Source organism: Motacilla alba, chromosome 13 (genome assembly GCF_015832195.1).
Source record: "Motacilla alba alba isolate MOTALB_02 chromosome 13, Motacilla_alba_V1.0_pri, whole genome shotgun sequence".
NCBI classification, from domain to species: Eukaryota; Metazoa; Chordata; class Aves; order Passeriformes; family Motacillidae; genus Motacilla; species Motacilla alba.
In genome coordinates this window covers 2,801,060-3,085,901 of record NC_052028.1, presented here as the reverse complement: position 1 = coordinate 3,085,901, position 284,842 = coordinate 2,801,060, and the positions used below count along the sequence as shown (strand labels likewise).

Sequence of the window (284,842 nt, the reverse complement as noted above, 5' to 3'; positions counted from 1 at the left end):
GGTGAATTTGTTGTGAAATGCCATCCACTGTCCTGTTTATTCCAGATGAAAATCTCTTCTCCAGGGACTCTTTCCCCAGGAAAACTTATTCATTTGTGCAAGTATTTAAGAAGGAAAGACTCTGAAGCAGGTCTGAAACTAAACCCTACTCTCTCATCAAGGCTGAGGAGTCCAGCTAAAGCAGCTACAGCACCCCTGCTTTACTTTCCAGGAGAAAAAGAGATCCTTCCCATGGCAGGGAGACAGCTCTGCCAATGTTTCCTTCTCATACCTAGCACTGGCAGTAATTTCAGCTGTGGCAAGATTCATCAAAGTTAATCATCTGACCCTCATCTACATGAGATAATTTTTCAGCGAGCAGGATTTGCCAGTAGCCTCAGCTGGCATCACGCAGACCAACATGAACAAATCACATCCTGTTCCAGGTCTGGCTTTCCAAATCCCAAGCAGGGAAAGAGAGCAGCGGGCGTCAGATCCTGAGGAAGACCTAGATTCAATTCAGCTCTTGGTGTTGGGCCATACGGCTGCCTCAGGTAGCTCTTCAGCGAAAATCTGACAGTCCCCAAAACTTCACGAACACTTCTGGCCCTGAGCGGCTGGCATCTTGCACAACCTTCTGATCTGACAAGTTTGCCAACATCCTGAATGGTGAACATCTCATGGGGTAGGCGGTTCTTGGGAGGCTTCCATGCATCTTCTGTCGTCTCTGAAAACCTGTCTGAAAAAAACCGGCCTCCTTCTGGCTTTGCGTTCAGCCCGGCACCAAACCTATGGAGGCAGGTTCAATTGGAAAGGTCCCATCTCTGCAGGGGTTGGAGCCAACCTTCTGATTTGATGTGAACAGTATGTACGAATGCCACTGAATGACATGTTTCCATGATAAAGAGTGTGGTGATGAAATCCTCCTGCGTGCCAAGGATGGAAACAAAAAAGTCAGTGGGCAGCTGCAACACATCACAAGAGCTGGAAAACAAAATCCTTTCTGATTCCCAGAGCAGCTCTTGAGGTGCTTGGAAACCTCAGATTCCTGCCCCCTGCAAGGGACCTGTGCTTCCCCTGAACGCATAAAGCACTGTCACTGTATTAAAGCTAAACAAATACTCCACAGAGAATGGGGAGATATTGTTTGAGTGACAAAGGCTGATAAATCATTCTCTGGACGTTTTCCTCTTTGCTTGGCTTCTTCCCGTTGATCCATAGGAAATCGGTGGCACTTTGCATGTGAAAATCCATAACCCAAAAGTCCATGCATTGATGACTTTGAGCAAGCTGTGTTCTCGGGTAAAACACACCACTTGCTTTTGGTTTTCATCAGCGTTATTCAGTGGGAAGGAGGGTAAAGAAGGCCCAGGGTGATTTTTGATGTGGGGACAACAGAGCTGATCTGTGTCCTCATGTCAGAGCCGCCCCCAGGCCCATCCTGGAGAAATGCACACCACGCACGTGACACCCACCCCCGAAGCCACAGCTCAATAGTGCTCAGGCTGCTGGGAACTGAGGGCAGAGAGATAAACACTTGCCATTGATGCAAATGATCCCTTCGTGGACAGCTGGAATGTGGTGGGCACCTGAGGTTCAAGGGTGCAGCAGAGACCTGAGGAGCTCAGCTTGTCTGCCCCACCTCAGACACCACCCCTGAGCTCCCCTTCCCTAAAAGAGGGACGACAGCACTTGCTGTGGTCTTGGCACATCAGTCTGATTTTTCATATTTTAGGCCTGTTGTGGTGGGTTGACCCTGGCCAGCAGCTAAGCACCCAAAGAGCTGCTCATTTGCTTCCTCCCCACAGCAGGATGGGGAAGAGAATCAGAAGAGCAAAAGTGAGAAAACTCGTGGGTCGAGGTAAAGATACAAAGCTGTGTGCCTGCTAAGGGAAATAAGGAATTCATTCACTCCTTCCCATCAGCAGGCACATGTCCAGCTGCTTCCTGCAGTTCAGGGCTTCAATACACATGATGGATACTTGGAGAGACAAGCATCATAACCACGAACAGCCCTTCATCCTCCTTTCCCTGAGCTTTTATTGCTGCCCTCATATGGTCTGGAATATCCCTCTGGTCAGTTGGGATCAGCTGTCCTGGCTCTGTACCTTCCCAATCTGATGCCTGGGGGTGGGATGGGAAACAGAAATCCTCAGCACAATGCAAACACTGCTCAGCACCAACCAGAACACCAGTGTGTTATCAACACTGTTTTAGTCACCAATCCAAAACACGACACCATACGGGCTGCTGGGAGGAAAATGAGCTTCATCCCAGCCAGACCCACTACACCCACGAAACTTCAGCCCACAAAGCCTCCCTGTGCCTGGGGCAGCACTTTCTGTCTGCCATTGGTGAAAACTTCTCAGGGCTCTAAAATGCCACGTACAGAAATAGGTCCATCAGGATCATCTTCTCCTGAAAACCTTCTTTTGATCCAAAGGCAGAGACAGCCTGAGGCTGGAGGGAAGAGCAAGGGGCCTGCAGAGTGCTCCCCTTCAGTGTAGGATAGGTACCAGGAGACCTTTGCTTCACTTAGATGTCCTGAAGAAGGGCTGAGTCATTTTCCTTCCTTGTGCCTCATTTTCCCAGTGCCCAGGGCAGAACTGGCAGCACTTGTGTCCCAGGGACTGGTGGTGATGCAGGGGCATCAGGGAGGCTGATGGGCCGTGTAAAATCACCTGGTGCTAGCTCTGCTGTGTGGATATTTTGTCACCCTTTCCCTGACCTTGTTTATCTTCGAGCTGCCTCTTCCGCAAGATGTAACCTCCACCTGGCTACGACCGATTTGGTTCAAGACTCAGGGAAGTTTCCCTGCAGATCTGTGCCACAAGATGTGATCTGAACCTGCACAACATATGGCTCAGATCTCCGTATTTCATATAAAATGGGACTTAGCTTCGTAATCCTGAACTAAACAGAAAGAGATGCAAGCAGAGCCAGAAGGGAGCATCACTGCCACTCTCCTGCCAGTTTTCTGGGTCGGCACTGCCTCACACACATCTCTGCACAAGCGTTCAGCAGGCAGCCGCTCTCACCCACCAAAACTCATTTCCAAGCATCCAGATGGGGACTGAGTCAGGTTTGAGCTGAACCCCTTCCAGGCGGTGCACCAGGTAGCCCTGGGCAGACACTGCCTTGCACTGTGCTGGATGACACTGTCATTCAGGTCTGCACCAAGCAGGGTCCCTTCTCAGCCTCAGAGTCCTGAAGGAGCTCTGGACTGAGTCACCAGTGGCACTTTTGATCTTGTGCTGGCAGAGATGGGCAAAGTCCCACTGTGTCCATCCAGCAGTCTGGAATACAGAACTGGATCATGAACTCACCCATAAGGGCTTCTCAGTGCGGGGAACAGGCATGTGCCCAGACAGGCAGAAGGGACTTTGCTGTCCTGTCCTCTGGCTGGCTGTGCCTCTTCTTGAGCCTCAGCCTGTCTGAGTTTGACCCATGTTTTCATTTTCTTCTTTATCCATTCCTTGGCTGTAGTTATGCAGTTTGCTTTTTTCCTTCCCGAGTTTCAGCGCAGTGAGTAGTTCAGGAATCAGCTGTTTGGGTTGTTTGCTGGGTTTCCACGCCTTCCTTTGTACCTGTATGCTTAAGGTCATTTCTGTAAGGAAGTGTCAGCAGCCCTCCTCTCTGTCCCCCTTAACCCCTGGGATGTCCCCTCCTGCTCCTCCAAGGCCATAGGAGATGTCTCCAAGCCCACTGCCTTTCTCCTGCCACTCTCCTGCCACTCAGAGCTGTGAACTCTCACAGCTGCTCTCACCCAAGGTGCCTCCCACTTCCAGTTTGCTAGGATCCTACATCAAATCCATGCAGCCTGGAGCTAACAGATGTTTTGCCATCCCATCAGCTCACTAAGAAATCAAGATTCTGACTTTTTCTATAGCTTGTACCGCCCATACCAAAGGTTCTCTGGGATAAAAACTGACTTTCCTGAACACCTGCTCAGCCCTTTGCTGCCCTGTGAGCCCTTCTGTAAAGGTCTAGTCATGCCCTTTTCCTGCAGATGTTCTCTTAGGATGCAGGGTTGAAAATCAGTAACCTCAACAATCTTAGATATCATGAGTTTGTCTGATTACAGGACTCCTGAGACTTTCTCCAGTCTCTTGGAGATGTTTCCCACTGAAAATGGGCTACCTGGCCACGCTTCCCCACAGTATACTGGAGAGCTAGAGTTCCTCTTTATACCTCACCTCAGACAGCCGGAAAGAACAGTCACGCTCGCAAAGAACCACTGTTATTTTCCCAGAGGGGAGCCTGAGTGCTGTGGTGAGACCAATCCATGCTGATTATCCTTACTGGCCATACAAGAGAAAGTAAAGCACAGAGAGAGTCTTTCATGGCTGCACGGCTGCACAAAAGAAGGGCCAGGCTGTGTGCAGCTCCAGGGCTGAAAAACCTTCCTCTTTCTCTACAGCAGCGTGGGACCTGCTGGGGAGCAGACCCTGCCTTTGTGACCCACGTGCATCAGTTATCCAGGCAGGACCAGTCCTTTCTAGTGTGTCCCAGCCCATGGGATGGGAAGGGAGGATTTCTAGTCCTCGCTTCCCACTCCTGCCACTATTCCTTCATTTCCAAGACAGAAAAGATGGGTGTAAGAGGGAAAAGAGCCAGTCTCTTTTCTGTGCCCACTGGAGCACGGCTGCTCCACGGCCTGTGCCGGGCTGTGCACGTGTGCTAAGGGTAGGATGCACTTTTTGACGATTCCGCAGAAAATGCATCCTGCTAGCTCCCTCCTCTGTAGCCAGCCCAGCTCTGCAGAGCTGTGAGTCATGGCAGGCAGCACGATTTTATTCCTGTCATTACCACACCAGCTCAGGCTGATGCACAGGGGAGCTGGTGGGTTGAGTAAGGAGGTGCCATTTTTGCACGGTCGCTCTCCAGGCAGGAGCTGGACTTTTCTCACAGTATTTTTTTACAGCATCTCAGCAAATCAAACTCTGAGCACAGAGGGTCAGGACGTGCTGCATATCAATGAGGGGGATGTTCAGCAGTCACTGCATTCTCTTATCTCCTGCTATCCCCTATGGAAAGCCGGACCTCAGCGCTGACATGTCTTGCTGAAGAGGTCTCCAGAAAGACACACAAGTCAGCAGGGAGCAGGAGGAGTCCTTGAACTGTCAGCAGAGGAGGCGGGACAGCACAGAGGGACTGGTGGATGGAAGGTGGATTTGGAAAGCTGTGCATGACCTCTGGCCTTTGATAAAACACAACCAGAGCTCCCAGGGAAGCTGGGAGGAGTAAGTATCCAACCACCCTCCAGCAGAAAACAGCATGGCAAAACAGGGATCCCACCCTGGTCCCCCCCAACAGCTGGGGAGTCTTGTTCTGCTGCCCTGACCTTGTGGATCTCCCTTCTGAGTTTATAAAATTAAAAGCTCGTTGTCCAAGTGATAGCACTAAGCTGCCGTCTAAGTGACAACAGTTTTTTATGTAAGTGATCTGATCTCCTTGGTAAGGAAGGGGGATCTCTCCTCAGAGACCAGTTTGTCCCAGCAGAAGAAATTGGACAGCTCTGTCTCTGGCTGTAAACAGAGCTCAGACTGCAAGCTGTGATTCAGGTAAGGAGCTCTGAGGTGAGAGAAGCCAGCTGGGATAACTCATGGTTTTGTGGAGCATGGGGCAGACCAGTCCCCCTCTGCCCCGTGCCATGTCTGTCCCTGACCCAGCTGTTTGGCCATTCTTCTCTCAAGAGGGAAGGGGAAAAGAGCATCTGCTGAGCAAATCCAGGATCTTAGGGCTTCTTAAGGGGTTTCACCCATGCCCTTTGTTTCCATGTCAAGTCTGGTGTGAGTTGAGGACCAGCCCATTTTTTGGGCCCAGTGTGAGAGATTCTCACATGTAAGAATCCGTGCCCGATTCTTACAGTCACCTTGAAAAGCTTTAAAACCAATGGGATGCATCCAAGGGATGGGGCAAGGAGAGAGGAAAACCAGGAAGAGGGGTAAACCAACACTAACAGGGGAGAAAGGGGAAGACCATGTGGTGATAGGATACAAATCATGTGAACAGTGCAAATCACCAAACACCCAGTGCAAATAACTAAAGAACTATTTAGTGCAATACAACACCCCCACACTTTCAAGCTGAGAACATGCCTAAATCAGGGTAAATCAGTTACCCTGTGATCTACGTATGTAATTTCTACATTTTGCACAAACAAGGTCTCTAAAGGGGCTGAAGTCCAATACAGGACCAAGGCAAGGAGATGATAAAGGAAAAGAATGCTCCCAAGCTTTGTTACTGACCAAAAGGCAAACCAATGGCTTCTCCTTTCATATCCATCACAGACACAAGGAAATGTTGATGGGGAGTGACTGCTGAAGATTTCTATTCCAATCTGCTCAGAGCTGGCCAGTGCTATGCCAGCTCAGCTGTGGTTTGTCCTAACTGCTTCTTGAGAGCCCCACTTCTCTGGTGACCTGTCCAGAGACTAAACACCCATACAGATAAAACATGTTTTAACCAGAATTTCTCAAGCCCAACTTGTGGCCATGGCTCTTTTTTTAACTTGTCACTGATCAGCTTCTCACCTCCACAGGACCACATCACACAAGGAAGGGAGGGAAGGTGTTGCTAAAGGTGTCATTCTGAGTGTGTCCCCATCAGCGTGTCCACAGAGAAGGGATTTAATGAGGTCTTTAGGAAGCTCTCAGAAAATAGCCTGCACTGACAGCCCCACCACTCAGGCAGCTGGGAGCTTTGTCCTGACTGCAGACATTGCTCAAATACTGCGTGGGAGAGGCTCCAACAGGCAGAGTAAGCAGATTGTTCCTGCAGGCCCTGACTGTATGGCAGTGCCACTTGAGCCCTGTCCAGGTTGCCTCTATTTGGGAAGAAATTGTCCAAACCAAGTGCAGCTGCTAAGCAAGATCTCCAAGTTACCTGCAGCTGGAAGAGTTTTGATGCTGCTGGGATAGAAGTCAGGAGGTTTTGCATTGGTGAATAAAGCTAATTGTTTTTTTAAATTAGGAGATGAAGAGACCCACTTCCTAGAGCTGGAGATGGCAGAAGTCCTGTCTTCAGAACATGGAGGAGGCCCCCCACTCTGGGGCCAGGTGTGCATGTACAGACCAAAGAAGTGACTCCAGACATGTGCCCTCTGCTTATAGCACAACACATCAACATTCCCCATCCTGCTGGGCCTCCCTGCCCATGGCAAGAGCTGGCCAGAAGCTGTTTTGTGCAGGAAACTTGAAGCCATGTTCAGGAACAAGATCATCTCTATCCAGAGGCACTGCGTTGAAAGTATCTGAGTAATCAGAGAATGATGGAATCACAGAATGGTTTGTGTTTAAAGGGACCTTAAAGATCATCCCATTTCACCCCTGCCAGGGCAGGGACTCCTTCCACTATCCCAGATTGCTCCAAGCTCTGTCCAGCCTGGCCTTGGATGCTTCCACAGATGGGGAAGCCACAACTTCTCTGAGCAACCTGTGCCAGCCAGGACCTCACCACCCTCACAGGGAAAAAATTTTTCCTAATATTTAATTTAAACCTACTCTCAGTTTGAAGCCGTTCCTCTTTGTCTGAACAATAATGGTCACAAAGAGCTCAGTAGTTTCTTCAAATCAGCTTTCCTGAATTGAAAAATGGTTGGGATGGTTGCCTGTGAACCCACCCAAGGTCTCCCTGGAAATTACAAACCCCCTGATTTTTGTTTGCTAACACATTGTCTATTTTTACTGAAACCTTCTCCAAAACTGTTCAAAATTTGTCATCGACCAAAAGCATTCTGTTTAAATACAGCTTCTGAAAAAAGTGAATGCTCATAATTCTGCAGAATATGGCAAATGTCAAATTGAATTAATGCCAACTCCACTTATTTATTAAAAAGGGACAATCTTTCCCTTTAAGTAAGTTCCAATAAAATATTTTGGCCAGCTCCCCTAACTGTGGCCTTAATTGTGATCCACTTATCCCACTGGAGCCCATCAAATGAACAGAGGTGAGGACACGGAACAGAAATTTCTTGGGAGTGAAATCAAGGGCAGACGAGGAATTCCCTACCCCCATGACAGAAACCCACCCATTGCCAAGGAGAGCTCATTGCTCAGACTTCAAACACTACAGCTTGTGCTTAATTTGGATACCATGGTTCTCCTGCTAGGATGAAAAAGTGCCAGTCTTACTCCCGGCAGAAGAAATTGGGGGCTTAGCAGAGCTGCCAGGCCCATCTTTGCCCAGGAGCAATGCCATGGTCTAGAGCAGCAACGGCAGCCACAGCTGGCTCGGATGGACGAGGGCGAGTTGGATATGGGGGCAGGAGGCCTTTTTTACACACTGGGGGTCAGCCTGGCTTGCTTTCACCTTAAACAGAAGTTATCACTCTAGAGCACAGCCCAGTGCCACTAACCTGTGAGGTGTCAGCAGTGATGGACGGGATAACGAGAGGCGAGGGCTGCAGGTGGAATCTTCAGGTTGGGTGTTAGAAAAAACACCTTCTCCCCGTGGGTGGTGCAGCCCTGGGTTGGGTCACAGAAGTGTGGGATTCTCAAGAGTTGGCCAAACAAAGCCACATCTGACTGCCAACAGTGCTGCTCCAAGCAGCAGGATGGACCAGAGACCTCCCAGGGGATGGACGCTCTGTCCATGTTCTGTTTTGTGTCCCAGGCTGGCAGACTGTGCCATTATCTGTTCCATTGAGCTCAGGTGTAGCATCCTCTGCTCAGAGCTCCCGTGGGCAGGCAGACCTTGCTAAAAACATTGAGCCATTTCTGTGCAATGATTTTTTGGGGGGAGGTGAGCACATACAGGTACAGGCAGCTTAAATGTTGGAATAATTTCCAGCCTACAGGCTCTGTCCTCATAAAGCTTTGGAGAAATACCTTTCTTCCCAGGTCAGCTGATGTTGACACAGCTGGATGGGCTGTTGATGAACCTTCTTGACCTCAGGGCAGCTCAGGGCCAAGGAGTGAAGGTGGACCCCTCTTGGACCTCATCCCAGACACTTCTAAGGCCTCAGCCCCTCTCAAAACTCAGTCCTGACCCCTCTGGGACCTCAGCCCCCACCCAGGCTCCCAGACTGGCTGGTTTGATTGTGCTCTACCTTCAAACAAGGACAAATGAGGCAGAATTCAGAGAAGAGCAACAGGAATGATTACGGGGGTGGAGGTAATGGCTGAGGAGGAAAGATTTTGAAATTTAAAGATGAATAGCCAGGCTACAAGCCTACATACAGAGACATTATCATCAGTCATTAAGCAACACAACACTTCAGAGCCAGGGCAGGCTCATGATTCAAGACAGCCCAGTCTCCAAAGTACTGTAGCCCAGAGGAGCAGCGCAAGGCCAAGCAGAAGGAGCCTGCTCAGGCTTGGGAGCATGAGCATTTATTTTTATTTTTTCTCTCAATGCAACCTCTCACAGTATGAAGTGAAATTCTGTTTGGCACTAGGCAGTACCACAGGGGCACCAGGGAAAGAGAACCTCCTAGCATCAGGACTTGATGATCTTGGAGGTCTTTTCCAACCTTGGTGGCTCTATGGTTCTGTAATTCTATGATTCTATGACTGTGATTCTGTGATTCTGTGATTCTGTGATTCTATGATTCCACGTTTGGGGAGACTATGAAGAAGTTGGAATTTTCTTGGCGTGGCACTGATCAGCCAGAGAAAGTGCCAGAGCCCCACTGCTCAGGATACTGAAGTTAGACTGGACAAAGCACTGGGCAGTGCCAATGGTGAGGAATGGCCAGTGGCCAGCAGATGGACAGAGCAATCAGAGGAAGGCTTTCCCCGCACAGATTTGCAGGAGAGGGGCCAGCTTTGCCTCTGGTGTAACCCCAGCCTCCCTGCGAGAGCTGGCCAGCCCTCCTCACACCTTCACCCAGCACAGAGCCGCGTTTGATCACAAAGTGCTCCCACAAAGTTTGGAAACCACAAATGCCATAGGGTGAACAGGGAGGGAGCAAGGGAGGGGAGAGAGGGGAGCAATTAATATGCAGCTGGTGCCTGGCCTGGGAGAAAGGAGCCAATGGCCACCCGGAGCCGACGCTGAGAAAGCCACAATAAAAGCTGAACGGATGGCTGAATGCAAGGCCCCGCAAATCAAAACAGATGCAATAAGCTGCGGCCAGTGGAACCAGCAGCCAACAATGACAGCAGAGCCCACGGGCTGGGGGTACGTGGTTGGCACAGAGAAAGGAGGAGGCCAGAGAGAAGCGCAGATGAGCTCTACCAAGGGAATCAAAGGCCTGCTGTTCCGAGAGCCAGAGCAAACGGCGAGTGCGCCCCTGCCACACATGGCATTGACAGCAGGGGCTGCGTGCTTCTCTGTGTCTCTCCAGGAGCCAGCCGGAGGCAGGCTGCTTCCAGGCTCAGCACAGGATCCTCCATCCTCCCTCCTGCCTTCCCCCCCAGGGAGAGCTGCCCTCAGTCACACACTGCTGGAGAGAACTCAGGGGTCTGCTCTTCCAAAGCGATCCTGCAGCCAAAACTCCTCTGTCTTCTGGCATCCAAGCCCTTCCCATCACAAGGGAGGGAGCTCATCCTTTCCTCACCCCTCATGGTTTGTGGGCTTGGTCACCTGGGGCAAGAGCTGCGCCAGCTTGTAGCTCGCAGGCTGGCTTTGCATGGTAGGACTTGTGTGAAGACCTGAGAAGGAAAGGAAAGGTCCACCGTGCTGAGGTCACCTGCCCCTTGCCCTGTTGGGACATTGAGCTGTGGGTTAGCACAGCCACTGCCACCATGAACCTGGTGATAATATCCTGTTGAGAGGAGAGATGATTTTGCATCCAAGGACACAGACTGGAAGCTCTTGCATCAGTGACATCCACAATGTGTCCGTGTAGGACATGTGAGCACACTAGAAATGGAGAGTAAGTGTTTGAGGTTCATATCAAACATCTGGGACAGCAGATTTGTGTGCCTGCTCAGGAACATTTGTAGTTTGGACAGCTCACCCCTACCTTCATGTACAGGGCTGCAAAGGCCCTGAGTCATTGGTTTCCTTGCACCAAGCAAGCACAGCAAAGCAGAAGTTGAACATCTCCGCACTAACAAAATCTCCAGGAGCAGTAAACCTGCCTTGAACAACTCAGGCCTTTTAAAGAAAGAAAAAAACTGCCATAAATCCACCTGAAAACACCCTTTTGACTCCTGGCATCTCCTCCATTTCTTTGTGGCCTCCCTTGTGAAAGACAATATAAGAAACTTTTGCAAAGGGTAGGGTGGCGCATCTTTTGAGATCCTTCTTGCTGCTCCCAATGCACAGCCCAATTTAGAGGAGTGTTGCTTCATCTCCCCAGCTCCTCACAGTTCACCTGTAGAGCAAGACAGGCTCTGCAGTGCTGTAACAACCCATTAGACATCCAGTCAATCACACCAGTGATCACTGTAATGGTGTGCACACCAGCGGATGCCTCCCCACCAGAGCTGGGCACAGCAGTGCACACACCAGTCCCCCCAGTGCCTACCAGGGGATCAAAGGATATTAAAGGGGGAAAATTAAAATTCTCTCTGGTCTCCTCTCCAGGTGCCTCTTCCTGCTGGTACAGATGCAGTGTCCTGAGGATGGCATGGCCATGTCTGACAGGGCCCCTCCACCTGGGGCTCGGCTCTCAGGGCTGTCTAAAAGCTCTCCTCTCATCAGGTCACCAGCACCCACTCCCCAGGAAGCTAAAACCAGACTGCAGAGGGTGCTGGAAGCAGGAATCTCTGTCCCTGCCCCTGCACTTGGCCTTCTTAAGCCCTGTGATGACTGATGCTGAGCTCTGGTCCAGGAGCCTGGCTATACAGGGCAAACTGCTCTTCAGGGCTGTCCTGCTGCTCTCTCCTCTCCCATTTTGGTGTGCCCTGTCCTTAGTGTGTGATGGAAACGGGGACCAATTCCAGAGTTACCTCTTGGTTCCAGAGAAGATGCACTCTGTGGCCAATCCCTCACAATCTAGATGAGGACAGCTTTAGAAACTGCATCAGGAGATGTTTTTATTTCCTCTCAAGCCTGAAGCTCTCAGATAGTGTCGCCCACAGGCTTAAGCTCTTCTCAGCAAGACACAAACTAACTAAAATATATCAAAGCAAGATTCTCATATACGCCCCCAAACCTTCCAAATATCCAATGCCTTGCATTAAAACCAGCCTAGCCAGCAATCTCCTGATGCCCCAAAACAGAAGGCTTTTCTGGAAGGGAAACTTTGGGTCTCTTCAAATGACTGGACATTGTGCAGGGGTGAGTGGATAAGAGCCCGTGGACTGTGCCATTCAAAATGATCTAATTGTTTCTTCTGGCCTTAAAAGTCATTTATCAAAACCACTCTGTACTGGGCCAGCAAAGCCTCTGCTATAGATTAGGCAGCAAGATGTCCAGATCTACAGTAGCCATTGACACCATCATGATGGATCTGCTGAAGAAAGCTTGGGTAAAGGAGGGGTGTGTATATAACAAGGAATATGGTACACATATAAATATGTGCAGACTTCAGTAAGTGATAAATCAGTTGAGAACCCCTTCGTGTTTAGAGAAAACCAAGCTACGTCCTAGTCAATCAATCTGTTGCTGAAAATATTATTAATGCCTGGCACATAGATTTATGATGAAGGCTAGATGGATGCGAAAGAAACGTTTGTTAGTGGGAATTTTTGATGACTGTGCTGAAATATCATTCATTAGTGAAAAGACATCTAAATACAATCATCATGGTTATTTATCAAGGAACAGAGTAATCTTCATCTCTTAGTTTCCACCTTAAAATTCAGGATACCTGCATGATTCTCCTGTCTCTTTTTTTGTCTGAAATGCATACAAGTTAAAAATGGGTACCTGTAAACAGCATCATGGCAGGAGCTGCACCATCTTCACATCATTCCCAACACAACGGGAGATGCTGGGCCTTGGTTGGTGCTCAGAACCTGATGGCACAAAGTCACCATGTATGAGGATGAGGATGTCACCTCAGTGATGTCTCCTGAGTGTCTCTGTGCAGGGATGGACACATGAGGAGGGAAGAAAGTGCCTTCTGTAGACCTGGTTAAGCACAGGGGTTATGAAGCTCAAAGGAATTAGAACATCTGGAGAAGGTCAACAGGGAGAACGCTTGTACCACTCCGAGCATCTCGGGCACTGCTCATAGGCTTCTGAACCAACAGCGTCCAGAAGTGGTGTAAGTCCCAACTCCTCCTCATCCCAGCCCTGCTGGCCATGTCTCCTCTTTGCCATCACCAGTTCCTGCCTTCCCCAAGAAGATGCCTGAGCGGCTGTTAGACCCTGGTGTGGTCTGTGCACCTCCTCAGCCAGCTGGGAGGTGCATGGTGGGGAAGAGTCAAGCTTTGACACTGTGGGATCTTTGCCAGAAGTGCACAGGAGACTGTCAAATCCCATGGGACACTGGCTCCAGCCTTCCTAGCACCTCCATGGACACGTCTAAATACAGGCTTGGATGGGACCAACAGGAGATGAGTTACTGTCTCCACAGCAGGAGGAGCTCATGGGGTGAGTACAACCCTTCACCACCGAGCAGAGCAGCTCTGGGACCAGTGTTCCAGCACCAGCCTCAAGCTGAGCTCTGCCCCTCCAGTCCCAGCCCCAGGCTGCCTGGGCCAGCTCTCTCAGCTCCCTCGCTTCCCTTTACTGCTGTTTTTGTTTTCTTTCCACAGCTCGTTTTCTCGGTCATCCATGTCTCTGTGCATCATATATCACCCCTGTGTGTCCAGAGGAAAGAAAGATCCCCTCCAACCCAGCAGCCCTGTAACGGATGGACCTTCCTGATTCGCAGCAAGCTGACAGCTTGTGAGAACAACAGCTTGAATTACTGAAAGAACTTTTCCCACTGAGTTAATCTGCAATGGATGTAGGTGACCTTCTAAAGGCATCTATTAATCAAAAAACCAGTGCCCATTCACTGTGCTAGGCTGAGCCCTTTGGGGGAGGGGGAGATACTAATTTCCCTCTGAGATAAATCATAATTTGACAATAATCATCTGCCCTAATCACTCCGATTCTTCCCTTTAATTATTTGTACACACGGCTCTTCCTGCCTGAGAAACACAAAGGACAACATTAAACGTGGAAATGCTGAAGGCTCCAGCCACAGCCTTAAATCCCCGTGTGGAGCAGGGCACCCAAAAGAGCTGAGCTGACAGGGTGCACCCTCCTTCCGAGGTGCCGGAGCAGCCCTTCCCACTGCTCCCATCCCAGGATCAGAGCATCAAGGAAAGGACTGCTGGAGGGGACAGCAGGGAGCAGAGGGGCTCTAGAGGTGTCCCAGCAGCCCAGGGTGACACCTCAATGCTGCACCCACTGGAAGAGGCTGACCCCACACAACAGCCATGTACTGTTCCCCCTGGGAGGGCTGTAATAACAGGGAGGCTGTGGAGAGCACAGGGTTAATGTCACATCAGTGCCCCTCGGATGTTGGGAGGAAGGGCTGTGAGCTGGGGAGCCAGCGGACCGGACCGTGGGAGGGAGGAAGGAGAGAGGAAGGAAGGGAGGGAGGCCTTGTGCGGGGCGATGCATTGCCTCGGCCTGGGGCTGCCGTGGGGTCTGTGCCCGGGGTGTGACCCTCCCCCAGCCTGGCAGGGTGGCTCTGGCAGGCACCAGCAGCCCCTGAGAGCCGGGGAAGCTCTCAGGTGCTGCCAGAGCGAGTGCAGTGCCTGGGGGCCCAGTGTGGGCCAGGGCTCCACATCTTGGCATCTCCTGCCACCTGGCCATGGAGCTGGGAACCGGGTCCCGGGACTGCCTCCAGCAGCTGGTACTTTTACTCAGCCACCTTGGAGCCATTGAGTCCCCAGGGTATGCTCCGGGCAGCACAATGCTGTGTCCTTGGGCACCCGTGAAAGCAGAGGGGACATTGATGGGGGTCAGGTGACCATTTTGTAAAAACCTGCACCTGTGAGATAAGAATATAAATGGCAGGGGTGTGAGAATTTGCCTGTGCCTGAAGTGGGGGCAGCAGTGGGGTGTCCCCAAGGCAGCGAGGGTACAGTGGTCCCCTGCACGTGACTGACTGAAAACTGCTCAGCAAAACTCTTTTTCAGTAGACTCGTGGGATGAGGCAAACAGTGCATGCTGTCCCTGGAAAAATGGGACTCCTCCTTGTTCTCCTTGGGAAGAAATCCTCTAAAACTGGAAACAGCCAGGAAATGCTGCACAGCAGCCCTTGGGAAGTGAGATTTCTCACTGCACCCATCTCCCCTCCCACTGGCCTGTGCCCATAGCATCTCCCACCGCTCAGGCACGGGCTGTGTGTGCCAGTGCCTCACTGCCAGCCCCGTGGGACCGACAGCCGAGTGCCAGGAGGGGGTCCCGAGAGCAGCAGCATCACTTCAGAAACACACCAGCCACATTTCATCCTCTGCTCTGTAGAGTTTGGGGCCAGGACCTTTTAGGATTTAAACGTCTGCCCTCCCAAAAAAACAAGCAAAATAGGAGACAGCCTCCACAAGCTTCCCCAGTGCTTCTGGGCTGACTTCTAGCAATTCCCGGAGCCCAGGTCACTGTGCTGTCTCACAAGCTGTACCATGGACCTACAGCACCGTATGCTGGCCTAGCTTAGCATCTACACAGCGATCCTGCCGCGCTCGCTGCGCTTCCCCGAGCAGAGCGGAGCAGAGCCGGGCATCGCCTGCTCTGGGCCCGGGGGAGCTGCAGGCGGCGGCGATGTCCCCCACTCCCTGCGGGGGACAGCCGGTGATGGGTGAGGACACCCTGGAAGCAGCGGAAGCAGCAGCCCCCGTGTGCCCAGTGCCAGGGGAGCGGCGTCCCGGGATGCCCATCCCGGTGTGAGCAGAGGGGACGGAGCTCAGCTGCGGTCTGGGCAGCTCCCTGTGTCCTCCCTGAGCTGCTCCAGCCCCGTCCTCTCCTCTTTGTCCCTTGGGCAGTGCGGCACCGAAGCCCACCTGTGGGATTTATCTGCTCCAGTTTCAGCAGCACTGGGGGAACTGGTGCCCTCCCTTGGGACCCCACGGCTGCCCCAGGGCCCCTGTGCAGACTGGCAGCTGCCCCACTGCAGCCCAGCTGAGGCCAGCTCTGGATCCTGCCCCTCCAGCAGCTCAGACCTGCCAGACTTGGCACAGCTCAGCTCACCATCCTCCCTCAGATGGGAGGGACAGAGTGACCTTGAGCAACTCTGGAAGTAACCACATTAACATTGAGCTGGGGAGGAGTAGGCTGTTTCCCGAAAGTCTAATCCGTGGGACTCCCTGCCATGAGAGACTGGAGCCAAGAATACAGAAATAAAGATTTAATACAACTGCCGAGAACTAACTGCATCCCTGAGGAAAACAGCACAGTGCTCTACGTGCCTGGTGCCTTTATCTCCTGGTTCTTGCCACAGGGTGCTCTTTGGGCTGTCCAGCCCTGACCAGCGGGCACTAAACCTTGGACTGCAGTGCTTAGGGACAGAGTTTAGGGGTGCACCTGGTAGTGCTGGGTTAAGGTTGGTCCCGATGATATTAGAAGGCTGCTCCAGCCTTAATGATTCCATGGTTCTGTGCTTCTCTCCAGGCCAGTGAGGCATCCCTGAGCACGAGCTGTCTGTGCCCACTGTGCAGTGCTGTGGTGCTTCCTGAGCCATGGGGGACAGCTCAAAACCACACGTTGCTCTGGAGCAACTCTGGTGGCAGACGCTGAGAGTTTGGGGCACTGTGAGTGACGCTTGGCCTGTTTGTGACTGAGTCCTGCCATGGCCATGAGAGATGGATGGTTCCTCATGGAGGAGAGAGCTCTAAAGTGCAGCATGGACCACCCCAAAAACTACTGGGAGAAATCTGCCCTCATATAATCAATCATAGGATGGTTTGGGTTCCAAGGGACCTTAGAGCTCATCTCACTCCAACCCTCTGCCATGGGCAGAGGGGTACCACCCCCCCGGGCCAGGTTGCTCAGAACCCCATCCCACCTGGCCCTGGACACTAAGCCACACACCACCTTAAGTCCCTCCTTATGGGAATGAATCACACGGGCTCCATTTTCTTCATGGTGGAAAAAGCCCCTTCTTTACTCACATAACTCCTTTTTACGCAATTTTACAGACCTGGGTGTGACTCCAATCAGTCAGCAGCTTTCTTGCCAATTACTTATTGGTTAGTAACAAATTGTTTTCTGTATTCATTGGTCACACAAACCCCCGGTGTGTCCGTGCAGGAAAAGTTGTTTGTGAGAGATAATTTTCATTTTTCTATCTAAACCCATGTAAAAACAGTTTATAGAGGTGCTGGTTGTTTTTCACCCAGGAATAGATTGTTATGCTAATGAACTGCTTACACCAGGATTGCTTTCACATGGGACCTGCAAAGGGCTAGCCTGACAAGGCCAGCCACTGATTTTAGGAGAGCAGGTTTGATTTTATGAGGCCTTTCTTTATGATTTTTCTGCCTTACTTCAACATCTCCTGACCCCAAAACCTGTAGAGGCAGAGCTGGAGTTAGCAATGACCCATCCAGGCATTGCAGGAGCAGCAGGAGCTCAGCACATGTTCCAGCTGCCCTTGCTTTGCAAAAAACCCATCCCACCACCCTGGCTGAGCCTCTCCTCCCTGCCGGATGTGCCCACGAGTGGGATCACATGGAATGCCCAGCAAGCAGAGAGGTGACCCTGCAGTCTCACAGCGCCCACCATGCCCCTGTCACCTTCAGATTGGTTTGCCCACTGCACTGGGGCCCCAGTGGAGAGCCTGGGGGGAAAAGGAGAGAGCCTTTGCCCCCATGGCCCAAGGATGCAGGAAAGCAAACAAAATGCAAGAGGTCAGCAAACACAACGCAGCAATTAGCACAGGCAGTGGGGAGGAGAGGGAGAGACAATGCAATTTATGGAGCTCAGGAGAGGGAATTCTCTATGGGCACTGATCATGCACTATAAATACCTTCAAGGTAATGACAGCAATGGAGTGAATTATTCACCATCTCTGATGATGGGAGGGCAAGAGGCAGTGACCTGGATCTGAGGAAGGGAAGTCTGGGTGGGAGGAAGCCTGGGCAGCAGGAACAGCCTGGCGTGGGATGCGCTCCCAGGGGCAGCCCTGCTTTCTGGGCAGAGTCCATCTCTAATAGGTCCTTGGCTGAGTCCGTGTCAGTCCCAGTGTTGGAGGGGCCAAGGCCAGGTCTTGTGGGAGTTCCCAGCCTTCCTGCCCCTCCTGGCACAGAGGCAGTCAGTGAAGTTTCCTGCATGTGGTGGCTCTGGCCCATGGTGGAGCCTGCTGTTTTCCCGGGGCTGTGGCTGAGAAGGCAAACACCTTCCTTTGCCTGGGAGAGCCATCCACACCACCTGGCCCCACGCAGGTCAGTTTGGCATCTTTGACAGCCATCAACTGGGGAAAATTAGCAGGAAGGAAAGAGAAGAATCTAAGGCTTTGACTTGGAAAGAAGAACAAGGCAAAATTACCTTCAGCAAGATCTCAGCATCACAGACTGGCTGAGGTTGGCAGGGAACTCTGAAGGTCACCCGGCCCAGCCCCCTGCTCAGGCAGGACCACCCAGAGCCAGTTGCCCAGTTCCACGTCCAAACAGCTTTGAAACACCTCTGAGGATGGAGATTCCACAACTCCCTGTGCAACCTGTGCCAGTGCTTGGTTACCCTCAAAGAGAAAAATGTTTCCTGATGTTCAGAGGGACCGTCCTGTGTTTCCATTTGTTCCCATCTCCTCTTGTTCTGTCACTGGGCACCAGTGAGAAGAGCCTGGCCCCATCTTCTCTGCACCCTCCCTTTAGGTTTTTTTACACATGGATGAGGTCTCCCTTGAGCCTAAAAGATGGAGATTTCCTGTGCACAGCCAAGAAGCCCCCAGCCTCCTGCTGGGGTTGTTTCTCTGTAGATGTGTGTGTCTGTGCTAAAAAGAAATGACCACGTTGAGGGTATGGGGAGGCCCAAAAGGTGCTGTGCTTCCACTGATTCTCTTCGAAAGGTTCAGTCCTGATCCCTGGTGCTTCACAGCAACCCCAGTGGAGAGCTGTAACAGCTTTCCCAATGCCTGCTCTTTGTTCTCTCTGCTGCTGGATCACAGCTGATGACATAAGGAAAACAACAGAGGGGTGGGAGTAGCTCTGCTGTCCCCTCTGTCCTGGTGACCTGTGGAGGCAGCAGTGCCTCCTGCATGCTCTGGCAGCCTGGAAACATGAAATTATCAGTTATGGAGGACACTTGTTACATCTGCTGGGAGACCCAGACTGATTTCTGGAGCTTTTTCCATCTCTCTGGAGATGGGTCTGTCCTTATCTGTGTCTCCCCTGGGGAACTCTTCAAGTGCTTTATCACAGCAGCAGGCATGGAAAATAGCTAAGGGTCCCTCAGAACTGTTTTGGAGCTCAGGCTGGCACTGGGGTACCCACCATCAGCCACCCACCAACCTTTCTCCTGGGAGGGGCAGATGCTGGAAAGCAGGAAACCAGGGAGAAGGGTGGGTCAGCTTGGGTGGTTCCTGCAGCCTCTCCAGGAGAAAGAAAGCAGCACTCTGATCCCGTGCTCAACACACAGAGTCATGTCACGAGCCAGGACCCTGGATGTGCAGTCTGAGCTGTGTCAGTCTCGTGCCTTTCTCATCCATCACAGCCATGTGGAGAAGGTAGCATGGGCTGAAATGGCTCCTGGAGCAGAGAGTCTAAAGGACATTTGCTGGCTCTAAAACCCACAGAAACCACAGGAGATCCTGCTCCCTCTTAGCTGGACAGGTGGCCATAGGCAGGGTGGTCAGCCCCAGTGTTGGAGGAGAGTAGAGAAAAGAAAATTCACATTGGAAGAACATCACAGCTTTGGCAGCCCTGTGCCAGCTGCCAGGTTTGTGTCTCCCAGAAAGCAGGATTGTTAAATTCAGTTCCTGGACGCTGCAGTGGCACAGAGCTGTATCACAAGAGCAGGAAAACAATGATCCCTTAGACCCTGTTTGGTTCTGTCTGTCACTGGCAAAGACACAGGATCTGTCCCAGGCACTGATTCCGTATGCAGAGGACAAGGACATGGGTCTGCTCCAGCGTGGGACATGCAGCTTTACAAGCCAGAGAAAAAGAAAGAGGAAGAGCAAAGGAAAATGCCTTCTAAATGTGAAATAAGTGGAGGCTGGCTCCAGACCCTCAAGACAAAGCCATAAATCTGCCCAGCCCTGCTGTGAAAGCATGAGACACCCTGCAACAGCCACATGGCGTCACAGTGTCCTTGATCTCTGTTTTCCCTTCCATCCCTCCCTTTCATCCCGCCACCCCCGGGGCACGTTCCGGCTCCGGGTGACTCCGGTCCCCGCCTGCTGCCAGGCTCTCTCCGTCCCGCTGCTGTTTTATGGCAGTCCCGGCTGGAGGACAAGGCTTGCGGCGGGACAGGGCTGGCCCTGCAGGACCGGCAGGACCGGCCAAGCAGGGGGTGCAGCCCCGAGGATGCTCCCCGGGCTGGTGCCGGCTCATGCGGTGCCCGCGCCCTGGGCGGTGTCATGGGGCGGGCAGCGGGTCCGGGCCATGGGTGACACATGACTATGGTGGCCGTGCCCCCAGGGCGGCTGTGGGTCACAGGACCCATCGGGACAGCTCCTGACCCTCCTCGGTTTGCCGGCTGGAATGTTCCTGGTAAGCTGAGATGAAAGGAGGAATTCTGCGGCAGCCCCAGGAAGGGGGAGCCGCGTCGACGCCTCTTCCCAAGGCACAGCTGACACTGAGACATCTCGAGAGCCACGGGCTGGCCCAGCTCCCCGGCTGCTTTAAAGGCAACTCTGTTTTGAAGCCACAGACCCCCTCTCCCACATGAACGAGCCAGGAGACGTTCTCAAAGGCCACCCAAACCACATCCAGGCGAGCCCATTTCCCACCCGTCCCTGTTTGGCCATGTCCTGGCCATCGCCTGGAAGTAAGGGGACAAAGCACAGAGGGCACAAAGCCATTGTCTTGCTCTCCCCCAGCCCGGCTCTGTGGAGCACAGGCAGAATCAGCACAGAAGCCACAAGTCTGCGCCACATTTGTCTCCTTTCTGTCCCTGGGCTTGCTGCACAAGGAGCAGGGGGAAGAGAAATGTGTTCAGGCTGCAGCTAATGCCAGAGCCTAAGCAAAGGATCAATTCACCCCCAGACAATTTGCAATGCAAAGGGAGCAGCTCCCCTCTTGGTTTGCTCCTCCCCACGACCGAGCACACGCACAGCCCCTCTTTCCCACGTCCCTGCCTTGGGAGGAAAGCAGCTCACCATCCCAGTGCAGACACAATCCTGAGCCTGCCCACTGCTCCCACGCAGCTGATTGAAATCCCTGGCACTGGCACCCGGTGCCCGTTCACCCCCTGGCACCAGAGAACCCGGAGCGATGAGGATGTGGTGCCAGGGAGGGGGCACCCAGCACATCGGCAGTGCTGCCTGTACACAGCTCAGCGCTCCGTGTCTCCCAAGGCTTCTCTCCCAAGCGTGCCTGACTAATTAGTAAACGGAGCCTAAACCTTTTGGTCTCCATCGATCTTATCTTTAAACCCTGCAGACAACAATTCCTCAATCGATACTTCATTTAATTGCTGCCACCAGGCTGACAGCTGGGCTCCTGGCTGAGCAAGCCTGGCTGTCACATGGCAGGTTGCCAGTGCCACCTTCTAATCCCAAACTGATTTATCCTCTTCCAGCTCCCCTGCTCTCCCTACCCCCCAACTTCTGACCCTATTTCTGCCCCTCCTTCCCTGTGCAGGGCTAGAAAAAGCCTGGCTGCCTGCATCTCCCCCAGGAGTACATCCCACCCCCGTGATGATTCCCCCCAGGCATGGCTGTGACCAAACTCGTGTTGATGAACATTTGAGCAGGAGCAGGCAGCCCCCACACCTTGCTGAGACCCAATTCAGCCCATTCCCATGGGGGCACTGCCACAGGGGGACACCTGGCTGTCACTTGTGGTGTGTCCCAGCCAGCCCACACAGGGGGACAGGCAGAGAGGCAGCTCTGCCCTGCACATCCCAGTCCCAGACCTGGCCTCTGTGCACCCTCAGCCAGGACTCAGCCTGTGCTGGGCATGATCTGGTGTCTGGCTGCTGTTCCTGGCCGGCCCCAGGAGCTGGATGTTTATGGATGTTCTTGGTCTCCTGAAGAGCAGCAGATAACAGAGGCGGGCTGCACTGTTTTGGGAAGAGCTGCCTTTGGAGTAAGGCACTGACTTCCCAGCTCTGCCCTCTCTGCTCGGGGCTGGGGAAGTCATGGCAAGGTGTCCTGGATTGCCAAGCAAATTGTGTTTTATTTGCCATCTGGATGGCAGCTGTCTTCTGTTAAGTGGGCAGTTTTCCTTATCTCTTCCACACCCACTCCTCTCTCCTGGGGACATCTGCTGATAACAGGCCACTGAATGTCACTGCATGACTGATAAGAACTACAGCATCCCCCTGGGAGATGTTCTGCCCAGAGGGAGGAGCCAAGCATTCCTTCCTGGATATAATCTGGAGCTTCTGGAACACCAACATGGCTTCTCCACTGGATTTCCCAGAGGAACAGCAGCTGCCTCTTCCACTGGGTATTCAGAGGAAGACTCCACCCTTTCTACAGGATCCCTGCTCCAGCAGAACCACCCCTGACACGCCAGGAGGGCTGCAGCCCCAATTCCAACTGGACTGCTGCTAACACCCTGACCAACAGGGTGTCAGGTTGTGTTCTGACTCTCAGTCAGTGTTGTTTTGGTTTACTGTATTGTTTATTTCATCTTTTTTATTTTCTTCCCAAGTAAAGAACTGTTATTCCTGCTCCCATATTTTTGCCTGAGAGCCCCCCTTAATTTCAAATTTATAACAATTAGGAGGGAGGGGTTTACATTTTTTCATTTCAGGGGAGGCTCCTGCCTTCCTTAGACACCTGTCTTTCCAAACCAAGACACAAGGGGATCAGGCTCCTGTGATGCAGCAATGGTTATGAGTGGCAATGGTTATGGGTGCTCTGTGCTTGCTCTGGCTCAGTTTTTAATCTTGCTTCCATCGTGGTTTTTTGGGGTTTTTTGGGGTTTTTTGGGGTTTTTGTTTTTGTTGTTGTTTTTGGGGTTTTTTTGTTGTTGTTGTTGTTGTTTTTGGGTTTTTTTTTGTTGTTTTTTTTTTTTTTTTTTTGCTGCAGTTTAATGATAATCATAGGTGCGACACACGTTTCTGTCAGTGGCAGAATTGGGAAATGATTGCTGTAACCTGATCTTAGATCAGTTCTGTGTTTGTCATCTGCAGCTCTTGATGGCCTTTCTTGGTGGGAATGCTGATTGCTCCATCCTTGTAGCCTCAGGAAACATCAGTGTGTTACTTTGGGAGGAAATAGCACTGAACATAATAAATGAACACATCACCAGCAATACCACCAAAATGGAGCCTCAGGATTGGGATTGTGCCCCACAGCACAAACCCTGAGCCTGTGGACTGTCCAGCAAGGGGATGGGTGCCTTCTTCCACCAGTGACACTTTGATTGTCACCTGTCCTTGCAGTTTTGAGTTGCTCCACTCCATGGTAATCCAGAGATCTCCAAGCAAGAGGAGGTTCAGATATGTAAAATAAATCACCACCTCTACTATTTGCCTTGGCTGGAATCCTGATTTGGAGCCAAGGAGAGCGACAAGGCCTTCACTGTGCAGGTGCTGGGCTTGGGAGGAACCCATGTGTCACCAGTGTCCAGCAGGAATGTGGAAATCTTCTCCAAGGAACCATTCAAGGTCTTCACAGAGCAGCAGTGAGGAGCTACTGCATGAGGAAAGGCAGGGGAACACGCCAACAGTTTCCTGGGGGCAAACACAGCTCTGGGGAGCATGGACTAGCTCAGAAGACCCCTGGCTGCTGCAAGGCACTGGTGTCTCCTCCAGCCATGACAGACAGGATGTACCACGTCTCACACACCTCCTCTTTCAGTTTGCTCTTCTCCTGCAAAACAGCCACACCAAGGCAGGATGTGATCCCGGGCAGAAACCAAAATCTGCTCTTGGTGCAGGCTGCTGAGGCTGGAGGACAGAGCAGAGGTCAGGCAAGGTAAAGGCACCTGAATCCCAGGTTTCTGGCCAGAAACCAATTGCAGAGCCTTTCAGCCAGGACAGATCCTAGCCATATATCCATGGTCTAACCACAGGGCTCAGACAGCATCTGTGCAAGCAAGGCTGGGTCATACCAGGGTGCCACCTCAGCAGACAGGCTGTCCTCCTCTCATCTCCCGGGCCACAGCTTCCCAGTGAGCCAGGGAGCGAGGGGAATGCTCAGCAGCTCCAGGAATGAAGGCCAGGGAAGCTTCTCATGGAATTCATGTACTATCAGCAATGAGAAGTTGTTTCCACCAACAGCTTGGGGCTCTCCTGTGCAGGACCAAGAGCTGGACTCAACAATGCTTGTGCAGGACCAGCAGTTGAGCTTGGTGATCCTTGTGGGTCCCTTCCAGCTCAGCATATTCCATGGTTCTGTGCCTCTCTCATCTCTGCTGCTCCTCCATAGCCTGTTTCATTCAGGGCTGCTCTCTGCTGCCCTGTGAGCCAGGCTGGAGCAAACGGGCCCAGCTAGGCAGCACTGGTGGGACAGGAGAGCCCCGTGGGCAGGGCAGGGGTGGCTCCCTGTGCCAGCCGTGGCACTGGAATGCAGGAATGCCGATCCTGCAGTCGTCCTTGGCCGTGGTGCTAGGGGGTGCGTGACACATGGCACTGGGAGCTCTGCAGTTGGCCCCGGGCGTGCCACAGATGGTTTGATGCCGGGGTGTTTGCACACAGCTCTGCCATTTAATGGGGAGAGAAGGCAGAGCTGATCCCAGCTGAAGCCACACACCAAAATGCTGACAGACTGTTTGTCGAGACACAAACATTGGCAAATGGCCCCGCTTGCCATGTACTGAGAGGGAGGCAGCCCGAGAGCAGGGATGTCTCTGGCAGGGACTGGGAACCCTCAAAGTGCAGTTCAGAGTGTGGTGCTGGGAAGAAGGAAGCCACTTTCTGGGGAGATTTGAAGTGCCATTCTCCAAATGGGCAGAACTGGGTGTCCAGCTTCTCTAGGTGAGGCTGGGGGTGATGGGACAGCAGGGTATGATTATTGTGCAGCACAATTTGGGGGATGCAGCATCCTACCTGCCCAGCCAGGGCAGCATCTCTTTGGCCCTCTGGCTGGTGTTCAGGGGTGTTTATCCAGAGAAAGCCAGACCTTCAGCACTTTGGATGTGTTGGTGTCCAGTCCCAGCAGGGATGGAGCACACAGGGTGGTGCTGGGGCTGCTGTGATCCCTGGATTTTGGTAGGGCTGTGCCTTCCCCACCAACACCTGCCGTTAGCTCTTACCCTCTGGATCCCATCCTCCAAGGAGTGAGGGGTGGGAGCTGTGGGGAAGGTGGCACTGAGAACATGAGCCGGGGCTGGGCAGCCTGGAGCAGCCCAGGGGCCAGGGCTGTGCCCAGGGGGTGGCTCAGGTCTGCTCTCCTCAGGGACAGGGTGGCACCTGCCCACACCAGTGCCAGGAATCTGCAGCAGTGCTGCGAAGGGAAGAGCTGCCTTCAAACAGCACCTTCCAGGCTCTAGCACAGCCCCTGGGGAAGCTGGGTTTGGATCCTGGGAAAGCCAGGCCTCCTCACCTGAGTGCCAGCCCAGAAAGTGCCACTGGGTGGCAAGGGGTGGCTGAAGGCACTGAGCTGGAAGGCTTCTCAGCTTCCCATCGAACCAGGGAAAACAGGAGCTGCTGCTGTGCTGATCTAGCAGCTTCGCTTTGCCAGCAGGAGGCTTGTGTCTCTCAGATGATCCCCCTGATTGGAAGCAACTTTGGAACCTGAGTGTTAACCCAGCTGGGCCTCAGTTCAAGGTGATCAACTTCTCTGGACAAAGCCCCTGTGTTTCCAGAAGCTCTGCCCTGCCAAACGCTGAGCACTGCCCAGGGCAGCAGGGAGAGGGGCTCTGAGAGAAGGGAGAACATGGCCCATGTCCAGGGGTGGGGCACAGGAGGGTAATGAGGGGGGAAGGAGCTGCCAGCTGGGAAAAATTACAAACAAAACAAGGTTTTGTCATCCAGCAGGACACCAGATCGATATTAAAGGAGTCCATAGTTTTAAATTACCAATAATATCACATTAAAAATACCAGAATTTGGGGTGAAGGTTCAACAAACCATGGAAGGACTCCTGTGTTTTGGTGACAGACGGGTCCATCCCTCCACCAGCCACCACCACAGTCCTGCCCAGCTCCAGGCTGAGACCTCCCCAGACTGCGGCACCCCCTGTCCCCCAACCAGTAACATCACCAAGGACTACTTGGGGAACCCAGTGGGATGTAAAGGCCTGGGAGAGCTTGCTGAGCTGCCTGCTTGGAGCAGCCATCTCCTAATTTGCTTTGTCAGTGCAGCCCAGGACTTTAAACTTGATGTTGGCACCTGCACGGGGTGCTCAGCCAGGGAATGCCAAAAAATGCCAAAGGATGCAGAGCAGCACAGTCAGTCTGTCTTGTTTTGTGCTTCCTTCTGCTCTCTCCTGGGGCCTCCTTCATGCTGCCAGCATCCCAATATGTGATTAAAATCTTTAATTGCATGATAGGAAGGGTGGTCACCTAAAAAACAAAAAAAAGGTTTTAGCTTTTGTGAGTTACTGTGAAAAACATTGAAAGGAATAGCACAGAGGTGGAGAAATGCCTACTGTGGTACCGAGGGGCAGCTACTCTGCAAAATCACAGCATGTGTCAGCCAGGGACACCCCATTGCCCCTGGCTCTGGCACAGTTTTCCACCTAACTTGAGTTGGGGAAAAATCCTGAAATTTGTCTCCTGTATCAACTCTGACTGTTTTTCTCCCTGGCTTTCAGGCCGCTCATGAATTCCTTGCCATATCAAAAGAGAGGAGACATAAGGGGCCCAGTGAGTATTTCTCAACCCAACACAAATGCCCCAGGCAGGGCAGCCCCACACTGCCCAGCTCCCAGTGCACCCATCCTTGCCCTCAGTGCCCCCCTGCCCTCCCCTCTGCAGGTGCCCCCTCAGCCTCCTCTCCTGTCCCTGTCAGCTGCTGCCAAAGAGCCTCCACGGCCCCAGGAAGGGGAACGGGCTGCTGACAGAAATACCTCACTTCAGAGTGATCTCCCTGACCTGGAACCCTCTGGAGACCTCTCTCCAAATTCCCATCATCCTGCTGATGCTCAGCTCTCCCTCCTCCTGGCCCTGACCCTTTTGTCCCCACTGCAGAGGTTTCCCTGAGAGGTGTGGGGCTTTCTCTCTCATGGTGCCTTGCTGCAGCCTTTTATGTGACCTCCCCCATCATCCTCCCCTCATGCAGAGGTTCTCCTGCCCATGTGCTGAGCGGGGCTCAGCGCTGGCACCGCAGCATCCCATGGGATCCCGTCTCTTAGCAACGCCAGGGAGGATGCTGAGCGCACGTCTGGTCCATCGGCCCGTGGAGGCTCCGTGCACAGGGCAGAGGGCAGCTGCTGCCTGGAGGGAATGCGGCTCCCTGCACACACCACCTCCTTCTCCTCCCACTCTGGGAAGTGCCTGAGGTTCAGGAGGTGGAGCACTGTCCTGGGTCACCTCAACCTTCTACCCCAGCCCATCACAGAGCTCCCCAGAGCCCCATCCCACACCAAGGAGCTGCAAAACTCCCACCACCCCTCCGGTCTTCTTCCACCGCTCCTCCGCCACCGACAGGGCCCTCAAGGAGCTCAGACTGCCTCAAAAGCACCGTGGAGGTTTAGCTTGTGGGAGTTACTGTGAAAAACATTGAAAGGACTTGCACAGAGGTGGAGAAATGCCTACTGTGGTACCGAGGGGCAGCTACTCTGCAAAATCACAGCATGTGTCAGCCGGGGCACCCCAAAAATCACAGCATGTGTCAGCCGGGGCACCCCATTGCCCCATCCAGGCTCTGGGACAGTTTTCCACCTAACTTGCGTTGGGGAAAAATCCTGAAATTTGTCTCCTGTATCAACTCTGACTGTTTTTCTCCCCGGCTTTCGGGCCGCTCGTGGTATCCTGGCCCGGTGTGCGAGCAGGAGCAGGCCCCGGTGTGTCTGCGGGCGCGGGGCTCCGCTCTGAGGGGAGCGCCTGTCCGTGCGCGGCCGGGCCGCCAGGGGGCAGCACGGGCGCGGCCGCGCTCTCTGCCGCCCCCCCGCGGGCGCGGCGGGCGCTGCAGCGCGGCGGGCCCGGGCCGGCGCCGCTCGGGGCTCCCGGAGCCGCTCCCCTCATGGCCGCGGCCCGGGGCCCGCCGCGGAGACGGGCACGGCCTGCAGCTACGGGGTGAGTGAGAGAGTGGGTGAGTGAGTGAGTGAGTGGGTGAGTGAGTGAGTGAGTGAGTGAGTGAGTGAGTGAGTGAGTGAGTGAGTGAGTGAGTGAGTGAGTGAGTGAGTGAGTGAGCGAGCGTATGCCTCCAGTCCGGAGCAGCATCTCCGCCTCGGGGGGAGCGGTGGGGTCGGGAGCGCGGTTCAGCTCCCGGCTTCGTGCCGGGGGGATGGATGGAGGTGCTGCCGGGGCTATGGCACACCAGTGGCGGAGAGATAGCCGGGCTGTGTTGTCCCTCATGCCGGAGGGATGGGGATGCCCGTGGGGTTGCGTTATCCCCCGTGCTGGAGGGATTGAGGTGCCTCTAAGCCGTGTTATCCTCATGCCGGCGGCACAGAGGCGCCCCTGGATTGCGTTATCCTTCCTGCTGGAGGGATGGGGCTGCCCCCGGAATTGTGTTATCCCGCTGCCGGAGGGATGGGGGTGTCCCCGAGCTGTGTTATCCCCGCGTTCGAGGCATAGGGGTGTCCCCGGGCTGTGTTATCCCCGTGCTGAAGGGATGGGGGTGTCCCTGGGCTGTGTTATCCCCGTGCTGAAGGGATGGGGTTGTCCCTGGGCTGTGTTATCCCCGTGCTGAAGGGATGGGGGTGTCCCTGGGCTGTGTTATCCCCGTGTTCGAGGCATGGGGGTGTCCCTGGGCTGTGTTATCCCCGTGCTGAAGGCATGGGGTTGTCCCTGGGCTGTGTTATCCCCGTGCTGAAGGGATGGGGGTGTCCCCGGGCTGTGTCCCCCACGTGCCAAAGGGTTATGGGTGCCCCCCCACGCCATCCGCTGTGTTATTCTCTGTGCCAGGGGCAATGGAGGTGCCAATGGAGGTCCCTGAGCTGTGCTATCCCCCCGAGAGAGGGGGGAAAGGGTTGCTCCGGGGGCTGTGCTATCCTCGGAGCGATGGGGGTGTCCCCGGGCTGTGCTGTCCCCACGTTCGAGGGATGGGGGTGTCCCCGGGCTGTGGTGTCCCCGTGCCAGAGAGAAGAGGGTGCTCCTGGGGCTGTGCTGTCCCACGTGCTGAAACAGTGGGGTGCCCCCGGGCTGTGTTATCCTTACACCCTGTACCAAAGGGATGGAGGCACCCCGGAGCTCTGTTATCCCCGGGCAGGAAGGATGGGACTGCTCCTGGGAATGTCTTACCCCCATGCTGGAGGAATAGGGGTGCCCCCTGAGCTGTGTTACCCCCGTGCAGGAGGGATGAGGTGCTCCTGGGAATGTCTTACCCCCGGGCACGAGGGATGGGGGTGCCCCTGAGCTGTGTTACCCCCGTGCAGGAGGGATGAGGTGCTCCTGGGAATGTCTTACCCCCGGGCACGAGGGATGGGGATGCCCCCCAAGCTGTGTTAGTCCCAGGCAGGAAGGATGCGGGTGTTCCTGGGGCTCTGTTACCCCCAGGCAGGAGGGATAGGGGTGCTCCTGCATCCCAAGTCCTCCCTGCAGAGCCAGGTGGAAAGTGTCATCCAGGGACCCACCCCTAAATTGACATTTTTCGTGCAAGTCACTTACAAAGAGTGTTTCTTTCTGGAAAAGTAGAAATGTAAATGGAAGTTTTCAGTTGATGTGAACTACATCAGTTCCAGTTAATCATAAAAATAAATTAAAAAAAAAATAAATTAATTTAATAAATTAAAAAAAAAAAAGAAAAGGGAAATGGTGAGTTTTTAGAGTGCACTGTGCAGGAGGGATGGGATGCTCCTGGGGCTGTGTTACCCCCTTGCAGGAGGGATGGGGTGCTCAGCCTGGGCAGGAGGAATGGGGGTGCTCCCCGAGCTGTGTTACCCCCATGCTGGAGTGATGGGGTGCTCCTGGGGCTCTGTTATCCCCATGCTGGAGTGATGGGGTGCCCCCCGGGCTCTGTTGCCCCCATGCTGGAGGGATGGGGTGCTCCTCGGGCTGTGCCATGCCCTGGATCAGCAGCAGGGTGCAGAACAGGCTGCTCAAGGCACTGCATGCCCACCTCTCTGCAAGCCCAGCAGTGCCTGAGGCTGAAATGACCACCTCTGGGAACACCACCCTCTTACAGGTGGTGCTGGGAGAAGTGACAGGAGCCGAGCTGGAAGGCAGCTGCTCTTCCCTGAGAGCCTCCAGGATGGAGTACTGCAGGATTAAGTTTGTGCTCAAGTGCTCTCACGCTATCTCAAAGCTGCAATGCTTCTCAGGCTGTTCAGGGAAGGGGTTTTGGAGGATTTGAGGCCTGACAGAGAGTTTGCTGCAAGGATTTTTCTGCATTCAGGTTCCTGGCCAGCTGCTTCCTTGTCCAGTGTGTCTCCAGCTTTCTTCTGTGTGAGGGAGCAGGCTGAGCTGGGTGTCAGAAACACTCCTTCAACCAAGGGGGTGTAAAACATGAGCCAGAGGAGCAGCACCCCTGGCATGCCCATTCCTTTGTTCAGATGTGTGTTTGCTGTAGTTCCCTGGTGTAGAGGGAAGGCTGAGAAGCAGAAACAGAAAGTTGTGGTGTGGACAACCCCACTGAAGCTGCCTTGCAGGTCATCTTGGTCTGAGGGACAGCAATGGCCCTGGGAAGGTGTCAGGCCTTTCTAGGCAGTAAAATGAGCAGTGTCTTGGCAGATTTGCAGGCATGGGCTGCTGTGTCTGTGGGATGGGCAGCTCTCGCTGTGAGGAGCAGCCTCCTGGTGCTATGAGGTGTCCTCAGCCTCAAGCCCACTGTCAGTCCCTGTGGGTATTGATCAGAGTGGAGCTCAAATGCTGCCACCTTTGCAGATGTACCTCGGGGGAGATAGAGGGCAGGCTGGAAATTAGAATGTTGGATCAATGAGGTTGCTTTTCTGAAATATCTTTTTTAATGAAAGGAAAATGTTGGTCACATCAAAATTAAGTTCTTCTCTGTGGGTTTGAGGTGATTCCTCAGTGGAAATGCCTTTGCACGGGATGAAAGACAATCTGAGTTAAAAAATCATTGTCCCACGGTGAGCACTTTTGCTTCTCTCTTCCTGGCAGCAATTGGCAGCAGTGTGGCAGGAAAATGGTTACTGGATTAAGTGTGAGGGAGGTGGTGTTCTGGGATGCTTCCTGGGCTGGCTGAGGTGGTGAGTGGCTGTGAACAGCCCGGCTGTGCCCCTAGTGGGAGCCCAAAGGCATCATCCCATCCCCATCCCTGACCCCACAAAGGGGACCCAGGCAGCCCTGGGCTGGAGGTTGTGTCTCTCCTGTGTTTGTCCCTGTGTTTTCTGTCACCCCTGGGCTTCATCCAGCACCAGCCCTCCCTGTCCCACACTGCTCCTCCTGGGGAAGGACTGTGACATCTCCTCCAGCACAGGGCAGGGCAGACCATCCTCTGCTTCACTGCTGCCCGAACCTGCTCTGCCTGGTCCCTCCTCCTACCCCAAAAGCCTTTTCCTCTCTGAAAGCCGCTGTGCCAGCCCTAGCAAAGACTAAAGGAACCTTTCTTCACCTCTCAGCTCTGTTCCAGGCTGGTGTGCAGACTCCCCCAGCTCAGAGTGAGGGGCTGAGCTCCTCAACTCCGTGCAGGGCAGGCAAAAGGTCATTGTGGGGGACAGATTTAAAGGGATCTGACGTGGGCATACTGGCAGAATGACCTCTCTGGCTTTCTCAGGGTGGGTTCAGCCATCAGGTTAGTCCAGAAACACTCACCTCAGCTGAGGGGGATGCTGTGGGTCACTCCTCACCTCAAGGCTGCCTCACACTGCTTTTGGCAAGTCTGAGTTTACCACACCTGGCAGGGAGACCTTCCTCTGGAGGGGAGAGGCTTAAAGCTTTCTGGAAAGGGACCTGGATGGTTTCCTACTGCCTCCTTTGAGAGCAGGAACAAGGAGCAGGGCTTTGAATGGTGTCCTGAGACCTGATGCTCTGAGTTTCCGTTCCAGCATAGGGTCCTAAGCCAAGAAAACTTCCTGTCCTGCCAAGGCTGGGTAGGAAACTGGCCCAGGAGCAGCGACCTGGTGTTAACTCCTCTGTGCAAGGAGCACTAAGGCGCCTTTGATGAGCCCCCTATCTGCAGCATTTACTTTCTTGTTTCCTTCCAAAACACCCATTCTGCCTGGCCTAGCTGCAGCCTGAGGCTGTGGAGTTTGTGAAGGTCCTAATACAAGCTCAGTGATTAATTTAATCACTCCTTAACCATGTCCTTTCTGATCTGTGCTCTGCTGGGGAGCTGCCAGCCTGGCTGGGGGAAGGTGCTGGGCCCAAGGAGTCCAGCAGAGGTGGGTGGGCTGGAGCCAGGGGAGGGATGGCCTTGGAGCAGGGAGCATTAAACATGTTTTGGCATGTCAGTGGTCTGGCACATGGGGAATCTCCTTCTGTTTTGTTTTTTTGGTGATCATTTCTTGCAAAACCCTGTGTTTAGCAAATCAGGTAGAAGGGATCAGCTGTTGGTTTGGGCACTCATCCCACAGGCTCCTGGGGGCGGGACGCTGCTCTGGGCAGGACAGACAGCCTGACTGCAGCAGCAAGTCTAGAAGTCATCTCAGAGACACTGAGAGCTGCTCTGCTTTGGCTGGGGACTGCACATTCCAGCTGTTTGCCTGGGCACACCACACATCTGCACGGAGCTCTCTTCATCAGGTGAGACGTGCGTGGCCAAGCTGCCTGCTCTGCATTTGCTGCTCCTGCTGCAGTGACCAGATGTCCTACTCTTTAGGGATGTTGTCCTACTTTCAAGTAGGTTATTCTATTTTTGCCTGGCCCTGTCCTTTTTGTGACTTTGCCTTGCTACGTGTCCCATGCCCGGCTTTCCCCTGGCAGAGGCAGAAGTTGTGCAGGTTGTGGTCCCAAGCAGCACAAGCCATTTCTCTTTGCTGTGTTTCCTTGCACGGCCCCAGCCTTGCACACAGGGCATGAGCTCAGGTACCCAGGCTCCTCGAAGACCATCAGATGCTGAAGGTGCTCAGGGGGAAGGGTCTGGGTGCCTGGCAGTCATGGGAAGGTGTTTGTTCTTGTTTGTATGCCTTATCTTCAAGCACCAGCACTCCCAGGATCTGGAAGGGAGGTTTGGGCAGAGAAGGAAAGGACTGAGCTCACTCTCAGGCTGAGAGTGAGCTGGGAAATGGGAATGGAGCCTTGTCCTGTAGCTGCAAACAGGCAGGTTTAATTCTGGGTACTGCCAGCTCACAAACCTGTATTTGAAAACACCTTGGGCTGCCAGTCCCTGCTAGCCCTGATTCTGACTCTGCCTCTTCCCAACCTCTTCTTCACTCACCTCTTGACTTCAGTTTGAAAACTGCAGCTTCTTGTTCAAGCCAGCCATGACACGCTGAGGACAGCACGTTGGAGGCCTCTCAGCTAGCCCAGGTGGACTCCAGGTGTCCTGGCATGGCTGGGAGGCCACGGACAAGGGCAGGGGAGCTGGAGTGCCCCACTGGACAGGCTGTGGTGTAGCAGGGCCGGCAGGGAGCACGCAGGGTGGAAGCTGAGGGCTGATGAGCTTTGGACCAGTGGTGCAGTTTATTTATGGCCTGCTTAGCAATCTCAGGCAGGCAGTGTGGGTTAAGGCATCTCCTGTCCTGGATTGACAGTACAGATCCAATTAGCCATGAAAGCCTCTAATTATTTGTCCTGAATTGCTCTGGTGGTAACCAAGGCTCTGCTATCTCCTCCTTTTGTCTGTGTCCCAGCTGGAAATGCCCCAGTGTCCCTGCATCTAGAGCAGCAAGTGTGATGTGCAAGCAGAGTCAGCACAATCTAATCAAGGGAGACAGGCCCTGTGAGTTAATGAGGGGATGGACTCGCTTCATTTGCTTTGGAGAGTTCTCTGAGCCCCGTCCTGAGAGACAAAGGGCTGAGGTTGCGTGTGGCAAAGATAAGGCTCACAGGATGAGCTGCTGTGAGAGAGGGGCTGCAGGCCACAGGGAGGGAAGGGGTGGCTTGACAGCAGAGTCCCTTGTGCCTCATAGGAGGGAAACACTTCCCATATGAGGAAAGGCTGAGAGAACTGGGATTGTTCAGCCTGGAAAAGGGAAGGCTTCAGTGTGACCTTGTTGTGGCCTTTCAGTACCTGCAGTGGATACAGGAGAGGGACTTTGGCCAAGGTCTGGAGTGACAGGACAAGGGGAAATGGCTTCAAACTGACAGAGTAGGTTTAAATTAGATATTAGGAAGAAATTGTTCCCTGTGAGGGTGGGGTGGCCCTGGCACAGGGTGCCCAGGAAAGCTGTGGCTGCCCCCATCCCTGGAAGTGCTCAAGGCCAGGTTGGACAGGGCTTGGAGCAACCTGGGATAGTGGAAGGTGTCCCTGCCCATGGAATGGAGTAGAAGAAGATGACCTTTAAGGTCCCTTCCAATGGAAACCCTTCTGTGATTCCTCAGTTCTGGTTCTGCAGCTTGGCCAGCTGAGGTTGGCAGCTGGAAACAGTGGCTGCAGGGAGCCACAGATATGATGGGAGGTTACCCAGGCAAGGCCCGAGGACTTCTCTTTTCCAGACACTTGTGCTAAGTTACAGCTGTGCATTCTCAGCTGCAAAACTATTTTAAGGGGAACAAAGCTTTTCAGGCCACTTATTGCATCCTTCTTCTGGGTTCTTGTTGTGCAGAAGAGGGGCCTTGGCTGTCTGCGAGAGAAAATGTGTCATGAATGTTCTTAGTAACCTTAACTCTGACCAGACATGACAGCAAATAGCTCTCAGACGAGATAGGGCAGCCAGCCTTGGCTTGAAAGCAACATTTTGCACAAATAATATTCAGTTCCTGAATGAGGGGGCAGCTGAGTGCTTCCACCGTTGTTTCCAGGTCACAGGGTCCCCCAAAAATGGGTTTTACATCATTGTCTTGAGATGCTGCCTGAAGGCAAGCCATGGCTGTGCTCACCAAGTGCACATTTTCTTCGTGTGTGGATGGATGAGCAGCAGACCTGCTGGCAACATGGCTCTGCCCCTGTGCAGAGAGGAGGGGAGCATCAGCAAGGATGCCCACCTGGGGGCAGCTGGGACCTGTTCCCAGGCTGATCCTGGTGCAAAAAAGGCTGCTGAGCACCAAGTGTGTCTCTCTGACCTCCCTCCAAGGGACCTTCAGACAGGACCTGTCCCTACCAGGGCCAGTGCTGGCCCTAGGAGAGTCAGCTGACACATCCTTCAAGCCTCTTGGTGTCCTTCCCATGCAGTCCAGAGCCTGCCAGGTTCAAGCCAGAGAGCTTCCTCCATACAAATGGGGACGAGGGGGGCGGGCTGTGAACGTACAAAAACTGTTTCTTTCCTGCCCACTTGGAAAGGGGAGCTATGGAATTTTAAGCAGCAAAGACAAAACTCTGCTGAAGAGGCCTCTTCTGTGCTTGCCTGTTGAAATCTCTGATCACAGTGGAGAAGGGGTCCAGGGCCATGCCAGGCTTGCCCTTATTAATGGCTCTGTTGTTGTCTGCTCCTGTTTGTTGGTCTTTGCTCTGGGACACGGTTTGCCAAAGCAGCAACTATTTTCCCTGGAGCAGCTTCCACGGGAGCTGTCCCTGTGGTGGGTGGGCTGTCCCCATGGTGGGGGCTGTCCCTGTGGTGGGGGTTGTCCCTCTGTGTGGCCAGGCTGCTCTGATGCCTTGTGAAGGCTGACCTAGAACAGAGACTAGACACAGCTAAAGAATAAAGTTGGGATTTATGAAGAAGCCTCAATGGATCCACCCAGGGCAGCACAACCCAAAATGGCCACAAAATGGATGACAGGTCCCGGGGTCTCACACTGTTGTCAGTTCTGGTCCATTTGCATATTGGAGTTAATTGTCCAATTCCAGCTCCAGCCCATGCAGTCCCATCCTTCTTGTTTCCTCTCTTCAGTCCATGTTGTTTATGCTCTTGGGCCTGAGATCTGGATCAGCTGTCCTTGGGTCCCCAGCTAGAGAAAGAATTGTTTTGTCTCCCTACTCTGTGAAGAGGGCTCACCATCCCTAATGTGAAGCCTAGACTTACATACTAAAGCAGCACAGAATCTGAAAAATGTAAGAGCTAAACCTGAGGCATCAGCTCAATGCCAGTTCTCAGACCTGGCCTGCAGAGACAGAGTGTTCTGGGAATCTCCTTTATGGCCACAAAACCTGAACTTGCAGGTGGAGAAGGGACAGGTGAGAGGAGACAGAGGATCTTTCTTCTATCTGGGACTTTTCCCTTCTGGATTTTAAGGGTGTTCAGCTTCTCAACTCAAGACTTGAAGTAAGGGCACCAATTTCTCCCACCTTGGTCTCTGCTCTCTCCAGCAGCCCCAGTTTGGCTGGGCTGGGGACACAGTGACAGCCTGACTGGTGCTTATCATGCTTCACTTTTACCATCCAGTAAAGGATCTGTGCAGCTGCTCTGCCCTGCACACCTCCTGTTTCCCACCCCGAGCTCACAGCATCAGGCCCTCTTACCTGTGTTTTTCTCCTTGAACCACTTAGTTTTAAAATAGAGCAATTATCTTCCTTCAGAAAGGAGCTTACCTGCTCCAATCTAGGGCAGTCTGACAGCAGAGCAGCCTGCACAGCTCTCCCTGGGAGCATGGCTGTGTTCCCAGCATGGGGGCTCCAGGGGCTGGAGCCCCTCTGCCATGGAGCCAGGCTGGGAGAGCTGGGGGTGCTCACCTGGAAAGGAAGAGGCTCCAGGGAGAGCTCAGAGCCCCTTCCAGAGCCTAAAGGGGCTCCAGGAGAGCTGGAGAGGGACTGGAGACAAGGGATGGAGGGACAGGACACAGGGAATGGCTCCCACTGCCAGAGGGCAGGGATAGATGGGATATTGGGAAGGGATTGTTCCCTGTGAGGGTGGGCAGGCCCTGGCACAGGGTGCCCAGAGAAGCTGTGGCTGCCCCTGGATCCCTGGAAATGTCCCAGGCCAGGTTGGACAGGGCTTGGAGCACCCTGGCTCCAGGGACGGTGTCCCTGCCCAGGGCAGGGGTTGAACTGGCTTATCTTTAAGGTCCCTCCAACATAAACCCTTTTGTAATTCTGTGATTCCTGTCTGAGACTTGGGATGGTGGTTGGATCATTGGTTTGGGGTCTGAGGCATTACTGGGCTGAGCAGTTTGAGCCCTTGGTCCCAGTCTTTTCCCTGCAACCTCTCTTGTGCCACAGGGATGCAGGCTTGGCTCCTTGGGAGCAAGGCCAAGGTTCTGCCAGGGTTCTCAGCCCTCCCTCCATGGCCAAGGCCTTAGGGAATCTCTGGATGGGGAAATTTCTTTCTGAGTCTGTGTGATAAGAAAATACAGACCTTCAGACTTTTACCTACACATCTATCAACAAGTGACTGCAGGGGGCTGGCAGGAACTTTCACAGAATCACAGAATTTCTAGGTTGGAAGAGACCTTTAAGATCATCGAGTCGAACCCATGTTCTAACACCACAACGAGATCATGGCACCAAGTGCCATATCCAGTCTATTTTAAACACATCCAGGGATGGGGACTCCACCACCTCCCCGGGCAGAAGATTCCAGTATTTGACCACTCTTTCTGTGAAAAACTTCCTCCTTAATTCCAGCCTGGATCTCCCTTGGCGCAGCTTGAGACTGTGTCCTCTTGTTCTGTCTGTTGTTCCCAGAGAAAGAGACCGACCCCAGCTCAGCACAGCCACCCTTCAGGAAGCTGAAGAGAGTGATAAGGTCACCCCTGAGTCTCCTTTTCTCCAGGCTAAACAAGCCCAGCTCCCTCAGTCGTTCTTCACACAGCTTGTGTTCCCAGCCCCTCTCCAGCCTCGTTGCTCTCCTCTGGACACGCTCAAGCCTCTCAACGTCCCTCCTGAACTGAGGGGCCAGAGCTGGACACAGCACTCAAGGTGTGGCCTCACCAGTGCCGAGTACAGGGGAAGAATGACCTCCCTGCTCCTGCTGGCCACACTGTTCCTGATACTGGCCAGGATGCCCTTGGCCTTCTTGGCCCCCTGGGCACACTGCTGGCTCATGTTCAGCCGGCTGCCACCAACACCCCCAGGTCCCTTTCCACCTGAGCACTGTCCAGCCACACTGTCCCCAGCCTGTAACGCTGCAGGGGGTTATTGTGGCCAAAGTGCAGGACTCGGACTTATTGAACTTCATCCCATTGGATTCTGCCCATCCATCCAACCGTTCCAAGTCCCTCTGCAAAGCCCTCCATCCCTCTAACAGATCGACACACACTCCCAGCTTAGTGTCATCTGCAAATTTACTAATGAAAGACTCTAAACCCTCATCCATGTCATCAATAAAAATATTAAACAGATCTGGCCCCAGCACAGACCCCTGAGGGACACCACTGGTGACTGTCCCCAGCTGGATGCAGCACCGCTCACCAGCACTCTCTGGGCTCGGCCACGCAGCCAGTTCCTAACCCAGCACAGAGTGCTCCTGTCCCAGCCACGGGCTGCCAGCTTATCTAGGAGTGTGCTGTGGGAGACAGTGTCAAAGGCCTTGCTGAGATCCAAATAAACAACATCCACAGCCTTCCCTGCATCCACTAGGCGGGTTACCTGGCCATAAAAGGTGACCAGGTTGGTTAAACATGACCTACCCCTCCTAAACCCATGCTGACTGGGTCTGATACCTTGGCCATCCTGTAAGTTCTGTGTGATGGCACTTAATTTAAACTGTTCCATTATTTTGCCAGGTACTGAGGACAGGCTGTCTGGTCTATAATTACCAGGATCCTCCTTTGCACCCTTTTTGTGAATGGGTGTCACATTGGGCAGGTTCCAGTCATCCGGAACCTCACCAGTGAGCCAGGACTGCTGGTAAATGATGGAGAGTGGCTTTGCAAGCTCATCTGCCAGCTCTCTCATTACCCTGGGGTGGATCCCGTCTGGGCCCATAAATTTATGAACATCCAAGCATTTCAGTAGTTCTTTGACTGCCTCCTCTTGGATAATGGGGGGACCATTCTGCTTCCTGACACCATCAACCAGCCCAGGTGGGCGAGTTCTTGAAGGCAAGTCATCTTCCCACTGAAAACTGAGGCAAAGTAGGCATTAAGCACTTCTGCCTTCTCCTCATCTGTAGATACCAAGTTCCCTCCCTTGTCTAATAAAGAACAAAGGCTGGTCTTACCCTTCCTTCTAGCATTAATGGATTTGTAAAAACATTTTTTATTATCCTTTACAGAAGTCGCCATTCTAACTTCAAACTGAGCTTTGGCCTCCCTAATTTTTTTCCTGCATGCTCTAGCAGCCCTCTTGAATACTTCCTTAGAGACCTGACCCTCCTTCCAAAGCTGATACATCCTCTTTTTATTCCTGAGTTCCTCCAAAACCTCCTTGCCCAGCCAGGCTGGACGTTTACCCCGTTGACTTATCTTTCGGCACACAGGGACAGTCTGTTCCTGTGCCCTCAAGATCTCTGTTTTGAGGCACGCCCACCTTTCCTGAACTCAAAGAGGTGGCCTAGTCCATGTTCATGCCTGAAGTTGAGACCAGTTCTTTTGTAGGCCACTGCCAGCAGAGGTTTCTCCAACCTGCTCGTAAAATGCCTGCCCATGACCCCTGTCTGTTTGGCAGGTTGGAGTATTGGCCATGATTCAGAGTATGTAATTGCTTCTGGGTTTAAATGCTCAAAAAATGAGGGAGCCTTTGCAGAAGCTTGTTGCAGTGAAGAGTTCAGTGATGGAGCAGATTCTGCCAGGCTCAGCTGCCACATTCTCATCCTCACACATGTAGATCACCTAATCTCCTCTGTCTTGGGATCCCTCTGCTGTCTCACAAGTCTACACCCAGCTGTTGTTTAATTAAAAAATAAGCAGACAGGTATTCACCAGGAAAATTAAGCTGTTTTGTTCTTTATGTGTCCTTGATGCTCTCCTGGCTCCTTATCTGGGGACAACAGCTCTAAGCTTTGAATTTGCATTTATTTTTGTCCTGCCAAGCTGACTGTTTTAATAGAGAACAAACCGATGGAGCAGTGAATGTGCCATGCCACGCAGATTGGCCATGGTTTCATTGAGGAATGGTGCCTTGTCTCCCCTTTGCCCTGCCCCACGGGCTGTGGGGTTCAGGGGATGTGGCTGCAGCTCATGTTCACTTCCATGACTGCTGAGGGCATTTGGCTTCTTCAGCCTGGAGCAGAAGAGGCTGAGGGGAGACCTCAGGCAGTCTACCATTTCCTCATGAGGGGAAGCAGAGGGGCAGCACCAAGGACAGTGACAGAATCTAAGGGAATGGCTGGAGCTGCATTGGGAGGGTCAGGTTGGGTATCAGGAAAAGGTTCTTCCCCCAGAGGAGATCAGGCACTGAACTGGCTCCCCAGGGAATGGTCATGGCCCTGAGGCTGCCAGAGGTCCAGGAGTGTTTGGACAATGCTCCCAGGCACAGGGTGGGATTGTTGGGGTGTCTGTGCAGAGCCAGGAGCTGGACCGGATAATCCTTGTGGGCCCCTTCCAATTCAGCATGTTCTGTGATTCCATGACACAGCTTTGTGTAGCTGTGCTAGGCCAGCCTCGACATCAAACATAGCCCATGTTGGGCTGTGAGATATGGTCAGGAGGGTCTGGAGAACCAGAGAAAGACCTGTACAGGGCACCCAAGGTCACATGGAAAGGCAACATGAGCTACTGGTGATTTCCAGGGTAGTAGAGGAGAGCCAGCTGACCAGAAGCTAAAGAGTGGGAGTAAACCCTTTGTAGCAGAGAGTGTTTGTCCACGGCCATAAAGCACGTGACTTGTCCTTTGGCTGAGCTTTGTGTCCTTTCAGAGAAGCTGGAGCAACAACTCACACCCTGGAAGCTGGGGACCTACAGATGTGAGCTCTCAGTATATTTGTCAGGGCTTGACAAACCCTGAGACGCCCAAGAGGGGAGCTGACTGGCACTGTCTCCATATTCCCTGAGTCAGCAGAGCTTCTCCATCTGCTGGCTTTAGGGAAGAAGAATAGAAAAGTAAGGAAGAATAAAGCTAAAATGCTGGTTTTCAAAGGTTGGAGGAGTTGAATCTCCTCGATTAAGGCACTGTAAAACACTGTGGTCATCAAGCCCACCCTAAGTGTTTGTCTTGAGCCCAGCCCAGGATCTCTTCTGAGTGGGAACCTGAGGCTGCTGGGTACATGAAGCCCAAGCTCCTATGGAACTCTCTCAGTGGATCAGCAGGGGCAGAGTTTAGAGATGGTCCAGCTGAAGAAGGGTTTCCTCCAGGGACACACAGACCAGGACAGGACTTGTTTCCTTTGAACTTTTCCTGCAGGAGTGCCAAGCTTTTACCCCAGATCACAGGGGTGATCCCCAAACACCCTCAGAGTCCAAGCCCCAGCTTTGTACCCTGAATTACTCCATCCCTCCAGAGCAAATGCAGTGGAGCAGATCCAGCCATGGCTCTGCTAATGCCTGGAGGCACATCAGTGTCACTTTTCCTTGGCTTCTCCCACCTATAGCACCTCTGACCAGGGCAGTGCTCGTGGCTTCAGCTCCACTGCACTCTTACAACAGCACTGAGCAGTTTTCGTACTGGAAATTGGGATTTGCAGAGATGAAGTGAGTTGAAGAAGGAAGTTAGAGCTGTGGGGAGGGAGAGAAAAAGAACCCAGGAAAGCTGTTAATCTGCCATTTTAATTTGCTGCGTTGTACCCTGAGAACTTCATCGTTGCTGAGCTACCACCCAGGTGCTCATCCAATGGGAGCTGCTGGAGATTTGCAAGTAGAAGAGCTTTAAACAAGAGACAACGTGGATTAAGCCTGACACCCCATCAGATCCTCCTTCTCTGGGTCCCTGATCTTCCAAGAGGCACCTTTCCCACTTTGCATATAATGTGAACTATTGTATAAATATTTAGTCATTCTGTTGGGAACATTAATTATAAATGGAGACACAGCTTTTGAAAGCTGCCTGTAGGTCTGGGCACCCAATTTCCATTAATTTTAATGAGAAGCAGACATTCCAAATCCCATTCGATGGCTTTGAGCATCTCAGGCAGGAAGCTTCATGTGACACCCCCGCCTCCATTCTCCCCACTCTGCAATGTAAGAGTGAGATTTGCAAATACCTTACAAATCCTGCAGATGCCTGAGTTGCCCTTGTGCCATGCCATTGTTGTCTGCTGAGGACGGTTGGGTGGTAGCTTCAGAAGTATTTCTAATAAGTTCATTTAATCCATCCTGTTAGTTCTTTTCCTTTGCACCCCCCTCAGCACTTTGAAACAGCGATGCCTGAATGAGCCCCCAGCCTGCGTGGTTTTTTAACAGAGAAGCTTTGATGCTTGCAAATGACAGCTGTGCAGAGCAGGTCTGAAATGAATGATTGAATTATCTGACTGATTAAAAATGTGCTGTGGCTTGGAAGATCTGACAGCAAGTATCCACTTAGGCAGCTCACATGAAAGAGAGCACACATGCACGTAGGGTTTGTGTTTGTGTGTGCATTGGCAAAAACAGCCGGTGAGATGGGACAGACACACAGAGCAGCAGCTTCTTAAGCTCAGCATCCTTTCCAAAGCTCCAAATCTGCTGTGAGATGCTCAGCAAAGCTAAAACTCAGCGTGGTTGTGGAGATAATGATTATTTAGACAGACGTCAGCAGTGGTTTAGGAAATGGAAATTGAGCTAAAAAGTAGTGCAGGCTGGGGAAATACTTAACTGCATCTCAGTCCCTCCTGGCCTGTGGCCGAGGAGGGAGAAACTCTGGAAACATGGTTCCATCCTCTGTGCTGCAGACACGTGCCACGGTGAGGAGCAGCCCCAGGGGCACCAGCTCCATGGGAACCTATCCTGTGATCCAGAGGCTGGAAAAACTCGAGCTCTGGTGAGATTAGCTATAAATGGCTGGAAGGATGGAGAAAGGAAGCTTGGTTATGGCTGTGCCCTTGATGCCATCAGTGATGGCAACAGCAGATGTGCCCATGCAGCCTTTTCAGACCTACCTCGGCTTCTTTCCCAGTCCCCATGTAGTAAACTCTCCCTTGGTGGTGCCTCAGAGAAATTCAGCTCAGCTAGAACAGAAAAAAATATCTGGAAGTGAAATGAATGAAAAAAAAATTTAAGAAGTGTATTTTTTTTTTGCAAATGAAATATATTTTGTTAGCTCAACAAGTTCACAGGTTCCTGCTTGAGTTCCGTACAGGGAAAAAAAAATCATGTCATAAAAGTTGCAGTTGTAGTTCTTCATTGTGAATGGTCTTCTGATAGTTCGCTGAAATTGATTTTTTTCCTAAATTGTCAAACTGCTTTTCATCTCCCTGCTTACAGAAGATCACTATCTCACCCTGACCCCCAGCTCAAAAGAGGTGATACACTGGGCTATAACTAATTGCTTTATCTGAATTAGTTTTGGTTTGTTCTCTCAGCCCAGCCACTGAATAATTTGCTCTTTGCCCCTTCCAGTGCCATTAGTGCTGTTGGGTGTCTGTAACAGCTTCAGCTTCACCCTTCGTGCTCCTGTCCCAGTTCCAGTGGTCATTTCCACAAGACTAAATGCTGCAATAGTCCTGAGGGCACAGAGAGCTAATGGTAGCTCATTGGCATCTGTGTCATCTCTCCATCAACATCCCAAAATGTCCCTCTTATTGAACCCATTCTGGCAACTCAGGAACACTCAGAGCAAAGAAGGTGCTGGGATTCTGCTTATGTAAAACCTCATCACTGCTAATTGTCCCCCTGCAGCCCAGGTGTGGGAGCCCCAGGGTCCCTGTGTTTCTGTCCCACATTTCTCCCAGCCAGGACCTGACTGCTGAGCTTAAATGGAACATCAGACCATTTGAATTTCCTTTTTCATCATATGAAAATGTCTGTTTATCAACATTTTTTTAAATTTTATAGACAATAGAGAAGGTGTTGACACTCCATGCCTGGAAATGTTCAAGGCCAGGTTGGACAGGGCTCTGAGCAGTGTGGTCTAGTGGAAGATGTCCCTGGCCATGGCAGGGAGCGGAACGAGAAAAGCTTTAAGGTCCCTACCAACCCAAACCATCCTGTGTTTCTATGAATATAATGGAAATCAGGTTTAAAACTTCAAAAATTGTTTCTAATCCCCCTTTCCCTATCCCAAACCTTTCAAAAATCAGAGTCAGAGGGCCTGGCCTCTAGGTTGGACTCAGACTGACAATGAGCCTTAAAGGTGAGGGTAGATGGGCCAGCACCTCCAGTCAGAGTCAGTGCTCTGCAGTACCTTGGCCTGAGTTTTCTGCTGCCCTTGCTCACTGTACCTGATTCTACAGGCTGAGCAGTCCTCGGCCTGGGAGATCCAGGGCCAGGGCCTCTCATCCCACAGCTGACGCGTCCTCACTTTCTCTGTCTTGGATTGTCTCAGGTAAAAGCAAATTTTCCTTCCTTTGCTCTCTGCCCCTTCACATCAGTGCTCCAGAACCTGCTCACAGCCAGCAAAATTAGTCCTCACACCCTCTAAAATCCCTCTCCGGCTCTCTTGGAGATGCTTCAGGGGCTGGAAGGCCACAATGATGTCACCCCAAAACCTTCTCTTCTCCAGGGTGAACAAACCCAACCCTCTCAGCCTTTCCTCATAGCAGAGCTGCTCCATCCCTTTGATCGTCTTGGTGCCTTCTCTGGGCTTGCTCCAACATCTCCACGTCCTTCCTGTGCTGGGACCCCAGAGCTGGAGGCAGAACCCATCCCAATATTCCACCAAGGGCTGCTCTTCCACTCAGGCTGGGGCGGATCAGCAGATGGATCCCTGCAGACCGCCGGATCGAACCGGGGGGATGGACAAATAGCTTCCCTAAACAGCTTCATAACAAAGTGAAAGAAAATCCATGTTCCCAGAACAGCTTTTCAGCCTCAGGGATAGATGCTGAAGGACTCATGCTGCTGCCAATGCGCAGCCCCACAGTTTCCAAAAATGACAAATGATAATTTTCTGCTACCAAAAGTATTGCAGTGAATTTGGTGTGATTCTGGATCAGGCATCAGCTGGACAGATAAAGGTGAATTGATTACTGAACTCAGAATTAATGGTTGCTTAAATGCCCTAATTGCATTTGTTCTGAGCAGAATGTGATCCTAAATTGATAATATGTATGCAAGGCACTTGAAAGTGGTCAATTTTCCTAAGTTGGGAACAATTACAAACAAGAAACGATTGCAGGAAAAAACGAGCAAAAATAATGTGTGTTCTAAATGAGGGTTGCTTAAGAAAACTTTGATAGATGCTGTCTCGTCCACAGCATGCACACAGTTCTGCAGCCATTGAAGATATTCTTAGCTAAGAATCTATCATTGTTAAGGAATATAAAATCAGAAATAATAACAGTAATAAAGACCCAAACAGGAAAAGAAGGGATTTGGTAACAAAAGCAATGAATTAACTGTTACATAATGCAGAGACCTGGAAGGCTAATCTGGAAGAGCAGTCAATGAAAATTATGTTTGGTGGCATTAAGGACTATTAGGGAGTGTGCATGTGTGTGTGTTTATATGCATGTATGTCAGGAAGAAAATAAATGCTGCATGGTTTTAGATTAAGCTGGCAAAGATTCTGCTCTGATTCTGGAAAAAAGTGTCCAGTCAAAGATTCATAGCCCTGGAGAAGAGCAGCCTGATGAGTCCATATCCTGCTGAGGGGATGGAAGCATGCTTGCTCCAGCAGTAACCAGGCAGCACATTAAATGGCAACTGGTAAATTGAAATGTTTGTACATGTCTAGGACTAGAAAAACTACCTTGAATGGTTTCATGTATGTCAGTACCTGGGTGTTGGGGAAGGGTGTGCCCAGAGAAGCTGTGGCTGCACCATCCCTGGAAGTGTCCAAGGCCAGGTTGGACTCAGAGCAACGTGAGCTATTGGGAGCTGTCCCATGGCAGGGAGTGGAACTGGATGGGCTTTGAGGTCCTTCCCAACCCAGTCCATCCTGTGATTCTCTGAAGTTAGGCCAACAAAATAGGATAGCATTTGTTTAGATGAGATGGTGGATGGCAGAGAGAGGGAGACTCCTAGCACTGGGGTACAATAAAAGATGGAAGAGAGGCTGCAGACCCCTTGTAGTCAGAAGAACATCAGATTCCCTGTGGGACCTCCAAGAACCTGCTCACTCTCATCAGTTGCTGAGGATACAGTTTTCATACACTAAGTGTTACTGAAATTAGGACAAGTCAGATGCTCTGAGTGGTCAGGTCTGCTTGGGGAGCTGATTTTGTGTCAGCAGCGGGCTCTCAGGAAGACAAGTGCAAATTCATACACTCAGAAACCCTTGTGGGCAGAGGAACGATGGTGTTTTGGAGGACAGTGACTCATTTGAAAGTTCCCATGAAGGAAGATAGAGAGTGAGCAAAGTGCTCATCCAGCACCATCAATCTTACCTTCTGCCAAAACCTGAAATGCCAGGAATGATGACTCTCATATTCCAGGCTGGGATTTCCCAGGCAGAAGTGCCTACACTGGGCAGGGAATCAAAATCCTCCATGGTACATGGAGATCTCTTTAGTGTGGGCAAGAGGTGACTCATCCCTGCACAGGAGATTAGTGCACACTGTCCTTGGGACTTCCAGAGGGCTCTGGTGTCTCTGCTGACCAGGCTGGTACTCAACTCTGACTGCTGGCCCAGCCAGAGCCAGAACGCTATTGAGGAACTCAGAGGATGAACTGTGGTGTAGAAAACCAGACCCCTGTGGAGCCCTAAACAAGTTTCACTTGAATGTATATCCAGGAGGAGGTTACAGGGGAAGCTGGTCACAGCCTGGGGGGAAAAGAAAAACTCCCAGGGCAACATTCTTGAAGTCACTGGGCTTTTCTGTGTGGGAAGAGCCAATGGTGACCCCAGACGCAGTATTCAGGTGCAGGTCCTGGGACTAGAGTTGTTTCACCTGGGGGTTAGTTTGCTTTTGGACAGTTTGTCTCGGAGTGAGGTGTTTGGTGCAGCTCTCTGCCTTCTGCCTACACCTGTGATACCCAGCTGGATGCAAAAATTCCAGGGGTGGGCTTTCTGACCACGCCTTACCTCCAAGGACAGACATCACCCAGGACAAGGAACTGATCTAAAGAGAAATGCACACAAAGGCTCTCAAGGACTGTCCCTTATTCTGCAGAGGGGCTGTTATCCCCCTCCCCATCCCTCTGTCTGCACCACCTGCATGCAGCAAGGCCCTCACACAGATTTCTCCTAATTATGGCTTCAAGCAAAGTGGCTTGTACTGAAACTTAGCGAATCCCAGCTGGGAAATCCAAGGGATTTCCTGAGAAAAACAGCTGCGTGAGGACATGGAAGCATGCTCCTTCCTGGGTACAAAAGAACACTAGCAATGGTTTCATAATAAAAACCAAGAAGGCTGAGCAGCACCCAGAAGTGTCCTTGTGTGCCACACCAAGCATCAAGAGCAGGGCATGGCTGGAAAACTCTTTGTAATGGGGATTCAGCACTTCAAAAGCAAAGGCATTAAGCTGCAGTTAAGGCACTTTTTAAATGGTGAGGGAAGTCAATAAAGCCTGTGGGGCTGCAGGGTAGGTGGTCCTGTCTTCTCCACTCAGAGCAAAGGGGGAGCAGAGTGTGTGGAGCTGCCAGCCTTGGAGCTCAGGTTTGGTGGATCCCATGGGGCTACAGGACCATGAACCCTCTCAGGACCATATCTTTTTTCCAGGTGTCCCCCTCTGCTTTCAGCCTAGCTGGAGCATTCCCATGGTCTGGATGGTGCAGGTGTTGGCAGTGTTTGCTTGTGGTGCCTGCAGTTCCCTGCTGCCTGGCAGGCTCACAGGGGGATGCTTTGGCTTGTTTGGGGGCTTGAGGGGTGGCTCCCCTTATGCTGGTGTGGAGGGAAGGTGTCCTTGCCTCAGGATGCTCCTTCTTCCTCAGAGAACTCCTGTCACAGGTGGCAAAAAATCCAGACAGTTCAGCAGCACACGCAGAATCGCTGTAGTTTAGGAGTTTTCTTAATTGGAAGAAAATATTATGACATATTGGAGGCACCTGACAGAGATGTACCAGGAGAAATCTCTGCACCCTGTTGCTGTTAGGAATGCCCAATCAATGACAGGCACAGGCTCACTAGCCTGCCAAAGGGAGGAGAGGAGGCTTCTCCCTGAATCCAGCTGTTGATACACTCATTCCCAGGAGCAGAATGATTGATAACACAGTTATTTGGAACCCACTAGTGGATATATTCTTAGAAACTAGAACCTCATTTTCTCATGCTGCAAAATGTCATTTCCTAGGACTGGCTGAGCAGAAATTGGATTTTGTTCCTTGCCTTCAGAACTGAACAGCACAACAGACTCATAAATATTGATTGTGCTTTTATATTTTAATTTTTTTTGTTAAAGCACCTTAGTCTGATAATTGTTTGATTATAAATACATTAGAGTTGATCAGAAAGAGCAGCAGGACAGACTTTTATGATGGTGTTAATCGAATCTCATTGATGAAGGGACCCTGTGAGAGGTTGAAACCTCCACACCTGGATTTGCCCAGCTTCTTGACTGTGGCCACAAGGTCCATTTTTGTGTCTCTCCAGCACAGTAACCTTCAGTCACACTTGCATTTGTTGGAAAAGTCCTGAGTATAGCTGCAGGGTGGCTCATTACATGGTTCATTACCAATCCTGTCCCTGGCAAACAACCCCGTGTGCTGTGCTGGGGGCATCCCTGCTGGAAGGATCTCTGGCCGTGTTCTGCTGAGCTGCTCCAGGACATTATTTCACCTGATGGCTGTGTTGCAGTGTTAGGATATATGGCTGTAGGTTGTAATGGTATTTTTAATTTGGGATGTTGGGGATCTGTCTGCTCATTCAGCGATGTGTGTCTCCTGGAAGAAGTTTTCCAAGGGACAGAGGTTTAGGGAGCGGTTTTCTCCTTGGAATCAGGAGGGGGATCTGGGGCAGACACCAAACCCTTCTTCCTAACCCAGAGGTTTGATGGGGCTGGGAGCACCCTGGTCTAGTGGAAGGTGGCCCTGCCCATGGAGCGGGCTGGAACAAGGTGGTCTTTCAGGTGCCCTCCAACCCTTCTGTGATTCTGTGACATCCCTGCGCAGCAGTCAGGGCGCACATCCTGGTTCCTGTGTGTCACCCAGACATGGGTGATGCCAGTACAGAGTGTGCCAGCTCTGGGGGAAGGATCCTTGCAGCTGGCCCAGGCTAAGGAGCACTGGCTTGTGCTCCAGGGGGGCAGCTTGACCCAGAGAGCACCCACCACCCCTCACCTGTGTACCCACAGAAACCCCCATTGTATTACAGCCACCAGAAGGCCAAGGGACAGTGTTTGCCCTAAACCACTGCTCTGTTAGTCTGGTAAAAGGGCCCTAAAGCAGGAAAAGCCTTGTGTCCCTGTGCCTCTCCACCCTGCACTGCATCCCCAGCCCTCTTGGTGAGCCAGGTTCCTGGGTAAGCCTGTGGACAAGCCATTGCCTTTGCATGCAAGAGCTGTCAGGATGGAGACTTGTCAGTGGTGGTGAGCAGCACCAGCTCCAGCCCACAGTGGTGAGGCAGGCTCTGGAGGCAGCTTGGCAGGCACATGGGCAGCACCGCTGCTGTAGCCTGGGATGGGATGGGATGGGATGGGATGGGATGGGATGGGATGGGATGGGATGGGATGGGATGGGATGGGATGGGATGGAGCTGCAGCAGGTGGGAGTGTCCAGAGGCATGGAGCAGCCCAACCTGCAGTGCTGGGGTCTGCACCAAGGTGGGTCCTCGAGGCATTTCCAGTGCTGCACGTCTGCGTTTGGAAGCACATCGGTTGTTAAAGACTCTGAGAGCATTTGGCAGGATTTCAGCCCAAAACTTCAAGCCAGTGTCAATTCGCAGGGTGACGATTTGCTGGCAGGAAGCAGAGCAATCCCTCAGCGCTCTGCAGGTGCCCGTGAGGGGACGAGCCCCAGCACTCCGGGGACATCCCTGGCAGCTCCTGCGCTGCGAGCGGAGCCTCCCAGCCCGCGGCGGGTCTGCTCCTGCCAGGGGCTCTGCCGGGGGCTTCGCCAGCCAGAGCTTTATTCCATCCTTTCCCTGGTCCATTCACCGTGCCTCCTCCCCCTCTCCCCGTCCCTCCCACCCTGCCTGCTGGATCCCCAGCAGTCTCTTGACACCTTGGGGGAAGGCTGGGAGGTGTAACCATCGCCAGCGAGCGAGGGAGAGCAGGAGAGAAGGGAGAAGGAAGCCAATAACACGGAGGTCTAGGAAGGTGGTGGAGGGGGAGGGACGGGGCCACTCCTCCATCGGTGGGACTGCAGATTATTTTGCATGGATTGTTGAAGAGAAAAGGGAGCTGCATTTGTGAAGGGACCAAAAAATAAACAGCTCATTGCTCGGGTAAGTGCCAAAGCGAGCTCCCCGGCTCTCATTGTCATGCTGTACATCGATCCCCCCTCCTATTTTGCTTAGTTATACTGGGTTTGATTCTTATTAGGATTATTTGATGCATCAGCTGTATGCTTCAGAGGCTGGAGACTGACTGGTAAATGTGTGTGTGCGTGTGTGCGTGTGTGTGTGTGCGTGCGTGTGGGAAGATGCCCATTCTCTGGATATACATTGACACATTTTTCCAGCTCTCAGTGTGGTGTCTCATTCGCAGTGTTACCCCAAAGCGTGCTGTACACACACACACAAATGGTGTTTGCTGCTACTGCCTTTAAAATCCACTCACACACGCAATTATTGAAGCTGAAAATTTAAGGGGGGGCTCTTAAATCACAGTCCTCAGTGGTAGGGGGCTACCTCTCTTTATCGTGAGCCTGACACGTTCAGTATTATGTTTTATAGCAAAGCTACATTTAAAGATCAATTCGGCAGTGGTTATTGCATCCAAATTACATGGTTGTCATGGAGATGGTACAGAGAAGCTGAAGTGATATGACTGCATCTGGACTGGAGTGGGGCTTTGCTGCCGAGTGAGATCCTGCCTTGCCTCCTGTGTCTTTTTGTCTCTGCTGGGTTACAATTTCTTTTAATCTTGAATGAAGCAGTGCTGTATTAGAGGATTTAGAGGTCGAGCTGCTGGGAAGGGTGTGTGTTACCCCCACTCAGCACTGGGTTATTATCATAATTGTTCTATTAACGTCTGCATCTCCCTGAATTTCTTCCACAAGTCTGGGAAGGAGGAAGGCGTGAGAAGGACAGATAGTTTTCTGAACACAGCTAGGGCTGGGAGTACTTTCTAAAAGAATACCTGCCATGCCCACACCTCCCTGCTGACTCCCACACCTTGGGGGACAAAAGGGAAAGGATGCTCTGGTTTTAGCCATGTTTATCTTCCATTTTGCTGCCTCAACTTTGAGGATTCAAGGAGCCAGTCACCTGCTCATCACTGTGTCAGGGGAATGGCTTTTTTATTATTATTTTAATTATTATATTTGTTTGCTTTGCAACTGGTAATATGGATGTGTTGAGTTGGGAAAGAAAATCCATAATTTATGAGAATGAAATTTTTCTGCCTAAGGCTAGCTAGAATACAAAGAGTATATCTGTGGGAAGGGCATGTTATATGTTACAGATGTGTATTTCTCTGGCGGCTGGGAGTAAATCACACTATTGTGCTCATCTTCATTATTTTGGGTGTTAGGCTGGCTTTAGTCAATATTTAATCTAAGCTCATTGTGTGCTCACACAATAAACGTGCAATTTGGAGCCTAACTTTACATCTTTAAAATGCTTTGGGAATGCATGTGGCATTGTCTCCATAAATGCAATTTCACCCTTTTCTGTGAGACCAAGCCTATTGTGGGCATGTAAATATAGTAAAAGGCACTGGTGGAAGCCAGCCCATCAGAATGGCAGTGTTTCTCTAATTGTATCACTAAACATAAGACAGAATTAATTACTAGGATAAACAGAGCTTTGTAGCTCTTGGATCAGGATAATATTTGCATGGAGTTCCAGGCCTGCATTATAGTAGCTGGCATTATGGCTTTAATTCCCCCCATGCCAGTAGATAATGTTTTTAGCCAGGAGTGAAGCATATTATCATTAGATATTTTTGCTTTAAAAATATGTTAAATCCCCATGTCCTTGTCAAATTGTCCATTGCAACTGTTCCAAAGTCTGTGATTCAACTAGGATTTTCCTTAATGTGATTTTTCCCGTACAAGTCCAAGCAAACAATGGATAAAGTCTGAAAGTGGGTGGCCGAGTCCAGAGGGGAAGTCAGAGAGATGGCTAATTCACAAAATGGATGGTTCTCATTCTGGGCCTCTTTCCCCCGAAAAGTTAGGCACAAGTGGAGTTGAAGTGGGTAGTTTTCCCTGGAGATCTCTTTGGGTCTGTGAGGTTGGAAGCCAAGTAGTTCTGCATTAATACTGTTCCCTCCTGTCTCAGCACTTTATCACTCTTCAGTCCACCCTAGGATGTGGCTGGATTATTCTCTGGGGCAGGGGACACAGGAGCTCTGCCAGGAAGAACCTCTGTGTGCCCACCAGGCCTGTTCAGTGTCCTGCTTGCACGGGGGAGGTGGTGATGGGGAGCAGTAACTCCAGTTCATGGAGACCAGCTGGGTGGGGTGAGGGTGGGTTTGCTGAGGCCACTCATGAGAGCTCCACAGAGGGTGGCAAGAGGGACTCAAGCACTTTCAGACCAGTTTCTGAGGTACCCAAGACAAGGACTTTCTGACCTCAGGCTGTCCTCCTTGCGTGGCCCGTCACGTGGCTCTTCACATGAAGCCCTCACAGGTGTCTTGGCTTTCTGCTCTCCCCACTGGTGCTGCTCACCTCTCATCTCCTGCTGAAATACCCTGAATCGCTCTTCTGCACTTCAACCCACAGGACCATCACTTCTCTGCTCTCCATCCCACCACCCAACACCTTTTTGTCCTCTTCCTCCATGGGTTTTCCCAGCAGTGAAGTTCCCTCCATGCAGCAGCGCCACAAGCTTCCATGCCATGGGTTTGTGTGTTGTGTGCCTGTCCTGAGGCACACAGTGCTGGCTAGGTCAGGCCACCATGTCAAAGCAACTCAAGTGAAAAGTCTCCTTTGAAATCCGAAGTTGCCCCATGTGGTGTCCGTGGTTCTGCACAAAGCTGGAGCTGGTTCTTGTTGCCAGAAGGAAATGGAATTCCCTGTTCAATTCACACACAGGCACCTGTGTGTGGCCCTGCTGACTCGCACAGGTTGGTGCAGTTGCCAGAAGGATGTTCCCTGGGCTGGGAGGGACCTGTGGCTACTGCCAGCAAAGTGCTGGCTATGGCCACAGTGATTCCTGCTGAGGGAGAAGCTTCCTTGGAGATTGAGTGTGAGCAGTCCCTGGAGTGGGTGATCTCCTGGTGGAGGTGGCCACATCCCTTGTGGTGCTGCTTGCTCTCCTACCTGACAGTCTGTGCTGTGGACACACCTCTGCCAGATTTGCTGGAGGTGAAATCATCCTCCTCACCCTTTTGGCTGGAAAATGCCTTTCCCAGGGATGTGCTGGGACACAATCCCTGGGAGGCCCAGTGCATCCAGGCTCTCAGTGGCTGGATGGAGCCATAGGAGTGGTTCAGGGGTAGATTCTGCACAGGAGGCTCGTGGTACTCCCCTGTGGGGGTTATGATGTGAGAGGGACAGGGTCAGTTCTGGCTTCTCCCTGTTTCCTGTGACCCTGGGAGGTGACTGGCAGGCTGGGCTCACAGGAGAGAGGCACCTGTCCAAGCTGGGCAGTAATCACCTCTCCCTTCGTCCTCACTGCTGCCCTTTGAGTTCCTGCAGGAGCTCCAGGAGTGGTTGAGATGCTCAGGAAAGTCCTTCCCTGCAGTCCATAGCCCTGACCCTGGGCAGCACCTAGCTCTGCTCAGCTCCCAGGTGGGGACACTGGGGATTCCTCTAGAGCAAACACTTCCCATCACTGGATCAGGCCCAGTGCTCTCTCACTTGGGCCAGGGCCAGAGGGAGTAAAGAGCTGCAGGCAGCCTCAGCAGACATTCTGCAGCTGAGCCCAAGCTCCTTCTTGTGCTCTCCATGCTTTTTCTGGGCTCTGGGCCTCAGCCTGGCACTGGGCACATGGTTTATCACCTACCTCTTCACCACTGCTGCTTACATATCCTCCACTCCTTCCTCTGCCTCCTTCTCATCACCTCACGTACTGCCCTCATGGTTTCTCAGCTCTGTGGTTTCGAAGGGCCTGTGGAAGAGGCAGGGCTGGCAGGTGCCTGAGGCTGTCTGCTGTCAGGTTGTTTGAAAGAACCATCCCCATGTCCCTGTGTCCCTGTGTCCCCATGTCCTGGCCAGGAGCTGTGCTCACACTGGGTCCCAAAAGAGGAGACCACACCTGAAGGGATCTTCCCAGCACCACTCTGAGGGGTGCCATGGAAGCTGCTCAGCGTGTCACCTCTGTGGTGCCACCAGCCTTGCCTCATCTTCTGCTGTATTCTCTTCTTCTCTGAGACATGCTGGATCCAGGCTCCCAGCAAAGGTGGTGCTGGTGGGATGCTCTGACATTGGTGACTGCTGTGACAGACCTCAGCAGGGGCAGGGAAGGGGCAATGCTTCCTTCCAAGCAGGATGAGCCCAGGATTCATCCCAGGATTTTCTGCCTTCCTCTACAACATGGGGCATGGTCTGGTTCCAAGGATAATCTCCCACAGTCCCAGTCTGGCAAAATCTTTGTGCCTTTGCTCCTGCTCTCCAGCTCTGACACCTCCACACTGCAGAGGCCCTCAGTGTCTCTGGGAGCTTCCCATGTGCTGTGATTGTGGCAGGGACATGCTGGGGACAGGGCTGCTCTGTGACCTTTGGGATGAAGTGTTTGCTGGGCTGGGGGCTTGCAGCTGGATTTGGTGTCTTGTGCGGTCACTGCCCATCCTTGTCTCCCTCCAGGCGACACAGCTGAGCTCCTCCTGTCTCTGTGGCCTTGCTGTGGCCCCGGGATGGAGAGCTGAATTCCCCCTCAAAAGACAGAACCTAGGAGAGAAATCCCAGGGATGTAACCCCCTTTCTGGAGGGTTATAGCATGTGCCTCTGAGCTCTCCTGATCAACATCAAGCAGGAAAACTGACATCAGACCCCAGTGTCTGATAGGCTCACGGTTAACCAGCTGTACTGAAAAGCCCAAGGAAAATAATGTGAGCTCAGCCTCCTCTCTGGCTTCTCCTCCCCCATGTGCAGTTGTCTCTCTATTATTTTCTTGATATGGAAAAACAAATTTGACCCAAATATCTTTTTCTTTTAAATCTTTAAAAAATTGTAGGATAGTAGGGAAATGCTATGATACCAAACTGAATTGAAGGGTTGCATTTTTTTTGTTTTCTGGATTTGCTTACATGCTCTGAAGTCAAGACATAAAGCTCAGTTCTTGCAATTTTTTTTTAATCCACCTCTTCAGTGGTTTCAGCACAAGTGCATCACAACCCTAGGTAAGGTCTAGCTGACCTATAATTGCAATTTTCAGCAAGTGAACAGTTTTTCCAAAAAATTTCACACAGTTCTAAGCAAAAGCCTCATAGAGGTGGAGAGACTGTTCCCTGTGGTACTTCCTCCAGCACCTGATCCAGAACTGAGTGGTCTGAGGCCAGCTCAGGGAAACATCAGGTGCTGCCATATAGAGAGCAGGACCTGCTGACTGCATCCTCCTCCACAGCAGGGCCTGGGAACACTCACAGAGATCTCTGCCCACTCTGTGCATGGCCACTTGCTGTTGGCTGGTGCTGGACACAGGAAGAGAGGATGGCCCTGGTCTACTGGAGGGTGACCCTGCCCATGGCAGGGCTTTGGAATGAGGTGATCTTTAAGGTCCTTTCCAACCAAATAATTTGGGGATCCTCTGGCACCTTCTCCAGGTCACCCACAGCCTCTCCCTGTTGCATGTCCTAAAGCAGCATCTCCTCACCACATGTCCTGGCAGTTCAAGGTGGATTTGGACAACACTCTCAGGCACAGGGTGGGATTGCTGGGCTGTCCTGTGCAGGGCCAGGAGCTGGACTAGATGATCCTTGTGAGTCCCTTCCGACTCTGGGTATTCCACGGCAGACAGACCTGGCAGCCTCGGATGAGTCCTGCCCTCAGTGTGACACGAGGCACCGCTCCCAGCGCTGAGCTCACCTTGTGTGGGGCTCTGCTCCTTCCTAGATTCTGCACGTTGCTTCTCAAACAGGCACTGGTACCCAGCCTGTGGAGTGGATGGAGGAGAACTGGGAGCCTGGACCTTTGGCACTTCCTAGGAACAAAAGCAAGCGGGCTGTGGATGCAGCCTGCCCAAGCAGGACACAGGCACGGGGGAACAGAAGGGCTTTCTGGCCAGAAGGGGATACATGATGCAGGGGAATTCTGCTAAATTAAAAATATATATTTGTCTTTACTGGTACAACAGAAGCTAGGGGAGCAGGCAAGAGGAAAGTGAGAAAGCTTTATTTAATTAGATTATAAGGCCCCAAAGGCTTCAGACTCATAAAAAAAATGAATTGATTTTTGTAATTGAGGATGGGGTTTCTGCCAAGTGCTGCCTTAATGAGTATTTAGGTTTTGCCTCCTAAGTTAGCAACACCAGGCAAGGGCAGCCATTCAAGCCACTCCTCACCAGAGTCCTGAGCTTGGAAACAGGAGCTGCCTGCCTGCAGCTGGGAGTGTTAACCTGCCTTTCCAGGAAAGGACATCGTGTGTCCTTTCAAGGCAGTTTATCCAGGTCTCTTGGTATTCTCTCAACATGAAAGCCCTCCCTCTTCCCCAGAACCCAGGAGGCAGCTTTCTCCATGGATGGGTGTGGAAACTGAGGCAGCAGATAATCATGGGGCTGTTTATCCTTACAGAAGTAGAGAGAATTAATTTGCTGCAGCAGCTGAGTCAGTTTGCTTTGGTGGCTCCTTCCTAGGGGCTGCTGGGAAAGGTGTATGCCACTGGAGCCCATCCTGTCCCCCCCCTGCCTCTCCTGAGGTGATCCTTACAGCACAGCATCTGAGCGTGGTGAAAGGGTGTTTTGTGCATGCACAGCTGGGACCTGCCTCTGCAGGAGCCATGGGACAGCAGGGAGGGCATTATCCCTCACCCCAAACCATAAGACTGTGTGGAAAGAGAATGAAATTTTTATCCCAAACTTTTGGACCTACCTCCTTTCACCCTTACAGTCTTTCTCCAGAGTCTTTTCATTTTTCCATGCAAGAATGGGGAGAGTTCAGTGTGCAGAGGTTCAGGATTTCCTGTGTGCCCCCACTGTGAGAGCTGGGGTAAGTCCAAGAGGACGTGATTCCAAAATGCCTGGTGGGAATATTCATCCAGAGCTGCCTGGGGACCAGGAGCAGAGTAACAAGCCCAGGTGAAAGGCAGGAGGTTTGGATGTGCAGGATCACAGCAAGATCACAGCTTGATAGCAACACCTAAAATGCAGATGTGTTACTATTACTGCTATCAGAGCAGGGGAGCAGAAAAGTGGCCACAACAGTCCAGCAGCACCTGGTAGATGTAGGGAATGGTTCTGTAGCAGAAGCCTGTGCTTTATGAGCTGGATATTTCCTGAAAGCAGAAGAGCAGGAAATGCACTGCTCTCCAGATAACAGCAAACTGTAAGGAGTGCACCTTGTGGGGACACTGTCCCTTTGATTCCGCACACTGTTGCAATCAGAGATTCCCAGTGTCAGGCACACCACTGCAGTTTGCACACTTGTGCCCTGCAGCAAACCCAGCTGCCACTCCTCGTGTGCCACTGTGTCATTGGGTCACAGGCTGCACCAGGCTGAGCAGCACTCATCTCCTGAACCTCTTTCATCTTTACAGCACTCTTATTTCTGGCAGGCCCCTCTGGCCTCTCTGTGCTTCAGTAAAGCCTCAGACCAGCACGTAATTCATCAGTTCCCAAAGTCACTGTCTGATGCCCAAATGAAATGATGTCTAGGGAGCAGGAGAAAAGCCCTGAGAACACCTAAAAAAGTCTGCTAAGAGGCACAATGACCCTGCTGCAGGCTGATGTAGCAGCTCTGCTCTACCCTTGCCACAAAACCTAATGCAGGGCATCTCAGAGGTCGGGAGAGCCTTTTGGTCCCAGAGCAAGTGTGTTTAAAACACTGTCCTGGTGCAATTACATCATCCTTTTTGCTCTTTTGTAATTCCCCCGAGGAGAAGCAGCATCCTTGTCCCTGTAAAGCACCTTTACATCAGCCTAGGAGTGTGCCTGTTAGAGTCCTTCCTCAGGGAAATCCTGCTGCTCTCACCATGGTTATCCAGCACATCCATTAAGGGCAGATCCAGCCTCTGCACAGGAACTGCAAAATGGCTCCACCAGGGTTTCACTTGCACTTTCTGGGCAACTTGCTCTGTTTTCAAAACAAGTCAGCTTCAACCTTTCAGGCTGCTCAGAGGCATTCATGCTTAGGGAGGCCAGATCTGGCCATGTCACAGTAAGATGCTCCTGTGGAAGTGTTTGCAGCCCAAGTATGTTCAGCGGCCCCGTGCTTTTCGTGTGGGTGTTCGCAGCAGAAGCATCAGAGCTGGGGATGCTGTCCCAGGCTGGGGGGCAGAGAGCAGCAGAGTGAATTCTTCTGCTTTAACAAAAAGTTCTGATGCAGATAAGACACAGCCTTTCTGCTGACTCTGAACCCTGGGGGCTGAGCTCAGCTGGAGATGTCTACATTTGGGTGAGCTGACTCTCACTCAAAGTGCTTTTCCATGTATTCAAGCAAGTTCTGGTATACCCAAGTTCTGAGCAGCATCTCCTGTGCCATGTTAAAGATAATGATAACTCAACACATCCTAACAGAGCAGAGAAATCCTGCTTTTCCTTTAGTGATTCCATCCTGGCCTGTAAGTTCTGAGAATAAATATGCAATTATATTTTCTGCCATTTCTACACCCTGCTGACTGCAGTCTGGGAGATGGAGCAGACAGCACATCATTACACAGATGTGATGGACCCACTAAAAACGTAGGTGTGCCCCAGACCACTTTTCCTTCAGTGAAAGATGCTGGAGAAAGTACAGAGTGATCATGCAAAACAGGCACCCTTTCCAGAGAACAGAATGAGTAAGAGACTCCTCCAACATGGAAGAATGATGAACTGTTGGTCCTACCTTGGTTTTCTACAGCCAACAGGCAGTTTTCAGAAGGTCAGTGATCATCTGTTTGCCTTGGAAAGATTTACGTGGCTCACGCTTCTTTTATACGAATGTTTTCTGCAGTTTTGAAAGGAAAAGTGGAAATTTTGGGCTAAACCTGCCTGGTGAGGTGAGCTTATGGGAAAATTATTCACTAGGAAAAGGGCTGATGTTCACATCCTAGTCTGAGAGCAGTGATTTTCCTACACCATTGACCTGTCTGTTCCCCTGTAGTGGCTTTCTCTCTCCACTTTGCCTCTCAAATATCTTGATTTGGTCCTGGTGACGTATTAAAGTCCCTTCATATTAGATCTCATGTTCTCAGGCTGTTCCTTGCAGGTCCTCTGCGCAGACAGCTTTATGCCCAAGTGGAGCTGCTGACTTTAGTGGAATTGCCACGTTTCGTGCCCTGACACCCTCTAATTTCAGGCAGGGAAGTTTCAGCCCTGTTGACTGTCAGCAAATCTTGGCTGAGTCTGTGTTTTCAAGCCAAATAAGTGCATCTCAGTCAGATTTGGGTGATTTCCTTTCCTCCACTGAGACGAAAACAGAAAGTGCCCGCTGGTGTGACAGTTACCCAGCTGTTCCCCTCACAGATGGGTGGCTCGCCTCAGGTCCAAAGTGGACACTGGTTGATCCTGTGTTATGCTTTGCTTGCTGAAATCAGTCAGAGCAATTAGTCCTATCTGGACTCTCCAACAGCCTTTTCTGGACTCAAACATCTTCAGCAGTCAAGTCTCTGCTACCTGTCCATGGGTGCCTTGTACCAATGCTCCTGGTTTGGAGGCCAGCTGGAATTGCTGCCATGGTGACCCTCAGGAGCATCCAAGAGTCTTGAAGCGTATGTTTCCCTCGAGGATGTGGGGACTATCACAATGTGCACAGAGCTGTGTTGGCAAGCAGAAATCATGCTCAACTGATGGGCAGGGAGAGGCCTTTGGAGAGCGGGACTGAGTCTCTTCTGGGCAAAACAAAGACCATTCCTCTCTGCCAAGGCAGCCTGGTCACCCTCCTCACAGAGACTGAAGTTATTCCTTTTTGTCGGGTCTTCTGCCCACCCAGGGACGCCAGATGTGGGGTTTCCAGCCCCTGGATTGTGGTGACCCCAAAAGATGGAAAAGTCTCTCCTCCAACCCGTGCCTTCAAAGAAAGACTCAGTAGTTTTCTGTTGTCAGTTCTCAAGGTTGTTTATTGTTGGTTATCTACAAGATTCTTCTCCTGAGCTGCTGTGGCCCGTTCAGCAGCTCAGACAAAGGCACACTGCTCTCCCAGGGGGCTGGTGCCATCTTTTATATCATATATTACGTACTACATGTTTATACCTTTTCCCCAATGTCTACTGTCTATATTGAATGGTGACTTTCTACTCTAAACCAACCTGTGAGTGCCAACATCACCAAAGACATGGAGGTTAGGAAGGAGAAAGAAGGAGGACAGGGCACACCCAAATCCCTCCATCTTAGAATCCCTGACCCCCATGTACAAAACTTGGACCCCTGCGTACAAGGCTTAAAACCCCCCTGTACAGCACTCAAAAATCCTTCCTTTCACTTCGTGATTATCTCTACTATGCTATCTAAACTTGTGTGTGTGTGGCTTGTAATTCTTCATACAGAGTTGGTAATTTGCTCCACGGGCTAAGATCAAAACCCCACGTGTGTCTTTGGCTGCCTGCCAGGGTCTCAGAGCCCCCTGCCAGCGGCTCTGGCCATCCAGGACACCCAGAGGGATGTTCTGGATTCCGACACCTTTTTACCTGAAGATGGTCCAGGGTGGAAATGCAGGCTTTTTGAGATGTCTGTAGATGTATATAATGACATCCACAATGCTTGCTGTTCTCTTTCTCAAAGGAGGATCCCCTCCCTCATCCTCCAGCTTCCAGAGCGGCTCTCTCAGTCATACTAATGCCAGCAGGTTGTTCCTGGTGGTTCCCTGTGGATGAAGAAGTGTTGTGTGGAGAGAATGGGAGATTTCACATTCTCACTGATGAGCGAGGAGTTATCTGGTGTTGCAAGATGCTGCACATCAGCTTTGGACACCATCAGCTGGCTCCAAACCAGCTTTCTCTGATGTCAGCACCCACAAAAGTCTGTTTTCTGTTGTCCCCCTCTCCTGACAGCTTTGGAAGATGCTCAGGAAGACCTTGCTCCCTGCTCTCTGGGTCACACTGAGCTCACAAGGAGCCCAAAGCCAGTGCCCAGCCATCTCTGCACATTCTGGACTCTCAGAGCTGCTGGTCCCCACATCCCTTGGGCTGGAGCCATCTGTCTGCACACATTGTCCACCAGCATCTGTGGTCAGAGGATCCCCATCAAAGTCTGATGTATTCCTGGTCCTCATCTCCAAGGGTTATGGATGTGTTGGAGTGTGAAGGGAGTTTTCCTCCCTTCCAAAACTCCCTTTCATTCTGCAGTACTGGTCTCCATCCCTCTGGGTGTCTCTCCCAGGGGACAAGCAGGATGGGCTCGCCTGCTGCCTCCTGAAATCTTGCAGCGAGGCGTTGCATGGGTTTAGTGTAGACAGACAGCATGGCAGGAATTTCCTTTTCTGGGGTCTGAGTCAGCTGCCAGCCCTGTTTTATTATTTTGGGTACTGGGAGAATGTGGGGAAGGAGGATCAAGCAAAGGGAGGGAAAGAGAGGGGAAGAAGCTGTTTCCATTTATGGGTTATGAGAAGCAGTTGCAACTCTTGTGGATTTTTATGGAAGGTAGCCCTGGCTGTGGGGAAAGCTGGGTTTTAATGAATTCAATTATGATGTTGCACAGAACTGAGTGAAAAGGCCCCACAAACAGCCTGGTTTTATATTAAAAAAACTGAATCCTGTAGACAATCAGACTAAAAACTCCCCTTCCAGAGGAGGTGAGAACCAGAGCAGACAGGCACAGGTGAGCATGGAGCCAACTCCAAGCTGAGCCTAAAACCCCTGAAAACTCCCGTCTAGAGTTGGACTCAACCCAGCATGGACTGATTACGAGCTGTTTTTTCTGCACTAAGGCAAGGCTGGAGCCACTGGGACTCACCTGTTACCCAGAACAGGCATCCTTCTCTCAAGCTCTTCTCTGAGCTCTGGGAGCTGCCTGAAGGGTGCCAGGGCACAAAAGGCCTCTTCCCCTTTTCTCCAGTTTTTCCCCCATGCCAGGAAAGAGCTGGCTGGGATCCTTTGGTGTCCCTGTGATTCCTTTACAGCTGCAGTCTTGAGATCCTGTGCCATGGGCTCCTGCAGCAAGCAACCTCCTTGGTCAGACCCACTGAGTGGGGAGCATTGTGTTGGAGAGGCAGGAACAACACCCCTTGGGAGCTGCCCTTCTCCTCCTTCCCCCAGGATGCAGTAAAAAATTGCCCTCCTTTTCTGTTCCCTCTCTGGAGGCTCCTGGTTCTCTCTGAGCCACAGGAGGATCCCTGAACTGCAGTGCGTTTCTGCAGGAGTAATCCACAGGGAGCCCTGCAAGGTCTCCAAGGGGGACAGGGTTTGCTTCTGCAGGAGGGAAGATCTGAGGATCAGACAGACGCCACTGACTGCAGCAGGATCTTTGTCCTCCCACAGTCAAGCTGAGAGGCCATGGGTGGGATTTGAAAGGAGCCTATTCCAGGAAGATTCCAGACCTCACATGCTGTCTGAAACACAAGGACATGCAGGTCCATGTTCATCCACATCCTGGACCTTCTGCCTCAAGCTCACACTTCTCCTGGGACACCCATCAACTCATTGTCCCTGTGCTTTGGCCCACTTTTTGTGGAGGCTTCAGTGACTCGTATCATGTCACCAAGATGTAAAGTGAGGGTGCAGTCACAGATCTACAGGACCACAGAACCACAGAACCACAGAACCACAGAACCACAGAACCACAGAACCACAGAACCACAGGCTGGGGAAGGTTGGAAGGGCCCACAGGGGTCACCTGCTGCCACCTCCCTGCTCCAGCAGGGCCATCCCAGAGCTCAGGGCACAGCAGGGTGTGCTCACAGCTCTGCAATGTCCCCAGGCAGGGACACTCCACAGCCTCTGCACCATCTGCTCAGGGCTGGCACTGCCCAGGGCAGCAGTTCTGCCTCCTGGGCAGGGGCAGCTCCTGGGCTCAGGCCCTGCCCGTGGCTCTGGGGCCATTGCTGGGCCTGGAGCAGAGCCTGGGCCTGCTCTGACCTCTGCACACACGGACACACAGGGACACACAGGGACACCCAAGGACACCCAGGGCTGAGGCCCCTCTCAGCTGGGACTCCTCTCCAGGCTGAGCAGCCCCAGCTCCCTCAGCCTTTCCTGGGCATGGAGATGCTCCAGGTGCTTCCTTAGCTCCGCAGCCTCCCCTGGAGCTGCTCCAGGAGCCCCAGGTCCCTCCTGGCCTGAGAAGCCCAGAGCTGGGCACAGGCCAGGCTTTCACCCTTTTTCACAGGCTTGAGATCACGATTGTTTCCCCTGTGCAGGGAGCAGTCAGGTTTGCACGGTGCACACCCAGGGCTGGAGGAAGGCTCAGTGCACAAGGTGCTGCCCAGCCAAGGTGTCAGTACAAGGAAAGGAACATGTAGAAAAATACTAAATATATTCTTTTATTTTTCCCAGTTTTAATAACTGCAAGAGTGCAAACAGGAAAGCTGTTAAGGATTTTAAGACTCAGCTTTATTGTTTCCTATAAGCAAAAAGCTGCTGTTGTTTCCCCAGGATGAAGTTTAGCAGGATCATTTGGATCTCAATGTGTCCTAATTGCTCTGGGGACTCCAATAAAAATTCAAAATAAGGAGCTGTAGGATTTGGTTTAAAGAAAAAGTATGTTCCATGCACAGTGATTTGTGATTACCCAAAGGCTCTTTTTTTAGCACGTAGCTGGTTTATTTTAGTCTGTGGGATATGTTTTATCCACAGCCTCTTTTCCATATTGGAAGTGAAGGATGTAGGACCTGCAGTTTGCGCCGGCAGAGATGGATGGAAACCACTGGGACTGCATATTGTCCATGAGCAATGCCCATCAGTGCTCCAGGGGCTCTGTGAAGTGTAGCTCTGGCATCAGTGTGTGGCTGAGGGCTCAGCCCAGCCCTGCCCCTCACAGCCTGCAGAAATGCTGCAGGTGACTTAGAACTTGGTGTCACTGGGGAGGAGGCACTCCTGCACAGAGCAGAGGGTGATGTACTGAGCAGTTTGGTGCTGCATAAATCTTTGGTGTGCCCACATCTAGAGTTCTCTATGCAATGCTGCTTTCCCTGTGTTCAGACTGTAACAGAGAGATAGAAGTAAAAGAATTATAGAAAATCCAGAAAAAGATAGGCAAAATACTCAAAGGGGTGGAGAAGCTGTCTTTTGAGAACATGCTAAGAAGGCAGGGTCTACAATCTGGAGAGGAGAGGTTGAGAATGATAATGAGGTCTTCAAAATCATATAGAAAACAAACCCATGGGGAAAATAATTGAGGATTTTCACAATGAGAATGGTAGAAGGTTTTTATTTTCAGCCATGTTGAAAGGGCAGAGGTCAAAGCAGAGACATAAGAAGGAAGAAATGCGCTTCAAAAAGAACCATGGCTGTGATCTCTCCATGTCTCTCCAGGATTGTCTCCTCAAAGAGCCCTGACTGTGCCCATGTGCAGGGGAATGCGTGACACCTGCCTTTTATAAATTCACTGGTAAGTCAGGTGATAAAAGCACATCCATCCCTGTCCTGCAGCCATGCTGTGGATGGGATCTACAACCTGGACATCAAATGGATGGGATCTACAGCCTGGGCACATTCCATTCCTTCTCACAGGGGACAGGAACTCAGAGCACATGGTCCATCTCAGCAAAGGATGTCACTATAGGCATTTTAGCTCAAGAAGTTCAACATCCCTTCCAACCCAAACCATTCCGTGATTCCGTCTTCACTAAGCTGGAGGGAATGGGATGCAGAGCAGCAAGGAGAAGCAAGGCTGCTGCAGGAAGCAGCCCAGCTCAGCATGAACTTGAAGAAAAGCTCATGCTTGACTAAGCAGCAAGATTCTTCTCCAAGCCTTCCTATGTCCCAGCAGCCAAGTGGTTACACAAAACTGAAGTGGGAGCCTTTCCAGTTCCTAACGCAGAAAAGAAAATTAAAAATAAATCATTTCCCACCAGCCATTCAGCTTCAACAAAAGCTGGGACACTTCCAGAGCCAGTCCCTGAAAGAGCTGCTGTGTGGTTTCCAACCCCTCACAAAATCAGGGCAAACTTTGCTGCTTCTCTGCCCAGCCTCTTCGGGAGCACTGCTTCCCTGCAGTGGCTGCCAGCCCGGCTTCGTTGGCCCTGCCGCAAATCCAGCATCATGCCAAAGCACATGATGGGGTATTTCTGCTCTCCTTCCCTCCCAACCAGCCCTGCCCTGTCTCTTCCTGGTCCAGGGGCTGTGTAGGACCTGGGGCAGAGTGGGGCTGGAGCAGGGAGTGAGTGGCTGTCCTGAATTGCTATCCTGTGGCACTGGAAACTCACAGTGATAAGCTGGTGCTGCTGGAATTCTGATAAATGAAGGTAATAGCTGTTGGCTTGCTGAGTCTGGCCTGCAAACCAGGGCAGCATGAGATCCTCAGTCCCCGCAGGGCCAAAGGGAGGGGATCCTCAGTCCCTTCAGCCTCTGTCCCATCTCTCCCACCAAGCCCCAGCTCTGGGAAGGAGAAAAGGCCATGGTTAGCCATGGACCATGGGTCCCTTGGCTTCCCTCAGCCTGTCCTACAGCAATAATGTGCTCTTTCTAGCAAGAATCCATGTTCTTCTACTTATGGAGACCTTACAGAGCTGCTCTGCTCCAAATCCTGGAGCTCCTGCTTACCAACTGTCTGCAGCTCAGCAGGGCCATGTTATCTGTTGCTGTGACCAGTCCTGGCTGGGATATGTGCCAGGTCATCCCCTTTTTCTGCCAGACCCGGTTTTGAATGCTAACCCTGGTTATGTTTGTGGGAGGCTGGGATCACTGGACATGCAAAGGGTGCCCACCCTATTCCCAGGACCTAGGAAAGAGCAGTCACTTGAGAGGGTGCCTGAGCCTGCAGAAAGGGCAAGACTTGTGAAAATCCACAGATGGGAACCCACACACCACTTTTCAGCCCTTACCTGCTTCAGAGAGCACTTTGCAAAGCAGAAATGAGGAGGGGCTCGGGGAGTGTCAGCCTGCAGCCTGAGGCAGCCAGGCTGTACAGCTTTGGGACCATCAAAGGAGCCCCAGAGGGACCTCTGAACATCCCCTGTCCCTTGCCCCAGTGCTGCAGTGTGTCCTCTCCCCACAGGCTGGTTGAAGCTGTGGCAGTTTCAGAGGCTGAGCTGCACTTTAGTGCTTTCCAGAGCAAACAGAACAGTGTTGAGAGTCTGGGTTTGTGCTTTGTCTGGAGCTGGTGACCTTTCAGCTATCTGCTGGAGGCAGATGTGGACAGTTGCAACCAGCTGTTCCACCATCATTTTTTCTTCCAGGTTTTTCAAACTGTGGAAAAGCTTGTCTGCTTTTCCTTTTGCTCTGTCTTCCAGCCTGTCTGCTCCTCCCTTTGCTCCTCTGTCTTCCACCCTGTCTGCTCCTCCCTTTGCTCTTCCACCTTCCCCACACAGGTGGGGAGGCAGCAGGTCACAGATGAGCTGCAGGGTGAGAGAGACTTTCTGCAGCTGACATGGGATGAGCTGGGAGCGTGGCAGGAGTTGGCTGCATGACTCCAGTCCAAGGCATCACCATGAAGAGCTCTGATCAGAGCCACAGACTGTCACAATCCAGTCTGGCAGTTCCTCTGGAGATCCTGGGAAGCCTCAGCCACTCATAACCTGTGTGTGCTTCAAGTGACTGCCACTGCAAGCAAAACTCAAGTAGTTGGTGTCTTGCTGGGAGTTTGTCATGGGTTGCTACACCCTCAGCTCGTCTGCAGGCTTTGGGTGTACACAGCAGCCCCCAAGCAGGTGTGTGCAATGGGAGACACACCAACCTCAAGGGTCAGGAGGCTGCAAGAGGCCTGGATTTCTCCTCCTGGCTGTCACCCTGGAAGCTGATGGTCTTCCCAGCTCAGCAATAGTCTGTGCACACATCCTGCCAGGCTTTCCCTGGTGCCTCTTCTCCAGCAGGAACACAGGCCAAGGAGGAACATGACTAAGGCTTTAACTATTGATTCCTCAGCACTCCTTCCAGACCACAAACATTCCAGTGAGACTTCACAGAGGGTGAAACAGTAGTATAATGCTTAACAACTGTAGTAGTTTATATGTAATAAAAAATGGTGGTTTTTTTTTCTTTTAATATAAATAATGTAAGCTACTTAAAGTTAGGAGGGATGGTTGGGACACCACACATTAGGGTTTCCCAGCATTTCTCACTCAGGCTCATCTCCTAACTGCTTTTAGTTTCCTGTTTTCTGGTTGCATACAGCTGTGCCAAGCTTGAACTATTGGACTGGAATTCAGCTTGGGTGGTTCCTACTGGAGTTTTTGGATGGATGGCAGGGAGGTGGAGAATTTCAGCTCAAAGCCTTCTGCCTGTTTTTAAAAGATTTCACTCACACCCCCCACATTATTCATCTCATATTAAGAAAAAGGCCAGCAAAGTTTTGCTGGAAAAATTCCTCCAAAGATTTGAGCAGTGGTTTGGTGTTGCATGTCTTACATGTCTGTATTATACCTTCACTTTGAGAAAGTCAAAATTTGGCCCATGTTAGGTTTTCAGCATCTTTTGAGATCACAGTGTGGTTATGCTCAGGAGAGTATTGGTGGTTTTGCAAGTAAATTCCTGGAAGATGCTGCATTGGCTGGGCCCTGCTGTCAGTGCATGGGAACATCAAGTGCCTGGGACTCATTTTCTCTCCTGGATTTGGTGGGAAAGAGATTTACAGCTTTTTCCTCTTAATTAGGGATGGCAGATGAACAGGCTAGAGGAGACTTGGCGCACGTGTGTGAACCTGAGGACTGTCCCAGGGGCTTGTTTTGCCCTCCCTTGGGAGGGCTCAGCTCCTGCAGGTGGGATTCTGAGCTACAGGAGGCTGATGTGCTGGTGACCCACGAAGTCTAGGCCAGCCTTTCTCTTGTCAGGCTAGTGGAGAATGAAGTTGAAGGCCTGCAAAGGCAAGCACAAGAGAGGGTAAAAGCAGATCCCTCTGCAGGGACTTGACACAGACATCTGCTGCCAAGCTGCTCTGTGGGCTCTTTCCAGCCACTGGAAAGCAGGTGGCACATCTGGACCCTGATCCACCCATCACCTCTAGCAGCACACAGGCAGTGCTGTCCTGTCCTTCTGTCTCCATCAACTCTATGCAAGTCTGGCCCGTGAGCTCAGGCAGCTGTCTGCAGAGGACACACCATCTGTGGTGACCTGACATGCTCCCCCAGCCTGGGGTCACCTCAGGGGGACACATCACTGTCCATCCCTGCCTTGCGCAAAACACTCTGCAAGAGAAATGTTGCTACATCAATCACTTTGGAAGCTTGGATTTGCTTGCATTTAGCTCAAAGACCTTTACCATGGCTCTTGTTTGTTGGTGGGATCAGTCCAAAACTCAGATATCTCACTCTATGGATCTGATCGGTGAAATTGGACATTCTGTGGGCTCACATCGACTAATTTCTCCTGAAGCCTGCAACCACAGAGTCCCTTTGCTCCACTTTATCTGGCTGGGGGGGGCTTTGTAATGAAAGATGTCAGAAGCCCTGTGTAAGGAATACTCTTGCACTGCCATGTCTGAAAACCCCAGAGAACCAGAGCGTGCTGAGGAAAAAGCACTTGCAGTGCTTTGCCATGGAGTTGTGGGATGGGTCTGGGAAACAGCTCGATGAGGAGCAGCAGCAGGGTGGCAGGAAACCAGCAGGATTCTCCTCTCTGGCCTGGGTCTCACTCTCTCTGGTCCCTTGTTGCAGGCAGGGGCCGTGCAGGGATCGGGAGCACCTGGCTGCGATAGGCGCGGCGATGCCGCACGCGCTGTGACCGCGAGGGATGCACACGGATGCACGTGGAGAAGAGGTAAAACTGCCAGCACTGCCTCCAGGAGGGACCTGCCCCATCTCAGGACTGTGGCACATGCAGCCCTCAAGAGTGCTTCACCCCAAAGCCATGCCATGCAGGGCGCTGAGCTCCCCAGCCCATCCCACGTCCCAGCTGTGGGGAGCAGGACACGGAGAGCGGGCCAGATCTGAGGTCCAGGATTGCCTGGGCTGTGGGACAGGAGCAAAGTCAGGCAGGAATTGGGGTTCCCCTTGGGATCTGGCCTGCTCAGCAGCAGCTGAGCATGTACCTATGTGGATCTGCCCTTAACCAGGCCACAGAGGGGTGTTTGGGTCCAAATCCCTCCTCTCCCTTACTCAGGTGCAGAGGAAGCAGCAGCAGGGAGGGGCTGCTGACATCTCCACAGGGTGAGAGGTGCTCTGTAAGAGCAGAGGCAGCTGCAGTTCCGCATCCCTTGTTAACAAGAACTGGCCTGGCCCAGCAATTAGGGATTTTACTGCTAATGAAAGCTTCAGCTCAGCAAGGAAGAGCACTCAGAGTGTGTTGCTAAACCCGGGCCCTCTCCTGGCTGCTCAAAGGTGATGGCTTACTGAGAGGGAAACTGAGGCAGGGAATTTGAACGATCTGCTTCAGATGTGAGTTAGGAACTGAGTTAGGGGGAAAACCCCAGAGACCTGTCTGCCTGCTGGCACTGATTAGCCAGGCTTCCTGTGCAGGTGAACCACAGTGACATCTCCAAATGGTTTGGGTTGGAAGGGACCTCAGAGGTTATCCTCTCACCCCCTGCCCTGGGCAGGGACACCGTCCCCTATCCCAGGCTGCTCCAAGCCACATCCAGCCTGGCCTTGGACACTTCCAGGGATCCTGGGGCAGCCACAGCTTCTCTGGGCACCCTGTGCCAGGGCCTCACCACCCTCACAGGGAAGAATTTCTTCCTAATCTCTAATGCAGCCCTGCTCTCTGTCAGTGTGAAGCCATTTGTCCTTGTCCTGTCACTTCATGCCCTTATCAAAATCCCTCTCCAGCTCTCTTGGAGTCCCTTTAGGTTCTGGAATGGGCTCTAAGGTCTCCCTGGAGTTTTCTCTCCTCCAGGCTGAACAGACTTATGAAGACAGATAATATTTTTAAAATATCTGTGAAGACACATATTGCTTAAAACCAAAATCAGCTGTTACAATGGCTCAGCCTGGGTGCCATGCAGAATACTCCTGCTTCCAGAAGAGATCATTTCTGGTGGCATTTGACTGCAGCTGTGGGAGGGTTATGGTGGAGTAAAGCTTGCATAGCACTGTGGGGCTGAGGATGATGCGTGTAAGACCTTGCAGACTTTGCATCAATTGGTCTATTAGCCAAAAAAGTGCCTTTTTGTCAAAAAAACTACTTATATCAGTGCAAAACAGTGTCCTTCCCTTGCCCTACAGAGAGAGCATCCCAGGGAATATTCAATCAGGACACTTTTGCCAGAGTTTTAGCTGGCAGCTTGTGACACCCTTCAGCAGTACTTGTGTGTTGGGAAGAGAAGTGGTGCTCTGGCAGGCAGGATGCTCTGCAGAACTGCTAACTCAGCAGGGAGAATCACACAGGTTGGCACAGCACAGCTGCTTAGAATGGTTAGAAAAGAATAAATCACTCTTATTGCCTGTTTCACCTATTTCTCCTCTTTCTGGAAGGCAGGGAATGCAAGGGAATAGCATCCCAGCAGCAAGTCTGGGAAATGCAGCCATGCCACGCTGCTGTCCCCAGCCCTGGGCACTAACAGCCTGTGCGGGACACGTCCCGTGTTCTGAGACCCTCTGGGGTTATGGCAGCAGCCGGAAAGGTGGGTGCCTGGGCCCCAATGGCTCAGCACCACAACAAAAGCTGTTCCTCTCCCATCTCACTGCCCTGAGTAAGGAGCACCGGGCCGCCAAAAGCATCAAACACCAGAATAGTCCTTCCCTGCTTTTACACTGAGGATGTGGGGTGGGATGGGGGCTTCAACCTGCCTTTCCATCCCTTCCCGATGCCCACGCTGTGGTTTCTTTTCCCTCGTAGGTAGTAGCGAGGCTGAGCTGAGCGCGGGGAGGGATCCCGTGAGCGCTGGGACAGCGAGCGGAACATGAGCGAGAGCAGCCCCTTGCCGTGGCCTGCCGCGGATGAGTGCGAGCCGCATTCCCCGGGCTCGCAGCCGTCCCCGCTGGCCTGCAGCGATGGGGACGAGCAGCCGAGCCAGCCTGCGGAGCCTGCCAGCGGGAGAGCCAGCCCCCGGCACGATGCTCAGCCCTCCCGAGCGGAGGGGGAGCGCGGGGAGCAGCGGGACGAACATCTGGAAGCGGTGACAGAGCCAGGCGAGCGGCTCAGCGAGCAGGGACAAGGGACGGGCGCTGGCAGCGAGAGCGGCCGTGCGGACGGGGCCGGGCTGGCCAACGGCGTGGACGCTGCGCTGGCCGCGGGCCGGGAGCGGCCGCCGCAGGAGCGGGACACGCCCGGCCGGAGCAGCCCCGAGCTGGGGGACAGGGGCTCCCCCAGCCCCGAGAGAGCGAGCGGGGCCCTCAGCAAGGAGCGGTGGCACAGCGTCCTGGGATCCTCAGAAGCGCTGAGTGCTGACGAGGCAGAGGAGCAGTTCGGGTGAGTGCGGAGCGGCCGTAAGGTCGGCTCAGTCCTGGTGTGTGTGTGTGTTGTTTTCGAGGCTCCTTGGTTCGAGTTACTCGGCTCCGTGTGTAACTCATCAGTTTAAGGAGCTGCAGCTGCTCTCATGGCTGACTGTGGCTTTCCACTCCTGTTTCTCTTTGGGCTTCTAGCACATTTTTTCCCCGTTTGTAACTTTTTACTCTTTTTTTTTTTCTCTCTGGACTTCTCACACAGTTTTTTTTCCTGTTACAAATTCAAAAAGCTCTGATTAGAGCCAGTGTCTGCTCACAGAGCCACTAAAGTGAACGGGAAGCTTTTGGGATCTCGAGAGGAGCTGGTTGTGCTCACTTTGGGGGTGTCCCACTTGCAAGTTGCAGCGCTTATGGCAGAGCTACCCGAGGTAACTTTGGACAAGTACAACAACCTGGGGATGCTGCAGAGCCAGGCTTGTCTGGGAGGCTGGTGTGCCCTGGAAGTCTCTGGCAGTCGCTGGGCTAGCAGGTGGCAGCTGTGTATCTGAAAGTGGGCACGGCACTGAGCTCTGACTGAGCTCTGCTCTCCACTGCACCTGTGGCAGGTGTTACCAGCACCTGGGTGACAGAAACAGCAGTGTGACACAAAAGGTACAAGTGTCATCCAATTCTCAAGTGTCTGTGACAAACCTGAACATGTGCAATGTCCCTCAGTCCCTGAGTTCTCTCTTCTGGCAGTCTGGCTCACAGGAGAGCTCTCCAGGCTGGGGGACACTCACACTGGTGTGCTGTCCACAGCTGATTTTATGCCTCTGAAGGTTTCTGGACCTCCATGGGATTCTGCAGCCTGGGGGCTTAGGGGGAAAGACAGGTCTCTGGGATGAGGAGAGGTTCTTCCCATGCCATTCCTGCAGGAAGGGTATGGATGCTTCCTTTTGCCACCAGAAATCAGCCAGGGCTCTGTGTTGTAGCCACACGGGGTTGATGCCTGCTGTGAATTTTACAGCCCTGCCTGTGCACCTACCCCGGGGCAGGAGAGATCCTGCAAGCAAGAGGGGCCTAAGAATAGCAGCAGGAGTTGTCCCAAAGGAGTGTGGCTCTCTGAAGAGGAGCTGTGAAGGGGCAGGGTGGCCAAGGTGGTCTGGGCATCACCTCTTAGCTCTAGCCCCATGCAGGCTCTATGCTGAGCTGTGCGTCCCCAGCACTGTCTGGAGCGTGGGCAGCAGAGCTGGGAAGCCACGCAGGGTGTGGGCTGACAGCAGGCATCCCTCCTGCTTTGTTTCTCTGCTCTTGAACAGGCTTCTCTGTAAAAGGCTGGTGGTTTGTTTCACTCAAGAGCCCCAGCAAGAAGCAGCAGCACTGCTTCAAAAAGCACAGCTGAAGGTGTTGCAGAGGAGGTGTCCGGGGCAGGCTGCTGCCGTCCAGAGAGCTCGGGGAGCCTGTCCCCAGGCAGGTCCCAGGAGCCCTGTGAGCTATGCAGTCAGGTCTTGCATAGCTGCAAGTCTCTCAGGTTTCAGGAGAATCATATTTGCCTGGTAGGTGGCTCCCTGGCAGAGGCTGCGTGTTCAAGAGGAAACTAAGAGTGGCCAGAGAATGCTGCTGCAGTCACTGGAAGTGCAATTATTTTAAGGTACTAGGGCATGAATTGGTAGAAGTGGCAGGCTGAGGATTTGGAGATGATGCAACCTGATTGGGGTCTGCATGCAGAGTCCGTGATCTCGTGCTCTAAACATATTCACTTGGATAGCAAATGAGTCTTTTGGGAGGCTGAATGCACAAGGGACAAGTCACACGCTATATTCAAAGCAGAAGGGCAGCTGGAAAACTTCTGGGACGCAGCTGAAGTCTGGGAAACCACTTGGAGCCTGCAGATTGGGTTAGCTCACTGTGCTGGAGCTCATCAGTGCTTTGACCACCTATGTTCAGGGTAAATGGCGGGAACGTGTGGCTGGGCCAAGCACAGCGTGGAGCTGCTCTGCCCTGACCACATGGACTGTCCACTCTCCTGGGTCAGTGTGGGTCAGGAAGAACTGACAGATGGACCAAGGCACCAGGATGTTGCTATCCTCCTGCATCACATCTGAGTTTCCCCATTTTTTTCTTTACTCCCCTTTGGGGAATTGTGGTAATGACCCATTCTGGGTATAGGAGAACCTGGTCTGACGTTTTACTAATGAGCAGTCAACTGTTTGTTCCTGATGAGAAATCATTTGTCATCATCTGCACGTTGCTGCTTGTATGATGCATTTTCTCCCTGAATTTTAAAGTACTTTACAAGAAGGTGTTGAGTCTTGCTCTTCCCAGTGGAATGGAGAATTAGAGGGGGAAGTCATCCAAGGTCATCAATTCATGGGAGAGCTGGAGAAGAACCCATTATTGTCCTCCTGAAGGTAGGTTACTTCCTGCATCTATGCAGGAAATGATTGATAAAAAAAATATATCAGGCAAACACAGCAAAAGATTGAGTGTTTGTGTTGCAATTTGCATTAACTGAATCCCTTTTCCTCCTTTCTGGTTTATTCCATTGCATCTATTGTTTGTCAAAGCCCCATTTTCCTTTCTTGTGGCTGTGTTGCCTAGAGGTCTTTCACCTTCTCAGAAGCCCCCAACACTGGCCCTGCTGATCTCAGGGAGGTCACAGCTCTGCAGTCCAACTGCAAGATTCGCCAGGGCGTGATGCTCTCTACTTTCAGCCCCATGAACTAATGGAAAAAGATCAAAATTTTTAACAGAGAAATCCCCACCTTTTGCTTGTAGACACACTCAGCACCTGCAGTTTTGGGACTGCGGCTTTTGCCCACACATTTCCTCCCATGGCAACATATAGCTGTCAAAAAATTCACATTCCATCAAATAAAGTTTCAGAAAAACTTTGCAGAAGGACTGCAGTGCAGAGGAAAGGAAGTCCTGTTTTCCATCATGTCCTTCTCTGGCAGGATCCACACTCCACCAGCACAGCAAACTTGTGATGGCAAGTTGAACATGAGTCAGCAGTGCCCTGCAAGCTGGGAGGGACAACCATGTCCTGGGGGGCATCAGGCCCAGCATGGCCAGCTGGGCCAGGAAGGGCATTGTCCCACTCTGCTCTGAGCTGGGGTGGGCCGAGACCTCGAGGCCTGGGTCAGTTCTGTGCACCACAAGAAAGATCTAAAGCTGTTAGGAAGTGTCCAGAAGAGGGACATGGGGGTGGTGAAGAGCCATCAGGGGACAAGTATAGGGATGGAGTATACAAGGTCTGTGGTGTGAGCAATTAATAGAAATGATTCTGTACAGTGTATTGAAAGAGCAGGGCTGTCTTCTCTGGGATCATGGCAATGTGGGACCTGCTAAGTGATAACCAGGAGGTTATTCTGGCATTGGATCCAGTAGCAGGTGTCATATGCAAAAGTCTCCAGTTCAGAGGTCTGGCTTTTTACTGGGACATGACCAAATTAAGGGCTGGCTGAGCCTCTGGGATTGCTCATCACAAAACTGTTTTTTTCAGCACTGGAATCTTGTAACAAAATTGGGAATCAAAACAGGTTATACCACAGAAGGATCCCAAGGGCCATTATCACAGCGGCCATTTCTGCCTCTTCACTTGCCTCCCAACTCCAAATGGAACAGAGCAAGGATTGCCTTGACAGTATTTTCTACATTTCTCCTTTTGATCCAGGTTTGCTTCTGGAGATGCCAAGCTGAGCTGCAGCGATGATGACAGGGAGCATTTCCAATTCAAAGACATCAGGGATGGCTTCAGCTCGACCTTCGAGAAGATTGTTGAGTCTGACCTTATGAAAGGGACCTACTACAGCAGCCTGGACTCTTTGGACGTGCTCTCCCTCACAGACGAGACAGACAGCTGTGTCAGTTTTGAGGCGCCCCTCACCCCACTGATCCAGCAAAGGGCCAAGGAGAGCCCTGAGCTCCTGGAGCAGAAACTGGCAGCCCAGCAGAGAGAAGCCCTTCACCACATGGCTGCTGATAAGCAGGAGCAGGGGGCAGCCAAGCCAGCAGAGGGGGATTTTGGGAGCCCTCTCAGACACTCAATTACCAGCAGCAGGTCAGAGAATGTGCTCAGCCGCCTGTCCTTGAAGAGCATCCCAAATGGATTCCATGTGGAAGGCTCAGAGGAAGATGCCACCAAGATCATTAACTCCATCAGGTAAGGCAGGGAGTTTCTTGGACAGTGGCTCCTTTTCTTATGGGATCCCAGTCCAGGAGCAAGGCTCAGTGGGCATGACCATGTTGGAACTGCTCTTACACCCCTTATGCTTCCTCTCATATGTTGTTGTGGCAGAAGGGGCAAACACCAACAGGAAAACTTTCACCTGCACCTGCAAAGCCCTTGGCAGGCTGGAGACAGTCAGGTGCTCTCCCAAATGCCTCAGAAGTGCAGGCAAACCTCAAGGTTTTGCTGAGGACAGGCTACCCCTACAGAAGCCTCCCCAAAGGTTCTTCTGCAGGTGATTAGCAGAGACTTCATCCTCTGGACCAGCTCAGACCCAAATCAACACCCTGGAAGGCAGCAGCTCATGTGTAGGGCACTTCCCTGCATGAGGAAGCCAGGTGATGAGTAACCAGGTCAGGGGGATCTGGAGTGAGGCCGTTATGTCCAGCTATCAGGCCAGCAGTGAGTCATGCTGCTCAAAAATGCTTGAATTGGTGCTGTAAGTGGCCTTGGGCAGGCAGATAAAGGACTGTATGCCCACCTACATGATGCCAGGGCTGCTCAGAGCATTGTCTGTGGGCACAGCTGGCCACGAGGCCAGCAGGCAGCTACAGGGGAGCAGCTCACCAGTAAAAGCTGGTCTGGTGCCAGTCCCATTGACATGATTTGTACAAGTGCAGCTTCTCATCCTCAGCAAATAACCTGAACTGAAAAGCACAGCATCTATCCCTAAGATTTCCATGATGTCCGTGGCTTGGAAAGACCTTGGGATCCCCAGTGGGGAGAGAGGAAGCTTAAAAGGTGTTGAGGCTGCTTACTTTGATACACTCTCATTTCTCAGGGGGAAGCTGCCCTCTCTCCGACCTTTTCTCCCAATTTGAAATTACACTGCAGTATTTCATTTGAGCTGAAATAAAGGAGGGCTTGTCCAATGTCCAGTTCACAGCCATATTGCTGGTCTTTCATGTTTTGTTTTTTTTTTTTTTGTGAGAGCAAGGAGAAATCAAAAGGTGGCATTTTCTGTGGCTTTCATGGAGTCGCGCTGCAGCTCCTTGAATGTTTCTTGTCTCTGCACAGTGATGCCAGCCTGAAGGACACCCTGTCAGACTCGGACTCGGACATGGGCAGCACGGAGCAGCTGGACCAGGGCAGCACAGACACGCTGGCCAACGGCTGCAGGGCGGACAGCGAGGCTGCCAAGAGGTTGGCCAAGCGCCTCTACAACCTCGAGGGCTTCAAGCGCTGTGACGTGGCCCGACAGCTCGGGAAGAAGTACGTGGGATCAGCCCTGTCAGGGGTGACAGAGACATGGGGCTGGGCAGCACCGGTCATGCTGGGAGGCCAGGAAAAGGCAGGAGTGGCCAAGTCGGGGTGCTGGATGGAGTTGGGGCTGCTGGAGATCTTCCCAGTTAAAGCTAGGAGCTCAACGTCCTTAGAATACGAATGCTACAAGCTGCCTGTAGTATTGGGCAGTAAATGTCACAAGCTGCTGCCTACCAGAACCAAGAGCTTCTTGCCTTTGGGAAGAGCCCAGCAAGACTAAAGCAATCCTCAGGCTGAAGGGTTTGGGTGCCAGACCTGCCTCTACACTGGCCTCCCTGCCACTCACCAGGTTTTTCATGTCTGCACCCCAAAATGTCCTTGCTGCAGAGCCTCCCAACCAGTCTGTACGAGGGTAGGAAGGGTTGGCTGGAAAGCCAGAGACACACAGGGAGGTCCAGGCTCTTCAGCTGGTAGATTTGCCTGGGTAAAGCAGAAGGGAAATCAAAAAATATTCAAAAGTGGGAGAGGTACAGAGATTTCTAAAAGACAGAGTAACAGTAACGAGTGTAGCAGTAACAGATTATTTTAGGATGCCAGTGGGTGTGAAGGCACCAATCCCCATCATCCTTTGCCTGGATCAGATATAACCTGTGTTGCTGGGATTTTTTTTTTTTCTTTTGTCCTTGGAATGTCTCCCCCCTGCCCAGATCAGCAGAACACACCTGTCCCTCAGCAAATACACTTTCAGTACCAGGCTTGTGTGTGATTCCCAGTTCAGTGCTGGGACAGAAGGAGCCCAGCAATTCTCTCCTAGAGAGGCTCTTTGCATCACCTGGCAACATCCTCGTTCTCCTCCTTTGCTGAGGTTCTTGTAGCAGATGCATTGCTGGTTGCTCTTGCCTCAGGTGTGTAACATGCTTCTCCTTTCTTTCAAATTTGCCATGACAGCTCACTGAGGGAGGAACTTTCAAGCACTGGGTTTCTTAGTCTGTCCCTTTGCTATTTCCTGCAGTCCTCACTCACACCTGCAACCCTCACGCCTCGGGAGGCTGTTTGGTGACCCGCATCTGGGAATTCACACTGCCTTTGAAACAAAAGTTTTGTTTTGATCAGCTGGGTTTTGACATCTGAACCATTTCCTGACATGAGACCTAAATAGAGCTGCAGACTCTTGGATCACGCAGGTGGATTGGCATAGCAGAAAAAGAAATAGGGTGAAGACAGGTATTTATAGGTATTAATATAGATATTAAGTCAGTCTTGCTCACTTAAGACAATGTAAGACCAACCTATAGTGCTGGGAACAGACTGAGTTTAAGTGATGCTTTCAGACCAGCTCTATGTAGGAGGGCTGTACAAAAAGTGAAATCTCATTTTATCACTTCTTTTTTCTTTGTGATAATTGGCAATTTTCTAAAAAAAAAAAAAAAAAAGAGAGAGAGAAAGTAAACCAAAGCCAAAACTATTCATCCTTGTCAAACAGGCAGAAAAGGCTTGACAAACAAGGAAATGCAGGTTTGATATCTCTCCACAGTTTGTTTCCATCTGCCTCAGTTCTGTGCAATTAACCTAAAACCCTGAAATTACTATTGGCAGTTGTTTGGGCAACTGAACTCTCCATGGAAGACTCCTGTTCCAGCATTGGTCTGTGGCCCCCTCATCTCCATCAGTGCCCACAGGCACATCTAGTGCTGGGTGGAGACTGAACTGTCCCAGGCTGTGAAGGTGGCACTTCCTTGTAGGGATTCCCAGAGCTGTGCTCACCAAATCCCTGTGGCAGCAGCCCAGGACAGCTCCAGCACTGCAGTGCCCTGGGATGTGGGGTCTGCCAGGTCCCAGCGACGGGCAGCATGACGAGGGCACAAGGCCTGTTTCACCCCCCAGAGAGGAGCTTTTACTCACACAAGTTCTTATGGCACTGAAGTGACCCAGGTGCAGTGGGATTCAGGTAAAACATCATAAATCTTTCCATGTCCAGAAACATGGGAATGGACTGGGAGAAAAGGCCAGGGCTCCTGGGTCCCCCTGGTGTGGCTTGTGACCCAGTAGGTCAGTCAGAACTCTTGGCACCTGGACCCTCCCAAAGCAGGCAGAGGTAGGGAGCATCAAACTGGGCTGTAAGGTGAGAGGAGGCCTGTGGAGGCTGAAAGGGCAGCAGCCAGAGGATGCCAGGCATGTCCCCACAGGAAATGCCTTGCAGGGCCACCAGCCAGAGCATGGCAGGAATGTCCCCATGGGAAATGCCTTGCTCTCCTTGTAGGAATGTCTCTGTCGTCATGGTGGAAGTGTCACCCATTCCTGCAGGAAGGGGTGGCACTGGCACAGAGACAGAGGAGGATAATTCCTGAGTGAGGAAACCAGAGCAAACACAAAAGTCCATCTTAGGGTGGGTCAGGGTCTTGCCCTGGCTCCTGTTGTTATCCCATGGCCTGGGGCATGTTAACTGTCTCTGGGGCTCAGGGAAAAGAGTCCCATCTATGTCACTGGGTCCCTGGAGACACAGGAGTTTGTTGTTTGCAGGGGTCTGGCTGCCTTCTGATGTCTTGTGACACTGTCCAGCTCCCTTGGCAGAGCCAGCAGCCCTGCCTGGAGCTCATGGAGCTCTCCTGCTCCAGTTTATCCAGCAGCACCCATCTGCCACAGCAGCAAGGGGCTCTGCTGAGAGGGTGGGATGGGAGTCTCTGTGGGTGAGAGCAGGGGCATTTTACAGGGAGGGGGGACACAGCCAGCACTGGGAGAGAGAGCCAGGTGTTGGAGGAGCACAGGACATCCCTATGGCTCCTCCTGGCTGGTTTGGGAGGAGGTTTTGCCTGGCCAGCAGCACAACACAGGGATGCAGCAGGGCAGATGTTTCTCATTCTCAGGTGTCCGGAGCTAGCTGTGGGCACATCAGGGAGGTCTTCCAGCAGCACTCCAGGCCAGGAGCAATTCACCCTGTGCCTGAAATGGTGTCTGCAGCATCTTGCTGGGATTGGGCTGGCCCAGAGGCAGCATTCTGCTGTTCCTCTGTCTTGTGGACAGTGTCTTCTTCCCCAATGAAGGGGCTGACCACTCCCTCTTTAATTACAGTAATGAATTTAGCAAGTTGGTAGCAGAGGAGTATCTCAGCTTCTTTGACTTCACTGGCCTGACCCTTGACAAAGCACTCAGGTGAGCTCTGGGATGGAGAGAGTGGTGGGATTTTGGGGTTTCCTCCATGCTTCCCGGCACCATATGAGTCATCCATGTGAGAGGAGCAGGGGCTGGGGGGAGATCCAGGCTGTCACTCAGTCTTTGGTATCACGTTTGGCTCAGGGTGCTGCCTCCAAAAGTGAGCTTCAGGAGGGCCCACAGCCTGCTTCCCCAGGGTGGAGAGCAGCTCTCCCAGGAATCCCATCCCATACAGAATCAGAGCAAGTGGGAGTAATTATTTTTCTTTTGGATGGGCAACCCATCCTGGTGGCACCATGCCTGAGGTGGATCAGATCCCAGCTGGCAGCACATTTCCCTGCACAGCTCCATAGATCCCTTTGCACCCCCTCTGCAGGCTGTGGGGCTGGGGGGAGGACAAAGGACCCCTTTCCATCTCGCACCTTAGGCAGGACACTGCCTCCCACCTTAGCAGGACATCTCTAAGCATCCCTTTCTCTGTGCAGGACGTTCTTGAAAGCGTTCCCGCTGATGGGAGAGACGCAGGAGCGGGAGCGGGTGCTGATCCATTTCTCCCGGCGCTACTGCCAGTGCAACTCCGAGGAGAGCACCTCTGAAGGTACTGCTTCCTCTCCTCTGCCTCCTGGCCATGCCACGGGGCACCTGGGCACAGAGCTGGAGTGCAACCACCACCCACAGCCAGGCAGACACGGCTGCAGCTTCTCCCATCCCCAGGGATCCTGCCCTGGTCATTGTCCCTGCCCTGGGAGGGGCTGGGAATGCTGGGGACTGACAGACCCCCCCAGAGAGAGCCAGACCAGTCTCCACGTGCCAGCTCACAGCACTGAGGGGCAAACACATTCTGGCACATGGACTGGTCCTTGAAGGACCTCACAAAAGGGCTAGAGAGTACCAGGGAGGAGGCAGGGACTGGAATATTACTTTCACAAGCAGCTGCTTTGGGTTTAGAAGTGGGAAGTTTGGTCTTTTAAAGGAAAACTGGTTTGAAGCCAATTTTATGGTGGTTGTTTTAGGAAAAGGTAAAGTCTGAGGGAAAAGAGGATGTCTTTGGGGTTTTTTGTGTTGCTGTTTTGGTTTGTTTTGTTAAATCCTACACAGCTGAAGGGAGCAGATATTCTTTAAGGTTCCCACACACAGCAACTGGCCTTGGTTTAGCAATGGCCAGGCTGCCAAGACAACAAACACCAGAGCTGCATGAGAAGGGGAGTAACCAGCCACAGCTGTGTGACTGTTGTGTGTTCCAGATGGGATTCATACACTCACCTGTGCCCTGATGCTGCTGAACACAGACCTCCATGGCCATGTAAGTAGCCCCTGGAGGAGCATCCATCCTTTATTCTGTCCCAGGAAGGAATTCCCAGGGTAGATCTCTGTTCCCTGGTTCTGTCCTGCCTTGCTGGACAATTGAGATGGTTTGGCAGAGAGTTCTCTGACCTGCTCCAGATGGAATTTTGGGTACCTAGGGACAGTCCACACCTGAGTGTCACTGCACAGTGAAGCCAAAGGCATGTGTCCTGCTGACACCAGTGATCCTGCCCAGGGCCAGGCAGTGTTGCCTCCTCTCCTGCTGCTCAGCTCAGCCCTGACCCAGGAGCTCTCAGTGAATTCTTCCCTGCCAGTCCCTGGTGGCTGCTCCTTCTTGTGGTGCAGACACCTCTCCCCAAAAACTGCTGTGAGGGGCCAGTGGGTTTACACAGGTCCACATTTGATCTTTCCTATCCAAAACATGAAGTGAGTTCCAGCTGTTCCTTTGCCCCAGGATGTAACAGGCAGCCACTGGAGAGTTTAATAGGAAAAAAAAGAGCAGAGTGAACAGAACTCAGTGCCCAGAAAAGTGGCTGAAAAATGGCAGAAGCTGTGAGAAGATCTCTCAGCACCTTCTAGAGGCTCCCAGTAACCTGTCTCTGCACACAGTGGGATAGCAGTGGAATCAGTGTCATGGAGCATTCATCCTCCAGTCAAAATGGTTGGAACCGAGGAATTATTTCCATCAAATCATTTCCTGCAGTAGCAAAAGCAGCATTGTGGCAAAAGGCAAACTATGTGACTTCAATCCAAATTAATCGTATTTTGCCTAGTTTTTTTAAGTAAAAAAAAAATAAATTAAAAAATCCACAATATGCCTCTGGGAAGATAAACATAATTGAAGGGACAAAAAACCCAATCTAAACCTCAAAAACCTTACCATTTCTGTTCTTCATTGACAAGGTGGCTCAGAGGCCTGGTAAGAAGAAATGTTCTCACGATATCTAGGCACAGAAGAAATAGCTTTCTTTTGACCAGATGTGCAAATGCCTGAGCTTTTCTTTGAAAAATCTTCTCTTTATTTTTCTGCATGTGTGACATTAATTTCTTCTTCTCCTTTTCCTCCTTTTTTTTTAATTTTTAAAAATTTCCTTCTGCTCCTGGAACCTCTCTTTCTGCTCTTTAACCCTTTACCAGGTGGTAAGTGCAGTCCTTCTAGTGTTTTGCTTTAAAGCCCTGGCATTTGACTTGTTTTGATTGTGTTAAAAACAGTAAGAACTTTTGTTTGTCTGGAATCCTAAGTGATTGTGCAGTGTTCTTCCCTACTTAGCAAGCCATTAGCAGCTGATTTCATCACATGAAACGCTCCTGGTGTAAAGAAACCTCCATGAACTGTGGTGTACCTGGGAATGTGTGACTTGATCTCCTACCCCTCCTTGTTAGAGATGCTGCCATGATGTTCCATGTGACTTCCGATGTTATTTTGCTTTTAAATGTTGTGTGTGTGTTGCAGTGTTTTACTGTGCATTGCTGGAGTGGGAGATGCCCTCGGTGAGGAGAGGGGGGTGCTGTGTGTCTGTAAAGGGGCAGCTCCTCACAGCAGTGTCCTGGCGTGGTCTAGTTCACCATTCCAGCAAAGACCTGACACAGAGCTTTAGAGCAGGAGACTTTGGCCTCAGCACCGTTGATTTTCTACTCAGGTGCGCTCAGACCCCGTTTCCAAACCACCCAGCAAACTTTAAAATGAGGCATTCCCTATTCATGGAAGCACCTGGAGTTGGTGTTAAAAGCCAGCGGTCACCAGCAACATTCCAAGACTGATGCCTTGGAGTGGCTACCTAAAACAGAGGCTAGACAAACTTAAGAGAATAAAAGCAGATATTTATTAAAGGCCTTCAATAGATACACCTTGGGCAGTCAGAAGCCTCAAAGGGGCTACACCCAGGATGGACAATGGTCACTGGTTTTTCAGACAATTTTAAGTTTGATTCATTTACATCTGAGGGCTTAATCCTCCAATTACAGCTTAAGGTAATGAAGTCATTTACTCCAAGTTATCCCCTCCAATTCACAGTTGTTTACACCTCTGGGCCCTGACACAATCAGCTGTCCTTGAGTTCCAGGCCTAGAGGAGAATAGTTTTGTCTGAATGAAATGGGAGAACAGCAGCTGACAGGCCATGGAGTTTTAGAGTTAGATATTAAGGCAGTGCAGGATCTGAGAAATGGAAAAGCTAAATCCTAAAACATCAAGATTATACATGTAGGATAATCCAAATTGCAACTTTCTGCCTTGCTCTGCTGGTGCTGTTTGAGCTCCAGGAGTTCTTATGGCAAAGAAAGCACTGCCCTGCTCCATCTGCCCCAGGAAGACAAAGCTGAGGGCTGTGTCTTTTCCCACTGTCACTGTTGGCCCTCCTGGCCATGGGAGGACAGTGACAGATCAACACCTTTGCATCACCAGCACTCATGGGTGCATTTTGGCCCTTTAGGAAAGGCCACCTTCTGGAGCAATAATGGGATTTTGAGCAAATAATAATTTGTTCAAAAAATAGAGCACCAAACAAAGCCTGAAATGGGATCCTGGGCAGGTCCTAATTCCATTTGTCCATCACTATTAATCTTACAAACCCTGTGGTCATGTCCTTAAGCCGAGCTCAGGGCTCAGTGTCAGCAGCAGTGCTGTGTTTGCAGCACTGGGAGGGCTGGGGAGCTCTGAGGTGTGAGCAGAGTGACACCAGGCTGCTCACAGCAGGTTTGTGTGGCCCAGGGCTCACTGGCACCCAGAATTTGCAGGTTGGTTCCTAGCAGGGGCATGAATTTGTTCCTGCAGCCTAGAACACATCCAGGACCAGATTAATTACTCAGCAATTAGCTACTTTTCCACAGTGTGGCTGCTGCCCCAGGTGAGCTCAGAGGTCTCTTGCACCAGAGAAAGGGACAGATCACACAACAAAAAGGAAGGCATCCCTTAGGATGAACATGAGCCCCAGACATGCACATGAGAAACCCCAAAAAGGGCCTGTGAGATGTGATTTGTGTTATCTCACTGTATCCACTCACTTCGAAAAATGCCTTGGCCTCGGCTGCCAGTGCTGAATCACTCTTTGGGCTTGGAGGCCAGTGCTGTGCATTCTGCTCCCCTGCCTCAGGGCAGGGCTGGGAGTAGGCACCTTCTCTCTGCAAAGCAATTCCGTGCCTCAGAGTCTCAGGCAGCACCTGCCTCACCTCCCAGCTCCCTTCCTTCTGCAGGCTCCTTGCCCTCCTCCCTTTCTCCACCCACACTCTGTTGTGCTGCTGGATTTTTCCTTTATCTTTTGTGTCCGAAATTCACTGCTGGCCAGCAAGCACACAAATCTCTCCTCTCTGCTGAAATCCTTGCATGTCTGCTCCTTTCCTGAGCCTTCTGCAGCCTGTGTACCCGCTGAACCCTGGCTGGCAGCTCTGGCTAATGGAGCTCCCCGGGAGAAAGCCACGAGGGCTGAGCTGTGTTGTGCCACAGCACATCCCCAGGCACTGCAGATTTGTAACAGTGCTTTACTCCTCTTTTTCTTGATCTCTCAAGGGAGCCAGCTCATCTGGAGCTGGCACCAGCAGGAGGCATAATTAGGAGTATCAGACAGAGCTGCTCAAAGGCAGTGCCTGGCTCGCTGTGCAGCCCAGTTTGCACACATGGAAGGCAGGGGGTGCAGGGGGCATGGTGAGCTAATCCCAAGGCCTCACTTCTTCCTCATGCTTTCATCTGGGGAGAAGCCACCAGGTCACCTGCAGTGCACATTTGTGGGCAGAGATTTCTGGTGTTATCTCTTTCAGAAGGTTATTTCCTTGCACAGAGGACACATCTCACCCTGCAGGGCATCTCCTGTATCATCTGCTGCACCTTCATCCCCTGCCAGACCCACTGAGGCTCTTCCTCACTGAGCCCTGAGCAGGGCTCTGACTCTGCTGTTCTGGGCCATCCTCCCACATCCTCCTGGATGCTCACCCTGCCCACACTTTGATGTGAAGCCCAACAGTGTCAGGATGCTGCTGGGACCCTCAGGACCACCAGTGGCAGCTCACGCTGTCCTCCCTGGCTCCACTGCCCCTTCCAAGCGCTGCCTCTGGGGTCTGCACCACACACTGAGGGTGTGAAGGATATAACATGGCACTGGAGACGCCTATCTTTCCTTTGTGGCATCAAACTTGTTTTTCTGAGCCCTATAATTGCCACTGACTCCTCCAGACCTCTGCTCCATCCCTCTGGGGAGGTAGGATTGCAGGGGAGGCTTGGGAAGAGGCTGCCTGCCTCGACCCCTGCAGGCTGAGGAAGTGAAGGATAAAGGGTTTGGGAAGACAGATGCCACAGATGATGAATCCATGATATCAGGGAAGCCAGGTGGCCTGGAAGCATCAGGACCAAACATTGTTGGCATCAGCTGGTGCTGAGTGTGTTCCAGGCTGTGAGGTTCTCCCAGTGTACTTGTGTTGCCCTCTCTGCAGTACCAGTAGCTGGACCATTTCTTTTTGTAATGGCAATCAAAAATAACAGTTTCCATCAAGGACCAGCACTCCCCTGCCCAGTGCTGGCTGTTCCAGGTGCTGGCACTGCAAGCTCACACAATTTCTCTCACAGCGGGCTTGGGGCCCCATCCAAACATTGTCATTTCACCAGGTGGAGTGCTTGTCTTGAGTTTTGAGACACAGAGCCTGTACCCAGGACCACTCCAGCAAGAGCTGGAGAGGCTGTTTTCAGGTGTCTTATTTCCACCATTAAAAAAGAGGCCATTTGAAACATTTGGATGCTGGCATGAGCAAATAAAGCAGAGACCCCAACAGCAAATCAGATCAGAAGCCCTTTGAGCTCTTGGGACAAGCCCAGGCTTCAGCACTACATATAAAATTGTTCTTTGAAAGACACTGATTAAAGTCAAAACTCTCCCCAAGTTTAATGAGCTGCTTCTTTGCCTTACAGAACATTGGCAAAAAGATGTCATGCCAACAGTTCATAGCAAACCTGGATGGGCTGAACGATGGGAAGGACTTTGCCAAGGATTTGCTGAAGGTAATGTGATATAAATAGACAGTGGGATACTGTCATTATTATTGCAGTGCCACCTCGTCCTGCTGGGACATCCTGAGCTCTTCAATCAGCATTTTCCAGTTTTTTCAGGAGAAGAATTGCAACCCCCATGAATGTCTCTGCTAACTTGCAGCATGCTAAAATAGGTCTGTTTCCTGGCGGTGCTTTATCCAGATTTGTGGCATACCTGCCCTCAGAGCCTACCAGGGGCCCTTTTCCCCCAGCATTTCAGCTAATGCCCAAAGCAAGGTATTCCCCACCCCAAAACACGACCATCCAGCACCAAAACTTTTCTTAGCCTCCACTACCACGTGATGAAATGCAATGTTCCAACACAACCAGTGCAGTACCATGGGATCTGGTGATGTCCCAAAGGGAGTATTTTCTCCTGCCACATAGTTTAGCAGCACCCCTGCTCTCTGCACCTGCTGCAGGTCCAGCAGCCTGACCTGAATTTCACTGTATGGAAGGAGGTTGGAATGAGAGATGCCACATCAGGGATGTCACATCATGTCTGGGGTGACATCTCCATCTCCCAGCAGACCTCACCCTATCCTACCCCTCTGTATGGTCAGGACCACCTCCACATTCTGCTCTGCTAGCCCATTCCTGCTTCTTTTCCAGTGCCCCAGGGAAGCCGCTGGAATTGTGCACAGAAGGAACTGGAAAAGCTGACTCCAAGGTCATTCATACCTCCTCTGCTACTCAGTTCAAGCCTCCCCTGTCATTTTGCCTAGTTAAGACTCTGAAGGTGTCATGGCATATCCCAGAGTCTTCTACCACTGTGTGCAGGCCAGGATTCATTCAGAACTAGGTACAGCACCCAGAATGAGTAAAAAATGTCATATTCAGGCTCCTGAGCAGGGCTGGCTGGCAGAGCCCTCTGCTGCTGCTGTGTCCAGTCCAACACCCAGCGTGGCACACACAAAGAAGGGGTCCAGCAGGACAGCAGCCATCCTGCTCATTGGGAAATGCTTCTTCAGGACAGTTCAGCAGGGAAAGCAGCTCCAAGAACACAGGGTGTGGGGGAGGAGATGTCTCCACAAGCAGACACAGCTAATTCCATGTTCTTTTTTCAGACGCTGTATAACTCCATCAAGAATGAGAAGCTGGAGTGGGCCATGTAAGTATATGCTGAGCATTAAAGGAATAGTGTGTCTTTCCAAGTAGCTGGCAGGTCCTAAGTCATGTTTTCAATCCTAGAATATTTCCTGCCAAGCCCTTAAGTGCTGAAGTCCCTCTGCAGACAGACAAATGGAGTTTATTTATGGCTTAGACACAAAGGCAGTTGGGAAGGTTGGTGACAGTCTGTGGATCCATGACCTAAAGGAAGGGAATGCCCTCTTTGTTTACTATTACGCTCGTAAAATGCTGGTTCCTCTCCAGGTGCTTCAGAAGTCTTTGCAGAAGCAAAGATCTGGGGTTATTTTGGTCATGGAGACTTTCCATCTCTCCCATGTGTATTTTTTTCGTTTGTTTGGTTTTTTTGTTTTTGTTTTTTTTTTTTTTTCTTCTGGAAATAGTATCAGAGAATCGATTAAAAAGGAAGAGTCCTTGTGATATCTCTAGTTCAGCTTCCTCCTCAAATTATGGTCATCCCTGAATTCAGACCAGGGTGGTCAGGGCTTTCTTTAATTTGATCCTGAACCCACAGCCCCTCTGGATCCACAAACCAATACTTTATTATTATGAGAGTGGCATTTTCTCCCGTCTCTGTTGTTTTGACTTCTGCCCACTGTCTCCTGTCCTTGTGCCATGCACCACAATGAGGAGCCCAGCTTTGTCCTCTCAATAACCCCCTCACACAAGGCTGCCATGAGGTCCCCCAAAGCCATCTCCTCTGTAGACTGAACAAGTCCAATTGTCTCGGCTGTTTCTTACATTGCAAGTGCTCCAGCCCTCAGGTTTCTTGGCCTCAGCTGAAGTCTCTCACCTTGCTGGTGCCCTGTGCTGTGCTGGGGCCCGGCACTGTTTGCTGTATCATGATACGATGCAGGGAGTGCAGAGCAGGCGATCACTTCTCTTGGCCTCCTCACTGTGCCGCTGTTACACAGCCCAGGATGCTCCTGCCCTCTGCTCCTGCCAGGACACAGCGGCTGCTCCTGCTGCTCCTGCTCGCCGCCCGCAGCCCCAGCGCAGCACTCGGGTGCTCCCGGCCCTCTCAGCGGCGGCCTTGTACCCCTCTTTTCTATGCCATCCACAAGTTCGAGGAGATCATCACTTGTTACCCTGAAACGAGCCTGGAAACAGCTGGCAGGGTGGGCTCCATCACAGGGTCACACAGCACCTTCCTCAGTCCTTCCCCTGCTCTGCCACTCAGAGCACAGGCCAGGATCACCAGGGAGGTCCCCAAATCCAGTGTCTCTCGAGGGGAAACCCGTGGCAGACCTGAGCTCTTAAGCTGGCACAGAGGACATTCCTCTCCTTTCTCCCCTCCTCTCTTCTCTCAGTCTTAGTTAGACCTCTCTTGTCTCCGGACGGAGCAGAGCCATCAGCCCCATCACCTGCTCTCTTCCTCATATTGCCCTGACCGCACAAAGCCTCAGGAGCGGGTTGGATCCTCCCTCCGTGCTCCCTGCGTGACGCGGCGGTGCCAGCGGGGCCATCGCGCGTGGGCTCTGTCGCGAGAGGGAGCTGCGGGCTGCTTTATGCCAGGGCAGCTCCGCAGGAGCGCGTCTGCTCAGGATGCGGGCTGCGCTTACGCAACAGCGCCTGCCAGCACTGCCCCTGCTCGGGCACATCCCGGGGATGTCACCCTGCTTGAGCACATCCCGCGGATGTCATCCTGCCGGGGTCCCAGGGCTGTCACTCTAACCAGGCACATCCCGAGGATGTCACCCTGCCCACGCACATCCCGGGGATGTCACCCTGCTGGTGTCCCAGGGATGTCACCCTGCTCAGGTACATCCCAGGGATGTCACCCTGCTGGGGTCCAGGGGATGTCACTCTGCCCGGGCACATCCGAGGGATGTCACTCTGCTGGGGTCCCGCTGCCAAAGGATGGCTCCAGACAGCAGTGTCCAGATCCCCGCTGCCTTTCTTCACCCACCCACCCTGCTGTACCCCTGCATTCCTTCACTCATCCCAGCTGGCCTGGGGCCTGCCTTGCTGCAGGGTGTCCTGCTGGGCTGCAGTCTCAGAGCCCTCAGCTCCTCTGCAGGGGCACAGATGGGACATGAGGGACTTGGTTTTCTGTCAGAGACCTGACTTTGAGTCATAACCTTGCACAGCCAGGACCCTCTTCTCTCTGCTTGCCTCTGCCTTGTGTCCTTGTCCATCCCAGGGAAGGAGATGCCCTTGCCCACAGATCCCACCAGTCAGGCAGGTATGTGACCAACAGCAAGGAGCACAGAGGGGTGCAGCCCGAACACCTGAGCCCCACTTACTCCCCACCCAGGAGCAGTATCTGCACTCTCCCTGAGCCCCAGGACTCCTGTGGGAGCTGAGGGCTGAGAAATCATCCTTCTCTTCCAAGAAGTGTCTGATGATTTGGCCATCTGCTTGCGGAGGAGGAATTGTGTTTTACTGCTCACATCCCAGCCAGTGGATTCACTGAGGGTCAGTCCTCAGCTGAGGTCTGGTCCCAATCTGATCTGTAGCCTGAGGTGACCACTCATCCCATTTAGACATTGACATGTGTCAGGGCAGAAAAGCCCTGTTGGCTCTTTCTTCCTCATGTCCCAAGGACACTGGGAGCTATCACTTCCCATACAATTTCTCCTTTCTTTGTGCCAGAGTAGGTTCATCTCCCAAATGTCAGCAGATCTTCTGTTCCTCAAAGATGCAGAGGACATTCCTAAAAAAGGTACTTCACTGTCCAGGAGGCCCCAGGCATTGCCTCTGAGCAGCTGAGGAATGCTAGTAATACCTTGGTCTTCAGCAAAAATCCTCCTTAAGCTCTGGCTTTAGGACACAGAATTGAGGGCTTTTCCTGTGAAATATTTGCAGTCCTCAGCATGGGATGTCTGCAGTTTCTTGGTGCTCAGACAAGCACCCAGTCCCTTACCTGTTCTGAGTGACCTCACAGTGGGACCACTGGGACAGTTACCTGCCATCCACACTCCTCCCAGCTCGGACCACCACTATTGGCACTCTCGCTTTTATGGTCCCAACATCTCCTTGCTTTTTCTTCCTCTGACCAGCCCTGTAAATAAAAACTCTAAAGCCAAAGCAAATAGGGCTGCTTTGCACTGTGACCAAACCCACATCTCCTCCACTGAGTCTCTTCTCTGATTCTGTTTCCAAGTGATGAGGACGAGCTGAGGAAATCACTCTCGGAGCTGGTAGATGACAAATTCGGAGCCAGCGCGAAGAAAGTGACGAGGATTGTTGACAGCAGCAACCCCTTCCTGGACATCCCCCAGGCACTGAACGCCGTCACCTACAAGCACGGCGTCCTCACCCGGAAAACCCACGCAGACATGGATGGGAAGAGAAGTACGTGACATGGGACAGGGACAGGAGAGGTGCCCCAAGCAGTCCCAGAGCCTTGGCCTGGCTCTCCTGGTGAAGGCATTTTCTCACCACATCCCAGGCAGCACAGGAAAGATGCCCATAAGTGCTAAGACAGAGGAAAAGGAGGGTGTTTTGAGGCATTTGTAGATAGGAATGTTTTCAGGAAGCCTCAGTGTTCCCTTCTCACTGCCAAGGAATCTAACCCAGATAGACCTGGTCTTCCATCCCCCAAATCCCAGTGTCTGAGCAGTGGGGGAAGGCTGGTTCCTCAGCAGCTGTGCCTCCAGCCCTGACCCTGGGGACAGCGTGGCCTGCCAAGTTTTGCTCCTGCCCATAATCTGCCATGTGCAGGCTGGGCAACAGAACAGATCATAGCTCTGCTACCAGCACATGGCATTACAGGAAAGGTAAAGGTATTTGGGCACTGTTAATGAGCAGAGATTAATTAAACCTTGGGTAATTCCTTTTGCTAATTGATATGATTGTCCCAGTCACTGCAGCTGATTAAAAAGTCTTGAGTAGAGATTACCACCAAAGGCCTCCCTTGCTTCCAGCACCTTCTTAATAGCCCGTGCTTGGAGGATCAGCTGCCTGGTGGGATGTGGATGGCTTTCACCTCCCACCCCTCTCCAGCTTCTGCCAAGCTCTCTGTACCCAAGCCCATTGAGATGGTAATGCTCCCTCCTCAGGGGAACAGAAGCTCCCTTATCCATCTGCTCAATTCCAAACTGAAGAGCTCAAGGAATGTCTCTGCTCACCAAGCATTAGGTCCAAGGAACATGAACCTGGGTTTGGAGGAGCAGAGACTTCCTGCGGATGTCCGCTGGTAGCCCTGTACCAGCTCATGTCTGGCTCTGACCTGCTTGTGTTCCTGCTGGGAGGCTGCAGAGCCCAGCCACTGTCCTTCAAACACCTGTCCCTGCTCACAAGCCACTGGTGAGCAATGCAGAGCCCACCCACTGTCCTTTAAACACCTGTCCCTGCTCACAAGCCACTGGTGAGCAATGCAGAGCCCAGCCACTGTCCTTCAAACACCTGTCCCTGCTCACAAGCCACTGGTGAGCAGTAGCCTGGAAGTGTGGGAGCTCTGGGCATCAGCAAGTGCCTCTGGTGGGTCAGGAGAAGGGTTGGGTTTGCCTGGAAGGTCAAGCAGCACTGGCAGACATGTATAATCAAATATTCTTTCTTTTTTAGCTCCCAGAGGAAGAAGAGGTTGGAAGAAATTTTATGCTGTGCTTAAGGGGACCGTCCTTTATTTACAAAAGGTAACCACGGGGGACTCTCCCCTTTGCTGTCTCCTGCTGTCTCCAAAGCAGCCATGCAGCCACACACCCGGGCAGAGGTGAATCCATGTCCTAACTCATGTATGGACATGACAGAGCTCCTCCAGAGACCAGAGCTGGAGGATGCTCTCATCTTTGGTGGTGGTGTTCATGCTCAGGGCACTATTCACAGCCTCAAAGGGAACCCTGGAGGAAGAAGAATGAAAGAGGAAACACAGATTTCTGCAGAAGGATCCCAGCAAGTAGGAGCTGGGATGGGGGAGGATGAATGAACAGATGATATGGAATAGGTGAAATAGGATGTTGGGGAGAAATTGAATAGGAAGATGAAGAGGTGGAGCATCTGACCAGTCTTATCCTGCCTATAGTTTTATTTTCTGACATAGATCTGATTATGAACGGCTTTATTGAGTCTGGCATAGGAAGCCAGCTGATGTACTATCTCTGGGTTTCACTAAAGCTTTTATACTGTCTCTCACAGGATCCTTCTGGACAGAATGTCCAGCACACAGCTGGATAAACACATCCTGTGGTGGGTGAGCACCTGGCTTACGGGTTGGGCGCAAAGGGTGACAGTCACCGGGGTGACATCAGACTGGTGACCTGTCACTAGTGGGGTTCCCCAGGGCTCCATCCTCTGCCCTGTGCTCTTCAGCATCTTCATAAATGACTTGGACACAGGGCTCAAGGGAATACTGAGTAAGTTTGCAGGCAATATTAAACTGAGAGGAGCTGTTGACTCCGTCAAAGGCAGAGGCCCTGCACAGAGACCCTGACAAATGCGAGTCCTGGGCAATCATTGACTGTATGAAGTTTAACAAAGGCAGTGCTGGATTCTGCACCTGGGACAGGGTAATCCTGGATGCACAGTCAGACTGGGGAATGAGAGGCTGGAGAGCAGCTGTGGAAGGGGACCTGGGAGTCCTGGTTGATGGCCAGTTGAATATGAATCAGCAGTGCCTTGGCAGCCAGGAGGGACATCTGTGCCCTGGGGACATCAGGCCCAGCATTTGGATAAGGCTCTCAGACACAGGCTGGGATTGTTGGGGTGTCCTGTGCAGGGCCAGGAGTTGGAGTTGGTGGTCTTTGTGGGTCCCTTCCAGCTCAGAAGATTCTGTGATTCCATGGTTCTATGCTGAAAATTTATATTCTTCAGGACCTTGATGACCTAGCTCCTTGCGTGGGCTGTCAAGTGACACTTTGTGCCTCTCTTCATCTCTGTTCCTTGTGTAGCCTCCTCCAGTCAACACAAATGTAATTCCCAGGTCCTTGTGGGACACAAAGTCACCATGGAAAAGCTTCCCTGAATGCTCTAGCATTCAGCTCTCTGGCACTTGGATGCTTGGAGGATTTGCTGGAAAGTCTTTTCTGAGGGAAAATCCGAGGAGACTGGATAGGGGCTCGCTTGAATGTCAGTGTGAGCCAGCCCAGGATGCCAAATGGCTGTTCATCATCAACATAACCCACTGAACTAGTCTGAACTACCTGAGCAGCACATGCTGTGCAGTAACCCATTGAACTCACCTTGCTGGAGCAGCACTCCCCGTGGGTAGATGCTCCTGCCTATTGCAGCATTATCTCCACAGCAATGAGAGTAAACAAACACTGGATTATATAAGAGAGGCAGAAAGATCCTCGGGGCAGCGGGGAGCTGTGACTCAGAGCTCGTAGCACACCCCAATGCCTCTCGTGTTTCGCCAGGTCCTATGGCACACGTCAAAAGCCAGCAAAAATCTGGCAGCAATGGATCCTCACTGTGTGGGTTGCTCTTAGCCCAGTGGTGTTTTCACAGCTGTGCCACTCTCTCCTGCACCTTAAGGAAGCTGCAGCACACAGAGGAGCCCCGATCTCCTCCAACCCTTAAAGTGTGGTGTTCTTCAAGCCAGCAGCACTCTTCTCACCCCTCAGTCCTTGTCTCATTGCCCATCTTCACATGGAGTCCATCAGAGTCCTCATGCTCACCCATGGGTTACACATGAGGATTTAACTTGTACAGTTACCATCAGCATTTCACTGTATGACACTTTTTCTGTGGGGGACAAAAAAAGACATTTCAACTATGACAGAACTATTTGGATCTAAATGAATTTTTCTACCAAGGGCTTCTCTTGGGATGAGTCTGATGAGAAGGTATATATTGAGAAAGAAATACCTTTTTAGGATGGAATTTTCTTCCCTGGCAGCAGAAGGAGCTGTGAAGCCAACACTGAGTGTCATTGCTGCTGCTGGGGCAGAGGGGCTGGGGGTTGTCTGCTGTACAAGGTTTGCAGCAGTAACCACTCATAAACAAAGTTCATTATGTTTGTCTGAGGTGTTTAGGATTTAAAAAGAGAGCAAGGATGAGGCTGACGTGGCAGTGAGGAGATCAATGCTCTTATCTCAATGACCTTCAGGATCAAATGGTTCAGAGACTGAGGGCTTTCTTTACGAACAAGGACTGCAGGAACAAAACACCCAAGATTTGGCTGTGTTATGAAAGTGTCTGATAAAGAAGAGCCATGACTGATGTGTAATTAGCAGGAGGGACCAGAATTGCCAAGGATGCCCCAAGGAAGTAGCATTTGGAACAACAACAAAAATAAACCGAAGGAATGTTTGGGCAAAGGATTTGGGGAAAGAGGGGTTTCTTACTTGTGAGCTGCTGCCAGACTGTATTATAATCCTCTCCAGGGAATTCCTTGGGCTTGGCTATAGACAGTGTCTGTCAGGCTTGCAGAGACAGGACAGAAGGATGAGAACATGAAGACAAAGTCCTTGCCCTGTCACTTGCAAACATTCCCAGCACCACAACAGAGAGTGGATAAACATCCACCTGCCCTGTGGATCCTTGGTGTCATTTCTTGCCTGCAGGGTGGTTTGCAGAACAAAGGAATTGCACAATATGGGAAGGAAGTGGTGTGCCAGCCTCCCAAGCTCTCAGCAGAAGACAACTGCAGATAAACATAAAGTAGAACCTTGGCTGAACATAAATCACTGGGGAAAGATTTTCTGATGGGAAGATAGAGAAAGTAACTGCTTCCAAAACCAGCTGATGTCATGGAGCACAGGTTCAGCCTGCTCTACTTTTCTGCTCAGACCAAATTAAGGATCTAGGCTTGAATATTAAATTCATGTAAGTTGAACAGGAAACTCCATTTGGTTTTGAGCAGCAAGTTGAGTGTAAATAAGACTGAGAGGTAGAGGGAAGCTGGGAGGAAGGAGGAGCTGGGTAGGTAGATGTATGGAAAGGAGGAATGGCCAGATACAGAGAGAGGTGGACATAGCACAGGCAGAAGGGTGGGTGGACAGGTAAGTCAGTCTGACAGAAGCAATTCAGGCAGTAGCCATAAGCCTGATGAGGAGATGTCACATGTGATTGACTCGCTGGTGTTAATTGCTGGATCAGCATGTTCTAGCACAGTCTGCTGAAGCAATTGCTTGATACCCTAAAGGGATGCAGCAGTGTCTAGAGGAAGAAATGCAGGCTTGGGAGCAGGGCACACCTCTCCTGTGCACTAATCTGCTCTGGGCACTGACTCATTCCATAGCCTTTGGCAACTTACTTCACCTCTGTGAAATGGGGATAATAACCCTTAATCACCACACATAGAGGAGGGTTAAGAAAAGTGAGGGAGAGCTGTAAAGCACGAGGTGCTTTTACACAGAACTGCTTGAAAGGGTGCAGGTCTTCCCACAGGTCCTGTCCCCAACCAGGAAGGGGTTCCCAGCACAGCCCTGAGCCACAGGTGCTGTCCTATGCAGGCAGACCCTTGCCAGGTGCTCTGGGGAAGGCCAAGACCTTGCCTAGACTGAAAAGGACACAGGGGTTCATTTTCCTAATTAAAAGGTTTGTTTAGGATGGTAGATGTGAGGTGAAGAAAAGAAAGAAGAGGAAAAGCCACTCACAAGCCAGAGCATGAGGAATATCTGTCAGTCCATGTCCACATTCCCAGCACTGCCCAGGGCTGGCTCTGAGGCCAGAGGAGAGGGCAGCAGAACTGATACACTGGGCTCTCTCACCCCATCCAGGTGCCCTACAAAGGCAGGCACAAGAGCTTTTGCCTTTTCTTGGCAAAACAGGCTTTGAGATTAGTTGTGTATCTGCTCACAGGGGTAGGCAGCAGGGAACAGTGACCCAAAGGCACCAGGATCTCCCAGCATTATCAGCCAAACATGCCATTGTGACCACCTGGCACTGGGATGAGCCTCCTGGAAGAGCCATTCCAAGCAGGGAGCCTCCAGCACCACTCACGCCTGTGAACAGCAAGGCAGAGGGAAGAGAGAACCTGCTTTGTTCAGCCTCACCTTGAATTACTGGGCTCAGCATTAGAAAAAGAAGATTGTATTTTTCCTTACACCAGCATTGATGCCTGAGAGCCTGAAATCCATGGAGGCAATACTTGATGATTCCATTCAAGATGAGGATCTGCATTAGTCAAAGCACTCAGCAGCTGTGGTGGTTTCCTCTTGTCACACGCCATTAAGCTGGGCTATTTTGCACTGTATTTTCAGAAAGTTTATTTTGAAATAAGAGATCATGGGCAGCACAGTCAGATTTATTCAAATCCAGAGAGCTTCAGCCTCGGAAAAATATCCCAGATTGAAGTCTCTCTATAACACGTAAGGCCTGAGCAGCAATGTCTGCCTCAAGCAAATATTTCTCTTGCAGTGGGGTAACACATTAGGACTTCACAAGGCAAAGCATTTGGTTTTCTTTGCAAAAAAAGGCTGATGGCCCATCCCTCTGGCTACTGAAATCATCTGTACTGCCCACCTGAGTGTCTCCCCAAACACAGGATGTCTGCAGCACCCAGCCTTCCTCAGCTGGAAAGCCAGGGCTTTTCTTTGGGATTCACCATCCCCAGGATCCTGTGCCACACATTTGTGGGTGAGCCCATGGCATTTTTTTGTACCAGGCCAAGTTTCATTTGATGATGAGCCCAGTATGGCAACAACTCTCCTGGACAGGATGATTGCTTTGAAAGATTGAGGGAAGAAAGACTTCAGAAGCATCAGGAGCAAGAGCTGGGTGAGCCACATCCATGGGCTGGGGAGTGCTGGTCCTCAGTGCTCTCAAGAGCAACAGAGGGGAAACCTTTCTGCCCCTACAGCAGAGAACAGCCTCACTGCCCAGGGTTACCATCCCAGAGGCTGCAGCACTGCTTTTCCCTGAACAGCTGCCTTTGTACCACTGGGACATGGGACAATCATCTTTTTGCAAATCTGCTGAACAGTTCTGGCTTGGAAGATAAAGAAGGCTTGGGACGTATGGACCATCATCACCAGACAGACTGCCCTGGTGCTGACAGCCCAGGGCAGTCAGAGAAAGCAAAATATAGAGCACATTAGTCCTGTAGCACTGTAATCAGCAGGGCAAGGCAGGGCCTTCCAGGGACACCTTGTCCTGGCATGGCCTCTAAGTGGCTGGGGTGGCAGTTTGCTTTAGCCAGGGCCAGGTTCTTCCACCAGGCTCTTTTTTCACCTATCCATGCATCCATCTGTCCATCCCTGCCATACCACCATCCAACTGGTTGAGCTGGCAAGGGTGCAGAGTGGGAGGCAGGATACTGCATTAAGTCACTGGGAAAGTAAAAGGGTAAACATAGCATTGACTGAACATTTTTTCCTAAAAAGTGCTGTGCCAAGATCATCATTTCAGTGTCCCATGTTTGGTATTTTCTACTTTTTCATAAAATATAAGCACATATAGTTACTGCTACATTCCCTACTAGTGTGAAGGGGAAAAAGTAAAGCAGGAATACAGGGAATGCTGCTGCAGTTTGCAAGTGCCAGTCCAGTGAATTACAGAGGAGACCATGCTAAAGGAGCACGTGTACCAAAGCTGGCTCGGGGGGGCACACTCAGTCTGGCAACTGCCCATCAGGCCCCTCACCTGTACAGAGGTGCATTGGCTGCAGGGATGCTGCTGTTCCAGGGCTACCTTCCTCCTCACGAAGCTGTAGTGGTAGGACAAGGAACAAAGGGTTTAAACTGAAAGAGGGGAAATTTAGGTAGATATAAGGAAACATTTCTTCCCTGTGAGGGTATCGAGGCCCTGCACAGGTCACCCAGAAAAGCTGTGGCTGCCCCTGGATCCCTGGAAGTGTCCAAGGCCAGGTTGGACAGGGCTTGGAGCAGCCTGGGATAGGGAAAGGTGTCCCTGGCCATGGCAGGAGGTTGGAATGGGTTGAGCTTTTAGGTCCTTTCTAGCCCAAACCGTTCTATGAGTCTATGAAGATGTAGCACCAGGGCAGGTGCTCGTTGATATCCTCTGCTGATTGGGAGTTGCGTCCTGGTTTGAGCTCTGCGCTGTGGGGGAAGCTCTGCAGAAACCTGGCCCTGCTTTGTGCCTCCCCACAAAGCCTGAGGCATGTGCTGTGTTAGAAATAACTATTGATAATTATGTTTAAAACTTTCATCTCCTTCTTTACATCTTCCCAGTGAACTTAATGATGGAAGCAGTTGCCAGATGTTAATTATTATCATTATCAGCTCCTAGCATTTACTGTACAAAGCAGTGCTTTTCCTGGTCTCGGCACTCTGTGATTATAGCACAGGGAGAAAGGCAGGTTCATTAAAGCATCCCACAAATGTTAGTGTTGTCATTATCCAATTAACGTTCCTCTTCACAGGATGAATATAAACCTGACAAAGACCTCTCTGAAGTGGATCTGAAAAATGCCATCCGTGTGCACCACGCCTTAGCCACAAAAGCCTCTGACTACAGCAAGAAGTCCAACGTGCTGAAGCTGAAGACAGCTGACTGGAGAGTCTTCCTCTTCCAGGCCCCGTGAGTCCCAGCTCTTCCTGCAGTGCCTGGGTGGGCAGCCTGACCTCCAGCCACTGCCAGACTCCCTTGGACCTGGCCAGACCAGCACATGCATTAGGGGGCACACCTGGGGGAGGAAGGGGCTGAGGGTCATTTCTGCAGGGCTGTGCAAAGGATTTGCCCATAGGTCACAGTTTCTTGGTAGCTTTGTGCCAGTCCTTGAGGTCCTTCCCAGCTGTCACCAAGGCAGTCTGAGCAGGATGGGCTGGGATGGGCAGGGCTGAGTGAAAGGGCTCCTCTTGCTAACTTCTGTTGGCATATTCTGGAAGACAGAACATCTGTGTGGTGCAGGTGATGATTCCCCTCATCAGCTTTTGATGGGGGAACTGTCTAAAGCCCCTTAAAGTGGTCTCCCCAGCCAGGGTAGATGTTTTACCTGAGTCCATTGCTGAGGAATGTTATGGTGTTAGTAAGTGTCAAGTGTGATGAAGTCATCTTCTGTCTCAGGTTTTCCATGTCTTCTGCTGAGAGAAGTGATGCTGTCTGTGGGGCTGGGGTACTAATTTGTGCAGCTAACATGCACTTGAAGGCTTGGGGGAGCAGTGTCCTGACAGATTTGATTAAGGACCCTGGGCAGTGTCTCATAAATGACAGAAATTACATCCTGCTCTGTGGAACCACTGCTGTGTGGCTCTTGCTCTCCTAAGAGCAGGACATCCTTGGCCCTGGCCTCTCCACAGCTCCTCAGGAGTATAACCAGAGCTGATGAGGAGGACAGGACTGCCCAGGCTTTGAGAGGCAGACAGCAGCCCTGAAATCATCAGGTCACTGTAGAGGAGCCTGTTAGACAGTGCTTCCCTCTGTTCATAACCTGGCACAGAAGTGGCATCAAAGCAAGGCCACCGATGGCCTTCCTGAGCATGGGTGGCTCTAGGGCTGTTGTCAGCTGTTGTCTGGTCCTGGTTCAAGAGCATTCACAGACTCCCATCTCTTTTCCCCTCCTCCATAACAGAAGCAAGGAAGAAATGCTCTCCTGGATCCTGCGGATCAACCTTGTTGCTGCCATTTTCTCTGCTCCAGCCTTCCCAGCTGCAATCTGCTCCATGAAGAAGTTCTGCCGCCCGCTCCTGCCTTCATCCATGACCAAGCTGTGCCAGGTAATGTGTGAGAGAAGGAGTGGTGCAGGGGTGCCCAGTGCTCAGCAAGCCCTTCAGCTCAGGGTGAGCCCATCTGCAGCTCCCCCTGTTCCTGCCTGACGGACACACTCAGGTGCTCAGTGCAGGAACAGGGGAGTGGAGCAGGCAGCTTGGACAGATGTGGAAAATCCTGGCATGTGGGCAGTGCTCCTTTTGCAATGGCTATAAACAGCCCTATGCACACACCTGCCTGTTGGTTCTGGCTTGTTCATTGTTTTTGGCCCATCACATTCCAGCACTTCCTGTTGCTGGAGTGGAAACAGCAGAATAGCTCCAGAATTGATGCTGCAGAGCCCAACAGGTTTGGTTTCTATTATGGCACCTTCTTATTTCTGGAGCTCAAAACCCACAGACAAAAGGGATGTCTGAGTTCCAGTCAGTAGGGAGGGTTTTGGAAACAAGGGGGCACAGTGCACCAGGCTCAGCTAAGAGCAGCTGCCATCCAAAGAGTAGCTTTTGTTTCCCCTTCCAGGGAAGGTCCAACATGCCTTAGCGCTTCCAAAAAGTAGGAACACATTGTCACTGCCCCCCAGCAAAGTGGGGGGACAGCCTGAAATGTCAGGGCAGAGACATAGCTGCTGTGTGCTGGGACAGATGTGGCCAGATGGTCACCTTTGTCAGAGCCCAGCTGGGGAGGGTACTTCTATCTCTGAAAAGAGCAGGATGAGCAGCTCTTGGGACAGTGCTGCTTCTGCCTGGCTGTTACAGGATGCATGTTACAGGAGCATTCTGTGCTTATGATGCCAAAGATGCCTCGATGCCAAAGAAATCCACTCCTGGCACTTGAGATGCCTGAGCTTTGCTCTTACTCCAATACTTGTGTTTGAGCTGCTCCTTATCAGGTGAATTTGCAAGTGCACACCACACCTTTGGCTCCAGCACAGTGGCTGAGCTGACGCCCTTGCAGAGAGTTCCCCCAGCCGCAGGCAGGCGGAGCACTCGGGTGCTGCACTCCCGCGTTTTAATACCTGACACGCTTCTCTCGGCAGGAGGAACAGCTGAGGTCTCATGAAAATAAAATGAAGCAGATTGCAGACGAATTAGCAGAGCATAAATTACATCCTGTAGAGAAGAACCTCAAGTCAAAAGAGGCTGAGGAATACAGACTCAAAGAACATTACCTAATATTTGAGGTAAGGGAACTTTCATCTTTTCTGTGATAAATGGTACCTTGGCTGATTGAGGAGACCAGAACAGTCTCTCAGAGTGGGTGCTGTGAGTCTGGGAGAGCGTGAAAGGAGAGAGAAGGTCAAGGGCTCCCAAATGGATGGGGGTCTTGGGGCAGCAACAAGCCTCACTCTTTTGCACTGAAGGTGAAAAAAGAAATATGAGCCATTTCTTTCCCTCTGTGATTTCTAATCAGAGGAGTTGAAAACTGACAAGAGAAAGAAAGTCTTCCTTTACTGTGCCAAATTTTGACATTTCCTCGGGTCCCAAGTACGAGGGTGGTTCAGTTCTCAATGTGACTCAGTCTTTTTCAGCAACGTCGATAAAAAGCAAAGGGAATCCCTGGGAGAATTAATCCTGTTTTGTTGCAACCATTTTTGTAAATAAAGGAAAACCCAGTGTTACAGCTGATTACAGACCCTTTGAGGATGCACGTACACAAGTATTAACTCCCTGTAACGTCTAAGAAGCATTTAATTGTGGGAGAAATGGGGTATTTTGTTCCAGTGACAGTTGAGCAGAAGGTGTGGTTCTTGCCATATAGGTGTCAGTGGGAAGGGACTGCTGGAGGCCTCTAGTCTTGCTTCCAGTAGGAATTTGGATTATTCCTAGTCTTAGCCCAGACTGAGTGTGCCATTTAGTGGCCAAGCCCCAAAAATCACTAAGGATGGAAATATCCCACCTCCCTAATGCCAGGGCTGCACCACCCTTTTGTGTAACACCCAGCCTGATTCTCCAAAGCCACAGCTCCCAGCTGCTGGTTCCTTTGTCTTTGCACCAACTTTCCAAATAGTTGCTGCTGCATCCCTTTTTCCAGCCTCTGGTTTTGGATGCCTGCAGAGAAGTCTCTATCTGAGCTTTTCTCTGGACTGCCTTTTCAGTCTTCAAGGAGAAGCTGGCACTTCCAGGGCATAATTCATCTCATCTGTCTTATGAGATGTGCTCCAGAAAAGCTTGTTTCTTTGTGCTGACAAAGAAGCCAGCACAGGCTGCCCCTGAGATGTTAAGAGAAAGGATGGGTATTACACAAGCCCTCAAAAAGAGCCCATCTAACATTGGAACAGAGGATCCAGGCAGAGAGGATGCCTCCCTTTATCCTGTGCTCTGTGAGGAGCACTGGGGGCACAACTCAGCAGCAGTAACTGAACCTCTGGATGGAAACAATGACAAGCAGAAGTATTTTAACCAAGCATGGCAAGCTCCTAAATCAGGAAGCAGCAGGACTATTGATCTCCTTTTGCCCCCAGTATCCTCCTTATACACTCACAGTGGCAGCCAAGACCTGCAAAAGCAACTGGAGAGTCCTACACAGACCCACACCCACACCCACCTTTCTCCTCAGACCTTCAAACGATCAGTCTTTGCACAGACCAGGCATTGTGCTGGGGTTAAATCTGTGGGGTGTGATCAGTGGGATGCTGATGGTAGGGGATGGCTTTTCCTGCAGTATCTGATAGAATTGTTTCTGCGTGCCACACACACCACGGCCTGTCCCTGTTCCCAGGCTCTCTGTTCCCTCTTTCCCTGCAGAAGAGCCGCTATGAAACGTACATCAACCTGCTGTGCATGAAGATAAAAGTGGGGACAGATGACCTGGAGAGGATCGAGACCAGTTTCTTCAAGGTGGAAGCTGACGACATCGCTTTGCGGAAGACGCATTCCAGCCCTTCCTTGAGCCAAGGACACATGTCCATCAGCTGTAAGGCAGAAAAGGACATTTTAGAGCAGAACACTTAACGAGGAACATGTGCGCGGGGGGATGAACCGGCGATGCTCTGCGCTCCTGGACTTAGATTGATGAGCACAATTTTACTTAGGAAATTATATGAGCAAAACTGTAGACATGTATGACATGGGGATTGCTCTAGTGAAAGAAATCAAAGAAGCTTTAGTTGACACTCTCTGACAATGCTCTGGCATTTCAGCATCATCTCTTCTTCATTCCCAACTGCACCAGTGGCTTTTCTTTCCCTCCTGCTGCAGCCTGCACAACAAAGGGATATGCTGGTTCAAGGGCTGGGTCGTTCTTTCCTCCACCAGCCCAGTCTCTCTCCTTCCCTCCCTGGATCCCCAGCGGTTCATGGTCACAGTCCCTGGCAGTGCAGGAAACTGAGCCGAGACGACGTCTGTGGCCCCACCAGCGCTCCCAGAGAAGGACACAGGGTGGCAGGGGCGTGTCCCTGCCCCACGAGGAGCACAGCGTGACAGGACAGGTGTCGTGAGCTGGTCACCGAGCGGGGAGAGGCACCTACAGCACGGCCACGTGGGAATGTCACCTGCCCATGGCAGGAGAAGCCTGAAGGGTCCTCTGTCACCTTACCCTTTTTTTAATATATATATATATATACATATGAATATATATAAATAAATATATATATAAGGAAACTTTAACCTGGGTTTTTAACCTCAGTGTGCAAATGAAGGCAAGCTGCCTGGGGAAGACACTAGGGATGTGGAGGGTCTGACCAGCCCACCAGGATGTTCTAAAGAAATGGAATAGCTGTGTTTCTTTTTTTTTTTCTTTTTTCTCCTTTTTTTACTCAAATGGAAATCCCACCTGGCTTTGCTGTGAAACATCGCTCTCCCATTCCTGCTTATTCAGACAAACTGCCCAAGTGGCTGCCAGTTACAAACTGCCCAAGTGGCTGCCAGTTTGGCAACCATGGGATCCACACTCTGGGTTTGAGGCACAACTGGAGCCATGTGCAAGCTCCAGTGGAACCTTTGTGTGCAGGAGGGATCCCACTGCCCGTCCCTGCTGTATTCCTCCATCCTGCAATGCACATGCTGTACTCTTTTAAGTGGGAATTGTGTTTCTGTTCCTTTCTGCTGTCCGTGGTCCAATGATTTACTGTTGTGCTGAAGTGATTCCTCTGCATTTCAATGCCACGACTGTCCTCCCACACTATTTATTTCACTGTTTCGTTTGATCCTTTATCTCAGATTGCTTTTCTTTCCCCTAGGTGTGTTCACAGTAATCAAGTTCCAGTTTTGAAGGATCTTGTAGCTGCTAATTACAGTCATTTATTGTTTATATTTTGCAGCATTTTTTAAACAAACAAAATAAGATTTATTTGGACCTTCAATGTTTGAGAGCCTATGGACTACTGTTTTCCATGACGGTTCATGACACTAAAAACCTCTTATCAACTTTATCGCCTCTTTTATCTCTGTTTCTTTGTACAGTTTGATAGTTTATTTGAAATGATGCACTAAGAATCATGTAAAAAAAGAATAACAATAAAACTGAATCTGTTGGTAAAGAGAATTGGTCTGAAGCATCGTTCCACCATGTGCTGAATTGATCCCAGATTTCACAGCACCAGAAGGCCAGGCTGATTCAGATATGCACCAGCACCAGATGCAGAAAAGCCAGGATCCTATGGACAGACAGCACCAGAATGCATCAATTCCTTTCCACAAGTGGGTACCAGCCCACCCATCCTCTTGGATGGCTCTGGAGCAGGTGTGGATAGATGGACTGCTTTGGGAGCACATTCAAGTAACTCTTCCCTCTGCCTGGTGCTTCCCAGGTGTGTCTGTCCACATACAGCCTAGAGATTTATGGGAACAGAAAGGTACCAAGCCCTGCATTGTGACTGGAGATGTTCTCACAACGGTTCCCAGAGGAGTCTGTGGCTGTTCCTCCAAGGCATCCTTGCTTTTGTGCCAGCTATTGTACAGACATTCCTGCACCAAATACCTCCAAGATGTTCCTACTCACGTGAAGCGTCTGGTGCTGAGACTCTCCCAGTGGAAGTCCAGGGGAAAGCTGGGCTTAACTCCTTGTCTCCAAAATCCCAGGTAATATTTTGTATTTCAGTCTTCCCCTTCTGATCATCCCTTCCAGTGGGCAGTGACATCTCCATTGTGTTTGAGCTGCCACCAAGAACAGCTCAGCCCCCTGGCTGAAGGTGCCAGTCTGCCATCCTCAGCTGGGGGTAACTTGCAGAGAAAAGGAAGATCTGCAAAGTCTCCTCTGGGCAGCAGGAAAGAGACTCAGAGCCATGAGATGGAGCACCCAATGGATGTGGGAAGGGGAGGCAGCTGATGTCAGACAACGAGACAGCTCAGAGTGTTAAACTTGCTCTTGCTGAGTACCTGCAGTTTGCCTCATGCACAAGTCCTGATTCAGGTGCACAGGCACGTGAAAATGTGTTGAGAGCATCTTACCTACATGAGGGCAGAGCCAAAAATGCCTTGTTTGAGCAACCCACAGCCTCAGCTTGTGACTTGGAAAAAAATGAGTTTTATCATCCCTTTTTTCCCTCCCTGAAGGTCAAGGACTCAGGCACCCACCCCTAAGAGAGATGAGCATCTCAGAGGAATTAGGCAGCCACATCCTTTTCTCCTACTGGAGATGCACTTTCTGCACATCGCCAGCCTGTGCCAGCCCCTCAGCAGGCACCACGACTGCTTTGGGTCTCACACAACCTCACTTGGCAGTGGTGGTTGAGCCTGACCTCCCTGCCTGGCCACTTGTCCTGGACACAACCACATTCATTTTAGAGGACTTCTTTGTGGGGGAGAATTTGTGACCCCAAAGCCAGGATCCAACACTCCTCTCCTGATTGTGCCACCCATCTGTGTCAGGAAAGCAACTCCTTCCCCTCTGGGAAGGGCACTAAAGGCACCATGCATGCAGAGTAGAGCTGTCAGGAGGCTCTGGTGGCTCCCCCACCTGTGAAAATTGCTGTAAAATATTTACGGCAAAACCCTAGGAGCACGCACGGCTGGAAATGAGGAGTCTAAAAATAAACCAGCCGGGGAAAAAAGAGAGAGATACAGGCTTCCTTCAGAGGCAATTGGAGAGAAAATTGAAGCAGCGTAACTGCTTCTAAATATAGAACACAATTATGGGAATCAAGGGGCACGTTTAACAAAAAAATCACCACAAAGAATCCTGAGGCTGCCATGGCTCAGAGCTACTGGTGTCTCAGCAAATGCAGAATGTCACAGATCTCTGCAAACCATGGAGCAGGGAAATATCCCCCCGTGCAGGGCAAACTCACAGCTTCTCTCCAAGGGTCCCAAAGAAATTCCTGGTGGGGATCAGCTGCATTGAGCACACCCTGAGATGTGGCCACATGGTTGTTCTGCATGCCAGGGAGACCCAAGAGCTGTACCTTCTTGTAGTGCAGGTGCTGCTGTGCCAGCCTTGGGGGGCTTCTCCATGAGTGGAGCTCACAGATCCTGAGGAGAGCCAGGCAGGGAGATGGGGCTGCTTTGGGAAGACAAAGGCACCCGATCTCTCTCTTCCATGTGTCTGGTTTCCCCAGGGATCAACCTTGGTGATCATCCACACGTGTCCCTTCCAAAGGGTCAGGTGTTGTCTGCCCCTTCCTGTCCATCTCACTTTGCTCTGGGAGCCACTGGCGGAGCTGAGGCGGATCAAAAGCAATGGGGATCTGGGGCGTGTCCCAAGAGGAACAGGAGAGTAGAGAGCTGCACTGCTGCCTTCATCCAGCGAGGCTTGGGGCTGCACAGAAGTGGGGCACGATGTGTCCAAAGGCAAATGTCACCCAAATCAGGACCTGACCCCACCACCTTTATCCCAGGTCTAACACCTCCTTTGCACGTTGCTGTTGGGTGACATGGGCCCCATGGCAGGAGGGCAGGGTCCCTCAGCCTTTAACCTTCTGGGAAACCAGTGTTGAGATGCCTTCATTCAGGGTGGAGTGCTGAGCCCTCTGGTCTGTCTGGAGGCCCCACAGGACATGCAATGAATGTTTGGGGTGGCCTGTGACACAGCTGGGTCAGCTCCAGGACAATGGGCATCCTGGGGGAGTTGGAGCAGGAGAAGCCTAGGCTGTGGGTGTGCCTAGCCTGGCCTCCAGCGTGGGCAGCACTGCGAGGGCTGGGCAGTTCTCTCAAAGCTCTGGGCATTCATAGAATCATAGAATTATTTAGGTTGGAAGGGACACTAAAAATCATCTAGCTCCAACCAGATCAGTTAGTTCCAACTTATCCATTTCAATAGGGTCGACTCACTGTAACAGATCCCTCTCTTGTCAGCTGGGGCTTTTGGATACCTGTTCATGTCACTGAGCAGGAACAGGGGAGTGAGTTCTGATCTGGGTGGAGCCATGGGTGCCATCTCAGGGACTGTGCTCCTGTGACCACACCACGTTGTCAGTGAGTGCCTACGTGGGATAGCCAGAGACACAGATTTCCCGTGGGGGAGCTGAACAAGGCCCTGCTTGGCGGGTGGGTCAGTGCTGCACGGCAGCACGGCACTGCCAGGGTTGGACCCAACACATCTCCACTCCATCGAAATCACTAAATAGGTGCCAGGTCACAGGACATGCCAAGCATCCTGACTTCTCTTGGCACATCTGGAAGCTTCCAAGATTCAAGTGAAGTGGGATCTCCTGATCTGCAGTTGGAGAAGGAATGGCACCCCTGGGAGATGCGTGGGTAGCATTCACTCACCTCAGCGAGCTTCCACTCCTGAGCCCTGCAGGGAAGCTGAAATGTCCATGCAGGTAGAAAAACACCCACCTATGGGTCTTTATGGGCATAAAGATATTTACTGAACCAGAGCATCTCTCATATGAGGAAAGGATGAGGGAGCTGGAACTGTCCAGCCTGGAGAAGAGAAGACTCAGGGGGACCTCATCCGTGTGTATAAATATCCAATGGATGGCAGTGAAAAAGAGGGAGCTGGACTCTTCTCAGAGTGTTCAGGATATGAGGCAATGGCCCTAAAAAATAAGAGTCAAAGGGCCCAAATTAAAAATTAGCAAATCTAGTTTGTGTGGGAAATGGATTTGTAGAGAGTTTTCAGGGTTTGATAGAAGGCCAATGCAGTATAATTCTGTATGCAAACTTTGAGATAAGAAATGCCGGTTTGAATACAAGAAGACAAATTTTTGCTTTGGGAGGGACCAAACACTGGCAGAGGTTACCCAAAGAAGTGGTGGTACTTCCATCCCTGAAGATACTCAAACCCTGATTGGACACAGGCCTGGGCAGCTGACTCTGGGTGAGCTGGTGGAGCAGGAAATGTGGAAGCAGTCTCTTCCAGCCACAACCAGTCTGTGATTCTGTGTATGGTGCCTGTCACAGCTCCCCATTTGCCCCTCAAAGGGCCTGAGATTAATGCAGCCCACAGCTTGTTATTTCTTATTTTATTTATAATATAAAAAATGTTCAAGTGTTAAACAGTCAAGAGTTCTGACATTCAGACAATCCAGAGCAAACTTTGACAATCATCTTATGACAAATTAGCAGAGTTTTCTATCTGACCCCATCACGGGTGAGGAATAGAGGGTTTAGTTACTTTATTGCTAAAAGTTAAATGAAATAATACACTGTCAATTGTTGTATTATCTTCTCAGTCACAGCTTCACCATGCATCCAATCTACAGTATCTGAAATGCAAAGGACATGCAGAAGTAAAAATATAAAAAGAAAAAAGTCAGGCTACAATGTAAACAGGTTTGCTGCAGAGAACTGAGGAGAGGGGGGCACTTCCACGGGGGATGCTCTGCCGCCTGGACACGCAGGACTGTCTCTTTGCGCCACAGAGCCGATGGCCAGAGCTGCTCCGGGTTTGGGGACCCGACGTCCGTCATCGATGGCAGGACGTGACGGTATCAACTGTCCTTACAACACGTGGCACGGCCGTACGGAGAATCCGCTCGCTGGGCCGCCCCAGCAGGGCCCTGCCCGGCCGAGGCAGCGGCGACAAGCAGGGCTCAGAGCGCTCGGGGTCCTACTGACCCCTGGGGCAGCATGGCCTGGCTCTGTGTCCAGGGTGACACACGGCCGTCTGCGCCACAGGACCCCCCTGTGGGTGTCCCCCGGCAGCCCAGCCAAGGGTGTCACACGGGACACCACAGCTCCGGCCACGGCCAACACCATGGCTGCACCGCTCAGCCGAGGGGACGCCGCGGCCAGCACGGCACTGGGGCGGCCACGGGCACCGCGGCCGAACGGGGCTGGCTCAGCGACCCGGATTCAAGGGTACGTGACAGGTGTGATCCACCATGGTCACAGGGGTGTCTGCCTGGCTTCACTACAAACCTGCGCCAACCCCACTCCAGACCCACCGGTGAGATGGCCAAAGGTTGAGAGCTATATTGTAAGGGCTGCTGCTGCTGCGCGATTTCATTTTCTCTTCCTACCTGTGTGGCAAAAGAAACGTTATTTCTGCATTTCAGCACAGTGCTGTTGGGTTTCTTTTTCTCCTGATTTAAGCGAAAATACAAGTAGTTTACAGGGCAAGACAGATTCTCATTAGACATGATAATGGAAATGCTCCCACTCATGTCCTTAATGTGTGTTTAAACAATACTTTTAAAGAATAAGATCATTAATAGCAGGGTACGGGGCAAAGTGGCAAGGCTGTTTTCTTCCAACAGAAGAGCGCCCTTGTGACAGGTTGTCTCCCAAACAAAAATCTATGACCTTAAAAATGCTACTGAAACAGAATCCTCGGCATGAATCCCAGCACTAGCATACAGCAAAAGGCACCACGATAGTTTTGTTTTCTATTTTTAAGTAGTCAAAAATTGGCCCACTTTTTTTAACTTTATTGTTTGTTTCCTTTTCTTCTTCTTTTTTTTTTTTTTTTTTTACTTTTTTTTTTCTCGGAAGCTGTAAATCAAGACATTACATATAAATAGAGATTCCCTATAAAAAAGTCATTGTCGTTAGCTATTATAAGACAACTTTGCTAAAATGAAAATAAAACATTTTTATTTGTTATATTTTTTGTTTTTCCCTCTTTTATATAAAATAAAAATATTTATTTTTTTTGTTCTGTTTTGTCTTGTTTTGCGGTTTGTGTGGTTTTGTCTCGCCCTCGGCCTCCTCCATGCGGGTCGCCCATGCAGGAGCGTGGGAGGCGCCTAGAGAGGGTCGGGGTCCGCTTTGGGCGCCACGTGGCCCAGGCTGCCGCGGCCGCCGTCGCCGTGCGCGCTGTGCCCGCGGCACGAGTAGTGAGTCCGGCTGTCACCCGGCCGGTGCAGCGGCGGCGACTCTGTGTGCGCCGCCTCATTGTTCTGAGTGCTTAGGAACGGGGTGCTCTCGGCCACCAGCTCCTCGTCAGACTCGCTGTAAGAGGCGCTGCTCAAGGAGAAGGAGTCCCGGACGGCTCTGGCTCTGTGAGGGATGTGCCCGTTCAGTTTGGATTTTTTCCACCGCCTGTTGCTGCTGGCTGTTTTCTTTGGCTGCTCTAGCGCTGTGACGTACTCCTGCGTCGTCTCGTACTCGTCGTCCTCTGTGATGCGGAAGGGGCTGGAGGGCAGGCTCCCCATGCTGTCGTTTAGGTAGGTCTTCCTTTGGTAGTAGCTGTCGTACCTCTGCGTGTCCTGGAAAGGGAGCTGGTACCGCCGCAGGAGGGGCTGCTGCTCCTCCACGCGGAAGCTGATGGGGGCCGCCGGCGGCAGGGACACGGCGTGCGCCGAGTTGGGGGACGTGATCTCGAAGGTGGGCACCTGCGTGGTCATCGAGTAGTGGAAGTCAACAGGTGACAGGCGTGCTGGTGTGGTCAGGGCCGACACGTACCTGGAAAAGCAACACCTCTGTTTGGACACTGAACAACCCAAAAACCACCAGCCGAGCCCGCGCTTTGCTGAACACCTGGCCCAGGGACCCATGAGGCCTGCAGTGGAGCTGCTCATGGAGGTTCTCCTGGGGAATCAGCTGGAGGGACCTTGCGCTGCTGTGCCAAGGGAGGGTGAGCTCCTGGCTTCAATGGGCAGCATGTGCTGAGCATCTCCCCAAGGGACTCAGTGCACAATTCCCACTCTGCATCACTGCAAACCCTGCAGCACCTCCCCGCAGGCTGAGTCACGGCTTCACTGCCTCTCATCTGCCTGACAGCTGCTTTCTGTTCCCTCTGGAGCTGCCAGACTTGTCTCTGAGGAAGGTCCCTGGAATTCCTTTTCCCTGCTCAGGCCACAGATGGGGAAACCCTGGGCATTGCTTTCTCTGACTTTGTAAAAATCTTGTGTCTCAAAAAGCCATCTACCGCTTTCATCTACTCTAGTGAAAACATGAGTGTGGTCATGCAGGTCTGGTCTAGCCCCTCTCTCTAGCCCTTTCTTCATCACCACCTCTTTCTAAGGAGCAGATCTTATTTCCTCTCGATATTCCCAGTGGTATCTCTGCCCAATTCCACCAGCCCAGGCTCTCTCACTCACCTAGGCTTTTTTACTTGTGTGTTTTGTGATATATGAGATCTCTGTAGGAGCTGGGTCAGTCTGCCTGAATGGACCAGAGACAGGAATGAGAGCAGGAGCTGCTGCCTTTCTCCTCTGCCCCATGGATAAGTTCCACTGCCTTGAAGGGCAACTGCCCAAGAGGGACCATGTGGCCACCAAGAGTCACTCATGGCCACCTGCAAAGGTGTTGAACAAAGGTGGAGATGGCTTCTGCTCCATGAGGAATCAGACTAGGAAGAGGATAACTGCTACTGCTGCTGCTGGTGTCTCAGCTCTGCAGCTGTGTTCCTTGAAGGCTGGGTCATACTGAGTCCTGTCCCAAGGCTGTGCCCACGTGCAGCACTCTCTCACCTGGCCATCCAGGACGGTGCTGAGGACAGACACCCTTTCCCCAAGCACCTGGGGGCCAGACCCTGCTTGGCCCACCAAGCAGCCCACCAAGCTGCCCAGGGTGTTCTCCCAGCCAATTTTTCTCTACAGTTGCTGTCTGCAGCCAGGCATATTCCACACCTGTCATCCCTGTGCTCCAAACCTGCATTGCCACCAGGGTGCAGAGCAGGCTGCTGCCCGACCAGAGGAGCCTCCTGGCGGAATCGGGCTTCCTCTGGTAGGACCAGGCCTGGAGTTTTCCCAATTCTACCATGGCACTGCCGCTCTAGGGCTTGCAAAGGCAAATGTTTTTGGGCTTGGCTCAGAGGCATGGCTTGCCTATGCTGTGCTGTGGTGGCACCAAGCAGTGGGGTCTGACCTCTCGCTGTGGGGCGAGTCCCGCAGGGAATCCACGGAGTCGCGGTACTGCGTCGTGGGCCTCCGCTGGTCCTCGATGCAGAAGGTGGCCCCGCGGCGAGCCCGTGCCTCCACGCACGCAGGGCTGTTGCATTTACTGGTTCCCACCGAGGACAGCATTATCCCAGACTGGGAATCTGAAGTCAGGCTCTCTGTTCGCTCCAAGCTCCAGGTGTGGCTTTCATGTCTGTGGAGCAAAGCCCATGTGGACGGTGAGCAAGGAACTCCACCTAGCTCTTCTCCAAAGACACAGGCACTGCTCACACTCAGCTCTGCACCTCCGCACCGCTGTCCCCCTTCTCTGTCTCTCTCATTAGAATACATCTGGCCAGGGAAGCCCAGATTCCCAACCCTACCTTTGATTTGCCATTCTTTGCTCCTTCTTGGAGATGCCATTAGAGGACAAAGGAAGCAAACAGTGCAATAAGCAGGTATTTATCCCACCATGGAATAAATGCCTGGGAGCAGGATGGGACAGCCTCTGGAGGGAGTCCAGGGCAATTCTGCTTTGTGCTTGCAAAGTGTTCTGGGTGTGGAATAACACATTGGCGATGCCAAGGCAAGTCAGCCAAGTTCCTTCAAATGTGCCACCTGCACTGCCAAGTGACAGCCCCTTTGGAATTGCTACCAGAGAGGAGCCAGGAGAAGCCATTCAAAATTAGCAGAGCAAAGTCTACCAAAGATTTTGGCAGGAAAACACTTTCAAGGTGCTAGACAAAGACCATGATGTGCTGTGCAGCTGCAGCCCCACCCGCCCCAGCCTTGGTGCGAAGAGAACATCCCATGAGGACTCACCAGGGATGCACAGGGCCACCCCTGGGGTCCCACCAGTGCCACAGCCACCACGCTGACCCCCACCATTGCAGAAATACATGATCCAAGAGAGCAACCCCTCTGAACTCCCAAACTGCACCAGATGGAGCTGTGTGGGTGGAGGATTTTGGGTGGGGGTTTACAGAGGAGAGCAGCCCTCATTAAGATTTCCCAAGAACTTGTTAATTATTGATGGCTCCAGGCACATGCTCATTTATAACTTCAAACAGCGTCCTCATTAGAGGCACTGATGGAGTAAAATGGAGCCTAATTATGCCAGTATTTTGCCTCTGGCATGACTTCAAGAAGCACCTGCTTGCTGCACTTGACTCAGGAAAATGAGGTGGCAGCTAGCCAGGACCAGAGGCTACCCAAGGTAGGTTCCTCCCCACAGCTGTCATGAGCTAATGCTGCCCTCCAGACACACCTTTGTGTCTTCAGAAGGTGCCCAGGGATGGCCCAGGCCTTTTAAGTGAGCATGGAAGGCCAGCAAGGTGCAGCTCTGCAGGCACAGGAGCCTCTGATCACCTGGCTCAAGCTTGCACACACCTAACCAGGGCTGGGCTGAAGAGTATGAATGCAAAAAAAACCTGGAGAACATATTGTCTAGCTCATGAGTAGTGGATTTCCCTGGAAAAAAGAATCATTCCCAGCCGATCATGTCATTCCTGGCTCCCTCTCTACTTGCTGGAGGTATAGCCAGAGGAATCTAGGGAGGAATTCACCTGAAAATCCAAGTTCAACATCTGAAGTTGATCTTGCTCATTGTAACTGAGAGTACTTGCTCAACCCTGAGGAATGCCTGGACCCTAAGGAAACCTGCCTGGAGCCATCTGTGAGCTTCAGCTGAAAGAATTCCTGCATTCCCGGATGAATGGAGACAACCCCATCAGGCTAATGAAGGACATGAGCCAGTCACATATCAAAGGGAAGAGATCTCCAAGGAAAACCCCTGTCACCTACTGGAGGAAGCACAAGAGCTGTCTAAGAGAAGGAAGTGGAACATCCAAACTCGTAACAGCACAGGAGTTTCTTTAGAGCATTTGAAAGAAAGACTTTTTTGGACATCATAAAAGTCGGGAGGACCATCTGCATTTTAAATGTTCTAAGAAACCTTGAGAAGATTCAGGTTCCAAGCCATGGTGTTCTTCCCCCAGTGGTTATTTTGAAATGAAAACAAAAAATACATCTCATCCTTTGTCACAAAGCACTATTGGTACTTTCCTGCTAGACCAAGTTTTCCAAATAGCTTCAGAATGACTTCAGTGAAAGAGGAGCCACCACCTGAGGTGGAGGCTGATAAATTGCACAGGAGCATTTTCTTTCTGGTCAAATCCTGTGACTTCCAAGTCAGACCTTGACTCTGAGGAAGCAATCAAAACATTTGGTAATATTTTGTGTAGTTTGTCTCCCACAAGGCAAATACATTCCAAATACGAAACATAACCTGTGTGTCATTAATGAAGTATTTCAGATGGCTGCAGACACAACCTGCAAAACCTTTCCTACACACATCCTCCTATTTGGGTCTGTGCAAAGCATGGGAGCACAGGTTCATTTTCTCCTGTTTTCCAGCTATGTCAGTGCTGCAGGATCCTGCTGTCACCTCCCTGCAGGTCAAAGAACACACTTTTCCACACCTCTCACTAACTAGCTGTGCTTGCAGAGTCCTGCAGTGTAGACATAGCTTGTATGCCACTACAGAGCCAAACATCAAGTGAAAACAGAAAGGGAGGTGAAAGGAAAATCTTAGAATCTCACAGCATCCTACGGCAAATAGCAGGAAAAGGTCCAGAGAAAATGGTATACATCACCTCTGGCTGGACGTTGGAGTGGCTGTGGAGCAGTGATGGGACGGGGAGCAGGAGTGACTTCCCGAAAAGGTTGTCTCTGTTTCCCTTCGGATCACGTGCTCAGTGGCAGAAACATTCTTAGAAATATACTGCAAAATAAGAAGAATCACACAGATCAGCCACCAGTCTGTGAATGCTGCCAAAGAGAAATTTAGCTGGCCTGGTTATTTCTGGTGAAATCAGGTGAGGACTGAGTGAACCCAGAAGCTCTGCACCCCACAGAAACGGACAAGGAGGGTGGAGGCTTTTCTCTGCCCCTTCACTCTGAACATTGGGAAAGGGCTGTGGCACAGAGATTGCAGAAGGGTTCAGAGAGCCAAGGGATTCCCCAAAGGACAGTGGTACCATGTGTAGCTACTGAGCAGAGACACATCTCTGCCCACAGCTGGTTACACCCGACCGAGTACCAGCCAAAAGAGAACAACGTGAAATCTGTCAGAGATGTGAGTCCTACAGAAACTCCGGATGTGATCCAAATATTTATGCTGAGATATTCCTTCATCTAACAACCAGTCCTGCTTCTCACAGGGGCACTAAGCTCTCAGAGAGAGTCAGTACTATGGGGCCAGGGGTTGTGGTTTTTAGAATTCCCTTTCCCCTTCCTTCATTCTTGGGATCCAACCTAGCTAAATTTTACTATCCTAAGGCTGACCCAACAGAGGTTGCAGCTGATTCACTGGACTCATTTCTAACTACTTCTTGTTCAGCTCTGCCTCCCCCTTCCCTTTTTCTGACCCCTTTCAAGGCCTTGGTCCAGCACGGCACTTCAGCCCATTGATGGCCCTTGAGCTCACGGGGTTTGATGGGAATCTCATACAACTGAAGTCATGAAAGTGACTGAACTGCCCTCTGGATCCTGTCCTAGAGAGACTTAGATTGTTGTCATTGGTGTGACAGTGGCATCCCACCAGGACAGAACCCCTGGCATGGGCAGGTGGGCTGATGGACAGCTGACCACATCACCATGACGTGTTTCACCACGGCAACTCCGGTCACTGCCGTGCTGATGCCATTTGTCATCCCACCAAGTGGGACTTGACAGGATAGCATAATAAACAGGAAACATTGGGAACATCTCTCCTAGTGGAAATCAGGGTCATGCTTGATTAATCAAAACAAGCCTATCCCAAATGCCTGAATCTCATCCTGCACTCCAAAGCGAAATCACATTTCCGTTCCCATGTGGGTTTTGGAAATGTTTCTATGCAGAATCTTTCCTTTTGCTCAAGTTTGTTTGCACTTTGCTCCTCACACACAAGCACACAGGTGTGTAAGGATACACATCCACGTCAAACCCCTGGCAGAACACAGCTCCTCAGGAGCATGCAGGGAGATGGAGGCAAAGGGTCTTACATCAGCCATTTGGATTTCCTCAGGATCCAAACGTGGATGGCTTGGCCCGTTCGCAAGGCTCCGGTTTTGATGCGCAGGACACATGTTCTGCCGCAAGTGGTTATGCATTTGTTTTCTTTGTTTCCTTTAGAACAGAAAAAAATCTTTTAGGAACCCTTCTCTCATGGGGCTCTGTGCCCCCAGAGATGAAAGAGAAGGCAAGTCTTCAACATGTGAATGTTCCAGTGGCATTTGCAGAAAGTTGCAAACAACACGAAATGAGGCATTAAACACTTAACACCCCCTACTGCTTTCCCAAACAAAAGGTCAACTTTTCTTCTCACGGACAATTTGGGAAGCTGGGTCCAGGGTCTCCTTTCCAAGGCAAGGCCCAGCACAGTGTAGCAGAGCCAGCTGGCAGTGGAGAAGAAAAGTGGGGAGAAGGAAGAAGGGAAGTGAGTCCTGACTCAGCCTTGGTGACAAAGCACTTGACCTGTCCCGCATGAAGGACAAAGTGGCAAAGCCTACCCATGCCCAGGGTGAGACATCTGCTCCAAAAGACCCACTGAGCTGCAGGGGCACTCTGAACTGAGGTGCAGGCTGAGTAGGGAGAAAAGTGCGTCCAGGCAGGGAAGGCTGACCATAAAAGAGGTTCCCAAGCCTCCTGTTCCATTAGGATTGCTCTGGAAGTCCCTGCAATATACATAGCTGAGCCCACAGCTCCTGCACAACAGCCCAGTGTGCTTCTGCTGGCAGAAGCTGAGCTGCTGGCTTGGGGGCCAGCTTTTCCCTGTAACACAGCATCACCTGGCTGGGCAAAATGATGTTCCAGAGGACAAGCAAATGGTACCAGGAAAACATCCTATTCAGACACAGTCTGGTAGACAGCTTCCCTGGCCTGCATGAGATCTTCCTGGGAGTACCACAGCACAACATCTCCTAAAATTAGCATTTGGGTGAAAAGCATGGACGTGTGGAACATGAACACTGCCACTCACTGACCTGTAGCCAGTTCTTGCCTGTGAGCACCCCATACTCACTTGGTTTTACAGTAAGCTACCACACAGACGATGCCCACCACAAGCAAGGCAACACAGATTCCCGTGATGGTTAAAACCCTCTTCTGGTAGAGCTCCTCTGCTTCTGCAAATGGAGAGAAAGGAACCAGTTACCGATGGGCTCCAGCACCTGGGCTGCTTCTGGCTGCAGGGGAACCAGCACTGCATGGGGGTGAGACAGAGGACAGGGCTCGGGCAGACCTCCTACCAATCCACTGCCTGCCTAATGGCTGCCCCAGACCTGAGCCCAGCTGCCCAACCTTCCTCACCCCTCAAAAGACCCTTTTTGTCTCCCTGCGCCTTTGCCCTCTCTCACTCGCTAGCTCACCCCTTCTGCACTCACACTTCTCACCTTCCCTTCCTTTCCCACTAAAGGATTTGTGACTAATCTCACAAAGCCCCGGGACTCTCCTCTCCCTTCCAGCAGATCCCCCTTTCTGGTGCCTTGATCAGCTAGCACAGGAGCCCTGGAGCACGCCCCATTCCCCAGGAGCACACACGCCCCGTGATCCCTGACCCCAGGCTCTGCTCTGCCCGGCTCAGGATGCCTCTGCCTCCAGCAGCTGCATGCCCTGGAGCAACAGGCCCCAAAGCATGTAGGTGCTGAAAGGGACATCCTGCAACAGTCAAAAAGCAGCATGAAGATGGAAAAGTGATAGTGTCAGGCAAAGAAGAGGGAGTGGAGTGATTAAAATACAGGAACCAGTCGTGGATTTTTAATGAAACCCTAGGAGGCGACTCATACCATTGCATCAGGTAGCTCAGAGGCACACACAAAATGTGAGCAGCTTGCTGCTGCCTCTCAAATACCACCAAGTGTCACGGGCTGCCTGTCAAACCAGAAGAGCCAGTCACTTGCACCAAAACCCAGACCAGGCTGGAAGGGAGGTGATTCATTCCCATCCACCAAAGCTCCCAGAAAATGCTTGGATCTCATTTGCACTGCATCTAGGCAGCAACACCATGGCAAGGACACCTCTTCCTCTGGGGCCACACCAGAGCAGATGTGACATCCAGCAACCTCTGCCAAGAGCAGCAGAGGCAATTTGGGTTCTCCAGCTGCATGACTGAGAGAAGGATTCAGTGCAGAGCTGGCATGAGGGTTTCAGCTCAGCAGCTATGGACAAAGTCCTCATGCCCCCACACAATGTATTAGTGTTAAACTTATTGGGGTTTGTGCCTTTAATATTCATTGATTTTTTTTTCCCCATCTAGATTAGGCAATAAAAGTCATGCCATGGTTCATGTGTTCAGTGTGCTTCACCACTCAAAATACCTTGAACAGACCATGGGATAACCCCTGTGCCACCAAACACTCAAATACAAAACCAGAAGAGAAACAGGTCTGGTCCCAGAAACTCCTGGGACCAGACCTGAGCCAAAAAAAAGTGAGTGGGAAGCAATGAAACATTCCAGACAACTGGATATCTAGAACAATTTCAGCTTGCCATTGAAAAAAAGCGTTTTTGGAGAAAAAAAAATGGTGCTAGGAAAAATGGTTACCTCTTTCTAACTCTCAAAATGGAAATGGACAAAGGTTTGGTAAACAAGGACTGGCAAGAAAAACAACCCCGGCATGAAGATGCAAAATATAATAAACAAAGCCTTCTTGTGTTTTTTTCCCCTACAAGGAACCAGGTGGAGCTGGAATGGGGGAAGAGCCTGCTCTGGGGTGAAACTCCTCCTTCAATGACATGTTTCTTTGCTATGGGTGCCTTATTCCAGGCATCAGCAACCATGGCAGACATGATTTCTTGCTCTTGCACATCTTTGGAACCTGGATTACAGTTGTACAGCTCTCTCCTGCAGACAGGAGTTTCAGAGATTTTATACAAATTAGGAAAACCAGCTGGGATCACGTCCTGGTTACGGATGGCACTGGGCAAGAATTTTGCTACTTCTCAGCAAAAACTACTTTAACAAAAAAAAAAAAAAAAAAAAAAGGCTGGGAGGGAGGTCAGTTTTCACCAAATATCCTTCAATAGCAATGTTTTTTGCTACAAAGACTTTTTTCCCAAAGTAGAAATAATCCCCTTTGAATCATGGAGGAGGGAGAAAGAGCAAAGACATTAAAATGATGGGGGGTGTTTTTTGGTGCTTGTTTGTTTGGGGATGTTCTGTTTGTTTATTTGGCTGGGGTTTTTTACCTATAACAGAACAAAATTCTTTGGCCAAGGCTCAAATCCCAGCCTTGGTTCTGGTGGTTCTGTCAGTATGGGACCCTGACTCTGGCATGTCTGACTGTCCTGAACCTTCACCTGAATTGCAGGGGCATGGTTCAGTTAATCAGAAATGCAGATTTGGCCTCTCTGTCTCGAGCTGACAGCTCTGCTACACGAAGCAGTGAAGTGTGAGGCTGTGCATCACTGCTGCAAACGAAAAATTGAATGATCTGCTGATAGTAATTTAGCTTGGCTCCCAACATCTCATTAGAGCTGATACTCAATAACAGAGTCTTCACGTTGTGTGGCCAGAGACACTGATACTGAGAAATATTTCCCTCTTCAACAGAAGGGGAGAGTGGCCCAAGCAACACCTCAGATGAGGCTGAGCAAAGCTTCATATGTTTTTAATTTTTTTAATAGCTCATTTGCAGAACCTAATCCTCCAATTTTTAGGCACTTTTCAAATAGCACACAGGCAAAATTGAAAGAAAACCCTCCAGTTTTAATTAGAAACCCTGAGAGAAGACAAATGGAAGGACCATTTCCACTAATCACTTGGGGCAAAACCATCTCAACAGCAACAGAAAGGAAATGAGAGAGTGCACGCTGCAGCTTTGTATTTGAGCAGGTAAGATCCCAGAGCAGGTCCATTTGTGTCTCTATGCTCTACAAACACATCTTCATCATCACTTGTACGGCAGCAAACACTAAGAACAAGCCATGTGGTGCCACACAATGCCAACAGAGCCGCAGGGCAGCCATGGTGTCACAGCAAGGCATGACAGTGACAGACAAATGACAGAGGAGAGACGGCTGCAGACAGGATGTGTGTGCTTCTGTGATGACATTGAGAATGGATGAGGAACAGGACAAAAGGTCAACAAAAAAGGGATGTCAAAAATCCTCAATTTTAAGGTTTGTCCAAGTGTATTAGCATTAGCAGCACCGCTTTCTCTGAAGCGCCCTGGCTATAAAATTCCCACACTTTCTGCTCCAGGGGGATGCCCACCAGCCCTGGGGGATCAGGCATGCAAAAACTGAAGGAGATACATTTGTCCAGCCTCAGTTAGTCAATGTCCCTCCACCTCAGGGACCTCAGAAGGCAATTTAGGATCCACAACTGGAAGACTGGTGTCCTCATACCTCTAGTAAAGGGAATTGAAGCACCTTCATGTGAAGATCTGCTCTGGCTGGCACTGCCAGGCCAATGCTTTAGGTTAAGTGATCAATCATAGTATCATGACAAAATCCTTGAATGGTTTGGGTTGGAAGGGACCTTAAAGATCATCGTGTTCCAGCCCCACTGCCATAAGCAGGGACACTTTCCACCATCCCAGGCTGCCCAACCCCTCTGCTCCCTCCTGACCAGCCCTCCCTGCTCTTGGCTTGCACGCTCCAGGGAAAACTTGCCTCAAGGATTTGATTTCCCAAGTGCTTATTCAAGGGATAACTTGATGTATATCTAAAACCAGACTGAGGAGAATGGAAAGAAAATAATATGATTATGAGTAACTGGGCAGGAGCAGGTAAATGCCCAAAGGGGATATTTTTAAAAGCACTTCACTCACTGCAGTGTTTTCCCAAGCTTGCCACTGGGGTGCTCAGCATTACACCCTCACTCTCATGGGCTACCACTGACTTCCCTGGGATACTTTTCCAGAGTAACTTGTCTCATGCCATTTTTCTTGGCACAATTTCATCCCGCTCAAGAACCAAAACAAGCTGCTAAATTTTGGGAGGAGGAATGGCAAAGCTCATCCTGACCCTTCGCAGAATCTGGTGGAGGTTAGTGTGTCTGGGATGGCAATTTCTATAACAGCCCTAATATTTCTAGAACTTCTCATTCATGGAGTGCGTGCTTGTCCCCAAGCAGTGCCTGCTGGCAACCTTTTGGATGGACACGAGACCCTGGTTTTCAGTTAAATACACAAAAGCATGTTGAATGGAGATGTATGGCAATTGTAACATCCCAGTCATGCCACACACACCACACTGCTGCTTGGAACAAAGAAAAAAGTGCTGCTAAAAATACACCTGCATTTTCATAGGTTTGCATTTAGAATTTGTGATTTGCTTTGTTTTGGTTTTGGTTGTTGTTTTGTTTGGTTTGTTGGGTTTTTTTTTCAATCCAAACATCTATCTTGGTGCCAGGGAAGAGAACAGAACAGCTGATTTTTTAATCATCCCATTAAAGCCATAAATATAATGTTGGAAGCTCTTAATGGCTTCTGATTAATAAATGAATGGTTGTTCCATACCCTTTAATTCAAATCCAAGATGCTCTGCCAATGCAGAAAGAAGACAAGGAAGAGAAAGAGAAAAAGAAAAACAGGTCTGTCAGAGAACTCTAAAATACAAACACACACACTGTGCAGTTACAGCAGGTTAGCTTTTGGTAGGCTCAGCAGCACTCACACAGAGACACTGTATGCTTCAGAGCATTTCAAACCCCCACCACAACTCACATGTTATGCAAAGAAAGACCCAAACAAATTGCAGTGGAAGTTAATTATGAATTCTTTCAGTTAATTATGAATTCTTTCGAGATGAGCCATGTTTGTTAGTACCTGATATGGAATTCACTGTTTAGGCAGGGAAAAAAAAAAAAAGGAAAAAAAAAAAAGGAAAGGTACACTTGTTCTGAAACAACTCCTGACAGGTCAAAACACATAGAGACTGCATGAGCGTGGTAAAAACCATTCATTCCCTTTCCAGAGGGCAAATCTGCCCTGGCTGGTCTCCCACGCCCCGGTGTGCCCGGGGCTGTGCTCCAGAGAGGAGCTCTGGGCACGGGGCTGGGAGGGCTCCTGCTGGGGCCCGGGGCTGGCCAGCACCGTGCTGCTGCCCACAGCCTCCCCCCAGCCCGGGGCACAGCAGCCCTGGCAGCACAAGCCCTCCATGCCCTGCCCTGCCCTGCCCACCCTGCCTTGCCAGCCCCGGGCGCTGCGAGGGATGAGGTGCCCGGGCAAGGCTATGCATCCAAAAGTGCAAATGGCACAGAAAGCTTCCCTCAAGCCTGTGGCCTTCCAAACTGCACTCCTGCCGTGGCTCTGCATTGTTTTAGTGTGCTGCAAAAAGCCCAAATCGGAGCATGTGCTTTCAGATTCACATTCAGCACAAGTAAGAGTGCAGTTCATCTTGCAGAGACAGTGTTCAGCACAGGAGTCTATCCAATGAATCAACAGTGCAAAACAGGTATCCTGAATGTTAGTCATTTTCCTGGTACAGACATCACCTAAAGACAGCTTTTCTTACATAAATATGAAAGTTCTCCATACTTACCACCACACACAAGAGTGAGCTCTGCTGCTCCCAATCACCACACACACAAGATTATTTGCAGCTTGGAGATGTCCAGATTTATTTACTATATTTTCCATAGGAACTGCTTTTTGCTGCACAGAAATATTGGCTTTCTTTTGCAGTGCTGTTCAAAATTTAGGTGGGGTGGGGGGGAAATTAGCACTAATTCTTACAGTACATGTAAACACGTGTTCTAAAGCAGGTTCTTCTCTTCAAACCAGTGCTGATGTTTGGGGGGGCTTTTGTAGGGGGAAGTTGGGGTCCTTTAAGGTTTTGTATAATTTAAAGGCCACAAAACCTGGCTGCTCTTGCTTCACACCTCACATTCGTGTAAAAGGAACGGCAAACTCTGCAGAGCATTTCACAGTCATTTCGTGCACTTTTGTACATTTTTGGCAGTGACATGGACATAATGTGGTGGGCAGCAAAGAACTGGACAGAATATATTAATCCTAAACCACCTGGTCATCATATCCAGCCCTGACCTATTGCTAAGTCTTCTTTCCATTGCACACACCTGTTTCCCCTGACACTGACAGGTAGAGATACCTCAAGCTTCATCCATAAATCTAAGCTGTTGGTCCATCTGCATACACACATTCCTCCCTGTTCCAGAATTTTCTGCAACATCTGCAGCCACAAAATGATGCCATTCAAAACATTTTCATGATTTTTGCAAGCTCAGAAATGCCTGTGAGAACAGAGGTGGTGGGCAGGACCTGAGGAGCTTGAGCCTTCCCACTGCCCCTCTCATGCCAGAGCTGCTGTTTCTTTTGGCTCCCCAGGCTCAGGGAGCAGAGACAGCCAGCTGGCTGGGAAACCTGTGCCAGTGTCTCATTACCATCACAGGGAAGAATTCCTTGCTAATATCCAATCTAAACCTGCTCTCTGTCAGTTTGAAGCCGTTCACCCTTGTTCTGTCACTCCAAGCCCTCTAAATCTCTCCATATTTCTTCTTGTCCTCTCCAGCTTCAACAGGACAAGCTCCACTGGAAGCAATTTATCCAAGGGCTACCACACAAAGAAACTGGGGTGAGACAGCCCTGAGATGGCAGCTGTAGGCTGAGGAAACGGGCACAGCATTTTTCTCATAACCTTCATCATCATCCTCCTGTCTGCACTGCACACATCCTCTCTGGTCAGGGCAAGCTGAGCACCCTGAACTGCTGTGGCACTCCCCAGGCTCCCTGAACTGGGAACATGAGGAGATTTTTTGGAAAATCTCATTATTCCAAATGTGCCTTCTGAATCTTTCTGAAAATGTTTTCTCTCAGCATCAGACAAAAGACAAAGTCCTGCATTTACTTCCTCTGCAGTGACTTCGTGACTATGATGTATGGTAGTTATTTTAAAAGATGAACAGACAAAAACATTTAATGTAAAGTATTCCTGTAGGAGTAACACCTCAAGCAAGATGACTCTCACTGAACTGTAGATTTATAGGATGATTTAAAACGATGAAAGCCTCAGCAAACAGCTGTGAAAACTGTGGCTGTGCTCACTTGGTCTTCAGATTGCCCAAGAACGTCGATAAGATGTTTAGTTACTGCACATTATTCCCTCAAAATATGCCCTCTGGGACACAGAGCATGCTCCAAGGCAGGAAACAAAGAGGAGAACTGACATCTGAGGACTAGTAAGATAATAAATTGATGATAATCCTGTTGCTAATCAATTGTCTTGACAAGAGCAGCATTTGCAGGTCTCTGATTCAGGTTTTTCCCAGGGCGTACAGGGAGCGATGCAAGACAGGGGGGCACGATGGGGACAGAGGACATTGTGCCTGTGTCAAGAGCTGGGTGACACGTGGGATCTCCATGAACAGGAAGTCTGTAAATGTTCCACAAGCTCCACAGCCATTCACCTTCTCCAGTACTGAAGCAATAAAACAAATTTGGTTGGCATCAAGAGTCCAAACACATAACAACAGAGCGTTCAAAATCTGCTGTGGATGAGCATGCAATTAACTTCAGGAGATCCCAAGGGGAACCTGTGCTGTGTCCTGGGGAGAGAGATCACCCTGCCATGGTAAACCACAAACACCCTGTAATTACCCAGCTGCACCAAAGCACAGCCATCAGCCTGTAATTCAGGGGTCAGCAGTTACCCTGTCACTGAATGGAAGCTGCAGAATGTCTGTGGAATTCAAAATGCTGCTAAATATTGGTTTGGGGGTCAGATGAGTGAGAGGTGGAGGAGGAAGCAGAAATTTAGGTCAAATAAAGAAATAATCTTTCATTTATTGTTTTTGTATTGTAGTCACAGCAGGTAAGAAGCCCCTGCTGAATAAGTGAGGTGGACAGAGAAGCTAAAATTCAGATCCAGACCTTCCCAGGAGAGCTTGAAGTGGCACATTTATCCCTCTGCTCACAAGGGCACTTCACCTGAGCACAAGGAGCCAGGTTCCAGAGGCCACCCAGAAGGGTCACTCCTTGTCAGGGTGGTGCCCTGGCCACAGCCTGGTGAGTGCTGGGGAGAGGGACCATCCTCCAGAAAAACAAGAAGGCTCTCACCCAATGAAGCCACACTGCTCCACCACGGCTGGGCCAGCAGCACTGGAGCCAGCTCAGGTGCTGCTGCGGGCACAGCTGAAGACAAAGCTGCTCTCCCAAGGGATACCTGGGAATCCTGCTCTGTGTTTCCAAGCAGACCAGGAGGAAGGCTCCAACTGAGAATAAGAATTCAATTTGTCAAGAAACCAAGAATTAAATATGGGGTAAAAGTGGAGAATATGCTAGATGACATTGCACATGAATGAATGTCAGCTCTGTTGGAGGGCGTTTACAGGCAGGCTACATCCTGCAATTTTAACTGGATCACAAAGTAGAAAATGAAAATGTTTCACTAACCAAGATGAATGATATGACATTTGTCCTCCAGACTGGTGATGATTATTTGTGGAGATGAATAAACAGCAAAGTTAAGATGAAGTTTCAGTTTCCACAAGCAAGACAAGGAAGCATAAATATAAAACTTTATCCCAGTTTTCTAAATTGTTCCATAAATCACGAGTGGAAAGAATCCAAATGTGCAGACTTAGGAAACATAAATGTTCCTGCTGACCACGTTTAACTTTCAGGATCTCAGCTGCACCAGGATGAAATAGCTGCCAACATGTTTCACAAAACCTTTGCCACCAGCCAGCCCAAAGCCTGGCAAGTTGTTAGTAAACCTGCAGGAGGATTTAACAAAGACCTGAAAAGTTGCTTGTAGAAGAGAGAAGAGAGAGGTAGATCTTGATCTGATGTCGAACAGGCAGCTGTGAAACACAGGCCAGCACAACTTTGAAAAAAGAGTTTCTTAGAAGGAAAGATGATTTTGGACAAGGTTCTGTTTTCTGGGAAGAGCTGCAAGCCCTAGCTGTGCCCGTGGAGCTGGACCCAGGAGGCAGCTCTACACTGGGTGAGCCTCCAGCACCCAGCAGAAGCTCTCAGGGAGAATTCCTGACCCTTTTGGATATGGCTGCACTCTTCAGCCAGGAGCACCAGCAGAGAGGAAAATCTGGCTGCAGAGGCTAAATGGCCCCTGGATGCCAGTGCTGTGGGTTCATTCTGGCTGTGGAGCAAGAGTCTGAGGTGGTCCATTCTCACCAAAGCAGGGACAGAGACACCTGTGGTCTGTGGCTCTGCAGGTACCTGTGCCACAGGAGCCACCTGACAGCTGCTCCCACGAGTTTGTCTTTGGAGACACAGAGTCATGGGGACCTTGATGTGAAGAACCTTTTAGCAAGATTTAATGACTCATCAGCCATGGAAATAACTCCCTCTGTTCTCATCTGCCAGGGCATTCCTCCGTTTCATACAGCAATTGCAGACAATCACTGTCCCCTCTGTTCACTGCCATTAATTCTCTGCAGTTTAAATTTCAACTGATTAAAATGTTGCTTTAATGTCCCTCTATAAGGTTTTCTAAACAAAATTATCTCCTAACCTTGATCTGTCAGCCTTATGTGAGGACAGGCTTGGGACAGACTGGGGGTTCTCTGAGCTACCCCATTAATACAATTCCTAGTGAGTTTCTGTGCACCAATCTGGTAAAAAATAGCAACAGTGTGAGCCTGACATGGGAAAAAAAACAACAAAAAAACCCCATCTTTAACATTTTCTCTTCATTTTCAAGCAATAGTGTATATATTCAGAAGGGCTGGCAGTAGGCACCTGCTCATATGGTTGGAACAGCAACATAAAGAAACATCACATGTGAGAAAACCTACAAAATACACCTAATTTTCATCTTAATGAGGTCTAGCAGGTGTTTTGGGCAATCAGAGAAAAATAAACCTCCAGAGTTACCTGTGTTACCTGTCTTTGTCAAAGAGACAAAGACAGCCTGAACTCCTGAGGAACATGGAGAGTTTTTCCTGAGCAGAATGTGAATAAGGGTTTAAACCAGAGAGGTAGGAAGCTGCTCCCAAAAGGAGGACCCACAACATCTGGCAGGATGCTGGGATGCTTCACCACCTCCATCTGTGGCCCAAATTCAGCAAAGTATCTGCCATATCTTTTCAGAACAGCACCTTCAATTCAGCTCACTCTGCAGAGACTCCCACTCAGCCCTGGGATATACCTAATAAAAGTCATTGTCACATTTAATATTCACATTAAAGAATCAGAAGGATCCAATCTAGGCCTGAAAACCTGAAATACCCTAAATACATTTAAAACAACACCAATATAGGTGTCCTTATTTAAGTATCTGTCAAATGCTGGCAGTGTTCTCAAAACATGAATCAGGACAGAGCTATTTTATTTCCAGTGGAAATGCCTGAACCTCATTTAATCTGATTCAGCTTTTGACCTGTCAGAACCCATATGGGAAGAAGCATTGAGTGAATTATGGAAAATCAGCAACTTCTGCTGTGCCCTAATTATTGATCAAAGTAGAAGGTAAGCACCTGCAGGGTCCACACTTGAGTGAAATGCTTTTCCTACTCAGAAAAACAGAAAGTTCAGTGCAAGCTTTTCTTCAGTGCTGCTGCTATCTATATTACCCAACTGTGACCTGAAAGTGAAAACAGCTATAAACATGTATGAATCATCTTCTTATATGAATTTTATCCAAGTTCAGACAGGTAGCCTGGATTGTTGAGCTGTTTTTATCTCACTATGATGTGGTTAAAGCAAACTTGAGGTAAGGAAAAGTACATGTGTCAGTTTTAAAGCTGACATTGTTCCTCTAACACGTGAATAAAACTAAAACAAATCCCAGTCCCATAAAAAGCTGGATTCTGCAAGCTGGGGAAGAAAACCACATGCTGTTTACTCCTGCCATTAATGCTCTCAAAAGGCATTTTCCTGACATAAAACTCATTTTCACCCCTGTTTTGGTTTTGCAGCATGGCAGCAATAATGTTTAAGCCCATTGGACACCACCTCATGAAACATGCTACAAATCAGCTCCACGGGGTGAGCATCCCACTGCTGGCTGCAGCCAGGCCCTGACAGGCTCCCAAGAGGGAAGGAAACCCTTAAGCATCAGGTGAAAGATCAAAATAGAACATTTTGGGCTGTCATTTTAAAAAGAGTTTGCTTGGATGTTGGAGTCGGGAGGATAAATCAATGGAGGTTTCAGCTTTGGAAGCCAATTTGAACAAAAGGCAATGTAAAAACATTGAGCTGTCCCAAGGGCCCCACAAAGTCCATTTGCATCTTGTCTGTATGCTCCATGCAAGGGAGTCTAATTCCAGCACTTGCCAGCTATTAGCACGTGCTAATGAGGCTCCTGCAATTCCAGCCCAGGATGAGGACAGCAGGATTCCTCACAGAGCAGTGGGAGAGGCTTCTGGCAATCAAGGAGCCGTCCTGAAGAGGCATTTCTCCTCTGGTTACCACTAATTAAAGCCTCCTTCTTGGCTCTTTTTAAAAAGCCTCTCTTTAAACCCACCATTTGTGGTGGGTCCAGTCAGCCAGAGAGGAGGCAGGATGGGTTTCAGGGACACTCACAGAAGGGTCACAGGGAGGGTCACAGGTTTCCTGCACTGTAACTGCATCTCCTTCCAGGGCAGTCCTTACCCAGCCCAGGATCCCACTGATGCTGGGACACTGACTGAATAGGGACCCAGGAAAATCATCCACCTTGACCACCATGAGCTGGTTATGTCTATAAGAGAGACCTGTAGGAACTGGAACTAGAAACAGGGAAGCACTAAGTGCAAAGGCTTTAGGGTATTTACACCCACTGAAAGCAATAAAGGATCAGTCACTGTACTTAGGCTCAATCCCATATGCAAGGCTGGTAGGAGAGACAGGAGCACCTCTGTGCCCAGGAGGGACATAGTCTGATGCCCACTTGGCAGGTTTATCCCGTATCCTGCATGGCAGTGAGGCTGGGAAGCCCAGAGGCAGTGGCACCAGCAGCGTGACCTCTGTGCCACAGACTGTAAAGTGATTTCATTACAGGAACACCCTGGCTGTGATTTCCTCCTTTGGTTCAAGGAGACTCTCGCCCTCCTTGCAGGAGTGGTGGGAAGATGCCCAAATCCTGCCCTGCACAGCACAGGGAAAATACCCAAAACCTGCCCTGCACAGCACAGGGGAAATGCCCAAATCCTGCCCTGCACAGCACAGGGGAAATGACCAAAACCTGCCCTGCACAGCACAGGGAAAATACCCAAATCCTGCCCTGCACAGCACAGGGGAAATGACCAAATCCTGCCCTGCACAGCACAATCCATGTCGGGACAGCAATGCTGGCAGGCCCAGCTCCACACACAGCACAGGCTCATCTCACACAGCACACCCACCACATGAACTCAGGCCTCTTCTGTATTTTTGCCTGAAAAGAGCAAGCAGCATTCAGTTCAATCAGAAATGAAAGCAGAGCCCATTCTAACAAATGGGGAGGTAATGAGCCCCAGTTCTCCTCTTGGACACGGTCACAGCTCCTCTTAGGACCAAGCAGAGCTGGGAGTGCACAAGACAGGAAGAGGGCTCTTGGAGAACAGAAGAACCTGCTTTAAGGACATGACACAGAGCTACAACAACAAGGAGAGAGAGAAGTAGAAAGAGACATACTGGAGAAGCTGACCATTGCGAAATGCTGACACCGGTCTCCTGTGAATTCGATCGGACACCTACCGGAAGAGAGAAAACCAGAAAGAGAGAAACAAGATAGCAAAATGACACCCAAACAGGCTGAACTGAGGCCCCTTCTGATCCCTTCCATGGCTCCTATCTGTCTGCTTTCAGCCTGCACCCTTACCTGCAGCCCTAAGCCCTACCCAAAGCTGACACCAAGAGCCATCCCTGACTAGAGCACTCTACATCCACCGCTGTGCCCGGGAGGTTTTAAGTAGTGTGGTGCATTTTTTGTCTTCAAACATACTTTGCTTAGGATCTGGCATGTACAATCGCAAAGGCAGTTTCTCCAAACATCTCTGTCCGAAGAATCCATTTGGACATCTGGAGGGGAAAAGGGGAGAAATCACAGAACATGTCTGGCACAGTTCTTGAGGCTAAGGTCAGAAATAAAAAGTGCATTGTGATGAATGGAAAAAATAAAGGTTTTACATGCGTATTTACTCTTTGCTTTAACCAGGCACCTGCAACATCAGGGTTCCAGCTCTGGTTTAGGCCCGGGTCTTCAAGCAGGCAGCCAAACCCCTCCTGCTCTGTCCTGCACTGCCTGCCTCCTTCCTTCTCACCTGCTACAAGTACCAGCTGGCAGGAAAACTGAGATGGGCTGGATGCTACTTTCAGAGACTCCGTGGAGCTGCTCTGTAGACTGGCAAGAGGCACCAAAAGCAGTGAACAGCTGCTCAGGAAACAGCGAGCATTGGGTGTGGAAAGCATCTCCCCGTGGTGGCCCCAGAAGTACCCACGGGGTGTTCTCGGCGTGGTTAGAGAGAAAGCACGTGCAGAGTCTCTGTGTTAACAGAGAGGAAGGGACAGAGAAGAAAGCTGAGCTGAAGGGGTCTCACATGCTGTGAGAGGTTCTCTCAGGCTCTGTCCTGGCCTGAGTCACCTGATGGGCTGAGGTGTGCCAGCTCACGGGCACCAGCTGCACATTCACGGGATGCTCAGGTGGCAGGGAAGGTGCCCTGCAGTCAAGGGCCACCAGGCACTGGCACCAGCCCATGAGTAACTCCCCAGAGCACTCCCCAGCTGAGCCAAGTTTGGGGAGCAGAGGCCCATGGGCAGGGGTGCAGCAGGAGCTGCAGAACCCCCCAGGGTGATCAGCAGCTGCACCCTCTGCATTGTCACTCACTGCATCTGCAGGTGAGCCTGGGAAGCGATGGGAGCCCAGCCTGGTGTGGTCAAACACTTCTCCCCCAGGCACTTGTCTCCCTCCCTCACTTCACATCTTTTCTTCTGGATATTCCTTGGATAGTCCTGCACAGTATCCCTAATTTTCTTGAAGTCCCAGCTCTCACCTTCCTGTCCCACAACTCTCCCCCTGTCAACAGACCTCTCTTTCCTCTGAGCTTAAGAGGACTTTATCTTTAGAGCATTTTAACATCTGTTTTTCAACTTTTTGTGAGTGGAGCTGCAGGCTCTGCACCTGGCACATGTCAGACCTTCCTCACTCTCAGATGCCATCCACAAAATCTCACTGTCCCACAGTGGTCCGCAAGTGGTCAACAAGGAAGGGACTGAAAGACACCTCATAGAAACCAGATGAATCAGAGTCCAAATCTGATGTTAGTGGCTCAGCTCCTGGCCAGGCCACTTCAAAGGACAGCAGGAGGTTGGAGCAGCCACAGCAGTGTCAGGCAACTGCTCCCAACCTGTGCATCTGGTGGGGGATGGTCCAGGTCCAGGTCCAGGTCCAGGTCCAGGCTCCATGTTGAAACCCTTGATTTTTAGTAGTTGTACTTCATCATGGACATTCACTGACCTGGCTTTGGCACTTGGTTTTTTGCTGGATTTCATTGCAGTTTGGGTAGGCCTGAGCTGTGCAAACAAAACCTGCTGCACCCTCACTGCCATGACCAAATGTGGGTCAGCATCTGGATTTTCAGGACCTGTGCTCACACCTCTAAGTGGGAGTGCGCTGGGCTGTTTGTGCACCCCAACCTGCTCACGGAGAACTTTAGGGCATGGCTCTGCATGAGGCTGCACTGAGCTCTCCTGTCATACCCTTCAGTTTCTCAGTATCCATGTCACTTCTGAAACTGAAAATTGAACTCCCTAATCAGGCAAATATCTTTGAAAAATTGGCACTGTTTTCTCATTCTTGGACATTCATCTTGGAGCACAGGAAAGGGACAGGTACCGGCCATACCAAGCCAGCTCCCAAGGAAAGCTCAGCCCCAGGGGTGACCATCAGACATGGGGCTTGTTGACCTTCCCTGCAATGAAGCAGAGGAAGCTGGTGCTGGGAAGGGAAGAAAATGCCCCATTGTCCATCAAAAAGCACAAACCTGAGGCACTGGGTGGCACAGACTCACAAAAACAGCCCCAGGACTGGAGAAACCCTTCAGAGATGGCACTGGACTTTGAGCAAGGAATCCAAAAGAGAGGGTGTCTTCCCAATCCTTTTTGAAGTTTATTCATCACCTCTGACAGAGTCAGGAACTTATTCACAGTCTTCAAGGGAATACAGTTTAGCTTGCAACGTGCTTCCCATCTGTCTGGGATCTGAGATTTCCTGGATGTTGTGAGCACACCAAGGGGCCTCAAGGGTGCTGCTGAAGGAAGTAATTGTCCCACCCACCCCAAAAAGGGGTGTTTTGTCAGAAAGGACCTGAAATTACCTCAGGTGCACACCTGCAAGAGTTCAGCCAAGGCTGGAACTCCAGTGTGACTGAGGCTGCATGAAAGACTGAAAATTATGGGAAAACTGGTGGAAATAAAAGCCCAGAGAAAGGAATTGGTAAGAAGTGAAAAAGCAAAACAAAAAGGTGTCAAAGAGGCTTTGATGCCATGACAGCTACCATATAGCCCATCTTCAGATCTCTGCAGTCAGCCAAGCGTGGGTGGGGAGAAGAGCTCTCAAGACAGAAGGCAGTAGACAATTGCCTTCTCTGTGTCTAGGACAGCTAGGATTTTCATCTTTAGTTACTCAGTGATTCAGCACTGGGAGAAGTGACAGGAAAAATGCCCCCCTGAACAAGAGCACCTTCTGTCACCTCTCAAGCTTGTGTACAAGCTGTCAAGACACAATGTGCCATCCCTGCATACCTGGGCTCAGGCTCCTCATAAGCAAGGCTGCAGGCAGAAGCAGTGACCAGAAGACCTTTGACAGCATTCAGTGCTTTTGGTTCCTTTTTTTCTTTTTCATCTGTCTCTAACTTCTAGGCTGCTGAAGATGATTTATTATTTATGACTGGGGCCCCAGATGTGACTTCAAGGAAAGAAATTTCCAGTGTGTTTGGCACATGGTTCTCCCAGTCTGGGCAGGAAGAGCAGTAGAGATCATCCCTTCTGCATTAAAATCTACTGCCTGTGGTGGGGGCAGCTCTTCTGCAGTGAGGGATACACCTGAAAGTTAAGCTCACTGCAGCTGAGAGCTGTGAGCTGGTATTGATCATGGCACCCTCCTTCCTGCACGTTTGACTCAAGAGGTTCTGGCTGGCTGGCCCAGCAAACCATTCCCTCCTTCTTTGGAAAACTCCTGCAGAGACTTCACAGGTGGGGGACTTCCCTCCAGTATCACCTTTGGAGTTCATGGTGCACTCACAGAAGCACAGTGGGTCTCTCCCCAGAGGCCAAGGGAAGTGGACAAGGGTGTGTCTGCAGGAATGGTCCTGGGGAAGGACAAGGCTGCACCAACCTCTTGCAGACAGCACCTTGTCCCCTCTCTAGCCTGAGTGGAGACTCCCAAAACTGCACTTGCTTAACTCCATCTCTCCGTGTCTAATTGCTATCCCTCAAAATTACTTGCAAATGCCATTGATAAAAGTGTTCAGGGATTTTTCTGTCCAGATTCTGTTTTCTGTTATTGCTGGAAAATATCCCATTCTTTTTATTTTGACCTTAAGACCTTTTATTTTTTTTTTAAACCCCATTTTGAAAACATCTGCAAAATACTGCTCTTGGGTTCAGGATGAATTGCAGTGAGATATTTACATGGTAAAAATGCAGTAAGATGATCAGTCAAATAAAGCATCTCAAAAAGTACAAACCAAAATAGTTTGGATGACTCATTTTTATGATGTTTGCTGGGCACTTAATGCTGAAAATTGAGGAACTTCGACATTTTGCCTGGTATCAGGGCAGGGCAATAATTATTTTTAATTATTATTTGCTACTTTTGTCTTCCCGCTGGAAGCAAAACTTTTTCTGTCCAGCTGTTGCTCTAAATCTTGCAAGGGTAGGCACAATTTCCTTTGCACCCCCAGATCTTAATTAAAATATGCCAAATTCAGTAGCTCTCATAAAGCAATCCATGCTACAGAAAAATGTGAATGAGCAGGTGCTTCAAAATGACACGATAAAGACAAGCTGTAGCAGAAGGACACAATGCACTGAAGTAAGCAAATGGAAAAAAAGATGTTTCAAGCACGATGCTTTTTTGTGGGAAGGGCTGAAAAAGAAGACAGTTCTGTCATTGTCCCCTGACCGGTCCCAGATGATCAGGCTCTGGAGAGCCACAAAAGGCTGGACTCCACCAAATCACTGATGGGAAGAAGAGAAAGCAACCAAAATAAACACAAAGGCCTTCTCCAGAGCAGCTAATCAAGGCATGTTTGCTGCAGAGTGGAGTCCAAAGCTCAGGGACATCCACTGCTGGGCTCAGTGACGACAGCGGCCGCGGCATCTGCGTTGCTGCCCTCACTGAGCCTTTGCTGCTGCAGGATCAGCTTCCACACTCTATGGGCCTCAAGGGTCTGATGCAGTCACAGTGCATTGAGCTGGAGGCACAGATGGGCCACTTGAACCTGAAAAGGTACCTGATCTCGTCACCCAAGATAAACAGCATGCAAAACCCAGGGAACGAGTCCTGGCTGGTTCGGGGGATTTGGAACAGGATGTGGAGATTTTCACCCCTAGCTCTTCATTTCCAAGGACATTGCAACACCTCCCCACAGGGCTGCTCGTACATCCGTGGCACAGTGACGTCCTTGTGGCTGTGCAATGAGCAGCTGGTGCTGACCAAATGCCACTGGGAAGGGTGGAACAGCTCCAGATGCCACAGGGCAGCTGAGCAAACAGTGCTGCCAGGAGGACCACGGCCATGCGGCATCCCTGTGATAGTCACACCTTTGGATGGTGCTCTGGGAAAGCACAGGGGAGCTGGCAGTGTGGCCAAAACTTCAGAACGATCTTTCTCTTTCCTGGGAAAATCTGCAGGAAACAATATGCTTGGAGAAGGTGAACATGTGATTTTGAAATTTGGAGACTTGTATTCATCAATTAATTTTAAAACTATCTGATCTTTTCTCCTTTTGCTTTGTTTTGTTTTTTATTCTCTCCTTCACTTTCACTTTTTGCCTGAGGTGGTCCAGGCCTCTGACCTGCCTTCCCCACATGAGCAGAGCTGTCACCCCAAACCCAGACTGTTTCTCTGTCAGCATTTGCAGATCATCCAGCCTGATTCTTGCAAACACAACTGGTCCAACATGATGTGGGAGTGTTGCTCCGTAATACTCTTTAAGTCTTCTGATCCCACACAAGATCCTGGCCCAGAGCAGATCACTTTGATGCCACTGACCACACAAAAGAGATGTGAAGAGTATTTCAGTGGGCAGAGAAGGCTCTGCAGTGATGAGACCTGACTTGCTTGCTTTGTTTGGCTGGGAAGACCCCAACTGTACCTAATGTGTGCCAAGACCTAACTGGGGAAAAGAGCCTTTCTGCTCTTTGGATAGCACAGCCCTGTGGGGCACCCAGCAATAAAAGATTAGAGCAGCCTCCAAGTTCTCTAAGTTGTGCCAAGGACTCTCCAGGATGGAGGCAGATCCAAGAGCAGAGGCTGCCAGTCATCCCAACACTCTGTTTGACTGGGCACAACAAACCAGGCACCACTGTTGTGTGCCCCAGCCCAGCTCAAGACCTGGAGACTTGCTTGTGTGCATCCCCTCTGTGCTCTGCTCAGACCTGTCACTGCCCTGGAGTCCAGCTCCTGAGGCCTCTCTGAGCCAAATGATCTGGAGAAGCATTGAGAAATTCTTTCTGTCAAGAGCCTGGGGCTTTTTAATTTACAAGGGCTAGCTGCTGAGTCAGTTCTGTCTGCGTGTGGCTCTGTCATTTCCCACGTTTATGCAGAAAATTTGCAGAATATTTGAGGCAGGTCCCACTTCTCCCATTTAACTTCCAGGTGGTCTGTTTGCAGAGTCAGGATAGCAGCACAGATCGCTTTATGTTCAGGTTTCCTTTGACACCAGCATGTGTAGAATTTACTTCAAATTAAGGATAAAATTATGGAAGAACACAATCCAGAAAGACACAATTTCTGGAACAATCCAAGTCCATTCTGGGCTCTTCCTCAGTGAAGAAAATGTTTTATCCAAGGTCTGTCTGAAGTTCATTAGAAAGGGAGGGAGGAAGTGGGATTACAAGCAAACACTTTGTTCCTCAGGATTTAAAAGACCAGGAGGAACACGTTTCTGGGAAGCCTGTTATAAAATAATAATAAAAAGCCAGCTGCCAATTTAGGCAATATTTGTTGCAAATCGAGCATGAACCACATCAGGAGAAGAAATTATTTGAGAACTCATCTGCTGGTTTTGGTCCAGACTGCCAGGGGGAACATCTACAGGAAGGATTTCCTGTGCCTCTGGGCATCTGCAAGAATGAAACCCACTCCAAGAAGCTGATTGGAGGATGGCGGCAGGCAGGGAACAAGAGCACTCCAAAATTCTGGTAGCTGGTATTGGAAAGGCTCGTGACATCACATGGGTGCTGGCAGGGATAGAATCCCCTGAGCATTCAGTGAGGGAGGGCTGGAAGCTGGCACAGGGGCCAGATGATGCCCCCAAGGCCCTGCTGGCTCAGATTGGAAGAGTGACCTGGAAACAGCACATGGACACGTGCTGTTCCTGGCTGGAGCTGCCCATGTGGCTCTTGCTGATCTCCAAAGCATTTGAAGATGTTCTGAGCAGAACCTACTGATCTCTTCCATGCTCCTGGCCCAGAGGCACAGTCAGTCTGGAGGGCCGAGGCTGTTGTTGCAGAGATCAGAAATGAAGGTGGAAGCCTGTATCTTTGCCTCCTCTCCTTTCTCCTGCATCTTTCACAAAGCACAGCAGCAGATCTCCTACCTTGGTGCAATGAGGAAGTCATGGAATGTCTTAGCTCTTTGTTTGCAGGCAAAGGTGAGGTCTGTTTATTCATCAGCATCTTCCTCAAAAATCACCCTTGTCATTGGGAGAGCCATTCTATGGGAAACACTTTTCAGTTCAAATGCTTCTGCATTCCTCAATAGCTATTATCCTGTAGAATCCAGAAACTCTAAAATTACACCGCTTCAAAAGCCAGGTTTTCTTATCTTCAGTCTGAGATGTAATGATAAAAACACCCAAGGAGAATGAGCATCCAGAGGTCTCCTCAAGCAGTGAGACCAGAAGTGACTGTGCTGTGTGGAAGGCACTCAGGTCCCCTATGTTGCTGTGAACATGGAGCCACCTTTTCTGGCAGAGGAGCAGTGACAGTGCAGACCTTCCCAGCACCTCTTTCTGGGTAACACTTTCCTGCCCTTCCACACATGCCTGTTCAGTTCCCATCTGGTTTTAGCAATTGGTACCTTGGAACTCATCAGAAAAAGATATCATTTTACCATCTGCAAAGTGAGGAATTCAGGCTTTCGAATGATATGAAATAATTAGGTCTGTTTGGTGTGGCACATAAAATCTTAATGGAATCCATCACTGCGTGTTCCCTCTGTTCAGTATCTGTCAGAGCAGCCTGGCTGGAAGGTAGGCTTGAATTGCTTTGGTTAAAACAGTCTAGCTGCTGAAGACATTTGACAAGTACCACAGTATTCTTCATTGGGAAAAAGAGATTCTTATGCATGGTAGGGGTTCAGGTAACTCTTGCTCTAATTAGAAATTGATCCCCTTTAATCTTGATCTGCATTTGGGTTCTTCCCAAAAGAAATAGCCTTGAAATATGTGCCTCTGCCATGACCACATTGCTTACAGATATTGATTCATACACTCCTCCACACTTCAAGGGTTCAGCCCTTCCCAGAATGGAAAGACTGGAATTTCTGGGGCTTCCTGGGCTACAGCTACCCCAGAATGGTGGCTGTGACTTTAACCATCATATGGGGCTTCCCCCATGTTTCCTGTGGGGAACACTGACAGGAGGAGCCCACGGTGCCACCAAGAAGCCAACGGCAGTGACAACTACTCTAAAGCACAGGGCTGGCGTGGACAAGGGCAGCTCCCACTCCACACACACGTGGGAAACGTGGGAGCCACAGCTGCTGGTTTCTGACCTGCCCAGCTCTTTCTGTGTCTAAGGGGCGAGTCTGGGAGAACTGGGAGATGCTCCTTCCACCACAGCTGCACTGGAAAGCCAGAGCACGAGAGCCCAGCAGGATACATTTCCACAGGGCTTTTCTGCTGCTCCCTGCAAAATCAGAGGACTACTGGGACAAGGGAGGAGCTGTCCTCAGTGTGATCCAGCCCTTCCAGGCTTTCCACGCGGGGTGGAGGTTGTGTTCAGTGCATCCTCCAAGGCCTGAGGAGCTGAGGTACATGATGCATCATATCCTGCAGTGCTGCTGGGCTGACATCCACAGACGGAAATACCTTTGGCTGTGTCTCCACTGAGAGGTCTCTGGGCTCCAAAGGGAGAAAACTGTCAGCTCTGGGCTTCTCCAAGCTGGGCAGTGATGCCTGGGTCACCAGGGGAGCTCAGAAGAGGATTCCATCTGCTCAGTGAGTGCACACCCGGGGCACCACGCGCTGCTCACTGCGCAGGAGCCCAGGGGCAGGGACAGGTGAGCTCTGGGTACCTGCACCTCCAGCACTGGCAATCACACTGCACAGCTTGTCCACAGCCACTACTAGGCTTGGGGGGTGAGGTGTGAGATGCCATTGGGCTTTCTGGTCTGAACCAGGGGTGAAAAAGTCTCACATCCCATTCCAAATCCCTCAGGCTGTGCAGCCCCACTTCAAACTCTTCAAAGCTCATTTTAAGGATAACTTAGTACACATTTCTAGTTTTTCTCGCAGGTTAGAAGGGGGAAACAAACATCCCACAAAGCTGCACAGAGAGGGGAACAGCTGGGGGTTAACCCTGGGCCCATGAGATGCAGGAGAGGGCAGGACAGGTCTCAGTGAGGGACCCCTCCAGTCATGGGGAGGGAGGAGGCTGTGCCCCTGAAAGTCACCCTGATTGGAGGACAGGACGTGTCAGCTCAGGGAGAGCAAAAGGGACCCAAATTTCCTTGAAGCTGCAGAGGAGAAAGGGGAGAAAGGGAAAAGAAACAGGCAGGACAAACATATTCTTAGAGGGAGAAAAGCCAGGAAAAGTGAGCAGTGACACGCACACAAAAAAGGAAAATACAAATCCTTGCCCCCCCACCCCTGCCCCTCTAGTGCCCCTTTTTGAACCTGCACAGCTCAAACTGCAATTGCCAGGAGAATTTCAAGCTTCCCCCCAGTCTGGCAGTTGCACAAAGGTCTCCTCTCCCTCAGCCAAGAAATTTCCATATTGACACAAGAACTCCACTCACTTACTTGCACGACAGCTGATTAATGCCCTCGATGTAGTAGCACACCCCTCCATTGACACAATAGGACTTGGCTGTCTCGTTGCATTTTCTGGCATGCCCGGACCAGGAGGAGAGAGTTGTGGTTACTGCAGGGGAAAACAAAAACACACACAAAAAGGATATATTGTTATTTCCTTTGTTTGGCAATTCTGCTTCCTTAGATGATTTTCTACGAGTTCATTTGCCAAAGTAAAAACCCCAGAGCTACAAACCTTAGCCTGTGCCTTCAGACCCACCTTCAGGTCCCACGGCTGCAACTTGACCCTTCCTTTCCCAGCAAAAGGGGCCAAGTGAGTGAGGAGTTGAAAACCCATCTTCCTCTAAGCAGCCAGCATGTAGTACAAGATCATTTTTTTGGCAAGCTGTATGGAAGTGCCCCTTTCCCAGTGTCCTTGGCCCCCCCTCATGCTCGGAATGCCGTGCCAGCAGGCAAGCAGGAGGTCAGGAAGAAGAGGAGCTGCAGAGTCACAGAGTCCCAGTGACAAGCTGCTGAGGCCTGAGCACCTCAGGACACTGGAGCCAGACCCAGAGGTGCTGCAGGGGACTTTGCATTGCTCCACACCTCTGTCAGTTGAGTTTTCAGAGCCAGGAGCAGGTCTGGCACAAGCAAGAACAGCTCCATCTGTCCCTCCCTGCCCCTTCCTGAGCCTTCCTCTGTCCTGCCACAACTGGGCTGCCCCAACAGCCCCAGCAAAGTGCAGCAGGAGAAGGCAGCCAGCCCCAGCTCGTGCTGAGCGAGGCAGCCAGCATGGCCCCAGTTCCCTGGGATGCAGGTGCTTTTCCAAATGTAAACTTCTTTCTAGAGAAAACCTTTGCAGTCCCATAAGTGACAAGAAAACCTGAAGGCAGTCTGCAGAATTTCACTGTCATTCCTGTCTCTGAGAGACGCTGATAAACTTACAGCCCAAAGCAGAGTCTCCAACAGTAAAACAAGGGCTTCCAGGAAGGAAAAACTCAGTTGTTAGAGCACTGATACGGGTTACAGAAGGCGAGCAGCTGTGGGGAATGCAGACCCATCTACACATAAGTCTAAGAAGTGCTGGGCATCTAAAAGCCTGGATTTTTTACAACTGAATACTTAACCTCATTAAAAATAGTCCCCTTTCCTGGAGTACCCACCTTGCTCAGACCCTACCACAGTTACACCTCCAGCAGTGTGGCTACTGCTTACTTTGCAGCACCTTTCATGCTATAGTCAAAGCTTCTGAGGAGATAGTCTCTTCCATCCTGTGGATAGTCTCTTCCACAGCCTTGTGGAGAGGTTACTGACACCATCACAGAGACTGCACTCCTCACTGACACAGGAATCGAGGAAGAACTTGAACCAGAGCCAGGCAGGAGCCAGGCAGAGCCCCAGGAGGAGCAGCAGGGCAAGCCATGGCCTGTTCCAGAGGGAGGCAGGGCTGCTCCCCACTGCTTGGGCAGCCCCTGTGCCCATCCCACCTCTGCAGGGGCTCCGAGGCTGCCTTGGGCTGCAGCCCACACGCCAGAGCCAAGGGCTGCATTCCCAGCTCCTCCCTGGGAACATCTGGGCTCTCCCAGGCAAAGGAGGGCTCCCAGCACCTTGTGAAGCCTCTCACACGTGGGTGATGCTTGGCACTCGTTCTGTCCCTGACACGTTTGGGACTCTCTGCAGGGTCCGTGGGGTCTGTGCCTCTCCAGAGGAGATTCCCTCTGGGCTGTGCCCAGCTGGAGCACCCACACTGTCACCTGAGCACGGCTCAGGGCAGGGCCCAGCTCCCTGCCCAGTCTGCCTGAACCCATGTGCTGCCCCATCCATTGTCTGCCATTCCCATAAGGAGGTGGGTGCCTCCCACTGGCTGGCAGGCCGGGGCTGTGCACGGAGCAGAGCTATTTCCATGCTTTGCCTTGAATAACCATTGCCTCTGGCTCTGTCTTTTCACAGTTATCCAGGGCACAGCAAGTTGTCCCAAAGTGCTCTGCAAATGAGACATGGAAAACACTCCAGCAGAGACCCAAAACGCTCACAGCCCTGGGACAGCAGCTGCTCCCTGAGGGCACGTCCTGCTAGCCAGCTGGGAGCCAAATGTGGACAGCAGGGTGCACCCACTGGAGTGTTGGAGCAGAGGATGGTTTGACCAAGTCTCCAGTGAAACTCTCAAAAATCTGAATCCCACACTTCTGCAGGAAATTCAGCACTCCCTTCCAGTTAAGATTAATGGTAACTAAAAGGCAAAGCCATTATGAGTCTGTGTAATTTATCTGAGGAATGCAGACTCATTATACAGACAAGACGTTATAATTTATACCTTTACAAGATAGTAGCACATTTCTACTCAGGAGAGGAGAGCTGTGGGTCTCTGATAAGTGTGGGTCTCTGCAAGTGTACCATTGGATCAGGGAGCACTGAAACTTCATCAACCAAAGAGCTGGTGCAAATTGAAAGGCACATGGATGAAGAACAAGCGCAGGCTGCAGGGAGCTGTCACCCCTGCAACCATCAAACACGCCACTTGGTAGCAAGCAAAACGATCCATCTGGCACAGTCTCACATCATAAATCTTACAGAGAACGAATTTGGAGCAAGCCTTGCCACAGCAAGAGAGGGAGAACTGAAAACAGAGCCCAGAAACCTCCCCGTAGGAAACACCCCAGGTAAGAAGATACCCAACCCACCAAGAAAGGTGGATGGGAAGATGCAGTGCTGTGTGATGCGATACAGGGAGGAGGATTACAGTGCTCATCAGCCAGAGATTGCACGGGATCCTCATCCCAGAGAAACAGTTTTGTCCCTTTGACACAGGTAAAAAAGATCCCGATGTGATTGAGGCTTGGGCATGTTGGGCACTTCTAGGGGACGGCTGTCAGTAGAGCTGTGCCTGTCAAGAAAATACATGGCTGATCACCTCTACTAGAAGCATCTTTCTAATGTCATTATCCTTTCAACCCTGTTTCCTGCAAGTACCTTGCCTTTTATCACAAAGGAGCACAAAGTGTTTTAAAACTGAGCCATGGAATCATCTTACTCCAGTCCATTTGGCAGCACAGAGATGTGGCAAAGGCCACAGAGAGAGGCAGTTCCCTGTTGAGAAGAGAGCATTAGGAAATGAGGCCATTTCAGACTATAAGACTGGTCAAGCCAAAGCCCTGTCTTGGCCTCAACAGTGGGAAAGCTTGAAAAAGAAGATCAGTGACAATTTTCCTGAGCCCATGCAGGATGGGCAGCTCAGCGACAACCCAAGGCAGCCACAGTGTTGTCACATTTAGTGGCCTTTGCTGGATACTTCCACCAACATGTTTAGTTGCTGTTTGAATAAATCTAATCTTGTAGCACCCACAGTATTTGTGACAAGAGCTCCAGTGCTATGAACACAGCATGTAAAGCCACATCTCCACTTTGATTCTTTTAACCTGCCCTTTTCTGGCTCTTGTATTAGGAAAAACTACTCTTTATCCCAACTCGTTTCCCCTGTGCTACCTGTGGCATTACAGGCATAGCCAGCATCTCCCTCCCTAGCTCGGAAGCACGGAAGCAATGATCTTTTTTTTTTTTTTTTTTTTGGGTCACCCCTGGTTCTGTTTTTCTCTTTGGAAATAGTGAGACCATGATATGGTATCCCATACATGATATTTATGGGATATTTATTCCAGTCATAGGAATTCCTAATTTTTTTTTTTGAGGTTTGATGTACTGAATACAGATCTGTCTCTCATAATCCTGAAATCTGACTGCTGTGTGGAAACGCTCATTCTAGAGCCTTCCAAGGTGCCTGATCACCCTGGGATGCTGATGCAGCTGGGACTTCACAGTCATGAGAGCAACCATTCAGGCAGCAAGGATGGAGAGACATGCCAAGCTCCATGGGAGGACAAGGGGAAGCAAAATGTCTCACTTAGAAAATGTTAACTGTGCCTGGGTTGAAGCGTGGCCCTCTGACACCACGTGGCTGCAGATCACACACAAGCACCTCAAAGCATCATGCCAAGGGAGATTTCCATGGGTTTCCACCACACTGGTGGGATCATTCCCAGATTCACAAGTTACTTTGTGTTTAGCTCTATTCCCCATCAGCCTGGGCCACTGCAAATACTTCAACAACTGCAAGCCTGGTCCAGAGTCACCTGGGATGTTGGACCTTGGTGACGTGAGCCTCACAGACAGTTTATTTACAGCTCTGTACCAAACACTGTGCCTGGTGATCCACAGGCACAATTACTTCCCACAGCTATTTCACATTAACTGCTGTACAACACCAGGCAGATTTTACACCCCATTGGCTGGTGTGGCAGAGTAAGTCCTTCATTCAGCCTCCAACACGACTCCATCTATCCCAAATGACTCAGAAAGTTGTGAAATTGCTGAGATGAGCAGAGAACTGAATAAGCAAGGGAGCAGTTTTGGGTGGTAGCAGGGTGGAACAGGACTCATGAAGGCAGTGGGATGTGATGAGGGGGTTGTGCAGTAACACCGGTCACGCACCAAGAACCTCCCCAGGTACTTCAACAAATTACAAGCTGAAAACCACGAGTGTGCATGAGGCAAGCAAGTGGTGACATTTCCTTTTGACCAGTGGGAATAAGCAAGGTGCACCTGAGATACACAGTGGCAAACTGGCCAGAAAGCTCCTTCAGGGTGAGAGAAGGGCTGGAGCAGCTCACCCATCAGCAGGTCAGACCTCCAGCTGGTCTTCAGTCCCAGGACTGAGAACAAAGCAGGAGGGAGGGAGAAGGTGAGGACAAAAAAGAGAGGGGAATAATGAGGTGAAGAAAAGAGGGGAGTAAGGAGGTGAGGACAGGGAAGAGAGGGCTAGCCAGCTCTTGATGATGTGTTTGTGAATGATCTGCAGCCACGTTTTATTGCTGCTGCCCCAGCCAGTGAGGACAGAGCAGCATAAACACATGGGAGATTCAGAGCACTGGAGTCATTCAGAGAGTCTATTTTCCACCACATGCCTCAGCTATTCTGGACTATCATCAATGACAGGGCAGCAGAGAAGAGAGCCAGGGGCAGTGACTGTGCCAGGTGGACTTCCCTTCGCACAGCCTATCTACGCAGAAAGGCCATTAATGATTGTGCAGGGGTTCTTACACAATTCCTGCCATGCACGTCATTTAACCTTTGCAGGCAGCTCACCAGCCTGTTCTCAGAAGTCTGGTGAAATACTCCCCCTGCAAAGAGTTAATTAATGCAGGTTGGACTATAAATTACAGTTAATTTTTCACGAACTACAGCTACTGTCGAGGAGAGCAGGGAGACAGTGATGGTTTCACCGCTCCTTTTCTTCTTTATAAATAACTTTGGCTGGTGGGTTCATAGAGTACAGACACTTTATTCTCTCAATATTTAGACATTCAGTTAGACAGATGAACTCAGCTGGTTGGGGAGTGTATACAGATTGCCTGCTCTGTATATGCCTCATGTACTTACTGATAAAACACAGAATGGCTGAGGTTACTCTCAACACAGTTCATCCAACTGCTTCTTAGAAGAACATGGATGAGAAGGTGTCTGGCGAAGATATTCCTCAGTTGTAGTGCTGTAATCCTGGCGTGAGCCACACTAAATCCATGATTTACGCTGATTAATACGTGGAGGGGCTGGTGATCCTCACCATTCCTTCTGTGGCAGATTTCTTTATGTTTGATATGACACCTCCTCCTGCAATAAACCTGAGCAGAGCCCGGGTGCTCCTCGCTGTTATCTGCACATAAAATCAGAAAGGGCTGTGCACACTGGGGTTTGCCTGACAGCAGACTGGGGACTCTGGAGCTCATAAAAATTCTGCTCTTATGTGTTTATTCATTTGGAAATGACCAAATATTTACCCCAGCATTTTATTGAAATAGATCCTGCTGGAATCATGTTTCCAGTTCGCGGGGGGATCATTAGGATCAATAGCTGCACACTAGGAGTTCATCCCAAGATACAAATACCAGACTGCAAGGCACTCATCTTGGAGCGTCAGATGCTGCTGATCAAACAGCACAGGTTGCATTTCCCACCTCTCTCATCTGCACTGTTCACAGGTTTCACTAAGAAACAAGTTTAAAGGTTTCTGAGCACTCAGGGGATGCCTGTTTCCATGGGACAGGCAGTTACTGCAGGGGCAAAGTCCTGTGTTATCGTCAAGCTTCTAGCTGCTCCTCTGGAATGATCTCTGCAGCTTTATGAGGCAGCCCCTCCTATGCTCTTCTCTACCACAGGGGTCTGAAAATGCACATGACAGCAGTGCAGCATTTCATTTTCCCAAATCCCCAGCATCAATTGTAATAGCAGCAACATGATATTTCAATGAGGGGATTTGTTCAGCAACCTAAAAATCCTTTCACAGAGCCAATGCCAGCGTGAAAGCTTTGCAGGCAGGGCAGCTGAAGCCCAAGAAGTGAAGCAACACACCAGGATCCCAGGATGGAGCCAGAAGAGCAGATCCCCTGGTCCAGAGCCCAGTTCTGAAGGCTGGGCTCAGCCTCAGCGCTCCCAGGGGACATCAGCTCCCACCCCACACTGCATCCTGCCCCTCTTTGCCTTTAGAGTCACTGGCTGTCCTTACACCACATCTCGAGTGGCAGCTGCGTGACTACTTAAAAAATACACAGTGTGCAAAATGAGCAGCGAGCAGGATCTGGCAGCTGCCAGGCACCACACAGCTCTCTGCAGCCTGGCAGTGAGATCTCCACATCCACCTCAAGGCTCCGTGCCTGCGTGCGTGCAGGTTCCGCTCAATTACAGCCCCACCTCCAGCAACAGGGCTGAAATTATCTGAGCAAAGACCACACCAGGACGTATTTTTAGTCTAATATTGAAAACTGCTCTGTTCACATGGCCAGACTTGTGTCTGCTCTGCCCATGCTTGGGCTGGCTGGACACCCTTCACCTCCAAGCCCAGATCACCGTGCTCACATCTGCAGCACTGGTAGCTCCAGGAGAGCTCAGTGGCCTCAGGCTGGAGGGGCCAGGGACTGCCCAGCTGGGACTTCACAGTCATGAGACCAACCATTCAGACAGCAAGGATGGAGAGACATGCCAAGCTCCATGGGAGGACAAGGGGAAGCAAAATGTCTCACTTAGAAAATGTTAACTGTGCCTGGGTTGAAGCGTGGCCCTCTGACACCACGTGGCTGCAGATCACACACAAGCACCTCAAAGCATCATGCCAAGGGAGATTTCCATGGGTTTCCACCACACTGGTGGGATCATTCCCAGATTCACAAGTTACTTTGTGTTTAGCTCTATTCCCCATCAGCCTGGGCCGCTGCAAATACTTTAACAGCTGCAAGCCTGGTCCAGAGTCACCTGGGATGTTGGACCTTGGTGACAGTTTATTTACAGCCATGCAGGTACAGAGCAGCTCACCCATCAGCAGGTCAGACTTCCAGCTGGTCTTCAGTCCCAGGACTGAGAACAAAGCAGGAGGAAGGGAGGAGGTGAGGGCAAAGAAGAGAAGGGAATAAGGAGGTGAAGAAAAGAGGAGAGTAAGACCAGCCAACTCACAGGCAGGTCTGCCATGGTCACCCAGTAAAGGCCAGGCCAGACTGGATTTGAGAGCAAGTTTGGGGGGTTGGTTGAACCATATCCACGTGGCACATGTTCCTGTGGGGTGTGGAACTCATAAAGCACAGCACAGCCATGGCAATCATGCAAGTCCATCAGGCTGAGCTCACCTGGCAGACACAAAGTGAGGAGAACATTTCCAACACCCAGCCATGCTGGGCAGCAGGGAAGGGATTAAACTGGAGGGGATTGCCTCAATGTCTCTACACCAATGAGGCTACAAACAGCCCAGTGGCATCACCAAGATGACAGCTATGAAATCTGTGGACCCAAACTGGTGTGTGGAGAGTTAGACTTAATTGGAGAAAAAAAAGGACTGTTTCAGCTACCCTTCCCACAGGGGTCTCTAGAGGGACTCGAGGGAGGGCTTGTGATCCCCAGCAGATGAAATAAAGTCCCCAAAACTAAACCCAGAGAGCCCAGCTTTCAGGTGCTTCATATTACCCCCCAATCCTGTTGCTCCCAGCACAACTCAGCACTGCCTGTTCTGCTCTTTCTCCCTGTTTCACCTTCTCCTGTGACCCCGAGCCTCTCTCTGCTGCAGAGCACCCTCACCAAGGGCACTGACAGCCCACAGAGGCTGATAAAGCACTCAGCCAGGCACTCACCCAGCTACAGAGTGAGCAAGGAGCACGAGCAGAGCCCAGGGGGGCAGCTGCAATGATCCACATGCTGGTTTAGAGCACCTGCCCACCACTGGCACATCCTCCTGCATCCTGACAGTATCCAAACCACGCTTCCTCCACCTGGCCTGGGTTCTCTCCTTACCCTCAGGGCTTCACCTGCTTGTTCAAGTCAAGGGAAGGAACTAGAGGAGAACTCAACAGCAGAAAACAAGCACAAGGGATTACCTGACCTTCTCAGAGACTTCAAACTTTATCTTACCTTTGTAAAATTAAACTTTGAGAGGGTTTGACTAGCTCTGTCCTGCATAAACCTTCCATCTCAGAATGTTCTCCAGATTTCTCTGACCCTTCTTCCATTTCTGCCTCCATCAGAATGCTCCTAAATGTCAACACTGGTTCCTATCCTGTTTACCCAACATGTCCATAGCCACAGACTCCTGAACCTTGTTTGGCTGCCTCATGCTGCACTGTGACAGGATCACGTTACCATTCTGGGCTCTCTGGATGTTGAAATGAGCATAAAGGACCTTTCTGTCTGCGTCAGGGCACACGATCAAATTACCACATCCCTGCAAGTTCTTGCCTGCGAGCTGAGCACTGTGACCACCCAACTGCACCACCTTAGCCTGTGACAAAAAGAAAGTGTCTTGTTTAACACACTTTCACCACCAATGAGGCTACTGTAGCACAAATGAAGCTGAGTGGAACCTCCTGCTATTCACAAACCAGGTACTGGGGGCATCAGCGTTTAAAATCCAGCAAGTGATTTACAAGATTTCAGTGAAACAGCAAGAGTAGGGACAACCTACAGGTGACTCTGAATGCAGATATTGAAAAGAAATGCAAGACTTTTACAAGAATGAGATACTTGTCTGCTCTCCAGATCTTCCCACCTCACAACATCTTCATCACCTCCCCATATGCTGTACACACATGCAATTCTATGATACAACATCAATCACCATAAAGATCAGGGAGATTCTGGGTTGTTCAGATAACACTTGGGAGATACTGCAAAAAAGGAATGTGAAGGAAAAAGTGAGTTACAACTTCAGCTCTGGAGACTTTGCCATCTCCTCCCATCATTAGGAAAAACAAAAGTGATGATGCACCCACAGAGGAAAGAAGTTTTGCAAAAGGGGAAATTTCTGTGTGTCCTTTCTGAGATCTGGCTTTTAAGAAAATAGCATTAATCTAATATGATGCAAATACGTAGCATGGATCTCTTCTGGTGAAAACAAAGGGAAAATCCTGGGGAAGGATGGTGTGGCCATGGCATTAATGATGCTGTATCTCAGCTTGGTATCTCTAGTGCAGTGCAAGGCTAAGCACTACACAAGAGCACATTTTAAGTGCAGTTTTCTAATCAGAAAAGCTTTTAAAGAATACCTGGCCAATGCCTGCTGTGGCTGCAATCAGATTTCCTTTAAATTCATAAAAGACTAAGCTTTCAAAGGAGGAAACATCCCCATAAAATCTGCAGAGCAGAACTGCCAACAGTGAGGCACAGCCAGCTGTGCTCTCAGCTCTGGGCATCTGTAGCTGGGATGGAAACACACAAAAAAAAAATCTCTGCCTGGTCCTGCCTTCCCAGGGCTTTTGCCAGGACCCTGGTGGGCTCCCAGTGGGAAGAGACCCCCTGACACAGACAAAACACCCTCCACCAGAAATTGCTGAGCCAACATCCAGGCACCAGGATTCTAATCTACACTTGTATCCCCTCCTTGATTTTTATTGCTCTGTGCCCATTTTCTACTGCTGTTGGGACAACTGAGTAGGAGGGAATGCTAAAAAGCATTTCAGCCACAATAAATCAAATTAAGGATTTGGGAAAATCTGTTCTTGCTTTCTGGAGACTCAAAAAATGGGATGGCAGGGCATGGATGGATTTTCTGCAATTTTCTTATTACCTATGCTTAGAAGACTCATGTCTTTTTTCTTGTACTTCCTACAGCCTGTTTTGGTTTGACCAACTATCCTCAAAAAAAAAACCCAAACCCAAACACAAAAACAAAGTGATAAAAGAAAACCCTGTTAAATCAAAGGCCATAACAAGCACATCTTGCAAGTATGAATAACTCCATGTGCTGAAAGTGCTGTGAATGCTTAAACTTCAGTTGCAATTTTAAATAGCATGTTCTTCAATCTGCCATTGCAATAGTTATCAAATTTTCCCTCTCCAAGATAGACACCAGCAATGTAAGTCAGATTTTTTAAAAGATCTAGGGAAAGAAAGACCAGTGGCTTTGAGAAAAATCAGACAGAAGGAGTGATTAAAGAAGATTCCAGGAGGCAATAAAGCATTTATGCAAAATGTCTCATAACAACAAACAAATTAGGGGAAAGCAGCTGTATGGGGGGAGTGGGGGAGAGGTACTTACACTCTTCTTCCATAACAACTATTTTAGTTTCTGAGGCTGGTAAGACTTGTGGTGCTTTCGTTGTTCCTGGGGAAATTAAGGTAAGAAAGTAGTGAACAAAATATCTCTTTTGAGCAGAGCAGGGTGGGCTTAGCTACTGTGGGGAGGAGCAGAGGGGCAGGTGCTGCTGGGGGGCACAGGCTGGGGGCTGTCAAGGTGCTCGTGCTGGTTTAGGGCAGGGGATTGGGGTGACAGAGGCAGGACAAGGAGTGTCCTTGCAGGGGATGGCACAGGCCACAATGTCCCCTCGCTGTGAAGGACCTCATGTCACGATAAAGAGGCAGAGATGGCTCAGGGTTCACCTGGCAGGAGAGGAGCAGAAATGTGGGAGGTTTCCTTAGCCACAAGAGTGCAAAGATGGATGGCAGGACATGGTAGTGGGGAAAATGTGGAGTTTGAGAAAAGGTGGGATTTTCTGAAGAGCCTCCAACCTATGTGAGGTTCTGCAGCACAAATGAATGCTCATACAAGAGCTGGAGGAACAGGAAACTGATGAAGGAAGGACCCCAGGTTTTAGGGGAGACAAGCACAGGGAGTGATTTCCTCTTTTTTAACCAGGATACTGGGAACCCCAATGCCCACAGAATGCTCTACTCAACTGTGCTGGTAGCACCAGCACCTTTGGAGAAATCCCTCACACCCTCTGGATGCACAAAAGAGGATGCCCCAGGAGCCTGGGCTAAGGGTGCAGTCCTGCCAGAGACAGGGATGGGACCACCACAAATAGCTAGAAGCAGAAAGATTTTTTGTACAACTTGATTTTTTTTCTGCAGTGTTTGATAAGGGGCAGGGCAGTTGAGGAGATGCCTAGAAAATTTTTGAGGAAAAAAAAATCTGAAACAGTCACACTTCAGCTGTGCCCTCATGGCCATGTGATATCAACATTAGACTATTCAATCATCAGAACTGGGAAAATGGATATTTTTCTAAGAAAGCATCTAATTTACTTCAAAGTCATAAAATCTGCAATATATTGCAGTATATTTTGACTAAGTCCAGAAGCATTTCCTCAGAAATTAACACCCTCACAAAGTTTCTCAATGCAAAAGTATTTATTTCTGAGCTGGGACTTTTGTGGAAATGCTGGAATTGTAGAGGAGGGGTAAGGTGAGAGTTTGGCTGAGGGACATTTTCTAAGTGCCAAGGGGTCCCTGCTCTGTAGCCACTCTCTCTCTCTCTCTCTCTCTCTAAAGATGTGGTGGTTTTGGTGACTTGCAACAGATCTGTATGGCTGAAAAGCTGCTTTTCTGAAACTGAAAAGTGGTATTGGAATAGAGCAAAGAGCACGTTGCAATGAAAGCCAAAACAAGATCAGTGCTAAGGATCCTGGAGAAGAAGAAACAGGGAACAACACATGTGTGGATTCAGATGCCCTCAGGAGTTTTCTACTGAAAAGTATCACAGAAGAAGGGAGCTTGCAAGGCCCCAGGAAGGCCCAAGCAGTAAGGGGAGAGGAATGCTCCAGGACAGCATGTGCCTGCATCCTGGGGATGGCTGCTTAGCTCTGGGCAGCTGCAGGGCAAAGAGGAGAAAAGGGTGCAAAGGGGTGACAGGGCCACAAAAGCCTCCAGGGATCAGCATCACCTGGGCTGCCCTTGCAGGGGCTCAGCTGGCCCTGCTGTGCTGGCAGGTGGTCTGCAAACAGCAGCAAGGTGTGCCTGCAGCTGAGCAGCGAGCCAAGGGCGAGCAAGGCAGCTGAGAGCATGGATTCATCCAGGCAGGGAACCCACCAGATGCACAGCGAGGCCTTTGTGTGTCTTTCCTGGGTTTTCAGGTCTTAACGCATTTCTGGGCAGCTCAGGAGTGAGCCCATCCCTGCTGGGAGGGTCCTTGCCACGCAGGGTGGCTTCCTGAGCAGGGAGAGCCGACCCTGGCAGGTGCTGCCTGCCCCGCAGTGGCCTGGTGTGCATTGGCCCTGCAGCAGGCACTGCTCAGCCACACTCCTCCTCTTGTGAGAGGGGTGCTGGTGCTGGGGAAGGGGCAGCAGAGGAGCCACACAGGGCTCTGATGGCTGCACACGGGGAAGGGAGGTTGCACATGCAGCTCCCATCAAACAGGAGCAGTTTATGTGGCGTGGGACAGCCAGAGAGTGAGGCAAGAAAGAAAAAAGGAGAGCACTGCCTCAGTTTCTTACTTGGGACACCTTTCCTATCAGAATTGGAAATAAACCCAGCAGAGCAGCAGAGCTGAGTTCACAGACACGGAGGAGAAGGCAGGGAGGTGTGAGCATGGGTGGCCTTCCTCCAGACCCTGCCAGCACTGGGACTGAACAGGCAGGATAACCGAGGGGAGGCTGTGTGATGCTGCAGTTTCACAGAACAAAAGATTCAGGCTAGCAAACACACTGAGGCTGAGAGAGAAAATACTGCCAGAAAGCAGCAGGAGAAAGCTACCTTCCCTCACGCTGGGATGAGGCTGGTGAGAGAACAAAAACCTGGATCCCAGCAAAGGTTTGCAGAGCCCAGGGGCAGAGCCCAGCGCTCACAGCCCAGGCTGCCACAGTGCCCGTTGTGAATGGCAGGAGGAAGAGCTTAGGAAATACAGCCACCCCCTCCCTAGCTGTGCCCTCCCAGCTTCTGGCAGCCACTGTAGGGACTTTCTGAGCCGGAGGGTGCATCCAAACCATCGTGTTAAGCAATATAATTATTATGACCAAGATAATAATAAAACCACCTAACCTCAGACTCCATCCGCTGAGCTCTAAGAGATGGAGCACACATTCTAGGATGAAAACCAGAAGCAACTTCACTCATCACAAAGCTATGGTCTAATTACTTGTCTTCTGGTGAGTTTTGCTTCTCAGAAATTCTTTAAAAAATGAAAACATCAAGCCCACCAGCTTTCTTTCCTCCTTACCCCTTTTTTAAAAAAATACATAGACTGTAAGTTTATTTAAAATGTAAATTAACCACATTGCCAGTGACAGATAACAAAGATAAACATTTATGCTAAGCTGCATTTTTCTTATCTCCCAAGATTGTTTTACTCGATATCCTGAAAGCATGAAACAAAATACAAGACAGACCATGTGCAGAACCTTTCTGTGGAACGGCAGACAGCTCGAGACATTTGCTGGCTTCTTCACTTACCACTTTTCACATTCAGGCTGCCTTTTGCGGTGTCTTTCCCTAAAACGTTCTCCGCTTCGCAGCTGTACTCCCCAGCATCTTCAAGCTTCACCTTGTTGAACTGCAGTCTGGAAATCTTTCTGTTGAAAAGTACAGCAGACATTTCTTACTCGATTGCTGACCAACCTCATGAAGTGACAACCATTCCTGGCCCAGGGATGCTGCCTGGAGGGTCACCCCTGCTTGATAAGATGGGCTGCCTGAGCTTGCTGAATAGGCACTTGAGCCTGGATAGGATTTGGACAAGTCCCTTCCCAGTATTTGCTAGGTGAACATCTCCCTCTGAACCCACTGCTCTGAGCGTGTAGTGTGGTTTGGGCTGACACCTGCTCTCATTCACACAGAAAGTCTCGTGAGGAGTTGAGGCCCAGAGTCCCAGCACTCCAGCACAGGCTTCCCACACTGGAAAAAAACCAATTTACTGATGGACAGTGGGATCTGCCTGCCAGAGGGAGATGTGGAGAGGAGATGCCTGTTGTGCACCTTCCTCAAGCAGGATGCTGAGCAGTCAGTGCTCCACCAGCTGCATTCAGCAGCGCCACACACTCAGCACAACCACCCATGGCACGCAGGGGGACTCACCCCTTGCCAGCCTGCCCATCCACTCCCTGGAGTTTGCCCTGGACATATCACTGACAGCTTCAGCGTGACCTAAAAAAAGGGCAAGCACCTCGTGTCCCCCAACTCCACCCTCCAATGGACTCCAGACGTGTGTGGCTGAGCTGCACACACTCATCTGACCAGCCAGACGTGCCTCGAAAGAGCAGGGGAAGGCGGGTGTGACAAATGCTCGTGTCACCTCCTAGCCTGTGCCACCTCCCAGCCCGTGCCACCTCCCAGGCAGTGCTGCTCGTCCATGGGAGAGGGAGAGCTCTGCGGCAGAGCGCTGCGGCGCTGCGGGAAGGAGCATCGCCTTTCCCACTGCCTATGACTCATTCTCTGGGATGGCTCTGACTAACAGGCAAAACCTTTTGTTGCCCAGTTTAACAGGGATCTATAGGAGCCTTCAACACACACTGAGTGCCACTCATGAGACCGCAGTGGGACTCCCACATGAGACCCTCTGGTTTACTACATTTTCTTCCATTTTAGCCATCTCATCAAAACCCACCCTTGTCTGCTCTTCTCATGAGAACATCTCTGTTTGCTTTCTACCCCAAGCTTTTACCTCAGGTCTGTGTCGCTTTATTTAGAGACTTAGAAGCACTGCCAGCTTCAGAAAGAGGTCCCAGTGGCCGATGTTGCTGAAGGCAAATATAATTCCATTTATGTGGAAAATAATCATTAGCCTCGGACATAGTTGCAATGTTACACGTGTCATCCGAGAAGGACTTTTCTTTGGGATGTGCAAATCATTGTCCATAGGAAGCCCTTCACAGAAGCACACTGGCATCTTTTTAACACCCTGACAAGCTGTTCTCCTGGGAGGCACGGCGCAAGGACACAGCAGGAACATCTCACTAGTTATATTAGTAAATTAAAAGCACTTGGAGATGACTTGGTAGAGCTCCCAGGAAACAGGCGCTGCCCTGTTTTACAGGATGCGGTCAAGTGCTCAATTGCATGAGCTGGGGCCACATGTGGAGCAATTTTTAAATGAATGCTGACAGTATGCAAAGACCTCTTGAATCCCTCTGACTGTAGGTCTCCCCTAATCCATCTGTGCACTGACTTGGGCCAACACATTCCAACATGGGAGCCTAAATAAGAGGGGCGATTCTGCCTTGACCCCCAGAGGAACACCCTTCTCTGAGTGTTCTCAAGTCTCTTAGCACAGCCTGTGACAGCCCTGGGCATCGCGGCCCTCACTGCTGTGCTGCCTCTGGAGTCAGGTAATGCACAAGAGAGAGGCATTTAAGGACATTTAAGGGCATCCAGTGCCTTTGCTGCCCTGTGCCTATTGGTTCCTGCACCTTGCTGGCAGGCACAAAGGGTGCCTGATGGGGGCCTGGGCTCTGCTGGGCTGCAGCACTTTGTTCAGGAGCATGTTCCCCCCTCCCTCCATAGATGAAGGTGCAGAAATGCTCATCAAAAGAGTGAGATGGCTCCAGAATGCAACTCCAAGACAGCTCCCAGCCCAGCCATTACGTTCTCCCAGCTGCCTCAACCCTCTCTGCCAGAATACACCATTTGTTTTACAAACCAGCTCTCAGACAGGCTGCAGTGCAGGCAGCACATGCTGAAAGCAGCTTGGAAGAGCAAGGCTCTAACTCAGAGTCCATAGAAAACACCACCCTGGCACATCAGCACGCTGGGGCTCTCTGCCAGGGCAGAGCTGAGAGCATCAATGGACACGCTGCCTTCAGCTGCCAGAGCACAGATGTTCCAGTGATAATTGGCTGCATGGCAATCTCAGTCCACAGCACATTTCACCAGGTGGAGCAACTGGAAAAATCCACTACTGCATTAGAATATCACCTAGGTATGTGATCTTTTACAGATAAGGGGGTGTAAGTCCCAAAGATACGAGTTAAGGGAGTGGCACAAAAGGAGCCATACTTGACAGACTCAGCTCCAACAACAGGGTGAGAGACATTTGGTCTTTTACCTGGAACTGGAGAGGAATGTGAGCAGAAAGAGTGATATTGGCATTTGGAGCATAGCAACATCAAGGTGAAACCAAAGGGGATTACTTTGTTTTAATGCACAAGACTTGTACTGTCAAAAGAGCTTATTTTTGCCATCACAATTTGTTGAAATTATCCTGGACTGGAATATCCCCTTGGAAAATCAAGAGCTTTTTCTTGCTTTTCATAGCCCAGACCGATGGTGTGGACCCTCTTGGTCTCCACACTGTGCTGTATAACGTCTAGTGACAAACTCAGGGGAAAGGAGATGAAGGTTGGAGATATGGATCAGCTTTCATGTGGAGCATAAATGTGAAGAGAATTTCCCCATTCCAAGAAGCACGGAAACAGCCAGAGATACCTTGCTTCAAAGCACTAACTAAGGGACTTTTAATTGACATGGATAATGCCTGTGCACTGGAAGAACTGAGCTGAAGGATGTCAAAGGGACAAGTCCTTGCCTGATCTGTGCATGCCAAAGGTGACCACTCTGGTTTTGTTCTATTTTACTACCTCCAAGTGCTCCTGAATTATCACAAAACTCCACTGGAAATCATCTTTTCCAAGTTGTGTTCCTCCCACGCTGTCCCTAGGGGCTGGTACTTTGTTCTCCTGAGGGTTGATTTCACAGACACACCAAAGAGTGGCCTCCAAGGAGTTACTCTGGGCACAGGAGTGTGGGATGAAGGCTCCTGGGGACAGCAGGCCCTGGGAGAGCCCTACGTGTGCGTTCACAAGGGTGCCTGGCTGCCAGACGATGCCATTCTTCTGGAGGAAGGCTCTGCCCCGGGCTGTTTGCTCAGTGAAAGGGCCAGGGTCACTGACAGATCCCATCATTTCACTGCAGTGCAACTCTGTTGACATCTTTTTACTCCGGGGGAAAATCTGCCTCATTGTCTTCCCTGACCCTCAGCACATATGACTTAGCCACGCACTAATTATCTCCTGTAGTGCCAGTGGAGGGATAAGCCACGGGGAATATGCTGTCTGCAAGCTCTGAGGGATAGGATTCACAAGGAGACCTTCAGCCTGGCCAAAAGAAGATCCCCCAAAATACCTTTCTGGCCAAGAGAAAAGAGTCCCCCAGAGGGCAGTTTGGAGGGATGAGTAAATCACCCTCTTCAGTGCCAATCCCCAGACTACAATGGGAAACAGGGGGATCAGCCCTTGGCCAGGACCTACACAAAGGTCCTGGCAAATTCTGGCTGGGAAGGGTGTCCTCATCGGCTGTAATTTAGACATCTAAATGTGAGCTCAGGCCCTGAGGCCTCCATGCAGTGAGAGGAGAAGAAACAGGCCCTGCATCCGAGCCAAGGAGGAACTTCCCATGACAGCAGTCATGTTCCCACCAGCACTTTGGTCAAGCTTGAATCATTTTTCCCCTCTTACCTACTGCCAAGTGGAAATGGGGCCATCTTTCCAGGTCATCTCCTCACCAAGTCATTCATGTCAGAGCATGGGATCAGGAGAGAAGCTGCCATGACACCTACACTGAGGACTCCGTGTTCCCTGTGTGAGTTCAGCCACTTCTGCATCATTCTGGACAAGAATAGCTCTAGGATTACTACTGTTGTAGTGGTTTATTAATCTTCTAAAAATAGGGTAACTAACACATAAGTAACAAAGAAGTCAAGGAATGAGCTGATGAAGAGAACCTAGAGACTACCCCATATGTGGCCCCAAAATTGTCAATGAAGAGCACTGCACATAGTAAACACACCTGAAACCCTAGGAAAAGGAAATTCCCAAACATGACCCTTGCCAAGGATACACCAGCTGCCCTGCTGTGGTCACCCATTAACTCCATTCTCCTCTGTTTGCACGGAGAGCCAGCAGCAGGAAGCACACTGGCACTGCCGAGAGCAGGAGTGCCAGCAATTGCTGTAACGTGCCCTGCTTGCATCCTGCCAGAGATTTAATTGGTGCCTACGTGCTGCCCTGGCACTCTCACCGAGCTGCATTTGCCCTGAAAGAGCAGGTTAATGATTGGCAAGAAGATTCAGGCTATCCAGCTTACAAACCACAAGGGCTGTCCAGCAGCCATCAAACACTGGGCAGCCCCACTGGCTGGGGCAGGGGCTCTGGGGGGACATGTCCATCACCCCCAGCACTCAGTGGGTTAATTCAGGCAGAGGGAATCACTGCAATGCAAAGGCAGTGTGGGGATGGCCATGGCAAAGCCGCTTTGTCTGGCAGGGCAGGAGCAGCCAGGAGCATTCTCTCCCTTGCACAGCCCCCCTGATCTCTTCCCTGCCCTCCAGCTGTGCTCAGCAGAGCACTGCAGAGCTGGGCAGGGCGGCTGTGCTCGCAGTGCTTGAGGAAAACAAGTGTCCTATGCTGGCTGCTCTGTGCTCCAGAGCATCATCTGGCCAGCTCAGTATCAGCTACAGAAAGAACAAATGGGAAAGGGGACAGAAATGCCCTCAAGCAAAGCAACCAAATAAGAGGGGTAAGGACAGGAAGGTTTGGAGTCTTCAGCTTGGCCATCATCCCTTCTCTCTCTATTTCCCTTCCTCCCCTCACACCATCTCCTGACCCGCTCTGTGCTTGACCTGCTGGGATGGTGGGAGACAGGTAATGTCCTCACAGTGCCCAGGACAGGACCAGCCATCCCCTGACCCACTGTACCTGCTCTCTCCTACCCCTGTTCCCCAACATTAAAGTGCTGTTCTAACCTGAAAAGCAGGTTTGCCCCTTCTCTGCTCAGCAGTGCTGTGGTCTCTCTGTGCCCAGGTTTGGGACGAGCTGATTTTAAGAGGAAGACTCGCCCAGTCCTCACTCTGCAGAGCTGACACTGACACTGGGCTCAGAGTGAGGGTGAGTTACTTCTGGGTTGGATAGTGTCAACAAGAAGGGACAAGATCAATAAGTACACTCCAAAGAGCAAGGTCACTTGTGCAACCCTCTCCAGGCTCAAATGCAGCCAGGGGTGTTCTGCAAATGGGAAGAGGTGTGGGGCAGCAGAGGCAGTGACACACAACCACACCAGTGCCTGGAGTGGACGTTGTGGCTGCTGTGTTGAGAGGCGAATCCCCGCGCAATGCTGCTGCTGCTCTCTGTGCCAGGCCAGGCTGTGGCACCTGCCAGGGTGTGACGTCAATAAATGAGAAGAAGCTGAGTTTTGGGCTCTGGCTGATGCACAGACCCAATGTCACTGCAGGCTCCTTTGTATTATTTCTGGAATTCAAGGCAATTGATCCATCCTGTGAATGCTTCCTCCAACCCCAATGCCAAGATTTTAGTTTCTTTGAGAAAATGTAGGTCCTGGAGCAGTGCTCTGAGGCCAGCTCCCAGCAGGTTCTTCCCCTGCTTCCTGTGATCTCATACAGGAACAGTCCCAAGACTTCCCAGGGACTTCCCAGCACCAAATGTGGAACAGATACCTCGTTATCCCAAAGAGTGTGACCTCAATACAGAGACAAGGCCCCTCAGGGTGCCCAGGTCTCACTACCTCAGCAACCAAACCACGAGCAGGTTCTGTGGCAGGGAGGGAAAGAGAGCCAGTGCTGCTGGGGAGAAGGCACAGAGGTCCTAGTTTGGAAGTGTATCACATATTGGGTGGAGGTTGATATGCTGGGCAAATCAGAGGCAGGACCAAAACTTCAGGGGCTGCCAGAAGTGGGGAGGAAGGCCTGAGAGGACCTTTAAAGCAAAGCACATTAGTTATAAAGAATCAAGGAGGAGAGGGACGTGCCATACCAAGAGCAGCTGTCATGGGGACAGCCCTGGACAGACCCAAGCAACGGAGATGAGCAGAGCCAGGCCGCAAATACTGACACCAGGAAAAAGCATTTTGGGGAACAGAAACCATGGGAAAGGGATAGCACCTCCACGTGGGCAGGGAACTATTGCTTAAAACCTCTGTGAAACAGCACCGTGGTTGTACACAGGGTGTGCAAGAGACCTAGATAAAGGTTTGGGTCTCCTGGTGTCATTCTTTTCTCCCCAGGCCATTGTTCTGCAGCTGGTACACGTCACAGATCCTCAGCCAAGTCTGCTCCATGGCAAACTCGTGCCTGCAGGTCTGTGATGTGCTGTGCTGGGTGAACTTCCAGCAGCCTGAGCCCTCACCCCAGCCCTCCTCCCCAAAGGTAAAACATTTTAACTTGAACAGCATGAATGGGATTTCAGCTCATGTCTCGGTGAGGGCCTCGACCTAATCTGTGACATTTTGCAACCGCAGTGGGCGAAGGTCTGTAGAAAGAGATTTTCATTTTGTTTTTGTAAGCAGCCAACATGGCTGGAAAAACCACACCAAATTTCAGGCACATAAAGCTCCTTCCACCTCTAAGTTTGCAGACCCTTCAGCTGAAGCAGCCCAGCAACTGACCATGACTTGTTAGCAACTATAATGCAGTCAAGTTTGATTAAATGTCCATTCCCTGGCTCTCTCAGGAGCCCCATCTTGCAAAGTTTGTGGATTGTTTGAGCTCAAGACCCAACTGCTTCTCCTTTCAGTTCTCAAATTCCCTGGTTCAGTCCCAGGTGCATTGGCCAAGATGATGTCCATCATCTCCTCTAAAACAACAAGCAAACAAACAAAGGAGATGATCTCCTTCACACCCCCCTCCAATAAAGTGCCTTCAGCAGCTAAAACCAAATCCCAAATATCGGAGACTTATAATGCCATCGTGAGAGTTAGCAAGGCAGCAGCTCCCCTGGTGATTATAACAACACCGGTGCTTGAGAAGAGCCTTCGCTTCAAGGCATCTGGAATTGCTCTTGCAAGATCCATTGTCAAATGAGCTTTTTCCTTTGTTTAAAAATGTCAGCCCAAAGACCCCTGCCAGAGTGGTGGTATAGCCTGCTTGGGTTCACTCTGGCTCCCACAAGGCTTCAACAGTCCTCTTTGCCCCTCCTTGTCTCCAGGCTTAATTAGGAAATCATTTATCTTTATTGGCACTCTCTTTCCCCTGCTGCTTTGGCATTATTTTTTTTTTTTTTGGCCTTCATTCCAGTGCAGTGAGCTGTACAGGGAAGACCACAGCCCCATTCATTGTGGGTGGGGAATAATCTACAACTGGGAGCCCTACAAGGAAGACCCCAGCAATGAATCTGCTCAAGTGGCATCGCCTGAGGGACTACTGTAGAGAAACAGGAGAGGAGGGTATCCCTTGGCTCCACTTACAGGCTAACAATAGGGATTCCTGGTGATACTGAAAGTAGGACACTACTCCCAAGGGATGTTATATGGTCAGCCTGTCCCAAACTGAACTGCCAACCCTCTCCAATCTAATGATACGCCTACTTCATCACCCCAGCAGTGTCCCTTGGTAGAAGAGCACACAAAGGGAAAGGGCTGTGAGGACAGGCACAGCTCGGGGACTCTCATGCTCCTGGGCTCCAGCTGAACATCTGCCTGTCCCAGGCTGAGCCTTGAGCATGGCTTCAAGAGGGGAAGGTTCTCTACACCTCCACAAGCAAAAACTCCCTTGGCTTCCTCCACAGCTGGCATTTGGATAGTCAGAAAGTCAAAACCCAACCTGAACTTCCTGGGAGCCTCAGTCAGACCTCAGACACACTCAGCCAAAAATGGCATCACTTTGGCAGCTTGGGGGGAGAGCCATTCACTAGGCTGTATTTCCACTACCACAGGCAATTCTTTCTTGGTAATTTCTCTGGGTTTCCCATTTATTTAAATGGAGATGGAGATAAAATTCCAGCCAATAATTTCTTCCACCTTAAAGAGGTTTCCCCTTCGTGCAAGCCGGGCTTGCCCCAGCCTGTCACTAATTACAGATGGAACATGAAGTTCAGAAAGGAGGAATCAGAATTGTTCCCCTCCCTCCAGCAAATATCCATTAAAAAAACCTGACTCCTCTGCCTGATGGCACCAGAAGTTTTCCTGGTAAGTTTAAAAAGAAGAGGGAAAATGATTGATGGAAAAGCTGAAGAGCTGACATGCAGTTAAGTGCTCCTCTCCTCCTTACAACATATACATCCCTTATTTTGAAAGAGATCCCCTATTCTAGAGCTCAAACAAAAACCCAATCACCAAAAAAAAGTGCTTTAGTCATACTTTCTAGTTAGACACCTCAAGGCTCTTTAAACACATGGGGAGGAAAGCCAGGAATGAATCACAGAGGGCAGCCATGTTCTTATCTCCCATCCTAACCCTCTGCATGCTAAAGATCTCAGTGCTGGGGTCAGATTTCAGCTGTACCCAGCTCTTCCAGGGCCTCACAGAGTCCAGGGAAACACTATGGACATCACTTTGCTGGAGGGCTCCTTTTGCCTGGTTCCAGCAGAAAACTCTATTAGGTATTACACTGCTAAAGAAATGATCCTGTGCACCTGGCCAGGTCCTGCCCAGCCTGAGAAGTTTTTGCCTTGTGTCCTTTCCCTGTGAAGGTCCCTCCCCAGTGGTCCATTTCTGGCCCTCTGAAGTCCCCACTCTGAACTGAAGGGAAGCACAGAGGATTATCTGGAGACCAGTGTTATCTCTAAGTGGAGCCAGATGTATAAATCCCATTATTCTTAAAATAATTGTTATAGAGTAAGATGTCCTTTCAGAGATTTACAGTTTGGGATGCTTATCCTTCCCTGGAGTCCCCTCCCAACATGTTGGAAGTAAAGCTCTACACCCATATCACATGTCCCTCCACTAAACTTGGCCCCAGCAGCTGCATAATGAAGACATCAAAGTCATGAGGGCTCTCTCAAGCCTCAGCCTGCTCTGAGCAGTTTTCAGTGTTTGTTCCATGCAGTCAAGACCAGAGGGAGGCAGGTCCAATGCCAGTGGACACTCTGCCTCGAGGTTTTCAGCTCTGGGGCCCAGCAAACACAGTACAGGGGACAGAGGTGGGAATGCCAGAGTGGGTGTGCACAGACCCACCCAGACGCTCTCAGGGAACTGCTCCTGCACTGCTAAACAAGGAGCAAAAGCTCACTGAGGGGTAATTATCTCAGAACTGTCCCACAGAGCGACAGAATCATTTTGGTTGGCAAAGCCCTCTGAGATCACCCATTCCCCCAGCACTGCCAAGGCCATCAATGAACCGTGTCCCCAAGTGACACATCTACACAGTTTTTGAACACTTCCACCACTTCCCTGGGTAGCCTGTTCCAATGCCTGACCAGCATTTCAGTGAAGATGTTTTCCCTAATATCCAAACCCTCCTTGGCACAGCTTGAAGCCATTTCCTTTTGTTGCTGCTCAACAGCTGCTTGAGTCCAGTCTCCATAGCCTGGTCCCAGAACAAGACAGGCACATTTTAATGGCAGCCGGGAGCAGAAGCTGGGATGGGAAGCAATTCTGGGCATGCTTTGGGCTCACACCTTTGCTGCTGAGGGAGTCTCAGACACTGGAGGACTCAGGTGCTCAGTTTTCCTTAAAATGTTTATCCTTGGGCTTATTTTGCCAGCAGGAAGCCCTTCCAGCATCACACATCTTTGGCCTCTCACTGGAGAGCCAGCATGTTGCCATGGAAACTGGTAAATGCAAAATTATGACTTGACAGAGTGTCCTGAGGAAAGGGGACCAGCTCCCTTCCATTTGCTCCTGTCCCTGGTGCAGGGACTGCGTGTCCCCAGTGCTGAGGGTGGGATGCCAGCCTGTCACAGCTTCGTGCTGGACACGGGGGGCCGGGAGCTGAGGAGCGGCTGGGATGACTGGGAGCACAGCAGGGCAGTGCTGGCTGCTCTGGGGCTGGCTGCTCTCTAGCTCTGAGGGACATTGCTCCCCAACACCCTGGCAGGCAGGATTCCCACGCCTGGCTGCAGGGCGTGCTGCAGACATTTCTCCAGGGCATCCCAGCCCCAGCAGCCCCTGCTAAACAACCAAGGCCACGAGATTGACAAGGGCCACCAAAAACAGTGAGGGCAGCAGAGGAGAGATGTGGCAGCAGAGGAGAGATGTGGCAGCAGCTCTCTGGCCACAGAGAGCAGCACATGACTTTCCCATGCCTTTCTGGGAAAATTCTGTGAGAAAATCAGAAAAAAGAATGAGAAACAATTCTTATTTTCACTTGCTACCCCTGTTGTTGTGAACATGTAGAGCGTGTTATAAAGATTTGTTTACCAAAAAGTAGTTTCTTAATTAGCCAATGGTGATGGTGTTTAGATTCGAGGACCAATTAGGTCCAGGTGTATCATAACTGTCTATAAAAGCAAGAAGTTTCTTAATAATGATAATATAATAAAGAGATTGATCAACCTTCTGAGAATCATAGAATCAATAGTAATTATTACCCAGCCAGGGGCCCGTTACTGCGACAGAGAGAGGCAGGCACAGCTCTGCCCTGCAAGCCCAGACAGCCCTTCCTGAGCAGACAGCACCCAGTTATCCTGGATGCACTGGCCACCTCACTGCCTCATCCCCAAACAGCCACAAGTCCCAGAATTATTACAAAGGAGGCCAACCACCTTGCGTGTGACTCTGAAACCAAACCCAACAGGACTGAAATTAAATTAGGGCAATTGGCAAACACTGAGGGACTTTTCTAACTGATCTGTAGTGGCTTCTAATTTTAAAAATTGCTACTCTAACAAGTCCATAACGACCTTGCATTCACACACCCAGAACATATGTTTGCAAAGCATTAGAATCAAATTTTCCAAGGGGTCAGGCAGTTGCAAGCAGACTGTTGCTGGCTAGGTCAGGATGTATGAATGCAAGCATAGCCATGGAATAATTTTAAGATACATCATATATAAATATTGGGCCTTGAGAAATATCAACATGGATTCATTTAAATCCATTCCCAGTGAGAACCCCTTATCTTGGTCACTGGGGCCTCTTTCTCCAGGTGTTTTAGCCCTGCCTGAATGAGGTGCTGCCAGGGGTGACAGTCACTGAGAGCCACCTGAGAGCTTTGTTGGGTGGGGACTTCGGGGCAGATGTGAGGGAGCTTGCCCTGGGTGGACAGATGGAAGGATTTGCACAAGACAAGGTCTCTGCAGGTGACCATGAGCCCTGATCAGTGTTGAGAGGTAATCTGGCACCTCAGCCCTGCTCAGTGTAGAGGAGAGAAGACTGAGAGGGGATCTCATTCATGCACATAAATACCTCCAAGGGATGTCAGAGGATGGTGCCAGACTTTTCAGTGGGGCCCAGTGACAGGACAAGGAGCAATGGCCATAAACTAAACCATGAAAAGTTCCATTCCAACATGGGGAAGAACTTCTTTATGCTGAGGGTGGCAGAACAGTGGAACAGCTGCCCAGGGAGGGTGTGGAGCCTCCTCCTCTGGAGACATTCCAACCCCACCTGGACACGTTCCTGTGTCACCTGCTCCAGGTGACTCTGCCTTGGCAGGGGGGTTGAACTGGATGATCTCCAGAGGTTCCTTCCAGCCCTAATTTGTCATTCTGTGATTTTTCAGTGGTCTTAGATGCTTCTGTGTCCACCTAAATTCAGGAAGGAACAAACCAATTCCTCCCACAGCCCTGCTGCTGAGTGATGGGGCAACAGCTGGGTTTGGGTACCTTCTGCATCCAACCCCTAACGACAGAGCAGGAGTCACCCCAGGCACCCTGAGCTGCCCACAGCTACCAGGGAAAGCCTCCCCATGTCACAGGACACCTGTCTCAGGTATCCACTGCCTCCCTGACCCCAGGACAGCCCATCTACACAGCCAACATCCTCCCTGCTCCTCTCCCCACGGCTCTCTGAGGACACTGGGGATCTTGCTCGCTCTCCTGGCCATGGTAACTGGGCTGAGCATGGTCCTGTGGCTCTGAGGGAGCCCTCAGTGCTGCTCGGCAGAGATTTGGGGAGCACAGCAGCACCTCCAGCCAGATGGCCCCAGACCCAGACCCTGAGTGAGCAGAGCAGAGCCCTGTGTCATACTTACTTCCCATTCCCATACTTGATCCGGATGTCTTTACTCTTCTTCAGCTCCTTCCCATCTTTAAACCATTTGTAGGATGGCTGAGGGTTTCCAGCAGTCGCCTCACATTTCAGGGAAATCTTCTCACCCACATGAACATTTGGGCTTTTCAGTTTCTTCAGTTTGGGAGGAACAGCTAGGGAAAGAGAAAGGGGACACTGTGAAGCCTGCCCTTCTCAGAGCTGTGCACACTCAAGAGGAACCCCGAAACCCCTTCCCTGGGCCCCCAAAACCTCCTCCCTCCTCCCCTGCTCCTGCTGCCCCCGCTGCCACGAGGTGATGGAGAAGGGCTGCCCAGGGAAAACAGCACACAGGGAAGAAGCATGGAGTCAGAGACATCCCCAAGGGAACAGAAGGAGCCCCTGGCTCTGGAGGCTCCCCATGACCAGATCTGATGGTTCCACAGCAGCCCTACTCATGCAGGACCCAGTGTCTCCTGTCCCTGCAGAGCTTTGCTGAGCTCTCCAGGCTCTCCCACCACACACCAGCTCAAGCTCTTCAGGGACTATTTTCCTGGCCATTGCCACTGCAGATTATCAACACCTGCACGACCTCTGTGGCTGCCACGGGCGTGCTGCCAGTCCCGCAGCCCTAGCCAGAATGTTTTAGTGCCGATGGAACAGAGGCAGGTCACAGGGAGCAGGGCCTTGTGCCCCAGATGCTCCAAATCTGCTGCAGAGACCTTGATCAGCTCAACACCAGCAGAGCAATAGCCACTGAGAGGGGCTGCAAGAAAAACCTGCACGGGTAAGGAGTTAGGAGGGGAGGAATAGCCATTCTTCAGGCTGCAAGAAGAGAAGTGAAAGAATAGGTATTTTAAATGGTTTTGTGCCAGCAGTGTCAGGCTGGCCAGAAGCCTTTCCAGCCTGAAGCCTGGCTCTGCACGTGGGTGTTTCAGAGAGGTGATTTTTACCATGCACCTGGAACATCAGACAGAGAGGGAGACACTGCTTATCAATCTCTGCCAGGCTTTATATTAAACCTGACAAGAAAGGATTAGCAGGCTTGCAATTTTTCTTTCAACTGACAGCTCTGCACTCTTCTAGCTCCCTTTTTCTTTCTCAGTGTTAACCTTAAAAAAAGAAACAGCAACTTGCTGGCTTTGCCTTAAGAATATCGGTAACAATGGTTTCTCCTTGTCTGAGGTGTGTTACAGATAGATAATTTCCTCTTTCTAATATGCACAAACCACCGTCTAATTGCTTTGTGCATTCTGATCTTGCGAAATGGCAGAGCACTCAAAGGTGGAGGGACTGGCTGGCTTTCATCAGAGCAGTCACTGTTCTACAGACCTTTGTATGTCTCCTCTAGTTCTTCATGCCAAGCTAAGTTAGTGTAGGTTGATAGTATTTAAAGACTGTTCTCACCAAAAGGGATCTTACACGAAATAATAAAAAGCACAGCCATCATCAGGAATATGCTCCTGAGGTAGGAAGCTCTCAGGACTCTCATATTCATGATGGGAACGAGAAGCTAAATTGTCCTTAATCAAAAGGATCCCAACATGAATAGAAATTGAGCAGTTCAGGGTAATAGGAGTTAGCCAAGCAAAGCTCACAGTGACTGAAAGGCAAGCCCAGGGCTGGGGGTGGGTAACATGGGCTGGTCCCAGGCACATCAGACCTTGCAGCTGTGGCTGCCCCTGGATCCCTGGAAGTGTCCAAGGCCAGACTGGACAGGGCTTGGAGCAGCCTGGGACAGTGGATGGTCCCTGTCCATGGCAGGAGGTTGGAATGAGATGAGTTTTAAGATTTTTTAAGGTTGATTCAACCCAAACCATTTTATGGTTTTCTAATGGGACAGGGACAGCACAAAACCATTGGGTCAGCTGCAGCAAGGGTTTCAGGCTGTGCACTGACATCTCTCACTGTTTCCCAGGTCACTGTTCTTTGGCACAAACAGAGCCTTCTGACCAGAAATGATCTCAGCTTTCACCAAACTTTAGGAATTCTGTGAAAATCCAAGGTGTCATGGGTTTGCCCATGGGTGAAGCCCATATCCCTGATCCTTGCCTGGAAATGGATTGCCCAGAAGAGCTGGAAGGCAGTGAAGGGAGAAGAGAGCTGGTCTCTTCTCAGAACACTGCACAGAGAGCCAGGAAGGTAAACAGGACCTTGCTTTTATAGGGGTCATTTTGGGGAATAGAGAAATAGACTCTCAAATATTTATTCTGTCTGAATGTGTGTCAGTTAGCTCCTATTGTACCCCGAGGTCATCCTGTCCCATGCCAACATTATCCATACACCTTAAATACAGGGAAGGTCCTGACCTTGGCAGGGCTGCATCTGCTTCGTTTTGTTTCCAGCCTGGTGGTCTGCAGAATTATGAAGCAGGCAGCATGTGGACATAATATGGGCTAATTTGGACTGAGATACCAGTCACTGAAGGGACAACTCTTGTCTCATTTCAGAGAAGCCACAGGTGTGAAGAATTCCAATATTTTATAAGCTAGAACCAGTAGGTTGTAGTAGGATGTAAAGAAGTTCAACTGGTGTTAAAACTGATGTAACAGCTGAGTCCTGGGGCATGAAAGAATGTTCTCTTCTCGTCTCCTTTCCATAGTTCTATGTGTTACTGTCACCCTGAGTGGAAGAGAAACTGGAAACTGCTGAGAGAAAGGGGTGTCAGCCCTGCCCCTCTCCACCGAAATGCTGGCAAGAGCAGAGCAAACCCCAGAACCTGAAGCCTGTGGAAGAAGAGGGCCAAGAACAAGCAAGGAACTCTCCATGATCTCCCCACCAACATGAATCATGTCTCACCTAAAACTCTGCACATGCCACCAGTGATGATTACAGGACATTCCTAGGCAGGCAGATCCAAAGAAACCCAAGAGCTGACACACACATGGCATCTCACCCCTCCAGCAGAGAATCCTGCCCAGAAAAAGGGAGGAGAACATCTTTCCACCCCAGTCTACATGTTTTTGGTGTCTCACTACAGGAGGGAAAGAGACAGTGTATTCAGCTCCAGGCCACACTTCATGGACTCCATGGACAGCAATCTCCCAGCTGAATCAGACAGAGCAGTGAAAGGGGAATCCAATCCCAAAATATTCTGGACTGTGTCTGGGAAAAGGGCTGTGGACAAAGAGGCAGAGCTGTGCTCCCTGACACATCTGTGCCCTTTCTGCTGCACTGCAGCAGGGCTTGTGCTTGGACAGCAGCGTGGGAAGAGCAGGCAGAGCCCCAAGCCTGGGAAACAGCATCCAGAGCCTTGCTCTGGGCAAAAGGGAAGCCTGGCCTTGGTCTCTGGGATGGGCTGCTCTGGGCTGGAAAGCCTCACTTCATAATTCCTGCTGCTTTCAGAAAAACACAGAAATCTTCATTTAGAGCCATTCACTGCTGATGACTCTGCTTAATTCCAGACAAAGACTTTCCTCTGGTTTTCACTCGTAAAAAGTTTAAACTGCAGTTCTTATTCATGGTCTGAACTTCTCTAACTTTGGCTTCCAGCCAAGAGATCTCTGCCTTTCTCTGGTAAATTTGAATCCCATCTAGCAACCAGAAACCCCTTCCCTTTTTAGGTACTTGTAAACTATGACTGAATCACCTTTCAACCTTCCCCAGCAGTAAACTAAAGTAGCTTGAGAGACCAGAGCAGCACATGGAGTGCTAATACTGGAGTATGTCAAAATTTTACATTTAGGTACACTTTCAGCTTTTGACCCATTTCCCATCTCTGCCCTGTCCAATTCACAGTTGCAGCTCAGAAAACCATGAATTTAGTTCAAAAAGATCAGAGGATTGATTTTGAGTTCCCCCTTTCTTGGTGGTCTGAGCATTTGGGGTAATTTTTATCTCCTCCTTGTTTGATACATTTTCCAGCATGCTGGAAAAACAAAGCCACTAGCTTCACTCATATCAAAATAGCACACAGTCCTAGGCAAACAGCTTTACATGTGTGTCCAGGTCTAATCCATTACGTTTCCATCAATTCCCAGCTTCCCAGCCTCCTCCACACAGATGGGGCCAGTGCAGCTTCTGTCAGAGCCAAAACATGGGCCCGGGTCACCCAAGTCACCCATCACCCTGGGGCAGGCTGAGCTGAAGCTGCAGTTTCAGTTCCTCACCTTCTGGCTCCCATGGAACAGCCCTGCCAGCTGTGGTCTCCTCCACAGCTGGGCTGGCAACACCCCCAGCTCAGCCCCCACTGCTGCCAGGTTCACCAAAACAGGGGCTTTGAACTTGAAAAAAGAAGGGCTTGGCTCTGCTTGTCAGACTGACGCCACAGCTTAGGATCTGTATCTCTGGTCACCTTGCCATCCTGTCAGCCCCTCCTCCATCCAAATTTGTGTCTCCTCTCTGTGGGGTGGAGCATCACCAGCCTCACAGTGCCTGAGCTGTTGGACAGGAGAGCCAGATGTATTTCCAGGCAATTTTTCTAAGTGACAACCACGTCAAGGGTATGTCGTGCTGCAAAAGGGAAGTTTAAACCTGGTAGAGCCGAGACCAACAATAAATACAATTTTTCTACAGATTTTTGCTCACTCCAAGGTCAGATGAAACCCAAGCAACCATTAGATCCCATCCTACACTAGTGGTTGAGCTGTAAAAATTAACCCTGAAACATGCTGGAGCCAGGATTGACAAATGCACACAATTTCCTAACTTGTTTTAAGGGCCACGTTTGACAAAAAGACCTTTGCAGGTGAGGTTTGTCCTCTGATAGCAGTCCTGGCACCCTCTGCCTTCTCACAGAGAGGAGAGGGTTACAAAAGTCTGAAACGCTGGGCTCTAAACTACACGATATGAGTTGTTTGAACATCCACCATAAAAGGACTTACATGTACACACTGCTTTAATTAATTCACTTCTGATTACACTTGATGTAACACTGAAGTACCTTGATGATAACAACACCTCTTTTACTTCTGGTACCTGCAGTATGCCTGCAAGCACCTCAGAGCCTCAACTCAAAACATCATTAATCATCCTCGGGCAGAGTGCCCAAACAGAGTCCAACAATGGAGTGGTGACAAAACCACATCCCACCCACAGAGCATCCTACATAAACAACCCCTCGGCAGCAAAAGGCAGGAGCAGTCAGCCTGGGAAAGGTGCTCCGTGAGCTCTGGAACAGCCAGCAATACCAGCCACAGACGCTGCTTCCCGAGCCATGGGTATGCTCCACACAGACACATCTGGGATCTCTGATGACTGATGTCATGAGCAGATGGGATTTCTCATCTGGCCTCCTCCAAGGGCTGCAGTGTGAGCCACTGGAGGCTGCCCCACACTGCCTGGCACATGGAGGCTGGCAGTGTTTAGGTAGGTGGATCTGGAGACCTGGAAGCACAGGATCTTTCTGTGTCTCTGAGCAGCTGAGGAAGAAGGCAACTGAGCTTGAATTCCCTTGGGCATGAAAAAGGAAGGCTGAAAAATGCTTTCTCACAGGAATGGAAGAGATGCAAGGAGAGTTAAGACCTACAAAACCACGGGTGATCCTTGATGTGCCTCCATCCAAGCCATGGCTTTCCACACAAGGCCCTCACCCGAATGTCCCCAGGTCAGGACACCCCTCCTGTGCCAGAGCAGGGGAAGAGGAAGGTGCACAGGTGATCTCTTGGAAAGGAGCTGTGTTTCTCAGCCAGCCCAAGCCTTTGGTCTCAGGACAACCCTTCCACATTGGTGCTGGGCCTTCCACTGGGCTCTTGTGCTGGGCTGGAGAAGCTGCAGATCCAGTGATGTCTCCATGGGTCTGAGCTCCCAGCTCTCTCCACAGGAACCCTGACACCCAAAGGATGCTCCAGGCACAGTCCTTGAGGCTTCCAAGCCTTGAAGGACAAGATCTGGAGGCATGAAACCTGCCCGAGCCAGGTCTCAAAGGCTGCTGTTCCCTAAGCCCCTTCTGGAGAGGTGTTTCAGATGGGAGTATTTCAACATTCTCTAACATGGAAAATTAGAGAATTCATCTTTCCATGGTATCTGTTTTGCAGCCTCAGCTTGCTCCAAATTCAATCACAAACATTTGCCAAGATGGCAATTCCTAACTGAAAGGAATTTTTCCTGTTTCTGTCATCTCTACTGAAAAGTAAGGACACGTGTTCCTGGCACATCACCATGCAGGTTGGGACACCCGACACGTCTTGGGGGTCAGCACCTTCCCCACTGTGATACATCTCACTTCTTGCCTGATGCAGTCCCGCTGGCTCCACTGTTTTAATCAGAGGTGATGCTTCTTTGCCTTGGGTTTAATTTGGCCTTTATTTGACAAGGAAACAAACCTGAAGCTCAGCAGCAGCAGCTCCCGATCACCTTGACTTTGTTTCAATACTGGTTGCAAATGCCAACCTGTCAAAGAAGGGACCTACTCTGAAGAAAGCTCCCTCCTGCCAGAAGGAATGGAAACATGGGATCTCCTTGAAAAAAACTCACAACACACTAAGTGTTAGTCCTCTTTTTTCCCTGTTTTTATGGAGAGGGCAAAAGACGGTCCCTGCTGTGCACCCAGGCAGGCTGTGGCGTGTGCAGCCGGAACTCTGAGGGGACTCAGCTCCTTAGGCAGGGTCAGAAGGACTCCTCAGAGTCTGTGACCCTCCAACGCCCCTGGAGGTAACAGGGCTGGATTTGAGTGAAGCTGTAGAACAACCCTGTCTTTATTGCATGGGTGGACACAACGTCCACAGACCACACACAGCCCAGAGCCTGCGGGAGAGACCCTTGGTGTGACACTGACACATCCCCCCATGCCAGCCTCGACCCCCAGCGGGTAACTACAGGCTCCAAACCCAGAGGATTAAACATAACATATAAACATAAACATATCTGTAATATGATTTATACTTCAGGCAACTTATGTTTCAGTTTATGCCAAAGCATGGTCAGACATTCTCATGGCAGTCTTTGTAGCCACTGTCTCAGATCTTGGTGTGCTGAGCAGGGGTACATGACAGGTAAACAACAATGACAAATTTAAATTTCCAAGGGGCAGCATTTTGCTGTAAGCACTGTTTGACCTTTTAATTAACAAATAGCTATGTTTCTCCAGGAGCAGTGATCATGGAGTCATGGGATCATAGAGTGGTTTGGGTTGGGAGGGACCTTAAAGCTCATCTCATTCTGCCCCCTGCCATGGGCAGGGGCACCTTTCTCTATCCCAGGCTGCTCCAAGTCCTGTCCAAGCTAGCCTTGGACACCTCCCGGGATGGGGGAGCCACAGCTTCTCTGGACAACCTGTGCTAGGGCCTCTCCACCCTCAGAGGGCAGGGACTCCAAGGTAGGAGCCAGCACTAGACTCTGCGGCTCACTTGGGACATTTACACCTCACCTCCACTGTCTGAGGGGCTACCTGTGCAGTAACTGCAGAGAACAGCAAGGGTTAATAACCCAAAGCCCTCCAAGGACATCGGAGACGTCCTTGCTGCCGTGCCTCTCCCACAGAGGCATGCCTGGAGTCAGAGGCTCATCTCTGCTCCTGGGAGAGGTCCCACTCTGGGAGCTGGAGACGCAGGTGTGACAATGCAGGAGCCACTCCTCCAGGTCCTGGAGGGTGTGCTGAGGACACCCTCAGCTGCCTCACACAGAACAGACACTGGTGGAAAGGACACAGATGACTGGAAGTGTGAAGATGCTGAAAAGTCTGAGATCTGTGGATTTGGGGTTGGAATGAAGCGTGGAAAGCACTTTACTGAAGCCAGAACAAATGCACTATTCCTCCCTACATGTCCCATACCTTCCTAAGACACAAGTTTCTTTTTCTTTACTAAGTTCCTGTAGCCTTCTGTCTCAGGGAGGAGAAGTGACTACAACACCAATCTACAGCACTAATATAATTTTTTTAAATCTATTTAAATTGAGAGTTACAGCAATCTCTATTTTCATGACCATTCCCATCACCAAAGAAAATTGACTGGAAAGTTATAAGCAGGTTTGTTGATTGTGGTTTGCTCTCTATAGGATCCCTCTGCCAACTCAAACCATGGGATCTTAGAGGTCTTTTCCAGCCTTAATGATTCTATGATTCTATGAAAAATTGCCACAAAGCCAGAAATTCCACCCTCCTCTTACAAATCCTGGCTCCACTTATATTTAAGAGCAACTGATAAATTCTTCCTCCTCTGTCTTTCCCACACTTAAAAATCCAGTTATTCTTCTTCCCAGTGAAAGTTTTGAAATTGGTGTATGATTTGGTGCAGAGCCTGAGGCTGAAATCTCAGCTCCATTGAAATCAATGAGCATCTGTCCACTGGGCAGGGATGTCTTCCCAATGCCCAAATTGTTAAGACGACTGGGCTGTGCTTTTGCCACAATACTGGAGGTGCCCATGCACAAACACCCACCTGAAGAGCACAACACCACTAAGGCATGCACATACAAATATCCAATATTAAAATCCAGGGGCTGAAGAGCTTGGATTTGCCAAACCTAGTACTCTATGAACACTAGCTGGTTTGCAAACAATGTAATTGGAGTAGAATTGCTATTGTGTTTGTTTGTTTTGAATATTTTTGGCCAGGAAGTTGTCCTGGAGGTATAGTTGAGCATAAGTGGTCTGGTGGAAAAATGTCATTCATTCTGTTCCTATTAAGACCAAAAACAATAGCCACACAAAGACAGCAGCGACAATTTCTGCTCTTCATGCCTCTAACAATGTGTTTTCAACCCTAAAGGCAACATCTTGTTTGTACCCAATTGATTCTGGGATCATATTTTATATAATCAAATATATCTTTGAACAAAGATATGTTTTATGAAGTGCTCAATTTCCAGATGACCTTGGAAACAGCAATTCATAAAATATAGCTTTATCTCTATCTTCACAATCAGCTAGAAAAATTGCCCACCCATGCTTTGTGGACTGCCAGTCCAGACTCAGCCAACAAAGAAATTACCCCAAGCATCCAAAACTTTAAAATACATTAATCCTTTGTTCCAGTCACTGAGCACTAAGCACAAATTACTTGCCCTAGAACCCTGGTAAAGACCCGGGTGGCATCCATCATCTTTCAATCACCAAAGGAAAGTGATTGAAAAACTCACCCCAGGAGACAAAACAATCTAGGTTAGCAGAAAAAACCCTCATTTCATTAAATGTTTATTATGAAATCTGTACATGAAACCATATATAGACCCCTTACGTCATAGCAAAGCTAAAGGCTAAAAGCTTTCAGATTACAGGGAAGAATTTGCTGATGCAAATGACCATTAGTGGAATGTCATTGGTTCTAGAAAGGGATGAAACAAAAAAACCCTACTGGATGTTTTACAGCTTCATGAATCACAGGACTGTTGCTTTAAAACATAGAGGAGAAGTCCTCAGTTAGAGGGGAGCTGAAATTCCTCTGACAGGGACTGCCTGCACCACCTGGGCTCTCCAAGGATGGGAGGACAGCAGACAGACCATCATGGACTGGTGGGAGCATTGCAGGGAGAAATCCTTTCCTGTGAGGGTGGCAAGGTCGTGGCACAGGGTGCCCAGAGAAGCTGTGGCTGCCCCTGGATCCCTGGAAGTGTCCAAGGCCAGGCTGGATGGGACTTGGAGCAACCTGGGACAGTGGGAGGTGTCCCTGCCTTGGCTGGTGCTTGGAATGAGATGGTCTCCAAGGTTCCTCCCAACCCGAACCATTCTGGGATTCTGTGATGATTCTATGACTCAGGAAAACCTGCAAAAACAGGACCCACTGCATTGTGAGGGTACAGCACAGCCCCAAACACACACACACCAAGTCCTTCAGGTAAATCAGGACATGGGCCGCTGCAGGCAGGAGAACACGTGAGTGAGGTGCCACGTTTGCCGCACAAAGCTGTCCCTCCCTGCCCAGCCCTGAGCCCATCACAGCCAGGTGTGCGAGGGAAGGACAGGGCTGCACTCAGCTCTGTCCTCCTTCCTCAATTCCGTTGTATTCAAACAGAGGGGGTTAACAGACGAGGTGTGAGATCTGAGGTCAGGAAGAGCAGGAACCACAGAACACCTCACTGCAGTGATGCCTTAAGTTTTAGGTTTCATATTTTCCAGATTATGTAGTGCATTTTTCATATTTTCCAGATTCTGTACTGCATTAGTACATAACTCTGAACGTTTATATAAAGTGTTAGCAAGTTCTCCTCACAGTTTAGTCAGACAAAACAATCCTTTTCCAGCCCCAGAACCAAGGACACCATTGCAGCTTCAGGCCCAAAAAGTGTAACCCACAGCGAATTGAGTACAGCAATCTGGGAGGATGGGACTACTAACCTGGAGCTGTAATTGGACAATTAACCCCAATATTTAAATGGACCAAAACTTATAAAAGTGTGAAAACCTGCGACCCGTCCTCCATCTTGGGTGTAGCCACGGCTGGGCTCTTGTACTGCCCAAGGTGCATCCTGTGAAGGGCTTTTAGTAAATCCCTACTTAATTCCTTTAGCGCTGCTTAGCCTCTGTTCCAGGGAGCCTCTCAAGGCATCAGCAGAGGGACTGGCTGCCCCAGCCCACACCAGCCCCATTCCAGCAGAGGATCCACCTCTTTCCCTGCCCCAGCAGACTTCGCTGTGAGAGGTAGCTTTAATGAGTGTTTTCATACATGCTTAACTTCAGCAAGCAGGGAAAAATAAGAGAAACTTGGGCTCAATTACAAGATGTTAATCCAGGGCAGGCAGAGGTCAAGTGAAGGTCAGATGCGACAGCCCAGCTGGCAAAATTTTTTTGCTGTTTCAACTTCCCAGGAAGTTCTGGGCCAGAGAACATCCTGATGTTTCACACACAACCAGGTGAAATGCCACACAAAGCAGGGATTCACAGAAGAAAGCACTTTAATATCTGGATAAATAAATTCAGTGAGAAGCCTCTATTACTAAGGTGGAGATGTTTAATTTTTAACCTATAAAATAATATTCTCTAGCATTCCGTGACAAAAGCCAACCACTTGCAGTCGTAATTACAATATTTTTTCCCATGTCTCTGCCTACTTTGAAAGTTCACCATTGTCTCTGGTGAGAGACAAATCCACCAGAGGGTATTTCCAAAACAGAAAGCCCTGTTTTTATCGGGATCTCCCCACAAGAGACCCCAGGGCTTGCATTTAGAGACTTGTTTGTTCTCTGTAATGTTATATTAGAAAGATTAAAAGTTTTGCTGTTGGTTGAAGAAAGGCTTTAAAGCACTTGGTACCAGAAGTGACCGCAGGTCTGGTTTTCATCCAAACACAGGAAAGAAGCTAAAGATCATCCCTGAGACAGCTTTTCCACGAGCCCAAATCCCACCAAGAGTGGATGGAATTACCACCCCGCACTATGACAGTGTCCCAGTGCCCATTCACCCTGGGTCTGTGCCATTCTGGAGCGCCGGGCACAGCATCTGATCCCTGCCCAGCGGCTGAGCCCGCCATGGAACCCAGGAGAGACCCCGCCGGGCAGAGCTCCCCCAGCCCGGCCGAGGGAGCCAGGGAGAAGGGCCACCCTCGTCCCTGGGCTGCAGGGAAGCAGCAAATCGAGCTGTAAATTCCGACTGGGACTCTGGGCACTGCCCAGTGGAGACACTAACACAGCGTGTCTCCTGCCTTGTCCAGAGTGCGGCTTCCCAGCATTGTTCTGAGCAGCTCCGGACCCCCACTGGAGCACAGCAATGGGTGGCTTCCACTGAAATGTCCCCCAACCAAGCTGATTTACAGCTGCCAGGAGTCTCCAGGATGTCAGCTCTTCCTGATTAATTTTTTTATCCTTATTTTCCCTCGTTTTATATTTGAATATTGCTTATTGCGATATTCTTCAGAACTATTCTCTGGAAAGCCATCCTGGCTAATTTTTGGCTTGTAAATTGCTCATGAGCAGTTTGTGGCTTATGTTTAAAAAAAAAAGAAATCAAGAAACTCTGGCTCATTTTGGTTGGATGAAGAGATTTTGTGGCCTGCATCAATTCTAGCCCCTGACAGCAATGACAGAGCCCTTATTATCACAAACATACAGTTGCAATTTTAAAATTTGCTTCCTGTGACTCTTCGTTAAAATTTAATCAACAGTTTCTGTTTCCACAAACATTTCTCTGGCAGAAAGATCACTTTATAGAATATTCATAGGCAACAAATGAGAAGGAAGGTAAAGCAAATTTGACTTTCTGATGAGAGCCAACCCTTGCTGGCTGTCCAGCTACTTCACGGAGGGATTTGGGGAAGAGGAACATAGGAAGGTGTAATTTTCTAGAAGCCACTGCAGAACACAAGTGACTGAAAACAAAGACCAACAATGCAGCAGCAAAATGTGGGCAAAGAGGAGACAATAGGCAACGTGGTGATGGCCCAAGCAGGGAAATTATTCCGAGTTCAAACTGGACATGGGTTTATTGGCCTGCTTCATGTCCAGCTTTAAGTCACAAACTGGGAAATTTCACCAAACTGGGCAGGAGACTCGGAGCAACACAAACAACTTAAGGTGAAAACCAGAGTTCTGAACAAAAGATGGTTGTTGAGCAAAAAGCTATTAATAGTGCTGGGTTTTATCCCAGAAATGTTGCGTAAAGTGGGACAATTCACATCCCTTCTCTGTGCTTCCATTTCCTCTCTCAAAGATCCCACTTAATATATTTGGGGCAGGGACTGGCTCTTGTTATGACTCTGTGCTGTGAATAGCACAAGGGGAACAATGCTGCAGCCAGGACCTCTGGATGCCACCACAAATGCCATTTTAAGCAGCAGTGACAACAAGCGGAAGGAGTTTGGGATCCAAGGAGGGGACCTGGGAAAAGACAGGGCACAATGCAAGTTTCATCCTGTGTTGTAAGCATGGGTGGTTCTCATCTCCATGCAGGAGTGACAAAGGAAAAGTAAGGAGGCAGTGGAGCTGGACAGGTAAGAAGGGTCTGCACTCAGAGCCTTTGCTAAGCGAAATTCCTGCAGAGCTGCTCCTTCACCTCTGCACTCCCACTGCCCCCCCTTCACCATCTCCCCAAGCCACCCTTGAGCACCTCCATGCAGAGGAATGCGACCACCTAGAGCCCAAAAAGGGATTTACAGGGGCCTGAAAACACTGCAAATCTGATGGAAAGAGTGGGGTCTCCTCTCCTGGAGAACATTTTTGTAGGAAATGCTCAGTCTAAATACCCCATGCATGTGACTGTTTCTGATGAATCTGTAGAAGGTAGAGTGGCGCTGAGGAGCTGCCCTGGAAAAGCCTGGATAGACCTTTGGGTCTACAGAACTAACCTGGTAAGGTCCAAAGGGTTTGGGGGGACAAAAAAAATCATGAGATTACAAGAATAAGCTTGGAAGAACCGCTCAGAAATTGAGCAGATCACATCCCTGCCCCGAGGGGGGGATCTGCAACACCCATCTATCTCACCAGGATCTAGACACACAACCAAGCCTTACTGCACATCCACACTGCATCCCACAGGGTGCCTCAGGACCTGGATGGCTTCTAGGATACAGCTGATCCCAACCTCACAATCTCACCAACAGCCCTTTGGAAACTGCCCTGGCAGAAAGGCTGTCAGTACAGGGCCCTGCCCAGCAGGTGATGGGGAACACAGCCACACTGGCAGCTACTGAGCTACTTTTGCACCTGGGCTCTTCTGGCCCCCAGCTGCAAAAGAGAGGCTCCATCATTCCAAAGATGTAATCCATCTCTCCTTTTGTCCCGTCCTTTACACTACCCTCCTTCCCGCTCTCTTGTCCTTGCCCATGCCAGCTGCCACCAACCATAGGTAAGCAAAATCACTCCTCTTTGTCCTTCCTGTCTCAATCTTGGCGGTGAGGTGGATGAATTTTTTATTTCCTTTGCAAGATCCATTATCTTGAAAACCTTGAATGTCACTTTTAAGCCCCAGTCTTGTCCTCCTTTCATTTCTGGAGATGCTGACTACCTCCGTATCTCACTGAAGAGCTCCCAGCAGCCTTGTCTCCATGAAATCCAGAGGGCCTGAATCACCCTCTCAGGCAGACACCTGAATACTGGTGCTGCTTTCCTTCCTATTTGGGATGCAGCATTGAGATCTCCACTGTCACACACAGCTCAGAGACACTTCAGTGCTGCTTTCAGGCCATGGGGTCACACTTTCCCCCTGGTTACAGGCTCTAGAGAAGCTGAGCTTCCACTCACAGCCCACGAAAGGCGACTGCTGGTCGCCCTCCTGCCCCGCCTGTCCCTGCAGCCGCAGCCCCTCTGCCCAATGGCCAGGCCTGGAACACCATGAGAAGAAAACCATTCTGCTCACCTAGACAATGCTGTTTGGAGTTGCAGGACCCCTGCACACGTACAGAGGAAGAATTCATCCCAGATTTTGTAGTCACAGGACCCCTGCACACGTAGAGGAAGGATCCATCCCAGATCTGCTTTTCTAATGGTGCTTTTCAGCAAGGACCCACACCAGCAATTACCCAGCTCTCACCCTAAGCCAGGGGATCATGGAGATGGAACATCACAGTTGAGCACAGCCTACCCTATTATACTTCTCACCTCATTTTTCAACTTGCGCCCCTCCCTTTGTAATTTGGTGGTAAATAAATGCCTGGACAAAATATCAGCTAATTAACTGGGAGCGTCTTTGTGAGCACGAACAAAAGCTGAATGGACACCTCAGACAGGAGCACAGGCAGCCCTGCCCCGTGAAGGATATTCTGAAAAAACATTCCTAGGTAGCTGACAAGGAACAGATCCCAGTTCATAAGAGCCCTCAGGGGCTCCCTGGATGTGCTGCAGGGTCCCGAGGAGACCTTTCGGAGGTTAACTCTGTGCACTCACCATGGAGGGCAGCAACTGGCACGGCTTTAGCTCCCAAGGCTGCGCTCTCCTTCACTCCCCTGACAATTGGACACACTGCTGTTTATCCTAATCCATTGTTCATGGTCCTCCCCACCCAGTTCTCAGCCCATGTGATGCTCTCCTGTCCTCACCAACTGGAATTAATTTGGGGTGCTAGGGCTCTATCAAGACATTTCACTGAAATCTAAACGTTGGCAAAGAATTACCTGCTGTCATAAGATATTTTGGGATTTTTATCAGACAGAGTAAACACGCAAGTCATCACATTTTTCTGGGGCAGCTGGCTTGTACTTCCCAGCTCCTTGGTGATCCTCTGAATAACCACTCAACTTTGAGAGGGAGATGCTGGTCAGCAAGGGTTGTTTATCAACATAAACTTTATTCCCCCAGAATTCCCCTCTACTGTCGTGTTATGTAAAGCTGATGCTGCTAAAACATTCAGCTGAACTTAGGTCAAGAGAAGATAGCTTTTGAAAGCCTTCCAATGGTTCGTTTGCAATAAATGGCTGAGAAATAAATCATTTCAGCCTGATGAGTCCTCAAGCAGCCAACTCTGTTAGCAGGGCAACTCCAGCAGCGAGGAACAGGGGGAGGCTTCAGTGACACATGGGGACTCGTGACAGGCACAGAAAGCAGCCAGGGAGGACCACCAGGCTGAGGGAGGCTGAGATGTTGGGTCTGACCACGCTCCTTGCTAGACAAGAACCCCACTTCATGCAGCAAGTATCACTTACTGCTTCTGAATACTTCCCAGCAGGGAAGTCTTCTGCATTCTCTCATGGACAGGGCTGCTTTCCTGCCCTGATGCCCAGAGGCACCAAACCCCTGTGTGCATTTTTCCCGAGTTTACCCAGATGACAGCATGCCTGTGCCTCATGTAAATGTCTGCCTTTCTGCCAGCCCTGCTATGCTCTCGCCTTCAGTGGCTGCAGTGACAGCTTCCAGGGGATGCAAATGAAACCAGCCAGGAGCAACCACGGATGTCTGGGCTCCCACTTTTGGCCTCAGAGAGACCTAGGGAATGCCACATTTCCATGACTTTTTGTACTGTCATGGTGTCCCCTCTCCTTTCAGAGACCTCAGGTTTCAATCCTGTGGGGTGCAAGGTGTTTCAGGGTCCCTTCCTGCTCTCCCAAAGGCAAGGGACTTTAATTCACAGCCAGGAGTTGGGACCTTAGCTCAGCAGGCAACGTACCCACAGATCACCTGCAGCTCCCAAAGCATCATTTCCCAGGTGCATCCCAGGGTTGGCATGGTGGGACTGAGACGGTGCTGAAGGACTGGATTTGAGGAAAACACTTCAGGAAGCTTCGTGCTCTGGCATGGATGGGACACAGATGACAGCTGGGTGACCAGTCCAACAGCTCAGTGAGGACCAAAGTTAAACACCCTCCCAGAGGCCCCTCCAGCCAGCTCCAAAGGGCTGCTGGTTCAGGACAGCTCATCGAGATGAGCCCCAGGCTGCTCTGACAGGTTTGGGCTCGGCAGCCACTCTGAGGGCAGTGCTGAGGAAGGGGGAATGTCAGCTCAGGCTGCTCTGCAGCCTCTGCTCAGCCTGGCTCCTCCAGAGGGTACCAGCAGCCCTGAGGCAGGCTCTGCTCTGAAACGCTGCCTCTTTTCTGGGAACACAGAGAGCAGCCACCACTGCCAAGCCCTGGCCTCCTGTGCAGTGCTAACCCCAGGCCAGCTCAGAGCAGAGTGGCCACAGGAGCCCTTGGCTGCCCAGGTCCAGCGCAGCTGCTCCACCAAGCGCAGCAGTCACAAACACCAGTGCTTTCCTGCAGGATAACAGGGTGTAAGGCAGGACTCTGGTGCAGAACAGTTCTTTCCCTTTAAATTCCCACCCTAGGCCAAGCATGTTTTGCAAGAGCCTCCCTGTGCAGACAAGCCCTGAGGCTCCAGTGCAGAAAAACGCTGCTGCTGCTGGGGGAAGCACCCAAACCCTTGTGAGGCAGACCCAGGATTGCAGCGAGGTGGCTGCTCTGCAGGAGGGATGGGACAGGCCCAGAGAAATGAGCTCTCCATCCCCAGAGAAGACACTCAGTGTCTCTTCTGACCTGCAAAAAAGACCAGGAAGAAAAGAAGGGGAAAGGAGGAGAGGAGGGGACAGACAGACACCAGACACGCAGCTCTGCTCACTTGGAAATCTTGAACTGGGCCTCTTCTGCTTCATGAAAATGGTAATATTGAACCACACACCTAGAGATGTGTTTGGGGCATGCCATTAGCTTTGATATTGTGAATGTTTGGGGCCCAGATAGGACACGCCGTCTGTCTCTGTCTTGCCATGACAAAGGGTAAGAGAAATTGGAGAGTCACAGAAAATAAAGCAAGTACAGCACCTGGGGCTTTACGGGAAATACCAGATTATCACAGCTCTGGCAATAAAACCAAAACTGCTGGCAGTGCTTCAGATTACAACTGCTTCTTTCTTGCCTTCTAAGACCCCAAAATGAACAAGACACCTACCTAACCCCACAAGAGAACCAGGGCTGTGACTCACAGAATCTCCCTCAAACAGCGACTCAAAACATTACCAACACAAAAATGTTACAACACATGAAATGAGCAATGGCCCTGCCAACACAAGGCTGCTTCTTAAAATGGCATGGCCTGCCCACATTTTCTAAATATAGGATAGGCAAGGAAACCTCTCCAGAAGTCCTAATAATTAAAAAAACCCAACCAAATACATACTACATGGACAGAGGGGGTTTTGAAAGCTGTTGTCAACTATTTCCATTGCAGTACAATTTCTGCCACTCCAGCTTTCCCTTCTGTCCACCAGCTTCAGGTAGGATGGAAAGGCTTGACCACAAAAAGGAGTAATTCCTGAATTGCAGCTTAGGAAAGTCCCAAGCAACAAGAGCAGCATCACTTCTCATCTGCAGATTCAGGAGGGCAGTCTGGGAGCATGCCAGGAGAAAAGCCAGAAGTATTATCAGAAATAATTAAATCTTTAGGTCTGTGGGAGCCAAGGTCACTTGGCATGGGCAGGTCTGCAGTGCCTACACCATCACCAGCAGGCCAGACCAGCAGCACAGCACCCTCCTCAAGGAACAAGCTGAGAGAGGAGCACTGAAGAGCCAGAAACTTGCCAGAAGGGCTCTGTGCTGGGGCTACCAAGCCCCAAGTTGTGCTGTGCCTTTGCTGCTGCTGCTCTGCCAGCCCTGGTATCCAACAGAGAAACCCCCTCAGGACATGTTCCTGTAGCAGTGCCCCTTCTCCTGTTTCCCACAACAGAGAGCCAGGATTTCTGCCCACAGGAGCATTTTTCACTTGACAGCTTTTCTTTGGTTACCAACAAACCTTTTTACCCTCTTGGCTGGAAGTGCACAACCGTGAATCAGGAAAGCTGAGTCAGACCCTCAGCCTCGGTGGCTGCTGCAGAGCTGCCTGAGTGCCACCACAGCATGGGGGTGGCACTGCCCTTCTCCCCCAGCCTCCCACAAGAAACCCCAGTGCTCATTTCACCATCATCTGCAACCATTCCTCCAGATTTTAGCATTTTCATATTTGCCAAGATATTTGATAGGACAAAGGGAAATAGATTTAAAATGGAAAAAAAGTAGGTTTACATTGGATGTTAGGAAGAAAATCATCCCTGTGAGGATGGGGAGGCCCTGGCACAGGTTGCTCAAAGAAGCTGTGGCTGCCCCATCCCTGGAAGTGTCCAAGGCCAGGTTAGACAGGGCTTGGAGCACCCCAGGATAGTGGAAGGTGTCCCTGCCCATGGCAGGGGATGGGATGAGGAGAGTTTTAAGGTCCCTTCCAACCCAAACCAGTCCGTGATTCTAAGATTCTATGATCCAAGGTGACTCTCCTGAAATTCATCCACGTTTCTTCATGGATCTCAAACCTTGAAACCCAAGACTTTCCCTGGATCCACATGCATCTATTTCTGACAGCAGAGAGCTTTCCTTATTCCTACATGGTCTCACTGGCCCTGCTGGACAGAAAGAGGGGGAGTCAGAATTCATCAGGGTGGGCAGTGGGAAGGACATCCAGGAACAGGCAGTGCATGCTGCCTCTCATCTTTCTGAGATTATCTTTTTAGGTTAAAAGGTTCAGATTCTGGATAAAGAGTTTTTGGACCTGAAAGAACTGGGAGAGGTAACCCAGGACTGAGTTGGAAACATTCTTTCAAGCAGAGAAGCAGCATGATCATTATCATACACACGCTGCTTTTGGTACCAAGTCGTCATTTCATGAAAGATCCAGGGTAATTTTAGCTTTGGGCTGACTCGTTTTTGCTTGGTCATATAACTGGCATCTCTGCAATGTCAGGATCTCTCCTGAGATGCAAGTTTTAGCTGTGTTTGTTACCCCACAGCTATCCAGAGAGTTTATTTTAGCATTCATTAAACGTGCCTCTCACGCAGCCTCTCAGCACAAATACAGAAACCTAATCTCATTTATTGACAAATGTGAAGCAAAATATACTTCCATGCCAAGAAGTTCATCGCATTCTTTGTCCTTGCCCTTCAGGCAGAAGCCTGAATGAGCAGATGAAACACGAAAGATCTCTACAAGGGAAACGAACTGTGCCTGGGGCAGTGATCAGGGGACTCCTGGCCTGGGAAAGACATCCTGCCCTGCTCCAGCCCCTCCACCCCTCGATCCTGTGAGCAAGGGACCTGTTAGTCAGGCTCTCTGCATCCAAACCACTTTAACACTCAGCCCTTTTCAGGCGTCAAATTCATGTCACAAGCCCCACAGCTCGTTCTGCTCATGGCAGAAGGCAGAGCCAGTGCTGGGGTCTGCTGTGACGTGGAGCTGGAGCTGCTGTGCCTATCCATGATGGCACCACGGAGCAGGGCAGGCTGAGGAAGCCCTGCCTGGCACTGCCAGCTGTCTCCCCAAAAAGGAGCAATGTACCCCCAGCTGTGGGCTCTGGGGTGTCTCCCAAGCCTTTTTCCTCACCAGAATTCCTCTTGCCTCCAAGCTCTGCAATGGAAGTCGGGCAGGTGAGATTTTTTTTGCTTTGCAGTGCAGCTGAGGTTTCTCTCCTGCAGAGAGCAGCAGGTTTGCACAGGCTCAGCTGAAGCTGGTTACCCTGTGTGCACAAGGACTGTGCTAGCAGCTGAAAGAGCCTCATTCCCTCCCTCCACCGGGCCCAAACTCCACATTCCTCTCTGCCAGCCCTGCCCCGCTCCCCTGAGCTGGGAAACGGGCACAGGACACAGGCACCTGAGCAGCCATGCAGGGCAGGCAGGGGGGATGTGGCCAGATTCAGGGGGGCACCTTTGCCTCCCTTCCCTGGCCTGTTGTCTCCCAGGAGCATCCATTCCCTGTTCCTTGCTGGCACCTGAGCTCCTTGGCTGATCTGCCTCCTCACAGCTGGAGTGTGGCCAACACCAGGGCTCTGAGGAGACTCCACAAACCCACACCTGCCCTGCTGCTGGAATAACACCAGCCTGCCCCCAGAGCAAGGAGATTTCTCTCCAGGAGCACTTGGGTGAAGCCAATGGGTGGGGAAGAGCAGGGACCAAAGAGCTCTTTTGGTGTGCTTTGAACCAGAGATGGAGATGCTGAGCATGGGAGTTTTGTCAGTGGAGGAAGAGATGTACAAGAGACACAGAAGGAGCATCAGGGTCAGTACAGGCTCTGCCAGAGTAGTGTGCTAGCCAAAATTGCATCTCCACACCCCCAGAGGGCTGGAGCACATCAGGAACCAGGGAATTCTTGCAAAACCCTATGGACTTCAAAGTGGAAGAAAAAACTCATGTGAGCACAAACATATGTACACATGCACACACACAGAGTTTTGGAGGGGAATAAAGTCCCAGCCTTCAAATCAACAACTGTTGAAAGCCAGAGGGTTGGATGCTCAGCTGGTACATATCACACATCCACCAAAAATGCCAGAGGAGATAGGTCAGAGAAACATCTGCTGAGAACCTGCTGGATGGATATCAACCTGATTTTAGCCTCAAATTAAGCAAAAGTGCAAATTCTGACACCAAAAAGGAGTTTCTCTGAAGGCCTTCCAAACATCGGTCAATGATGTGGGAAATCTGGTTCAAATTTTTGGGGTGTCTTTTTTTAAAAAAATAAACCAGCTAAACACTAAAGCACCTGACTGTAGTGTAGACCTAGGGTAAAGAACACATTTTCTGTCCCTCTCACACATTTGTAGCTGTCTTTCTTTTTCTGATCTGCCAGCCAAATATCAGACTTGGAAAGTAAATGTGGTTCCCTTCTCCTCCTCATCCTCACCATGGATGAAAATTTTATCAAGAAAAACTGGGCTCTGGCTTCTATTTGTAGTCAAGAATCTAAGGGGATAGTAGGGATGAAGGATACTGTAGAAGAGCTCCAGGACCACCAGACTCCTCAGAAGTTTGACCACACCATTGCTGCAGGAAGACAGCCTTGTGTGGTTATTGATCTCCTCTGCAAAGCACCTCTCCCTCCTATTGAGGAGCTCTTGCCTTCCAGACACGCCTGAACTAAAATCCATTATAAGAACTGATGACTGAGTCTGCCAAGCCTAATTACCAGAGTTATTAATTACCTAAAATGTTTAATTTTTACCATTATCTCTTGTATTTGTTGTTACAATTTGAAACATCTCAAAAATGCAAGAACGGAGCGCTGCCCTTGTTGAAAAGGAGACCATCCCAGGTCACATTGGTTCAAACACCGCTTGTTGCCTGGGCACAGCACCAGAGCCAGGAGCAGAACCCAGCCTGGAGGCCACACACACCTCTCCTTGCCTTGACACTCCCATGGGATGTGGAGGGAACTGGCAGTTTTGCCCCAGTCAGTCCCCTGTGGGTCCAGGGAGAGCTTCCCCCTTGGGCAGAGTCCCCTTCCCCAGCCATGTGACTTTGTTGTCTGCCCCAGACAGGAGGTCAGCACAGCAGGTGATGCATGTCCGAGCTCCAGCCCTGCTGGAGAGGCCTTCGCCCTCCCAAAGTGCCTTCCCTGCCAGCACGTCCCTGACCAGCCCCAGGACAGCACACACTGACAGGAGCCAGGGCAAGGAGCTCCGCACAGCCCCAGGGGGGTCTGGCTGAGCCAGGAGTGCTGGGAGGCTCCGAGTGCTCTCATCCTCAGTGACACAGGCGCAGCTTTCCCAAAGGAAAGCTCCAGGTTATCTCACAGCCTCTGCTCTGAACGCTGCTTCTAGCACAAACATCCAGCCTTTACTGGGATTTCAGTCTTGTGACTTCTCAGCCAAAGGAAACAGCCTGGATTTAGGATCCTAGGCATGAGCATCTCTCAAGCTTATCTTGAACTTGATTTCTTCAAGTTCTCTTCAAGAGACACAGTGTTTTTTAATGGAGCTTTGCTGCCAGAAGGAAACAAGCACAGCCAAGCAGGAGGTGTGTTACCCAAAGTTCCACTCAGTGCATATTCCAAGAGCTGTAACAGAACTCTCAGGCACAGGAAAAAGCACAGGGTCATACAACCCCCAGGCTGAACATCCCCCCTCATGCACCTGAAAGCACTCATTGGAATCTGAGGCAAAAGGAGAAGGGGTCAGAGGAACAGGAGGCTCTTCTACCCCCATTTCACTGCCTCAGGAGTTATGCCACAGCACAGCCTGCCACAGTCTCATCCCACCTTCTCCCAGGAGTTTTCAGCTGCAGTTCCATTGGAGCTCAGCCTGAGCCAAGCCTTGGGCTCAGGGCACCACTCAGAGCAGGACTCTGGCAGGGCAGAGGCAGGAGGAAGGATGTCAGAGCCAGGCTGCTCGTGGCAGCACAGCTTTCCTTCAGCCAGGTTGCAGCTGGAGCCCATCACGTTAATGAGGCAGGAGAATGAGCTGAGCACATGACCTCCAAGGTCGGCAGCCAGGCTGTGCTCAGCCCTTCTCCAGATGTTCCTCCTCTTTCCAGAGACTGCCTTTCCCAGGTTACTTACACCTCCAAAAAGGGATTGAAAATGGAATGCCCAGGGCTCTGACTCACCAGCTTTTGGATCCATAGTGGGATTACTTACTAATGTACTGTTCTGCTGCATCCTGCCCCTCTGCCAGGCATTCCCAGCCCTGTAGTCTGCCTGAGTGGAGAGATGGATTATCCCTCAACCCTGCTGGGTCCCTCTCCTGTAACTCCTGTTTGTATTAACACCAGAGACTACGAGCCATGGACAGCAGAGGAACACGGCTGCATGCTCTGTTCAATCCCTCCTTCAGCAGGGCTCCAGGGAAGACCAGAAAGGAGCTGGGATTTACCTCTTCCTTTACCCCAGCATGAATCACTGGAGCTTGTGAGTCAGACCCCCTCCATTCCCAAAGCTGAGCAAGTCCCTGCACGTTCCACAATGCGTGGTAACTGTCCCCATCTGTGCTCTGAGCCACATGGAGCACCAGCCCATGGACTGAGCCCATGGAAACACACATGTGGACAGATTCTGGAGCACAGCTGACATCTGGTACCTTGTGTGCCTGGGTGTTTATAGAAAACAGAACTGCTACTGTAGGATATCCGCCATGGGTTTTTCCTCTTGTAAACAAACCTTTTTGGCTAATATTTCTACCAGCTCCTCAGAACTGAAGTCTTTCTTGAGAAAGAAAACTGAGAACAAATCAGGAGTGTGTTCACTCTGCAGGGTGGACACAGCCCACACAGAGGTGCCTTGGCTGGCTATGAAGGAGCTGCTGTGCCTGTGCTGCTGTTGAGTATCTCTGAGGCTGCACTCAGCATCTGCAGGGGGGTTCCACATTCCCCATCCTCCCTCCCCCAACCCTGTGGTAACGTGGCAGCACTCTAAAGCACCCGGGCTCATGGACCTGGGCAATGTGCACCTGCTTCTGCTACAGTCCCACTGCTGGCTCGTGCCCAGGGGACACCTTCCCCTTCAAGCTTTGGGAGTTTCAATTGCAATACCCTTCTGCACAACCTTTCTACCAATTCCTGACTCATCTGGGAGCTGAGGTCAAGCCAGTTCCTACTGAAACATGAGATACTCTCTGCAGAGACTCTTCACCTGCTCTCTGAGTAGTTTTCCAGCATTAGCAATTGCCATGGGCAGTTCAAGAGAAAGCACAGTGCCTGTGCTGCCAGCTTATTAGCTCTGATAAAAAACAAAAAGCTGAAGCACACGCAGTATTTTCCTCAACACCAAATAAAAATAAGAGAAAATGCCTGGAATTGCTGGGGAATTTAACCAACCAAATGCTTTACATTTCTCTGGTCTTTTCTCCCCAGGTGACCTCACGAAAGTACAGATGAAATGCAGACCCTTTTCAACCCATTTATCTCGCTAGCAAGGCTTCCTCCAGCCCTTTTTTCTTCTCATCCCAATCCCCTGCCACAGCTCTGGCTCTGCTCAGCTCTGCAGTGAACATTGGCATGGGTCTTGGTCCGTTTGTCCCACCTCCCCAAAGTCTACCCCAAATCTTTCAGAATGTGCCAGGGCAGCTGCTTTTACACTCATGTTCTTGTCTCAATGTCATGACTTTGATTGCCCCATGCCATGCACAGTACATGATAAAATACATCTCCTCTTGCAGCGAGGGACTTCTCTCCCAGACGTGAACTTTGTGGGAGCATTTCATATTAATTTGTAGGTCTGTTCCTACATCCCACAGCTCACATAGTCCCTGCAGCGTGTGCCTTCCACGTGTGCTGGGTGGGACACAAGCCGTCTATTTTTCAATGCGTGCCACAGACGTCTAAAAAGAGGGATCCTGATGGTCTGTTTTCATAGGTGGACACCATCTCCCTCTGGAGGCCTTCACAGGCTCTTCCACTGGCTAAAGCTGTAGCCAAGGCATTCACTTAGGACAGCTGCATTGCTAGAGGCATGAAAATGTGAGTTTAGGTTAAAGATAGTCCTTGTCCTCAGAACAAAGCTAGCCCTTCACATGAGATCAGCAATCCTCTTTTACACATTCACAGAAGCCAAAACAATTGTGTTAAAAGCCACAGTGGAAGACAAATCCTCTCTTCCCCTGAGCTTTAGAGACCTCATGGGAAATCTAGCACACCCCATGGCACAAGGATGCTCTTTCTTGAAACTACGGTTTCAGCACTCTCTTCCTTCCAGAGGTTGTTCTGCTGCTCTGGTTCACTGGCAGTGAAGAGCTTTACCTGGGGCAATTCCCCCAGAGCAGCTGGCAGGGCTGGGACATCAGCTCTGGAAGTCCAGGGGAGTCTTGGCCATGCCAGAGCTGTTCTGGGGCTCTACAGAGCACACCCCAAAGGGGTGTCACAGTGTAATTTTCCATGCAGACTCCTAAGTGCACAAGGGTAGATCAAGACTATCAGAATGTCAGAGGGATCAAAGTCTGACCCTCAGCAGAGGCTGCTCAGGGATGCAGTGTGAAGGATGAAGGCTTTGCACGCTGCCATCATTCCCTCACTTTCCCCTGCACAGACAATCAAATGAGTGTTCCTGTCCTGATATCTGTAGAGACTGCATGAGATTTGTGTAGATGCCTCTTCTGCCTCCTGGTTTCAGCAGGGTCAGCACGTCCCATTTGCAGGGAAATTCTACAGCCTAGGAAAACAGAACACAAATCCCCCTGACGGTGCCCAGCCAGGGTCCTGGTGTGTGCCAGGGCTGGGTTTTTGCATCAGCCTGGGCATGCTGGAGAGCAGTCTGGGGTCCAGCCTCAGGCTGAAGAAATGGTCCACAGGATGATCTGCTGCCCAGAGTGAGGGTCTGTGTGCCTGGACTGGGACCTCCACTCAGAAGTGGTTGGAGGAGGAACTCCTCACTCCTAAAGGTTCTTTTGGGGAGCCATTGCTTGGGTGTCCCTTAGACCACATAGCAAAGGTGACCCATGATGTGAAAAGGTGATCTCAGGTTCCATTGGACCCAACCAGCCCAACCCCAAGTGGGGTTTGATTCAGGGACACCACGGACAACCAAGTGTCTTCTTCTAATGGACCCACAGAGCAAAGAGAGGGCAGCAACACAGGGCAAATGAGCAACCTGGATCTAAACAATCCACTCAACAATCCATGCAAACGAAAGGATGCTGTGCAACCCAAATACAGAACCTTTAAATTCTCTGCTTAAGATACAGACAGGATAATAGAATCATAGACTCATAGAATCATTTAGGTTGGAAAATACCTCTAAGATCAACAAGTCCAACCTTTGACTAATCACCACCTTTTCAACCAGACCAGAGCACTGAGTGCCACATCCAGTGCTTTCTTGAACACCTCCAGGGATGGTGACTCCACCACCTGATCAATGCAATCATCCCCAGTTCTACTCTGGATCCATTAGTAGGGAGAAGGGGGGTTTGCACTCTGACCAAGGTGCCAGTTGTGGGATTTATATGTGATGAAACAGCTGACAATGCATCTCAGCAGAAGACTTGGTTGTCAGTGGGAGTAACGACAGGTAAAGGGTCTTTCCTTTTTCTCTCCAGGGCAGTGAACTACCACAGGGCTTTGATGTGGTACTACAGAACTGAGCCTTGCTCACACCTGGCCCTTCTCAAAGCAGGTGGCTGCTCCCGGGGCAGTCCCAGTGTGCCCCATGTCCCCGTTGTGCCCGAGCCAGTGTCTCCCAGTGCACCAGCCCCTCCTGCTCCCAGCAAAGGAGATGCCCACGATGCAGGTACTGCCCTGTGCCCTCTGTATTTCGGAGGCAGGGGCAGGGTGATGCTGGTGATAGCTTGAGACAGCCCCCAACCTCTGCACCCTCCTGAGCTCCCAGGGCAGAGCCTGTCATCTCCAAGCAGCTGTTACTTCTCCCTGGTAATTCCAAGCTCCTTGTCTTGAAGCTTTCCCAAAAGCCTCCTCCCAGATCCCACAGCAACATCAGCTCTGTTCCGATGTCACCAGCACCCACTGCCACCCCAGCAGCTTGGGGCAGAGCTGGTGGAGGAGCCCCTGCTCGGGGCACAGCAGGGTCTCCATGCCCAGGGTAAAGGGATGAAAAAGGGAAGGGGCAAATCCTGCCACCAGTGGTGGCAGTGCAAAGGCAGAACAAACCTGCTCAGGTCAAGAGCGGTCACTCATGTCACCGCAGCAGCACAAGAGCAGAACTGCAGCCAGGCAAGCGAGGAGCTGAACTGACAGGCTCAGGACAGGACCTGGGCCAGCTTTTAGCCTCTCTTAACACTGATAAAACACAAAGCCTGACACGGTTGCTGCTCTCTCCAAATGCATTGCCAGATAAACCACAGATAAGAAACAGCCCAGGATAATCCCTCCCTGATACCATGAGAGAGAAAGGAATTACACTGGGCTGCATTACCACCAAACCTTCTGTATCTTTCCAAGACAGTTCTTGCGCTACCCATGTACTCAGGAATCAAACTGTATCCATTAAAACGTTTAATCCTGGCAATATCATAAATATTGCCTTACCCAGTCAGCAAGGAGCAGTCAGATCTCTGAAGAACAGCCTGATTTCAGGAATATCAGCATATCAGCAGAGCCCACATGTCTTTCACTACAGGTCATTGCAGTTACCTCAAAAACCAAGGCTATAACTAAAATTTGATCTGTGAGAACTGGTCTGTCTCAAGGAACAGTACCTGTGATCCTCCAAAATTAAAACTTTTGATATTTACCTCAGGAAAAAGCAATAAAATAACCAACTAAACAGCAAATCACCACACAGCAGAACCCCCAGAGAATCAGCATAAACCCCCTCACTTCCCCTATCACCATGACAGGAGCTGAGTGCTGCTGTTCATGAAAGAGCATAGTGCCCTGAAGTGCTGGGGCTTTAGGTATTTAAAAAAAAAAAAAAAAAAAAAAAAAAAAAAAGAGGGAAAGAAGAAAAAGAGAGAAGATGAAGAAGAAAGCAGACCTGTAACAAAAGCAGAGCTATAACCGCATGAAATATGAATGAGATGCAGAGATTTGCACACTCGCCTGGCAAACAGTCCCTGGCATTTGCACCCTCATGCAACCCACAAGTACTTTCCTGCTGGCTTGTCTCTTCTTCCTTTAAGTAAAATTTGTTAAAAATGGGAAGTACCTTTTCCTGGGTCAGGTTCTCTTTCCCCCTTTTTCCCTTCTTTGTTCTTTTTGCTCTTTCCTTTCCCTTTTTTCTTGCTCTCGGACATTCTGCACAAGTGTTTACAGTCTCAGGAAAAGACAGTCCACACCAGATCTATATGCCCCACGACTGCTACTCCAAATGTTACTTGCCAGCTGCAACTTCCGACTGTTCTTATATTGTTTCTGACACAGACAACACCCACCACTGGGTGGAGAAGCAAAACTTTAACCGTTTGCTCACTGCTCCCAGTTGGCTGAAGAGATGCCCTGGGTTGCAGTGGGAGGGTGAGGGAAGGAGGGCTACGGGACAGGAGAAGCTCACCCAGGAGTGTCTTGGACACATGAAGTCCAGAGGTGGTTTTCCACTTGCTGGTTCTGTCTCTGACTGAAAGTAAAGTTCTGAACAGCTTCTGAGCATCACAGAAATGAGTGTCTTGGGCAGTTGCTGAGGTTCAGACAGTGATATGAGAGAGGCAGTGGAGTCTAAAGAGAAGGGCAGAGGTTTGCCAACCATTTTCATTTTGCTTTCATCCTGCAGAGGGGTTAAGTTGGCCTTTCTCTTCCTATTGTTGTTCCCACCATAAATCAGAGTGACTTCACCTGCCCTTGCACCCAGCTCTTTGCTGTCCCAGAAAGTCTTTCCAAAAGTTAGGAATAGCTGGAGAGCCCTTACCTGCACTTCTTGTCTCTGTCCTCTATCTCTTGGAGCTCTAGGTGGTTGGTTAAGCCCACATCTCACCTGCTTGGGGATTAATCAGGCCCTTTCCACAGTCCAACAGGTGATGAGTGACTCAGCCCGGTCCCCTTCTGCCGGGCTGCCCATGCTGACATCGCCTCAAAAGTCCATCAGGATCCCCAGCTGGAAAGCCCCAGAGAAGTGCCAAATCATTCCCAGAAGCAGCTAAGGGCTTCAAAGGCCCAAAGGGGCCAGAAGTTACAGGGCACTGGGTAGCACATTTGATCCAGTTACCCACGAATCAAATCCAGTTCCGCACTGGTGAGCAAAGCGTGTCCTCCAGAGACGCGCTCCCGCCTGGTGTGTGGACATCAAGAAATGAACGAGGTATCAGCCCCCTTGGGATCCTCTCCCAGTGGTTAATCACCCTCATTGTTAACAATGTCTGCCTGCTCTGAAGTGAAATATCTGGCTTCACTGTCCAGCCATTGTTTCTTACTCTTGTTTTCTCCTCTAGATTAAAAAGCCCTTCAGCAACTGGTATTTTCTCCCATGGAAGTACTCACACTCTGTAATCAAGTTATCCCTCAATTTTCTTTTTTGATAAGCTAAACAGATCAAGTTTGGTTGGTTTTTTTTTTTTCCATTCCTTGCTGTATGGCATTTTCTCCAGCTCAGGATCATATCTGTGGCTATCCCATTTTGCAATATCCTCCTTAAGCTAAGAACACAAAAACCAGGCGCTATTCCATTGTCTCTTGTGGACAGAGGAAAATACAGAGGCAAAATCCCTACTGCCACCCATTCCCAGCCTTTTAACTCCCAAGAGCTGCTTTCAGGCACTGGGCTTCACATGGAAAATCTGTGTTTCTACTGCAGGTCTTATCAAGTCCCTGCTCTGCCAGACGGAGTCACCAAGAGGAATTATTTTGCTTTTCTACAGCCTCAGTCTCTGTGGTGAAGCTTCATTTTGTTTTCAATGGGCCAGTGTGCCAAGCCACACCAAGTACCCACTCTAGCTTCTTTTTCCCCACTGACCCTTGAAACCCCAGCAGTCTCTGTCTCTTGCTGATTTTATGAGCATTTTCACCTCAGGCTGCTGGTGACAATGATCTCACAGAAATACCTCATGGAGCAGTGACCTCCTGCCAGCACTGGCTTTGTTGAACACTCCTTCACCTGTATGTGAGGCACAAAGGAGACCTTCCAACACTCCCCTCTGCAGCTAGAGCAGAGGACATCATCCCACTGAGCACTGGGGCACAGCCTAAGGAGAAGCTGAGATGTGAACACCAGACAGCACCTGAGCAAACCTGCTCTGAACTGTGACATTAAAGCTCCCAAGTTGGCTGATTTGGAATTGGAGCCTAATATACATTGCTTTAACCTAGAACCATAGAATGGTTGTGGTTGGAAAGGTCCTTGAAGTTCATGTCATTCCACCCCTGTCATGGGCAGGGACACCTTCCATGAGACCAGGTTGCATCAAGCCGCATCCAACCTGGCCTTGAGCACTTCCAGGGATGGAAGCACCACAGCTCCTCTGGGAAACCTGGGCCAGAGCCTCCCCACCCTCACAAGAAAGAATTTCTTCCTAATATCTAATCTAAACCTACCCTGTTTCAGCTTTTAAGGCCATTCCCCTTTTCCTCTCACTCTCTGCCCTAGTGAAAAGTCCCTCCCCAGCTCTCCTGTAAGCACCTTTAGACACCTGAAGGTTGCTATAAGGTCTCCCTGAAGCCTTCTCTTCTCCAGACCCTCCATGTTTCCTTGTCACAGGACAGCAGTTGTCCATCACACTTTCTTTTCCAAAAGCAAGGTAATAGTGGTTACTGAGCAGTTAGTGTCTTCTGGGTCATTATAAAGGATGATTGCCACATGGTTATTCCACTCTTTGCCTCATTACCGTATTTCTCTTAGCTAATATGTTTGTAACGCCCTGTAATTCTGTACTTGAGCTCTACTTGATAGGTGATTTCCCTCCAGATGTCTTCATCCTTGTTGTCTACACAACATAATTCCAGATGTACATGGATTGCTACCTATGTTTCTCTTTAGTAAATTTGTTGATCTTCTTATCGCTTCCAGTTGTGGCTTTCAGCGCTACCAAGACAGGACAGCCAAGTGATAAACCTTGTCCATATTCATGGCTCTGAAATCTCAGCTTTCTTGGCCTCTGCTCAAAGAGCTCCCAGTTCTACTCATTTTCTTGAGAATGTTTTAACACCCAACCAGTTTCACCCAGTTTCCCTCAGCCTTGGGAAAACAGTTCCTTGGAATCCTCAGGAGTGGATCATACCTGTATTATTAGAGCTCCCTTCTCATAGCTTACATGGATGGAAACCCACCATGAGCACTGTCCCCAGGCCAAACACGAGGGATTAACACAGCCACCTAAATCCATAAGACAGCATTTACCAGGCATGATGAGGCCCAAACCCAGTTCTCTTGCTTTTGGTGTTAAATCTGCCAAGTTTTGAGGGACTTGGATGTTTTACCCCTAGGGATAGCTGCCTTGCCAGCCCGTGTGTCCTGAATGAATGTGTGTCATAAAAAACACATTTTCCTCCCTCCTTTCTTTTCTTTTGCAATTATATTTTCATCCTGAATTAGCTTTTCCCACAAATTTCTTCACATGACGACTGTATTTTTAAGCTCCTCCCCACCATTTCTGAAGATAAACTATAGCTCTTCCTCCACTCCAGCAAATTTGCCTCTATTCCTGTTAAAGACACAAAGTCTGTTTGTTCTTGGGATCATCTTTCCAAAGTCCTTGTGTTTAGCAGAGGTTTTTAAAGGCAACAAGTGCAGCTAAAATGATGCCCTACCTTTTCTTCCCCCACCCTTCTCCAAATGAATGAACAATCAAAGATTCCCTACTGCTGAACAGTGCTCAGAGGGTGAAGCTGTGCACAGCTCAGCTTCAGCATCAGAAAATGAAAATCTAAGTCTAAGAAGAAGCAGCAGTGTGTAGCTTGGCCCCACCATCCTAGGCAGCCTGGAATTTGTGATGGGAAGAATTGCACCAGCAGCACCCAGTGAGGCTATTTTTGTACCTTGGCACAATCCCAGTCTCACCTGTGACAGGAATATTACATGCAGATTAATTTTTACCTTGGCAGGTGTACATCCTGTATGTCTTGACACCTTATCCAGCAGGCTGGCCCCTGTCCCAGGGTAGGGACCCGCCCCTCCAGATCCAGCTTTATCATGGATCCTATGGAATACACTCTCTCCTGAGCAATCCCAACACCCACACACAGGAGCTACATTCAGCATGCCACCTCAGTCCTCCTGTGGCTGCACTGACACAATTCAACCTTCCAATGGCAAGGGGATCCCAGCTCGGTGTCCCAGGTGCCTCATCTGGTGGTCGGCGCACATTGTAATGGCTGTGCTCTCACAAGTCACTTCATATTTCATTCTAAAACAGCTTTTAATGTTTATGGCTTTAAACAGCCTTGTGGAGAGCTATAACCTAAACCACCATCAACACATGGGTTTTTTAGTCTTTACAATTCCTGTACAGCTTTAGGCTTGAAGGAGAGGAGGAATGTAATTACATAAGAGGCTGAGCCCTACCTTAAGCACAGATAATTCTTGCCTGAAATCCAGCATTTGGAGCAGCAGGGCAAGTTTACCAGGCAGAGAACCCTTACCCTCGTTAGGATTTGCCTATATGCAAACCCAACAAGTTGGGATCCTTTATAATCCCCTGGAAATCAGAACAGAGATCAGGCAAAAGAGAACCTCCCTACCTCATCCCCTACATAGTATCCATTGCCATCTGATGCTGTGGAATTGCTTCTTCAAAGAAAGATCCCAGATCAGCTCGCTGGAGAATGGAGTCTGTGGAGAAGAGCGACGCTGCTGCTCTGCACTCTGGCTTCTCTTCTGGGAGGACAGAAGGCACCGCTCCCGTGCGGAACAGCAGCGTGCTCTCCAGGGAAAAACAGCCAGCTTTGCATCTGGAAAGAAATTAATACAACACCTCCCAGCCTGATGGGGATTAACAAAAAAGCTGTGAGCCATCACTGCTCCTTGATATTAGCTGAAACCCAGACGGCAAGCCCCTTGCAGCTCCTGCAGACTCCAAATTTCAGGAGCGAAGTCAGGCGCGCACGCTCCACACACGTCTGTGGCTGCATTTACAGCAGCAATCTTGGGAGCACAATGACCCATTTTAAATCGTGGCGTTCTCACAATCTTCCACTGTTGGCTTAACTCTGCCTTCACTGGCATCACCAGGAGGTGGCCATCAGCTTCTGGGGAACCTCTGTGTCACATTCCATGGACTGTCCTGGGGCTGCCAGCTCCTGCTTAACAGTGGAGTCAGCCCAAAACTGGCGGGAGCCAGAAATACTTGCACGTTATTTCTGGAGATGTGGAATAAAGGAAGGCACAGTAGGACTGTACCTGTCAGCATCCCTTTGGCTTATCAATGCAATCTGCAGGACACCATTTCTCTATGACCCTGTTCCTACAAGGCACAGCAGACTTGGCAAAAAGACAATGGCATTGTGAAAGCAGCAAAGCTGAGGCTCCCGAGAAGCAGAGTCCCACCTGCAGTTTTCTGAAGCAAACCCACTGCAAAGCCCTCATGCCACTGCTTGAGACCCTGGGGGTTATCCTCTCACAAGTATGTCCTGCCAGAAGACAAAATACTGGCACTTGCTGGACCACCAGCTCAACCCAAGCTGTGCAGTAGGTTTTTCTGCTGGCACTGACAAGCTGGGAAAGGTGTTTTTAGCTAAAAATACCATCCTTCTTTTTGCTGCTCTTGCTGCCACATCTTTTGCTGCCATGAAGGAAAAAAGAAAAACCACTCAGCAAGTACAGCTATTTATCTGTCCAATAAGGACAACTAAGCTCCACTGGAGCACTGCCTGATATCCCTGTGTTGCACAAATGGCATTTTTGCCATTCTCAGTTTCCCATCTGCATTTTCCCAAGTCCAGCCCCACACCCACTGCACACACAGATGCAGCTCTGAAAGGGGACAAGTCTTGTGGATGCTTGATAGAGACCTGACACAGCCAGCCAAAGCAGGATATTTCACATGGCATCTCCCTTTCCATTTCATCCTTAAGGAATCAAATCCTCATCCTCATAGGATTTATCACACACCAGTTTTGTCTTACAACTATACACAGTTTTGCTCACAAAAGTGACCATGTTTTACCAAATCTTATTAAAGTCCAGATGAATTTAATTCTGAAAGCAGGCAGAAAGACAAGGAAGCACCTCCTGAAGGTGCTCAACCCACTGCTTACACATTCAGCAAGCTCATCCCTTGGACTCCGATGTCACCGGAGTCACCACCAGCTTGGAGAATTCCCAGCCCTTGTTTGCAACTGCTTCATGTGGGTGAGAAGTGGGGCTACACCAGGCCCCACTGCTGGAGAAGATGGGCACTGTGGGGTGTCTCTGTGGGTGCCCTTTTGTCCCACAGGTGCCCTTTGATGGCTGGGTGCCCTCCCAGCTGCCAGGTCAGTCACTCCTGGTGGCTGTGGGTGCTCCTGGCCCATCAGAGCCGTGACACACAGTCCATGCTGAGCCTGGACTCAGCTCCATCCTTGCTTTGGAAGGGCAGCACCAAAGGCTTGCGTGTGAGCAGGCTCAGCTGATGGGCTTCAGTGGTGGGCTTTAAATCACAGATCTGCTCTGTCCATCTCACAAACTGAGCTTCTGAGGCTGCTCAGAACAACCCTGCTGGGAAGTGGCACAAACTCACTCATTGCCCTGGGACAGCTCCAGTTAAATCACTGTGTCCGTGCCCGTGAGCCAGCCCAGACACCTTAAAAGCAGAATTCAGCTCCTTGCTGACCCCTCCACCCCAGCCCTCAGCACCTCTGAGATCCTCCAGGGTGTTTATCAACCCAGCAAGAGACATTTGCCATTTCCTTTAACAATTCCTCTTTATTTCCTCCTCCTGCCCCTGCAAACAGCAGCATTTTCCACATGAAATCCACGAACAGGGCATTCTCCATTCATGCCTCCACCCTCAGCCTCTCGACTAGGTCTGGCCAGAAAAGGCTAGGAAGTTTTGTGGAGAATTCCATGAATTCTTATGGTCTCTTTTTCTCCAGAGGCAACTCTGCTAAAGTGCTGAAGGCCCCAGCAGGTTATAGCCTCCCACAAAGAAATGGGAAAGTTGCTTTTAGGAGTGTTTATATTTAAGGGATAGCATGAAGCCTCTCCAGCTCAGCCCTTTGCCTGCTCACAAGGTCAGCTGGAGCTGGAGGAGTGGAAGTGGAGGCAGAGCCCGTGCGAGGGGCACTCTGACACCTCAGCTGCTGATCTGTGTGGATCAAAGAGCGATCCTCGGCTGAGCACTGTGCCAGACCGTGCACAGCCTGGAGAGGTCTGCAGGAGCTCCCTGTTCTGCTGCCCTTCCCCACTCTGAGCCTGCATCTCCCCTCCCCGTCCCACACATCCATCAGTTCCTCACACCTACACCCACAGGCTGCTGCCCAGACCCACGGGATGTCTGCCAGACAAAATGCATCCAAAGCCACAGCCACACAGCCAAGGACAGAAAAGGGACAGCTTTTGTGTAAGCTCCCCCATTCAGAAGAGAACTTGGACAGGATAAAGGCTGGACAGGAGGAACTGAGACCACACGGAGCAAAAATGATCAGAAGCTGCTCTTGGAGTTTCCAGAGATCCGAACTTGGGCAGGAGGCTGCATGTAGGAGATCCCAGATGTGTACGAGCTCAGGAGGGTCCATACAGGGAGGGCTCACCTCAGCATTGCACAGCTTGCTTCTGGTTCTGTGCAAGCCCCAGAGAGTGCAGCTGCAAGGTCCAGCCAGTGACACACGGGCACCTCGGAAAGCCTCTGCAGGGATATCCACCTGAACACCTGAGCTCTGCCTTAGAGAAATGCTTAAAAAAACAATTAGAGATTGCATCTCTACCCAAAAGAAGGTTCTTTCCCAGAAACCTCTTCCAGGACCTTAAAAGACCAGGAAAAGCAGATACAGCATCACTCACTGCAATGTTGTGGGTGGAGAGCAGGATCAGATGGACAAGTACATTATGCAGGGCACATGTTGTTCTGTGTTGTATTTGCCTGGTGAAAATGTGCCTGAAGCAGCAGAGTCATTGGATGTGCTGCATTTGAATCCATGGAGGAGATTCTGGGGGTTAACCCCAGTGGGCAGCTAAGCATAACACATCACAGAGATGCTGGCTCACTCCTTCCCATCCCCAGTGGGATGAGGTAAGAGGAAAGGAAGAATAAAAGCAAGAAAATTGGGGGTCAGGATAAAAATAACAAGAATAACAACTGTTTTGTAAGTGAAGGATGAGTAGAAGAGATGAAAACAAAACAAAAAAGTGATGCAAAGGCAATCACTCATCCCCTTCCATGAGTACACGATGCCCAGCCAGCTCCCAGGCAGATGGTTAACCCATTTACTGCCAGGCATGGTGTTGAATGGTGTGGATATCTCTGTGGTCACGTCATCTGCCTGCCTGTGTCCCTCCCAAGCTATGGCATGACCCCAAATCTACTCTAACAAAAGTTGGAATCTTAGTGTGTTATTGGTGTTGTTTTGATCAAAAAGCTGAAACATGGCAACTGTGAGCCACTGTGAAGAAAATTAACTTTGTCCTTTCCAGGCCCAGACCATGAGACATCCAAGGCCCTGTTCAGGGAAGGCGTTGGTGTTCCCAGCACCTCCCCATCCAGCACTGTGACCTGTGCTTCCCCAGTGGCACTGTCACCCCAGCTGGCTGTGACACTCCATGCTTTGGGTGGCCAGGGGACAGCAGCAGAGCAGGGGCATAGCTGCCAGCCCTGCTCCTCACGCTCCAGGCAGAGCAATGGGCAGGGAAAAGCTGCTGCTGCTGTCTCTGCCCATAGGAGAAGAGAAGGGGGGGAGCTCGGGCAGCCGTGAGAGCAGCGACATTCCCTCCCTGGGTAGGAACCAGGGAAGCCAGGTGATGTCAGCACAGAAAACAGGCTGCAGAGGGAATTCCTCCAGGATGTGTGGGGAAGGAGGTGGAGACGGGAGTCCCTGGTGATTCCCAAAAATAGTTCTGAATAAAAAAGCCTGAATTGAGAGCACCAGCTACTCAGGCAGGTGTCATCAGCCCGCATGGATTCCAGGCAGCCCTCTGTCCCACCAGGAGTGGAGGGGGAAAATCTGTGCCTTGCTCCAGGCTGCCTTGGGATCAGGGCAATGCAGGGAGCACTTTCTTTGCATAACTCCTCAAATCCAGAGACAGAAGAGCCCAGGAGAATGATTTTGACTTTGTAGCAGGGAAGAAGCAGCAGCAAATCTACAGTATTGTTTTTGTCCTCCCCAACACTCTGCCTCTTGTGCAGATGTGAGGGCACAGAGCACAGGAGGAGCCATTTCCAGACTTTGATTCTCTCCCTCTTCTCACAGCCACTCCGTGTGTCTGTCTGGCTCCTCCAGACTGAAGGAAGGCCTCCCACCCTTTACCATTGTCTTTTTGGGTCACTGCCAGTCCACCTCTCCCTTGTTCACTATGGCACAGCCAAGGCCACAGCTGGCCCGGGGAGATGCCACCAACTGCCACCTCTGCCCACGGGTGCCTGGAGCAGAGAGCTCAGCACTATGGAGCTCTTGTGATCTGCTCACACAGCCAGGGCTCTCTCCAAATTACTGCTTCCCAAACAGCGCCTTCTCATTACATAATTCTGCCTATAATTGTTGTTGCCCAAAGGTATGAGCTGTGTTTCTTGCAGACTATTACCAAAATCATCCTTTTCTGCTCGCTGTCAAAACCCTCCCTGCCAACATTTATTCCCTGCTCTCTCCCCTCATTTGCATTGCACCTTTTGAGAGCCCAGCCTGGGGGTTTTCCACGCCTGTCCCCCGTTATCAGCACCAGTTACCCAGGGAGGGGAGTGACCATTCCGCCCCGCAGCATCTCCCCTCTCTCCCGTGCCAGACGGGTGCTCAGCACGGCCGCTCCTCCCTCCATCCAGCCTTTCCACATCTTGTGAGCTATTCCAGCTAATTGGTGCTCCAGTCTCCAGCACGGTCTGCGCCGCACCACAGCACACTGCGAAGGGTTATCCGCTGTCTTCCCCAGTCCACTAATTGTGTAATTATGCAGAAATGGCCTGTCTGGTACAATCTATTTCTCATACTCCCCTGTGGTGCTTGTTGCTTACAATGCTCATTATTCCTCTAAGTATTTGCAGACCTTCACCCTCCATCATATTTCCACAAATTGCAGTTCTATTAACAAGGGAACAATTCCTGAAGTCCTTGCAAACACTGTATTCATTTTCTCAACTGCTCCCTCCTTTCTGGCCAGGAGCAGACCGAGCTCTGTCTCCAGGCTGGCTCAGGTCAGGGAAGGTGCCTTTGCTCTGGAGCCTGTCCCTGCCCCGTGCCCATCCCCAGGCTCGGGGGGCTCTGGGGACCCCAGGAGCAGAGGGCAGGAGCTGTCCCACAGCCGGGTGCCTGTGGGGTCACACACCTCACCCTGTGCCATGGGGATTGCCGCTGGCTCAGCCATCCCGCAAGGAGACAGGCAGGCTCTGTGCTCATCCCGGATCTCTGCCGGGTGCCAGGCTCAGCTGTCTGAGCAATTACACACCGGCTAGAGCCTGTGCTTCAGGCGCAGCTTCCTGCCACAGGCATGCCATGGGGCTGGGCTCCGAGCAGCCCCCTCTGGAGAGAAGGAGCCTGCGCCATGGGTGCCCCAGCATCCCTGCCTGCTGCAGGCAGCAACATTCCCAGAACCACAAAAGCATGGAATATCCTGGCTCGGAGGGGACCCACCGAGGGTCAATAAATCCAACTCCTGGTCCTGTACAGGGCTCCTCAACAATCCCACCCTGTGCCTGAGGGTGCAGGCCAACCCTCAGGATGGGCTCTCAAAAGGTGCAAGTCTGGCAGGCTTGGGGCTGTGGCCATTCCCTGGGGAGCCTGTTTAGTGCCCAGTCACCTTCTGGGGAAGAACCTTTCCATGATATCCAACATAAAACTCCTGACACAGCTCCAGCCTCAGCTCCTGTCACTGGTCACCAGCAAAAAGAGATGCCTGTTTCTCCTCTTCCCCTCACAAGGAAATTGTAGACTGCAACAAGGCGTCCCCTCAGTCTCCTCCTTTCCAGGCTGAACAGATCAAGTGCCCTCCTCGGCCACCTCTCAAACAGCTCCAAACCCTTCACCATGTTCACTACCCTCCTTTGGACACCTGAGAGTGTAATATCTTCCTTTTATTACAGTGACCAGGGTCAGCACCAGACCTCCACAGTCTGGAGGTCCTGAGCTAGAAAAAGGCTAATGAGCCACAAACTCTGCTGGACATCCTGCTAGCCAGATGATTCAAGGTGGCACAGCTGACACGAGGCACTGCTGAGTGGGGACATGGCATTTGGGTCAGGCTGGGGAGGGTCTGGACCCACCACAGAGGTCCCTGGGATGGTGGCTCCTTCTAGGCTGTGCTGGAGGTGGGAGATGGCTGTGGAAGGCCAGGCCAGTCTGGTGTGAGTCAGCAATGGGGCTGGAGGGAGCTCTGCCCAAGGCACATGTCAGGAGATCTCCTTGGCCTGAGAAGAGGTATTTCAGGGAATTTCCCTCTCTGCAGACGAGAGCAATTAGAGGGACACCAGGGCAGCCACCATATGACTTCTTAAAAATTCAGAGCCTTGCTTTGTGTCAGTACCACCACAGGAAGGGAGGAGAGCCCCAGACCCAGCAGCTGTTTTCTGGATGGGACTAGAAACAGCACAGCTGAGCAGCAGCACTTTGTGCCAGCATATCCCTAAAATACCTCATCCCTCAAAGGAAACTGAGATCCCCAAAGACTTGCGAGAATACATTGGAGTTTACTGCAAAGCTGGATGCAGTAAACATCCAATGGGCAGCCTGACTAACGGTGATATCCAGAGGAAACTTATGTCAGGCCTAATTTCCATTTGAATTTCCAGTACAGATTTTGGCTGGTTTGACTTGGGCCACAGATACAGTGCAATAAGAACTGGTGATCACGGTAATAGACCAAATGTGTTATTTAGCTTCACATGGGTTTATCTCTGGCGTGGTATTCCACAAGAGAATTTAAATGTCCCCATAAAATTTAATTCTAACCATCTTTCTCTACATATTTCTGAAAGGGGTTCTCCCACGAGAGGCCTGGTGCTCTCTGCTTTCATTAAGTCTAGACATTTCATAAAGCAGTCTCTTCTTTTAGTATTCTGTCTACATCATCGGACGCCAAGAGTTGATAAGACTTTACAAAAGGAGAAGAGGAGAATACACCCAAAACCACCCCACTTTGACACCATTTGGTCAGCTCAGCTGTGAATCTCAGCAGAGAGTTAATGGAGGAGAATGAATACGCCGCTCAGTCAGACAGGACTCCTTCATCCTCCTTTAATGACAGAACAGCTGCTTTTGTAACTACCCCCTGCAGATATTAAAGCTGAGAAAAATCCTTCTCATAGCAAACCACAAAATGAAAGGAGCTTTCTTCTGGAATGCTGTGTCAATTAACTTCTTAGGACTCATCTGAAGGCAGACTCTTGGGGTTCTCAGGCCAGGAGACCATTCACAGATACACCTGGACAAACCATGCAGTGCAAATAAACCCACTGAAGAACTGAGATATTCCTTCCTGTTTGTAAAATTTTTCTTAGCTGATCTTACCAGCTAAAGATTACAAAGCCATTTATAAACATCTGCAGAATAGTTTACAGGAGGAAAGGTCAGGCTCTGACGCAGGTCATGCGTTATGATCTGCATTCTGCCCACACGGCAGTCCCAGATGTGACGGCCACCGTCACGCACATGCGGCCATGGGCCTGGCTCTGAGCAGCACAGGTGAGGCACTGCTGAAGGGAGAGGAACCTGAGCGCACACAATGTGGCTGCTTTTGCACTCCCTCCAGGAGACTCGCTCTGGCTCCCTGCAGCTATCATTTTTATATAGATATAAACTTGCATTATATAATGGAGCACTTTGGCATCCCTCCTGCTCCAGATGCCCGTGTGCTGGGCAAGGCAAGGTCGCAAGTCCCAGCAGTTCCCTAACCACCAAACAGCCCCGGTAATGACAGCCTACAAATCTGGCAAAGGCAAAATTTGAAATTGTAGGAGGCACCAAAAATCCTGGCCAACCTTGTTCAGCCCTTGCTGACATGCTGGCTTTGATAGCACTGACGAAAATAAGCTGGTTGACGAGTCTGCCCCATCTCCAGAGGCCTCAGTCAGCTCCAAGAGAAGTTTCATGATGCAGCCCTTTGCAGGACACCTCCTTGAGCACAAATAAAATTCAAGGAAGCAGGAGGGAGCCCCAGGGAGAGGACCAGGGTCTCAAGTGAAAGCCTATGATGCACCAAATACATGATTCAAGTGCTCCTGTAGCGTAAAAATGTTGCAAAAGGAGTAGTGATAAAATAGACTGGCACACTAGGGATTCAGAGGGTACAGGGCAGTGTTTGCACCTTTCTATGGTGTGTAAATATCCACTATCCTGATAAGAGAGGCTCTGCTTCAACTCAGATATTTCTGTTAACTCAGATGAGCGTACACAGAAATTAGTACTTTCCTCTATAAAGCACACAAGCACAAATGGCAGAATTTCTGGCAAAGGACAGATTTGACCCCATACCTTTCCCTATTTGTGGGGAGAAAATTATTTGCTTTCCCCTTTCCACCCCTCCCAGTCAGATTCTCTGGTTTAGGACTCTGTCAGCAATTCTTTGGTCTAACACAACAGAGTGATTTTTCTGCCTCTTGTGCCCTAACAAAACAGTAACAGCCTTCTCTGGCCACCATTCGACCCCAAACAATTTGGTCCATGAACAGTGGAGATGACTGTCCCATCTGCCTCTGTTTAGAGCATGGCCAAGATGTTTTGCTTCCCTCCTTGGCTAAGGCATAAAACTTGGAGTGATCCCACCACCCAGCCCTGTCCTCTGAGCTCCCCAAAGGTACCCTGGCAGTTCTAAAGGCAAATTCAGTGCAGATGACTGAGTTGGCAGCATAAATAACCCAGGGGCCCATCCTGCTCTGAGACATCACACGTAGCACAGAGGAACACAGATTCCCATGTGTTCCCTCAGTGTCCCGATCCATGAGCGAGATTCCCACAACTCAGAGGCACGGGGTGACAGGACACGGCTCAGAGCTGTCTCTGTCCCTCTTGGCTCTTTCAGTCAGATGGAACAGGGCAGAGAGATGGAGCCAGACAGACCATTCCTGGCTCCCTGTACCTCCCAGCCCCTTGGTGATCCTCCAACCCATCTCCCTCTGGTCACCAGCCCTTCCTGCCTCTCATGTCCTTGTCCCAGCATCTGGGACAGAGTGGCCAGGCCACTGAGCACAGACCTCAGGGCCCCCTCACAGCATCTGCCACATCCAGGACTTCCTGCTTGGATTCTTCTCACAGGATGTTTTGTGCAGCAGGCACGCTCCACCTTGAGCCACAGCAGCCAAAGCCACAGAAAGCCATTGACACAGCCTGGCAGCTGGGAGCCAGTGGGGAAGCCAAGGGATGATGGGTGTCCTCAGAAGACAGGAGCTCCAAGCCATCCCAGATAGCCAAGGTGATGCAAAGTCCATGCTGGACACACCAAAGGGCAGGTGAACCCACTTCAGATTCACATCATCCTCCACACTTGCCAGACACACTTGTCCTTTCTGTGGGAAGGGACTAGGACACAGCCTGCTTGGATGGCACAATGGAATGCAGTGCCCAGCCATGGTCTCTGTGACACAAGGAGGGTTAGAGGCAGGGTTCTCTGCTTGTGACATTTTGCAGGCAATGCTTGCCCAGCTTTTTATCAAAGCAAACCATTTCACAGCCCGGGGAAAGGGATACGAGGCAACACCAGGAGAAGAATCACAAAGATGACATTCTCCCACACAAAGTTCAGCAGGTGAAGGACAGGAAGAATTCCTTGGAAAGCACAAGGAACACAAGCTACCTAGCACTTACGATTCCTGGCTCGAGCAGAATTACTGGAAGGGACAGAAGGAACAACAGAGACTTTTGCCTGAGAAAAACTCGGGTATTGGGTGGAAGACAGTGGGGAAGAGATTAAAATCACACACATTAGCCTAGATGGAAGATTTTTGCATTGCACAGATCTGAATTTGCCCACAGCCCAGTTTCAGTATTTTCAAAAGTGGAAACCAGTTCTGAGTGCCCACCCCCAGACAACTGGTGCCCTTCCACCACTGCTGTGTTTGACCATTTGCCCCAGTGAAGATCTCATCTGAGGCTGTTCAGGGTAACTGTGAAGGATAAAGGGCCTTGGGTTTAAAAGATCTCTGCCTGTTGCCCTTCTCCAATTCCCAGGAAGCAAAGCCCTTTGAAGAAAGGGGCATAGATGTTTTTTTCACTCTTTAATTACATGCCCTACCCTTCTCTGGGAACTGGCAGACCCTCACCCATCTAGAAACACCAGCTGCTTGCCAGCCCTCAGGGTGCTGCTTGTTAGTTCCTTTTAATGGAGTAAGGCTGGATAGTGCAACACACAGTAGAATCTGTTGGTTGGGGTTTTTTTGTACCTCCTAGCTGGCATTCTTGCCTTCCTGGACAAAGGCAGTAACAGGTCGACCTCATGCTGAGAAGACACGTTTGTCAGTGGCTCACCTCTGCTGAAGACCTGGTAATGACTTCCGCACATTCCCCGGCTCCAAAGGTTAGACATAAATCAATGACTAAATCCCAGGATGCATTGTTCCTCTAGCTGCTTGCTGGGGAATTGTCCATGTTTGATTCCTGTTGCAGATAGCCCAGAAAGCCAGAATTCATCAATGAGCAGCTGAGCTGCTCAGGAGTCTACTGGGAAAACATTTCTAGAGCTCCACAAATGAAAACCACTTCTCCCAGGCTCTTATTCTGCTCGTTGCACTTTCTACCCCTTATGTCAAGTTGTCACAGTTCTCATTTTCCAACAGCTGCCTGACCCTGCTTGGGTGGTGTCAGGAGTAAAGTTAGAAGAAACAGGGAGCCAAGCGTTTAAATGAGCAGAGATGTTCTTGGCAGACACAGTCAGAGAGCACAAGACTGGCAGCCTTCAGGCTAGAGAGCTGTGCACTGCACCAAGGTCCCAGCTGTGCTCCGTGGACCGTCCCAGAACACCCAGGAAATCTGTGCCCTGGAGGAGCTCTGACAGACTGCAAGAACCACAGAGTCACCAGTATGGAGTGGCTGAGCTTTACCTGGGCAGCCAGTGCCACCCCAGCTGTGGTGCCAGCTGACATCCCCTGCTCCCGGGCATCCCCACAGGGAGCACAGACCCCCAGCACCGCTCGCCCCAGCTCTGCGTGCAGAGCCCCCGGGGGCTGCTCTGTGCTGTGCGTGCGTGTCCCACCCCAGCCCAGGCACTGGGCATGAGAAGGAGCCTCGGCTGCAGCCCAGAGACATCTGAGCTCAGTAGCAGCATCTGACGACAGATGTGTGTCTTGCAACATCGCTACTGAAGTGTCTTTTCCTTTCAAAGTAGGAATCATTTTCCTTCACGTAATAGTGCAGGCAAATATAATCCTATTAACAGGGCTATTAAACTAAACAATACTTGGCACACCATGACCTAAAGAAACAATCCAGCAGCACCGGCAGCTTGTAAACAGCCCCATCCCTGAGGCAAAATGGGCATTTCCTGTGCCCGAGTGCCCTCCTGGCCAGCACCCTCCCACCCTGTTGCTGCACCAACCTCTGCAGGACACCCAGTCCTTAAATGTGTGGGAGGGCACTGAAGTAAAAAGCTGCTGTCTGCATAAAAACTGTCTTTGCTGAGATGAGTGGGCCCCTTTCCATCCCACTATCCCAGGCTCTAAATCAAATTTACTCCCTAACCCAATTAGCATTCACTCAAGTTTACACCAAGACAAGGCTTGGATCTTTGTTGGCATCTCTGCAATGGCTCTCATCTCTTGGGTTGAGAGCTCTTTTGCTCCTCCACATATCTGAACTCCCAATCCAACCCTGCCCGAATTGAAAGACTGGGCTCACATCTCTTTTCAGTAGGCCTGTCAAAGTTCTGCCTTCTGGTCTGGTCTCTTGACTGAAGTAGTTCTTATTCTTGACCCACTCCTCCAAAAATGCCCCTGGCCCTTCTCTGCCATTGCTTGCAGCTGTGGCAGGGTATGACAGCATTGCCTGGAGAAGAGATGAACACTAGGATGCAGAGAAGCTCTGTGTGCAGCCCTGGGCACTGGCTTCCTCTCTGTAACCCTGAAAGCAGCTGTCATTTCCATGGTGCTGCCACAAGCAGAAGAGCAAGGAGAAGAGTTTGGGCTGAGGAGCCATTTGTGGTGGCTTTTAGCAGTGTGAAATGATGCATTTACTCCATGGGGCACTAAACTGCGATCAGCAAAGGAGGAACCCATGGAGACTAAACACAATGCTGACAACCATATACTATCTCCTGATTGCTCCTCAGAGCTACCCACACAACAGGAGCTTTACAGATCTATGTTTATGCAAAGCACTTGTCCCTGGCCCCCCAGCCCTGCTGGGCTCCCCAGTGGTTCCACAGAGAGCAGACACTCTTGCCTAAGCACTGCTGGTTCCCTTCCCCTGCAGTGAGCTCAGGACAAAACCAGAGCCATGACCTTTCTCAGCCTCTCTGCCCACTCTTTATCACTGCCTTTGTAGCTGCAGGTGAGCCCAGAGTGCTGCTGCCCTGGGCGCACAGGGGCACCCTCTCATCTGTCCTTCCCACACAGGGATCCCTCAGCCCCTTGCTGAGCAGCTGCTCTCCCTGTGGGATGAAATCCACTGCAGACGATGCGTTGGCAGGGATCGTCCACCAGACGGGTGAGGGATGTTTTCTACCATCCCCAGAACTTCTGCCAGCTCCAAGATGAGAAGCGGAGGTGTTTGTCCAAGTGACATCCCTGGCCACATTCTGTGCTGGAGCTGGGGTTTCCAAGGAGATGCATCATCATACCACTCTGCTCTGGGAGGAGATCTGCTCCAGCCCCACCAACATATGGAAACTGAATTCCTCTTGTAGCAGGAGAAAGACAACCCAAACCCCACTAGTCACTTTTCATTACCTTTGTTGTTGTATTCTGCCTTAGAAACCTTTGCAAAACCAGAAATGGCCACAAACACAAACCCATTTCCAATGAACAGCATGAATCCCAAAACAGTCCCAGTAAGAAAACCTGGACTTGAGAAAATGCCATATTAAGTGGCACAGTGAAAATTGCTCGTTGTGTCTTGACTCTTGCACAGCCCAGCTACTTCATATTTTCTCCCAGCCAATTTGGCTTTCCTTGTTGTTTCATTTTATGGGGAAGATTTTGATCATTGCTGGTTTATATCTCCCTCATCTTCTTTTATGAGGAAAATATATTGGAAATTCCCTCTCACACAAAGCAAGGGGAAGCAGTGACAAATGGATCTCAAAGGATGAACTGATCAGCTGCTTTCTCAAGGCTTTCATCTGGCCAGAGGCTGAGATAAGGCTAAGATGAGCAGCCCAGCACTAAAACACTCCACAGGATCTGATAGGATGAAGACGCACAAATCTGCCCCTATCAGAAAGTACAATCAAATTACAGGAATTCACTCAGGTAAACAAATAATCCCAAAATGTGTCCAGATATGCAGAGGGTGATTCAATCCAACAATAAATAGACCAGACACAGCTCCAGCCACTTAAACTGACCACAGGACTTTTTACTGCCCACCCCCCCACACCAAATTCCAGGAATAACAGACATTCTGCGTTGTTCAAACAAACAATATTTATTTTATTCTTACGTAAAATTGTACAGGTTCTACAGATATAAACACAGGTAAACTTTGCCTCCTGTCCCCAGTGCTGCAATGCGCAGCAGAGTCTCAGGGAGAGGAGGGCCACAGGGCCTGCACTCACCTCCCAGTTCTGCCAGACCTTCCCAAACAACTTGGTGGTGGTCAAGCATCTTGGGTTTTGGTCTCCATCAGACCGAGCACCCAAAGCCAATGTCACTTTAACACACGCCAACACAACCCAGCTTTCAAAGGTGTTGAGCTACAGTAGCTGTAACCAGCATTCCCAGCCTTCAGCAGCCAGGCCACTTCAATTTATGTAGATAAATATTTTAAAATATTGACAACAAACATTCTGTGTTTAGTCACCGGGAAAGAGAACAAGACAGTTTTCCAAGCTGAAAGGCAGAGTTAGACTGTTGGTGACAGCAAACAGGGGACAGAAAGAAGCACAGAGCATTACAAAACCAAGACAGCAAGTGCAATGCTGGCTTCAAGAGGCTGATTTATTTGTCTTTTAGCAAAAGCATTCAGAAATTTACATCCTTGCCTCTTCACAGGTGGTGCTAAGCCAGATTGTCCTGCTGGAACTATTACTGGTGGTATCACTGAATCATCTCCATTAATCCCCATGAGGAGGCAGAGGTAATTCTGGAAGGCTAGGGCAGGGCAAAGCCCAGTGGGACTCACTTTGTACTTCATAAACACGTCTGGAAAGCTGAGTTCCTGCTTTGAGCCTACAAAGCCAAAGATCGGCTCTGACCAAGGAACAAACTCTACCCAGGTTTCTTCCAGGAAAATTCATGCAACTTGGTTTCACCTTTCAACCAGCACTCTGGGAATTCACTGGGGATGAGGATCTAAGCTCAATCTTTCCACAAACTCATCAAGCCCAGGAGCAGGGAAAAAACATGAGAAAAAGTGCTACTTGCCAGTCACACCACAAATCTTTGCTGCAACAGCAGCTGGAGGATGCAAAAAGAACAAGACTGACGAGACAGTCATCAGGGGAGGTTATGAAATAAAGACCAATAAAGAGTACATCTAATTGCTCCCCAATGCAGGCCAACCCTACAGGAGAGTGAACCCTTCCAAAGCATCTTCCTAGAGGTTATGCACTTACACACTTGTTCTCTGAGTATGAACTTACTTGGGCAAAGGTGGGAAAACCAATTTCTAACCTAAGTCCCAACTGAAAAGAGAGAGCCTTTGTGCCACCCTCTCACCCCCCTCTGTGAAGCCAAGGGCTTCAGAGCCCTGCATTGCTCAGCACTGGCAGGGAAAGAGCAGAAGGAATGTTTGAACAGCTGATTTTTGAGTGGCACTAGGAATTTGCCAGTTCCTTCCTTTGTCCTGAAGGGTTTGCAGCTCTCTGAAAACCCTGGGAAGGAGAGAATCTATGATGCTCAGAAGTCTTGAGGATTTTGTCTCCTCTGAAGCACTTTACTATGAAAGTTACTTCATTACCCAAAAAAGTGAGACTTTTTAATGAAACTCAGATCCTACAAGTCATTGCAAAGTTCCCCCTTATCAAACCCTGTGTTATGACAATGGGTGGACAAATTGCCAGGGGTAATGCTAATAATATATTCTGGAAAAGGACACAGCAGAGGGGTAAGATTTTGAGAGCTGCATCCACCAAGAGCACAATAGTCAAAACCCCTTTTATCTGCCCTAGGTCTATTCACACACTAGTTCATCACCTGTGTAGGTCTCAGAGCTGCACAAACCCCAAAGCAGCACAGGAACAAGTGATGGACTCTCCTGGACTTGCTTCTGACTACAGCACGAGATGACTCTGGAACCTGGACTTGAGAAATAGCTTTAAATCAGTCAGTCACTGGGGTTGAAAGAAGGAAAGAGCTTGGAGAAACAGCAATAATTTCTGGGAGAACTGTACTGTTACCAGGGTACAGGTTTATTCTGGGAATATCTCAGAGCCCCAAGGAAGCTCTGGTTTCAAGTGGGGCTGTGTAGATCCAGTGTTTTTACAGCACACACAGACAAGGCAGGTAAAAGAAGGACTTTTATGTTGGAAATTCCTCCCTGTGAGGGTGCTGAGGCCCTGGCTCAGGCTTCCCAGGGAAGCTGTGGCTCCATCCCTGGAAGTGCTCCATGCCAGGCTGGACAGGGCTTGGAGTACCCTGGGATAGTGGAAAGTGTCCCTGCCATGGCAGGGGTGGAATGAGGTGAGCTCAGAAGTCCATTGCAATCCAATTCACTCTGGGATTCTATGAAGAGCTCAGCCTGTGCTCTGGGGAGCAGGAAGGGAATCAGGATGTGCTGGCCTGACAGTGCAAGGGCTCTGTGGAGCTGCTGGGAGTCGTGTCCCCATCCCACACTGAGAGCACACAGTGCACTGGGTGGTGAAAGTGTCCAAGGGCAGTCAAAGGAAAAACTAGAAAGTCTGGCTGAGAGAGACTATGTTTAGCACAGGACAGAAGAACAATCCATTTTCAATCCTCATCAGCTACAGATCCAACGTGGAACTTTTTGAAAATCATCTCAAGCTTGACTTATGGTGCTGCCAGCATCTTCTCTCTGTAGGGCAGCCCACAAACACCAAAAAGAAGCCCAATCACCACAGAGAAGGAATTACTAATGAATAGGAGAGTCACTCTGAGAGCACCCAGCCGGCCAAACTCTAATTAACAACCAACAGCAGCACTGCATGGATGCTCACACCAGGAGCCCCAGGACGTTTTCAGCCTCAGCTCAATGCCAAAAGCACATTACCCAGGCAACTGGGGTATGACCAAAGCCTTTCTCTAGCAAAAGTTTGTGTTTCCCCAGCTAAGTATGGGCTGAGTTGCCAGTGCTGGCTCATGTGCTTCTGCAGGCTGATTTCTCTAGAGCCTGAAAGGACCAGAGTACCTGTTCCAAACACTCTTTCTTATTCATCTTGTGAGGTGCAGGTGTGACCATCACAAGTCTGGGGCACGTGGGGGGTGGTTGGTTGTCTAGGGGCTGCATTAAATTGCTTCTCTGCACCAGTGTCACGTCCCCAGACACACGAGGGTCGGGAGTGGGAGTGACACAGAGCGAGGAGTGGCTGCAGACAGTTTGGTGACCAGACCTCTCCCAAGCCCTCACTCCATCTCTCTGCTAGTTCCAAGCTCTCAGCTGGTTCAAGAACTTGAGAGTGGAACCCCAGCCCAGCCCAGGGAAGCAGGGAACAGCTGAAGTGGCAGAGGAATTGCTGAGTACCACAGGACGCCCAAGGGATTTGCACAGACACGAGGCTGGGTAGGCTGTGTGGCCCAGACTGGAACATGGGCCACAAGCAGTGAACAGATCCTGAGAACAGCCCCTTTCTCAGGACCTTTCTTGTGCCAGTGAGGACTTCCTACAGCCAGCAAGGGTTCCATCTGTCCTTCCATCAGGTTTGGAAACTCCCACTCAGTTCAGCAGACAACCAGGAGAGCATTCCTTCTCCCTTCTGCAGGGAATCATAACTTGGCTGTCCCCTCTCACCTGGGCTTCCAAACACTCCCAGTCCTATGTCTTCTCCAGCCAGATGACCTTCACTTTATGCAAAGTACAAAGCCAGGTCCAAGTTCACTCAAACTTGTCTCATTTTCCTTTCCACTATTTGCATGGCCAAATCCTCTGAAACACATACTTTGCAGAGCCAGAGCTGAGCCACCCCCAAGCTCTCAGTGCATGCTGACCCTTCAGGCTTGGTAGCAAAGCTATGTTTGGGGCTCATAAAACCTGTTCTGCACCAGGTGAGGTGAGAGATGGAGAGCTGACGCAGGGCTCTGTCTCAAGCTCAATAAGAAAAGTCCAACAGTAAATCCCTTAATTAAACAGCTGCTTTAATAAGATAGAATTAAAGAGAAATATTGCTAGTGAGTAAATCTGACATCCCTTCAGATGTTGGCAGCCCTGCATTTCTGCATCATCCCACAGAGCCCAGGTGGGTGTTCCTACAAGGCTGCACAGATCCTGTCCCTGGAGGAAATCTCCTTTTTGGTCATCTGAGCTCCATTTTCCTACAAGAAAACCATTCACCACGTGCATTGCCCAACAGAAGGGATGTTCACTGCCACACAGGCAGTGTGATCCCAGGTTCCCCATGGGAGCTGCCCACGGGCTCCTCCGTTACCAGGAGCTGGCTGTGCCTGTCCCCCAGCCCCAGGACCTGTGTGCACAGCCCGTCCCGGGGCCGTGCTGGCCACCCCACACAGCCCAGCCCAGGTCACGCTGTTGTGGATCACTGACTCTCCAGTGGCTCCCGATCAGGATCACTGCATCCACCCCTTGATCCACATGCAGTTTTCCTGTCCACAGGAATGATAAGTTACAGATTATGTTAATAACATACAAGTTCCCCAAGCCCTAAGGACAGGGCGCAGTAGAGCATACATGGCACGTTCAGAATCACTGACTCCTCCAAGACAATATCTTCTGCAATGCTCCCAAAACAAAGCCCAGATGTAACCAGCCATGTGCAGCTGGGTTCAGGGCATTTCTGATGAGCTCTGCTGAGCTCATTTTATGAGGATCGTGCTGCAATTTACATGTTCTTTTGGAATTTCATTTGTCTTTGTTGAATTCTCCATCTGCCTAAACATGCCCGGCGGGATGTGAGGATGCCCACACAATTCTTGTAACGTTACACCTGAGTGACAATACCCACAGATCTGCTCAGCCTCCTCCCATCCTGCTCCCACTTGGCTGGCCGTGGACGATGGACCCTTGCCTCTGCTCCCAGGTTTGTGTGGGCAGGGGTGACGAGGGGCCAAGCAGCTCAGAGCACCAAGCCCTGCTACAGCCCAGTGGGCATCACTCCTCCATCTCCCCTAGCATAGCCCTGCACTGCAGAGCTCAGCTGGATCATTCCAGCTGGATGAACAAGGCATCTGGATCAAATATCAAGAAGAAATTCTGTCCTGTGACAGTGCAGAGGCTCTGGCACAGATTGCCCAGAAAAGTTGTGGCTGCCCCATCCCTGGAAATGTCCAGGGCCAACCAGGACTAGCAGAAGATGCTCCTGCCCATGGCAGGGGGATTGGAATGAGATTAGCTTAAGGCTCATCCCAACCCAACCATTCTATGATAACTCCATGATTCTACGGTTCTATCTCTCTTCCACTGTCCAGAGCATACACCCACTCTGAGGGTATTTGCTTTACTCAACAGAGCTGTTTCAGTGAGAAAGAAGGATGCACGGAGTCACATACCCAGGTTTCAATCTCATTTCTCCAGGCCTAACAATGACAAGAGCAGTTTCACAGTCCAGGATACCCACAAGAGCTGCTGGGCAGCCTCTCCACACTGGGAGCTGTTTCTGCAAACCAGGACACCACAGTTGCACCACTCTGGCTCAGAAGTCTTAACAAAGCCTTTTTCTCCTGAAGGAAGCCAATGTCAGTCTCAGACCAGGATTCTTTTGAGTTCTAACAATCCTGGGCCCTAAGAACATGAAAACTGAGAGGTTTTTCCAGTGAGAAGGACAAAAATCAGTAGTATGGGTTGCATACTTGTACAGCTCAGAAAGGAGTGACAGCGTTAAAGCCCTGCTATGTTTTAACACCAGTATCTGATAAGGAAGAAAAAAACAATTTTTAACTGATCATTCAAATATATCTGAGTCATCCCCTCCTTTGCATAAAAGTCACTTCTAATCCTGACATCCGGGGCAGAGCTCTCTGATTCACCCACATCCCCTTTGCACTCACCAGCTCTCCAAGCGCTGCGATCCCTTTGCTCCAGTCCTGCTCAAGGAGCCAAGCCGCACTTTGTTCACATTTCACCTCCTTACAAGAATTCCCCCAGAAAGAAAGCTGAGCTGCCCAGCACCAAAAGGCAGAAATCACCTTGGGTAACCTGGGTTGGGATCAGCCAACGAGACACAGCTGTTTTCACTTGGCTGTGCATGGTCAAGGCACACAAGACAAAGAGATTTCTCCTCACATTCAGCTGTGGAACATGACCAAACCTTGATGAGTTGAGGCCTTGGTGCTCATCTCAGCTCCTGCCCCTTGGCAACAGAGTGAACCATGCAGAGGGCACATGTGAAAGCACATCAGGGACTGGGTCTCAGATCAGCCTCCCTTGAATTGATGGGACTTCCCAGAACATCTGCTTCCTATTGGAGCAGGTCCCTTTGCTTTCATTGACAGAAGGCTAATGGCCCTCTGGACACACCTTACCTGGAAAGTGTGCCATTGGGAAAGCACAGAGGACTTTCTGCTGCCTTTTTAGGCCACTAAAGCAACTGGAAGCAAGAGGCAGCTGGCAGCGGTGAGCACACGAGCATCTGAGAACCATTTGAACCAAAATTGCAAGCAGAGTCTATGATATTATCCCCCATGTTCCAGCCAAAGAGAATCTAAAGGCTTCTGAGTGCAATGAACACAGGGGCACCACAGGCCCCAAACCACACCATCCCAGAGACCACGGGCTTGTAGCAGAGTATTAGAGGATGGGGCTTGGCAGACGGGCACATTTTGGAGTTAATGTGGCTTTCTTGGTGCCAGCACCAGAAAAAGCAGCGAGTTCAAAACCGGCACAGAGCGCTGTGGCCGCTGTAGGTTTGCCATGGAGGCAGCAACTATGAAAAAAAGCCCTCCTCCCTCAAGCAGGGTAGCAAAGCAAGCAGGCCTACCCCAGACCTAAGGGTGACACAATCACAGATTCTGCCATCACAGAACGGGGAAGGTTGCAAGGGACCACAGTGGGCCATCAGGTCCAACCTTCCTGCTCAAGCAGGGTTTCAAGCAATGGCTGTCTTGCCCAAAAGCACCTCAGCTCAAAGGCTGTGCCTTGGGTGGATGCCCTTGTTGCATCCAGGGACGGGTCATGGATACCTGCTGGGACCACCTCTGCTGGAGAAGGGGAATCCTCCCACCTGGCCACTGAGCCCAGGGCTGCAGCCATCACTCACATCATGCCAGACTGAGTGACAAACAGCTCTTGATGTCCAATCGATCTCCGGGAGCCAGTTCAGCCATGGAAGGCAAGGATCTGCTCACTGTGAGTCACGGTGGGGCAGAGCAGGACCAGCTGCCCCACCAGCAGCCCACAAGTGGAACCGTTCAAAAGTGCAAGCTGAAGGCACTCAGTGATTTACACTGACCGACTTCTGCTCAGGTACAGACTCAGGAAACAAGCCAAGAACAGGGTCAAACACCACCAGAGACCATTTCCCCTCTTTGGTTACAACAATTCAAAACAGCTATGCTTTTGTGGAGATGCTGAGCCAGCTGACAGAAGCTTCAAGGCTCTTTGTTGATTCTCAGATACCGTGCAGGTAAAATCTTCATTGCACACAGCCAGGCCACCACGTGGATCTGGTGCCCCTTAGTGCAGAGCCTTTCCAGAGGTGCCCAATGCCACACAGGGCTGATGTGCTGCTGGAGTCCTGCCCAGGGCTGCCATACAAGGCCCACCCTGACACGCAGCAGCACCAGCCCAGTTGCCCTCCCCAGCCCCTGGTGCCAGCCCAACCCCATCCCTGCCCTGCACCCCCTGCCCTGTGCCCCCTGTCCCATGTCCCCAGGCCTGCATCCCCTGCCCTGTGCCAGGCTCCCTCCCTGTGCAGCGAGCACAGCTGTGTGTGTTTAGCTCACCCAGAGTGGCACTGGGGGTGGAACAGTGACCTTTCCCATGAAACTGTATGGGAAACGAAATTCCCTCTTTCAAAACTTTGTCGTGTCTCAACTAGCTGCTCTGCAAGTAATTTTTACAAAAGGAGGAGGGAGCTGTCAGCTGAGACCTGTCAGTGACCGAGAGCACAAATCACAGCACCTCCCCAAGCCATGGAGACAAAAGCCCTTGGCACAGCGAGTGCCAGCCCCGCTGCCGCGGTGCCAGGCTGCCCGGGCTGCCTCCTCCAGCGGCTCCTCCGAGCAGCCCGGCCGGGAGGAGCTGGCAACCGGCGTGACAGCGGCAGGGGAGGGCTGTGGAATCAAAGAAGGGCCATTTCCACGCAGAGCAGCATTCCCGTGCCTCGAAGCAAGCAGGAGCTTGTGCCTGGAGCGCGTGTCCCGTCCAGCCTGCCTTGCAAGCGGAGCGCGCCTGGGGCTGCCACGCACACGAGCAGAGCCCAAGGGATGGGTGAACATCAGCTCCTGCCCCGGGGGGAGAAGCCTCCCAAAAGCTGCCCCTCGGGGAGGTCTGGCTCTTTGCCACCTCTGGCCGAAGCAGCGAGGCCAAAAACCTCTTTGTCTCCATCAAGGACCCCCGAGCACGGAATTTGTTACCTTGGAGTGGCAAAGCTGAGTGTTCGTAACTGTGAGCAGCACTGTTAGGAGACACTGGAAGACAGAAGAAACCTCTGGCACAGGAGATTTAAAAATAAAAGAGGACAGAATATTACCTGCATAGGAGAGGTCTGTGTGGGGATTTCCCATAACATCATGCTCAGCCTCTTGTTTAAAAGCCTCACGTTTCAAAATGTGTTGAACAGGGTAAGAAATGTTTCTCTGCAGTGAGAGAAATCCATGCTGAGAAAAATCACCACCCACAGCTTCATCTGAGCTCTGGGCTGCTGCTCGTGGCATGCTGACACTTCCATATCTTGGAGAGATCTGTCACTTCAAAGTCACACTGACATATGAGGAGTGAAAGGCAGGAACAACCTCACGTTTGCACACTGCAGCTAAATAAAGCAAGTTGCCAGGATACATTTTCTGCTCTCCAAATACGCTGCTGAACATGGTCCAGGTGTGCAGAGACATTAGACACAACCATTAGCACCGTGATGCATCCACTGGTCATTGACACGCTGAGACCTCTCTCTCCTCTGCCAGGTTCCCACTGGATTTTGTCCCACTACTTCCATCCCAGTTACCTGCACACAGACCACAGAAGCAAGATCCATTCCTAGCCCTCAAATGGCTTAGGACTGGATTTTCCCAACCATCCAATAACAATACCTCAATGCATTCCTGTGCGCTTATCCATTAAGATGCTCCTGCAGAAGTTTGAGAGTCTTGTACTAGACTTTTAGAGGTCAGTGGCACAAAATTCTGTTATGGTAAGGAGAGAACGTGTCCTTTAGCTTAGAATTTTCCCTGTTTTACAGCTCTCTCCTCAGCACTAAGTACTTGTTTGCAGTTTTTCCCTTTTTTTAATGGGTTCTTTTGGGAGACATTTATGAACTAAAGGAATTCATAAAGGATTAGAGACCCTCTTTAACAGGTGCATTAAAAAGCCTTGTCAGTACTAAGTGGAGGCACCAGCAAATCCTTTTCCTTCAGGTCAGCAGCTGTAGGGATGAGGTCCTGTTCCTGTAGCAAGCATGGCAGGATGACATCTCCTGGCACTGTAACCTTGAGGTTCACAAAATGCCCCAGACAGGGAATGAGTCAGTTCTGCATCAGATCTCAGCTCTGCTTGGTACAACAGCTCCTTAACGTGGGACAAAACCTCCCTCAGCACCTTAGCTGAGGTCCCAGAGCCCCAAGATGTGGCTCTGCTCTGAGGAGAGCCATGGTTACACATTTAGACTCTTTGGAGGTGTTCTAGACTCCACTGGGAATCTCCAGCAAGGGATTTAGGAATCAGAGTTTCCAGGTGGTGGCCTGAAAGGGAGATTTGATGAAAACAAGACAGGCCTTGGTGCTTGCAAAAACTAAGGAAAGAGATTATCCAAGGCTTGGATACTTAAATGTGAACAATCTAAAATGTTAAATTTGGAAAGAAATATTTTGAATTATCAAATGGGAAACAAGTTAAACATCCCCTCAAAACCTTGGCTTTCATCCACTACACAACACACCGTGGAAAATTTCTCTCCCTCCTCCTAGAAAGCTCTTGCCCAGGCCCCTTCTCTACCCAGGACTTTGATTTCTCTTCACACTGTGCAGTCAAGCTCTAAGCTTGCCCCCTTCAGTTCACTCCATTTACTGTCCAGAAACCCGAGAAAAGTGCAGTCACATCCCTTTCTACACATCATGATCTTCCCTCTGTGCCAGCCAATATACTCCAGAATCTCTTCTGGCACCTCTCCTGTCTTTTCCACTCGTGCCTTCCCCATCTAAGGGCCCTCAGAGGTCACCCACAGGGGTGCTAACAAGCCAGTCCCATTCAGAGGAGCAGCCTGTGCTCCCACCACCCGCTGCAGCTCTTCACAGTCTCCTGTGCTGCGGGGTGGGGATCTGGCATGTCACTAATCCGTATGGGTTAGGACAACTTGTGTGATCCCACCCAGTGAGAAACCTGGGCAAGTGCCTTCCTGCCAGCTTTTTCCTCCTAAGCTGGGGTAGGAAGCCAAGGAGTGCTGTTCCCTTCCCTCTGTACCTCCCACAGGTGAGAACTCCCAAAGTGGATCAGATACCCTTTATGAGTAAAAAACCATTACAGGGGAGCCAGTGGTGAATGTCCTCCTCCCATTTCTGGGGGTTTGCATAGGCTCATAGTTAACACCTGAACTGGACTAAAAGAAAAACAATCAGAGGAGATTTTCCAACTTGCCCAGTGGCCTGGTATTTACTGCAGGGTGTGAAGGCAGAGGCTGTGTGTGCCAAACCAGAAGGGTCTGCTCTAAGCGATCAGCTGTCTCCAGAGGTGACACACCCTCACCCATCCTCATCTCTGGGTTCCTGACCTCAAAAACCTGCAGCCAGTCCATGGAATTCCCTGATGCAGAAGGAGCTTGTAGAGAGCATTCTGGAGAGGACCAAGGAGAGCAGAGAGAGAGAAGGTGCTGCAGCTGTTCACCATGACAGCACTGCCCAGGAAAGCCAATAACAACTCTCTGCCTAATGGGGAAACCTTCTTGAGGACCAATTGCAGTGCTCATCCCAGATGAGACCTTCCTGAAGCAAGCCAGGCTCCACTGGCCCCAGTGCTCATTAACAGTTTCTTCTAGGACAAATTTCTGGGTGACTTTCTTCTCACACCCACCACCCACACAACACATCAAAGTCAATAGAGCCACTGAAAGAGGGACCTGTGCCCAACCTACAGAACAATTTCTCAGCCTCTCAGCTGCTGGTGTACCCATTGCAGCCCTGTGCAGCCATCTGGGAGGTCACAGAATCCTAGAATGGTTTGGATTGGAAGAGACCTTAAAACTAATCCAGTCTCACCCCCTGCCATGGGCAGGACACCTTCCACCATCCCAGGCTGCTCCAAGCCCCATCCAGCCTGGCCTTGGACACTTCCAGGGATCCAGGGGCAGCCACAGCTTCTCTGGGCACCCTGTGCCAGGGCCTCAGCACCCACACAGGGAAGAATTTCTCCCCAGTCTCTAAGCCAAACCAGCCCTCTGTCATTGCCAAGCCTTTCCCCCTTGCCCTGTCACTCCAAGCCCTTGTGAAAATCTCTCTCCCATGAGACAGACCTGCAGACATTGGGAGAGGGATGCTGAGGCCAGGAACAGAGAGAATGCCACGGAGATGTTGGATTGGACTCACAGCTGGATGACAGAAATGTTAATGTGTTGACAACCCTGTCAGCCCAGAAGTGCAAAAAAATGAGATTGTCCACTCTGCCACTCCTCAGGACAGCTCCCAGCTGTGTGGTTTGCCTCAGGACTGGCCTCTGCAGAGTCCCCACATGCTCCATTACCCTCTCTAGCCTCTGGTGGCTGGGGAATGGGTTTCCAGACCTGCATCCTGACACCTACAGAATAACAGCATCTCTTACAAACCATATCTGCCTGCCGAGAGCCTTTGCAGGGCTGCCAGACAGGGAACAGCCTCTCCTCAATCCTAAGGGACCTGCAGTGCCCAGAGTGGACCATGTCCTCCCCCACAGTGTCTTCTGCTTCTTTCTGGTTCCATTCTCAGTGGGAGCATCTCTTATGACATCTGCCTCTTCTGCCCAGTTCAGGGAGCACTTTCCAGAGCCAGTGTCATGCCAGGTTTGTGCAGAATGGGCCGGTTTGGTGTGATCACCCCTGGTGGAACTTCTGCCTGGGACAGTGGGACTTTTCAAATCCACTTGATCTCCTCCACCAGGAAACCTCTGATTATAAAGTACTTTACACTAATTGCATACAAGCGAGTTATAAAAAAAATGCAAAATGTTCTCTGTAACACAATTCAGTGTCTTCTACTTTTATAATGTATTTGATGACACCCCCCAGGGAAAACACTCCTGCATGAGCAAGTAACGACACAAGAGGAAAGCATAAGTAGGGCAATCTGGGTATAGATGATAATTACCAGCACATAAAAATATATCATAAGATATGCTTAAATAACTTCACATGAGGAGGCAGTTCTGGTCTAGCAATTCCTTTACCATGACATAATTTTTGTGCTCACAGGCCAACTGAATGTAACTAGAAATCTCAGGACCACATGGACCAAGAAGAGTTTGTGTCCTTTCTGCTGGCTGTCACTCCATTGGATTTGGCACTGGAAAGCTGGGGCTAGTTTTCCCTGTGCTTCTTCTTCCTGGCTAGCCAGGCCTCAGTGGTCCATGCCATACTGAATTCCAGATCCCTGGATATTCCCTCTCCACAGCTGACTCCTGCTTTGCCTTGAAATAAGAGATTGGTCAAGGCCTGTTTGTATGGGACACAACTTTTTCTTTTGGCCTGAGCAAAAGACTCCTGAGCTGAGCTAAAGCAGAAATCATTTATCCAACCCTCAGGAGTACAGATTCCCCCCACTGTAATGCCCTGGGAGCTTCTGGAACTCCTTGTGCCCTTTGGAGTGGCCTGAAGTCAAGCAGTAAAGCTTATCACTGTCTCTCTTGCACTGAACCTCATGTGATGCCCAATGAGCAGACACAGCTCAGCCTCTGAGGCAACAGACAGAGCCCTGAGACATCTCCCAGCTCAGCAGGACATGCACAAGGTTCTCTTTATATCTCTGAGAATGAACTGAGACTCATCCCCTGCACAGGTGCCTGCAGAATGCCCAGGAAATCCCATGGGAAGAGACAACCTGAGCTCTGTGATCTGCCAGCAAAAGCCCCAGGAGATGCCACCAAGGGCTCAGGAAGTCCTGGGCAGCAGACAAGGCTAAAGAGGCATTGCAAGAAGATGCTGGGTACGTGAATGTTGCAGGAGGCCCAAAAAGCAGGCAGAGCTCTCCTGCAGGCAGCACACCAGGCAAGCAGATATGTGTTCTCCTCCAAGCTGCTGCATCTGGGATATGGGGAGAAGCCAGGAGCTGCCGACAGGCCTGGAAATGGGGACTAAGGACAATCAAAGTATTTTTCACCATTGCAGGTGCATGTGTCCTGCATGAGGGTGAGCTGGTAGGGGTGAAACATAGATGTCACCCTCTGTGCCTGAGCACCAGTGCCATGTCCCTCCAACCAGAGCACGTATAAACATGTTCTTCAGGCCTTGGACTCTGTTTCTGGTATGGAATTTAATGGCTGAGCTATGCTTTAGCTTGAGATAAATCCAGGCTTTCTTGCAGGTGGACTATAAAGTGCTTAATGCAAGTCCTGCCACCTTCTGCTGAGACAGCCAGATCCTCCTTTGTTCCACACAGTCAAGGTTCTTCCCTAATGAGAGACACAGGACCCAAACCCTTCCTCACAGCCTCACACCCACAGTGTGGGTCCCCAGCTGTGCTGGGGAGGAGGAGCTCGTGGGAAGGGACTAAAGCACATACCGAGAGCACCTGGACAACCAGCTGGAGACATCTCACTGTTCTGCCAGCTGGGGAGGGGCTGTCCAGCAAACAAACAAGAAACCAGATCTTGAGTGCTTAAAACAACTCAAGTTTGAGTTGTTCACCTCCTGGAATAAGCAGCAACAGTGAACTGCCAGTCTTGGGAGAAAAGGACAAAGCTCATACCCATCTGACCAGCTCCAAACAGCCCCTTTTTGGGTTCAAACCAGTCTGGATCTCTGAGCAGTTCTGTCCAAATATTCTGCTGCCCACCACCAGTCTGAAAAGCATTTTCTACCAGAGTCCCTCTGACACTGTTATCTCCCTTCTGTGCATAGCAACACAGCAGAAATAGTGGTGGTTTAATCTGTACTTTCCACTCCTATTGTTCTCTAACGACCTGGTGCAATTATCCCAACTGAACCATTCTGGCAGAGCACAGAGTCATTTCTGAACTGGCTCTGTCTGTTCCAGTGGGCTACTGGCCCCATTTGGGAGCATTTTCTCCTGGCAGGGAGTCCTAGGAGCCACTGATCCTCTCAACAGAGCACATTCAGCAGCTCTGGGCTGAGACAGGAGCCACCACTGCTGCCTTGGCAGTGAGGGGAGAGCTCTCCCAAGCATTCCTAGAGCTTCACACCCTGAGATGGAGCAAAGCAAGAATACCATCTTCCTTGACAGCAGATAGAAGGGAAAACAATGAAAATTCTTTCCAGGTGCTCTGCCACAGACAAGCACAGTCACGTTCAGACAGGAAGCTGCACTAGTGACCTGTTAGCCTTGGTGGGGTTCTGTCACTTTGTTTGGGTTTTAATAAGCCACCTTGCCGCTCTCCAGACCGGTTTGTTTTGCCTTCTTGTGCCAGTAAGCCAGGAGAAAAAAAAAAAAAAGAAAAAAAAAAAAAAGCCCAAATAACAAAACCTTATCAAAAATATGATCTTTTCCCCCAGTTTCCTTTTTTAAAGCTGCTGAAATGAGGGGGACCAACAGCAACAACCACACTGGTCTCAGTCACTGGTTTGGAGTTGAGAAGTGAAGCTGCATTCCCTGGGAGCAGACAGGTAAATGAACTGCCTGAGCAAGGTGCTGCTCAACATCTCAGAGCCAAGAGGTCAGAAGGAGGTTGATCCTTTATTTTCTATTCTGGCAAAACTCCTGTTGCTATCCACAAGCATATGGTGATTCAGGGCCCAGGAGAGGCATTCCAGAGAGGATTCTGCAACAACTGCTCATTGAATTTCAGATTCCTCATGTTGCAGCAGCCTTGCTGCCCCTCCTGCACCCCAGTGATGGAGATCCTCCACATCCCTGGGGCCCCTGCTGACTCCCATCCCACCCTCCTGGGGTAGGAGCCTTCAGGCTGGAAGGACACAGCTCCACAGGTCTCTGCCACCAGCACTGAGGCAGCACGGGCAGCACAGGATGAAACATCACCACGTTCATTTCTGGGCTGCCATTCACCCTGAAAGCACAGCCCCCACTGCTCCCCAGAGCAGCCCCTCACTCTGCTGCCATGCGAGCCCCCAGGCCCGAGCACCCTGCATTGACTGGGGGGACTAAGCACACTGCAATGTTTACAGAGATGGACAAAGAGGATTAAAGCCCTTTGTGAGCAGCTGTAACCCGAACCAGAGGTGCAGGGCACAGATTGTGTGTCATGGCACCCAGAGTACAGGCTGGGATATTAAAGGCAGATTAGGATAATTTCACATGCCAGACACCAGGAGAGACCTTGCAGTCCAAACATGCTTGAACTTGCTGATAAACCTGTTGCCTTCAGTGGATAACCTCCAAAGCAGGCAAAAAAGCTGGAGCCACAAAGCAAATGCCAGGCCTGATAACAGGCATTTAATATTTATTAGCACAGGGTTATGAGCCCCTCTCTCTACAGTTCTGGCTTCACTAAGAGCATCAGCCCTTCTGCAATCCCACCAGGAGAGAGGCCTTTCCCTGGTCAAATGGTTTGTGTCAGGCTGACACCAGACGCCTCCGTGTCTCACGGGAAGGAGCAGTTTTATGGCCAACTGCCAGAATTAGTTTATAACCTGTGGCTGGTACCAGCAATCCCTAGGTCTGCCTGCAGGGAAGGTGCCCTGATCTCAGGTCTGTGGTTAAGGATGTCAGGAGAACTGCATTATCACTCACACTGCTTTGGAGAAGCTCAGGGTACCGTGTTAACCCCTCCAGCTCACACTGCAAAGAGCATCAGCAGTGTGCAGTGAGGAGCTGTGGAGATGCTGGGAAGGGCCTGCTCTATCACTGTCCCAGCCTGGGAGTTACAGCCCAGGGCTCTCTTTTCATCACAGAATCTCCTCTGCAGCTTCATCCTCCTCCCTGGCCCTGGGCAGTGGTTTCTCTAAACTTCCACGGCTTGTGGTGGAACACAAGCTGCATCTCCAACCACCTTAAGAGCCAAACAAAAGTTCATCCCTTCCACCTACACTAAAATACCAGTCCTCTTTTACACTTTCATTATCATTATTAGATGATCTCATGCCCAGGAACTTAATGATGGATGCAGCCAGAGCAGTGCTGAAAGTAACTGGGTCCCTCAGAGGGAGAACAACCAAGAATTCTCTTTATGTGGAGCCAGGCCAGGGTCAGATTCACCAGCCTGGAGTCTGTGGATCTGAGGGATGGCATTCCTAGTGCTTAGCACCTTCACAGAGAACTGGATGTCACACAGAGACAAAGAAAGTGATGGACTGAAAACTTCAAAAAGGGTTCAGAAGCTTTCAATCAAGGAAAAGGAAAAGGGCAGAGAGCAAAATGCTCTAATGGAATAAGAGAAAATCTATTGGGTCGAGTCATCCTAGCAAGCTAAATGGGCATACTTTAAATTTGCTTGGCGTCCTGGAAGGAGAATGCATTAAGTGCTCATGAAATAAGAGGAAACTCAAAGCAAATAGACAAGTTCTGCTTCAAGGGATGAATGACTTCAAAGGAAGGAAATCCTTCTGAAAAAAGCAAGGCAGTGGCACAAGATGGACATCCCTGGGACAGACAGCTCCATCTCCTGTGAGTCTTTGGCTGTGGTGACACAAACTGGACTTCTAAATCCAGTTGCTGGCACACAAGAACTGCACATAGAAGCATCCTGGCAGCACAAGGGTCCCACCAATATTCCAGTCTCCAGTGTATCCAAGATGCAAATTATGAGATGCCCTGTAATCACCACTCTCTAGGATACTGGTCTGGGTATCCTCTCACAGAGTATCCCAGCCTGGCCCAGCAGGTTTTCAAAGAAAAAGTACAGAGAGGAAAAAGAAAAGGATTTTTACAATCTCTACTCCCTCCACATCCAATAGAGCAGCCTTTCTGATCCACTAACACCAGCACAGCAGCTCATGTCTTTGCTAATCCCACAGAGCTGAACAGCCCTTCATTCCAGCCTCATATCCACCACATTGAATTAAAAACAGGAGCACCAATGCAAGAAAAAACCCCACCAGTCTTCTTTGTATAGGTTTCTTGGATAAAGAGTTTCACCACAGCCCTACCATGCCAGCCAGGGTCCATGACTGTGCCACATGATCCAGACATCTTCATGTCGAGCATCCTGCAATGCCCCAGCTCAGTTAGAGGGACCTTGAGCAGTTTTCAGTGCCACAAGCCGGATGTCAGCATCCTCTGGAGCACTGAGAAGATGCATACAAGGAGCCCAAATATCCTGCAGGTCATCTGGTCAGTGAAAGGACTGTGGTTTGGGGGAGTGATGTGTGCCGGCTCTACAGCAGGCACTACATTCCACAGGGTAAGCCAGGAAGGGGAGAACTTACAAGTATTCCTCATAAAAAGGATAATAGGATCCAAAAAAAAAGTTTAAAAAAATAAAAAAATAGTTGAAGAGTTTTGCATGGGTGGCTGTAGCAGTAGTACAACAGGTCCAGACAACAGGAAAAGGCTGATGGAGGAGTCCCACATGCCACAGAAGGAGCAGAAGGAGCCTTGCATCACTTTGCCAAATGCCCTGGAGATGCCAGCTAAAAATAAACAGGAGAACTTTATAAGTGATCAGAACTGTGATTTACTAGGGGCAACAGATTGTCTGGGAGAACTCAAACTGAACCAGAAAAGTATCAGCCTGTTCTGGAAGAATGAGGGATGCTGTTTGTGTGCTGTGAGGACACAGGCATGGGCTGCAGGGAGAACAGAAATCTCAGACCTACAGAAAGTCCCAGCAGTGCAAAGAAGCAGCTGTGGGGACAAAAGGACAATCTGGAATGCACTGAGGAGGATCTGCTGGGACAGGAACACTGCAGAGCCACGCTCAGAGTGACTCTGTGTGGAGGGCTGTGGAGAGCACAAACATGAAAGAGAACATGGGTGAGGGTGACTGAGACAAAAGGGTTGAGGAGCCTTCAGAGGGGCACCAGAAAAGTTAAAATGCTGATTTCAGAAAGGCAGAAAACCATAAGCCCTGAGCTGTGTTATGAATGTCTTGGAAGGCTGAACTACAGGAACAAAGAGCAGCAACAGATGTGCTGGTTTGGTGAAGAACAGGGCCTTGAACAAGCTCTCTGGCTGCCAGGGCAGGGCAGGAGGGAAAGGAAGGGACCAATTCACTGAACCATGAGATCCTTGTGGAGTGCAGAAGGAGGAATCAACTCCAGGCTGGATTACAACCACCAGCAGCTAAAAGCAATCTCAGCAGCACAAACAGACAAAACTGAAATGGCAGGACACTGAGTTCTGGAGGAAGAGTCAGGATGGAAAACTGTTCTTAGTCCATCAATTGAGAGAGAGAGACATGACATGGCCACCTCCCAGAGATGGAAAGCTCAAATCAGCTGTCTTGGATACATGAAGAAGGTCACAAAGACCACTGTGAGACAGCAGCAGCAGCAGGTGCAGCACAGCTATTTATTAGTGTCTGCAGGAAAACAAGATTTAACCCTCAGACACAGCAAGAGCAGAGTAAGGAGTGCTCTTCTGTGGGAAGGGTTTCCAGTGAGATGTGCCTGACAAGCCTATCTCAGGGTAGTGATGCAGGTTTCTGGGGTTTGGGCTCCAGAGACACCCAAGTAGGCTTAGAAGGTCAGAGAGAGGGCAAATAAAGTGGAAAATACAAAGAAATGGAAGAAAATAAAATCTAGGTCTCTACAGACCCATTAGATTGGCTTTCATTACCACAACCATGAGATGCAAGCAAGGAAGGGTGCAGGAACAAACACAACTCCTTCAGACAACCCAGGTCTCTGGATAGCCAGGAAAAAGAACTTTGTAGATGAAGAAAAAACAATGGTTATCACTTCTTGTGACATTTGCCTGCTGACAATCTCCTAGGGTATTTAAGGGAGCTTCAATGTGCATATGATGGGAAGACATCTAGAAAAGACATGTTCAAAGAGCAGGCATAAATGGCTTGCTGTCTGATGGAGGATGAATCAAGTGAGAGATCACAGGATGAAGTTTGGGTCAATCCTAACTAGCCTTTCTCCTCACAGCCAGATAACAGACAAGGATTGATTCACCACAGAAGAAGCTGCCAGGATATCACAGGACAGGCATTGGATTCACACCAATCTCAAGGACTTGGGAGATGAAATCAGGAAAAGAAATAAGAAATAAGGAACAAGTGAGTCAGGGCAGTAGTCCCCATGGGCAGAGAAGAGACTAAGAAGGGTCTGGAAGGAATGGTGGGTCACAGCCTGCACAGGATCCATGTCCACTGATGGACACAGGGGAGGAGGGGCAGGAGTCCCCATGGGTTTTAAATAACTCCACAGGTGAAGATTCCACATCCTCTCCAAGCAAGTCATGCCAGAGCTTGGTCACTCTCACAACAGAAAAGGCTTTCATTCAGCCTAGATGGAACCTCCTGTGTGCCCAGTGCCTCTGGTCCTGTCACTGGACACTGCTGAGCAGAGTCCAACTCCTTCCTCTTTGTTGCCTCCCATCAAGCATCTATAACACGGATAAGGTGCCCCTGAGCCCTCTCTCCTCCAAGCTGAACAGTCCCAGCTTCTCAGCTTTTGCTCAAGCCAAACACTTAGGAGCCCAGTTTGCTTAAGTGGTCTGAGCCTGAAGGTTAGTCCTCCTTGCTCCAGACATGTCCCCTGGACTCAGGGGTTTGTGATTGCTGAAGCCTGACCTTAACAAAAGCGAAGAAGGCACCAAGTACCACAGCTTTTCCAGGGCTGCTGTCACCACGTCCCTGGCACTGTTCAGCTGCAGGCCCACATTGAGCCTACTCTGCTCTTTGCTGGTTGAGTACTTGCAGAATCATTTCTGTCACCCTTCACACTCCTCACCAGATTCAACTCCAGGTTATCTTATCCCTGCAAAATCAGACAGCAGCTCTGTACTCCTCCTAGATCATCTGCCTCTGCCTCTACCTGTTGTCTGCTTCCTTTGTCTGTCTAGTTCAGCTACAAACTGCTCATGCATGCAGGCCTTTGATTGATCTCAGTTCTCTGCTTTTGACTTTGCACATTTGCTGCTCCTTCATGTCCTCATCTAGGTGAGATCTCTTGATGGAGAGTAGCTGCATGCATGCAATCATGGAATGCCCTGCACTGGGAGGGACCCACAAGGATCAGCAAGTTCAGCTCCTGATCCTGCTCAGGACAACCCCAACAATCCCAGCACGTGTCTGAGAGTGTCACTACTCCAAGCTGTGTTGTCTAAAACAAACCTCCAGTCCACCAGCTGGATTTTCCTGATGTCATGTGGATATTCAGCTCCCTGCCACCCTACTTATACCAGGCAATGGAGGCATTTGCTGTGTGAGTGGAGCAGATGGAAAAACCACAGAGGAAGTCACGGTAGCTGAGTCTCCCCTCTCACCGTACTCACCCATTTAAAGCCCTGCTGCACGACATGACATGTTTCAACACCTGCAGTGATAAATAGTAGCACAAACCAGGAAAAACCACTTGGTCCTGTTTATCCTCAAGTGTTCCTTGGTCGCATTGCAACCCACAATAGCATTCGTTAACAAGTGTTAGAACATGGTTACAAATTGCAGCAAACACAAACGCTCCGTCAGTGTTATTGCAGACTTCATTAACGATGATCCTTCGCATTTCAGCAACAGCCATTCAAGGATCTGAAAACATTTATATGCCTCTGTGAGCCAAGTGTCACGCTCCATGTGTGAGCCAGATGTTCACAACATCATTTTACAAATGAGGGAATGAAGTCCACAGGACTGACTCCAGACCCCTTTCCACCCACTGAGTAATCTGCTGCCCACCAACTAGTCATAGGGGAATTGTCCAATTCAAGGCAAGGCAGGATACCATTATGGGCTCTTTGTTTCCTTGCTTTGTCTCTAAATCCCTTGCTCCTCATCTTGTATTTAGACCCTGGGCCTGGGGGGTACCTCTGATGGGCACAGAGACAGCTCAGCCCAGCTCAGCCGTGCAGTGGTACCAGGATCTGGGAACTGAGAGCTCCTGAAGATCTCCAGCAGCTGCTTGCGTCAGACCAGGCCCCTCGCAGACACAGCAAACCCAGTTAATTCACAGTAGCAGCAAAGCCAACTCAATCCCACATCCCTGCCACTCCAGCCCTCTCCCCTGCAGGGCACACAGTGCCTGCACTTGGCAGGGCCCTGTCCACCTTCAAAACGTGGCACTTCCAAAGCCAAAAGGAGAGCCAAGAAGTCGATTTAGCGAACTGAGCTTTATGAAGTGCTTCGCTCCTGCCTCTCCCCCAAGACCCCGCTGGCTGAGTGGCACAGGAGATCCCCTTGCATTACAGTAACACATGTGTTTATTAAGCCAAAGATACTGCAGCATCTCTCCTACATCCCTCCTGCCAAACTGCTCCACCAGCTGAGTCTCTGCATCCTGTCATTTTTTCAAGATTAAAAAAAAAAAAAAAAAAATCACATGCTGCTCCCTCTAGTGACAACCTGAGCACGATTAAGCAGCCTGGCCGTGACTTGCAACATCCCTCCAAATGCTGGTTTTAGGCACAACAGGCAACATTTTTACAGAGGACCCACTCTCTGGCACCTTAGTCTTCCTCTTCTGCCTCGGGCACATCAGAACCTACCTGAGCTGCTCTCTCAGAGGCTGCTGCTCCGCACACACAGGTCTCTCCAAGCTCAAGAGGCTGCTAATAGGATCTGCAGAACTTCACCAGTCACCGCTGAAAATCTAGTCTGAGCTGAGAGTGACCTCAAGGTAAAAGCCCCGGGCAGCTGCGGTCACCTGGGCGGGGTCACCCCGTGCGCACTCTGCAACTGGCGCTGGTTTAGCAAATAAAAGCACACCGGAGAATTGAAAACAGCTATGCAACAGAAAGCTGAGCTCAAACCAGCATTCCAGCTCCTGCACTCATTCCAGGCATGGCAGAAGATTGTTACACTCAGGTCTAGTCAGCATAAGCTAGAAGCAAAAAATTGATAGTACAGCTTGGTGGGGAAAAAAACCAAATTAACTGGGCAGATAACGAAGGGAACGTTGAAGTTAGCATAACCATCACTTTTCTACTCAGTCTAGACCATCAGGTGGCACAGGTTACCCAGGGCTCCAGCTGAACAGAGAGACTCCAACCACATCTTGCAGACCCTGGTGCATAACAATTCTGCACAGGACTTCATGATTGCCTACCAATGAAGAAGAAACATAAGAGGATAGCTGAGGAGGAGGGAGGTCATTTATTTCTTTATATTCCCCAGTTTTAGCTGGGTTAGCATTAATTTTCTTCACAGTAGCTGGTATAGGCTGTGCTTTGGGTTTGTGCTGGAAACAGTTCTGTGCTGGGCTGTTTGAGACACTGCTGAGCAGTGCTGGCACAGTGTCGAGGCGTTCCTCCTCCAGTGAGCAGGCTGAGGGTGCACAGGAGTCTGGGAGAGGACACAGCCAGGACAGCAATCCCAGCTGGCACAGGGGATATCCCAGACCACAGAGCAGCACGCTCAGCATATGAAGCAGGGTGAAGAAGAAGGAAGAGGGTGATGTTCACAGTTACAGCACTTGTTTTCCTAAGCCACCGTTAGGTGTGATAGAGCCCTACTCTCCTGGGGATGGCTGAACACCTGCCAGCAATGGGAAGCAGTGAATGAATTCTTTGCTTTGCTTTGCTCGCATGTGTGGCTTTTGCTTTGATTAGAACAGCCTTTATCTCAGCCCTCAAGTTATCACACTTTTACCTTCAATTCTCCCCCTATTCCACTGTGGGGATTCATCCAGCAGCTGTCAGTACTGAGGACACAGATCCCTGCTTTACCTGTCTCTCCCACGGCAAACAAATAACCTGCCAAGGTTCCAGACTCCCCTGGCCCAGGAGCTCAGCCATGTGTGGAAGAGCAATGCCTGGCAGCCCCTTCCAGAGGTGTGTGGACCACACACATGCACCTCACTGAGCTGCCTGCACATCCTGCCAGCCCCTCTTGTCAGCCCCGGGCCATGTCCTTGGGAACACCAACCTGAAGCACTCAACCTTCCCTGTGTGAGAAAGAGTAACACACTCACCCTTCCTTCCCACTCACACTGCTGGGCCCAGGGAGGGACCCAGAGGATCTCCTGGGGCTGGGGAAGCCCCAGCCACTGCGGGATGCAGCCACAGTGCTGAGCCAGCACAGCTGTCAGGGCAGGATCCAGAGACAGGACATGCTGGGTGGGTGGAGAGACACAGGCAGACACGGGCACTGGGACAGGCATGGGGAGATCTGTAGTCCTGATGCTGCTGCTGGGAACTGCAGCAGAGGATGGTGGGGATGTGGGATGTGCTCAATTAATGCCATTTCATTCTCAGCACTACAGATATTTAAAATAAATTCATTAAAATAATCACAGTGCCACGATGTCCTGGTGCCCGCTGCAGACAGGGACCTTCAGCATGGCAAGCTGTGGCTGGGTGTCCCTGATCCTTATCCCGGGAGCAGGAGGTCTGCTGGGCTGGCTGAGAGAAGGCCAAATTGGGGGAATGGGCTCTGTGTGACAGCCTGGCAGAAAGAGGAGGTGACAATGTGACATGGCCATCCTGTAACATGCTGTCCCAGCCAGACAGGGCTAATGGGATGTGGACCAGCTCCCAGCCCTGACTGCCAACAGGATGATGTGATGAACCGACCCCAGCTCCCAGTGGGGCTGAGCCCCACAACATGCACCTTCTCCCAGCAAAACACAAGGGCTCAGCTGATTCCCAGCAGTGCCAGGGCTCTCAGTGACACCCCAGCTCCAGCAGGACACAGGCAGCACAACAGCAAGGCAGAACCGGTGTGTGACATCCCACATGCCAGCAGAGTGTGTGCAAAAGGCACTGACCCCAGCAAGGCAGAGCAGAACAAGTATGGGGTGTCCCATCAGGACACCCCAGCTCCCGGCAGAACAAGACCTGCCAGTGACAGCCCAGCTCCCAGCAGGACACTGGGGATGCAGCGGCTCCCAGTACGGGACACATGACACTCCAAGCCCCAGCAGGATGCTGGGATGCAGTGACACCCAGCAGGAGATGAGCAGTGCAGTGGCTCCCCGTGTGGCACTCAGCAGCTGGCAACGATGCCCTGGCTCTGCCAGGCTCTGACTCCCACCAGCTTTTTGAGGCCACCAATTCCACAGGGGACACAAGGCCCTGCAATGACTCCTGGAGTGGCCAGGTGAGCATGGGAAACACAGGACACGTGGGAATCACTCGTTCCTGGGATGACTGGCACTGTGTCACCCCAGCTCCAAGCGATGCTCAGCTCCCGGTGGGAACGGGATGGAGCGCCGTGCGCGGGTCCCTCTGTGCTCTGAGTGGGGCAGGGGCAGGCCGGGCTGTGCTGGGGGACAAGGACACCATCGCAGGGCTCCCAGTGCCATCTAGTGGGGGACAACAAGCGCTCGGGGGCCACTCGTCCCCCAGCCCCGCGTGCTGCGGGGCGCAGACCTTCCCAGCCTGGCCAGCCTCCAGCAGCCCCCATCCGCACAGATCCCCGCAGCAGCCCGGCACCACCCGCCAGCTCCCCTCCCACGCTCGCTCATCCCTGGAGGTTGTGTAAAGCACCACCAAGGCAGGGACGGAGGAATTTACTCCAGGTACAGCTCGTTAATCACATCAAGTCCAGTCCTGTCGAGTCACTGGGTGTTCACCGTGCTCGGGGTGAGCACAGAGCTGGTCAGAGAGCCGCAGCTGCAGCCTCCAGAAACCACTGAAGCCACTCCTGTAAGAAAGTCAAAAGTGTGGCATCTGCAGGGGTACATGCCAATGCTCCATGCATTTTTTACCTGCAGCTTTCCCTCCTCTGTGCACATTAACTGACCCAGGCAGTCATGCACACGCCAGAATGAATTGCACTCACATCAGCCAAAGAAAACACCGGACAGCAAACAGCTTGTGTGGCTGCACGAGGTTTATTTTATAGGCTTTTTCCCCAGAACAGACCAGAGAGTCTGGGAGGTGGAAACAGCAGATGTGGCCATAAAGGTGTGATACAGAGCCACGAGGAAGTTTACCCAGGGGAAGGCTAAAAACCAGTAACAAATGCAATTTAACACGGGAAGGGAGGGCAGATTTGCAATCCTGCTGCACTTGAATCCAATCTTTCCTTCCATCTCTCCACCCAGCAGGCGACCATCAATCTCTTAAGCCATATCTCCACTCATCTACAGCCGTTTAATCACTTAGATTTTCTTCCATTCCATCTGCATCCTCAGGCTCTTCCTTCCACACACATCCCCAGCCTGAAAACAATCCCGAGGATATTAAAGAGAAAACCATGACACCTTGTGGAATAGATGGAGCCTTCTGCAGATCCAAGCACTCTCATGAACACCAGCATTTCCAGCAGGTCCCCCAGTGTGGGACAGCCCAGGTGGTGAAAGCAAACCAAGTAAGGCCCCCAAAACCTCTCAGTTTCCAGCAGATGCCCCAGGCTCACTTATTGATCAAGCACAGCCCCTCTTTTCTCAGAGGATCAGCCACCAGATTTTTGTTGGCCTTAATCATGATTAAGCTGAACATCTCTCCAGGGAGTTTTCCCAGGGAACTCAAATCCCTGCAAAAATTAAATCAGAATCTGGATGCTCTATTATCCACCCTGAAATCAAGGCAAAGGCCCTCATGGTGCAATCTCAGCTAGGCAGTCACACATGAGACAAGTCAAGAAATGGAAGAGGAAATAAAGTGATAGGCACCAAGTTTAGAGAAACGGGAATGAAGGGGCTGCCAAAAACTCCTGTCACTGGGGTTATTGGTACAGTCCAGGGCCTGGGCAAATGAACAGGTTGGGTACATCTCTCTAAACATGCGCCCAGTGCACTGAGACACCAGATGAGCAGCTCAGGTGTAGTCCAGAAAGGTGAATGACAGTCCCACAGATTTATGGTGTCACAGTCTCCTGAGCCCCTGCTCCCTTGTGGCAGCTCCTTCTTCCTACAGCAAAACCCCACAGGGTCCCAAGGAAACACCAGCTGGTTCCCAGGTCCTCGAGCTGCTGACTATCCTCCTCCCAGGAACTCACCTCCTCCCTCTCACACATCCCAGCTGCCAGCCTGCTGCCTATCTTACAAACAGGAGGATTTGGGACTGGGGCTGTCCAATGAGCTGTGGTTATCCAACAGGCTTCCTCAGGACTAGAGTCCTCCAAGAGCTGCCCTCTCCTCCCAGAGCAGCACAGTCTGAAAGAAAGGAAAGGAATGGGGGCAGACATCAATCTCACAGCTGAACTGCTCCAGCTGCTCAGGACCAGGTCATTTTTGTAAGAGCACTTAGATGAGAGAATGAACAGCTTGGGAACTGCCAGGGAGACACTTGGCTAGGTCCCCTCCAGGTCACCGAGCACACACGGGGCAGCAGAAGCAGCTCCAGGCTCTTGGCTCTGTCAAAATTTGGTGGGAAAACTGAAAAATGTGGTAGAAGGTATTTTCATTTTGCAGATTTTGCCAATCTGTCAGGACATGCTGGCAGTGATGAGCTGCAGAGAGATTTGGGCAGGCAGTGAGGGCAGGTAGGCTGGGTGCAGCAGGGGTGGTCAGGACATGTGGAGAAGACAGAGGGGACTGGGATGATGTGACCATAACAGGGCTTACACTGTTAGAAAGGTGTGTTTGGGGTGGGATTATCAGGTCCTAGAAACACCCAGCGGTAGTGAGAGCCACTAGATTCTGAGCAGCCCAAATGGTCACAGCAATCAAGCCCTGCTGGTACACAGCCTGTCTCCAGGACAGAGGGAATCAAGAGAAATATGTGAGGCCAGAGTGGCTTTGCAGTACCTCCAGGCCAGGTAGCCCAGCTGGCCTCTAGTGCTGCAAGCTCAGCACAGCCTGCATCCCTCAGCAAAAGCCCAGAGGGCTGGGCCACCATGCCTGAATGTGACAGCTGGCATCTGCGTGGAATGCAGGGTCCCTCAGCAGGACACATCATCATCTAAATCCCAAAAAAGGTATTGAGATTGTCCATGTGGCTCTACAGAGGCTTTAAGGGTCTGGGGGAATGAAGCAGGTGAGCCCAACATTACTCAAAAGGAAGAAGGAGCTTCCCCCTGCCAGAGAGCAGATCCTTGTCCCTGCATCAAAATAAGTTTGAGATCTCAAACTGGACCCCTCCAAGGACACAGAGGGCTCCTCAGACCTACATGCCCAAGCAGTCCAGGGCAATGCTCCTCAGGGAGCATTGCATAAGCTAAGAGGGGCTTAGCATAAGCTAAGAGGGGCTCAAACAACCCCCTCTGACATGTCCTGAGGCATTGCTGAGCTCCCTCTGGACATACCTGGACTACCCAACAGCTTTGCTCCCTCTCTTGCTCTGCTTGCAATTGATAATGTTTCATTCTTGCCTGTTGAATACTGAAGACCTGCTGCCAAGGTAGGTCCTGGCTTACTGCTTTCTGAGTATCAAGTCAAAGAAATCATGAAGAAAACTGCAACTCAGCTTGAACTGTATTTTTTCAGAGCATCAATCACTCCCTATAATTAATTAGATTCCTAAAATACACAAGAAACTAAGAAAAACAACAGCCACAAGCTAAGATGACTGCACTCCATCAAAAAAGCTTTTATCTCTGTGCAATGAATAAATAACTCTGACGTAACTACGCACAGCAGTTTTTCATCAGATGTCTCAGTATCAAACTCTTTCCAGACCTGCTCAGACACAGCTCTCGGCAAATGTGTCGATGGAAAACCACTGGCCACATTCGCAAGTGGGTCTAAAATCTAGCACAGGAATCCAGGAGGAACTGTTCCCAAGACCTATCAACACCACCTCCTCCTCCTACAGCAGTGCCACCTGCAAGGCCCAGCACCCCCTGTGCCCCACAGCTGTTTTAGTCAATAGCCTCACCGTGCAAAGCCACACGCTGCTTTCTCAAGGACAAACAAAAGGTCAAAAGCTGAGTGGATATTCCCCAAATCCCTCAGACATCTTGAGGTTGAAAACAAAACCCTGAGTGTTCAAATGCAGCTTTCTCAGGTGAATGGCCAGCAGGGTCGGTCTGTACCCAAAGCAGCACCAGCCACTGATGGACACTATTCATCTCCAGATTCCTGCTCAACTGAAGGCAGGATCCGGTGGTTTCGTGTGGCTGCAACTGCAGGGCCCTGCGAACAATTAAACAGGCTATTTCTGCCCGCACAATCGGCCCTTTTCAGGGAAGGCTCTTTCATATCAGGCCCATATTGCCATTGCTTAATCAGGCCGAGATTTAAGGGAGCCCGCTGCGAGATGACACAGATTGCTCCCTCCCCCGGGAGCTGCGAGCGCCACGGTCAGTGTGTGACCGGCAACCCCTGCAAACAGAGTCCCTGCCGAGCACAGCCACCGAGTGCTCCTCTCCCCTGCTTCTGCCGGGCCTCCCCGGCCTGGACTGGGCCCGAGGGGCTCTGTTTCCTCAGCCATCCCCCAGGTTTCCCCTCACTCTATCCCTCAGAAGTCCGAAGTGGCCGCAGCACCGTGGTGGGAAGGCAGGCAGCAGCAGAGGGAACGTGGAGCTGTTCACACATCCCTCCTGTCTCCCATGTCAGCCCTGGAGACGGAGCCTTGTCTGGGTGTGGATGGAACCATCTGCTCCGTGTCTGGCAACTCCAGCCCAGCACAGGGCAGGGCTGGCTGCCACGTCCAGCCTGAGCAGCCAGAGCAGGGAACGCTGGCTGGGGGCACTGCCAGCAGTGAGGGGAAAAGAGGGTGGATGGAGCCCATCCACCAGGTCAGGGCTGGAACACGGCACCAAGATCAGCCCAAGCATTTCCAGAGAGCTGAGACCTTTTGATCCAACTCCTTCAAGACCTCTGAAAGACTCGGCAGATGCCCCACAAGAGGCACTGCTGAGGGATTGTGCCTCCAAAAGGTGTAAGTCTGCTAAGGCCCTGGATTTACGTCCTGTCAGGGTGCTGGAGCTAAGCAGTTTGCCTTCCCACACAGACTGTGCAAGGGTCCTGCAGCCTTGCCCCAGCTTGGGTGCCAAAGCTGCTGTGATGTGCAGAGATGAGGCATGTTGTCCCCAGACAAGCCTGTCTCCAAATCTTCTTCCACCCCAGTACAGAAGAGAAGGGTGTCCAAGGCAACAGCACCATCACCACCCCACACCTCAAGCCATTTCCAGCCTACCTGGCAGCTTCCACCTGATCCCAGAGCCCAGGAGAATGCTTCACCCAAGTCAGAACTTGCCCAAAGTCCACGCCCAAAGTCTCCCCTGACTTATCAGACCAAATCCTTAGGCTGTACAAATGGCTTTGCACAAACCCTACAACTGGGCCAGCAATGTGAATGTTTTCACATTAATTTCTCCTGAGATACAGCTGATGCTGCACCTTGCACCAGGCACCTATGGATGGGAGGCTGGATTGGAGCCCTTCAGATCCCTTTTGACACCTATTTTGCAGAATATTTCCCCGCTGAACTTGAATTTAGGAGAAGTGTTTTGCCTGCTAGGAGATAGAATCCCAGAACCATTAAGGTTGCAAAAGACCTCTAAGATCATCAAGTCCAACTGCTAACCCAGCACCACTCTGTTCACCACTAAACCATATCTCCAAGTGCCACATCCACATGCCTTTTCAACACTTCCACAAGTGCTGTTCTTGAATTCCATCCAAAATCTCCCAGCACCTCTCACAGGACTCCATCCAGGGCGGTCCCTTGCAACAGGCTCTGCCTTTCCAGGTCCCTCCAGCCCTTTGTCCCCACAAGTCCCTGTCCCAGCTCATTGCTTCCCTCAGTTGGCCACTCTCAATCCTCCATGATCCCTTGCAATTCCCAGCACTGGTGTTTGTGTAAGAGGATACAGTTGGCTTTGAGCTGGGTTCCTCATCTTGTAGCAGCTTAAAGCCTAAGGAGCCTCCACGTATCCGGGTGAAAGTGGGGGTCAGGAGGGCTGCAGCCCTGCTCTGCTGTGGCAGGGCCCTCTCAGGCCTCCAGACCCTCTCTTGTTACAGCTTCTTTGAGCACTGTCTTCTACCAAGACACTCATCAGCATCCCTGCATGAGATATCTCTCAAGAGCAAGACAAGCAAAGGCCACTTTGTGCAGCAGGGGAATGGGAAATCAGCTGGACATTGCAGCAAGCTCTTGACAACACATTAGTTGCCCATCACTGGCCTTCCCTCCCCTGGAAAACAATCCCATGGGAAATTCCTTGGAACCACACAAAGAGCAGAAAGCATAGTTTTAGCAGGAAAAGTGTCAGCAGTGTTCCCTGAAGGCATTGTTTATGATAATTAAAATATATAGATTTATGGGGTCTGCACTGGCATGACCACAGAGCAAGCAACTGTGTGTTCTGTGTCCAGCCCTTTCCTGTGGCAAACCAAAAATCCAGCATTGGATTCTTGGTGTCAGCACTGGCAAAGCAGAGCTGGGCTAAAAGTGATGGAATGAACAGTACTACACACAAGCTCCCATCAAAATAGCAGAAGGGCTGCTTCAATTTCCCACACATTCATAAAACTCAAACAGTTTAATGATAAAAAGTGTTAGGGATGTATAGTTTTACCCCAGCTGAAAGGCGTTCTGGTGGTTTTGGTTTGCAGAACAAGAGCAGGACATGGAGGAGAGATTTGTTGCTGAGGGAGTAGGGAGTGGCACGGGGTGGGATAAGAGCAAGGACGGTGCCCCCATCTTCACCACAACCCCTGGGCTGCTGGAACCAAGTGCAAAGCCACATGACATTATTGCCAGGTATGGCTTTAATCCAAGAGTCCCCTCCCACACCAAGTGGCAGTTGTGTGACAGCTGAGCATCCCATCTCAGACAGATTATTCCTCCACAGTAAGGTGGCTCCATCCCACCATTAGCAACAGTCACAGACTATTTAACCTTAATTAAGACACAGTGACACTAAGGATCTGAAAAATTTTTAAGCATAGAAAAATAAATTTGGCTGAGCTGGAGAGCCTGGCCTTCATTCTCTCTACCTTGGCTTCCCCTCCATGTTTTTCCAAGTCCATGGGGACTTTTCCATTGGGAAAACCCACATCAGGCTCAGATCAGCAAGCAAACAGGAGCTGGCAGACCCGTCATATGCTCCCAGCCGAGCTGGCACGATGTCAGAGCTGTCACCAGGTCTCTCCTGTCCCACTTTACTGTGACTGGATGTCACTACACAGGAGCGAAGCCTTGGAGACTCTGGGACTAACGTGCACCGTTTTCTAGGACAGCGTGTTCCAGCTGTGAGCTCCTCTGAGCATGGTGAATGTGATGGAGATCCAGCTCCTCCTTGGGCACAGCTTGTAGCACCCCCAAAGTCAGCTTTAGGCTCTTGCTCTGTCTTGGCCACAGCAAACCACTCCCGTGGAGCCTGTTGGCAGAATCTGGTCCCTCCCAGGGATGCTTTTCCTCCATCAGACCCTGTGCAAGGGAAGGACTCTGAAGTCCTCACTACAGAGAAGCCATTCCATGAAAACCCTTCCATGCACCTTGCTCTGCCACAGCTTCCCACCCTCCTGCAGCCCTGTGGCATGAGGGCAGAGGGAAGACCCAGTCTGGGGTTTCCACAGCCTTCCCACAGAAGGGAAGCACAGAGGAGTGCTGGGAGAGGCTGTTGCTCCTTCCCAGTGCCCATCATCTCCCAGGGCAGTCTTGCTGCTGCTCTTAGCTGTGATCTCTTGAAAACCAGACACCAAGACACAGCAACACCAGTAAATTAAACTGCATGGGAATAAGAGCACCTGCACTCTCAGTGTTGCAGATGCCTTGGCACTGTTTTATCTGGGCTGAAGAAGCTCCGGGTCACAGTTCACAAGCTGACAGGACTAAGAACCCTTCTCTGCAGGTAGCTCTGTTTCAGTGGTCCAGTTCCACAGCTGTGTGTTGGTGTCTGTGCCAGAGAGCAATCCCAAGGTATTGCAGCTGAGGAATTTTGAGATAAGCCACAGCAAGACATGCCCAGCACCACGTGGGAATCACAGAGTCACAGAATTTCTAGGTTGGAAGAGACCTTTAAGATCATCAAGTCCAACCCATGTTCTAACACCTCAACGAGATCATGGCACCAAGTGCCACATCCAGTCTTTTTTTAAACACATCCAGGGATGGGGACTCCACCACCTCCCTGGGCAGAAGATTCCAGTATTTGGCCACTCTTTCTGTGAAAAACTTCCTCCTTAATTCCAGCTTGGATCTCCCTTGGCGCAGCTTGAGACTGTGTCCTCTTGTTCTGTCTGTTGTTGCCCGGAGAAAGAGACCGACCCCAGCTCAGCACAGCCCCCCTTCAGGAAGCTGAAGAGAGTGATAAGGTCACCCCTGAGTCTCCTTTTCTCCAGGCTGAACACCCCCAGCTCCCTCAGTTGTTCTTCACACGGCTTGTGTTCCCAGCCCCTCTCCAGCCTCGTTGCCTCCTCTGGACACGCTCAAGCCTCTCAACGTCCCTCCTAAACTGAGGGGCCAGAGCTGGGCACAGCACTCAAGGTGTGGCCTCACCAGAGCCGAGTACAGGGGAAGAATGACCTCCCTGCTCCTGCTGGCCACACTGTTCCTGATACTGGCCAGGATGCCCTTGGCCTTCTTGGCCCCCTGGGCACACTGCTGGCTCATGTTCAGCCGGCTGCCACCAGCACCCCCAGGTCCCTTTCCACCTGAGCACTGTCCAGCCACACCGTCCCCAGCCTGTAACGCTGCAGGGGGTTATTGTGGCCAAAGTGCAGGACTCGGACTTATTGAACTTCATCCCATTGGATTCTGCCCATCCATCCAACCGTTCCAAGTCCCTCTGCAAAGCCCTCCATCCCTCTAACAGATCAACACACGCTCCCAGCTTAGTGTCATCTGCAAGTTTACTAATGAAAGACTCTAAACCCTCATCCATGTCATCAATACAAATATTAAACAGAACTGGCCCCAGCACAGAGCCCTGAGGGACACCACTGGCGACTGTCCCCAGCTGGATGCAGCACCGCTCACCACCACTCTCTGGGCTCGGCCACGCAGCCAGTTCCTAACCCAGCACAGAGTGCTCCTGTCCCAGCCACGGGCTGCCAGCTTATCTAGGAGTGTGCTGTGGGAGACAGTGTCCAAGGCCTTGCTGAGATCCAAATAAACAACATCCACAGCCTTCCCTGCATCCACTAGGCGAGTTACCTGGCCATAAAAGGTGACCAGGTTGGTTAAACATGACCTACCCCTCCTAAACCCATGCTGACTGGGTCTGATACCCTGGCCATCCTGTAAGTTCTGTGTGATGGCACTTAATATAAACTGTTCCACTATTTTGCCAGGTACTGAGGTCAGGCTGTCTGGTCTATAATTACCAGGATCCTCCTTTGCACCCTTTTTGTGAATGGGTGTCACATTGGGCAGCTTCCAGTCATCCGGAACCTCACCAGTGAGCCAGGAAAGAAACCAGTGGGACAGGAGAGCCAAGTTTTCCCCATCATCCTGAAGCACAGCAAACCCCAGCAGACCCAGTCTGCAATAAAAACGAGAAGTGTCTATCTGAGCAGCCCAAATCCTGCCCCAGTTTGTTTTCTCTGCAGCAAATAAATCATTAAAAAATTAGGTAGATCCAATAAAACACAGGTCAGTCAATCCCTCACCCTATTCTCCAACAGCAGGAAAAACAACAGCCAGCTGGAGCTGGCAGCTAAATGGGAATCTGAGTGCATGTCACAGCCTAAAATCCTTTCTCAGTGGAACGAGGCCTCAGCATCTGACAGGGCCACTGACAAATCGCTCTGTCACCTTGGAGCTCTGTCAGAGGCTCTGTGCTGGACACAAGTGTTCAAAGGAGGCTGCTCAGGGAAGCAGAGGCCCCTGGGCTCAGCCAAATATGATATCCAGCAGCATCCCAGGACTGTGCTTCCTCCAAAGAAGCCTTGGCTTCATGACCTTGAGGGGAGCCACACCAGGATTCCGACTGCCTGGCTGACCCTTCTGCAGAATCAGAGGAAATCATTTTAATTATTGGGTTCCCATGTCTTCCCCCACCACATCACCTGCTTTCCTGCACCCCTCTCTCTGCTGCTTCTTCACATGGGCTGTCCCTTATTCTCTCCTTCCTGTCCTGCCATCTCTTCCCAAAGATGCTGCCTGAAGAGCAGCAGGAAGCAGAGCAGGGACATTCCCTGTGCTCAGAGCAGAACACAGGGCCCCCTCCAAGCACCTTGTCAGAGCTTTCACTGCAGACCCCCCTGGGGACAGCAGATTTGCCCCCCGATGGCAGGTTCCTGCCCTTCCCCTCTCCATCCCTTTCAGTGCATGAGGAAAACTCTGCAGTGCAGCAGCTGGGACACCGGGCACCCCCCAGACTCTGCTCCTGCACCACAAAACTGGGCTGCAAGCCCAGATGACTTACAAACCACAAATAGTTAATTATTAAGTTAAAAATAAAAAGAATTTAAGTATAATTTCTTAATTAAACATTTTATCCTTAAAAAACCTCATAAAAAACCCACATCTCCATTTTTAGCTTATTAGAATAAAACACTATAGAACTCAAAGTTTATAAAACTGTAGCATAAATAAAAACTAATAAACATCTAAATCCAAACAAAAAATACCATCTCATGCAAGACAAACAAAAAAAACCAATAAACAGAAACAGTCCAGCTGCATCCCAAATATCCCTGCCTGCCAGGACCAGCCTGTGATTTCTGAGTGAGCAAGTCCTGCCAGACCCCACGGGGAGCTCAGACAGGTCTCCCTGACAGGGTGGGAGCTCTGTGCCCTGGAAGGTGCCAGCGGTCTCTGCAGCAGGCTGGGGGCAGCTGAGATGCTGTCAGGCTTCCTGCATCCTTGGGAGCAGCCTGCCCGAGCTTTTCCAGACACTGCCACATCCTGGCGTTCTCGGAGCTGTGAAGCGAAACTGCTCCAACAACTGGGCCCAGCTGCTGGTGCAGAGCCACAGCTGGGGGTGACAGCCAGGACCTGCCAGGCCAGCAGGAGCTTTCCAGGGCCAGTAGCAAGCGGAGGGCTCAGGATCAGCACCACCTCTGCCTCCTGTCCAGGCAAGTCAAGGGGAACAGACGATGCCTGTGCGCCCCTGGAGGCTCCCAGAATGGTGGATTGCAGTCTGTCCATCCCACATCCTGCCTCATCGCATGCAGCAGAGCCAGCTGCCAGCCAGGAGGGACAATGCTGCACGGGCAGCAGACTGTGAGCTGCCAATGGCAGCTGCTGGTACCCAAAGCACCCATTCCATGGTCTAACTGGAACCAAGCTTTAACTGGGAGAAGCCTTCAGTGAGACCTGCAAACAGACATTTTTGAGTTCTTCTTGTAGCTAGCTCAAAGCAGTGCAGGACTGAGAGATGGACAACCTAAAGCCGAGAGGTGAATTTCAAGCACACAGAAAAGATACTAAATAAATGCTGGGACATTTTCACTCATCTCCAGATGGAATGAGCTTTGCTTGTTCATCCTCTCAAGCTTCTTCCAGTCATCATAAAACTTCTACAAGATAATTAAGGTTCACGTGCAGTCGTACACCTCTGGGAAGAGTGGCTTTAAGGAGAACTCTGGTGAGCAGCCCCCTTGCCATCACAGCAGCTCCTTGGGGCCAGTTCCCTGCACAGCCCAGTGCCCTGACCCAGGCCGGGCCAGCCACGCTTACTGTGTTTTCTTCCACCACCATAAATCCCTTCTAATTCCCTCTAAACCGTTCCTTGTCTCCATCAAAGCGCAGCTCTCTCCCTGCTTTTCCTGGAGGGGATTAGTGCAGCCCCACGGAGCAGGGACAGTGACAGAGCGAAGGCAGAGCAGGACTGGCTGGCCCTGCCTGTGCCTCTCCCCACATGCCCTGTCCTGATTCCATGGCTAATCCAAGCCCATCACAAGTTGGGAGCGGTCACAGAGGCTGCTCTCCCCCAAAGTTGTCAGCTATTTTCCCATACTTTACTTGTCTTCTACCCCATCCCAATTGTCATTCCCCTTTGTCCTGTCACTCCATGCCCTTGTTCAAGATTCCTCTCCAGCCTTTGTCAGAAGGCATCCCCCATTTCAGGAGTGCTTCAGCCACCGGAGTGCATCAATCCTGAGCAGGAGAGCACTGTGCCTTGAGGAGTTATGGTGCACCTACAAGCTGAGTGCACCCATGCCCAGGCTGTGCTGGGCTGTGCTGGACGTACTGAGCACATTCCAGGCTGGGCTGTGCCACACACGTCCCTCGCCCATGGGAAAAGCTCAGCAGGATATTGCAGCCCATGGCAGCTCCCACTCAAGCACAGCAGATGAACCATCTGTGTGGCCCTGCCTGTTCTTAACAGTGCAGCAAGGAGTCCTTGTGAGAACACCCTTGATAGTTGTTTTCTTGGAAGGAAATTATATAATGAATGACCAAAAGGGAGAGCTTCCCTCCCTGGCTTGGATCTGCTCTGAGACACGGAAGAAATCTGCCCAGAGTCTGTCTGATGCTGCACAAATGTGGGTGCACAGCATCTGGAAGGATGTTCTATTCAATCACTAGATACTCTCTTTATTCTGCCTCATTCGGTGCTGGTTTATTGAGAGAGTTGTTGTTGGGCTTTTCCAGGTGAGAAGTACCTCGCTATCACCTCTCTCTGGGGCAGAACAGAGGGGTGGGGAGGACACTCACCCTCCCAAGGGCTTGGGATACACGGGGTGGTGATGGAGGGATTCGGATTAAAAGGGGCCAGAGGGCAGCAGGGAGGAGAGTGCCTGGGGCCAAGAAACCAAAGCACAAAACCCTGCAGCTCTGCTCAGCCTGGACTCAGTCTGCATGCCAAATGCTCCCTCCTGTGCCTTGCTGTCCCTTGCCACGGTTTGTCCTCTCGGGACACGGGCGCCAGCCCCAGCCAGGATGTCCCGGCCGTGCCTGGACCACTCTGCGCCCATTGGCCAGCGCTGTGCCTAGCAACGGCCAATCCTAAGAGTCGATTTGCTGGCTACTGGGTAGGAAGATGCTGGGATTCCTCCCTCCCACCCCCCCAGCCTCCAGCATTGATCATTTCTGGCTCCAAAGGAAGCCTCTGGCACAAGCACAGGGACACACACACACACACACACACACTCACTCTCTCTCTTACTTCCCTGAGGCCCCTGCTCCAGGAGAGGAGCATCCCCGGGCCGCCCCCGCATCATCTCATGCTGCAGCTTCTACTGCAGCGTGATGCATCCCCAAGGCAGGTCCCAGATGGGAACACAGATGTGGGGGAAGAGAGGAGAGGAGAGGAATAGCTGCATCCACCTACAGCTCTGCACAGAGCCTCCTGGTTGTTACACCTTGCCCAGAGGCTGCAGCTGGGACTTCACCCCCTCATGTTGTGAATCCGGGATAACCACCAGTCCCATCAGCCAGGGCTTTCCCAACTGCAACACGCAGGCTTTGAAATGAGCCCCACCTCCCCTGAACCAAAAATATGGGAAAACAATGTGACTTCAAACCCTTGTCCCCAAAACAAAACAACTGAGGTTTCCCTTTTTGCTCCTTCAGATGGAAACTGCAGATGAAAGAAGCAGGGTGAGATGGAAATCCACAGGGAGGAGCATGGGAAAAGGAATTCCCTCTGACTCTCCCCATTTTATGAGGCCAGTGCTGGAACATCAGTCCTGACTGCAAGTGAAACCTGAAGTTCCCCAGATCTGAGGGTGGAAAATTTCTTTAAACTCTTTGCTTCCTTGCAAGGGGTTAAAGTGTTGCACATGTAGGGGCTGACCTCATGCGCAAGGTGAGGAAGGAGAGACTGGGACCAACTGGTGTTCTTCTAAACCCTGGATAACCTCCCTTTTCAGCTCTGGTAGGAGTTGAAATTCATGAAAACACAATGAGGACGCTGTCGGGAAGCCACCCCTTAGCCATGGGGTTTGTGGCCCAGTCACCTGGACACCCCTCCTTAAGAGTGGCGTGCACCCTGCACCCCAAATCCAAGAGAAGGGACAGGGCAGGGAAGGGCTGGAGTGGGACAGGCTGGCAGACCATCAGTGCAGCACAACCCTGGAGAGGTTCCTGGAAAACTGCTTCTTCACAAGGGCATTTCTCAAAAAGCACGGAAAGTATTCTGGATTTCATCTCACAGCAGTCAGATAAAAGCAGGGAGGAGCTCAGGAGGCAGCTGGAGATGGGAGTGAGCACCTCCCTCTTGGCCTGTCAATCTGACACACAGGCACAAAACAGCTCCAGCATGGTCATGGGAAGGACACGAGGAGGGTTGTTGACCTGCTGGGCTGCAGAGCCATCAGCAGCCCCCTGTGCAGGTGGGGTGGGCAGCACGTGGGTGAGCAAGGCTCCAGGTACTGGTGCTGCTGAGCAGGGCCTGCTGGGGCAGGGACACAAGTCAGCTCCAGCCTCGACCCTCAAAACCATCGTGGGCATGGTGAATTTAGGCTTGGGGCCCTCCATTCTGCCACACTTGCAGAACCCCATGGCACAGCCCTGGGGAGCACAATGCCACAAAACCCTGGGACAGCCTGCTGGCACATCCAGACCCTCCTTCAAGGGACAGCAGCAGCCATGGAGCAAAGCCCAAGGTCGCAGCTCCGAGGTCCCACACTCAGTATGGCTTGGTCATGGTTTTCCCTGCCAGGTCCTCACTGGGATGTGTGACTCTGGAAGGACACAGCCATTGGGATGCAGCCCTCAAAACACCCAGATCTGAGCTGAAGGTCCCCAGGGATGCACCAGGAGGTGGGGAAGCCTGGGAAGACTGACAGGGGGTCAGCAAGAATAAAGCAGAGCAGAGGACCTCAAGCTAGGTCTGTCTGTCAGGAGACTGCAGAGATGAGGGTGTTCTGCAGTGGTCAGACCTAAGCTGAGGCTGTGACTCCCTTCCCTCCACGCGCCAGGTGGGATGGGGGATCTCACCGGGGCATTTGCTGTAATGAGTTCAGCTCCAGCAGTTAAAGCTACAGCTCACCTCAGGCACCTGCCTAATCCTTGTGTAACTGAGTCAGACAACTGGTGGTAACTTTTCAGGCCCTCGTGTTGCTGCTCTCGGATCTCGCAGCCACGGCCGTGCGCTGACAGGCGTCCCAGGCTCCCCGAAGCGTCTGTCGTCTTATTAGCAGAGCCTCCACTTGGGATTTATTCTCCATCCAGAATTTAAGCTGAATTTATGTATTAACTAAAGACTATTAATGCCAAAAATAAGTGGAATGCCACTTGCTCAGCAACACAGGCCTTACGAGAAACCACGTGGCACAGCCAACCCACCCAATCGCAACCCCAGGGAGGCTTTTTATAGACACCCACGTCTGATGGAGTGCAAGCTCTGCTCTGCAAGCATCTGATTGCAGGGGGAGGGGAGGGAAATATCCCTGCATCCATGGGCAGGAGGCACGGTTCCCTTGCCTCTGCCGGCTGGGTAAGCAGCCAGGTGGAACTAGAAAAGGTTTAGGAACAGGTTGTGGCAAAGCTGCCTCATTTCCCTGCCATAAACACCCGCGCACGCTGCAGGCAGCTTCTGACACACAGAACACGCTGCTGGGTGTCTCAGTGCAGCATCTCAGCATCAAGGGTCCTCCACTTCCCCCGAGCAAGACTGCTCAAGGGAGAAAAAAGGTCACCCGACACTCTACAGCTCCAGCTGGTGGTGGCTTCTGTTCCCCAGCTTGCCCCGGGGTTTTTTTGCCTTTGAGCACGTCTCACCCTGAAGCACAGAGCTGTCTCAGCTACCAGCAGAGTGACACTGATGAGACTCTGAAGGCTTCTCCAAGGACTCTGATCTCCACTGAGAGGGATGCAAAGCCAAAGCAGCAGCCACAGTGAGCTGCCAACAGCCCCAGGGAGCTCACACTGCAGCAGCCGAGGCACAGAAGGGTCAGTGGCAGGGGAGGGCAGCCCTCGTGCACTGAGACACCACAGCCACCTGCCTGGCATGGCCTCTCCCCTCCCACTTCTCCCTCTCCAGCTCGTCTTTGAGCCATCCTGCAGTTTTTGCCAAGCCAGACTCAGCTGTGGGAGTGGGATGGCCATGGCCAGCTGGGTTTGCTGCTCTGGCAGCTCCCCAAAGCATATCCAGTGTGTTGGGCTGGGAAGGGCTGCTCTGGCAGCAGCGTGGGGCACACACAGCCTGTGGCCCAGGGCTTGGGCCAAAGGAACATCTGGGGAAACAGCTCACAGGCTGGCGATAGTGGTCAGCAGGGCACAGCCCCTCTGCACAATCCTCCTGGTGCAGCAGCTGCTCACAGAGGTCTGAGCAGCCGCTTTAGGCTGGGCCAGGAGCCCCAGGCAGGGCTCTTGGCCTCCTCTGTCCTGCTTGTCCCAGGGCATGGTGCATGGGCAGAAGCATCACTGTGCTTGCAGTCCCACCATGAGTGGAATCACTGAACTGCTATGGTTGGAAAAGGGCTCCAAGATCAGAAAGTTCAACCCTTAATCCAGCACCACCGTGTTCACCACTAAACCACGTCCCCAGGTGCCACATTACACATTTTTTCAACATTTCCAAGGATGATGACTTCACCACTGTCCTGAGCAGCCTGTTTCAATGCCTGACCATCCTTTCAGCGAAGGAATTTTCCCCAATATCCAATTTAAACCTCCCATGGCACACCTTGAGGACACTTGTTACCTGGGAGAAAAGACCAACACACCCCCTCCCCGCCCCAGCTCCACTCCTCCTGTCAGGGGTTTGCAGAGAGCAGGAAGGTCCCCCCTGAGCCTCATTTTCTCCTGACTGAGCCCCCACTGCTCACCCAGCTGCTTTTGGAAAAGGAAAGAAGGAGCTTTCCAGGAACTTGTGGGAAATATCCTCAAAAAATAGGCCTAAATGGAAAAAAAGGTCATTTAAACAGCTTCACATTTTCAAACAGGGTGCAGACTCAGAGAACACTGCAGAAAAAGGCACTGAAGCCATCCTTCAAAACACGTTAGGGTTTTCTTCACTCAGCTGCAATTATAATTCTGAAAGCTGAGGATGTACGATGGAAAAGAGTGTGTGTGGGCGGGAGAGAAGGGGGAAAAGAGAAAGACAACAGCAGCATGGAAGGAAATTCAACACTGCCAGATGAAAGCCACCGTGACAGGCAGAATTTACTTCCTTGCAGAAGGGTTTCCCGTGTCATCCGTTACAGAGAGGAGAAAAAAAATCATTGTTTTGAAGAATATAATCCATGAAAATAAGAATTCATGGAGGAGGGTTCCCTTCAGGTGCAGCAGCTAAAGGATGAGCCCCCTTTCTGCTGTTCCCCCACTCTCCAACTCGTTCAAGAAGATAAGTTCAGCCCAGCATAAAAATGCTCCAGATAAAATCCTGTTTCCAGCTTCACTTGCTGGCAGGTGTGTGTCTGCTACAGCAAGCAGCTCCAAACCTCCAGGCCCCACTGCAGGGCAGGTTTCTGCCCCAGGGACACGGATGTGTGTTCCACAGGCTCCACACTGACCTGATAACTCTCCTGGGAACACCACACACCTGGTACAACTTAGTTTTTAGCAGGAGATGCCCAGTGTGTGGGCCTCCCACGCAGGCACTGCCCACCCCCGTGACCACTCATCCCTCCTCCAGCCTGGCTGCAGGTGTGCCATGCCTGGAGCTGTGCCATGGCACCAGGCTGTGCCCCTGGTGACAGCAGGCAGCAGAGCTGGCAGAGTGGGACATGGCTGAGCCTGCTCCTCACAGCCCCACCCAAAGGAGAGCTCCAGTGCTGGCTCTGCCCACGCTGCTGGGATCTCTGGAAAGGCCCTGGACTGACCCACTTCATCCTGGAATGAGACATCTTGGGCTCTGCAGCCTCCTTGGGCCAGAATCAGAGCCTGGGCAGGGCTCAGCTGTGCTGTGCTCCAGGTCAGGTTTAATTTGACACCCACAAGTGAAGCACCAAGGGCTGGATTGCCTGCCCAGGGGAGGAAGGGGCTGGTCCTGCTCCCCTGGCTCTGGGACACAGCCTGAGGGTGGGAAATTCCCTGCAGGCCGAATGACGGGAAAGGACACTGAGTTTCAGAAGAGATGATGGGAAGAGGAACTCATCCCTGCACCCCCTCCCAGCCGCTTCACACGAGGCTTTCAGTAAATCTTGTGCAACGTAAGGAAACACCCCAGCTGGAGAACAGCTCTACCCAAGAGGCCTCAGCATCCCTCTCCCCTCAAGGAAGGCCCACAAGGCCTGCAGGCATCTACACAGGGGCAGGGACTGAGTGACCTCTCCCAGAGGTGCCACCCTACACCAGAGCACACACAGCACACGCCTCCCTGGCTTCCAGAGCAGATGACAGCCCCCTCTGCCCAGCTCAGAGCTGTGTGGCACCGTGGCTTGAGGAGCCACCTCCAGCCTCAGGAGCCCCTGCTGGCAGCAGCAAACTTGCAGCCCCTGCAGCTGGCCAACATCCAGCATGGACAACAGGCAAGTGTCAGCATCAGCCAGTGAGGGAAAACCACAGCAGGAAGGTTTCAAAAGGTCACAGCTTCCCAGGGCACCTTCCAGTGTGCGCATCTGCCCTTCTGAAGCCAGAACCTTCTTCATGTATTTATGGTTTGGGAGCTGCCAGCTCCTTTCCTGGATGCTTTAACACCTAAATATGACATTTGCTGGTCTCATCGCCTGTCACCCAGTGTCACACTTCACCACAGGAAGGCATTTCCTCTCCTTGCTCAAAGAGACACCCGGAGCCTCCTTCCTGCAGTGATTTCATTCTGTTACCTGTCTGGTTGCAGTGACGTCATGTGTGTTCTTGGCACACTCAGCTCTTTTCCCCACAGGTGTATCACACTGCAGGCAGGATTCCCTCCGCTTCCTCGCACCTGTGCTGTCCTGGTGTGACAGCTCGGGGCTCCCTGCCCCTGCCCTGACGCCACAGAGCAGAAGGTGATCCAGCCTGCAGTGCTTGGGAAGGAAGGAGAGGCCTGGAGCCGTCTGCAGCCCGAGGCAGGAGGGCCCCTGCATTCGCTGGCTCAGCACAGGCAGACAGTGCACTTGTCTGTGCTCTCCCTGGGAAGAGCCTGCTGAAGAAAACCCTGCCTGGATGGGTTTGGATCACCTGCCAAGTGACACTGGCGCTTGACATCCTAGAGGACTGGGGAATGGGTCCTGCTGGCAGCTCTAAGGGTCATTTTAAGCCACAAAACACACCCCTGCTCTGTCAGCTCCGTGCAGCAGCTACAGAAGTTCACAGGCATCAGCAGAGCAGCCGCTCCGCCTGCCTCGCCAAGCATCCTTCATCACAGCGAGCACCACAGAGCTGCTCAGCCCTCCAGCAGCTTGGGAAATCCTCTCTCCACACCATCACACAGCATCAAGTGCCCTCGGGGATCCGTGCTTGCCGCCGGTAGTCCCAGCTAGTGCTGAGCACCAGGGAAACAGCCTGGATGCCAGAAGCCTGCATGTCACCAGGAATGGACTGACAGAAATCGTCTCCTCACACGTCACAGCTCCCCCACACAGATGGAGTGTGCCGCTGCAGATCAGAGGCAGGGCTGGGCACCACGAGTTTCTGTCCTTGTGGATCTAACACCTCTGCTGGGAGCTGAGCTTGGCTGGGAAACATTCAAACGAGGTGGCCACCCAAGGAGAGACACTTTGCAGGTCTCTTGCAGACCCTTTTCAGGAACGAGGAGAGGCTTCCAACCCCAAACACCAACTCAGATGCCCCCAAGTGCATAGAGAGCCCCTGTAGGGTCTGCTTCCTCTATTGCCTGGTCTGCCAGCCCACAGGGCAGCAGCTGGCAGAGGGACAGCCCTGCACCCGGGGCGATGGGTGGTGCTGAGGTGCATCAGTGACCAGTGCTGGAGGGAGGGGAGGGTTTTGTTTCCATTTCTGGTGATTTCTGGTGCTGACACACTGTTGGGAACCCAGCACACCACCAGTTTCTGCCTGCTCCATAGAAGAGCATGCAAAGCAGCATCCCTCCTGCTTGTCAGGCTGGGAATCACAGCATGGAGATGCTAAGAAGCTTTCCTGCAATCAGCGGCACAGATGGGACCTGAACCAAGTCTCCAAGCACAGCCCCCTTGCCTGCCTTGCTTCCCTCCAGAGCACAAAGCCACACAAACACTCCTGGCTGCAGAGAGTGTGGCCAGCACCCCTGCCTGAGAGCAGCCCCCACCCAGAACATCCCTACGCTGGAATGGGCTGGATGTGCCACAAAGCTCTTTCTCTGGAGCATGGTCCAGGTGATGGACATCAGAGGAATTTCTGATCACAGCACACCTCTCCTGGGCTAACACCCAGCACTGCCTCAGCAGGTGCTGTGCCTCAGCCAGTGCAGCCCATCCTTTCTGGCATCGAGGTATGTGGGGAGCTGCAGAATCAGCAGCTGCACCCCAACCCTGCTGTACATGCAGGCATGGCCTCAGAGACCCCCCAGTCCTTCCCCTCAGTGCCCCACAGCACCCTGCAGTGAGGCTCTGGGTGCAAGAAGGACCTTTGGGTGACCCCCTGCCTGCTGCCTCCCATCAGCACCCCAGTTCTTGTAGGTATAGAAAAAATCCTAATTCCCATCCAAACCATCCTACATCTACTGCTATATCCTACCCAATGTTCAAAACCCTCAAGGCCTTCCCCAGAATCTCAGCTGCATCTGAGCCTCCCAAATCCACCAGAATACCTGACCCCTAGGAGGTTTTCCTCTCCTTCCCTGTAATCCTACTTGGGCATCCTCTGGCCTGTGGGTTCGGCAGCATTTGCCAGAACTTGCAGCTGCTGTTGTGCCTGAATGTCCAAGGAAGAATGACGGCTATCCTACAAACCAACAGCCATCCAGCCTCTTGTGTCCCCCACACCAGGAGGACCAGCTCAAATCACCGACCTAGGCAGAAAGTGCCAGAGAAGAGCAATCCTGGTGTACCCCAGACCTCTACCCCAGCGGCAGCCCCCTTTTCTGACAAGGCATCTTCTGGGAACACTCAAGGTCAGGGCGTCATTGGGTGATGGAACTTGTTTGATGTTTGGCCCGTCAGCAGGGCTGAGTGTGTTGCTGCTGGAATGGGTGATGCACACACTCTGCATGCACACAGAGAGTGCCAAGACAAGCCAGGATCTGCAGGAAGGACCTGGCAGGGAAACTCCTCCAGCTCCTTCCTGATGCCTCAGCTCTGCATATTTAGGGATGTATCTGTGGGATTCAGGCTCTCCAGTGCTGTGAGAAAGGGTCTCCAGGTCTTCCCAAAGCTGTCCATGCCAAGCCCCCCAAGGACAGAAATTTCTGCTTCATTCCAGCCCAGGCAGGCAGTGAGTGTTCCATCACCCCATGAGAGGAGTCCCTGATGTTCCCCAGATCCCACCAGCCTCAGCAGGCAGCTCCCCATGGAGTCCAGGGCTGGGGCTGAGCCAGCCTGGCAGCCAGGATGGGAAGACAGATCCTTCTCCCAGCAGAGATACAGGGAGAAGGTGGCTGAGACCTCACATGGCAGAGGATCTTCCCAGGGATGTTGGTGACCAGCTGGGCTCCTAGCACGTGTCAGCCTGGCTGAAGGCTGAGAGCAACCATGGGGACACTCAGCCAAACACGTCCACACTCCTTTTCTCCTCTGCACCAAGACACACAGAAGGGCAGCTGAGAAAGACTGAAGGGGTGGGAGGGGAACACCTAGAGCAGCAGGTCCAGACAAGGGTGAGGAGCGCCCACTCCTACCCTTGCCGTTACTACCATCCCATGGACCCATGTGGAAAATCTGACTCCCAAGCAAGGCATCCTGACCTGCGCCTCATTCTCCCTGTCACACTCCCAGGGCTAATGAGCGTTTTGCTAATCACACACCCACGCACCTCTGCGTGATGGCAAAGGCCACATCCCACTGGCTGGGGCCGGCAGTCAAGGCTGTGCCTGATGCTGACCTCCCTTGGCTGGTCCCAAGGCTGCCCATCCCGAGCAGCAGGAGCCGCCGGTGCGGCAGCGGGAGCAGGGTCCGGCGGGGACAGGCTCCGGCCAGGGCAGCAGCCAGGGCTCGTGCATCGCTGCCAACTTTGAGGCAGCCCAGAAAGCAGACCTAATTCCAGTCCCTACCCTCCTGCCAAGCCATCTGCCTGCCCTGAGACCACCGAGAGGCTCCTGAGCAGTGTTTCGTCATTACCGAGCCATTAGAGAAAGTGGAGGAGCAGTGATTGATTATAATGAATGCAAATACCTGCCTTCCGACCCCACACTGGCAGGGCCTGGCTAGCTCTCTCACTAAGTAGTACAGTGTGTCCTTCCACAGGCTCTGCAAAGCATTCCCATCCTCCTCAGCCTTTCCACAAGCCATCAGGCACAGCACTGCCCATCTAGACCTGCCCTAGAAAACCATCACATCCAAGATCTGCTTTCCATCAGCCCTGAGGCTCTGCTCTCACCCGCAGATCCTACAGGCTCATTTCCAGCACCTGAGCCCATTGGGAAGGCTTTCCCAGAGTTCTCACCTTCATCAAGAGGGCGAAGGACAGTTCCCTCACGTCAGGACAGGGAGAGAGGTGGGGGCAGCAGGGCAGGAGCTGAGTGCTCTGTCGCAAGCGTGACACATCCCTACTCATCAGGCACATGTGTCCCATTGCAGAGAGGTGCTGTGCAGAGAGACAACAGCAGCCAGCTCTGCTCCAGGTGGTCACCAAAGATGAAGTGTTATTCCTACAAAACCAGAACACATGCTACAGTGTGCAAGGATGTACTCAGTTGCCCTCCAGAGGCCAGCAAACAGTGACAGGAATACAGGGAAGGAGGGCACTGTCCTGCTGCAGGCAGTGGGTGTGGGGCAGGTCGGGGGACCAGGGAGAGCCACTGTGGCCACCAACTGCAACAAAGAGAATTCAAGGACTGTCCAGGCCAGGAAGAATTGCTGTGGGCAGAAGAACCTTGTCCCTGAGCTACAACATTCAAGATGCAAACCATGTGCTTGCTTCCAGGACCAATCTTGTGCAATACCTTATATTTTCCATCCTCCAGACTGGTCAGGGTCTTATCCAGGGTGGAGCTGGACTATGGGGATTCAACAAGAGCAGCTTTTACTGGCCCTTCAGCCCAGCCTTTGCAGCACACAGCCCAGCCCCAAGCTGCAGCAGCCAAGCTCTGGGAGCATGGTCATTCAGCAGAGAAAGAGCAGCACCGTGTTTCATCTTCCTTTTGATCTCTAGCCTACCCTTGCAGGCTCAGTACTCTATCCCCAAAATTTTGGGCAGTTGGCAAACCACTCCACCTCCCCCCAGGGCTGAGACTTTAAGAGCTGAGAGGTGGTGGGGCTCCACTGCTGCACACCCAATTCGACAGGCAAGCAGACGCCTGGCTGCCAAAGTTTCCAGGGAGATGAGCTTCCTCCAGAGCCTCCCATCGCCGCACGCATCCGCCGAGCCCCCGCCGAGGACAGGCATCCTCTGCCATCTGCAGCGGACAGAGCAGCTCCCAGCGCAGAGAACACCGTACCGGGGAGCGGGGCACGGCCTTCGCCTTCAAGCGGCACCGTTTGGGCACGACGGGGCGGTCCGGCACTTGGGGAGGGGGTGCACTCGCGTCCTGGCAGCCTCCTCTGCGCAGCAGAGAGGGGCAGGGTGTGCTGCCAGCACTGCTGCACCCTGCCCAGCTCCCACCGGCGGCGGCAGCGCTGACCAGGCTGCGCACAGGGCACGGAGCGGGCACGGGAGCACCGACAGGAGCTGCCAGACAGCCCCGGCAGCTCCCGGCTCGGCGGAGGCACTTCCTCACCTCCCAGCACTTTGTCGCTCAGGCTCCTCTGCAGTGACAATTCCTCAGACGACCAGAGTCGCCCACGGGCTCGCAGCCTCCCAAACCGGCTGCCCCCACGGCTCAGTCTCCTGGAGCTGCTCCTGGCCGAGTTCATCGCTCAGCTCCGTGTTTCGCCCTGCATCTGCACCGTCACCTGCCCTGGGCCAGCAGAGCTGACCTGCGGAAGCCCAGGTGCCGTGCCAGGGCCAGCACAGCTCTCATCCACGCTCAGCAGCGTCACACGTTGACTCCGGAGGGGAGCGGAGGCGAGGCGGCTCCAGCAGCAGCATGCAGCGCCCCAAACCCGGCAAAGAGCGGCCGCTCCGCACAGGAGCCGTGTCACATGCGCAGGGGAACCGGCCACCCCCTCCAGTCTGCTGGAGAGGCACCCTCAGCCCAGCAGCACGGTACCAAAACACATCCCTTGAGGCACTTTGCAGCAGATTTTGGCGTGTGCCAAGTGCTTGAAGGCTCCAGGCCCTGGTGCCCAGGGTGCATCTTACACAGCCCAAACGAAGTGGGGAGCTCAGCTGTGGCAGAGCATGGCTCCCTTTTTGCCTGGTGATGCAGTTTATTGCCTCTGTGCTCCCAAGCATGCACCAGTTTCTGATCCAGATCCAAACCCAAGTCAAGGTGTCGCCTGTGATTTAGAAAGGGCGTTCTGCCTCAGGGCCCATATCTAAGGGCTGTCAGCCGGTGGAGCACAAAGAGCCTCCAAGCAGCAGCTGGAGCCTGGGCTGGGCATAGAGCAGCCCTAGATAGAGAAATCAGCACTGCTGGGATCACTCAGAAGCTGTTTTAGTCTTGTCTTACTCATGGAGATCCTTGGGGAGATGCTTAATTTAGTCAAACATTTCTGGAAGGGGGACTGAGAAACTAGCCAGGCTTTGCTCCACACATGGCACATGTCTGGGAGGGGAAAAACTCAGTTGTGTTGGGCACCACTGAAGTCACTTGGACCTGCAGCTTCAGCAGAGCAAAGTTCCAGTTGCCAGTTCCTGGATGGCTCGTCTGGGAGGAGACAAGGAGCTGACCTGGCCACAGGACCCAGCCACTCCAGGTCCACTCCAGACCAAATCCTGTATGAGAGGATTTAAGAGGGCACTCAGAATTGTGCCACCCTTGTGAGAGGTCAAAGCTGTCTGCAGCGCAGTGACCATTCCCCATCTGCAGAAACTCAAGGCAAGAAGGAAGCAAGTCTTTGCTCTTCTGCAAACCCAAAGAAGTGTGATTTTCTGAAGGTGGTGAGAAACAGTTTCAGACAGCTCTAATTAGCAAGGTGGTGTGTGAGATAATCCAGCTTTACTGCTCTGTGCTCCACAGCTGTCCTGGGATGAAGGGAGAGTACCATCACCAGTGGCTGGAGCCCACTCACACCCCTCCCCTGTGCCTGCCTGGCTTCCAATGATCTGCAGGATAGTGAGGAGGGATATTTTTGCATGAGCTGCTGGTCCAAAGTTGCCAGTGCTATTTCAGGCAGCAACACCTACACTGTAATCCAAAGGGCTGTATTTTCCAGCGGGCACTTCAAAATCCGGCCTCCCTCCTCCCCTCACAGGCCAGCTCTAACCAACCTGGCTCCAGGATAAACAGCTCCCAGCATTATGTGGCCACTGAGGCCAATGCCACAGCCCCAGCATGTTCCTGATCCCCACTGGGACCAAGACACCTTTGGACTGGAAATAAAATAAACACCTCATCTCACAAGAAGTACCAGCTACAACAACAGGTCCTCTGCCTGCAAATCCTCCCAGGGATCTGCCACCACCAGATTACCTGCCCAGGCTAAGCTAGCTAATCCTACAGGCGAGTGGCAGACCTCGTCCTGGAGCTCAGCAGCGTTTTCGGTGAGGTGCTTCAGGAGATGTAGCTCTAATTAAAGCTACTTTGCAACTCGCTGCATATGGAGGCAGGGAGACATTTGTTCCTGCGTGAAAACAGAGATCAGAGCCTGGACAGGTTAAGTCCCCACTCTGCTGTGTACAAAATATCTGCACACAAATCTTTTGCACAGGTAGAGGGGACTCATGCGGAGTGGGAAGGAGATGCTGACACAAGCTACCCCTAAAGACCAGGCTTGCTGACACAAGCCCCCTTCTGGATTCAGAGCAGGAGTTGTTCCAGTGCGGAGAATGCCACCAGCTCCTTCACCAGTGAGAGCCAGCGCTGTGTCTTGCACCTATTTCCTCCTCCTTGATCTGTGCGTGTAGGCACAAAGGATATATGAGACCATCCAAAATTAGGGAGCTAGAAGATACAAAGAAAAGAGACAGGAGGAGAAGCAATAACAGGAATCGTTATATAACAGCATGGAAAAAAAAACAATAATACTCCCAGTGCAAAAGAGGTTTTAAGATGGACAAGGGGGTGGTGAGACCTGCAGGATGCCAGGCCCCAGGACCAGCTGCTCCCTGTGTGCCAGAAGGATGAAAACCATGGCTGGGCAGAGCTGCAGAGGCTGCACCTCTCTGGGGTTTGCAGGTGGGGAAGTTCCAGCCTTCAGAGCCTGCCCAGCAGTGGGATGGCCAAAGTGAGAATCCCCCTCCCTGGATCTCTGCTCAGGGGGCACACAAGAAGCAGCCCAGCTCAGACCCCACACGCAGCAGGCATGCAGACTGGCATTCCTGTTCTGTCCCCCACACCCCAGGCCATCCTTCTCTCACCTCACCCTGGCTCTGCTCAGAGAGGGGCTGGGTCCCATGCAGAGTCTCAGCACCCACTTTCTCTCCTCTAAGTGAGATGCGCAAACAGCAGAGACTGCTTCTTGGAGAGGGACATGGATGCTCCCATCACAGGTCTAGTCCTGCATCGCATCCTGGACCTCGGCACGCAGCAAGAGCAGGAGACACACAGCATCTTAGCCAGTGAGAAGGGGATGAATCACTGGAAAACAGACCCAGGCACAGAGCCAGAACAGGGAGAAGATGGTCCTGCGAGGCCTCCATCTTTGGGAGTGGGGGGATTGGAGTGATCAGAGCCACAAGGTCCTCCCTTCCCACGCAGAAGTGACCCCAGCATCTGTCCCCCAGCTCCGTAACATCCCTCACACAGCTGCAGCCCAGCTGTCCCTCAGAGTGCTCCTCGTGCCTGGACATTCACCCCCCTGCCAGCTCTGGAGTTCTCACTACCCCCATGAGCAGCAAGAATGGAGAATACCCCTGCATCCTTTTGGATCTCCCTTCCCAGCACAAACTACAGAGCAGGAAGGCAAACCATGGGTTCCCAGTTCCCACACCTTTCCAGCAGCTCAGATACTACAAGTCAGAAGATCCTGCCAGGAAAGTCACCTTCAGAAGTGACCTCCCAGCTGGTCCAAGAGCATGAAGTGCTCAGGGAACCACCAGTTCAGCAAGCTGAGGCTCCCTCTTCATCTTCATCACCAAACCTAACCACAGCTATGACATTTCCCAACCACCAGATTTTATTTTTCCTTTGGAATCTGCCATCGAGCTCTGCTGAGACGAGTCTCCCACCAATCTGCAGTGTCCCTCAGCCAGGGAGCCGAATCAGCCATCGGAGCCACACAGCAACAAAAGCATCAGCTCCAAGGAGGTGTCACGACAGAATGACAACCCTTAACTTGTTGTTACATCAGCCCACACATTAATGCTTTGGGCCTGAGCCAGGATGCCACGGAGCAGCCTCCATTCCCCTTCAAGTCAAACCCTGCTGCTCAGAGATGCACAAGTTCAGAATCCTTTTTGATTTAAAAAAAATAAAAATAAAAAAAATAAAAGCCACATACCTTTTGCTGTGTTTTCCCCTGACAATGAGACCACAGTCCTGAGAAATTCCCCCATTTACTTTCCTCTTGTCTCTACCACAGCTCTTTCACTCAATCCTCTCTGTCCACGATGGCCCATATACAGATGCACATGAAATTAGTGTCTCCCAAATTAGTTTTCTTGCACACAGTCCTAGCCCATTTTCCTCAACAACATATTATGATATGCAAGGTTCCACCTTTCTCCCAGGAAACGCAAGCTTCTAAATTTATCTTTTGTATCACTAAAAAAGAGACAGGTCTAGCTTTCACAATGCGGGGTCAGCAGTCCCGAATGGCAGAGTGTTTGCCCCAGAAACACCCAGTTAGTACCACAACAACCGCCACAGAGCAGTACACATATGGTCATTACAGAGCTAAGTATAACTTGACAAAGTACCTTGCTTTTAATGAGGCAAAAGGCCAATTAACCTGATGAGGATGCAGTGCACTGACATTGAGTGGGGAGCCTGGATTCCCTGGAGAGACACCCTGTATATCCTCGTAACACAGCAAACACGAGGAATTCAAAGCCTTGCTGAGGGCACAGCACTCAGAGCTCTCTGGGTTAACGCCATCCTTCTCCAGATATTGTGACACAGTATCCAGCATTCAGGCTGGATGAAGGGCCAGCCGTGCATTTTTGTCAGCTCAGATCCAAACCCTGGGAAAATGCAGGCATTGTCCTCGCCCGGTCCCCCACCGCCCAGCCCTTCGCAGGTGTTCACCTGCCAGAGGACAGCAAGGAAAATCCAGGAACAAAAGCAGGGACGCTCCGGCGGGCGCTTCCCGTTGAAGTCATTTCATAACCGCGTTTCCAGAGGTGCTGGAAGAACAGCACAAGCCACCGCACGAGAGCCGTGATCGGAGACACCGAAATGCGCGGAGCAAACAAAAGAAAAACCAACTTCGCCCCGCGAGGCCGTTATTTTGGAAGACGCAAAACTTCCCGGCTCTTAGGGCACACCTGGAGCGCTGCCCCTGTCCCAGCCCCGCATCCCGGGCCCGGCCCCCTCCGCAGCAGGGAACGCGCCCGGGGCGGGGGTCGCGGCCGGAGTCACCGGAGCCCCCGCGGGCCGGCAGCTCTCCCGGCGGGGCTGCCACGGCCGAGGCCCCCGAGGGGAGAGGCACCGGGGCGCCGGGACCGCGCTCACACCGGGGGCTCCCGCGCGGCACCGCCGAGCGCCGAGCGGCCGCGGGCTGCGGGCACTCCCCGCACCGGGCCCGGGGCTGCGCTGCTGGCGCGGCGCCGGGCCGGGGCTGCGGGACTTTGAGCCGGGAGAGCGAGGAGCCCCGGGGCCGGGGGATGGGGGGAGCGCGGCTGCGGCGGCCGGGCCGCGCGGATCGCATCGTATCGCATCGCATCGCATCGCATCGCATCGCATCGCATCGCATCGCATCGCATCGCATCGCATCGCATCTCCCCCGGTGCAGGCGCGGCTCCCGGAGCCCACCGGGGCTGAAGTGGGGGGGCGATCGCCGGGCACCTGTCCCCCGAGCGGTACGGACCTGTCGCCCCGCGGCTGCTCGGGACGCGGGCCAGCGCTCCCCGCCGCCGCTCCGCCATCGCCCCCCGCCGCCGCTCCGCCATCGCCCCCCGCCGCCCCCCGCCGCCGCGGCGCGGCCCGTACCGCAGTCGGCGCAGAGGATCCGCGCCACGTCCCGCTTGAGGTTCTTGCCGCTGGTGTCGAGCGGAGCGAAGGCGGTGCGGAAGACGAGCGGCTCCTCGGTGGGCTCCAGGAAGAAGATGTAGCGGTGGTTGCGCTTCACTTTGAAGCAGGGCGCCTTGGAGCCCACGCTGATGAGCTGCTCCCGCTGCAGCCCCCCGCTGTTGAGGGGCCACAGGTCGAGCACCTTGACCAGGACACCCCCGGCGGGCCCGGCGCCGCGGCTGTCATTGCCGCCGGCGGGGGGGCCCACGGACTGCACCTTGCCCTCCAGCACCACCGCCGCCGTGTACGCCTGGTCCTGCACCGACTTGAGGCTGGGCGAGTAGCAGGCGAGGGAGACGCCGAAGAGCAGCATGGAGAAGCCGGGCGCCGGGTCGCGCCTCATGCCGCCGGCTGCCGCTCGCTGCCCGCCGGCCCTGCGGCGGCGGCCGGGCTGCGGGGCCGGGCTGCGGGGCTGCGGCGCGGCGGGCGCGGCGGGGCGGAGCGGAGCGGCGCGACGCGGGGCGGCACGGCACGGCACGGCACGGCACGGCGCGGGGCGGCACGGCACCGGCACGGCACGGAGCGGCACGGCAGGGCACGGCACCGGCACGGCCTGGCGCGGCGCGGCCGCGGCACGGCACCGGCACAGGCACTGGCGCGGCGCGGCGCGGGGAGGAGGCGGGATGCTCCCTCAGCCGCCCCTGCCCCCGGGATGCTGACCCCCGCACCCCCCGGAAAGGTGATTCCCTGCCCGGGGACTCCCCCCCGGGGATGCCCGCTGCGGCGGGGATCCCCGCGTCCCTGGGGGTCCTCGGGGAAGGAGGCAGACCGCGTTCCCTCCATCCGGCCATGGAGCCGGCCTCTCGGCAGGCCCCCAGGCGTTCGCAGAACCCCCCTTTTCCCCGCAGAGGAAATCAAAGATGCGCTCATTTGGGGGCGGCTGCAGGTGACACGGGGGTTCCGCGATGCGCAGGGCCCGAGAGCCGGGGATTCCTCTTTGCCCGATGGTTTTATGGAGCTGGGAGATTTGTGCCCGAGATTCCCTGCACACCTGAAGGAAAAGCATTAACATAGAGACAAACGGAACACGCAGTGGCCGGGGAGACAAAGCCGCCTTTCATGCCCTGTTCCTGCTGCCTCTCGTTAATAAACAAATGCTTTTCCCTGCAGTGGCTTCTAGGAGGAATCGCTTTAAGCTCCAAAGGTGCTTGTTTGGATTTATTTTCGAGGCTGATCCTGAAGCGTCTGCACTCCCAAAGCCTTGCTTGCCCAGGCAGTGCGGAAGGGAGCTGAGATGCTCAATTAGCAGCAGCAGGGGATTTTGTGGTTGTTGTTGCACTGGATTCTGCGTTGAAGGGGAGCGGCCATAGTCCCATCCCACGGAGGTGGCCTGGAGACGGGGGGGGGGCGATGGCTCTGGGCACAGACTGCAATGGCCCCAGGGCCTTTAGAGCCCCAGGGAAACCCCTCGGCAAACCTCAAGAGATGACAAGAGCCCGTCAGTGAGAGCAAAGGAGCACAGATGGCAGGATGGGGATTTGCTTTCCATTTAACGTAGCGCAGCCAGAACCATCAGGAAGAATGGGAAGGGAGCAGAGCCGCTGTGCCCAGCGCAGCCCAGGCATGGGGCGTCGCCTCTCCTCGTGTGTCCCGGGCTCGGGGCGGCAGCCAGCGCTGTCCCACCTCTGGCACACGAGGACACAGCCCCAGCACACGCTCCCGGGGCTCTGCAGCCATGGGCAGCCGTGGCTCCTGCTGCCAGCCCGGGCCGCTGCTTTTCCCTCTCTGGGAGTGCTGACGGCTCCCAGAACGGCATTACCATCGCAGGGCCGTGGTGCACCGGGAGCCCCCCAGCGTGCACACAGCAGGGCTCAGGGACCATTTGCTTCCTGCACACATTTCCTCTCACTAAACGTGATTTTTTGTCTCAGATGTGGCTTTTGGTCCTTGTGGCTTTTTGGTCTCAGATGTTTCTGAAGGCTTTCTCTTTTCCCCTGATTGGTGACCATGCAGAACTGCAGAGAAATGCAGGGGGAGGTAGAAGGGACCAGAAGTGTTTCCCACGGCAGAGGGAAGAACAGTATTTGAAATTCAGGAAGCTGCTCGGAGGAGCAGGGAAACCACCTGACTTCTCTCTTCTTTTGACATAAATCTCTGTGGAATTTCCCCTTTCCCTATCATTTTGCTCAGACAGCAACTGAGGTTCTGCCTGAAAACGCAGGAGATACCCGATAGCATCACTTGATCTGGAGCTCTCCTGCTCTACCCTGCCCCTCAGCAGAAAGGGCACTTTCATGCCCAGGCAGCTGAGTTGCTAATCCTTGTCTGTTTTTGCAGGCTGAAATCCCAGCAAGACCACAGCAGTTCTCCCAGCTGAGAAATTCAGTGCAAGGTACCTGTGAGGCCTCTGGGGCAACTTTGAAAAAGGAGGGTTTTCTTCACCTCTGGGGCATTTTGAAGTCCAGAACACTTAGCCTCAAAAAAGGGCACTGGTCACATCTCCTTTTAGCCATATTTTTCCTGTTGTTCAGCCTAACTCTTGTGAATTCAACTGGTTTTCATCACTTGAGACACTTGCTTTTCTCTTATCATTTCAGAAATGGTTTAGGACTAAATCCCTCTCCCCCCCTTTATGCTGTTCTTCCCATATAAATGGAAAATCATTATTTTCTATAGGTCCTTGGGCATTTTGACATATGAAATAAATAAAGCAAGGTCCTTGGTGCAGTTACCAGAGCAGCCTGAACACTGGCTTTGGGAGAATGAAGCCTAAATAACCGATTTCAAAAATATTTCCTTTCAGTTGAGGGTAACTGTTGGCCGGGAACCCAGGAGGTCATTGGTCTGTTTTAATTTATCCAAAGCCCATCTCTCCCCTAACTCCCTGCTGTGAAAACCCAAATCATATTTTCCATCCTGGCAGAGAGATGGAGAATCTGAGCTCAGCCTGGATTCCACCCTGTCTGGAGAAACCCAGAGTTCGGCAGCACCATCAGAGGTTTTCATTACTCAGGCAAGTGCTGTGGGGGCTGGTTTTGCTTTTACCTCCTTTAATTTTGTTCCTGCAATTTCCCAGAGATGCTTGAAAACAAAGCACCTCTCAGGTCTTTCTTTCCCTCTGCCAAGGGAGCTCCTGGCACAGAGCCCTGCCTGGTGCACAGGGCAGTGTCCCAGCGTCCCTCCCTTCCTCAGGGAACCCTGCAGCTTTTCTGCAAGGACTGACGTTGACCTCCAGCAGCACAGGCAGGCAGGCTGTCCTTCTTCAGCATCCTCCACAGGTTGCAGATGCTTGGCCTTCTCCGTGCCAGTTGAAGATGTGCCCCTGCAAATCCCATGTGGGGCTTTTGGTGTGAGGAGGAACAAAGCACAGAGTCACAGAACATGCTGAGCTGGAAGGGGAAGCATTGAGTCCAACACCTGGCTCTGCACAGGACACCCCAACAATCCCACCCTGTGCCTGAGAGCATTTCCAAATGCTCCTGGAGCTCTGCCAGCCTTGGAGCCCTGCCCATTCCCTGGGGAGCCTGGGAAGCTCCCAGCACCCTCTGGGGGAAGAACCTTTCCCCGATATCCAACCTCAGACAGGTCCAGCCATTCCCTGGTGTGATCCAGCACGGGGCTGTGCTAAGCCCTTGCCCATTTCAGGCCAGCCTCAGAACCATGCATGCATTGCAAGGGTGTCCCCCCACCTCCCACAGCCCTTCCCAGCACCAGCTCCATCCTGGTTCCCTGCAGGGTGCCTCAAGCCCTGCTGGTGTGAAGACGGCAAGTACAGGAGACACCTCCCATACCCCAGCCAAGGGAACGTTGCTTTCCCTCCCTATGGGGCATTCCTTCCCTGCAACAATCAAAAGCCCCCCAAATGCCAACAAATCAATTGCAACCAGTTTTTCCCACCTCCATGTCTTCTCTGCAAAGATTTGGCTTGTTCAGTTTGGGGATGCCCATGGAGAGCATCAGTGCCCCATGTGGGGCAGGAGCCAGCCCTTCACCAGGACACACCAGACTCCTGGCACCAGGGGGACACCACCACAGCCTCAGGTGAAATGAAAAAGCAGGTGATAAATGATGAACACAGGGATTGTGTGGAAAAAGCAAAGCCCAACACTCAATCTGAGATTCCAGCCTGGACATTGACTAACCAAAGAATCAGAGAATGGCTCGGATTGGAAGAAACCTTAAAATTCATCTACTTCTACATATCTCCTGCCTGTTAATGTCAACTTCCAGACCAGGGGAAGGCAGAACTGAGGGTTGTGGCTGTAGGCACCAGTGCTGTCTCTCCCAGAAATGGACCATCCTGGCACAGAGGCCTGATCCACCCACCCATCCTTCCCTCAGCTGGAAGAGCATTGATCCACTGTAATTCCACGAGATTCTCAACAATCCAAAGAAAAGTTGAGAACACTTGCTGTAGGGAGAAAAAGCAGGACTTTATTATGATGAAACCCACCCCAAAAATCCTTTTATCTCTTGGCACATGGTGATCAAAGGGAAAAAAATCAAGAGCAAGTGGTTTCCTCCACCTGGGAGAGAAGCTGTTAGGGTTCCCTCCAGTCCCTTTGTGACATATTCACCTAAGCAGTAGGAAGCAAAAAAACCTACTCATCCTTCAAGGAAATGTGTGCCTCTTTTATTTGCTGCCCTCCCCGAGAAACTCATTCACTCCTTGTCCACCCACACAAGCAGGAATGATGAATGAAAAACAAACCATAAACAATTCAGCCTTCCCTTTTTCCTCCCAGCCTTCCAATCAGATGTTCCAGCCCGTGCCTCAGCACTCAGATTTTGCCCGTTGATCATTCCCATCGCGTGCCTTGGCTCGCCGCGCCGCTCGTTCCTTGGATACAGACAGCTGCATCCAACACGTTTGTCAGCAGCTCCGGCTCCAGGAGGGCTTCACTCAGGGTGGAGGAGACAGGGGAGCCTCTGCAGGGCACTGCTGCCCAGAGCCAGAGGATTCCTCTGGTGGGGCTGGCAGAGGTGGACCCTGGCAGGGAGCTGATGACCAGCCGGGCAGCTCCTTGTGTCCCCCAGAAGGACAGCGGGGCCCAGGCGCTGAGATGCGTCACCAGAAAGGAGGAAAAATGGCACCAGTGGGAGCAATGCTCCCCACAGGATGGTGTATCCCAGCCTCCAGCCCTGCAGTGAGAGACCCCTCCATCCCAGAGATTCTCTCTGGGCTGGGTTTTACTGCCAGCCACTCGGATGTTTCTCTCTCTCTCTCCCTTCTCTCCACACAACCTCCTTACACCCCCCTGTGTATCAAATAACAATTGCAGCCATGCCAGGGCATCAGGTATGTCTGTGCACCTCTGAATTCCCTTCATAGGCAAAGTCCCCTCCCACTTTTGCCTGCTTTGTGTATTTTTATGTAAATATATGCCGAGTGGGTGTATGCCTTATTACATGTGTAGGAAACATGGGGAATGAGGACTTGAGTACCACCCCAATAAAAGAGAGGGACAAGGCTCTTTGGCTTTGCCCTTGATTCCCTGTTTAAATATAAATTGCCACTGTTAGACAAGAGACCCTCTCCAAATTACTTCTGAGATCCAGGAGACCATTTCTGCAGCAACAAGTTACTGCTTGTAGGCAGCCTGTGGCTGGAAAATGCCCTTGATATTACAGAAATGGGAACTTGTTTAATAGGTCCAAATAAATAGGAAAGCCCAGGAGCTCAGGTGGCAGCATTTGAGCCCTGTACTGAGAGGTGCACAGACCTTAGGGCAAGGCTAAATATAGGTCCCACAAACCAGAACAGAGCTTTTACTGAGAAGATAATCAAGCCCTGGAGGAAACTACACAATATAAAGCTGAGATTTAAAATAAATGTGAAATGAGTTGGTGGATTCGGGACCAGTTCCTTATGGAAAAGTTTTCACATCAGAAAAAAAAATCGTTTGGTAAAATGGGCTCTTCAATTAGCAGCTTCAGCAAGAAGCCAGAAGGACTGGAGGGGTTCTGGAGCCTCATCCCTCACCTTTCCATCCTGCCCTTTGCAAGGAGAGCTGGGATCAGGGGAGGGGTGGACTGTTCCAGGCTGCTGCATGTAAGGGGCTGAAGAGGAGCCCTCTTTGCTCTCCTTGTGCTCTCCTCTTACCATGCACTTTCCCAAGAACATCCTGCACTCTCCAAAAGCAACACCCAGGGCAGCAGGTGCTGAATCCAGGCAGGAAATCCACAGGACAGGTGTCCATGGCTCCCTGCACACCAGGCTCTCATCCTGCACCCACCAGTGGCCAGGCTGCAGCCACTGGGACTGTCCAAACCAGCTTTCAGGTGGCCAGATCCTGAATGCAACATCCCAGCGGTGATGCCCAGGGAGGGAGGCTGGATCCCACCCACCAGGGCACTGCCATGTCCTCACCCAGCTCTCCTTCAGCCAGCTAAAGGGGTGCAAATTAAAAAATAAGACCAAGCTGTTTTTTCTTTTCCTCCCTCATTCCTTCCTCGCTTCATCTCACACTGCAATCTTGTGGTTTGCAATTAAATTGTGTCTTTATGTCTCCTTTCCTCAATAAGTTCATGAAAATGACTTTTGCTCCAAAGTGGAGCATCGATGTCTCACTCTGTGCTGAGCGTGAGAGCAAGACACAGGGCCCAGGAGCAACAGAAGCTCCTGCTCCCCTGGGGAGTGATGGGTTCAGTCGGGCTCCTGAGCCCCTCCAAGCATCTGAGCCTCAAGTTTCCATTTTCAGCTCCATTTTCAGCTCCTTCTCCTCCTTGCAAAGCCTGTGCAACAGCAGTGGGAGGTTACAAATAGAGCTAGGCAGCTCATCTGCTGCATCTCACTGTGTGATCCGTGGGCACACACGTGCACGTGCTGGATCCTCCCTCCTCGGGCACCTCCAGACTCTCCCAACAACCCAAGGCCACTCTTCTTCCCTGGTCTGCAGCTCCCTCCTCAGCCCTTTGCTGAGCACGTCCTGCCTGGAGCTGAGGACACAGGCAGCACCACAGGCATCTGCACTCAGATTAACCCTGCGGAGCCAGGGACAGCAATCTGTATTTCCTCACCCAAAATTCATCCCCTGGGAGGGATGCCAGGCCAGCTCTGACGAGACAGAGGCTTCAGTGGGAGCCTCTGCTTGCTGCAGGAGAGATGGGGCACTGACATCACCTGCCTTACCTACCCCAGGGGGCCCCAGGGGTGCTGCTCCTGCCTCTCTCCCCTCTCCTGAAGGCTGGATCACACACACAGACTCACTGGGGCAGGGACACGGGCACTAAAAGGAGGGATGATGGGAAGTGGTCTCGTTTAGTCTGTCTGAGAGGAAGTTTAGGGCTGAGTTAATGGCTAAAAACTACCTGGAGGGCAGGTACAAAGGTGACAGAGCCAAAGTCCCCTCGGTGAGGCATGTCACACAGGGCAGTGGCCCTGTAGTGCAGCTTGGGAGGCTAAGGGTGAATATCCAGGTGATCTTTCTTCCCCAGGAGGTGGTGTATCCCCAGGAGAGCACACAGCACGGGCACAGGGGTCCTTCATTGTTTGGGGTTGATGAGGCTGAACCCAGCAAGGCCGTGGTCACCCTGACCTAGAGCTAGCAACAGTCATGGTGCAAGCAGGCACCAGCCAGGAGCATCCATCCCACTGAGCTCCCATCTCACTGCCCCTTCCAGGACCCTGAGACTCTGAGTTATGTGAGCTCTCCCCCATCAGGCATGGCTGTTTCTGAGCCCCCAGCTAGTGGGGTAATGCTGGCTGCCCATGACACAACACACAGCACTGTTCCCTTCCAGGAGTCACTGCTTCTTCATGCAGGGAAGCAATGGGGACCTGAGTGAGGCACTTCAGAGCAGAGATCTGGCACAACCCTCTTGTTTCCCCAGGCTGGGGATGGCCAGGGAGGCAGCAGGAGCCTTGGCTCTGGTCCGAGGGGAGCAGTCTGTCCCTAGACCCCCAACAAGCACACCCATTTCCTCAGGGACATTCCGGGACTGGGTGGGGGAGGAGGTGGTGTGGGGGTCTCTCCAGTCTCAGTGAGAAATACCAACAGCAAAAGGCTTCATAAAATATCTTTTTAAACAAGGCAGAGTAAAAAGAGAAACATCAAGGGCAAGTAAGCCTCTGCCCCTTCAGATGCAGAGCACCCTGCATTTGTGCAGCGTGGGATGGACCCGGGACGGATTTTCCCCAGTGCTGCACATATCCCTTCCCTGGAGAGAAGTTCTTCCTTTTTGGTTCCTCAAGCTATTACAGATCCTTCTTTTTATTCTGTCTTATTTAGGCAGCTGTTTTATGATGCCATTTGCTGTCAGGCCTTTCATACTGAGATGCAGAATTAACCCCCTCTCACAGGGGCCGGAGCCCCTTTCCTTCCCAGCCCCCTGCACTGCTTTCCCCAGAACAAGGGGCTGTGGCTGCTGTGCTGGCTGCAGCCTGTCCCACAAGTCTCCAGCAAAGCCAGTTTGCCAGTGCTTCTGGTTCTTAAATAGCTTTCCTCTCCAACAGAAACCAGGTGCTCCACACACCACAATCTCTTACCTGCTCCATCCAAACCTTGTGGAATCCCAGCACTGCATCTCTCCACCTGAACCTCGGGGTATTTGCTGAGCAGCTGTAAAACAATTAATTGAATTTAATTATTGAGAGGATTTTCATGTTTCCTGCACACTAACACACCACGTTATCTCAATCACACCAGGGCTGGTCTCTAATTCTCTTTTTAATGAGTTCCCAAAATATTCCCATAAGCAATATCCTCAAACCAGCTCCTCTATCTAGACACTGTGAGAGGCTGAAACCTCCCAATGGTCCCTGGGGAGGGAGAACGACTTCTTGCTGTGCTGGGTGCATTCTGTATTGGCACCAGGCAATTCCTGCTCTCCCCAGAAGCAGAATTTAGGGGAGCCAAGGTTTTCTCCTCCTTCTGGTGTGATCCAGTCTGCTGTGATCCTTCAGTCTCCTGCAGGGTTATTGCACAGCCCCAGCTGGGACCTGTGGGTCTAAAAGCAGACCAAGGAATTACTTCATAAAAGTGAAGGGTTTTCCCCTCTGACACCAAGACAGAGTGGACTCTGCAGCCAATTTGCTCTGTGAGAAACCAGAGCATGGAAAAAATCAGTACCTTCATCATTTTACTCATGGCATCTTTGAGGGAAAAATAAAAAGATGTTGCCTCCGTGGTAAGGTCTGGCTTATGGACTAAAAAGTTTTCAATTAAATACCTCTTCAGCAAAATCCAAAACACTGGGATGAGTTCTGGGACCACTTTTTTGAGCTGGTAGTCTCCAGATAAGCCACAGAGAGCAGGAATCCCAGGTTTTCAGATCCCAGACAGGTCTCAAGAGGACAAAAGGAATCCCACCAAGGGTCACAGTGATGCTCCAGAAAACACCCCCAGAGCAGCTCTGAAAGAGACATAGGGAAATGTTAAATGATTGCTGAATAAACTTTGATACTTTGAGACATTCCCCTGCTACAATACAACATTTCTTAATGCTGCCCACGGGAAGTCACTCACAGAAAAGGAATAGTGCCTGACTCTTCCTTGTCACAGCGCCCAGGTCAGGCTCACAGGACTCTGCAGTTGTGAGCTGGGCCTCTCATCACCTCAGGGCTGGCAGGAATCGACCCCACCACCTCATGAAGGACAAGTGACTCTGCTGCCTTAGATAACCCCTCACCACAGCCCTTTTCTTTTGGTAAAGCTTAGAAGTCGGCTTTTCTCTTCCTCTATGGAAAACTGTGGACCTTCAAAGGGAGATATCCCACCTACCTCCCACCTGTGGCAGCCCCCCTCTCACCTCTCACAGGAGGAATGCAAAGCTGGCCACACCTCCATGTATCAGCACATGTCCTTCAACATCCTTGAAGGACAGCTGTGACTTCCTACCAGGGGAGGCACTGGAGTACAGCTTAAAAAACAGTTTTATCCTCCTGGAAAAGACAGGGACTGGGGTCCAGCAGATGCCTCCTCCCAAGTGTGGGGCAGGACACCTGGCTGGGTCTCAGAAGGACAGGGCAGTGCTGCAGTACCTGAAGAATGGCTTCAAACATTCATCCTGTTACCCCTCACTCCACGAAATCATACTCAGAGATCATCTTGTATCTCCTCTACTCAGGCTTTGCCATCACAGCCAGTTGCTGTGGTGAGATGAGATGCCTTGGTTGTTCTCATGTGTGCACAATGAGGAGTTTAGAAGATACAAGCTATAAATTCTTCTGGACCAAAGTTCCCACATTCTCCAGGCCAGGCTGAGAAGTATCTGTGTAAATAGGTTTGTTTGCAGTCAGCCAAGTGTTTTCATCCCAGAGACCCAACCAGATTCCTGTCCTGATGATGTGACTGCCAAACAGCATCAGCACCAGCTCCACCAGCACTGGGCAGAGCAGCAGGTGCCCTGCTTGGGTCTGTGCCCACCCCACAGGGCTGTGAGACCCTGCCCCACCCAAGGGCCCATCCTGCTGGAGGAAGGTCAACCCCATGGGACACATCACCTGTCCCAGACAGAGCAAGACCAAGCACAGGGCCAGTGTGAAAACTCAGAGCCACCCCCAGGAATAGCTCTGAAGGGAGCAATTCCTGTCCCCTGGGTTTGCACAGCAGCTCACACTTCTCTGGAGAGCACGGACCTGCTCCCGGGGCAAACCCCTGCTCAGCCTCAGCACCAAGGCAGCTCTGCAAAGCACGGGGGATGAAACGCTGCAAAACAAGCTTGGACCAGGGCCATGCCTGGCCATGAGCCAGAGAGGGGCCAAGAGCACTGTGAGCAGAAAAGGTGTTTATAAACACCTCTCCAAGCCTCCTGCACAGTAAGACAAGCTGTGGAAATGCCTTTGGCTCCTTCCTGCTCATCTCTGGCTGGGCTCCACAAGAGCTTCCAGGGCATGTTTTTGTCCATTTATCTTAGAATTGGGAGGGAGGGGAGTTGGAGGAGTTTAAATTAAGTTCCAGTGCCTCTGCTCTCCTCCAGGTAGGTATTACTCTATTCCTGGGTTTATGTAGCATCCTTGAAATTACTGCTTTAGGTATCAGCTGTGCCTGCAGGGCTGCATTCACTCACTCACACACACACATTTGCCCCCAGGAGCCAAAAGGCAGGTCCTGAGCCTCTGCAATGAGCTTAACACTGCTAGAACAAGTCTTGAATACACCCATTAGCCTTGTGGCTGCTGCTTAGCACCACAGGAAAAGAGGATTCAAAACCAGGGGCACTAAAGCCACTAGGTGGGTGCAGGGTTCAGGAGGACAATTATCTGCATGCAGCAAGAGGTTCCACCATAGGAACATCAGCTGCTTGCACTCCAGCCAGGGATCTGAGCCCTTGTCTGCACTGCACAGCTCCATCTGCACAGCTGCAGTTTGCTCTTCCTTGTGTGAGCTTTGGGAGAGTTTTCCTTTCAGAGTCATGTAAACCAAACGCCAGAGAGGATGGGGAGCTGGGATTCTGTGTGCTGGTTGTGGCTGGGGTAGAGTTAATTTTCTTCCCAGTAGCTGCTATGGGGCTGTGCTTTGGATTTGTGTTGACAACATGGCTGATAACACAGAGATGTTTTTGTTATTGCTGAGCAGAGCTTACACAGAGCCAAGGCCTTTTCTGCTTCTCATTATCACCCCACCAGCGAGCAGGTTGGGGATGCACAAGGAGCTGGGAGGGGACACAGCCAGGACAGCTGGCTCCCACTAACCCAAGAGATATCCATACAATTCACAGAATTCACAGAATGACCAGGCTGGAAGAGACCTTAAAGATCATCGAGTCCAACCCAGCCCCATCACCTCAACTAAACCCTGGCAGCCAGTGCCACATCCAGGCTTTGTTAAACACACCCAGGGATGGTGACTGCACCACCTCTCTGGGCAGCCATTCCAGAACTTTATCACCCTTTCTGAAAAAATCTTCTTCCTAATCTCCAACCTGTATTTCCCTTGATGCAGCTCATCCCAGACCATACAGCTCTGCTGTCCCAGGGGTGCCTGAACACCTGCCTGCAATGGCAGGAGGGGAACAGATTCCTTGCTTTGCTTTGCTGGTTCATGTAGCTTTTGCTTTCCTTAACTGTCTTTATCTCAGCTGCCAGTTTGTCTCACTTTCCTCCTTCTGATTCTCTCTCCCATCCCATCAGGGGGGAGTGAGTGTGTGGATGATGGTGCTGAGCTGCCATTTGGGGTCAGACCCAGCACTGTGTCATGCTGGCAGCAGCCAGCCCACCTGAGAGCTGAGGACTCGCTGCATCCTCTTCCAGTGGCAACAGTCAGGTCAGCATCTCCAGAGAAAAACTTCTGGGGAAAAGAAAAAGTCAAAGCATCTTTTTCTTGGATGCAAAATTGGTAAACTGTGATTTGTTCTAAATCTCATTTCAAAACTGTGATTTGTTCTGCATCTTCCTTCTTGTCCTCACAGATGTTTGGGGTTTCTTTGGCCCCACATGGAAGCAGTCAGCCCATTTCACCCCAGCTCTACGAGCACCCCTGCTCCCTGGGAACAGATTGCAAAAGATCTATTCCAACACCCTCACATACTTTTTAAGGAAAGGGGGTTTAAAGTAATCTGAGAAAGAATCACAGCCTGCAAAAAGCTGCACTGGGGAGGAGCTGGAGTACTAACCCCAAAACAAGAAGTTACAAATGGCCAGAAAGCTCCCCTGGCTGGAGGAGGAGGAGGTGTGGAGGTCCAAGGCACACTCACACATGGGAGTCTCTAGAGCCAAAACTTCTCTCTGCCTTCTCCCACCCTTTCCTCCTCTGGGACCCTGCACCAGCTGGACTGCTCTTGGGCACATTAGGGACCCCACCTGGTGTGATCCAACAGCTTTTGAGGCTGCAAATGAATGGCAGGATAAAGCAGGCATTGTGGCATGGGAGGGGGATCCACCTCTATCAGGCAAAGCTGGGAAACCCAGAATGCTGCACACAATGCCAGCCAGTGCTTTCTAAGCACACTTCCCAAAATGTGCCTTGAGGGCATGCATTCACAGCCCACAACCTCCAGCATGTCCATAACCCCAGAAGGAAAAGCAGGACCAGAGAGGGTGGCAGCTGCTTTGCTGCATGGCTGTGCAAGTCCAGAACCAGCAGTCATGGCTGGAGGAACAACAGGACCATCTGGGCACAGCTCTGGAGACAGCAGCAAGGCAGCATGAAAACAAGAGGACTCAAACAGCAAAAACAGGAGGTGCTGTCATCTTAATAAAAGGATGAACCAGCTGGTCACAGGAGCCAGAGCAGCTGTGCCTGTGAGCCAGCTATGCCCACCTTCCTGGACATCCCTGTGGACAGAGCACCTTCCCAAACAATGTCGTGGGCATGGGAAGAGGGAAGGGAAGGAGGAGGCCCACCCAGGCATCACACCAGTTCAACTGGAGGCAAAGAAGCCACATGGATACTGGGAAACAGGCAGTCACGTACATGGGTGACACAGCCTTTGCTTACTGCTGCACATGATGCTGGGCTCTAGTCCTTGCTCCTCCTTGAGAGACAAGGAGCAGAGAGCCCTGGCTTTATAAATTATTCTCCCTGAAAACCAGCAAGATTGGAATTTGGTGGCCATTTGTTGCTAGCTTTCAACAGAAGAGCAGCCAGCACTTCCTGGATTATGTGGGGAGCTGGAGAACCAGGCTTCCCTCTTAATGTCTCTGAGAACCAAGGACTGGGGAGGGTCCTTGCTCTCTGCAGGTGATGACACCTCCATGGTCAGAAAGAACAAATGAAAGGGAAGCCAGCTGAGAAAAGGGCAATGGGGGACTTGCAGGCCAGTCAAAAGAGAAGAGAAAGCACACTGGAATTGGAACAAGCCATCGTGAAAACAATCCCAAACTTAATTCACTTGGATAGGACATCACATAGTGCTTAGAAGAATTAGCCCATTATCTTTGCAGACACAAGAAGCAAGAACTTGCTCTGCCATTGTGCAGTCACTGATCCCTTATTTCTTTGTTTCTTTTTTGTTTGTTTTTGGTTTCTGAAGAGTGAGCAAGTCGTTACAGCTCACCATGGAAACTGCCGCTGTGGACAAGGAATGGCTGTTATGTCCTCGGGATGTCACCCTCTAGCAGGTGGCCAAAAAGACACCAACCCTGTACCCAGGGCCAGTCTGAATGCAGCCATGCCCCACTCCGGGACAGCTGGAAGCCAGGCTCCCTGGCAGGGTTATCCCTCAGGCAGTGACCCTCCAGTTCCCCCGTGGAGGAATCCTTGCCTCGGTGCTCCCCCAAAACAGATCATCAAAGGACGTGGAGCTGCTTTCTTGGAGAGAAGCGGTTCCAACTGGAGGGCTGCAGTTGTCCGTGGCCAAGCTTTCCCATTGTTATTTTACAGTCGCTTGATGTTCTGAAAGATATTTAGAAAAATGACTTTAACTGTCCTGTGCCAAACTGGGTGAGGATGAAAAAAAATGAAATTTGGCAGGGATGTTATTCATTCAGCATGTAGCTTGGATGACGTCCAGTCACTAACACAGGAGTTTTAACTGATCTGGGAGACTAAAAACCATTCACAAATAATTTGATTTAGGGTCACTGTGATTTCTTTTTATAAATAATTTTCATTGAGAAGTATTTTTTTAATTAGGATCGACAGATCCTAATAGCAACGCTATTGTGTGCGCCGCTCATCGTTCCCATCTTCCTAAATGACTTTCATATGTTGTGTGCTGGTTTCTTGTTTGCTGCAGACGATGGGGCTTGTTCACAGGGTAAGCAACGCCTCACGGCCGTGGACGAGCCATGCTGAACTCCTCTCTCCAAAGGCACGCTCCAAGGACGACCCAGATGGAAAGCAAAGGGAGCTTTCACCAGCCTGTTACATGATCCTGTTCAGGGGCTGGTCTGAGCCTTCACCCAGCCTCAGACATCCCCCGAGGCTGTAAAAGCCTTCTGAGTGCTCTGCATCTGAGAGATGGCAACAGCAACTTGGCTTTGGTGCTTCGGTGCTCCAACTCCCATCACGGCACAGGAAGTTCTCTGAACTTCCCTTTTCCCCTTTTCCATGGTGGAAAGAGTTCTTGCTGGACAAGAACAGGACCAAGGGAAATATCTGACACAACCTGGAAAAAAGTCTAAACTCAGTCACCTCCTAACCCAGCAGGTCACCCGACTCAGCCTGAGCAGATCTGGGAAGACTGCAGGAGAAGTCAGAGCGGACAAGAGAAGAATGACTCGGCGACTCAAATGAATCTTGCTTGGCAATATCCTCCGTGTGTGACAGCCTTTTCTTTGACTTGCACAATAACAATTGCAGCCCAGCCACTTCAGCTACTAATCTTATCTCTTGTTTGAATGGCTCTTAGCTTGCCTCCTGTTGATTATAAATGTTTGTACAAGTTCTTGGAGTCAGCGGAGTTGTTGTTTCGTAGCTGGATTACAGACTGGGGCTCCAAACTTTGAGATGCTCACAGTAATGATCAGCTATGTTCTTAAAAGCCCACTGAATTGGATTTCAAAACAAAAGGCCCATTGATCTTAAGCCTGAAATCCCAGCCACAACTCTGAAAATCTTTTCCCTTGTCTTTCAAAGGAACTGAAACTGGTGTGAAGAATGACTACAACAGTCAAAGAAAGGAGGATTATCTTATGAGAGGAAGCTACCTAAATTTGGTCTCATTTAGGCTGTCAGAACAGGGCTGAAGTGGGTATAATCGCTACTGAGAGACACATGGAAGGAGAGAAGCTGTTAGAAAATCTTGTGAAATCTCCAAACTGAGAGTTGTGGGGCTGGAGTTGAAAAGATTTCCGATTTTCAGAGCAGAGAGGTCTGGGATGGGTTTCAGCAGAAGCCACAGAGGCAGTGCAGTGTGCAGCCTGAAAACCATATGGGAGCCACTGACAGGTCTGCAACAGCCAGGACGGGCAGCATGTGACCAGGAGCTCCCTGCAAGATCCCAGTCCAAACCTGGACAACGTATGGAGAGACTCCCCGGGCTCCTGCACTTATCCATCACCCTGGACCATACTATTTTGCACCTTGCCTCATTCAGCAGCCATCCAAAGCTTGCCTTGGCCACATGATCTTGTTTTAGCATTGGGCAGACAAATTTAACCTGCTGTGGGTCCCCAGGATGGGCTGCTGTGGTAGAGCTCCCATTGAAAAGATTGTCTTTTGGGAAGAAAACCACTTTTTTTTCCTTTGTTTTGTTCACTTCAATAAGGAAAAGCCTTATTCAAGCCAAATTCAGGCACAAAATCAGAGCATTAGGTAGTGGCTGTGACTTCCAACACTGAAAAGTGCGGGGCAAGCAGAAAGAATCACAGAATCACAGAATTTCTAGGTTGGAAGGGACCTTTAAGATCATCAAGTCCAACCCATGTTCCAAGACCTCAACTAGATCATGGCACCAAGTGCCACATCCAGTCTTTTTTTAAACACATCCAGGGATGGGGACTCCACCACCTCCCTGGGCAGAAGATTCCAGTATTTGACCACTCTTTCTGTGAAAAACTTCCTCCTTAATTCCAGCCTGGATCTCCCTTGGCTCAGCTTGAGACTGTGTCGTCTTGTTCTGTCTGTTGTTGCCCAGAGAAACAACAACACATCCCATAAAACATCATCCCACCAAAGCACCGACACCGGCAGGTTGCTCCCAGGAATGTTGGTATCCACTTGGAGCACATCCACTCCGGAAAAATTACCACTGGCCTGTGCAGGGGAGGAAAAATAACCTCTGCTGCCGACCAGCATCCTCAGCACCAGCAATTGTCACTGCACCCCAGTCAGAGGCAGAGCAGCCACGCTCCTCCGGGGCACGAGCACAACTCCTCGTGCACTTCCCAGCTGTACCGCATGGATAAAGCATGGTTCATCCATAAGGACACCTGCTGGCCATAGCAACAGGCCGCGGGTTAAGTTGTCTGATGTCACCTGACGTGAGGATAAAAAGAGCAAATCAAGAGAGAGGGGCTGCCAAAGCACCGGCCTGCAGCCTGCCATGGGGGCAGCAACCCGGACACGCAGTCCCCTCACCAGGAAACACCCAGGACAGCTCAGGCAGGCTGAAAATCAAACCCAGCAGCCACGGAGAGCACTGCACATCCCCAGCACGCGGGGCTTTCTGACAGCTGGCAAACTGCAGCTCAGCCAGTGCTGAAATATTGTTTCTGTGGTAAAAGGAAACTGTTTCTCTGTGTATTTTTTTATTACCCATGGAGTTGCCATCACCACGGCTTTAACCACAGCCATGGGGCAGGCTGGGGTTCCTCCTGCGATATCTGAGCATCCTTTAATGCAACAAGATGTCTCAGCAGTTCACTCCCTGTCTCCTCGAGAAAGACAGTTGTGTGCCAAGCACATTCTACAGGCCACCCCAAAATTCACAGCACCACTCTTTGTGCAACATTTGTGGGGTTTTTGGGATGCTAGAGGTACATCCATGCCTTCCACAGAAGTCAGCGGTCCTGGAAGCAGCAGGCAGGGAAGCGACTTCCACCCGGAGCAATCCTACCAGTTTGTTTCCTGGCCTGCTGCATCAGGAGAAAACATCCTTACTTGGGCTGGAGCTGGCTTAAAATTGAGGGTTTGGAAACAAGGACTAGAAGCTAAAGCATCTCCGCCAAAACCCACCCCCAAACCTCCAAAATCCACCTCCAAGCCTCCAAAATCCCACCCCCAAGCCCCACCTCCAAACCCCCGCTGCGGGGGGACGCCCGATCCCCCCGGTCCCCACTCCCGCTGCGCTCCCGAGCCTCCGAGCCCCGCGCCCCGCCATAGGCCAACTAATTCACTTCATCATCAACCCCGGATAAACACATTTCCCACCCGGGCATCCCGGGCATCCCACCCGGGAGGAGGGCCCGCTGCTGAGCGTTCTCCCGTACGGTTCGCTGCGGGGAGCACGAGCCCGGCGGCTCTCCCGGGCCCCGCGGGCTGCCCCCGGGGCGCGGCGGGGCCGGGCGGGGCCGGTGCCGCCGGAGCGGGGCCCGGACGCGGCGCCGGTGCGCGGGGGGAGCGCGCAGCTGCAGTACCCGCGGCGGCCGCTCGGGGGCGCGGCACTGCCGCCGTGCTCGCCGGGGCGGCCGGCGGCGGGGGCCGCTCTCTGCCGCCTTCCCGCGCCCTCTCCTCGCTCCGGCAGATCTCGCGAGAGCGCGGCCGGCTGGTGGCCGCGGGGGCTGTTGCAGCAGCGGCGGCGGCGGCGGCGGCGGGAGGAGGAGGAGGCGGCGGCGGCGGCGGCGGCGGCCGGGGGCGGCCGAGGAGGCGGCGGCGGCGGCGGAGGAGGCGGCGGCGGCGCGGGGGCGGCCGCGCCGGGGCGAGCAGCGGCGGGCGAGGCCCGAGCGGCGGCGGCGGCGGAGCGGCGGCGGCATCATGGCGGACAGAGACAGCGGCAGCGAGCAGGGCGGCGGCGGCGGGGGCGCGGCGGGCGCCGGGGGGCCGGGCGCGGGCGGCGGCGGCCCGGGCGGCGGCGGCGGCGGCGGAGGGGGCCCGGGCGGCGGGCTGCAGCACGAGACGCAGGAGCTGGCCTCCAAGCGGGTGGACATCCAGAACAAGCGCTTCTACCTGGACGTGAAGCAGAACGCCAAGGGCCGCTTCCTCAAGATCGCCGAGGTGGGCGCGGGCGGCAACAAGAGCCGCCTGACCCTCTCCATGTCCGTGGCCGTCGAGTTCCGCGACTACCTGGGCGACTTCATCGAGCACTACGCGCAGCTGGGGCCCAGCCAGCCCCCCGAGCTGGCGCAGGCGGCCGACGAGCCCCGGCGGGCGCTGAAGAGCGAGTTCCTGGTGCGGGAGAACCGCAAGTACTACATGGATCTGAAGGAGAACCAGCGCGGGCGCTTCCTGCGCGTCCGCCAGACCGTGAACCGCGGCCCGGGGCTGGGCTCCACGCAGGGCCAGACCATCGCGCTGCCCGCACAGGGCCTCATCGAGTTCCGCGACGCCCTGGCCAAGCTCATCGACGACTACGGCGTGGAGGAGGAGCCGGCCGAGCTGCCCGAGGGCACCTCCTTGACTGTGGACAACAAGCGTTTCTTCTTCGACGTGGGTTCCAACAAGTACGGCGTGTTCATGCGGGTGAGCGAGGTGAAGCCCACCTACCGCAACTCCATCACCGTCCCCTACAAGGTCTGGGCCAAGTTCGGCCACACCTTCTGCAAGTACTCGGACGAGATGAAGAAGATCCAGGAGAAGCAGCGGGACAAGCGCGCCGCCGCCGCCGCCGCCCCCGCCGTGGGCGCCGAGCCGCCCCCCGAGGCCGAGGCGGCCGCCGCCGGGCCGCCCGGCGCGCTGCTGCAGGCCGAGGAGCCCGAGGAGGACTGACCGCCCGCCCCCCGGGACGCGGACTGGCCCCGCCGCCGGCGGGAGGGCGGGCGGGCGGCGGGGCGCGGGGGCGGCGGCCCGGAGCCCCCCCTCCGCCCGGAGCCCCCCCGGCCGCGCCGCCCGCCCGGCGCCCCCCCCGCCGCCCGGCAGCAGCAGCGCCTCAGACCCGCCACCCATCGCTGGATGTTCCTCCACTTTACCCACCGTATCAAACAGTAAGCAGCTGCTAAAACAAAACAAAACAAAACAAAAAAAAAAAAAAAAAAAAAAAAACAAAACACACAAAAAAAAAAAAGAGTCAAAAAAAAAAAGTAATAACATTATATATGAACTGTGTTTCCTACTTGATTAAAAATATAAAGAACTGAGTGTTTATTTCCCTAATTAACCGAGAACTTTTGTACACGTTTAAGCTATTATTATTAAAAGTGTTTGCAAAAATGGTCAAGATTATAATATTGCTGAATTATATAAAAAAGTCCTTTTCATGTTGAGCTAACATTTGACTTTAGCACAAAAAAAAAAAGAGATATTTTAGAACACGTAAAATAATATTTTTAGTTTTTTCTTCTCATTTTGTTACCAAATTTCGAACCTTACATGGAGGTTACTATAGTATATTTGACACCCTATATACCTGTGATTAGAGATGTGTATATATATATGAGGGCTAGGCATGCTGTGTGTCTGAGCTTTGTCTAAATGTTATGCAGAAGTTTGTAGAGTTAAAAGGTACGTAGGTTTAATTCATGCAAGGTAAACAATAAGTGCTCTCTTTTATACAATATGCATTGCATCTGGACCTTAAACATATAAAAATGGTCAGTGAAACTTCTGTGAACATGAAGAAAAATTATTAAAAAAGGCATTTAAATGAAATTTGCTAACTTGTGATTTTTACGTTTGAACCAAAGTTATTCAAATAGTAAAAAAAAAAAAAAAAAAAAGAGGAAAAGAAAAAAAAAGAGAGAGAGAGAGAAAAAAAAAAAACTAAAAGTAAAGAATTTCCTCCCATAATATTTTTTTCTGCACCTGTTTGGTTTACAACTGAGTAGGCGTATTGTCATTATTGTGTATATGAGATGTACTTGTATTGTTCATAATATATTTTTTTTATTCTGTGTACTTAAAGTACTTAACCTGACGTGCAGCGGTTTCCAGTCCACCTGTTTTTGGACAGCAGGTAGCGAGTCTTTCCGTGTGGCCACTGGCACTAGCACTATCTCCTGAACTCGTGCGAGTCCGGAGCGATGCTTTGCTCCCTGTTCACCTCCGTAGGCCTGTTAGGCAGCAGTCAGCGCGAGGGCAGCGTGATCCCACTGAGCCATGGGGGTCGGAGTTTGGTTGGACAGTGAAAGCCAAGCCGGTGTGTGTCCGTAATGGATTTCCATGTAGCTGTGGTGCTAGTTACAATTCCTGGCTACATACCTGGCCAGCCTGGCCGTGCCCTGCCCTCCCCGTCCCAGCTCCCGCCGGGCGCGGGCTCTGCTCGAAGCCTAGGCTAGGGAAACACAGATTTGTCAGAACACTAATCTGTCCAGGTGTGTTCTCCAAATTGAAATTGTTTGTAATAATAAGAAGAATAATAATAGACTTTTACAGATTGTCTTCGTTGTTTTTCAGTTATGTTTCTTTTTTCTTTTAAAAAAAGTTGGTGTGCTTTTAA

The 284,842-nt window shown here is 51.2% G+C and overlaps 4 protein-coding genes and 1 long non-coding RNA gene across 10 annotated transcripts; 3 read left to right on the top strand and 2 right to left on the bottom strand.

The window, feature by feature from the left end:
- The first annotated feature begins 49,789 nt into the window (after positions 1 to 49,789).
- On the top strand, positions 49,790 to 104,262 carry PSD2 (pleckstrin and Sec7 domain containing 2). Its single transcript, XM_038150327.1, has 16 exons — positions 49,790 to 50,128; positions 68,610 to 68,712; positions 70,729 to 71,301; positions 74,932 to 75,420; positions 76,504 to 76,698; positions 79,759 to 79,839; positions 80,325 to 80,437; positions 81,084 to 81,142; positions 86,038 to 86,127; positions 87,225 to 87,268; positions 90,392 to 90,582; positions 91,795 to 91,865; positions 98,495 to 98,652; positions 99,644 to 99,788; positions 100,817 to 100,960; positions 102,525 to 104,262. The coding sequence occupies exons 3-16, from the start codon at positions 70,793 to 70,795 to the stop codon at positions 102,729 to 102,731; spliced, it is 2,496 nt and encodes an 831-aa protein (XP_038006255.1). The 5' UTR covers positions 49,790 to 50,128; positions 68,610 to 68,712; positions 70,729 to 70,792; the 3' UTR covers positions 102,732 to 104,262.
- Positions 104,263 to 108,107: 3,845 nt separating this feature from the next.
- On the bottom strand, positions 108,108 to 264,478 carry NRG2 (neuregulin 2). Of its 5 annotated transcripts, none has more exons than XM_038149934.1 (12): positions 263,966 to 264,478; positions 165,130 to 165,301; positions 152,730 to 152,848; positions 149,602 to 149,667; positions 139,047 to 139,167; positions 129,490 to 129,548; positions 121,432 to 121,455; positions 116,991 to 117,093; positions 115,972 to 116,095; positions 114,580 to 114,707; positions 111,915 to 112,139; positions 108,108 to 110,507 (listed from the first exon to the last, which is right to left on the bottom strand). In XM_038149934.1, the coding sequence occupies exons 1-12, from the start codon at positions 264,387 to 264,389 to the stop codon at positions 109,850 to 109,852; spliced, it is 2,223 nt and encodes a 740-aa protein (XP_038005862.1). In that variant the 5' UTR covers positions 264,390 to 264,478; the 3' UTR covers positions 108,108 to 109,849. The 5 variants fall into 5 exon arrangements, with proteins under 5 accessions (XP_038005862.1, XP_038005866.1, XP_038005863.1 ...); XM_038149938.1 differs by lacking the exon at positions 263,966 to 264,478 and adding an exon at positions 192,744 to 192,937; XM_038149935.1 differs by lacking the exons at positions 121,432 to 121,455; positions 129,490 to 129,548 and adding an exon at positions 129,800 to 129,876.
- Positions 264,479 to 264,547: 69 nt separating this feature from the next.
- LOC119706358 lies at positions 264,548 to 267,321 on the top strand. 2 transcript variants are annotated; one of them, XR_005258512.1, is made up of 3 exons: positions 264,548 to 264,725; positions 266,324 to 266,378; positions 266,910 to 267,321. It is a non-coding gene; the product is annotated as an uncharacterized LOC119706358 (long non-coding RNA). The 2 variants fall into 2 exon arrangements; XR_005258513.1 differs by lacking the exons at positions 266,324 to 266,378; positions 266,910 to 267,321 and adding an exon at positions 264,895 to 265,155.
- Positions 267,322 to 281,590: 14,269 nt separating this feature from the next.
- On the bottom strand, positions 281,591 to 282,211 carry LOC119706661 (translation initiation factor IF-2-like; the record flags this gene model as incomplete). Its single annotated transcript, XM_038150578.1, has 1 exon — positions 281,591 to 282,211. A coding segment is annotated over one exon (567 nt), but the record flags the coding sequence as incomplete, so codon positions are not given.
- On the top strand, positions 282,097 to 283,305 carry PURA (purine rich element binding protein A). Its single transcript, XM_038150055.1, has one exon. The coding sequence runs from the start codon at positions 282,226 to 282,228 to the stop codon at positions 283,174 to 283,176; it is 951 nt and encodes a 316-aa protein (XP_038005983.1). The 5' UTR covers positions 282,097 to 282,225; the 3' UTR covers positions 283,177 to 283,305.
- Positions 283,306 to 284,842: the final 1,537 nt, after the last annotated feature.

What these genes read in the sequence shown, in the direction of transcription:
- PSD2 (XM_038150327.1), top strand. Translation starts at nt 70,793, where the DNA reads ATGAGCGAGAGCAGCCCCTTGCCGTGGCCTGCCGCGGATGAGTGCGAG. An exon ending in ACACAGACCTCCATGGCCAT is followed by an intron (nt 81,143 to 86,037) that starts GTAAGTAGCCCC and finishes TTTGCCTTACAG; the next exon opens with AACATTGGCAAAAAGATGTC. An exon ending in TTGCCAAGGATTTGCTGAAG is followed by an intron (nt 86,128 to 87,224) that starts GTAATGTGATAT and finishes TTCTTTTTTCAG; the next exon opens with ACGCTGTATAACTCCATCAA.
- NRG2 (XM_038149934.1), bottom strand. Translation starts at nt 264,389, where the DNA reads ATGAGGCGCGACCCGGCGCCCGGCTTCTCCATGCTGCTCTTCGGCGTC. An exon ending in AGTTGTTATGGAAGAAGAGT is followed by an intron (nt 139,168 to 149,601) that starts GTAAGTACCTCT and finishes TTTCCCCTGCAG; the next exon opens with TAACCACAACTCTCTCCTCC. An exon ending in ATTAATCAGCTGTCGTGCAA is followed by an intron (nt 129,549 to 139,046) that starts GTAAGTGAGTGG and finishes CTCTTCCGGTAG; the next exon opens with GTGTCCGATCGAATTCACAG.
- PURA (XM_038150055.1), top strand. Translation starts at nt 282,226, where the DNA reads ATGGCGGACAGAGACAGCGGCAGCGAGCAGGGCGGCGGCGGCGGGGGC.